This window comes from Ovis aries, chromosome 1, assembly GCF_016772045.2.
Source record: "Ovis aries strain OAR_USU_Benz2616 breed Rambouillet chromosome 1, ARS-UI_Ramb_v3.0, whole genome shotgun sequence".
In the NCBI taxonomy this organism is placed as follows: Eukaryota; Metazoa; Chordata; class Mammalia; order Artiodactyla; family Bovidae; genus Ovis; species Ovis aries.
Window position 1 is genome coordinate 242,884,450 of NC_056054.1, and position 288,358 is coordinate 243,172,807.

The 288,358-nt window shown below is 38.0% G+C and overlaps 1 protein-coding gene and 1 long non-coding RNA gene across 5 annotated transcripts; one reads left to right on the plus strand and one right to left on the minus strand.

Moving 5' to 3' along the window:
* Nucleotides 1-5,648: 5,648 nt before the first annotated feature.
* LOC132658516 (uncharacterized) lies at nucleotides 5,649-53,347 on the minus strand. Its single transcript, XR_009598276.1, has 2 exons — nucleotides 52,323-53,347; nucleotides 5,649-11,884 (listed from the first exon to the last, which is right to left on the minus strand). It is a non-coding gene; the product is annotated as an uncharacterized LOC132658516 (long non-coding RNA).
* Nucleotides 53,231-172,860, plus strand: PLOD2 (procollagen-lysine,2-oxoglutarate 5-dioxygenase 2). 4 transcript variants are annotated; one of them, XM_060405538.1, is made up of 21 exons: nucleotides 53,231-53,551; nucleotides 64,418-64,585; nucleotides 107,169-107,260; nucleotides 111,838-111,974; nucleotides 123,822-123,985; nucleotides 127,820-127,932; nucleotides 130,880-130,943; nucleotides 132,175-132,272; nucleotides 145,833-145,934; nucleotides 149,288-149,413; nucleotides 151,537-151,658; nucleotides 155,434-155,538; nucleotides 160,647-160,772; nucleotides 163,387-163,528; nucleotides 164,658-164,720; nucleotides 165,720-165,833; nucleotides 168,475-168,540; nucleotides 169,555-169,659; nucleotides 170,848-170,994; nucleotides 171,103-171,228; nucleotides 171,441-172,860. In XM_060405538.1, exons 1-21 carry the CDS (start codon nucleotides 53,437-53,439, stop codon nucleotides 171,594-171,596), a joined length of 2,451 nt encoding a protein of 816 aa, XP_060261521.1. In that variant the 5' UTR covers nucleotides 53,231-53,436; the 3' UTR covers nucleotides 171,597-172,860. The 4 variants fall into 4 exon arrangements, with proteins under 4 accessions (XP_060261521.1, XP_060261524.1, XP_027815396.1 ...); XM_060405541.1 differs by lacking the exon at nucleotides 164,658-164,720; XM_027959595.3 differs by lacking the exon at nucleotides 64,418-64,585.
* The last annotated feature ends 115,498 nt before the right edge of the window (nucleotides 172,861-288,358 follow it).

Here is a 288,358-nt window from a genome sequence, read left to right on the forward strand (position 1 = left end):
GTGAAGCCCTTATGAATGGGATTCAGTTCAGTTCAGTCACTCAGTCGTGTCCGACTCTTTGCGGCCCCATGAATCGCAGCACGCCAGGCCTCCCTGTCCATCACCAACTCCCGGAGTTCACTCAAACTGGCATCCATCAAGTCGGTGATGCCATCCAGCCATCTCATCCTCTGTCGTCCCCTTCTCCTCCTGCCCCCAATCCCTCCCAGCATCAGAGTCTTTTCCAATGAGTCAGCTCTTCACATGAGGTGGCCAAAGTATTGGAGTTTTAGCTTTAGTATCAGTCCTTTCAATGAACACCCAGGACAGATCTCCTTTAGGATGGATTGGTTGGATCTCCTTGCAGTCCAAGGGACTCTCAAGAGTCTTCTGCAACACCACAGTTCAAAAGCATCAATTCTTTGATGCTCAGCCTTTTTCACAGTCCCAACTCTCACATCCATACATGACCACTGGAAAAACCATAGCCTTGACTAGACGGATCTTTGTTGGCAAAGTAATGTCTCTGCTTTTTAATATGCTCTCTAGGTTGGTCATAACTTTCCTTCCAAGGACTAAGCATCTTTTAATTTCATGGCTGTAGTCACCATGTGCAGTGATTTTGGAGCCCAAAATAAAGTCTGCCACTGTTTCCACTGTTTCCCCATCTATTTGCCATGAAGTGATGGGACCAGATGGCATGATCTTTGTTTTCTGAATGTTGAGCTTTAAGCCAACTTTTTCACTTTCCTCTTTCACTCTCATCAAGAGGCTTTTAGTTCCTCTTCACTTTCTGGCATAAGGGTGGTGTCATCTGCATATCTGAGGTTATTGATATTTCTTCCGACAATCTTGATTCCAGCTTGTGTTTCTTCCAGCCCAGCATTTCTCATGATGTACTCTGCATATAAATTAAATAAGCAGGGTGACAATATACAGCCTTGATGTACTTCTTTTCCTATTTGGAACCAGTCTGGTATTCCATGTCCAATTCTAACTGTTGCATCCTGACCTGCATATAACTTTCTCAAGAGGCAGGTCAGGTGGTCTGTATTCCCATCTCTTGAAGAATTTTCCACAGTTTATTGTGTTCCACACAGTCAAAGGCTTTGGCATAGTCAATAAAGCAGAAATAGATGTTTTTCTGGAACTCTTCCTTTTTCCATGATCCAGCGGATGTTGGCAGCTTGACCTCTGGTTCCTCTCCTTTTTCTAAAACCAGCTTGAACATCTGGAAGTTCACAGTTCACGTATTGCTGAAGCCTGGCTTGGAGAATTTTGAGCATTACCTTACTAGTGTGTGAGATGAGTGCAATTGTGCAGTAGTTTGAGCATTCTTTGGCATTGCCTTTCTTTGGAATTGGAATGAAAACTGACCTTTTCCGATCCTATGGCCACTGCTGAGTTTTCCAAATTTGTTGGCATATTGAGTGCAGCACTTTCACAGCATCATCTTTCAGGATTTGAAAGAGCTCCACTGGAATTCTATCACCTCCACTAGCTTTGTTCATAGGGATGCTTCCTAAGGCCCACTTGACTTCACATTCCAGGATGTCTGGCCCTAGGTGAATGATCACACCATTGTGTTTATCTAGGTTGTGAAGATGTTTTTTGTACAGTTCTGTGTATTCTTGCCACCTCCTGTTAATATCTTCTGCTTCTATTAGGTCCATACCATTTCTGTCCTTTATCGAGGCCAGTGCCCTTATAATCTGCCAACCTTGATCTTGAACTTCCCACCCTTCAGAGCCATCAGAAACAAATGCATTGTTTAAGCCACTCAGTCTACAGTATTTATGTAATAGCAGCCCAAACAGACTAAGAAAGAAATTGGTACTGAGAAGTGACAATGGTGCATAACAAATATGTAAAAATATGGTACTGGGTGAGGAATAGAGGCTAGAATTTTGAAGTGCATACTGAAAATAACATAGATTGACACGAACAGAATTTTAAAGATGATTCTGATGAGAGCTCAGAAAGAGGAACACTGTAGAAAACACCTTATCTTCTTAAAGAATACCTATCTAACCATAAGACATTGGTAAAAATAGGGACAATAAAAACCAGCATGGAAATGAGGAACTGATTATTAAAAACTGTAAGAGATACAATCCTTATTGTAAAGTAGCAAAACAAAACTGCTGAATTGTGTTTCTGTTTAGTCTTTGGTGAAAGGTGGAACTTAACAAGTGGTGAAAGAGAATACCTAGCTGAAACAATTTCTAAGCAAAATGTTGAACTGCAGCTTGGCTCTTCCTGACAGCTGACAGTAAAATTCAAACTGAGAGATTGGACTTAAAGATGGGATTGTTAAACAACAAGGAAGCAGAATTTAAGATTAGGAAAATGCTCAAACTATCTATCTTGCAAAAAATGAGACCACTGAGGGTGTGGCCAAGTGACTGAGAAGGAGGTTAGTATGGATCTGATCAGAAGCCAGGTACTACTCTCCAAGGCAATGAAGAATGATCCCCAAAGGGGATTCAGAGGGAACCAAGCTGCCACTCTCATCACAGGCCCTGAGTGCAAGCACCTGGTCCCACCAGCACCTGTGGGACCTTGGTGCCAGCTGTTTGGTGCCACCTCACAGGTAGGGCTCTGGTCTCTGTAGTCTGGTGCCACACCCCAGCACTGCAGACATGCTCTGGGATTGGGTTGGCCAGAAAGTTCGTTTGAGTTTTCTTATACCATGGGAAAAAAATGAACTTTTTGGCCAGCTCACTAGCCCACAGTGCAGCACAAGTCTCAGGGGTTGCCCTTCCAGAGAGCACAGACAGCAAACTTTGGTGATGACCATTAGACCTGTCTCCACCGGCACAAGCCTGGCAGAGGGGGAAGGGGAGGCATGGCTGCCTCCACCTAGATTTCAGAGGATGGGGCCATCTGAGAGGGTCATGGGCCAAGGACCCCAGACCCAGAGAGCCACGGAGCCCAGACAGGGAGTGGCTACAGGCCTTCCTGTGGGGCCCAGGGGTGATACTGCCATCCCAATGGGTCTAGAAGACAGAGCATTGAGTCAAGGAGATTATTCTTGAGCCTTAAGGTTTAATGTTGTTTGTGCTCTTCTATTTGGGTGTACTTGGGACCTGTCCTCTTTTATTCTTCTCTGTCCTATCCTTTGGGATTGGAAATGTCTATCCTATGCCTGCTCCACCATTGTATTTTGGAAGCATACATTGTTTGAGTTCATGGGTTAACAGCTGGAGAGCAATTTGCCTCAGGTTGAATCATACCTTGCATCTCATCCATATTTGAGTTGAATAATACTCAGATAAGACTTCGGACTTCATAGGAGTAAATAGCTTTCTGATATAATCAAGTTATTTATGAGTACTTATTTCAAATCCACTTATTTAAGACACATTTAAATTTTAAGTATGATTTCAATGCCAGTATATCATGTAGAAAATCTGCTAGAAATTGTAACTGTCATTTGAGACATTTGTTCCTTAATGACAGATTTCCCAGAAATGTTACAAAAAATATGGCTACTGGACTAATTTACTAGCTGAATTTTCCAACCAACTAGATGCTAAATTAAGCTCAAGTATAGAATAAGCAGTGATTCCAAGGAATGGCATCCTGCCTCTGATGGGACTGCTGGCTACTTTTCAGTCCTTTCTCCTCCCAGTATTCAAGGTTTAATGTAGTTTATATTGAAAGATGAAAGTTTGGGGAAACTATAGGCCTGGATTAAATAAATGAACACCAAATTCAGATTTTTGGCTAGAAATAGCTAATATTTAAAATGGATCTATTACCGTAAGTTGGTTGACCATCACAGTGCATTTTTTATTAGCCTCTATGTCTCCTAAATTGTAAACCAAACTCAGAAGAGAGAAAAACAAAATAACACATTCCAAATGTAGTCAGACTGAGGCAACATAGTGTGCTACATGATTACACATACATGGTTAACAATAGCATATGGTAGGAATTCATTCAGTAGATGTTCACCTCTGCCTATTGAATGACAATAAAGTCAGCGGATAAAAAGACACAGCTGTGTATAACGGACTTTTGGACTCAGAGGGAGAGGGAGAGGGTGGGATGATTTGGGAGAATGGCATTCTCACATGTATACTATCATGTAAGAATTGAATCGCCAGTCTATGTCTGACGCAGGATACAGCATGCTTGGGGCTGGTGCATGGGGATGACCCACGGAGATGTTATGGGGAGGGAGATGGGAGGGGGGTTCATGTTTGGGAACACATGTAAGAATTAAAGATTTTAAAATTAAAAAAATAAAAAACTAAAAATTAAAATAAAGTCAGTGGATATATTTTTGCAGTATTTGTTATGTTGTTGTTGTTTAGTCACTAAGTTGTGTCCAACTCTTTTCTCCATGGACTGTGGCCTGCCAGACACCTCTGTGCATGGGATTTCCCAAGCAAGAATACTAGAGAGGGGTGTCATTTCCTTCTCTAGGGTACCTTTCTGACCCAGGGATTGAACCAACATCTTCTGCATTGGCAGGCAGATTCTTTACCACTGAGCCACCAGGGAAGTTCAATATTTATCAGTTCAGTTCAGCTGCTCAGTCATGTCCGAAAGCAACCTCATGAACTACAGCATACCAGGCCTCCCTGTCCATCACTAACTCCCGGAGTCCACCCAAACCCATGTCCATTGAATCGGTGATGCCATCCAACCATCTCATCCTCTGTCGTCCCCTTCTCCTCCTGCCTTCAATCTTTCCCAGCATCAGGGTCTTTTCCAATGAGTCAACTCTTCACATCAGGGGGCCAAAGTATTGGAGTTTCAGCTTCAAAATCAGTCCTACCAATGAACACCCAGGACTGATCTCCTTAAGGATGGACTGGTTGGATCTCCTTGCAGTCCAAGGGACTCTCAAGAGTCTTCTCCAACACCACAGTTCAAAAGCATTAATTCTTCGGTGCTCAGCTTCCTTTATAGTTCAACTCTCACATCCATAAATGACCACTGGAAAAACCATAGCCTTGGCTAGATGGATCTTTGTTGACAAAGTAATGTCTCTGCTTTTGAATATTCTCTCTAGGTTGGTCACAACTTTCCTTCCAAGGACTAAGCATCTTTTAATTTCATGGCTGCAGTCACCATCTGCAGTGATTTTGGAGCCCAGAAAAATAAAGTCAGCCACTGTTTCCACTGTTTCCCCATCTATCTGCCATGAAGTGATGGGACTGCATGCCATGATCTTAATTTTCTGAATGTTGAACTTTAAGCCAACTTTTTCACTCTCCTCTTTCACCTTCATCAAGAGTAGCCAGTAAAAAGTTTTAACATGCTCTCTACTATTTCACTTTATCAATCATTACTTTATTAAACATATACTCCATTCAGATGCTAGGATACTTGTGAGTCAGAAGGAGGCAGAATTGTGGAAATGATGTAATTATTAGCGCACAAGCTAGTGTGTGAGACATATTTTTAAGCAGGACCAGTGTGGACATGTGTTCAATGGGATGTTGGCACATTCAATAGAGACCAAGTCTCTAGCATGATCTCAAGTGTTGGGTGATATATTTCTGTCCCATTTACTTAGATACTTCAAGCTGGCTGGTTGTATCATGTGCTCAGGTAAACTTCTTGTCACTGCTGGAGATGAATAAGATGAATTTTATAGCGTGTTGGGAAACTGAATATATGGTAAATATAACTGAAAAGATAAATTTGACAAATTTTTATCAAGGTAGGAATTGATCATTTATTACAGTAAACATAAAGCCCAGGACAGTGATGCATTTAAGATGCTCAACAAATGTTTTGTTACCTTAAAAGCATTTATCTATGTATAATGACACATAATGTTATATTGGTATCAGGTATGTAGCATAATTATTTGATAATTGTAAATACTGCAATATGATCACCACACTAAGTCTACAGGCATACCTGGCAGATACTGCAGGTTCAGTTCCAAACCAACACAATAAAGCAAATATTACAATTAAGTGAGTCACGCAAACTTTTTTTGTTTCTCAGTGCACATAAAAGTTATGTGAATGCTATACTGTAGTCTATTAAGAATGAAATAACATTTACGTCTAAAAAATAAATAATTTAAAAATTGTTTACTGCTAAAAAATGCTGTCATTTGAGTCTTTAGCAAGTTGTAGTAACATTAGACATCACTGATCACAGATTACTGTACAAAATATAACAGTGATGAAAAAGTTTGATGTATTGCAAAATCACCATAAAATATGACACAGTGACATGAAGTGTGCAAATGCTATTGGAAAAATGGCACCGATGGACTTGCTCTACACAGTTCAGTTCAGTTGAGTTGCTCAGTCGTGTCCGACTCTTTGTGACCCTTTGGACCACAGCACGCCAGGCCTCCCTGTCCATCACCAACTCCCGGAGTTTACCCAAACTCGTGTCCACTGAGTCGGTGATACCATCCAACCATCTCATCTTCTGTTGTCCCCTTCTCCTCTTGCCTTCAATCTTTCCCAGCATCAGGGTCTTTTCCAATGAGTCAGCTCTTCGCATCAGATGGCCAAAGTATTGGAGTTTTGGCTTCAACATCAGTACTTCCAATGAACACCCAGGACTGATCTCCTTTAAGATGGACTGGTTGGATCTCCTTGCAGTCCAAGGGACTCGCAAGAGTCTTCTCCAACACCACAGTTCAAAAGCATCCATTCTTCAGTGCTCAGCTTTCTTTATAGTCCAACTCTCACATCCATATATGACTACTGAAGAAAACACAGCCTTGACTAGGCAGAACTTTGTTGGCAAAGTAATGTCTTTGCTCTTTAATATGCTGTCTGGGTTGGTCATAACTTTCCTTCCAAGGAGCAAGTGTCTTTTAATTTCATGGCTGCAATCACCATCTACAGTGATTTTGGAGCCCAAAAAATTAAAGTCTGACACCATTTCCACTGTTTCCCCATCTATACAAGGTTGCCATAAACCTGCAATTTGTAAAAAATGTAGTATCTGCAAAGCATAATAAAGTGAAGTAAAATGAGGTATGCTTGTAGTTTCTGTCATCATAAAAATTAACTTTTAAGACTTATTCTCTTGGCAACTTTCAAGGATGCCCTGCAGTACAGTGTTACAGACTACAGTTACCATGCTGCACATTATGTGCCCATGACTTATTTATTTCATAAGTGGAAGTTTGTGTATCTTGACACCCCTCACCTATTTTGCCCACTACTTTCCTCTCCCCTCTATTCTATTCTCTGTACCTATGATTTTTGTTTTGTTTTTTGTTGTTCAGTTGTAAGTTGTGTCCGACTCTTTGCAACTCCATGGACTACAGCACACCAGTCTCCCCTGTTATTCACTATCTCCCAGAGTTTGCTCAAACTCATGTCCATTGAGTTGGTGATGCTATCTAACCAGCGCATCCTCTGCCACTCCTCCTTTTGCCTTAAGTCTTTTCCAGCATCAGGGTCTTTTCCAGTTAGTCAGTTCTTTTCATCAAGTGGCTAAAGTACTGGAGCTTCAGCTTCAGCATCAGTCCTTCCAATGAATCTCCAGGATTGATTTCCTTTAGGATTGACTGGTTTGATCTTGCAGTCCAAGGGACTCTCAAGAGTCTTCTCCAGTACCACAATTCAGAAACATCAGTTCTTTAGCACTCAGCCTTCTTCATGGTCCAACTCTCACATCCATACATGACTACTGGAAAAACCATAGCTTTGACTAGACAGATCTTTGTCAGCAATATGATTTGTTTTTTAGATTCTGCATATAAAGGAAATCATTCAGTAGTTATCTTTCTCTGTCTGACTAATTTCTGTAGCATAATTACCTAAGGTCCATCCATATTTTCATAAATGGCAAGATTTCATTCTGTTCATGGCTGAGTAGTATTCCATTGTGTACATGTGGATAGGTAGATAGAGATATATACCTATATGAAGATATAGATATACTACAATTTCTTTAGCCCTTCATCTTTCAGTAGATGCTTAGGTTATTTCCATAGGTCTTAACTATTTATTGAAAACAATGCTTCAGTGAACATGGGGGTGCATGTGCCTTTTTTGAATTAGTGTTTTTGTTGGATAAATACCAAGAAGTAGAATTGCTAGGTTGTATGTTAGTTCTGTTTTTACTTTTCTGAGGAACTTCCACAATATTTTCCATAGGGACTGCACCAATTTACATTCCCACCAACTGTACACGAAGGATCGCTTTATTCCACGTCCTCTCTTACATTGTTATTTTTCGTCTTTTTATTGATCCCCATTCTGACAAGTGTGAAGTGATGTCTCATTGTGGTTTTGATTCACATTTCCTGATGATTAGTGATGCTGAAAATTTTTTCATGTGCCTGTTGACCATCTGCATATCTTCTCTGGAAAAATATCTATTCATATTCTCTGCCCATAGTTTGGCTTTTTGCTATTGAGTTTTATGAATTCTTTTTGTATCTTAGATATATGCTCTGCAAAGATTTTCTGACATTCAGTAGGCTGTCCCTTCATTTTGTTGATGGTTTCCTTTGCTATGCAGAAGCTCTGATGTAGTACCATTTAATTATTTTTGTTCAGTTGCTTTACTTTCAGAGTCACATCACACTGCCAGCAAGGCAGTGGGAAAAACTCCTTGACTGTGCCTGCCTGCCAGCTTCGGTCATGCAGCAAGAGAGAGGCTTTTGTGTGGGTGACTGCAGGCTTTAGCAAAAGAGTGGGAGAATGATGTGACGACTCACGCTCATGGGTCCACTGGTCCAACCCAGGGAGCAGGGGCCGCTGCAGCTTCTCAACCCTGCCAGCTTTAGTGAGGCAGTGAGAGTGTGTCATATCCACATATGCCCTGCTGTGCTATCAGGGCAGAGAGGGAGTGTGAAATCCACTAACGCCTATTTTCCTGGAGAGAGTCCCAACACCCCGCTGCCTCTCCAGCAGCACTAAAATTTGTTTAGTGTTCCTGATACTTTGGTTAGATAATAAGTGATTCATTTAAAATGGTGCCGGCTCTAACAGAAAAAAAAAACTAAAAAGTATTTATATGGATAGATTATATATACACATATATTTATGTAAATATACGTAACTGAATCACTTTGCTGTACACCTGAAACTAACACAGAATTGTGAGTCAACTATTTCAATGAAAATGTTTTAAAACCCAAGTACAATAAAACTATGATATTTAAAAGCAAAAATAATAAAATGTTGCCAGTTCTTCTGTAATTCAGGATCAGATAAATTTATTTGGGGAAATTTCAAGAACATTTGGAGAAGGCAATGGCAACCCACTCCAGTACTCTTGCCTGGAAAATCCCATGGACAGAGGAGCCTGGTAGGCTGCAGTCCATGGGGTCGCCGAGAGTCAGACATGACTGAGAGACTTCACTTTCACTTTTCGCTTTCATGCATTGGAGAAGAAAATGGCAACCCACTCCAGTGTTCTTTCCTACGAATCCTGGGGATGGGGGCGCCTGGTGGGCTGCCATCTATGGGGTTGCACAGAGTCGGACACAACTGAAGCTGCTTAGCAGCAGCAGCAGCAAGAACATTCTTTTTTCCTTGAACAGTTTTAAGAAAACATGTTGCTCAAATTGTCTTAGCTAACAAGCATTAAATATGATTTAATTTTTAATTTTTCTTATAACATAAAAACAGAGTTAGAAGTTTACAAAAAAAAAAAACTTGGTTTTGCAACAATCAACACATAGAGGGTGCCAGAGAAATGCAGTTAGAATGATAAAACGTATTTATCTAGTTTTACAGCACACCCTTTTCAGCCCACTAGAGGGGGCAGCACCAGCTCATGGATTTCTTTAGTAAATTGTGCTCATTTTTTTCATCCGATAATATATTGGTACTAATCTGTAACTTTTAGAATCTGAGGACTTTAGAGTTAGAAGAGCATTGAGGAATAACTGCCCTGTATTCTAATATATGAGCAAAGAAATTGAGAAAACCCTTGGTCATGTAGTCAAAGTTACACTAGCAATTGGCATTAATACTAAAACCAGAAGAAAAACTATCTCCAATCTTTCTCTCTCTCTCACACACACTTTTTTGCTATACCACGAGGCTTGTGAGATCTTAGTTTCCCAACTAGGGATTGATCCCAGGGCCACAGCAATGAAAGGGCTGAATCCTAATCACTGGACTCCTAAGGAGTTCCCAGATCTCCATTCTTTATTCCTATTTCCTTCTACCACAGCAGAAATTTAGCACCGATTGAAAACATTTTAACGCAACATTTTTCATAGCACTGTACTTTTAAGCAATAAAAAATTAAAATCCAGTTTAAAGATTTTCTAATGTTCTAAATCACTTTTAAGCACAGGCTTACTGAGTCTACAGTACTTCATTACACCATACTAATTTCATACAGGTCATCTAACTACAAAGGAGAAACTAAATTACAATGTTATAAAGCCAACAACTTTTAAAAACATTTAAAATATTTATGTCATGAGTAACATAGAGGTTTACTTATTTATCCATTTATCCACTGATACTATGATATCTTCTATAGTCACCACTCAGATCTGAGTTCAATTTCCTTATTAAAATATGTCTTTTTTTTTGGTAAAAGTCTATTCATTATTTGAAAAGTTTTCTTACTTTGATGAAATATAATTTTGGGTTCAAAATGGAACATCAGTTATGCAAGGACAATCTCACCCTTATACTGGGTAAGGAAAAGGAAACGCAGACATATAGGCAATTGAATACAACTCTTGCCCAGATGTGTCTTGATCTGCCTGCTGGCCCAACAGATGACATGGAACAGATGACGTGGCTGGGGATGTCAGCATATTTTATTCAGGGATCTGGTGGATGGAGTGACAGGAAAGAGGATTATTCCTGGCAATGCTCAGCATCTATTTTACCCCCTTAAGTTGTCATCATTATTTTTTCTACTATTTAGACCATTTTTTATTTTTCTCTGTGTTTTCTGTGTTTGTATGTCTCTCTCCATATGATTTTGTATATTCCTGTTTACAACATGTTCATGGTACTTGTTTGAGACACTGCCATAGGACTTGCCTGGATATGGAAATCAGGGAGAGTTTATGTCATTGTCTTCACTGATAGCTCTATAACTTTCAAAGAGAAACTATATTTATATTGTTGATGTTTTGAAAGATTTATTTTGTGAATGAAATTCACTGTGAAGTAGACAAGGGAGGGAAGCAGAAATTCTTTTTATCTTGATAAGGCTGTTTCAAGGACATGTGGAGCTCTCTGGCAACAATAGGTTTAGAATCAGTTGGGGCTTCCCAGGTGGTTCAGTAGTAAAGAATCCGCCTGCCAATGCAGGAGACGCAGGTTCGATCTCTGGGTCAGGAAGATGCCCTGGAGAAGGAAATGGCAACCCATTCCAACATTCTTGCCTGAGAAATCCTGTGGACAGAGGAGCCTGCCAGGCTACAGACCATGCGATCACGAACAGTCGGACATGACAGCATGCACGCACTATAGTCAGTTCGGCTCCCTGCCTCAGGCAGAGCTGGTAAACAGGAGGGGTCCCTGGTGGAAACTTGACCTACAAAACTTACCTCGTAGAAGAGGTGAAAATGTGTGCTCCCTACAGACAGGCTGCCTCCCCAAAGAGAGGCAAAAACAAGCAACTGCTTCTGTCCAGTTCCTTCTTTCAAACTCACTAGCTGGTAGATCATTCCGCTCCATGAGGCGAGTGAATGAGGGGACAGAGAACGGCCAGGAGCATTCTTCAGTGTCAGCACCATCACATGGGACGCCAGGAGTGGAGGGTGATTGGAGTAGAGGGTGTTCTGTCCTTCAAATCTCTTCTCACCTTCTTCTCTTCTGATTTCACTGATTCACAGGGAAGCCTTGAATAACCTTAATATTTTCTTAGCATGGTGATGTGGCAAAGTTCTGGTCCATTACATGTGAAGCCTGGCCACTTCTTTAGAAGATAAAAGACACCTATAACTTGCTTCTAGTTGCTTCCTCCTTCCTTGGGGCTGGAAAAACAGATCAAGGTTTTAATAGTTGATACCTCTGGGAATTAGAATTGGGAAAGTTCATTTTTATTTTTACTATTATTATTGCTTCTGCCACTGCTACGTCGCTTCAGTCGTGTCCGACTCTGTGCGACCCCATAGACGGCAGCCCACCAGGCTCCCCGGTCCCTGGGATTCTCCAGGCAAGAACACTGGAGTGGGTTGCCATTTCCTTCTCCAGTGCATGAGAGTGAAGAGTGAAAGTGAAGTCGCTCAGTCGTGTCCGACTCTTAGCGACCCCATGGACTGCAGCCCACCAAGCTCCTCCGTCCATGGGACTCTCCAGGCAAGAGTACTGGAGTGGGATGCCATTGCCTTCTCCGACTATTATTACTTTTACTTTATTTAACTGTGTTGCATGTGGGATCTAGTTCCCCGATCAGGGATTGAACCTGGGGTTCCTGCATTGGGACCACCAGAGAAGTCCTTCATATTTATTTTAGATGCTCTTTTATTGCTTGGATTTATTATAATAAATCGTTATTATAATTTTACATAATTTAAAAAATGAAGATAAACTTAAAAAGTTTCCTATAGCTGGACTGAGTGACTGAACTGAACTGAACTGAAATCTGAAGGAGCATTGAAATTTACTGAGAGCTTTTCCTTAACTGCAATGGCCTAAGGGGCTGTCCCCTTAGACAGTGGTTTAATTGCTCTGGGGTAGGATCTGGGCATGAATGTTTTCAACAAATCCCTTAGATTTCTGTGTTGTACAGTACAGGATGAAACTCACTGGACATCAGTCATTAGCTCCTTGTTGTTCCAGTGTCACCTGAAATGTTTTGAAAAAAATCCCATGCCTGCTGAATCTCAGAGCAACTGCACCAGAATCTGGAGTTCCTTGGGTGATTCTAATGTGTGCAGCCAAGCTTGGCAACAGCTGTTACTGCCTCCAAGCCTCCAGGAAACTCCCCTCCAATTTGCATACAAGCCGATAAAACAAACTGTCTTACTTGTTTCCATGTCTTAGCTAAACAAATAAGGTTGCTAGATAAAATATAAGATATTCCTTAGTTAAATTATAATTGCAAATATCCGTTTTTAGTAAAAGATTATCCCATGCAATATTTGAGACTCACACACACAATATTATTCAGTGTTTATAGGACACTTGCATTTAACTGGGATTTTTTGTATTTTCACTTGTGAAATCTGGCAATCCTGCAAACAAAGCAAATGCCATTCCAAAGCTCACAGAACGGTAATGTAAACCTTTGTATGGGAAGGAGCTTTAAGAAAGTAGAATCCCTGAGGAGGAAGCAAAGAGAGAGCACATTACTTATGTCCAGTAAAACAACCGGAGTCTTCTTCATTCATCCCTCTAACCCAATAGTTGTAGGTTTTATAACACTTGGCTCAGTTTCTTTGCTGGATTCTCCACCCAACTCAATAAATAAGCCTGTTACTCCCCAAACTCTGCTCCTGTCACTCCCACCCCGCCCTCAATCTATCCTCCTTCCAGCCAACTAAATCAACCTACTTTCAGATGTTGCTCATTTTTTTCTGAACCACACAGGATAGAAAAATCAAGAAAAATCACTGATGGGTTAGCCTGTGTGTGCATGTGTGTATGTGTGTGTGCGCGCAGAACCATTAGAAATCTTTCTGTAGGTATTATCCTGCTTTTAGAATTCATGTGGAAATGTCAGCTTCAGGAGACATAGCCTGTCAGTGTTCAACTAGGAATTTGGGTAAATTTATCTCCTAACTGCTTCTTCCAGCATCAGTTTCAAATGAAGGTCACAGATTCACCTTCAGTCTATGGTCTATTGAAGAGAAAGACGCACTATTGTCTCTGCCAGCTTGTCAATTGTCTAGAATTTTTCATTAACCACACAAATCACCTCTATAGGTAACAAATACACAATAAGAAAACAGGAATACTTAAATTGCATACAGCATCTAATATTCAGTTCAGAGTGGGGAAGCTTGTATAAGGTACGTATTGGGTGTTTTCTGTAGAGACGTGAGCTGTATCAGAAGAATGTACTAGACTTTGTGAGATCCATATTTCACTCTGAGTACCTTGTTAACCTATTAATAAGTGACCCTCAGCTAGAAATAGAAGTCCTGTACTCCTCCATTTCCACATCTGTAAAATTAAAACCATAATTCCTGACTTGTTTTGATAGCATTGTTAATATAAGAATTTCAATGAGATGATTTATGTGCAGAAGACTGGACTATTTTAAGCATCAGCATTTTTACTAAGTACAAGATGAAGGGGAACAGGAATACAGCTTGCTTTGCTGTATGTATACAAAGAAACTTAGCCACTCTCTTTTGTAGTCTGTTATGAGATAGCAAAGCAAACTGGTCCAGAAATACCCTCAAGGGATGAAAGAAATGCTAGTTAGTCGGCCAACTGTAAGCATTGATTTTTTTTTTTAAAGAAAAAAGAAAAGATGGCAAGTGCCAAGCCACAAGATTCATTTCTTTAGAGGCTCCTGGCATCCTAACTGGGGATTGCGGATTTGTTAAATGATCATGTTCCCTTCCCTTGGTTAGATGGAAGCATTAAGTCATCTGAACCAAGGATGAGTCACAAACTTATGGGAAGATCCCCAAAGTCTGAGTGGTAAAGTCTATGAAATGGAAAAAAATGCATATGGATGCCATGTCTCTCTATGTTTATAGATCGGCTAGTTTAAGTCTCGCTAACAAACCAGAATCACTTCTGCTTTTGGAGTTCAAGGAAACTGCATTACATTTGGCTCCTTTAAACTGGAATATGTGATCATTTGGATAAGCTCTGGAGGCAAGTATACTATAACAGTTGTTATGAAGACTAAAAAAATAAAATTGAAGGGCATATTTATTGTTGTTGTTGTTGTTTAGTCTCTAAGTTGTGTCTGACTTTGCGACCCAATGGACCATAGCCAGCTAGGCTCCTCTGTCCTTGGGGATTTCCAGGCAAGAATACTGCAATGAGTTGCCATTTCCTTCTCCAGGGTATATTCCCCACCTAGGGACTGAACCTGTGTCTCCTGCCTTGGTAAGTTGGCAAGTGGATTCTTTACCACTGAGCCACCAGGGAAGCCTAGGGCATTTTCAAACCCTTCCCAAAAGAAAAGAAAAGCAATGAAATAACCATATTATCTGCTACTGGTGCTAAGTCTCTTCAGTGGTGTCTGACTCTGTGCGACCCCATAGATGGCAGCCCACCAGGCTCCCCCATCCCTGGGATTCTCCAGGCAAGAATACTGGAGTGGGTTGCCATTTCCTTCTCCAATGCATGAAAGTGAAAAGTAAAAGTGAAGTTGCTCAGTTGTGCCCGACTCCTAGCGACCCCATGGACTACAGCCCACCAGGCTCCTCCATCCCTGCGATTTTCCAGGCAAGAGTACTGGAGTGGGGTGCCATTGCCTTCACTCAACCATATTATCTAGCTACATACAATTTATATGTTCAATCCCTTACACTAAATGCTTTACAAGCATGTCTGCCCTCATTAAATGTTATATATTTATATACATCTTCAACAGTGGGGTACATCTACTTCCACCGTATTTATACGATGTATCTCACAGAGGGTGAGGCCGGTGTGGAGAAACTTCTGTGGTCTTGGTCGCTAACACAGTTTTGAAAATCATCTTTTAAAAATTACTTCCCAAACCACAAAACTCAGTTTGTACCATAAACTCTATGATTCCACTGAATCACTCATGACATTTACTCAAATCTGCTCTTAAAGATTATCCAAATTAAGAAACTGCTTTCTGAAAACCCTGCAGTAGCTTTCCATTTATCCATAAGTCAAAGTAAACTGTGCTTCCTCTCTGGGCCATTCTTCCAAGATCTTAAGTTTATTTTCCCCTTCTCTTCACAGTTTACTTCCTCAGAAAGGCACACCCTAACCCCCCTATCTAAAATATTCCCAAATCATCCTCTCATTGTCAGTACCTAGTACCATCAAAAATATTTGTTTGTTTATAATAATTACTGAGCAGGCAGGGATTTTGTATATCATATTTATCACTACAACCTTATTGCCTACAGCAGTGACCAACAAGAAGCAGAGACTAATGAATGTTGAATAAATGCCAATGAAAATAGACAAAATAATACATTAGCCTCTGTGAAGATCATTTCAAAAGAGGAATTTAAAAGGATATGAATTAGCATAGCATCATTAGAAAAATTGTAGAGCCATGCTGGCTACCTTGAATGAGACACACTACTCATTTGGAAATATTCATTAGCCATGTAAAATAATTTTTTGTTAAAAAATACATTATACAGTTGATCATTGATCAATGCAGAAGATTGAGACACCAACCCTGCACAGAGTGGAAAATCCAGCTACAACTTTACAGTTGACCCTCCTTAGCCTGAGTTCCACATCTTTTAGATTCAACCAACCAGACAGTGTAGTACTGTAGCACATTATTTAGTAGGAAAAAAAACCTCATGTAGAGTGGCTTCCCTGGTGGCTCAGACAGTACAGAATCTGCCTAAAATCCAGGAGACCTGGGTTCAATCCCTGGGTTGGGAAGATCCCCTGGAGAAAGGCACGGCAACCCTCTCCAGGGTTCTTGCCTGGAGAATCCCTATAGACAAAGGAGCCTGGTGGGCTACAGTCCTTGGGGTTGCAAAGAGTCAGAAATGACTGAGCAACTAAGCACAGCACAGTACATACAGCACAGAGTGGATTCATGCAGTTCACATCTGTGTTGCTCAAGAGCCAGCTATACATATTCAGCTAGACTCTCTGCTCTTATGTTCTTTTAAACCTTTTGGCAAGAGATACATTAAGTCCTCTACATATGAATCTTCAAGTTGTGAACTCTCAAGGATGTAAGCATGTATCTCTTTCCAACAAGGAACCAGAACCTGTGTCATCAACATCAGGCATGAGTGAAATTGGAGCTTGCCCTCCACTCCTATTGCTGACGATGCTTCAGCTCTGCCATTTCCCATCTCCTCCAATCAATAACTCTTCTTTCCTGTTCACTTGATGTCAGCCCCTGTATGCCAGCTGTTACAAGGTATTACTGTACTTTTCATGGCACTATACTATGGGATTAAAAAAATTTTTTTAATGTTTGTTTTTTGTTTATTATAAAACTATTACAGTATACTACTACTATATAGCCAATTGTATTAGTTGGGTACCTGGGCTAACTTCATTGAACTTAAAAACAAATTGGACTTATGAACATACTCTGGGAACAAAACTCATTGATACAGAGGGCTCTTACTGTATTTAACTTCTGGCTATAGCTTTTCTCCTGTGATACAAGTCTCACGATAATTTTCTCCTTACCAATTTGCTCTGCAGAAATCCTTTCTGCCTAGGCTCTTGCTGATGACTGGGATTAGGAATTGAACAGATGTCTCAGAAGTAGGCACAGGAGCTTAGGAGATGTTAGTTGGACTCTTTTTTCATCTCAGAACAATGGGTTGCTGGTAGATGAAGCTACAGGTTGAGGAGATAGGAGTTTACTATATTGTTTTGGACATTGTTACAAGGGGAAAATAAGGAGAATTTTTAGGGAGTGAAATAGTGAACCTGGGGCAATGTCAATAGTTTCTGGAAGGGAGGAGTGATGTTTGTAACTTTTCCTTGTCTTCTTTGTTGTTGTTTCAGGAATGCCACATCAATTACAGATGGCAGGGTCTGGCAAAGTGTATTTGAGCCTGAAGTTCATGCACAGGAATAATTAGTGACTTTTATTCAAATTGGTAAATACTTAACAACTAATGGGCTTCCCTTGTAGCTCAGTTGGTAAAGAATCTGCCTATAATGTAGGAGACCTGGGTTCAATTCCTGGGTTGGGAAGATCCCCTGGAGAAGGAAATGGCAACCCACTCCAATATTATTGCCTGGAGAATCTCATGGACTGTAGCCTGCCAGGCTCCTTTGTCCATGGGGTAGCAAGAGTAGGTCACAACTTAGCAACTAAACCACCTAACAACAATAATAACTTATACTGTTGCCTGGAAAATCCCATGGGTGGAGGAGCCTGGTAGGCTGCAGTCCATGGGGTCATGAAGACTTGGACATGACTGAGCGACTTGACTTTCACTTTTCACCTTCATGCACTGGAGAAGGAAATGGCAACCCACTCCAGTGTTCTTGCCTGGAGAATCCCAGGGATGGTGGAGCCTGGTGGGCTGCTGTCTATGGGGTCACACAGAGTCGGACATGATTGAAGCGACTTAGCAGCAGCAGCAGCAGCAGCAGCAGCAGCAGGCTATTGACTCTGGGCACCGAAACAGAAACTTAGGCACAAGAGAACTCTATCAAGATTAACTTAGCTAATTTAGCAGAAACAAACAAAGCTAAAATATAAATCTGTTCAGAGCGAGATGCCAGTGAGAAATAAATCAACTCTTGGGTTAAAGACAAGATACAAAACTGATTATATGGTATGATCACAAGGTTGGTTGACATGCATGCTCCCATACACATAGGTATGAGCACACACACAAACTCGCATAGCTCATAAACATTCTTACTCACATACATGCAGACACAATGCTGAAACAAACACATCAGAATGCAAACTCTGGTCACTTTTTCTGAGTGATTGGATTATGAGGGATTTTATTTTGTTTCTACTTTATTTTTCCATTTTCCTTGCCAAACTTTCTCATTCGATCTCGTCAAACACAGCTCAGCTACCAGAGAACCCTAATCCTTGTGCAGCCCGGTCCAGCCAGGTCCTCAGCTGTCCAACTCTCCATCTTATCCCCTGGGCCCTGAAGCCTTTTGTTGCGTCTCTTGTTTATTCTTCATTCCCAGGTCCAAGTTCACAGGGTTAGACTGTTCTTTACCTTACACTCCAGAGAATAATTTCCATCGTCTGGAACTCAGGCAGTTTTAAAACATTGTCACAAAGCTCTTTGACAGTAATCCTGTTGAGTGGTGGGGTCTATGTCCTTTCCTCTTGAATCCAGGCAGTCTTGTGATGGACTGTTTCAACCAATCCAATGTGGTGGGAGTGATACTGCGTGATTTGTGAAACTGTGCCATGAAAGATATTGCAGCTTCTAAGTTGTTTAATGGAATCCTTGCCCTGAGTCCCTGTGCCAAGCCTGACCACCTGCCATGTTGTGAGAGCCTCAGACCCATGGAAACACCATGCATAGGTGCTAAGCCCAGCAATGAGAGTAAATGAGCCCTTAGCTGATTCCAGCTCTGTAGGGTTCCTCCCAGTCTTCAGATCTTTCCAGCTGGGGTCCAGACATGGAGAAGCAGAGTCAAGCTGTTTATACTGTGCTCTGTCTGAATTCTTGACAGGAGAATCTTTGAGCTTAATGAAATGGCTGTTTTAAAGTGCCCTGCCAAATTTGAGGGTGATCTGTTACACAGCAATAGCAGCTAAAACAGGAAACTTGGACCCAGTTTGAGTCAGATTTCTGACAAAGAGCTGAAATCAGGTTTTTTTGTTTGTGTTTTATGGCTCAGGAGCCAAACACAAGCATTTTCCTCAGGTTGATATAATGCTTTTCCCAAGTGATTCATCAAACCAAGGCGCCTGAATGAGAAACTCTGCTTCCTATTATACAGATGCCCAAGGACACCCTAGGAAAAGCTAGAGATGCCTCAGAATATGTTACATACTTTCCTTAATAAGGAAATACCCTTAATAAGTCACTCCTTTCTCGGGGAAACTTTTACATCCTTGGAAATTGAAGACTCGTTTTCTTTGCTTTCCAAGTTCTATAAATCTCATTTCCTAAAAAGCATGCATTCTCTTGCCTCTTGGCCTTCCATTTTGGATTTAGCTGAAGATTTTCATCTTTGAAGATTTTCTCCAGGTTTGGCCTAAGGTCACATATATCTCTAATGTCAGAGATCAGAAGTGGAGATGAGTTCAAAATAAAGACCAAGAATAGAAATTGAAAATGCAGAAGGCTTTCCCTGATGACACAGTGGATAAGAATCCACCTGCCAATGCAGGGAACGCAGGTTTGATCCCTGGTCCAGGAGGATTCCACACACTGCAGAGCAACTAAACTGCATGCCCCAACTACTGAAGTCTGCACACCTAGAGCCCATGCTTGGCAACAAGAGAAGCTACCACTATGAGAAGCCTGTGCATTTCAACGAAGAGTAACCCCTGCTCATCTCACCTAGAGGGAAGCCTGTGCAGCAATGAAGACCCATCACAGCCAAAAATAAAATAAATAAATACATAAAGTGTAAAGAAAACACAGAAGAAATTTAGAAACTAAAAGAATGTGAAAAGAATGATCATTCTTGGTTATTTACAGTGTGTCAGTGTGCTCCATGTATTATTTTATTTCAACGTAACAGCAGTCTTAGTGATGAAGTTATTTTTATTATTCCCATAGTAAATGTACGTACAGATTTTTCCCAGGGTGGCAGGGGTGATAGTCATATCCAAGAATCTGATATGAGATCCTGCCATTTTAACCACAAGACCATACAGACGACAAAAAGCCAAAACTATTTTCATAATAATACTAAATTTTCCACTCACCAGGGGCAGGGGGTTCCACTATATATTGGAAACAGCTGCATAACTCAAATGACCAATTTATTTCAAATTTCCAATGCACAATGTTATAATATGGATCAAAGATGCACTCAAAGAGAAAATAGACAAGTGGATTTTAATATAATGGGTGCCAAAAGTCCACTGACATGTTTTCAGATTTCACTTTGCAGCTAATTTTTCAGAAACTACTACTTTTCAAATTTTGATGTGGCATCAAAGAGGAGTATGAAAAGTCAATTACAATAATCTTCTCTTTTCAGACTATGCATTTGTGTGAGACTAGATATCCTCCATATAATTCAACCTAAAAGCAAAAACATTACTACAAGTTGAATGTAGAAAAAGTTATGAGAACCTAGCTGTTTTCTATTAAGTCACATATTAAAAATACTTATCATTCTTTGTACTAAACTTTTTGCTATGGAAAATATAGTTTTTTTCATAAAATATGATATTGATGTTACATATAACGAGTTTTTCATTGGTACTTTAAAATGAACAAATAAATATTATTTAAAAAGTCTGTTTTAATTTTGCATGTGGTAAACATCAGTGAATAAATAACAAAAAGGTCTTTGGGAGCTGCCTTAGGCAATTTGAGCTGCTACAACAAACTATCTTGGACTGAGGGGCTTACATAGTAAATATTTATTCTCTTAGTTTTGAAGGCTTAATCCAAGATCAAGGTGTCAACAAAATCCATGTTTGGTAAGCACCTCTGCCTGATTTGCAAATGGCTACATTTTCCTCTATCCTCACATGGCAGAGGATAAGAGAGTTCTTTTTAAATGGGCACTAATCAAACTTCCCTGGGCTTCCAGGTGGAAGAATCACCAGCCAATGCAGGACACACAGGAGATGGGTTCAGTCCCTGGATTGTGGAAGATCCTCTGGAGGAAGGCATGGCAACCCACTCCAGTGTTCTTTTTTTTTTTTTTTGTAAATGAAATATTTAAATATTATTTAAATATTTTAAAATCTTTCTTTCACTCCAGTATTCTTGCCTGGAGGAGGGCTACAGTCCATGGGGTCACAAATAGTCAGGCATGACTGACCATGCAAACATGCAATCAAACTTTCCTGGTGGCCCAGTGGTTGAGAGTCCACCTGTTAATGCAGGGCACATGGGTTTGATCCCTAGTCCAGGAATATCCCACATGCCTCCAGGCAACTAACCTGCATGCCACAACTAATGAATCCCAAGCTCTAGAGCCTGTGCTCCATGTCAAGGGAAACTACTGCAATGAGAAGCCCATGCACTACAACTAGAGAAAGCCTGGGTACAGCCAGTGCAGCCAAGAAATAAATTAAAATAAATAAAAAATTAAAGGACACTAATATTATCATGGAGGTTCAATCCTCATGACTTCATCTAAACCTAATTATCTACCAAAGACACCACCTCCAAATGCTATGACATTGGTGGTTAAGGCTTTGGCATATATAGATAAATTAATTTGAGGGAGACAAACATTCAGTCCTTCCAGATAGTTAATAATTTTTAAGGGTGCAAGGTGTTCCTAAAATTTAAAAAAAAAATCGATAATCTCTGGTCCAGACATTGGGTGGATGTTTATATGGTGTCAAAGAAGTGAGCCTTTTGATTTTATTATAATGGAAACTGCAGTGTATAAAAGTGCTTTAGGAAAGTGCAAAGAGAGGTTGCAGGTATGGGAGAGAAGGCCTTTGATGGGGTGCACTACGTGAGTTGAAGTGACTCATCCCAGAACACAGGTGGAGGTTCCTGCTTGGGAGGATCAATTATGCCAATGAATGAAGGTACATCTTTGGGGCAATGGGAATAGGGAGAGAAGGTAGTTCAAAAACCTTTAAATTGGTGACTTCCACTTTTCTGTTAAGCAGAAGACAAAGGATTATTTTGAGATTCCTATTGCGAGTTGAATCTTGAGGAAAAAATTAAAGAACACTACAAACCATTATGGGAATGAAAGAGAAAATTCCCTGGGAGCATGTAGTCTTATGTTGGCAAATGATTAAAGATAAAGTTTTGAATTCCTGAAACTTCCTATGGAAAACCTTCATCAAAGTTTCTTTTTCCTTTTAGGAAAGTCACTACTCATAGTCTTCTTGAATGCCCTACTATAGATTAAAAGCAATGTGGTTATTTCAAATTTAGTTGGTAGTTTAGAAGGGTAGAGCAAGAGTTTTACTATTCATAAGGTTGAAAATTTACCCTTGATCAAAAATCTCTTCCTGGCACTAGCATCTAAAGTTCCTTAAAACAGAATTCCATTGATATGATTTTAAAACCATGTGGTGGGTTCTACCCTGTTTCTGTCACAACCCAAGATGACATGTCTGTTTCTCAAGCAATTCTTTGAAAGTATTTTAAAAAGCTATATCAGCTGATTCATATTTCAGAATGATGAAAAATGTTTTCACGGGAGAAGTTGGTTTGGAGTTAGAATTTGCAAGGCAGATGGAAGGCTTTGCATCATCAGTGGGCTGGGCAGTGAGAGAAGGTAATTTCTGGGGACAAGTTAGTGGAGAAGCAGAAGATCTCAAGACACAAAAAGTGACCTTGTACATTATTATGGAATCATCTTGCATTTTACAATCAGCTACTTTCCTTTAAGAGGGGTTACATGTTTTATTGCTAAACTGCACAAGAGATTAGTGACACTATGAGTGATGTCAAATTGTTTCTGCTGAGCCTTGTGATGATCCAGGGAAATGTAAAATCTGTGTCTCGTGTTCAACCTCAATGCCTTCACTCTGTCATGGGACAAAAAACTTTCTTCAAGTAATGCATCAAAAAGCCACACAGATTGCTCTTTTTTTTTTTTTTTTAAATCTCATATAGCGCTTTCAGTTATTTATTTATTTGTTTACCTCACCATGCAGCATGCAGGATCTTAGTTCCCAGAACAGGGATAGAACCTGTATCTCCTGCAGTGGAAGAGCAGCTGAATCACCAGGGAAGTCCCTAGATTTCTCTTATAAACAGACATATGATGTTCTCAGTAACAATTGATGAGAAAAGCACAGTATCAACTTGGATTGTCTTGCTGGTGATCAAGGGTCAAAGTCTAAATCTTCACATTACCCTTTGAAGCTTTGTGTTGTGTCCTCTGACAGTAAGATTTTCTCTCCCCAACTCCATTCTCCTTCTCTAGTCCATTTCCTCTTACATACTCTTTATTCATTATTGGTCAGCAATTTGTGTTGGGTCTCCTGCTTGTGATCCTCAAATCCTCAGAGTAGACTTTCCTCAGTTCCTTTTTCATCTAGTGAAATTCCACTCACTATTTATGTCTTTGTTTAAACATTTTCTCATTGAAGTCTTGCCTGGCTACATTACCTTCCCATGGTCACTCATTTCCAAGTACTTTGTGCTTCCCTTTTTCATGACCCTCAGCATGGCCTTCCCTGGTGGCTCAGATGGTAAAGAATCTGCCTGCAGTTCGGGAGACCTGGGTTTGATCCCTGAGTTGGAAGGATACCCTGGAGAAGGAAATGGCTACCCACTCCAACATTCTTGCCTGAGGATTCCATGGACAGAGGAGCCTAGCAAACTACACTCCATGTTGTTGGACACTACTGAGCAACTAACACTTTCCCTTTCATCATGCCTGTAATTTCTTTTTCCACCTCTGTCCTCTCTGATAGATTGGAAGTTCCAGGAGGAGTCTGGGAATACTTCTGTTGAGTTCAACACACTCTAGCCCCATCACTCAGGATGTCCACCAAGTTCAAAACTTCACAAATGAATTAAAACATTTACCAACTAATAAAGCATCAAAATAATTTTCATTAAAGATGTTCTTATCTAGACCCTTTGAACCTCATCTATTGATTTAAAATACCATTAGTACACTTTATTTCTTCAAGGGGAAGTATTAATAAAACCAGGGTAATTGAATTGGAACAGATATGTTTCTATTGACAGAGAAAACAAGCACACATTATCTTTGAAAACTTCTTTAAAACATCTCCCAAGATCACCTCATTCCTTTAGATCAAGTTTAAGTTGTATTGAAATATTAATATAATTGCATGCATGCTCAGTCATTTCAGTCATGCAGCCCTAGGGACTGTAGCCAGCCAGGCTCCTCTTTCCATGGGCTCTTCCAGGCAAGAATACTGGAGTGGGCTGCCATGCCCTCCATCAAGGAATCGTTCTAATCCAGGAGTCAAACCCATGTCTCTTATGTCTCCTGCACTGATAGGCAGGTCTTTACCACTAGCACCAACTGAGAAGCCCATTAATATAATTACATATTGTCAAATGCACAAATATTACATGGAATCAAATAAATAATCTATGTAAACAGTTTAAAAAATAGAACATTTCCATCATATGGCAAATTCTTTCATCTTGTTTTTCAGTTGATTCTCTTCCTACCCCTCACTTAGCCAACAAAGTTCCATAAAGTCAAAGCTACGGTTTTTCCAGTAGTCATGTATGGATGTGAGAGTTGAGTGCCAAAGGATTGATGCTTTCAAACTGTGGTGCTGGAGAAAACTCTTGAGAGTCCCTTGGACAGGAAGGATATCAAACCAGTGAATCCTAAAGGAAATCAACCCTGACTATTCATTGGAGAAACTGATGCTGAAACTGAAGCTCCAATATTTGGGCCACCTGATGTGAGAGGCAGACACATTAAGGAAAAACCTTGATGCTGGGAAAGATAGTAGGCAGGAGGAGAAGGGGATAACAGAGGATGGGATGGTTCAATGGCATCATTGACTCAATGGACCTGAGTTTGAGCAAACTCTAGGAGATAGTGAAGGACGGGGAAGCCTGGTGTCCAAGGGGTTGCAGAGAGTCGGACATGACTGAGAAACTGAACAGAGACAACCCTCCTACCCTAGCAACAGCTTCTGTTCTGATTTCTACAGCCAGAAACACAAAACAATAGCAACTAATAAAGGTGACCATATGAATGAATCTCAAAAATATTATGTGAAAGAAGTGAAAGAAGCCAGACACAAAGAATACACACTATGATTCCTTTTCTGTGGATAACCAGATTTTAAAATGCTTTCTCCAGCATAACTCTGACTGCCATCATGTACTCTGCATGATCAGCTCTGCACTAAGACACACAGCAGGTCCTGACCCTCAGGCTTTGAAGGCAGACACACGGGAAACATTTTACAATACGAGAAAGAAAGTTAATTCAAAAATTCACCCTTCAAATACTTTCTATTCTTTCAAATTTCACCCAACACATTGCACTTATTTCTTGGTTTCTAGCCTCATGAATATGGCAAATTATATTGTATGCATAATGATCGTTAGAGGCACACCAAGACCTACTTATCTATAAAATTAAAAAGCAAGCACATGATTAAATAAATTCCCATGTTTGTTATTCAGTCATCCCTTTGCGATCCCATGGACGAGAGCTTGCCAGGCTCCTCTATCCATGGAATTCTCCAGGCAAGTATGTTAGAGTGGGTTGCCATTCCCCTCTCCAGGGGATCTTCTTGACCCGGGGATTGAACCTGTGTCTCCTGCATTGCAGGTGGATTCTTTACCATCTGAGCCAACAGGGAAGCCAAAATTTCCATGGCCCCAAATTAAACTTTACATACCTTTTTAAAAACTGGGATATAATTGCTTTACAACATTTTGTTACTTTCTGCTGTACAACAAGTTGAGTCAGTTATATGTATACATATACTCCCTCTCTCTTGAAACCTTCCCCTGCCAGTCCCATCACTCTAGATTGTCACAAAGCAGCAGGTTTACCTCCTTGTGCTATAAAGCAGCTTCCCACTAGCTATCTATTTTACACATGAAGTGAAGTGAAGTAAAATCGCTCAGTTGTGTTCGACTCTTTGCGACCCCATGGACTGTCCAAGTTCCTCTGTCCATGGGATTTTCCAGGCAATAGTACTGGAGTGGATTGCCATTTCCTTTTCCAGAGGATCTTCCCGACCCAGGGATCAAACCCAGGTCTCTCACATTGTAGACAGACACTTTACTGTCTGAGCCACCAGGGTTGCCATTTCCTTCTCCAGGGGATCTTCCCAACCCAGGGATCTAACCTGAGTCTCCCACATTGTGGGCAGATGCTTTAACCTCTGAGCCACCAGGGAAGCCCTTTTACACATGGTCATGTATATATGTCAATGCTATGCACCCAATTCATCCCACTCACTCTTTCCCCCTCTGTGTCCACAAGTCCTAAACTCTACATATTTAGTCCCTCAAAACATATACAACTTTTGTTTTAAAAAAATTCCATTATTCTATACCATGGAGAAACAGCAGTATTATATGGTAAACAGCTGATATGAAAATGAAGGTCTTCTAAGGAAATCATCATGACATCAGGAAAGTTATTAATAAAATACAGCCAAGATGAACAGATTTTACAAAGTACTAGCATACGTTTTACTGAAATCAGAAAGAAGTTTTATGAACCAGGTATAGTTTCATAAAGTTGCCCTTAAGTTGTATCTTGTTTTTCCATTGACTTTGGATTACCAAATGGGAGACACACTTCTATAGAAAATATTTTTGGAATTTCCCTGTTGGTTTGTTAGTTAAGAATTCACCTCCCAATGCAAGAAACATGGGTTCAACTCCTGGTTGGGGAACTAATATCCCTCATGCCACAAGCAACTAAGCCTGTTTCTCCACAGCCAGAGAGAAGCCACATACCAGGGCCACAACTAAGACCTGACATAGCCAAAAACAAATAAAACATTTTCCAATCTCATTAACATATTTTGTCAATCCTGATAAAATATCACATTTGTTTTGTGTTTTTAATTTTTAAGTGCCAGTTTTGTGATAAATTCTAAGTTTCACAATAAGTCACAGTAAGTCAAAATATAATACTGTAAACTAGCATTATTTTTTGTATATAATAAAAGTTTAGAAGGTCAGTTTTCATTCCAATCCCAAAGAAGGGCAATGCCAAAGAATGTTCAAATTACTGCACAATTACACTCATTTCACATGCTAGCAAAGTAATGCTCAAAATTCTCCAAGCTGGATGTCAACAGTACGTGAACCAAGAACTTCTAGATGTTAAACCTGGATTTAGAACAGACAGAGGAACCAGAGAACAAATTGACAACATCAGTTGGATCATAGAAAAAGCAAGGGAATTCCAGAAAAAGCATCTATTTTGCTTCATTGATTACACTAAAGCATTCGTCTCTGTGGATCACAACTGTGTAAAATTCTTAGAGAGATGAGAATACCAGACCACCTTACCTGCCTCCTGATAAACCTGTATGCAGGTCAAGAAGCAACTGGAAATGGAACAGCAGACTGGTTCCAAACTGGGAAAGCAGTACTTCAAGGCTGTATATCACCTTGCTTATTTAACTTATATGCTGAGTACATCATGTGAAATGCCAAGCTGGATAAAGCACAAGCTAGAATCAAGATTGCCTAGAGAAATATCAATAGCCTCAGATATGCAGATGACACCACCTTAATGGCAGAAAGTGAAGAGGAATTAAAGAGCCTCTTGATGAAAGTGAAAGAGAGAATAAAAAAGCTGGCTTAAAACTCAACATTCAAAAAGCTAAGATCACGGCATTTAGTTCCATCACTTCATGGAAAATAGATGGGGAAACAATGGAATTAGTGACAGACTTTACTTTCTTGTGCTCCAAAAATCACTGCAGATGGTAACTGCAGCCCTGAAATTAAAAGACGCTTGCTCCTTGGACAAAAAGCCATGACCCACCTAGACAGCATGTTAAAATGCAGAGATGTTACTTTCCCAACAGAAGTCCATCTAATCAGAGCTATGGTTTCTCCAGTAGTCATGTATGGATGTGGGAGTTGGACCATAAAGAAGGCTGAGTGCTTAAGAAACGACAATTTTGAACTCCGGTGTTGAAGACTCTTGAGAGTCCATTGGACAGCAAGGAGATCAAATCAGCAAATCCTAAAGGAAATCAATCTTTGAATATTCACTGGAAGGACTGATGCTGAAGCTGAAGCTCCAATGCTTTGGCCACCTGATGTGAAGAGCCAACTCATTAGAAAAGACCCTGATGTTGGGGCAGATTGAAGGCAGGAGAAGGGGACAACAGAGGACGAGCTGGTTGGATGGCATCACCAACTCACTGGACTTGAATTTGAGAAAACTCTGGGAGATGGAGAAGGACAGAGAAACCTGGCAAGCTGCAGTCCATGAGGTCACACAGAGTTGGACACCACTGAGCTACTGAACAACAATGAAAGTTTAGGAAGACGGCAGAGGAATAGGACGAGGAGACCACTTTCTCCCTCACAAATTCATCAAAAGAACATTTCAGCGCTGAGTAAATTCCACAAAACAACTTCTGAATGCTGGCAGAGGACATCAGGCACCCAGAAAAGCAGATCATTGTCTTCAAAAACAGGTAGGAAAAAATATAAAAGACGATAAAAGAGACAAAGGAGGTAGGGAGGGAGCTCTGTCCTGGGAAGGGAGTCTTAAAAAGAGAGAAGTTTCCAAACACCAGGAAACACTCTCGCTGCTGAGTCTGTGGCGAGCCTTGGAAGCACAGAGGGCAACATAACAAAGAGGAAAAATAAATAAATAATTAAAACCAACAGATTACAAGCCCAATGGTAACTCCCCCAGCGGAGAAGCAGCGCAGACGCCTGCATCCGCCACTAGCAAGCGGGGGCGGGCCGGAATGCGCTGAGTGTAACCAAAGCAAACTAACTTGGGCTAGCAAACCAGACTGTGGGATAACTACCACGTGAAAAGCTCTAACATAAGACACCTCCAGGACCACGCACAGAACAAAGGATGAAACAGAATTAGCCGGCTGCAGACCATCCCCCTCTGGTGACAGGCAGCCAGAGCCTGAAGGGCCGGAAGGGGGCAATTGCAGCCCCAGAGAGACATTAACTACCAAACTGCAAGCAAACTTCTTTGCTAACTAAGACTTCTTGGGGTTCTGGGCAGTCACCATCCACTGGAGAAGGGGCACCAGTTATACTCCCAGAAAATTGAGCAGCAGGGACGGGAAAGGCAATAAGTCACAACAACCACCTTCACCAAACACCTGAGCTACTCGGACCTGGGAAGGGCACAAAACGCAGGCCCAACTGAGTCTGTGCCTCTGAGGATTACTTGAGTGCCTGAGCCAGAGCGGCTTAGACTGGGGAGGTGCATGCAGTTCTGGGCTGGCCTCAGATGGTTCCAGGCAGAGCAAACTAGAGCCTGAGTGGTGTGCGCCATGAGCTGGGGCAGGCCCAGCGTGGCTGAGACACTGCAAGCACATGGCAGTGTTTTTTGTTTGCAGCATCCCTCCCTCCTCACAGTGCAACAGAACAAGTGAGCCTTAAAAAAAAAAAAAGGGTCCACCACCACCCTCCTTGTGTCAAGGCGGAAATCAGACACTGAAGAGACCAGCAAACAGAAGCTAAAACAGAGGGAACCGCCTTGGAAGTGACAGGTGCAATAGATTAAAACCCTGTCGTTAGTACTGACTACATAGGAAGGGGCCTATAGATCTTGAGAAATATAAGCTGGACCAAGGAATTATCTGAAAATGAACTGACCCCACACTGCCCACAACAACACCAAAGAAAGTGCCAGATATATCTTTACTATTTTTATGATCTTTTTGTTTTGTTTTGTTTTTTCTTCTTTCCTTGTTCTAACATTTTTTAATTTTTAAGTCCTCTATTTCTCCTTTAATTTTTATTTTTATAACCTCCTATTACTTTTCAAAGAAAAAAATCCTATTTTTGAAGCAAACGCCATATATATTTCTTTGTGGTTGTTGTTGTTTTTTTAATAATTCTTGTGTCTTTTTTTCTTTTCTTCTTCTTTTCTTTAATATTGTATTTTTGAAAATCCAACCTCTTCTCTAGATTTTTAATCTTTGCTTTTTGGTATTTGTTATCAATTTTGTACCTTTAAAAACCCATTCTTCAGCATCCATTTTTACTTGAGAGTGAGATTACTGGCTTGACCACTGTTTCCTCCTTTGGACTCTCCTTTTTCTCCACCAGGTTGTCTCTGTCTCTTCCCTCCCCCTTCTCTTCTCTACCCAACTCTGTGAATCTCTGTGTGTTCCAGACGATGGAGAACACTTTGGGAACTGGATACTGGCTGGATCTGTCTCTCTCCTTTTCATTTCCCTCTTTTATCCTCCTGGCCACCTCTGTCTCCTTCCCCCCTCTCCTCTTCTCTGTATAACTCTGTGAACATCTCTGAGCAGTCCAGACTGTGGAGCACACATAAGGAAGTGATTACTGGCTAGCTTGCTCTCTCCTCTTTTGATCCCACCTCATCTCATTCCAGTAACCTCCAACTCCTCCCTCCCTCTTCTCTTCTCCATGTAACTCTGTGAACCTCTCTGGGTATCCCTCAATGTGGAGAAACTTTTCATCTTTAACCTAGATGTTTTATCATCAGTGCTGCAATAATGGAGAAGTCTTGAGGCTACTGTAAAAATAAAAGAGAAAACCAGGAGCAGGAGGCTTAAGTCCAAATCTTGAGAACATCAGAGAACTCCTGACTCCAGGGAATATTAATCTATAGGAGCTCATCAAATGCTTCCATATCTACACTGAAACCAAGCACCACCCAAGGGCCAACAAGGTCCAGAGCAAGACATACCAGGCAAATTCTCCAGCAACACAGGAACACACCCCTGAGCTTCAACATACAGGCAGCTCAAGTTACTCCAAAACAATTGACATCTCATAACTCATTACTGGACATTTCATTGCACTGCAGAGAGAAGAAATCCAGCTCCACCCACCAGAACTCCAATACAAGCTTCCCTAACCAAGAAACCTTGACAAGCCACTGATACAACCCCACCCACAGCGAGGAAACTCCATAATAAAGAGAACTCCACAAACTGCCAGAATACAGAAAGGCCACCCCAAATGCACCAATACAACCAAGATGAAGAGACAGATGAATACCCAGCAGGTAAAGGAACAGGATAAATGCCCACCAAACCAAACGAAAGAGGAAGAGATAGGGAATCTACCTGATAAAGAATTCCAAATAATGATAGTGAAAATGATCCAAAATCTTGAAATCAGAATGGAATCATAGATAAATAGCCTGGAGACAAGGATTGAGAAGATGCAAGAAAGGTTTAACAAGGACCTAGAAGAAACAAAACACAGTCAATATATAATGAATAATGCAATAAGTGAGATCAGAAACACTCCGCAGGCAACAAATAGTAGAATAGCAGAGGCAGAAGATAGGATTAGTAGAAATAAATGAATCAGAGAGGAAAAAGGAAAAACAAATTAAAAGAAATGAGGACAATCTCAGAGACCTCCAGGACGATATGAAACGCTCCAAATTTCAAATTATAGGAGTCCCAGAAGAAGAAGACAAAAAGAAAGATCATGAGAAAATCCTTGAGGAGATAATAGTTGAAAACTTCCCTAAAATGGGGAAGGAAATAATCACCCAAGTCCAAGAAACACAGAGAGTCCCAAACAGGATAAACCCAAGGTGAAACACCCCAAGGCGAAACACCCCAAGGCGAAACACCCCAAGACACATATTAATCAAATTAACAAAGATCAAACACAAAGGACAAATATTAAAAGCAGCAAGGGAAAAACAACCAATAACACACAAGGGGATTCCCATAAGGATAACAGCTGATCTTTCAATAGAAACTCTTCAGGCCAGGAGGGAATGGCAAGACATACTTAAACTGATGAAAGACAATAACCTACAGCCCAGATTACTGTACCCAGCAAGGATCTCATTCAAATATGAAGAAGAAATCAAAAGCTTTAGAGACAAGCAAGAGCTGAGAGAATTCAGCACCACCAAACCAGCTCTCCAACAAATGCTAAAGGATATTCTCTAGACAGGAAACACAAAAAGAGTGTATAAACCTGAACCCAAAGCAATAAAATAAATGGCAACAGAATCATACTTATCAATAATTACCTTAAACGTAAATGGGTTGAATGCCCCAACCAAAAGACAAAGACTGGCTGAATGGATACAAAAACAAGACCCCTATATATGTTGTCTATAAGAGACCCACCTCAAAACAAGGGACACATACAGACTGAAATTGAAGGGCTGGAAAAGATATTCCACACAAATAGAGACCAAAAGAAAGCAGGAGAAGCAATACTCATATCAGATAAAATAGACTTTAAAACAAAGGCTGTGAAAAGTGACAAAGAAGGACACTACATAATGATCAAAGGATCAATCCAAGAAGAAGATATAACAATTATAAATATATATGCACCCAACATAGAAGCACCACAATATGTAAGACAAATGATAACAAGTATGAAAGGGGGAATTAATAATAACCCAATAATAGTGGGAGACTTTAATAACCCACACTCACACCTATGGACAGATCAACTAAACAGAAAATTAACAAATAAACACAGACTTTAAATGCTACAATAGACCAGTTAGACCTAATTGATATCTATAGGACACTTCACCCCAAAACAATGAATTTCACCTTTTTCTCAAGTGCTCACGGAACCTTCTCCAGGATAGATCATATCCTGGGACATAAATCTAAACTTGATATATTCAAAAAAAAAATTGAAATCATTCTAAGCATCTTTTCTGACCATAATGAATTGATTAGATCTCAATTACAGGAGAAAAACTATTAAAAATTCCAACATATGGAGGCTGAACAACACGCTGCTGAATAATCAACAAATCACAGAAGAAATCAAAAAAGAAATCAAAATATGCATAGAAACAAATAAATATGAAAACACAACAACCCAAAACCTGTGGGACACTATAAAAGCAGTGCTAAGGGGAAAGTTCATAGCAATACAGGCATACCTCAAGAAACAAGAAAAAAGTCAAATAAATAACCTAACTCTACACCTAAAGCAACTAGAAAAGGAAGAATTGGAGAACCCCAGAGTTAGTAGAAGGAAAGAAATCTTAAAAATTAGGGCAGAAATAAATGCAAAATAAACAAAAGAGACCATAGCAAAAATCAACAAAGCCAAAAGCTGGTTCTCTGAAAGGATAAATAAAATCAGCAAACCATTAGCAGACTCATCAAGAAACAAAGGGAGAAAAATCAAATCAATAAAATTAGAAATGAAAATGGAGAGATCACAACAGACAACACAGAAATACAAAGGATCATAAGAGACTACTATCAGTAATTATATGCCAATAAAATGGACAACGTGGAAGAAATAGACAAATTCTTAGAAAAGTACAACTTTCCAAAACTGAAACAGGAAGAAATAGAAAATCTTAACAGACTCATCACAAGCATGGAAATTGAAACTGTAATCAGAAATCTTCCAGCAAACAAAAGCCCAAGTCCAGATGGCTTCACAGCTGAATTCTACCAAAAATGTAGAGAAGAGCTAACACCTATCCTACTCAAACTCTTCCAGAAAATTGCAGAGGAAGGTAAACTTCCAAACTCATTCTATGAGGCCACCATCACCTTAATACCAAAACCTGACAAAGATGCCACACACAAAAAGAAAACTACAGGCCAATATCACTGATGAACATAGATGCAAAAATCCTTAACAAAACTCTAGCAGTCAGAATCCAAAAACACATTAAAAAGATCATACACTATGACCAAGCGGGCTTTATCCCAGGGATGCAAGGATTCTTCAATATCCACAAATCAATCAATGTAATTCACCCCATTAACAAATTGAAAAGTAAAAGCCATATGATTATCTCAATAAATGCAGAGAAAGCCTTTGATAAAATCCAACATCCATTTATGATAAAAACTCTCCAGAAAGCAGGAATAGAAGGAACATACCTCCATATAATAAAAGCTATATATGACAAACCCACAGCAAACATTATCCTCAATGGAGAAAAACTGAAAGCATTTCCCCTAAAGTCAGGAACAACACAAGGGTGCTCACTTTTACTGCTACTATTCAACATAGTTCTGGAAGTTTTGGCCACAGCAATCAGAGCAGAAAAAGAAATAAAAGGAATCCAAATTGGAAAAGAAGAAGTAAAACTCTCACTGTTTGCAGATGACATGATTCTCTACATAGAAAACCCTAAAGACTCCACCAGAAAATTACTAGAGCTAATCAATGACTATAGTAAAGTTGCAGGATATAAAATCAACACACAGAAATCCCTTGCATTCCTATACACTAATAATGAGAAAGTAGAAAAAGAAATTAAGGAAACAATTCCATTAACCATTGCAATGAAAAGAATAAAATGCTTAGGAATATATCTACCTAAAGAAACTAAAGACCTATATATAGAAAACTATAAAACACTGATGAAAGAAATCAAAGAGGACACTAATAGATGGAGAAATATACCATGTTCATGGGTCAGAAGAATCAACATAGTGAAAATGAGTATACTACCCAAAGCAATCTACAGATTCAATGCAATCCCTATAAAGCTACCGGTGGCAATTTTCATAGAGCTAGAACAAACAATTTCACAATTTGTATGGAAATACAAAAAACCTCAAATATCCAAAGCAATTTTGAGAAAGAAAAATGGAACTGGAGGAATAAACCTCCTTGACTTCAGGCTCTACTACAAAGCCACAGTCATCAAGACAGTATGGCACTGGCACAAAGACAGAAATATAGTTCAATGGAACAAAATAGAAAGCCCAGAGATAAATCCACACACCTATGGACACCTTATCTTCGACAAAGGAGGCCAGAATATACAATGGAGAAAAGATAATCTCTTTAACAAGTGGTGCTGGGAAAACTGGTCAACCACTTGTAAAAGAATGAAACTAGAACACTTTCTAACACATACACGCAAATAAACTCAAAATGGATTAAAGATCTAAATGTAAGACCAGAAACTATAAAACTCCTAGAGGAGAACATAGGCAAAACACTCTCCGACATAAATCACAGCAGGATCCTCTATGACTCACCTCCCAGAATATTCGAAATAAAAGCAAAGATAAACAAATGGGATCTAATTAAAATTAAAAGTTTCTGCACAACAAAGGAAACTATAAGCAAGGTGAAGACAGCCTTCGGAATAGGAGAAAATAATAGCAAATGACACGACCGACAAAAAATTAATCTCAAAAATATACAAGCAACTCCTGCAGCTCAATTCCAGAAAAATAAATGACCCAATCAAAAAATGGGCCAAAGAACTAAACAGACATTTCTCCAAAGAAGACATACACATGGCTAACAAACACATAAAAAGATGCTCAACATCACTCATTATCAGAGAAATGCAAATCAAAACCACAATGAGGTACCATTTCATGCCTGTCAGAATGGCTGTGATCCAAAAGTATACAACAATAAATGCTGGAGAGGGTGTGGAGAAAAGGGAACCCTCTTACACTGTTGGTGGGAATGCAAACTAGTACAGCCACTATGGAGAACAGTGTGGAGATTCCTTGAAAAACTGGAAATTGAACTGCCTTATGACCCAGCAATCCCACTGCTGGGTATTCACACCGAGGAAACCAGAATTGAAAGAGACACATGTACTCCAATGTTCATCACAGCACTGTTTATAATAGCCAGGACATGGAAGCAACCTAGATGTCCATCAGCAGATGAATGGATAGAAAGCTGTGGTACATATACACAGTGGAGTATTACTCAGCCATTAAAAAGAATACATTGGAATCCATTCTAATGAGGTGGATGAAACTGGAGCCGATTATACAGAGTGAAGTAAGCCAGAAAGAAAAACACCAATACAGTATACTAACACATATATATGGAATGTAGAAAGACGGTAATGATAACCCTGTATGCGAGACAGCAAAAGAGACACAGATGTATAGAACAGTCTTTTGGACTCTGTGGGAGAGGGAGAGGGTGGGATGTTTTGGGAGAATGACATTGAAACATGTATACTATCATGTAAGAAATGAATTGCCAGACTAGGTTCAATACAGGATATAGGATGCTTGGGTCTGGTGCACTGGGATGACCCAGAGAGGTGATATGAGGAGGGAGGTGGGAGGGGGGTTCAGGGGATTGGGAACTCATGTACACCCATGGTGGATTCATGTCAATATATGGCAAAACCAATACAGTATTATAAAGTAAAATTTAAAGAATTATTAAAAAATAAAATAAAATACATCTTCCCTTCCAGAAATAAATAAACAAATAAAAAAAAAAAAGAGAGAGAGAGAAAGTTTAGAAGTTGACTGGAAAAAAACCCTCACAGGACTGAAAAAGTACAAAGATCAACAGTCACTCTTCCCAAAATGATAGATGGTGACAGGCTTGACACCAGTTTCTTAAGGTCTGCACCAAAAATAACTGGAGAAATGGTGTTTCATATATGAAGATCTGAAAGAGGAGAGTAATTAAAAACACAGAAGTTCAATTGAACTATTCATTACATCTGGGGTGGGAAAGGGGTGGGCTTCACAGGTGGCTCAGATGGTAAAGCCTGCAATGCAGGAGACCTGGGTTCCATCTCTGGATCAGGAACATCCCCTGGAGAAGGGAATGGCAACCCACTCCAGGATGGGGTGGTTAAAATCATGTATGAAAAGTCAAAATCCTGTTTTACTAAAGTAAAAATGTATCAATTAGTGAAACCTTGGTTTAAAAATCAATTGGGTTTTTACATGTGACAGAAAGTGGGGGAGAAGTAAAAGTGCTCATTCATTCATCAGATATTTATGGCACGTCAGCAGTTTTCAGGGTTTTATGCCAGGATTGTGGGAAATACAAACATGAATCAGGCCTGGCTCTGCGTCAAAGGAGAATATAACCCATGTGTGAGGAAGTATGTGAACTCTGAGATAGCAAAGGCGATGAAGAGATGCAGATGAAATACCACTCAAGGCAGAAAGGGAGGGAGCAGCTGCAGCTGCCAGGATCAGGGAAACCCTTTAGTGATAAGATGATGAACTGCTTCCCTTTTTCAGTGGAATGTCCAGACACCACTAAATTCATCCCTTAGTGACTACATTTATCTTGATCATACACTTTAATAAGAACATACCTTTAATAATATGTTGATCACTTGGACTTTATACATCCTTTAGAGATGATTTTTTTTCTATCAGGCAAGACTAGGGTAGTCCCTCAGTTTTTGATAAACCAAAGACTCAGAATCAGAATTATTAGATACACTTATAAATTCATTTTCAAGTCTGCTCTCTGCCCCTTCTCACAAATTATTTTATTAAAATCAATAGTTTTTCCTTAGGAAATGATAATAGAAATATAGTTATTTATAAACAACACAGATAATTATTTGCTGGGTAAGGCTGAGGGAAATATATTTTCCTATGTGTGATTTATTTTATGCAAGTGTTGTATGCATATTTCTTATATAACCTTAATAAATATTAAGTTGCTGCTTTCTATGTGTTAAGGAATGTACTGAAACTTTTTATGCTTTTCCCTTTAATCCATCAACCACACCATGAGCTAGGTACTACAGTACTAATATTCCCATTTTATTGATGGGGAAGTTGAGTCTCACTGTAGTTAAGAAACAGAAATCTGGTTAAACATAGCAGATTAAACAGGTGTGTTTATGTCTGCTTTCTCCAGCAATCCCACTAAAATGCAAGTGAAGGAATAATATCCAAATGGGTAAACCCAAAAGGTGATATAGATAGATAATAAGGATAATACCTATTAACTGTATTAGCAGGAAGAAGCTGAAACCTGATTGCCTGCAGAACAGGGATTTCAACAAGAAACAAAACAGTTCTTACTAGCCAAAGGCCCATAATTTGGAATGATCAAACACCTTGGACTATGAGTTTGAGTTGTAGGGCTATACGAGAAAAGATTGGTTTAAAGTCTGTAGAGGAAGGTCTATTTAGATCCCCTATCCTACCTGGCATGGCCTGAAACCTATCCCTCCCTTGAATTCCCCCTTCCCTACCCTCCCGGAGGATGGAGATTTATTCTCTGCAGAATATGAAACGGAGAGGTACAGACTCAGGGACCGAGATCTAATGAAAATGATAGAAAATACAGCACTGAAAACAAGATAGTTAAATTTTTTTTTAAATGTAAATCATTATTGACTCCAGGAAAAGCAGAAAGCATATAAAAAAGAAAATGAAACCAAAGTAAATTATCTAGCTTAACAGTAAATAATATTTACGTGGCCATAATCTTGCAGATCTTAGATATTATTCAAACTAAAACTGACATACTTTGGACGGTTTGAAGAAGTGTGTGCATGTGTGTGTGTGTGTGTGTGAGAGAGAGAGAGAGAGAGAGAGAGAGAGAGAGAGAGAGAGAGAGAGAGAGATGAGTACTAAATCCTCAACTTCCTTGGTAGCCAGTCAACAAATAGATAATGAGAGATGTCAGCTGTCAACATTTACACAGAAGCTCAACTTTGTTTAAGTTTCCAAAGCAAACTCTCTTCAAGTGACTCAGGAAACCGATCTTTCTTCAGAAAGATCCCCACTTGCTAAACAATCTCTTTCCACCAACATGATTGGTTTAAGGGTGACCTTGTGACCTGCTTCTCACCAAAGACACCAGGGGAAGTCTTTTGATATATTTTTTGTTGTCAGGTGAGGGGAGCAGCTTTTGGACAAAGACATGAAAAAAAAGCTGCTTCCTTTCTTTGTCTGGATATCTTCCTGTCAATGTAGTCCCCAGAACTCCTGCATATGTGTTATTACGAGCCCAAGAATCTAACTGGGTGTGTCAAGAACATCAGGAAAAAAAAAAAAAAAAAAAAAAAGAAGGGCCAGAGGCTGTGCCCAGGGATCTCCTTACTTCTGGATACCTTTTTGATATTTGATAGTAAATTCTCTTTAATTTAGCCAAACTGAGATTAAAAAACCCAGTCAAGTTTTCACAGGTGCTGGCTTCCCTGGTGGCTCAGATGGTAAAGCGTCTGCCTACAATGCGGGAGACCAGGGTTCGATTCCTGGGTCGGGAAGATCCCCTGGAGAAGGAAATGGCAATCCACTCCAGCAGTCTTGCCTGGAAAATCCCATGGACAGAGGACCCTGATAGGCTACAGTCCATGGGGGTTGCAAAGAGTCAGACACGACTGAGCGACTTCACTTTCAAGTGGTAGAAGTAGGATTGGAAACCAGGTTGGCTTGAGTCAAAGAGTTAAACATAATGCCATATTATCAGTATCTTCAAGGCATACTTTAAAAATTAAAATTTTGTGACAGAGAAAGCAATTAGGGTATACAAAAGTTAGGTGACATGCCCTCCTAGTCAAGAATGAAGACTACCTTAAAACCCTAACAATTTTCATTGCTTTATTTTTGCAATAAAAAATGGCATTTTTGGTAACTTTTTCTCTTTTAGTAACTGAATTATCAAAAACAAATGATTTCCTTGGTCTACAGTATACTTTCCAAGAAGACTGATATTGTGGATTGATGTGGTCAAAAGAAACATGAAAACACATAATACTTCATACTTCTGTTATTTGGCTATCTACCAAAATTAACACACTTTATTCTTAAAAATGACAAAAATATATTATCTCTAGAGAATTTAAAATATTGCTTGATTTGGGAAATTAAGATATACAAAATAATGTAAACCCCCAAAATCAGAATGTTAATTTTTCCTTTATTAAATTTTAATTTAGATATATTTTAGACTACAGAAACATATAATATGATTTACTTTACTATTTAGCACAGTGATTTACACAGGCATGGAGGTATTCAAAGTGAGAGAATTGTCTGATTCATCTTGGAACGCTGAAGACATTGTGTCTGCACAGTAACTATTTGTTGAATGAATAGCTGAACCACTGTAAACCGACTTTAAGGAAATCATGGGTGAAATAAAGAGAAAATGAGATGATTTTTTCCTTTCTGATGAATTTGGGGCAATTTTTCTGTGTGGATACTGGTAACATTTACTTCTTTTGATTTAGGCAATTACTGAATAACTGAAGAATTAAAATGGAAACAGAGTAATTGATATAATATTTCTAAATTTCAGAGATTTTTAAATTTTTAAGGAAGAAATTCAATTCTTGTTTAAAAATGTGTTCTTTAAATGATTATTTGCCTTTTATAGTCTATACCTACAACATAGAAATTACCCACAATCCTTTGCACCTAAATAGTGTTTTCACTTTGGGCTACAATTGGTGTTAGTTATTTCTAAATTGTGATTTTTAAGAGTCATATTAACCACTGAGGAAAAAAAGTAACACTAGAGCAGCAATTAAGAAAAACACTGTGATTGAAGTAAAAGATAAATTAGAGGGCAGTCACCAAATGGCTACCTGCAGGGAGTTCACTGAACATTTCACATAAGATTCAAAGAGACTCAGAAGAAGTCAGCAAATGGGCTACATGATCATTATGGCTAACTTCAAAAAGTATGAAGAGGCTCTGTGAATTGTGATCGGTGTCTATAGTACAGAAAATTATATCTGATGAAAACCATCCCTTTTGGAAACCTGTAATGGAAAATGCTCAAAGACAATACTTATAATTCTTGGTGCTGCGTTCAGACTGGACATGGTGTGCTCTTCTCTACTGCTACACCCTTTACAGTAAATTTTCCTTCTTCTTAGTTTTGTTGCAAAAATATTTCCTTAGTGTATGTCAAAAAAATTCATTTTTCAGATTTCAGGAATGATAGATTAAAAATAGTACTAGCACTTTCATGACCTGTTTCTAAATAATATCCATTTTTCTAAGACAAAAGCTTTATAATTTTCTATTTGCTCTCTGTTCTTTTTATGACATCTAATGTTAGAGGTACCTCTGTTTTATTGTGTGATGGATCTGTTTATTAGTTAGGCTCTGCTTCATTTCAAATTAGCATTCTTGGAGACTGCACCAAATGACATTATTGTTCAGTTATTTAACTTAGTATTCTGTTGAATTAAAATCTTGTAATCAATGTATGCTAGTTCCATTCTATCAAAAACAGCTCTGCCAGAACAGAGATGATTACAGCAGACTAGCTGTAGTAGGTCAGGGCGCATAAAGACGCAAACAATAGTGGGTGCTAAGATAATGCCAGCTAGAGGCCTTGAGAAGGTTCAGAGGTTGGGGAAGAAGCTACAGAACTCTTTTCTCTGGCGATATATGAGACTACAAGGAAAAATCTCTTTCTGAGATGAAGTAGGCTATCAGATAGGGAACCAAGATAAAGACTAAGATGTCTGAGCTAAGGTGTAACATTAACAATGGACTGTAGAATGCCAGGCTCCTCTGTCTATGGAATTTTTCAGGCAGGAACATTGGAGGAGGTTGCCATTTCCTTCTCCAGGGGATCTTCCTGACCCAGGAATCAAAACTACAGCTCTTGTGTCTCCTGAATTGGCAGATGGATTCTTTACTACTGTGCCACCTATTGTTGTTCAGTCACTAAGTTGTGGCTGACTCTTTGCCAACCCATGAACGGAAGCATGCCAGGCTTCCCTGTTCTTCAGCACTGAGCCTTCTTTATGATCCAACTCTCATATCTGTATCTGACTACTGGAGAAAAACCATAGCTTTGACTATATGGACCTTTGTCAGCAAACTGATGTCTCTGTTTTTTAACATGCTGCCTAGGTTTGTCACAGATTTTCTTCCAAGGAGCAAGCATTTTTAAATTTCTTTGTTGCCCATAGTGATTTTGGAGTACAAGAAAATAAAGTCTGTCACTGTTTCCATTGTTTCCCCATCTATTTGCCATGAAATGATGGGACCAGATGCCATAATCTTAGTTTTTGAATGTTGAGTTTCACTCTCCTCTGTTACTCTCATGAAGAAGCTCTTTAGTTCTTTACTTTCTGCCTTCAGGGTGGTGTCATCTGCATATCCAAGGTTATTTATATTTCTCCTGGAAATCTTGATTCTAGCTTTTGCTTCATTCAGCCTGGCATTTCACATGATGTACTCTGAATGTAAGTTAAATAAGCAAGGGGACAATATATAGCCTTGATGTACTCCTTTTCCAATTTGGAACCAGTCTGTTGTTCCATGTCTGGTTCTAACTATTGTTTCTTGACCAGCGTACAGGTTTCTCTGGAGACAGGTAGGGTGGTCTGATATTCCCATTTCTTTAAGAATTTTCCACAGTTTGTGATCCACATAGGCAAAGGCTTTCACGTAGTTAATGAAGCAGAAGTAGAATTCCCTTGCTTTCTCTATGATCCAATGAATGTTGGCAATTTGATCTCTGGTTTCTCTGCCTTTTCTAAATCCAGCTTGTACATCTGGAAGTTCTCAGTTCACACATTGTTGAAGTCTAGCTTGAAGGATTTTTTAGCATTATGTTGCTAGCATGTGAAATGAGCACAGTTGTCTGGTAGTTTAAACTTTCTTTGCATTGCCTTTCTTTGGGATTGGAATGAAAACTGAACTTTTCCAGTCCTGTGGCCACAGTTGAGTTTTCCAAATTTGCTGGCATATTGAGTACAGCACTTTAACAGCATTATCTTTTGGATCTGAAATAGCTCAGCTGGAATTCCATCACCTCAACTAGCTTTGTGCTGCCTGGGAAGCCTTTAAAGTAACAATACCATTATAAGAAACTGAGCAGAGTGTACATTCAGCGTTGACTAAGGAAGATCCATTTTGGTGCTGAGCCCAGGAATTGTTGATTTTTGACTAGACTCCTTATAGTGTCAATACTTATGGAAAGGATTGGGGCTACATTCAAAGGATAGGAAAAGGAAGTGAGTTAAGGTTTAATGATGCCTAAGGCTTATATCATTTTAGGAATCATTTAAAAAAGACATTAGAGTTACAAGTATAAAATAAGATAAACAAGTAAACACTTATTTAGAATAAGAAAAGAAAACCTAACAACCTAACAATTTACTGGATTCTTAGGGCTTGAGCCTCCTAAGAACTCCTTGGACAGTTTCTGAGAAATGCTTTCTTAGTAATTATTCCTGATAAACTGGCTTTCTTCACAGCCTCAGATACTGTACAATCCCCAGCCACTCCTAACACTCACAGAGGCCTTTGCAACTGAGGAACACTGACACTTGAACTTTATTGGCTTTAGGGCAAATCTGCTTCTGGACAGAGATGATTCCAGAGAAAAGGGTGAAAATGTCCTGAGAAGAAGGAGAATGAAGGACCATGAGAAATCATGAGAAATTGTTGAAGGAGAAATTTTTGACACTATGCTGTGGTTAATCATAATTAATGTCATTCTGGAGTTCCCTATGTCATAGCTTAAAACTGGTAAAATATGTTTGGAAGGCTGAATGCAGAAGCCACAGACTTTTGCTGCTGATCTTGGAGGGTGACTCACGGCCTAGATAGCTCTGTCCCAATCAGTGTGACTAGTCACAAAACATCTGGTAGGATCATCTTTGGAATACTTGCATGCTTTCTGGCTCACTTTACTATCCTGGCCAGCGCTCCCAGCTTTGAATCTGGCTGCATTTAGTTTTACATCTGACATCATTCTGCTAGGTACGAGGATTTCACAAGTCATATCTGCCAAGAGAAGATTCTATAAAATCATGCTCAGATGTCTAAAACATATAATGAAGTTTTTTTTTAATGGTACTTTGTCTAGAAGTGCTGAATGAGAACCAGGATTCAAAATACAGGGTTTTTGAAGCCAGAGGAGTAAAAACCTTCAGAAGATAACCCAGGCACATTTCCCCTGTGATACATAATTGTTTTTGTTGGATGAAGAAATCTACTTTGCTTACCATGTGTTAAGCAACTCACTTTTTTTTCTCATATGGGTTTTGTTTGGATTTCCAGCTCTTGAAAAAGTCACTTTGGAAATTGTTCCCCACAAGTTGCAGCTTGAAGATTTTAAAAAGAAAATGGCTTGAGTCACAAACTGGACCCACCACATATAGACAGTACCTTCAGACTGGTGGCAACTTACTCCCTCTACAATTAGAAAGGCAGACCCCTGACATGGGCAGGAAAGCTCTGATTTAGCTGAAGAGTTACAGAATGAAAGCTCCATTTCACAAGGTCCTCCAAACCCTCGTTTCCAGTTTGTATCTTACAGTCTTTCCTGCCCCCATCTAAAGTGTGATATTAAACTCAGATCCCCAGTGCTAAAAATCAATGACCTTTTCCAAGTCTCTTTTATGTAGATGTTTTCCTGTTTGTCTAACTTTATTAGTTTCCTTTTGCAGACTCCTCCTCCACCCCGTAAGGAGTCTGTCTTCTCAGAGTTTCTTGGCTGTCTGGTTGTTTTTCGTCCTCCTCTATTTCATTTAACCCCTCCCTGCCTTTCAACTCCCAAGGCTATTATATGTGTTTCCAAGACTTTTCATTCATTCAACAAGTATTCATTGAATAAATATCTTCGACTTACTTTTTTCCCCTCTTATACCCACGTTCAAACCACTAAATTTTGTTGGCTCTACAATCAAAACTTGATTTTGAAACTAACTTTCTTTTACTGTTACCAACCCAGTTGAAACCAGCATCATCTGCTGGACTGTTGCATTAGACTCCAAACTGGTCTTCACACTTGGTGATTTATTTTCCCACCCACTTCCCTTAGTTTAGTCTCACTCAGTATCTGCAATCCATTTCAGAACCTATATCCAGTCTTGTCACTGCTCTGCTTGCAGCCATCCAAGTGGCGCATGCTCTCTCTCTCTCTTCCAATTGTGGTAAGAACATGAAACATGAAATCTACCCTCTTAACAGATTTTTGCGTATACAACAGTGTAGTATCATCTACAGAAACAATGCTGTACAGCAGACCTTTAGAACTTGCTCATCTTGCAAAACAGAAATTTCTCCCCTGATGTCAGTAGTTCTGCCTTCCTGTCTTGACCCAGCCCCTGGAAACCACCATTCTCTTCTTTGCTTCTGTGATTTTGACTATTTTAGATATAAGTGGAATCACACAGTATTTGTCCTTCTGTGACTGGCTCATTTCACTTATCATAACATTCTCAAGGCCAAAGTTGATACTAGGCTCTACAGTGTCACACTGTCTGATTCTGTTTGTCTGTCTTATTCATTCCTTGTTACTCCTTGTAGGCTTCATCCCTTATTACCCTTACTCACAGTTACTGAACTCCTGCAAAATTCTTCTTGCCCCCCGTTCCAACACTTTTGATATGTTTTAGCCCCAGGGTCTTTGCAGTTCTTGTTTTTCTTCCCAGACATAGCTCCCTCACACAGCATGACTACCTCTCACTCACCATTTTCAAATCTTTGCTCAAGCATCATCTCAGCGAGGCCTCCCCAAGACATCTCCTCAAAGTTTCAGTCTACCTTCTTTTTCTTGGTTCCTCTTAGTTACCTTTCCTTATTTATTTTCTTTTTACACTGTTCACTATTATGCACTTATTATCTCTTTCTTTACATGAGGGTAAAAGCTACATCATGGAGGGACATTTATTTGTTCTTTCACTGATATATCTCTTACCAGCATGTCAAACAGTGCCTAAACATAGTAAGCACACAGTAGGTGTGTTTTGAATGAACAGATGAATGAATGAATACATGCTACTATGTGCCAGTACTAAGCAGAGTAATGAAGAAAAATTAGATCCTATTCTCAATAAACAAATTGTCTTATAAAAGACTGTCAAAAATGAGGGGGACTTGGTTAAAGAGTTAGAAAGCATACACCATCAAAAAGTCTACAAACAGTCATCAAGATACTATAAAGCTACAGTCATCAAGAGAGTATGTTACTGGCACAAAGACAGAAATATAGATCAATGGAACAAAATAGAAAGCCCAGAGATAAATCCATGCACCTATGGACAACTTATCTTTGACAAAGAAGGCACGAATATACAATGGAGAAAAGATAATCTCTTTAACAAGTGGTGCTGGGAAAACTGGCCAACCACTTGTAAAAGAATGAAACTAGAACATTTTCTAACACCATACACAAAAATAAACTCAAAATGGATTAAAGATCTAAATGTAAGACCAGAAACTATAAAACTCCTAGAGTAAAACACAGGCAAAACACTCTCTGACATAAATCACAGCAGGATCCTCTATGACCCACCTCCTGGAATAATGAAAATACAAGCAAAAACAAACAAATGGGACACAATTAAACTTAAAAGCTTTTGTACAGTGAAGGAAACTAAGCAAGGTGAAAAGACAGTTTTCATAATGGGAGAAAATAATAGCAAATGACACAACTGACAAATAATCTCAAAAATATACAAGCAACTCCTGCAGCTCAATTCCAGAAAAATAAATGACCCAATCAAAAAATGGGCCAAAGAACTAAACAGACATTTCTCCAAAGAAGACATACAGATGGCTAACAAACACATGAAAAGATGCTCAACATCACTCATTATCAGAGAAATGCAAATCAAAACCACGATGAGGTACTATTTCACGCTGGTCAGAATGGCTATGATCCAAAAGTGTACAAGCAATAAATGCTGGAGAGGGTGTGGAGAAAAGGGAACCCTCTTACACTGTTGGTGGGAATGCAAACTAGTACAGCCACTATGGAGAACAGCGTGGAGATTCCTTAAAAAACTGGAAATAGAAGTTCCATATGACCCAGCAATCTCACTGCTGGGCATACACACTGAGGAAATTAAGAATTGAAAGAGACATGTGTACCCCAGTATTCATTGCAGCACTGTTTACAATAGCTAGGACATGGAAATAACCTAGATGTCCCATTGGAAGATGAATGGATAAGAAAGCTGTGGTACATATACACAATGGAATATTACACAGTTATTAAAAAGAATGAATTTGAATCAGTTCTAATGAGATGGATGAAACTGGAGCCTATTATACAGAGTGAAGTAAGTCAGAAACACACCAATATAGTATATTAACACATATATATGGAATTTAGAAAGATCATAATGATGACCCTATATGTGAGACAGCAAAAGAGGCACAGATATAAAGAACAGACTTTTGAACTCTGTAGGAGACAGTGAGGGAGGAATGATTTGAGAGAATAGCATTGAAACATGTATATTACCATATGTGAAACAGATCACCAGTCCAAGCTTGATGCATGAAACAGGGCATTGAAAGCCGGTGCACTGGGACAACCCTAAGGGATGGGATGGGGAGGGAGGTGGGAGAGGGGTTCAGGATGGAGGAGACATGCATACCCATGGCTGATTCATGTCAATGTTTGGCAAAAACCACTACAATACAGTAAACTGATTAGCCTCCAATTAAAATAAATTAATTTTTAAAAAGTCTACAAACAATAAATGCTGGAGAGGGTGTGGAGAAAAGGGAACCCTCTTGCACTGTTGGTGGGAATGTAAATTGATACAGCCATTATGGAAAACAATATGGAGATTTTTTTAAAAAACTAGGAATAAAACCTCCATATCAGACCACCTGACCTGCCTCTTGAGAAATCTGTATGCAGGTCAAGAAGCAACAGTTAGAACTGGACATGAAACAACAAACTGATTCCAAATAGGAAAAGAAGTACATCAAGGCTGTATATTGTCACCCTGCTCATTTAACTTATGTGCAGGGTACATCATGAGAAATGCTGGGCTGGATGAAGCACAAGCTGGAATCAAGATTGCCGGGAGAAATATCAGTAACCTCGGATACACAGATGACACCACCGTTATGGCAGAAAGTGAAGAGGAACTAAAAAGCCTCTTGATGAGAGAGAAAGAGGAGAGTGAAAAAGCTGGCTTAAAGCTCAACATTCTGAAAACTAAGATCATGGCATTTGGTAGATGGGGAAACAGTGGAAACAGTGGCTGACTTTATTTTTTGGGCTCCAAAATCACTGCAGATGGTGACTGCAGCCATGAAATTAAAAGACACTTACTCCTTGGAAGAAAACTTATGACCAACCTAGAGAGCATATTCAAAAGCAGAGACATTACTTTGCCAACAAAAATTCATCTAGTCAAGGCTATGGTTTTTCCAGTGGTCATGTATGGGTGTGAGAGTTGGACTGTGAAGAAAGCTGATTCCCAAAGAATTGATGCTTCTGAACTGTGGTGTTGGAGAAGACTCCTGAGAGTCCCTTGGACTGCAAGGAGATCCAACCAGTCCATTCTGAAGGAAATCAGCCCTGGGTGTTCTTTGGAGGGAATGATGCTAAAGCTGAAACTCCAGTACTTTGGCCACCTCATGTGAAGAGTTGACTCATTGGAAAAGACTCTGATGCTAGGAGGGATTGGGGGCAGGAGGAGAAGGGGATGACAGAGGATGAGATGGCTGGATGGCATCACGGACTCAATGGACGTGAGTCTGATTGAACTCCGGGAGTTGGTGATGGACAGGGAGGCCTGGCGTACTGTGATTCATGGGGTCACAAAGAGTCAGACACGACTGAGTGACTGAACTGACTGACTGATAAGCGAGCCATCCCACTACTAGGCATATACCCTGAATAAATCAAAATTTTAAAAGTCACACATACCCTAATATTCACTGAAGCACTATTTACAATATCTTTGAACATTGAAGCAACCTAGATGCCCATTGGTAGATGAATGGTAAAGAAGCTGTGGTCAATATATATGATGGTATATTACTCAGCCATAAAAAATAATGCATTTGAATCAATTCTAATGAGGTGGATGAACCTAGGGTCTATTATAAAGAGTGAAGTAAGTCAGAAAGAGAAAGATAAATATCATACACTAACACATATATATGGAATCTAGAAAGATGGTAGTGATGGAATTATTTGCAGGGCAGCAATGGAGACACAGACATAGATAGCAGACTTATGGACACAGGGCGAGGGGGAGGAAAGTGAGAGTGAGATGTATGGAGAAAGTAACATGGAAACTTAAAATACCATATGTTAAATAGACAGCCAATGAGAATTTGCTGTATGACTCAGGGAACTCAAACAGGGGCTCTGTAACAACCTGGAGGAGTGGAATGTGGGAGATGGGAGGGAGTTTCAAGGGGACATATGCATACCTGTGGCTGATTCATGCTGATGTTTAGCAGAAACCAACAAAATTCTGTAAAGCAATTACCCTTCAATTAAACAAATAAATAAATATTTTTAAAAAGAGTGGAGCAGGGATACCTAACCCAGCCTGAGATAGGACAAGGCATTCAAATTGGGCTTTCCATAGGCGATGTCACCTGAGCCTGACAGAAGTTAGCCCAATGAAAGAAGATAAGAGTGGTGTGGAGAAGAACCTTTTTTTCCTCCTGAGAGCATTCTCTCTTTAAAAAAAAAAAAAAATTAAATTAAATTAAAAAAATTAATTTTTATTGGAGTATGGGCTTCCCTGCTGGCCCAGACTGTAAAGAATCTGCCTGCAATGCAGGAGATCTGGGTTTGATCCCTGAGTCAGGAAGATCTCCTGGAGAAGAGAATGGCTACCCACACCAGTATTCTTGCCTGGAGAATTCTATGGACAGAGGAGCCTGGTGGGCTGCAGTCCATAGGGTCATAAAGAGTTGGATACGGCTGAGTGACACTTTTTCGCTTTCATAGTTGATTTACAATGTTGTGTCAGTTTCTGTGCACTGAATCGTGTAACCACTCTTCTTTTAGATTTTTTTCCCATATAGGTCATTATAGTTCCTTATGCTATACAGTAGGCTTTCCTTGTGGCTCAGATGGTAAAGTGTCCACCCGCAATGCAGGAGATCTGAGTTCGATCCCTGGCTTGGGAAGATCCCCTGGAAGAGGGCATAGCAATCCACTCCAGTATTCTTGCCTGGAGAATCCCATATACCTGTACCAAGGAGCCTGGTGGGCTACAGTCCATGGGGTTGCAAAGAGACACAACCGAAGTGACTAATATATACACATGTTATACGAAGATCCTCATTAGCCATCTATTTTAGAAGAGTTTTTTAACAGAGGGATAATATGAACAAAGGCATGGTGGCTGAGCAGATGCTGTTGCTATTACCGCTTCTCCATTTCTCCTCAATTCTCCTTACGATTTCTAAGCATGCCAACCTCAGTTCTCACGGCCAAGACCTGAACATTCTTGGGGAGTGGTTGTGCCTGTGAGCATAGCAGGCTGGGGATGTCTGAGAATGGAGTGCTTCCAGCCCTTAATCAATTACTGGTGAGTATTAGCATATGCTAATATATATATATAGTATATTTCCATTATATATAATTTCCATATATTTCCAATATATATGCTTCCATTCTCTGCCCCTTGACTAGGATATTTCTGTGGGGTGTACTTTATACCAGTTCTGTGGGATTGTGGTGACCTACTGCAGTAGATTTAAAAATGTACCTATTATTGGCTAATTCTCTTTCCTGTGTCACTTCACTTTCAACTATCCGTTTTCCTTGAAACTTCCAACAAATTGCTGGTTCTTGACACTTGGCTCAGGGTTTGCCTCTGGAAGAACCAAGTGACTATTTCCCAAACTCTAGAGAATAGAAATGATAGTCTTTGATCTGACTTAGGAGATAATAAAGCAAACCAGATTGGTTATAGGGAGAGGTGATCAGGTTTGATAGTGAAAGAATTTGAATTCTAGGTTGAGACGTGGCTTGCGTCCAAATTTCTTCTGAAATCTTTGAATTTTGGGATAAAATAAGTAAAAGGATGTCAGAATATGATGAACCTAACTATGATATCTGGAGGAGGAAGGATCTAGAGGGAGGCGATCAGTTAGGAAACAGTTTAGCAAAGTTAGGAGTGCCTTAGTGAAGTGGCAGTGGCAATGGAAAGGAACAGAGGAGAGAAAATATGAGGGGAAAAAATGACAGGATTAGGAGTCTAGCTCTGTGTGTTGTGGGGAGGAAGATGGGGGGAGGAGAGAAATAGAAAATGTCTGAGGCTTTGTGAGTTAAAGAGCAGCAGTATCATTAACAGAGATGAGGAAGCTATTGAGTAGGATTTGGAGTTCATGAGTTAAAGACATTTGGAGTCTGTGCCAGTGGAATGTCCAAGTAGAAATGTTCAGCAGACAGCTGGAAATATAAGAAGGCAGGAAGGATTTGGTTTCAGAATTGAGGCTCTCTCAAGACAGCGATAAATGTGTCTGGCTATTTTGAAAAGCCCAAAGAAACATTTCCTTTATACAAGTCCTATAGTCCTGACCTTGTGATTCTCAGTAGAGGAGGAATGTCATAGTAACCTGCAATTATTGGTGGACTTCACAGTTGAAACAGAGAACCCCTTGTGATGTGGAGAGGCTGAAGGTATGCATGGGGGCAAGAAGGGGATTGAGAGGACAGAAAGCTAGGTTCTAACCATTGCATGTTCTTGAAGCTAGTAGACAACCAGGAAAGTGAGGAATCAAGTTCACGGAGTTTGGCAGAATTCAGGCGCAGTAGACAGGTTTGCAATTCTGGAGACTGAGATCTGGCCAAAAGAACAGTCGTTTCCAGCAGAGTACTCAGATTCAGAGGATTGATGCTGTTTGTTTTCTGCCTAGTTTTATGGAGTGGCGTTAGCCAGACACAGAAAGATGTTATTAAGGAATCCCTTTTTTAGACTTTTCTTCTTCAGGCTAAACAAACCTTACTTTATTCTTTCAGGTCATACTTTCCATTTCTTTAATTGTTACTCTTCTCTGAACTTTCTCCAATTTCCCTCTTAAAATACTGAGACCAAATGTTACAAACACAGTAACAGCTCTTAGATCTGGACACAGGAAATACTTCTTTTTCTAAGGTGTCATACCCCGGCATCATTTCTTTGCTGGTTTTCCACCTGTTTTTAATGTGAAAATCAAGTACTCATCTAGTGAAAGTGAAGTGAAGTCGCTCAGTAGTGTCCGACTCTGCGACCCATGGACTGTAGCCCACCAAGCTCCTCCGTCCATGGGATTCTCCAGGTAAGAATACTGGAGTAGGTTGCCATTTCCTTCTCCAGGGGATCTTCCTGACCCAGGGATCGAACCCAGGTCTCCCGCATTGCGGGCAGACGCTTTAACCTCCGCGCCACCTATCATGCTAATTTCAGACACAACGTGATCATAGTGAAAAATCCGCCCCCCTCCCCCGCCCAGTAATTTTCTTTTAACTTCAAAAGCTCAGAGTTGGAAAGGGTATTGGCTCAAGTCAGTCCCCCGAGCCCTCTCCCATCCCTCGACCTTATTTTAGGAAGATGGAATATTGCCATACTGCCGGTCTGATTCTTTTCTCCATAAAGTAGGTCATGTCATGACATATATGAGGCAAATTGTCAGGCTTTTACCTTATTTGTGCTTTTGCCCCTGCTCATCCTAACAGATGAAACACTGGGCTAGCTGAAAAGTGATGAGAAGTAATAAACGGAATTCGCTCAGACATGAGTCAAAACTGGAAGCAAGGGAGGACGCGCCAGGGAGCCGCGAGATGGCTCTGACAACATCTCTGGGAGTAATTTTCCATGTGGACCGCAGGAGGATCTTGTAAGGCACAGCCCCAGGTTACACATGCTGGACTCTGATTCCGCAGGATTTACAAGCCATTACTGGAGAGAGTCTACGGCTCTCCCGGCGCGGGCAGAGGAAGAAGAAATGTTCAATGGACAATAAAAACTTTCTGTTTACAGAGTAAAGTAAAAACAGGGCCTTTCTCTCACAGGGTTTAGAAACTCGCCTGAGTTAACGGGGGTGTGGGGTGAAGAGTGTAGGTGTGTACATCTTCAGCGCTCAAGGCCTGGTGAGGTCCCACTCAGCCAAGATTACCGAGATTTGTGGTCGCTTCTGACCCGAGGGTAGGATCTCAATCCAGCGGAGAACAGATTTGCACTCTCTGAGGCTACCGGGAAGCTCGGGTCACGGGGAACGCAGAGCAGGGAGCGGGGAGCGCCGCCCGCCGGCCAGACTGCAGGCGTCTCCTCCCCGCCTCCTCAGGCCCACTCCCAAACCGAACTACAAGCTTCCTGGTACCATCCAGAAGCTCTGCGTGAGCCTCCACACGTAGCCGCAGACGTCTCCTTAAATAGGTCGGAGTGGAGCAAACAATCCCAGACGTGGGGCTGGGGCAGGCGAGCCAAGGCGACCGCACGGTGCACGCAGCGGCGCGGCGGGTCAGCCGGCGGCCAATAGCCGGGGCGCAACCCGCCCCGTCGCCTCCCCCTCGGGGAAGCTATAAGTCGCCCGCGGCGCCCGCCGTCCTGTGCTTCACAGACCGCCGAGTTTCCCCCGTTGCTCTCCGCCCCGCTCGCGTTGCTGCCCGTCGGTCCCCCGCGCACACTCCGCCGCCCGCTCCCGCCTGCTGTCCTCGACCCGGGGCGGACCAGGGGTCCCCGGCTCTCGCGAGAAGTGCGCCGCTGCCGGGCGGCTGGGGTGCCGGAGCCCGCGCGGGCCCTCGAGGGGCCGAAGATGGGGTGGTGCACTGTGAAGACGCAGCAGCTGCTGCTGGTGGTGGCGCTGGTTCTCCAGCCCTGGAATCCCTGCCTAGGTGCAGACTCCGAGAAACCCTCCAGTATCCCCACAGGTGAGCGCTCCCGCGGGCCGCCCTGTCCCGCGAGGCTGGGCCGGATTTGCGGTTCATTCATCCGCTGGCCCTTCGCGTTGGGGCCCGCCAGATGAGTAGGTGGAGGGGGACCCGTCCCTCCCAGGTCCGCGGAGGTTGATTTGGAGCGAGTCTGTCTTTCCGACAGGACCACCGAGGTGGGTGGGGCGGACTGTCCTTTCTTCCCAGCACCGCCCAGGTCTTCCCCAGAGCTGAGCTCGGGCGGTGCTGGTCCCGGGAGGAATGTACGAGCATCCGCCCTCATGGGCTCTTGGAATTCTCCAGAACCCGAGAGCGCACGGTTTTCTGCAACACAAGTTGGGGGTTTCCGTTTGGGTTTGAAGGTCCCTGGGCGCCAACACCTTTCCTGCAACTTTTCTTTCTCCTTTTTTGCTGGAGTTGGCAGGATTTATCCTTACTGGACGAGGCGGTACTCCCTCTGTGACCTAAACACGGGGCTCAGTGTACTTTCTGATTGATGGTGACACATTCCTTCCAGCGCCCCAGGAAGCTGCCGGTAACACCTACCTCCTGCCAAAAACAGCGCTCAAAAACCTTGGTTGTTTTCAGTAAGATGGCTTGGCTACCCAATACCTCCCTCCGGGCGGCAGCTTTCCTCCTTGGGGATTTGGAGGGGACGCTTCTCTTGCCTTTAGGCACATTCTCCCTAAGCCTGATGCCGTTCCTTGTTTTCAGAAGCTGGAACTGCAGTCTATAGTCCAGTCAAGGTCATCTAAAACACAACTTTTTACATTCAGCAAGATTAAAGCGAACCTCACCACATGTTAGTGGAAGCATACTTTGCATCCATTTACTGCACATCAATATCCTTGGGCTTTTCCACTTTTGTACTCTTAACTCAATGCTCTCTGAAATTAAATCTTGCATTTAAATGTCCTTCTGCCGTACTGCCTTTTTTTTTTTTTTTAATTAAGATCGTTTTGTCTTTTTATGGTAGGTGAGTAAATAGGGCTCTTTCTGTTTGAATTTTACTTAAGCACAAGGACAGAAATTTCTGTTTTAGATCTACATTCCGAACATTTGGTGTAAAACCCAATCAGTCCATGTAAGCAATATGTTTGTCTTCATCTGTGTTTCAGAAAACTGCAGTGGAGTAAGTTGCCCATCTTTCTACATTCCTGCCAAACAACAAACAGTACCTGCTTTGTTAGCTTGAGAAACTTTAGCATTCAGATAGATTTTTTTTTTGTCAGTTACAGGATACTTTTCTTTTTCTCAGGTATATGCGATGGCTTCAAAATGAGTTTCTCAACCCTTTGTGGTTCCTTTAAATTTTAACTAAAATTTTTCCATTACTTTAAAATTATCTTTTAGTGTAACATCTAGACAAGAAAATGCCTTCAGCAAACTTGGAAAAGGAGACAAAAAATAATTCCCAGGAAAATGACTTTCTTTGTTGAAACACCCAACGAAACTTACTGGAAAATAACCTCTAAGGGTTTTGCTTCTTTTAGAGGGAACTTTTCAGCCTTTGCATATTTTATTTCACTTCATTCTCAGCACTCCTTACTTTTTATAGAAGGCATCTCTTTGTGGTTGCATTTAGGTTTACATTCAAAGTCATCTTCCTTTCCTAATTTGACTTTTAAGTTTCCTGGAGGTGGACTGTAAAGTTTTAATGGATTGTAACATCAGAGAAGGAAATTTCAGATATGAATGCTTTTTTTTCAGAAAGTGACCACGTAAAACCCACTACTGAAATCTGAAGACTGGTTTTGGAGAGTGGGCATGGGAAATTCAGAGTCATATAAATTCAGAAATATATTGACTTAAAAGGTGGAGCTGAAAAGGCGACGGCACCGCACTCCAGTACTCTTGCCTGAAAAGCCCCATGGACGGCGGAGCCTGGTGGGCTGCAGTCCATGGGGTCGCGAAGAGTTGGACACAACTGAGCGACTTCACTTTCTCTTTTCACTTTCCTGCATTGGAGAAGGAAATGGCAACCCACTCCAGTATTCTTGCCTGGAGAATCCCAGGGATGGGGGAGCCTGGCGGGCTGCCGTCTATGGGGTCTCACAGAGTCGGACGTGACTGAAGTGACTTAGCAGCAGCAGACAGTTTGATTATGAACTGCTGTATAAGTAGATGTGGTAAGCTAATATATATAGATGGTACAGTGCTTGATGACATAGGGAGAATCATGGATTGTGTTCCATTTTCTTTCTAAAATATTACAACTGAAAATTGCTTAATTGAAAACTTTATGTCAGTATCAAGCAAACTTCAGAACTCTGTGTTGTCTAGCTTACTCAATAGGAGGTGTTTAAGGAATACTTATCTCTAACCCCTTATTTTTGCCAATATATCCCAGCTAGCCATGAAGAAATAGATTAGACCAGGCCTTATTTACGTTTTGAATCAGATAACTGTTTATTGTGCTCGACTACTCAGTGCATTTTACAATGTTTAGCTGCATCCTTTGTCTCCACCTATTGGATACGGAGCACCCATCTTCAGGTGTGCATGTCTCAAAATGAAAAATAATCATATGTCTTCCAAGGGACACAATTGCCCAGGATTGGGAACCACTGGGTTAGACAAATCCATTTATATTCGAGACCATGTAGTATTATGGTATTACTGGGATGATGTTAGCCACTCTAAACTTCCCTGGTGGCTCAGACAGTAAAGAATCTGCCTGCATTTCAGGAGGTCCAGGTTCAATCCCTGGGTCAGAAGATCACCTGGTAAAGGGCATGGCAATCCACTCCATTATTCTTGCCTGGAGAATCCCAAGGACAGAGGAGCCTGGTGGGCTACAGTCCATGGGGTCGCAAAGAGTTGGACATGACTGAGCAACTAATGCTTTTTTTTGGAAACAAATACTTGTAGTGATTTTCAGTTTTTTCACTGTAGTAGAGAATGTACTGTTCGAATCACAGTAATCAGTTTTTGGACTATAGTTTTTCCTAGCTTTGATGCTGTGTGTTAACTGAAGTTGAAAATACTGCTTTTTGTTCTCTTGACTGAGAGTTCTGCTATGTACTGCATTCATTCCTGTTTGATTGCCACTTTATTCTCACGTGGAAAGACTCTGTACAAGGATTTGGTTAAAAATAGTCATTTTCTCCTAGAATCATTTATAGGAATTTTGCCTTAAAATTTTATTTCCATGGGAGCTTTCAAGGCAAAACCCTCCTAATGAGTGTCAGCAAATCAAGTTCATTCCCTAATTTATGTTTCCTGCACTTTTTTGCCTTCTCAGTGAGATGAGAAAGCAGTGGATGTATTCCTGCCAAGGATTTGTAATCAGGCCTCCAGAGCTGGATCAACATTTTGTGTGTTTTCTAAGGTACCTTGACCATCCATGGTCTAAACTGGGCAGAAACCAAGTTTTAGGGAAAAATGGAGGAAGTGGTTTCAGATGTTTCTGTCAAGACCAGTATTTTTCAAGCATGTTCATTTATAAACTCTTTAATTTACCCTGGCACATTCATGAGGGAAAAGGAAGGTTGTCCCTATCTGCTGATGTAAACTGGCAATTTACGGGGTGGAGAGGAAAAGACCAAGGTCCCGGAGAAACCTCCAGAAGAGAGGGAGGCTTGTCCTCTGTGTACTTTCTGTGTCCTGAGTTCCAGCCACATAGAATGACCAGCCTCTGCCTTGTGTTCATATAAAAATAGACATATGAAGCAATTCAAGAGAAGGAGAGGACCAGAGATGAAAATGAAATTAAGATATCCTTTTCTACCCATCACATTGACTAAAGCATTTAAAAAATAAACTGTGATCACACCAACTGTTGTGAGGATGAAGTTTCAAACTGTTAATGGAAGTACAGCATTTTGGAGAAAATTTAGTAACATCTGGTGGACTTGAGAATCCACATATCCTATAACTCTAGATGTACGTGTATATGGCTCTCAAATTTGTGTCTGTTCTCCTTGAAATTCTGTTCTTTATTTAAATCTAGCTCCTAAGAAATTCTTCCCCCTACTATTTTTTTTTTTTTGGCTCTCTTTCATAACTTCTTAATGCTATTGATTTATACAAATCATATCTGCTTTATAACATGATAGATGTTTATGTTTAATAAATGATACATTCTTTGGCCTAAGGGTTGAGTCTTATTCCTTTTTATGCTCCTCATACTACCTTTCCTGTTCTTTTAACAAAGAAGATTCTCAGTTAATGTTTGTTATGTTTCAGGCCACCTTGGAAATTATGAAAAGTGGCATGCAGTCAATGGGATTGTTAGCTGTTTCTTTCCCTGGAGTTTTAACTAAATTCACTCTCTCTCCCTGGGACCCATACACCATCATGATCAAGGAACTTACCCATGAAACATCAAGCTAGGCCTTGTTTCTGAACAAGTTTTTGGCAACTCTCCTCCACATGTGGCGTTTTCTGCTCTACCTACATTTCTCAATGTAAAATCACACCTTCAAATATACTTTCAAGTGGTTGGATATCATGAGCCTCTTTTTTTTTTTTTTATCATGATCCTCTTATAGACAGTGAAATGAACATTTGGATGGTGTGTCATTTATGGGAGATCAGATGACTGAAAGCAAAAGAAGAGGGCTTCTACCCTTTCTTCAGGCCACACTCCATGTCTATCCTGACCATTGTTCTGTTGGGCTTTTGAGACCTATGGGAAAAACATAGAAACTGGGCATCAGAGATCTGAAAGAAGCAAAAGGGCCACTTTGCTAAAGAGCACTAATTTAATTTGTAGGTTTGTGTAAATGGAGGGGAAAGGGACAGACAGAGCCTAAAGGAAACCCTTTGCTGATACTTGTAGCAAACTACAGCCCATGGGCCAAATCCAGTGAACTATAAACAGCTACTTGCTTTTGTATGGCTAGTGAGTTAATGGTGGCTTTCATATTTTTAAAAAGCTAAAAAGTATCAAAAGGAAAATAACATATCATGACGTGTAAAAGTTGTATGAAATCCAATATTCAGGGTCCATAAAGATTTACTGGCTCATAGCCACATTCATTCATTAATGTATCATCAGTGCCTGCCCTGTTGCCACAAGGCAGAGTGGAGTGGTGATTGTCACAGAGGCTGTATGGCCTGCAAATTCGAAATTATTTCCTTAGGCCCTCTACAGAAACCCTTTGCCCACTTTTAGGAACCGATGTTCTCACTTAAGCCATGTCTTCTGCAGATCTGCTATTCCTCTTGGAAAGAGTCGGATTGTGGACAGTAGCAGCTGGCTCTGGCATTTGAGAGAGCTGTTTTTCATTTTAGACTTCACCAGTGATTTCTGTGGCATTTTGAATTCAAACAGAGCTTCTCTGTTACATCTTTTTAAACCTGGTGCTCGATGCTAACTAGACATGTACTTTGGTGTAAATAGTGTGCTTATGATACAAAATGAATAAAATACTGATGTCCGGTTGGAAAGGAGATGCATATTTCTTCTTCAGAGCTTGTGTGTGTTCTAGAAATTTGGTCTAGAAACTTGGTTATGAATTTGTGGCTTCATTCCTGGGAGGAAATATTTAGCACATTTATCAATGAGTATTCTTCTTCAACCATTGCTATAAAACTTAGGCAAAACTGAGAAATTGCTGCTTTTTCAATGACGGATACTTCCTTTTACATTTTACTTCTTTGCATTTGCTGCAGTGTTTGCCTCACTAAACTAAACTTAAATAACAGAACTGATTTTCACAATTGAGACTTTAATTAGCCAAGAAATAGTTATGCAGAGGAGTAGAATTATAAATAGTGTATTATGATTTGTTGTCATTATGCTACTTACTGTCTTTTTAAAAACTGAAACAGTTGACTTGCTACTTACTATCTTACAGTCTATTATGTTGCAACCTGTGTTTGGTTATGGTGCTGCTGAGTTTATTACTACACTCAACTGTGTCACAAGAGTGCTCCTTTGAAAAATACTGATTATGCTAAAATAAAATCACACAAACCTTAAATAAGTTAAAACTTATTTAAACATTAAAATGTTTCCCATTCAGGATAACTTTATTTAAAACAAAATTCCAAGACTGGAGGTATGTTATTTTATACTTGGGGGAAAAATTTCCATTTCATGTTTGCTTCTGTGTATTAAAAGAGGCAAATCAACATCTGTCAATGATTTTGATTTAGTTTTTAAATATAAATCTCTTAAAAAAACTAATTCAGGTGAGTGCATTTACATATTTGGTTACTAGATGGATTGATAAGTATTTTTCAGGCCTTGGTTATGTTAGTGGTATATTGTAGCAGTTTTGGGAAAATAACAATCATTTATTATTCTGATTGAAATATGAATATATCTCCTGCCTTAAATTTATTTCTTAAAAAAATATGTGATTATTTGCCAAGATGCTTAATTTGTTAGTGTGGACATATACTTTGTTTACTGTTTATATTCTGCTACAAAACAATTTGGTTTAAAATTTAGTTTGTATAAGGTTGAAATTACATTTTATTTAATTAGGGAGAAAATTTTGAATGAATGGTGAATAGACAATCCTTACTTTATAATCAAAATCTTCACTAGAAATAGAAGAAAACACATTGTAATTTCATGCTTATTATTGTTAATACATTCTGTAAAACTTTTAATACAAAAAAGAATTTTCAGGGGCATACAGCTAAAATGAGGGGGCTAAATTGTCAGGAAAAATGCTTCTTCTAGCAAACATGATCGAATTTATAAAATGGGATAGAGTTATAATTAAAACTCATTTGTTATGTGGATTTTAATATTATTTTTATTATTTTGAATGCATAAGACGTCCTGAATGCATTAAATGATCATCTGCTCATTTACTTTAGGGTTACATACTCAAATTTTTAAAAGGAATTCCATTTATTTTTCTAGTTACTGCTAATCTATTTCAACATTTCTTCTATACAGAGAGAGAGCGACAGGATTTTCCTCTGGTTAAAGTGCTGTGGTTCTACTTTTCTAATGATGTGAACATTATACGGTAAAGATTCTTATGGCAGGAAGGAACTTGCAAGCATACACAATTTTCATTGCTCTCATCACCAGCCCCAGTCAGACCCAGACATTCAGGGGCACTAAGGGGACACTGAACATGTATCATACCATGCAGCGTCACTGTGCAGGCACAGCAGCAAGTGGAAGAAATACGTGGAATCCTGGCAGCCTTGTATTCCTGATTCTGGGACATTGTTCAGAAAAAGCCCCAGAAACTGCATCTTAGTTCCAGTGACCACAGAGCCCCAACATGGAGCCAGTGTCTCATCAGTGAGGCTTTGTCATAGACTAGTCTGTTTTACTGGTTTGAAGCTACAGCTTTTATAGAGCCTAGGTTGCTAATTACTTATAGGTGCTACATACGTGGCTAGCATATTATGAACCAGAGACTTATTAATGCATCTTTTGTTACCCAAATGTTATTGACTGGAAACATTTCAATATTCACTTACATAACAAATTGCTGGCCGCAGGCATTGGTTCCTGCTTCAATCCCCTGGTCAATAATGTGCCAAGAAGGAAGCTATTTACTTTTTGATTTTTAAAATGTATTCTCAAACATTCTTTAAACATTTAATCTTTTCTTCCTGGGTCTAGAAGTATACTAAACACCAGCGGCTATTTAAGCATGCCAAAGAAAAAAAGCAAATATATTAATAGAATTAATTAATTTTTTTTTTTTTTAGTTACCTGGCTAACGGTTTGCGGGCAGAAAGATTCAAATGACCTCCCTAATTCAATTCTCTGGGGAAGTCCTACAGTGCTGCTCTGCAGATTGCAAACCAGCCCTCTGATGGGATTTTCCAGTCCTGCCTAAGCCAGCTCTGAGGCCCCTTGTCTTCCAAGGCTCCCCGCTCCCCTGCTCTCCTGCGCTAACCTCGCTGTGTCTTTTTGGGCCTCCAGTTGGCACCACAACTGTGACCAGAGTGCCTTGCTCATCCAGAGCCTCTGAAATTCCTGTCAGCCACGTCTAGAGAGGGACAATTCTCCTTTTCTTCTTAGTTTAAACAGGGTTGGAATTTTTTACACAGTGACTTTACTAGGTAACCCAGAGCAAAACAAAACAAAACCCCAAACTGGAAAACCACCAAAAGCAAAGCAGTGAACACACAAAGTAGAGACTCAAAGTTCTTGCCTATTCTGACTTTAGTTAAAGACCTGCATACCTGGCACATCCTTAGGGATTTATAGATTATGTGTCTTTGCTCAGCTTTTCTTTCTGCACTATTCCATCCCAATTCTCAGTTCTTTTCACCATTTTATTTTATCCAGACAGATCTTTCTTCCAAGGTTGGAATCCTCAAAGTCCATACTTAGATAAATGTTATTGTTGTTCAGTTGTTAAGTTGTATTCAACTCTTTGCTACCCCATGGCTTGCAGTGCCCCAGGCTTCCCTGTCTTTCATTATCTCCTGGAGTTTGCTCAGACTCATGTTCATTGAGTCAGTGATGCCATCCAACCATGTCATCCTCTGTTGCCCTCTTCTCCGCCCGCCCCCAATTTTTCCCAGCATCAGGGTCTTTTCCAATGAGATGGTTCTTTGCATCAGGTGGCCAAAATATTAGTAAGTTGTGAGATAATAAAAAATATACATTTAGTTTGGTCTCTGCTCTCCTGTTCCTGCTAATATTTGGTCTTTGAGCCTGGTTTCTGACACAAAGCTCCTAAAAACCCTTGTGATTTCCTGAGTGATAAGAGTGTCTGACAGAGAGTTCCTGTATCTCTTGGAATTTCCTGGGTGATAGGGGCATCTTTTGTTCTAATGAGATAACTCCTGGTGGGCTCATGAATGGGGCTGGTCGCTAGAAAGACCAAACCATGATAAGAAGCTTGGAACTTTCAGCCCTACCCCTCCATATTTTGGAGAGAGAGAGGGTTTCAAAAACCAGTTAATAATTGACCTTGCCTATATGCAGATGACACCACCCTCATGGCAGAAAGTGAAGAGGAACTAAAAGCCTCTTGATGAAAGTGAAAGAGGAGAGTGAAAAAGTTGGCTTAAAGCTCAACATTCTGAAAACGAAGATCATGGCATCTGGACCCATCACTTCATGGGAAATAGATGGGGAAACAGTGGAAACTGTCAGATTTTATTTTTTGGGCTCCAAAATCACTGCAGATGGTGATTGCAGCCATGAAATTAAAAGATGCTTAGTCCTTGGAAGGAAAGTTATGACCAACCTAGATAGCATATTAAAAAGAAGAGAGATTACTTTGCCAACAAAGGTCCGTCTAGCCAAGGCTATGGTTTTTCCAGTTGTCATGTATGGATGTGAGAGTTGGACTGTGAAGAAAGCTGAACGCCGAAAAATTGGTGCTTTTGAACTGTGGTGTTGGAGAAGACTCTTGCAACTCCCTTGGACTGCAAGGAGATCCAACCAGTCCATTCTAAAGGAGATCAGTCCTGGGTGTTCATTGGAAGGACTGATGCTAAAGCTGAAACTCCAGTACTTTAGCCACCTAATGCGAAGAGTTGACTCATTGGAAAAGACTCTGATGCTGGGAGGGATTGGGGGCAGGAGGAGAAGGGGACAACAGAGGATGAGATAGCTGGATTGCATCACCGACTTGATGGACATGAGTTTGAGTGAACTCTGGGAGTTGGTGATGGACAGGGAGGCCTGGCATGCTGCAGTTCATGGGTTGCAAAGAGTCAGACAAAACTGAATGACTGAACTGAACTGAACTGAACTGATGGGATGAAGCCTCTATAGAGATCCCCAAAGTATAGCATTTGGAGAGCTTCTGAATCTTGGAATGTATCTACAAGCCAGGAAGGTGATGTATACCTGACTCAGTGGAGACAGAAGCTCCCACCCTTGGGACCCTGTAGACCTCTCCCTGAGTATCTCTTCATCTTGCTATTCTTTTGTACCCTTTAACACATATCTTTTGTAATTAATTGGTAGTAGTAAGTAAACTATTTTCCTTGGTTCTGTGAGCCATGCTAGCAAATTACTGAGCCCAAGGAGAGGAGTCTTGGGAACCTCTGATTTGTAGCAAAGTCAAGCAGAAGTTGTGGGTAGCCTGGGATCCTTCTGCTTGTGATGAGTATCTGAAATGGGAACATTTATGGGATTGAGTCCTTAACCTGTTGGGTCCATGCTAATTCTGGTTAAGTCGAATTGAATTCCAGGACACCCGGGTGACCTGGGAGGAAGGGTCTGTGTGGGTGACAATTAATATTTGAAAATTTAATTCAATGAGTATTAATTGAATGTCTAGTCTGTGTTCTGAGTTGCCTTATGTGGAGGAAAAGTAGAAAACCATGAAAAACAAAAAGCACGTCAGGCCCATTCCGGTTCCACATTGAAATTCTAAGCTGCTTACATGAAAAATAATGCATATTAAAACTGAACAAATCAAAGGGGCACTTATGATGAAGTCTGGCCTGTTGGGAAAACCGTAGACATCTGGGCATCAGGAAACCTACATCTAAGTTCCAACCCTTTCACTCACTAACAGCCAGTTACCTTTCCTCTCCAGACTTTTTTGTAATGTATGCTCTCTCTAGCTCTCTTCTTTGATGTTTCTGAAATTTTAAATGTCAGGATGTGTAGTGGAGAAAAAGTGCCTCAGGAATCAGAAAGAGGCCTCAAGGAAACTATCAATATTTTTGTTAGGCCAAAGTAAGCATAGATCCAAAGTTGGATTTTAATTATTTTTTTAAGATTTTAATTATTCTGTCAGAAGCTGGATTTAGGCTTTGATATTGTTTTTTTCCTAATTAACTTTTGAGTTAGAGGTAAGTAAGTTAGGCCAAGAATAACTAGAATTAAATTTACATTTAAACATATTCCAAGTATTTCAGTGTGAGAGGAGAAAACAATCTGGTGTTTAAATGAAGCTGTTTTCCATCTTCTGAGGAGAATCATATATTTCACAGTACATTTAAATACTGAAAACTGTTTTTAAGGGCTTCACAGGTGGCTCAGTGATAAAGAATCTACCTGCCAATGCAGGAGACGCAGGAGATACAAGTTTCATCCCTGGGTTGGGAAGATCCCCTGCAGGAGGAAATGGCAATCCGGCCCACTATTCTTGCCTGGGAAATTCCGTGGTCCATGGAGTGGCAGAGTTGGACGTGAGTGAGCACACACAACTTTTAAAACATAACTATATTTCTCTGTTTCAGTCCTAAGTCCTGTTGATTTACAAAAGTGATGCTGGTAACTCCTTTGAAGTTGAAATTTTTTTTTTAATGAAATGTGCTGTTTAAGAATTGGAAGTGCTTCTCCAAATTCTTCTGAAACACTTATCAAATCACCTAGATCTACTTTTTTGAGGCATTAAATATCTTTAAAATATGATTGCATGTAGAAAACTATAAGCAAGGTAAATAAAAAGAAAATCAGCTCATGGGAGAAAAGCTTTTGTATGCATTGTGTGTGTGTGTGTGTGTGTGTGTGCATTGTGTTTGCTACTCACAGAAATAACTTATTTTTTAATATCTATATGTTTATTTATTGGCTGTGCTGGGTCTTTGTTGCTGTGCGGGGTTTTTCTCTAGTTGCAGTGAGTGAGTCCTACTCTCTAGTTGCAGTATGTGGACTTCTCAAGGTGGTGGCTTCTCTTGTTGCAGAGCATGGGTTCTGGGCCATGAGTTTTAGTAGTTGAGGCATGTGGGCTCAGTATTTGTGGCTCCTAGGCTCCAGAGCATAGGCTCAGTAGTTGTGGCACACGGGCTTAGTTGTTCTGTGGCATGTGGGATCTTCCTGGATCAGGGATTGAACCCTTGCCCCCTGCATTGGTTGGTGGATTCTTCACCACTGAGGCACCAGGGAAATCCTGACGTAATTATTAAGACTTGAGAATGGAGTAGAAGTTTGGAATGCCATTTGATCTGGACTTTTCTTTGATGATATTGTTCAATCAATGTCACAGTAATGTGTTTGCACCCCTGGAATGAAACATGTCTAGTAAGTGATGCAGTCTTAGACCCAGAACTTGTAGGAGGTGGTGGTGCCCTTTGCTTTTTCTCTTTTTCTGGCTTATTTTCCTACAGCTGTAGATGGATTTTATGTAAATTGAAGGAAGCAGTTCAAAGAAAACAATTGAATGGGAAAGAGGGTGGCTTAGTTTTGAAATCATACAGTTGTTACCTTTTCAAATGTAAGATTGTAAAAAATATTACAGAAACATTTAATCTGGATGTTGTTTTTGGAGACTAACTGATTTATCAAATAAACAGGTATGTTTACCTGTTTAGCAGATGTTTCTCCTGTAGAGTAGGTACAGTTGAAGAAAAGTCTGTTTCATTAAAATAATTAAGCTTCATATTATTATAAAATAGTTGATGTATTCATGTCTCTCAAGTATAAGCATGAGATTTTTCTGCAGGGTATATAATCCTAGATAGCCCAGTCTTTCTTCTCCATAGCGAGTCCCTGAATGACTCTCTTACACCAGTGACAACAGCACTATGGCGGGTTACAGTTTATGGCTGAGTGGGTAGGTAAGGTTTTTTAGGTTGAGATAAAAGATAAACTAAGAAGCTTATTTTTGCCATGCCCTCCTCCAAGGGGTCCTCCCAACCCAGAGATCGACCCCTCATCTCTTACATCTGCTACATTGGCAGGCAGGTTCTTTACCACTGGGAAGCCTCCAAAAGATAAACTAAGAAGCAACCTAAGAAATGTTCACAATGGACAGTTATATCTCCTTTTCTAAAATTGAATTTAAGTTCTTCATTGATGTAAGGTATGACTTTTTCTTAAGCATCAGAATGGTGCATGTTTGGATGAGTTTAGAGCATATCTGAATTGTAGAAAATCCTTGTGAAAAATGAGTCTTACTATGTGAAGGGGAGTCTTACTGTGTGATAGGAGATAGAGGTGAAGTGGAAAAGAGAACGTGAAATTGCTTGTGGGTCTGTTAGAAAATTATACGATATGTGATTTTAATGGGTTCAGGCACTTCATTCAGAAATACCCGAAAGTGCCACTGCTTCAAATGCTGTCAGAGGGGAAATTTGCTTATTTAAACTGGACATGCCCTAAATGGAAATATAGGTTTGAATAGTTTCATATGAGGAATTTGTTTACCTGGATTATGCTAAGTGATGGCATAGAATGTCCTGTTATTAACCTTAATAAACTGTACATCCCAGCCATTGTTGCTCTGTGTGACTCCGAGGCTGCAGTCCTGTGTGCATGGATCCTGGTGGGTTGTGCACACTGACAGTGTTCAGTACTAGATTTGCTTTACATTTGATCACAAGGAATTAGCTGGTTGCTATGGTGATTGGCAGAGGTTCAGAAACCTAGACACTGTGACTGTGTTGCCATCCGTGTGTGTTCCATGGTAGAAGAAATTGCTTCACATTTCTTGGAGTTTCTGATAAATTGAGGTGCAAGTCCGTTGTGCTTTGAATTATCTGGAAAGCTGTATGGTCGCACTTTCAATCTGAATATATTATTAAGAATTTAAGGAAGAACTAGTTTTCTCTTCAAACATTGTGGGTCAATTGCAAAGGCATTATAGAAGGGAGGTTTGCTTTCTGAATACAGCCAGAGAGGATTCACCATTCAGGAAGGGGCTAGACACCTCCAAGTGGGAGTTAAAGGTATAAGCTTGCCTGACTTACTGGGACAAATGATTTATTTTAAGGCCAGATATTCATAACTGATTGCATGCTAATTATGAAAGATGACCTCTGGAAGACAGTATAGGATAATGCTAAGGAGATGGGTTTTGGTATCAATCTGTATTTAAAGTCCGTGTCTGCCACTTATTTGCTGATTGTCCCGGGAAGAAGTTATTTAACCTCTCTAAATCATAGTTTAAAATGGTAATTGCCTTCTGTATTTGACTTGAGGATTAAATATGCTAATACCAGTGAAAGGCTTAGCACAGAGTCTGCAAACAGAAATTGCTCAACAAGTACTACTAGCTAAATGTATTATTTTAAAGAGTGCAATTCCCATTAACATTATTTAAAGTGGAACATATGATGCATGAAATGAATTCTTGTGTTCTGATTGATAATGGAGAGGAAAGTGTAGGCTGTCAGTGAATACTAGAAAATAAGTTTTAACAAGTTAAGCTATAAAGACAACTTTTTCCAGGGGAACCCAAGGGAAATAAATAAGTTTAGCGGTATAGTTTCTTGGGTGATATTCTTTGATTATTTACTCGAATTCAGAATTTTTAAGTCACTTTTCCTCATTCCTCTTTTTTCTCTTGATATTCAGATATGTTGAATTTTAACCACTATTTTTTCTCTCTCTGTCTTTTTGTTGTTGTTGTTGTTTGTTTGTTTCATCTGTAGTGGAAAGCATATCTGTATATATTTAAATATCTCAAACAGATAAGGCTTTTCTTTTTTTAGACATAGTCTTAAGGCTATTATCACACTCAACAGTCATTCCATCATATTGTCTAATACTTATTGAAGTTCACTTTTGCTCCCTATTCTCCAAACTGGCTTTTAACAGTTGATTTATTTGGTCAGAATCCATCAATTTCTCCTAAACACCCCTTCAAGCTATTGTCATCTTAGTCTGTAGTCCAGACTACAGATTTGGACTCTGGCAGCTTGAAGGCCAAATTCAGCCTGCCTACTGTTTTTCAGAAAACTTGAACTAAGTCCAGTGGTTTTAAAATCAGGAAAGTTTACTTGAAAGTCTGAAACTTATTTCTCTTGGGATGGGTGGGACAGGGAGGAGACTTGGAGATCTTGGATTTGCCCTCCCACAGGGCAGATGATGATAGGTGGCTGGTGCTGGGGGCTCCCCCTGAAGATGGTACTTGTGTACTCCTGTTCACCATAGCTCCCCCACTGCCCCCTGTCCCTGCCCCCTAACCCTGGCCTCTTCACTATTTATTGTGTGTCACAACAACAGGTCTGGATAACACCACAGAATGACATAGTTATACTTGCTTCTGAAATTGTTAAATTGTTGTTTAGTTGCTAAGTCATGTCTGACTCTTTGCAACCCCATGGACTGTAGCCAGGCTTCTCTGTGCGTGGGATTCTCCAGGCAAGAATTATTAGTTCAGTTCAGTCGCTCAGTTGGGTCCGACTATTTGCGAACCCATGAATTGCAGCACGCTGGGCCTCCCTGTCCATCACCAACTCCTGGAGTCCACTCAAACTCATGTCCATCGAGTCAGTGATGCCATCCAGCCATCTCATCCTCTGTCGTCCCCTTCTCCTTCTGCCCCCAATCCCTCCTAGCATCAGAGTCTTTTCCAATGAGCCAACTCTTCGCATGAGGTGGCCAAAGTATTGGAGTTTCAGCTTTAGCATCAGTCCTTCCAGTGAACACCCAGGGCTGATCTCCTTTAGAATGGACTGGTTGGACCTCCTTGCAGTCCAAGGGAGTTGCAAGAGTCTTCTCCAACATCACAGTTCAAAAGCATCAGTTCTTCGGTACTCAGCCTTCTTCACAGTCCAACTCTCACATCCATACATGACCATTGGAAAAACCATAGCCTTGGCTAGACGGACCTTTGTTGGCAAAGTAATGTCTCTGCTTTTTAATATGCTATCTAGGTTGGTCATAACTTTCCTTCCAGGCAGTAAGCGTCTTTTAATTTCATGGCTGCAATCACCATCTGCAGTGATTCTGGAGCCAAAAAAAATACAGTCTGACACTGTTTCCACTGTTTCCCCATCTGTTTCCCATGAAGTGATGGGACCAGATGCCATGATCTTCATTTTCTGAATGTTGAGCTTTAAGCCAACTTTTTCACTCTCCTCTTTCACTTTCATCAAGAGGCTTTTTAATTCTTCTTCACTTTCTGCCATAAGGATGGTGTCATCTTCATATCAGAGGTTATTGATATTTCTCCTGGCAGTCTTGATTCTAGCTTGTGCTTCTTCCAGCCCAGCATTTCTCATGGTGTGCTCTGCATATAAGTTAAATAAGCAGGGTGACAATATACAGCCTTGATGGACTCCTTTTCCTATTTGGAACCCGTCTCTTGTTTCATGTCAAATTCTATATGCTTCCTGACCTGCATATAGGTTTCTCAAGAGGCAGGTCAGGTGGTCTGATATTCCCATCTCTTTCAGAATTTTCCATAGTTTATTGTGATCCACACAGTCAAAGGATTTGGCATAGTCAATAAAGCAGAAATAAGCGTTTTTTTTTTTTTTTTAACTCTCTTGCATTTTTGATGATCCAGAGGATGTTGGAAATTTGATCTCTGGTTCCTCTGCCTTTTCTAAAACCAGCTTGAACATCTGGAAGTTCATGGTTCACATATTGCTGAAGCGTGGCTTGGAGAATCTTGAGCATTATTTTACTAGCGTGTGAGATGAGTGTAATTGTGCAGTAGTTTGATCATTCTTTGGTATTGCCTTTCTTTGGGATTGCAGTGAAAACCGACCTTTTCCAGTGCTGTGGCCACTGCTGAGTTTTCCATATTTGCTGGCATATTATTAGAGAAGGCTAAACTGACTGCATACTGTGAATAAGTTATAGTACTGGGCACATGTCATCAAAATAAGCTCAGTTTCACCAAAGGTTTATTTTTATCTCTATCAAAATTCAAGTGAAAAGTTTTGAAGTGTTTGATTTAAATATACACACAACCAAAAAGCTAAAATTCCCATGGTAGCATATTAAACCTACATACGTAATTATTAAGCAAACCCATCCATTTCCAATCTAGTTCTGTTTGTTTGTTCATTTTAACCCTTAAGAGTATGTATGTATGACTGTCACAGTGATACAAAACAAATGTAATTTAAAAATAGATGCCATTTATTGCCACAAATGACAAGGAAATTGTCATAAGTGATAAGCAAAACAAATATAATTTAAAAATAAATAAATGCCATAGGCAGTTGGAAGGAACCTAGAAAAGTCAAGTAAAATGAAACACATTTGCATGTCCCAACTCTAAGAAATTTTGAGGAAAACCAACTTATAATTTTAATGTAAGATAATCTTCTGTAGATTTGTTCAGCAGAACTTTCAGCCACAAGCCTATTTATAGCTTCTGCTCTGAGCAGAGAAACTACAAATGTAAAAAAGTATTAAATGAAAACAAAGCTTTCAATAAAAATAACTAAAAATAAATGTATAATTATGAAGTATAGTTATGGTGATTCACAAAGGTTTGCAGGCTTTTTTTTTTTTTTTGTACTTTTGCTTTGATGAATACTTAACAAGTAGTGTCAAATAAAATCCTTTCTTCTTAAATGAGCTGGAATTTTTCCATTATCTCTTAACCTTTGCAAATTCCAGAAGCCTTGAGTAAGTCCCAGTTGTTTCATCTCAGAAAAGACACTTTAGCCAGCTAAATACTTACTGAAATTAACAGGGTGTTGTATAAGATGAAAGGACTAGAAAATTAAAAAGAATAGCTGAAAGTGAAACAAACACTATAAAATGATAATTAGAGATAGCTACACTACATTGTTCCCCCATAAGTTAGGAACCACTGGGCTGGCCTAAAAATGGAGGGCAAGGGGAGGTAAATTCCTATTACTTACTTACCTTTATTTTATGGCTTTATTTCATTTTTCCATGACTGTCTTCAGTAATTGTTGAAATTTAGGAAAGCAATAGTCTTCAAACTTTATAAGAGAGCCCTTCTTAAGAAGTTGAGCCTGTGTTTCACGCAATGCTGAGCCCACACTTGCATTCCTACTATCAGAAAGACATATATTCCTAAAATTTCTGAATGATTTCTCAAGCTTCAAGGAGAACAATTACTGAGGTAAGTTATGGAAAAAATAACTATTAAAGCTACATTTCCCCAACTCCTTTGGAGCTAAGCTTCTAGATGAAAATCATGCCCCTCTTTTCAGACACGTTACTATGAAATTTGGAAGAGAGATGGGCTTCCCATCATTTCTGGCCATTTCTATTGATAAACACAGTCAGGAAGACATGGGGTCACCCTACCTCAGTGTTCCAGTCTTCCACTTTGTGGAGCAAGAGCGGGCAGGAGAGACACAGATAGGTACGCAGCAGAGGCAATGGTTGAATTCTGCTTTCTAGAGTCTAGTCACCAGCTTCCAGTGCACAAGTCAGCGGAGGCAGCCTCCTGATCCTGGGATGCCATTGATAGCCACATATTCATGCCTGAATAGTTCTAATGGAGGCCTTCTGGTTCCCTCCAGTTGGAAATGAGATAGTAATCTCTTAGCTTGGCCAGCTCTCTGCTGTTCCAGAAGTCAAGGCTGGAGGCTCAGCATTTTCAACAGTTGTGTAACCCCATAATTACTTTTGTCAAATCACCTCCTGCTCAATACATCTAAACTGGCCTCTCTCCTGAATAGAGCACTGACAGACACAGGTGCCCACTTGCCTCGTCAGTTGTGACTGATGTGACCTGTGTTGTCTGACAACCCTTCTGTAAGGCCTAAAGGCAAAGAAACTTCCAGAGGCTTCAAGGTCTGAGACACAACAATTCACATATGTGGTACCAACAATAAGAGATACTGTCTCTGTACTCCTGCAGTTTAAAATCCAGCTGAGTATATGAAGTCAGTTCACATGAATAGGCTGAGAATAACACACTAAATCTCTAAATAAGTAACAGATTGTAAGCTAGCAAGTAATATTGCAGGAGCCCAGCACAGAGAGGGAACAAGAAACTAGGATACACCTTGTATATAGCATCTAATTTCCCCAGATGCAGTTTCTTGGATTGGAGAAACAGAAACAGTAGTGAGAGAAAGTGTTCAAATAGATCATTTTTAAGAAAGTCTCCAGTTCTGGACTTCCCTGGTAGCCCAGTGGGTAAGAGTTCACTTGCCAATGCAGTGGACATGGATTTGATTCCTGGTCCAGGAAGATTCCACATGCCCTGGGGCAACAAAGCCCGTGCACCACAACTACTGAGCCCGTGCACTCAGAGCCTGTGCTCTGCAACAACAGAAGCTACCGCAATGAGAAGACGTCACACCACAGCTAGAGAAAGCCCGGATGCAGCAACGGAGACTCAGTGCCACCATAAATAAATACATAAAATATTTTTTTTAAGTTCCCAGTTCTAAATGCAAACTGGTTCAGCCACTATGAAGAACAGTGTAGAGATTCCTTAAAGAACTGGAAATAGAACTGCCATACAACCGAGCAATCCCATGGCTGGGCATACACACTGAGGAAATCAGAATTGAAGACACAAGTACCCCAGTGTTCACTGTAGCCCTGTTTACAATAGCTAGGAAACGGAAGCAACCTAGATGTCCATCAGCAGACAAATGGATAAGGAAGTTGTGGTACATACGCACAGTGGAATATTGCATGCTAAGTCACTTCATTTGTGTCCGACTCTTTGAGACCCTATGGACTGCAGGCTCCTCTGTCCATGGGATTCTCCAGGCAAGAATACTGGAGTGGGTTGCCATTTTATTACTCAGTTATTAAAAAAAGACTGCATTTGAGTCAGTTCTAATGAGGTGGATGAAACTGGAGCCTATTATACAGAGTGAAGTAAATCTGAAAGAGAAACACCGATACTAACATGCCACCAATATTAATGTATATATATGGAATTCAGAAAGAGGCTAACAATGACCCTATATGCAAGGCAGCAAAAGAGACACAGATATAAGAAACAGACTTTTGAACTATATGGGAGAAAGTGAGGGTGGGATGATTTGAGAGAATAGCATTTTATACCATATATAAAATAGATGACCAGTGCAATTTGATGCATGAAGCAGGGCACTCGAAACCAATGCTCTGGGACAACTCAGAGGGATGGAGTAAGGAGGGATGTGGGAGGGGGCATTCAGGATGGTGGGACACTTGTGTAACTATGGATGATTCATGTCGATGTATGGCAAAAACCACTACAATATTGCATAGCAATTATCCTCCAATTAAATTAAAAGTTCCCAGTTCTAATAAGATAATTTTTGGAGTATAATATGGAAAACTGTCATCAAAAACATGAACAGACAAAAACAAAGCCTTGAAAATGTTAAGTAGAGGGGACTTCACTTATGGTCTAGTGGCTAAGAGTCCAGGCGTCCATTGCAGAGACACAGGTTTGATCCCCAGTTGGGGAACTAAGATCCCACATGTGTGTGGTAGGGCCAAAAAATACAACATTTAAAATTGAAAAAAAAAAAAATGTTAAGTTGGATTTTGAGAGTGGGAAGAAACTGGAAAAACAAAAATGACTTTAAAAAAAGATAAAATCAGTGTATCTTGGCTAGATTAAGGAGTCTAAGTATGCATTGTCAAGTGAAAATTGGGAAACAATGATAAGCACATTTGGAAATAGGGACAGCACAGGAAGTTTCTAAAAAAGGCAATAAAATTGGAATCTCGGCCTTGGCCCTACTGATGTTTGGGGCCAAATAATTCTCTTGAATTCCCTGAAAAAGGGAATGGCTACCTACTCTGGTATTCCTGCCTGGAGAGTCCCACAAACAGGGGCCTGGCAGGCTACAGTCCCTGGGGTTGCAAAGAGTCGGACACGAATGAGCGCCTAAGCACACACAATTATCTTGTGCTGTGCACTGTCAGATGTTTTAGCAGCATCCCTGGTATCTACCCACAGGATGTCAGTAGCACCCATCACTCAAGACCATCAAAAATGTCTCCAGACATTACCAAACATCCCATGGAGGGGAAAAAAAAATCCCCAGTTGAAGCTACAAGCCTTGAGAAAGATTAGTATGGAAAGATGAGGTGAGATAAGAGCTTCACTGGTGACTCAAACAATAAAGAATCTGCCAATACAGGAGACCCAGGATCAACCCCTGAGTCAGGAAGACCCCCTGGAGAAGGAAATGGCAATCCACTCCAGTATTTTTGCCTGGAAGCCTTTGACTGTGTGGATCACAATGAATTGTGGAAAATACTGGAAGAGATGGGAATACCAGAACACCTGACCTGCCTCTTGAGAAATTTGTATGCAGGTCAGGAAGCAACAGTTAGAACTGGACATGGAATAACAGACTGGTTCCAAATAGGAAAAGGAGTCCATCAAGGCTGTACATTGTCACCCTGCTTAGTTAACTTATATGCAGAGCATACTATGAGAAATGCTGGGCTGGAAGAAGCGCAGGGTAGAATCAAGATTGCCAGTAGAAGTATCAGTAACCTCCGATATGAAGATGACACCACCCTTATGGCAGAAAGTGAAGAGGAATTAAAAAGCCTCTTGATGAAAGTGAAAGAGGAGAGTGAAAAAGTTGGCTTAAAGCTCAACATTCAGAAAACGAAGATCGTGGCATCTGGACCCATCACTTTATGGGAAATAGATGGGGAAACAGTGGAAACAGTGTCAGACTTAATTTTTTTTTGGCTCTAAAATCACTGCAGATGGTGATTGTAGCCATGAAATTAAAAGACGCTTACTGCTTGGAAGGAAAGTTATGACCAACCTAGATAGCATATTAAAAAACAGAGATATTACTTTGTCAACAAAGGTCTGTCTAGTCAAGGCTATGGTTTTTCCAGTAGTCATCTATGGTAGTGAGAATTGGACTGTGAAGAAGGCTGAGCACTGAAGAATTGATTCTTTTGAACTGTGGTGTTGGAGAAGACTCTTGAGAGTCCCTTGGACTGCAAGATCCAACCAGTCCGTTCTGAAGGAGATCAGCCCTGGGATTTCTTTGGAAGGACTGATGCTAAAGCTGAAACTCCAATACTTTGGCCACCTCATGTGAAGAGTTGATTCATTGGAAAAGACTCTGATGCTGGGAGGGGTTGGGGGCAGGAGGAGAAGGGGACGACAGAGGATGAGATGACTGGATGGCATCACTGGCTCAATGGACATGAATTTGAGTGAACTGTGGGAGTTGGTGATGGACAGGGAGGCCTGGCGTGCTGCAATTCATGGGATCGCAAAGAGTAGGACACAACTGAGTGACTGAACTGAACTGAAATGAATAATGTTTTTATCTATAAGTCTTGTAAGAAATAGTGAAGCACCAGGAGGAATCAGTAAGAACTTGGAAATAACAAACTTCAGGAAAATGGTATAACTTCATTTAAAAATAGCATTTTTTGTTCCAATGAAAATGAAGACATTTAAAAATATTCAATTTGTTCATAATCCCTCTATCATTAATAAAGGATGTAAAATATTGCAATAGTACTTTTTCCTGTACATATATCCTCATATGTTTTCTTTATAAAATGCTTTCAAATAGTGGTGATGGAAAAGACTCTTCAAGAGTCTCTTGGACTGCAAACCAGTCAATCCTACAGGAAATCAACCCTAAATATTCATTGGAAGGACTGATGCTGAAACTCCAATACTTTGACCACCTGATGGGAAGAGCAACTCATTGGAAAAGACCCTGATGCTGGGAAAGATTGAAGGCAGGAGGAGAAGGAATACAACAGAAAACAAGAGGGTTGGTTGGCCTCAGTGACTCAATGGACATGAGTTTGAGCAAACTCAGGAGATGGTGAAGAACAGGGAAACCTGGCATGCCCCAGTCCATGGGATGGCAGGGTCAGACACGCCTAAGTGACTGAACAACAACAACAATATCTGATATGTAACAATACTGGATATATAGTTTGCTGTTTTGTACTAACAGAAATAATATCATAGGGATGTTCTAAAAAAATGAGTTTTGGTGTCTATTTTTACAGGATAGGCCCAAGAAACAAAGTATTGAAATCAAAGGATATGGGTTCTTATATCTCTTGTTCTGTATCCTTGAGTCACTTTTCAGAAGGTTGTATGGATTTGCATCTTCCCTAACAGGGTCTCAGATGATCTACAGTATGAATTCTGCAGCTTTACTTTTTAAAAAATCTCTTCTAGTTTATAGGGGAAAATAAAATGTGCTTCTCTTTGTCTTCCTTTTTAAATTTCTTAAATTTATGGTCAGTTATTTTTTTCCTTGCCAAAATAAAATCTTTCATTTTTTTAGGCACTGCTATTTCTTCTGTGAGCAGCATATTCATATCAATAGAGTGTACCTCTTAGTGGAGTGAGAAAGGACAATAAATAGATTAATTCAGTGGATGTAGGTACTAATAAGAAAGTAAAATGAGATTAGGGGCAAGTGAAAGTGAAAGCGAAGTCACTCAGTCGTGTCTGACTCTTTGCGACCCTGTGGACTGTAGCCTATAAGACTCCTCCGTCCATGGGATTCTCCAGGCAAGAATTCTGGAGTGGGTTGCCACTTCCTTCTCCAGGGGATCTTCCCGACCCAGGGATTGAATCCGGGTCTCCCACATTGGAGGCAGATGCTTTAACCTCTGAGCCACCAAGTGGCAGATTAGGGGCAAGAGTGCTGAGATTGGAAATGCCATTAGGTGCTACTTCCAAGATTTTTCCTAGTGGTTACATTTGATACTAGACCTGAAGGAAGGGGTTTTGTTGGGAGAACAGTGAGCATTATCAGTTTCCCAGATGGCTCAGTGATGAAGAAACTCTCTGCCAATGCAGGAGACACAGGAGATGCTGGTTCAATCCCTGGGTTGGGAAGATCCCCTGGAGAAGTAAATGGCAACTCACTCCAGTGTTCTTGCGTGGAGAATCCCATGGACAGAGGAGCCTGGTGGGCTACAGTCTGTAGGGTTGCAAATTGTCGGACATGACTTATTGAGTAAATAGCAGTGGCGGTAGTGAGCATTACAGGCAGCAGGAATGACAAGAGCAAGTGTCTTGAGTATAGAAATTGCTTGTTGTGTCCCTGGAACAGCACATCTCCCTGTACCTGCATTGGGGCAGGGAGGGCCGGGTCCTCCAAGAGGTACAGCAAGACAGGACCAGACCACTTGGGAACTATGGTATGGAGCTTGGGTTTGATGGAGAACAAGAAGGAAACTACTGAACTGTTTTGAGACGAAAAAGACGAACTCTGTATGGATTAGAATTCACTACCACCTTTGAATGGAGAGGGCTGGGTTTCAGCCCCATTCTCCCACTGGCTTCTCTGCTGGTGGCTGGGTGTGGTCCCACTGCTCAGGGGCTGAGGGGACATGTAGACATGTCACCCTGGCAGACCCGTAGAGAAGAACGAAGTGGGCACAGGTAAATGTGTGGCGATCCCTTATGAGGCCGAGTGTCCAGGGAGGAGATGATGGTGTCCAGGCAGAGAAGGTGGATTTGTGAGGCTGGATTCTGTCTTGCTGGCAGAACTTGCAGATTGATTGGGGGCGGAATGTGAGAGGGACAGAGGGGTTAACACTTTGCATGTTAAACATTTAAATTTGGGAATTCTATGGTGGTCCAGGGGTTAGGACTCTGTGATTCCATTGTAGGGGGCACTGGTTCCATCCCTGGTCTGAGAGCTAAGATCCCAGCAAGCTGTGCCCAAGACCAAAAAGAAAAAAATAAAAAAGGTTTAAAGTTGTCAAGTTCAGTTCAGTCGCTCAGTCATGTCTGACTCTTTGTGAACCCATGGACTGCAGCACACCAGGCCTCCCTGTGCATCACCAACTCCCAGAGTTTACTCAAATTCATGTCCATTGAGTCGGTGATGCCATCCAATCATCTCATTCTCTGTTGTCCCCTTCTCCTCCCGCCTTCAATCTTTCCCAGCATCAGGGTCTTTTCCAATGAGTCAACTTGCCAAAGCCTACATTAATTAGGAATAACTGCTTGCCATTCTGTGTAATCTCCCTTTTGTTTATATGGATTGAAACTTCCTTGTGAAGGATTTTGGTGACTATTTTACAGTTATTTGAATAATCACCATTATTAAAATTTATAGTCTTTTTTTGTGTGTGTGCCTCTAATGTTGGTACTGAGGTGTTTATTCAGTAGTGTGAGTGCTGAAAAACAGGTCCCCACAACAGAAGTTTTGCAAGGGAAGTCGGAGTGTGAAACTGTAGGAAGAAGGCCAGAACAGCTGCTGTGATTCATTAAGCTGTGAGTTTGGAAGCCAGCAATCTGCAAAATGGTAGTTAAAGTGCTGAAAAACTACAGAGCAGCTTGAAGCAGATTTTTAAGTTTACAGGACTTGTCATGTAACCAGAGCAAGTAAGATAGGAGTAGATAGGATGGGGAAATATAGGTTCATGACTGTGGGATCAGTGCTGGTGTACTACCCCTAGTTGACTGGGGTTTGCGCTAGGCATCAGTGCGCTTGACTTGACAGGAGATCAGAATGTGCTGATCATGCCAGTCTCTCATAATTTGATGCAGTCTCTTCATCAGAAAGCTTTATTGTGAATTTTGCATTCTTTGTTATTTTTTTATGCTTAAATTCTGTTTAAAGACAAGCACTGGGAGATGTATGTGACCAGAAACTTCTCCCCTTTCCCCTTGCTTTTCATTTAGTTCAGTGGGAAAGTTAATCTTGTGAAATGAGAGGTTTGGGTTTTGTAGGATTTTCACTGATAATCCTTTACATAAAAATGTAGCTACCATGCAGCTGGAGAAAGGTCCCTCCTGATTCTGATATGTGCCACTCTTGGCTTTCACAAGCAGATGGAGGAAGAAACACTGGAAAAAGAGACTCAAAATGAATATGCAAAGGGAGGAAAAAAACTAGAAGAGGGAAGCATGAGAAGGATGGTTTGGTACAGCTGGACAGGGACAGTGAGTTTGGCACCAAACCTTTTTGCTGGTTGACTCAAACTCGGAAAATTGTTGGATTACCTAATTGTCTGTTTACTTGGGGGTTGGGGGGAACCAACACTGTACACATACTGGTGTAAGTAACAAAAATCTGTTTTAAAAAAGTTGCTTTTAATGAAATGAAGAACAGTAAATAACTATAGATGGTAACTTAATTTGTGGTTTATTTAGAGTTGGTTTCAAAGGACTAAATATTTCCTTCCTCTTTTGAAAAGTAAGGAAGGAATGGTGTTAAACTGTAACTCAGTAATTGCTTTTCTGACAGGAACTGAGTCAATGACTCAGTAAGGGACATTGTTACCAACCCTCTAACTCTCTAGGGGCAGAAGTGAGAATACCCAGAGCAAATGACAGAGAGATGGCATCTGAGATTTTAGTACTGCTGGATTACATTGAATTCCACCCCTTTATACAAACAGCACATTTCTTCACCTGAAATTGTCTTTCCCTTCAGGTCTCGGTTTTAATGTAGTTCCTCAGAATTCTTCCCTAACCCTCCAGATTAAAACAACTCCCATTAAAATCTCTGACCTCCTGTTTGAATTCATTCTTAACATTTACCACAATTTCCACTTATACTTATTTATGCAATTAGTTGCTTGCTATCTGCCATCCCACCCCACCCGCCATTATATTGTAAGGTCCCCAAAGACAGTGATTTTTTAAATTAATTTTTATTGGAGTATAGTTGCTGTACAGTGTTGTGTTAGTTTCCACTTGTACAGCAAAGTGACTCAGCTATATGTATGTGTATACATATATCCTCTCTTTTGAATTTCCTTCCTGTTTAGGTCATCACAGAGCACTGAGTTCAGTTCCCTGTGCTATACAGTAGGTTCTCATTAATTATCTATTTTATACATATAAATAGGTCATACATATACATATGTCAATCCCAGTCCATCCTCCCCCTGTCTCCTCCCTGGTTTCTTTCTATACATTTGTTTTCTACATCTGTGTCTATATTTCTGCTTTCCAAATAAGGTCATCTATACCATTTTTCTCAAGACAGTGATTGATATTTCCAAAACTATTTGTTGAAGAGCCTCTTGATAAAAGTGAAAGAAGAGAGTGAAAAAGTTGGCTTAAAATTCAACATTCAGAAAACTAAGATCATGGCAACTGGTCCCATCAGTTCATGGCAAATAGATGAGGAAACAATGAAAACAGTGACAGACTTTATTTTTTGGGACTCCAAAATCACGGCAGATGGTGACTGCAGCCATGAAGTTAAAAGATGCTTGCTCCTTGGGAGAAAAGTTATGACCAAATTAGACAGCATATTAGAAAGCAGAGACATTACTTTGCCAACAAAGGTTTATCTAGTCAAAGCTATGGTTTTTCCAGTAGTCATGTATGGATGTGAGAGTTGGACTATAAAGCAAGTTGAGTGCCAAAGAATTGATGCTTTTGAACAGTGGTGTTGGAGAAGACTCTTGAAAGTCCCTCGGAGTGCAAGGAGATCCAACCAGTCTATCCTAAAGGAAATCAGTCCTGAATAGTCATTGGTAGGACTGATGCTGAAACTGAAATTCCAGTACTTTGACCACCTGATGCTAAGAACTGACTCATTTAAAAAACCCTGATGTTGGGAAAGATTGAAGGCAGGAGGAGACGGGGATGACAGAGGATGAGATGGTTGGATGGCATCACCGACTCAATGGACATGAATTTGAGTAAACTCCGGGAGTTGAAGATGGACAGGGAAGCCTGGCATGCTGCAGTCCATGGGGTCACAAATAGTCGGACATGACTGAGGAACTGAACTGAACTGAACTGCTTTGTGACAACTAGGAGCTGGGTCTACATATGCTCCTGCAATTTACATTATTCTCGTCTTTTTTTTTTTTTTAGCTATCGTATCTCTAACATTTAGCACAGTGCCTATTTCACAGAGAATAGTCAGTGACTAGTTGGTGAGAGAATGATGATAAAAGTCAGGGAGGATTATTTGCAGAGCTCAAAGGTGGAGTGAAGTCAAGCCTTAAATCTGAAGTTGAGGAATATAAACTCCTGAGACTAGGGGCTCCTTTTTCCTATCTCAGGCTGAAATTTCCTGATCCCCTTGCCTCTGTGGTGCTCCTTTGATGCACAAGAGTTTCTCTCTGACCACAGTGATCTCCCTCTCTGAAAGGAGAAAAACAAAGAGCCCAGAAATTCTGCCTGATGAATTGGTTTGAAAAGAGTTCAGGGCCCTTTAAGTGGCTGTATTATACAGGTAGGGTCCAAGATTACATCTTACAAAGGATGAAGAGTATGGAGGTTTTGTCTATAGGGTTTGCTTCTTGTCAATAGTACTCTTTTTATTTTGGCAGAAGAGTTTGTAGGTAGGTTGTATGAGTGCATGTGTGTGTATTTTCTTGTCCAGAGGAGTTTTGAATTTTTTCCCACACCACTTGAATAATTATCAAAGCAATGTGAGTTTTCTGCAAATAACCAAGAAAGTCAGATATATTTCACTGCTTCAGCCTGAGAATGTTTTAGGTTAACCTAACTTTCAATATGAAGTAGGACCTCCTTAGTATTGGGTTTTATTTTGTAACCTGCATCTGGGTAGCGTTTATAGTTCAAGTAGGCTACAGATACATCTCTAAAGACTTCATGTGGTAGTGATCATTTTATTGTTGGTGAACACTTAAAAGTGTAGCAATTTTACTTTTAACACAGGTAATTAACTTCATACTTTTATTTTTTGGCCATGATTAATCTAAACCTCCAGCTGTTTCTTTATGTTACTTATGACTAAAGATAGGAAAACTATTTACTGACTTTATTTAATAAACATTAGGAACAAATGAGTTTTCTACCTCAGCATACATAATACAGTATAAAAATCGCAAGGAGGCAGTAGCTAGAGAAATGTGCCATGTTACTGACGGAAGCAGGCATTCTGATACTCAGACATCAAAATAGAGACTGTGAAATTAAAGGTCAGCAGCAAGGTGTGAAAAATACTGTCTGGGCCCACTAGGAATGGGGATAAATGGCTGTGTAGAATGAGATGTGTTTTGGGGATTACTGTATCATTGAAATGTACAGTAAGAAATGATCACAAAACATCAGGAAGAGGTTATATTTGTTTAGTATTTTCTGCTTAATTATAGTATTTTATACAATGATTTCTATTAAAAGGTATTTAGAGAAAGATCAAAGACTCCACAACTTAAATAATTGGAATTCTCAATAACCAAAAATACGGATGGAGAGTAATTTGTGAATTTAATAAATCTTCTCTATTCTCATTTTAAACCATAGTGTTTATTTCTGAAAAAATACACATAGTGTTATTTGATGTATATGTGTATATCTAGCAATATACTGTTTAGGACATTATTGTGAGTTTTCTTCTACGTTGAGAATTTGAAATTAACAGGAAGTGAGGAGTGTTGGAGAGGCCTCCTGATGCTAAGAAATACTGAATGCTATATCCGTGCTTCCAGGTGCCAGTGAAATAAGACTTTGCTGGGGACTGGCTCTCTGATGAGTCATGCCAGGACCACTCCAGCAGTGGGAATGTCTTCTTTGATTCTGGTGTGTCGAGGCTTCTTGAGAGCTTGGATTTTTGAGTCCTTGCAGCAGCTGGCCCCATTTGACACTGGCCAGGTTTTCCAACTAGGGCATCTGCACAGGGTTGCTGAATGAGTTGCTGACTCAGTAAGATACACTCTGACCCAGTATGTAGGAGCAAACCCTCCCTCACTCCCTGGGGATTTATACTGGTGAGATTAGGTTACATTCGAAAGGGAACTATTTTATAAACATCTGCTTTACATATGTATGTTTTTTAATGACTACTTCATGCCTTCCTGTGTTTTGTTCTTTTTGAGGAACCAGTGGGTGAAGTATTAATTGAATGTGATTGTTCAGGAGATGCGGAAAGAGAGGGGAGGGAGGGTCAGCATTTTCACAGTGACCTTCCTCTAACAGGGCTCTTTGCCAGCAGCTGATATTTCTTCTCCCCAGTTGCTTTTCTGCGTACATGTTCTAATCCTTGTAACACATTTCTTACTAATGACTTAAAGTGATGGCATTTATACAGGAATGTGCAAGTATGGCTTGCATATTCTACAAAAATTGATTTAAAAAGGAGAGAAAACCTCTGCATGTTGATTTCTAAAACCAGTGAATATCTAAGTAACTATAATGGATACAGAAAAGTTTTACATTTTAGAATGAGCTCAGCCATTCTCGTGTTTTATGTGTTAAAATAAAACACTTCATCTACATTTAGGTTGTCTGTTGGTTGGAGTCCATAGCTCCTTCAGGGACAAACAAGTATCACCAAAAGAGAAGTTATAGGGACTTGTCTAAAGAGAAGTTACGGGGACTTGTCTCCCCTTCAAGACAGGAGTTGTGGCATTTAGATTTTTTACCATCTTGAAGGTCACAGTAATTGCTTTTGATTTAAACACTTAACATTTTACCCAAGCAGCAGACTAATCCTTTTAAGGTTAATCTTCTTAAATAATCTGGAGTCCTTCACTACTGTCTTTCAAACCCCACATTTAATGTCAGTCAATCTTGTTTAATCTGCTCTCAAAACATATCCAGATAGATCACTTTTTATCTTCTTTAAAGCTACTCCTTGGTGCATGTCACCATGGCCTAGATATTGAAAATTCTGTCCCAGTCAGGCTTCCTAACTTTACTCTTGACTTCTTTCAGTCATAGCAACCAGAATGAGCCTGTTAAACTTTAGTCTGATTATGGGGCACGGTATGGTAGGTATGGTATAGGAGTTATGGGCACAGACTCTGGAGCCAGGCTGTCTGGGTTCATTAGAGGTCCTGCCATATATCCTGTGTTTAATTTGGGGCAATATATTTAAATATAAAATTGAAATAACTTAGTATATAGATTAAAAAAGTGTTAGTAGTATCTACATGATAGACATTGCCAAAGAAAGGCAATGCCAAAGAATGCACAAACTACCACACAGTTGCACTCATCTCACACGCTAGAAAGTGATGCTCAAAATTCTCCAAGCCAGGCTTCAGTAGTATGTGAACCATGAATTTCCAGATGTTCAAGCTGGTTTTAGAAAAGGCAGAGGAACCAGAGATCAAATTGCCAACATTTGCTGGATCATGGAAAAAGCAAGAGAGTTCCAGAAAAAACATCTATTTCTGCTTTATTGACTGTGCCAAAGCCTTTGACTGTATGGATCACAGTAAACTGTGGAAAATTCTGAAAGAGATGGGAATACCAGACCACCTAACCTGCCTCTTGAGAAATCTGTATGCAGGTCAGGAAGCAACAGTTAGAACTGGACATGGAAAAACAGACTGGTTCCAAATAGGAAAAGGAGTACGTCAAGGCTGTATATTGTCACCCTGCTTATTTAACTTATATGCAGAGTACATCATGAGAAACGCTGGACTGGAAGAAGCACAAGCTGGAATCAAGATTGCCAGTAGAAGTATCAATAACTTCAGATATGCAGATGACACCACCCTATGGCAGAAAGTGAAGAAGAACTAAAGAGCCTCTTGATGAAAGTGAAAGAGGAGAGTGAAAAGTTGGCTTAAAGCTCAACATTCAGAAAAACTAGATCATGGCATCTGGTCCCATCATTTCAAGGCAAATAGATGGAGAAACAGTGGAAACAGTGGCAGTCTTTATTTTGGGGGGCTCCAAAATCACTGCAGCTGGTGACTGCAGCCATGAAATTAAAAGACGCTTACTCCTTGGAAGGAAGGTTATGACCAACCTAGATAGCATATTCAAAAGCAGAGACATTACTTTGACAACAAAGGTCCATCTAGTCAAGGCTATGGTTTTTCCAGTGGTCATGTATGGATGTGAGAGTTGGACTATAAAGAAAGCTGAGTGCCAAAGAATTGATGCATTTGAACTGTGGTGTTGGAGAAGACTTGAGAGTCCCTTGGAGTGCAGGGAGATCCAATCAGTCCATCCTAAAGGAGATCAGTCCTGGGTGTTCATTGGAAGGACTGATGTTGAAGCTGAAACTCCAATACTGTGGCCATCAGATGGGAAGAGCTGACTCATTGGAAAAGACCCTGATGCTGGGAAAGATTGAAGGCAGGAGGAGAAGGGGAGACAGAGGATGAGATGGTTGGATGGCATCACTGACTCAATGGACATGAGTTTGAATAAATTGCCTGTGATGGACAGAGAGGCCTGGCATGCTGCAGTCTGTGGGTTTGCAGAAAGTCAGACACGACTGAGTGACTGAACTGAACAGAACTGAACTGAACATGATAGACACTATTTTTAGTAGCAACAGTAGCAGCAGTCGTAGCCATAATAGTAATAGTATTGATATAGCAACTTTTAGCAATGTCGTCCTTTTACTCAAAATCCTCTAGTAGCTTCCCGTTGCATTTGGAGTAGAAGTCAAAATCTTTGAAATGCCCTTCTGGGCCCTGCACAACCTAGCCACTCTGATTTCTATACGCATCTTATTTTCTCCCTTGTTTAGTCTCCTCTGTGTTCTGTAGTGTACTCCCCGCTCCCTTCCCTTCAAGGGCATATGAGACCTGAAACTGGCTCATTCAGATTCTTCCTATTTGTTGTTTCTGCTTATTGGAAAGCATCCACCCAGATATCTGCAGGGCTAACTACTCCTTCCACTTCACACCACTTTCTCGATGACACTTGACTATGCTATTCCAGATGCCAGCAATTGAAGCCTGTTTGTCTTTAGCCCTGTAAGTTAGAAGAACTTATTTTTTGTTTTGGTTTTTGCTCCTCTGCATTAGAATATAAACTCCACAATGGCAAAGATTTTACTTTTTGTCTCTTGTATCCACTCTGGAATCTTCAAACTCAGAAGAGTGTCTGGCATATAGCAGGCATACAATAATATTTATTGAAGGAGTGATGAAATTATGGCACTTTAACAATGTTAATTCTCTGTTCAGACCCTTCAGGGACATTCCTGTCTCTTACAGGTCAGTGTCCCTGGCCGTGGCCTCTGTGAGCTGCCACATCTTGGCTGACAGTTGGTCTCTCTCACTGCTAAGTTGTGATTTGCAGTTTAACCATTTCCTGTCATTCTGGATACTGAAAACACTATTTCCTCCTCATTTCTGACTATCTCGTCTTATCCTATCTTTGAGGCCCACCTGAAATTTTTTTCTTCGGTGGCACTACCCACAGCTACTCTTGACTTCTTTCTTCATTGTTTTATATTATTGGGCTGTTATGTAGAGTTAGAGATACATAGATATGTATGTTTACTGGCATACCTAGAATATAGTTCTTATAATGTGATCCATGTTCAGCATTATCAGCATCTCCTGGTTCTGATGCTTGGTGCACAGAATTTCTTTCTAAATCTCTCCTAAGATATGACAAACCAAAACTTCTGGGGATATGATCCAGAAGTTTATATTTTAATAAGGCTTTGTGTATTTCTGATACAAGCTGATGCTTGAGAACCACTGGACAAGAGCATTAGCATGATGGACTGGACTGGGAGTGTCTGGATTAAGAATCCAGTTAAATCTTCAGAGTTTAGCAATCCCGAGATGGAAGGAAAATAAAGTAGGTAGAGGAAGGCCAAAGGTAGAATGTTCTAAGAATGAGTAAACAAAACCTTTTCTCTGAAACATAGAAACTGGGAAATATGTCTACAGGATAAAGGACAGCTAGGGGAATGGAAATCTGTTAGGGAATGCAAAGTCCATGATTCAGATTTTCTTCTTGTGGAGTTAAGTTTGAACTATAGAAAGTTAGCAGAGAACTTGGAAGTTGTAGCATTAGCTTTGGGCAAATCTTGAGACTGGTAAGCCACGCTAAGGCCAAGGTAGCACATGGTCTTTCCTGGATAGTAAACACTTGGGGTACCAGCTCTGAGCCTGGAATATTTTGACAGGAGCTAAAATTGAGGAAGACGATATAAAACCAGACTCAAGTCATCTTTTGAAATAGTATGTTATGATAGGTATCTGACCACTGGTGGGAAAAGTGAACAGAAAACTCAGTTACTAAGGAAAGGAACATGTCTCTGCAGAAGAGCTTAGAATGCAGGAATCTGAGGACTGAGACTAGGTGGGTGTGAACTCTTGGAGCAAGGTTAAATGGCCGCAGGGGCAATGTTTAGAGGCCTGTGGAGGGGGCCTGATTGTCATGGAAACCATGAAAGTCAATAGATTGTGTCAACATAGAAAATTAAATATTTTGCTTGAAGACAGGTGATATACATTATACTCTTTGTGTCTCTTTATTGCCCGAATGATAATAGATTGAAATCAAACACTTAAAAGTAATTACTCTTTGTGTATTCTGTGTGTTAGGTTGCTTTAAGCCCACCAGGCTACTCTGTCCATGGGGATTCTCCAGGCAAGAATATTGGAGTGGGTTGCCATGCCCTCCACCAGGGCATGATCCTGACCCAGAGATTGAACCCAAGCCTCTTACGTCTCCTGCATTGACAGGTGGTTTCTTACCACTATTGCTACCTGGGAATCCCAATTTACTCTTTATGAGGACTTATTTTAATCTCATATGTGTGTTCACTATATGATACCAATCTTTTGAAATTTTTTTCCTTAATTTCCAACTGAAATTAAACTGTACTTCAATCACCAGGAGAATATAAACACATGTTTAACCTTTGGCTTCCTGTTAAAATGGACCTACATACACATTATAATGAGCACTAAACTCAGAATAGTTAACATGGTCAAGGCTTTTTTTAATATATTGTTTTCAATGATGTAAAATGGTAAAAGGTCAATTAGGTAGATTTCCTCTGTTGTTGTCCTTCAAACATTTTAAATCCCAAATTGAGGTCCACACTTATCCACAAAACACCATCCCTACTCCATGGAATTAACCTAGATCTGAATGTGATACAGGGGTTTGGATTTGACTTAAGGTTGTTCTGGGAGTTTGGCCATCTCAAGGTCCTGAGGTTAATCATCCACAGACTTGTTCAACAATTACATGTCAGTGAGAATCATCCATGTATGTCTTTTACATATGACCTAGTTTAGAATTCAAGGAAGTTACTCTTCAAAACTGAAAGAAAAAATAAGAAGGAGGGAATCTCAGACACATAGACAACAGGGAGCAGACTGGGTCAGAGAGTTCCATCCTAGGTGAGTTTTTGTCAGTGTGGCAAATGAGAACACACAGAGAACCTTTTATGGGGGGCTTTATAGCCAATTGTTTTAAAGCCAATTTTACTTAGAAAAAAAAAATTAGGGGACAGAATTATGTTCCTGTTACTTTTGGTGTTTCCAGTATTTGTATACTTTGAGACATTCTTTTCTTTTTTTACTGTCTTTAAAAGTCACAAATCACCTTGCAATCATAGTTGACATAAAAAATATTTCTCTTTAAAACATTCAGTTCAGTTCAGTTCAGTGCCTCAGTCGTGTCCAACTCTTTGCGACCCCATGAATCGCAGCACGCCAGGCCTCCCTGTCTATCACCATCTCCTGGAGTTCAATCAGACTCACGTCCATTGAGTCCGTGATGCCATCCAGCCATCTCATCCTGGGTCGTCCCCTACTCCTCCTGCCCCCAATCCCTCCCAGCACTGGGGTCTTTTCCAATGAGTCATCTCTTCGCATGAGGTAGCCAAAGTACTGGAGCTTCAGCTTGAGCATCATTCCTTCCAAAGAAATCCCAGGGTTAATCTCCTTCAGAATGGACTGGTTGGATCTCCTTGCAGTCCAAGGGACTCTCAAGAGTCTTCTGCAACACCACAGTTCAAAAGCATCAATTCTTCGGCACTCAACCTTCTTCACAGTCCAACTCTCACATCCATACATGACCACAGGAAAAAGCAAAGCCTTGACTAGATGGACCTTAGTCGGCAAAGTAATGTTTCTGCTTTTGAATATGCTATCTAGGTTGGTCATAACTTTGCTTCCAAGGAGTAAGTGTCTTTTAATTTCATGGCTGCAGTCACCATCTGCAGTGATTTTGGAGCCCCCCAAAATAAAGTCTGACACTGTTTCCACTGTTTCCCTATCTATTTCCCATGAAGTGATGGGACCAGATGCCATGATCTTCGTTTTCTGAATGTTGAGCTTTAAGCCAACTTTTTCACTCTCCTCTTTCACTTTCATCAAGAGGCTTTTTAGCTCCTCTTCACTTTCTGCCATAAGGGTGGTGTCATCTGCATATCTGAGGTTATTGATATTTCTCCCGGCAATCTTGATTCCATCTTGTGCTTCTTCCAGTCCAGCGTTTCTCATGATGTACTCTGCATATAAGTTAAATAAGCAGGGTGACAATATACAGCCTTGATGGACTCCTTTTCCTATTTGGAACCAGTCTGTTGCTCCATGTCCAGTTCTCACTGTTGCTTCCTGACCTGCATACAGATTTCTCAAGAGGCAGGTCAGGTGGTCTGGTATTCGCATCTCTTTCAGAATTTTCCACAGTTTATTTTGATCCACACAGTCAAAGGCTTTGGCATAGTCAATTAAGCAGACATAGATGTTTTTCTGGAACTCTCTTGCTTTTTCCATGATCCAGCGGATGTTGGCAATTTAATCTCTGGTTCCTCTGCCTTTTTTAAAACCAGCTTGAAAATCAGGGAGTTCACGGTTCACATATTGCTGAAGTCTGGCTTGGAGAATCTTGAGTATTACTTTACTAGCGTGTGAGATGAGTGCAATTGTGCAGTAGTTTGAGCATTCTTTTTCATTGCCTTTCTTTGGGATTGGAATGAAACTGACCTTTCCAGTCCTGTGGCCACTGCTGAGTTTTCCAGATTTGCTGGCATATTGAGTAGCAGTACTTTCACAGCATCATCTTTCAGGATTTGAAATAGCTCAACTGGAATTCCATCACCTCCACTAGCTTTGTTTGTAGTGATGCTTCCTAAGGCCCACTTGACTTCACATTCCAGGATGTCTGGCTCTAGATGAGTGATCACATCATCATCATTATCTGGGTTGTGAAGATCTTTTTTGTACAGTTCTTCTGTGTATTCTTGCCACCTCTTCTTAATATCTTCTGCCTCTGTTAGGTCCATACCATTTCTGTCCTTTATCGAGCCCATCTTTGCATGAAATGTTCCTTTGGTATCTCTAGTTTTCTTGAAGAGATCTCTAGTCTTTCCCATTCTGTTCTTTTCCTCTATTTCTTTGCATTGATCGCTGAAGAAGGCTTTCTTATCTCTTCTTGCTATTCTTTGGAACTCTGCATTCAGATGCTTATATCTTTCCTTTTCTCCTTGGCTTTTTGCTTCTATTCTTTTCACAGCTATTTGTAAGGCCTCCCCGGACAGCCATTTTGCTTTTTTGCCTTTCTTTTCCATGGGGATGGTCTTAATCCCTGTGTCCTGTACAATGTCATGAACCTCATTCCATAGTTCATCAGGCACTCTATCTATCAGATCTAGGCCCTTAAATCTATTTCTCACTTCCACTGTATAATCATAAGGGATTTGATTTAGGTCATACCTGAATGGTCTAGTGATTTTCCCTACTTTCTTCAATTTGAGTCTGAATTTGGTGATATGGAGTTCATGATCTGAGCCACAGTCAGCTCCTGGTCTTGTTTTTGTTGACTGTATAGAGCTTCTCCATCTTTGGCTGCAAAGAATATAATCAATCTGATTTTGGTGTTGACCATCTGGTGATGTCCATGTGTAGAGTCTTCTCTTGTGTTGTTGGAAGAGGGTGTTTGCTATGACCAGTGCATTTTCTTGGCAAAACTCTATTAGTCTTTGCCCTGCTTCATTCCGCATTCCAAGACCAAATTTGCCTGTTACTCCAGGTGTTTCTTGACTTCCTACTTTTGTATTCCAGTCCCCTGTAATGAAAAGGACATCTTTTTTGGGTGTTAGTTGTAAAAGGTCTTGTAGGTCTTCATAAAACCGTTCACCTTCAGTTTCTTCTGTGTTACTGGTTGGGGCATAGACTTGGATAACTGTGATATTGAATGGTTTGCCTTGGAGACGAACAGAGATCATTCTGTTGTTTTTGAGACTGCATCCAAGTACTGCATTTCGGACTCTGTTGTTGACCATGATGGCTACTCCATTTCTTCTGAGGGATTCCTGCCCACAGTAGTAGATATAATGGTCATCTGAGTTAAATTAACCCATTCCAGTCCATTTTAGTTCGCTGATTCTTAAATGTCAGTGATCACCCTTGCCATCTCTTGTTTGACCACTTCCATTTTGCCTTGATTCATGGACCTGACATTCCAGGTTCCTATGCAATATTGCTCTTTACAGCATCAGACCTTGCTTCTATCACCAGTCACATCCACAACTGGGTATTGTTTTTGCTTTGGCTTCATCCCTTCATTCTTTCTGGAGTTATTTCTCCACTGATCTCCAGTAGCATATTGGGCACCTAATGCCCTGGGGAGTTCCTCTTTTGGTATCCTATAATTTTGCCTTTTTATACTGTTCATGGGGTTCTCAAGGCAAGAATAGAAGTGGCTTGCCATTCCCTTCTCCAGTGGACCACATTCTGTCAATGTATTGATTTGATGTAAGTTTTAATAATTCAGAATGGAACCCACAGAATTCCTTGTTTGGAATAATACTAGAGAAGATCTCAACAGATTCATCACGTGGTCAGGTTTAATTTCAACCATATGATGAAAGAAATAAATATGAAAAAGTGATACTATAAAAAATGGAAGAAAATATGGAAAATTATTTTGTAATTATAATGTGTGGAAAGACTTTCTAAAATATAGTACAAACCTAGAAATGTAAGAGTTAATGGCTGATAGAAACAGTATTGTAGGAAGAGAGAATTTGCCTGGCAGAAATCAGAGTCAAAACAAAGGTCAAATGATAAATAGTAAATGCGAGGAATCCTGGGTGTTCATTGGAAGGACCGATGTTGAAGCTGAAACTCTAATACTTTGACCACCTGATGTGAAGGGCTGACTCATTTGAAAAGACTCTGATGCTGGAGAAGATTGAGGGCAGGAGGAGAAGGGGATGACAGAGGATGAGATGGTTGGATAGCATCATCAACTCAATGAACATGGGTTTGGGTGGACTCCAGGAGTCAGTGATGGACAGGGAGGCCTGGTGTGCCGTGGTTCATGGGGTTGCAAAGAGTTGTACATGACTGAGCGACTGAACTGAACTAAAATGGGAGGAAATTTTTGACCCAGAAATTCTTTTTTAAATTCACTCTACAGATACAATCTTACATATATGAAATTACTTATGTACGTCATCATCAATTGCTGTTTTTTTAGTACAGTATTAGATTGGAAATAATTTAATATCTCCATTTTATCAGTCAGTTCAGTTCAGTTCAGTTGCTCAGTCTTGTCTGACTGTTTGTGACCAAATTATGGTTCATTCATATGGTGGAATATTCTGCTGCTGGATTCCATTTGAAAATATCTCAAAGATATGTAAAAGGTTTTAAAATGATGAAAAAAATTAATTGCAAAAATAGCAAGAAAACAAAATGGCAGTAAGCACATGTCTATCAATAATTATTTGAGTGTAAGTGGATTAAATTCTCCAATCTAAATATGTAAAGTGGCTGAATAATTTAACAAAAAAAGACTAAGAATTATCTACATGTTGCCTGCAAGAGACTCATGTAAATAGAAGGAAACACACAAACCAAAAATAAAGGGATAGAAAAATATATCCCATGTAAATGGAAACCAAAAAAAAACCTGTAGTAGCTGTACTTATATTAGACAATGTAGACTTTAACACAAAGACTGTAATAAGAGACAGAAAAGATTCTACATAATGATAAATGGGGGAGTCAACAAGAAGATACATCATTTGTAATTATTTATGCACTCAATATAGGAGCACCTAAATATGTGAAGCAAATTTTAATGGACATAAAGGGAGAAATAAACAGTAATACAATAAGAGTAGGAGACTTTAATACCCTGTTTAATTAATCATTAGATCATCTAGACTGAAAAATCAATAAGGAAACATCAACCTTAAATTACATGTTAGATCAGATATTTACAGAAAATTCCATCTAAAAGCAACAGAATTCCTATGAAGTGCATATGGGACATTTTCCAAGACAGGTCATGTGTTAGGTCACAAGACAAATCTTAATTCATCTGTTGTTGTTCAGTTGCCTAGTTGTGCCTGACTGTTTGTGAACCCATGGACTGCAGCACGCCAGGCTGTCCTTCCCTCCCACCTCCCAGAGTTGGCCCAAGTTCATGTTTATTGTATCATTGCAGATGGAGAAGAGAGTGTAGAGGATGAGATGGCTGAATGGCATCACTGATGCAATAATACATTGAAGAGTATTCAAATCATATCAAACATCTTTTTCAGCCACAATGGTATTAAGGCAGAAATTAATTACATGAAGAAAAATGGAAAATTCACAAGTATGTAGAGATTAAACAACATGTTATTGAACAAGCAATGTGTCTAAGAAGAAATCAAAAGAGAGAGAAAATATACCTTGAGACAAAAATGGAAATGTACCATTCAAAATTCTATCTACTAACTTGGAGCTTCATTTGTTCTCTACTTCTGGTTCTTTGAGCTGTAAAGTTAGGTTGTTGTTTGAGACTTTGCTTGATTCTTGAGGTTGGCATTTATCACTGTGAGCTTCCTTCTTAGAACTGCTTCTTCTGTCTAATGGGCTAATTCAGTTTCCTAGTAATCTGTCTTTTAAAGTTAGTTTATTTTTTAAACTATGATTTTATTATTTATTTACTTTTGGTTGCACTGGGTCTTCATTGCTTTGTGTAGCATTTCTCTAGTTGCAGTGAGCAGGAGTTACTCTTGCAGTGTGGGAGCACCTCACTGTGGTGGCTTTTCTTGTGGAGCCTGGGCTCTAGGCCTGCAGGCTTCAGAGTTACAGTTGGTGGACTCAGTAATTGTGGCACAGGGCTTAGTTGCTCCGTGGCAAATGGAATATTCCTGGACCAGGAATTGAGCCTGGGTCCCCTGCTTTGGCTGGCGGATTCTTAAACACTGTGCCCCAGGGACCTCCTCCTAGTAATCTCTTATATGGCAGCTTCAACTTGTTAGCCAGTGTGAGGAACTAGCAAGTTGTGGGGTAGTATTCTGAACTGCCAAAATACAGAAGATGCCATAAAACTCTCAAGGCAGGTGAGGAGGAGCTGCTGTACAGATTAATTGTGTTCATTTTACGCTATGTGGGTACAACGGGAAATGCCCTTCTTTAAAATTATGTAATTATAATGTGTTCATGGCAACATGGAATGAGAGAAGCAAATGTTTCTGTGTACTTGAGAATGATGAATGAAAATTGGGTCTTCTGTTTCGTTTTCAGCCCTGCCACACTTTATCAGATCTGCTTTTAATTTTGCATCCCAGATTGATTTATTCTCATTCCTTTAGGTTAGGTAAGATTCTTTAAAAAGATATTTTTTTGTTTTCTATTATAGGGAAGTAGGGTTCATCTTGGCTTAGGCACGTCACCCTTACAACTTTGTTTCAGATGGACCACAAGTGCATCTCAGGGTGGCCTCTGACCTTGGACAACTGTTTTGTTTGCTTTCAATTGTAGGTGAATTAGCAGGAATGTATTATCTCAGTCCCTGCTGTTTCATTTTGGTAATCAACTTTATTATTGACACCCTTTGATTATGAGTTAAGGAGATATTTTTAGTGCCTACACAAAACATGGAATAAAGAACAATAGATCAGATTGTATCAAATGCAATAATCTATTTGAACCAACTACACAACCTTGAGACCAGATTTCTGGCAGGCAGTTCATAGTCTCTGCTGAAGCATTTGGCCAGCAGATGGGTTACACCATCACACTCAAAGGAGGTTCTCATTACCAGTGTCTTTCTATTTTGGAGGTTGCTGTAACATTTAAACCATTGGAATTCAACAGATTGGAGCTGCTCTGTCTGTGAAGAGAGCTGATCCTTTTTCCTTTAACATTAAAATTACATTCAAGGTATGCATTTCCTAACTTTTGAAGAGATCAGTTGTGTTCTCCAAGTCATAAATTCTGGACTATGATTCTGTATTAGTTCTATAAATACTTGGAAAGATAGGAAACATTGCTTTTTCAAGACAGTCCATTCATTCTGGGTGCTTTTTTTAAAACAAACATTTAAATTTCTATTGGAGTATAGCCTATTAATATTGTGTTGTGATAGTTTCAGGTGAAACAGCGAAGGAACTCAGCCATACATATACAGGTAACCATTCTCCCACAAACTCCCCTCCCATCTAGGCTGCTACAAACATTCTGGGTACTTTTAATTGTACTTCATATTTAATATGACCTGAATGTTTGTGTCCACCCAAAATTTGTATGTTGAAATCCTAATCCACAAAGGTGGGACCTTTGGAGGATGCTTAAGTCTTGAGGGTAGAGTTACGATGACTTTGATTAGGGTTTTTATAAAATAGCTTCTGAAGATACCCCAGCCCCTTTCACCATGTTAAAATTATGAAGACACTTAGAGTATGAGATATTTGATCCTATTTGTGAGAAAGATATTCATTAAGTCTACTTAAGCTTATCAATATTTATTCTTATTTGCCTTATATAACACAGTTCTCATAGATGAAAGCATTTCATCAAATAGGCATGTTTACTAGTCAACAGGTATGTAACTACAATGGTCTGAACATTTGTGTCCCCATCAAATTCATGTGTTGAAATTCTCACCTCCACTATCCAAGGACGATAGTATTAGCAGGTGAGGACTTTGGGAAAGAGTTAGGTCATGAGGGTAGAGCCGTCATGAATGGGATTAGTTTTCTTATAAAAGAGACTCCCTAGGGACTTCCCTGGTGGTCCAGTGGCTGAGACGCCATGTTCCCAATGCAGAAGGCTCAGGTTCAATCTTTGGTCAGGGAACTAGATCCCGCATGCTACAACTAAGAGTTTGCATGCCATAACTAAGACCTGGGTGAAGCCAAATAAATAAATATTTAAAAAGAGAGAGAGAGAGACCCCAGAGGGTCCCTAGGCCCCTCATGTGAGGACATGAGAAAAGGCACTGGCTATGAACTGAGAAGAGAGGTACTTCTGAGGAGTGGAAGTTGTCTCAGTGCACTTTGACCTTCTGGTGCCCAGGACCTCTGGAAGTCTTAATCTGATCCTGTTTCACTCGATATATGGTGTTGATCTTCTGGTTCCAGAAGAGTTTATCCTAACTTAATGTTCTCCTGGACCATTTGTCATCCAGGCTGTTACACATAACTAGCAATACTCAACCTCTGTAGTCCCACTACCCATACTGCTAGGGTGACCAACTCATCCTGGACTTTTCAAGTGTTAAAACTGAAGGCCCTGTGTTCTGGGAACCTTTTTAGTCCTGAACAGACTGGGATGGTTGGTTACCCTACATGCTACCCTTCCCCCACTATGCCCCAGCTCATCTCATTTGCTTTATGTCTGTGTGTTGTTCAGAGTAGGGCTTCGTATGTGACTCAATGGTAAAGAATCTGCCTGCCAATGCATGAGATGCAGGTTCAATCCCTGGGTCGGGGAGATCCCCTAAGTAGGAGATGGCAACCTGCTCCAGTATTCTTGCCTGGAATATTCCATGGAAGGAGGAGCCTGGCAGTCTGCAGTCCATGGGGTTGAAAAGAGTTGGGCATGACGTAGTGACTGAGAACATTGTCCAGAGTGGGCTGTAGAACCACATCTATCTAAATACTAATGTGTGAAGATGTTCCCTTTGTAGCATTAATGCTTGGAAGTTATTTTTTTCTTTAAGCCTTTCCTCTCTCCCTTTTTTCCTACAGAAATACTAAGGAATCCTCTGATGTCTCTTTGACATATCCTTTTTAGGTTTTTTTCCTCATTGAAATTGTGGCATGAATTGCTCTTGAGGAATTTTGGTCTCTTGAATTTCTTTCAACAATTCCACAAAATAAAATGTGTTTTCTTGCCACCTAGACTCCATGACTTCAGTTTGTCACAGGGTTTAAGTGACTCAGTGCTTAAAAAAAAGCAACAAAATTGTGTAATGAAACCTAGAAAAGCAACTTTTTTTTTTTTTTAGTAATTAAGAATCATCAATTCCAGTCCTAGGCTGATTACCACCAGTTGCAGGTTCTTGGACAAGTCTGATTTTCTCTTCAGGTCTTCCTTCCCTATAAAAAAAAAAAAGTGGATTTTGCTAGACTAAACTCTGGGATCACAGTTTATGTTAAAATGAAATGATTCTCATATGTATACCTATGTTGATGTTTGACAGAAAACAGCAAAATTCTGTAGAGCAATTATCCTTCAATTAAAAAAAAATGAAATGATTCTCAACCAATAGAGAAGCAGGGTGTGCTTGTCTTATCTATTAAATATTTCCTTTATGGAGCCTATTTGGAGTCTTTTCTGTATCTCTCTAGCCTGGCCTCTGAACCCAGAATCTAATAGGTATCAGATATATAATCAGTTAGGCCCATAGTGCCTCTTTCAGATGAAGACTTGCTGCCTGTAGCTAGAAGTATAATGGGTAAGCTCTCCCCAAGACAATTCCCAGGCTCCCCAAATCAGTAGGAGGATTCAAATGATTCAGCATATCGTCATATTGATAGCTATGACTGTTTACATTGAAAGAATACCAAGCAAAGTGAGCAAAGGGAAAAGGCACATAGGCAAAGTCCAGGGAAACCAGACACAGGTTCCAAGAGTCTTTTCTCAGGGGAGTCAACAGCAACTAGTTGTGACCACACATGTAAAAATTATTTATCGGAACCGCTTGTTAGAGACTTACTTAGAGACTTGTTAGAGACGTAGGTTTTTATTCAGGGCTGGTCACAGAGGCAACTTCTGTACCAGATATCCCAACTCCTAAAAGGAAAGCTGGTGTTCAGCACAGATACCTTGTTTGTACAATTCAGATACAATGAGTTGTTCTTATTTGGGAATGATGGAAATCGTCTCCAAAGTCAGCTTTCCAGATGCCAGTTGGGGATCAACACTGTAAAGTAAGATCGAAGTCTTAGGCTTGCTGTGTTATCTCTTCTGTACATGTAATAAAACATTTTGCTTCCAGTCTCTTGACCTCTCACCACCAAGTGAGGCACAGGAAACACTGGAAAGAAATGGATGGTGAGAAATAACTGAAATTCCACATTCTCCTATGCTGGTAACTTGGGTGACTTTGGCTAAGTTAAACTACTTAACCTTAGTTTTTTCATCTGTGAATTGGATATAATAATGCAGACTACACAGGGATTTTGCCAGGAACAAATTATTTTGTACATCCAAACAATCTGCCTGCAGTGTAGTAGACCCAGGTTCAATCCCTGGGTTGGGAAGATCCCCCTGGAGAAGGAAATGGCAAACCACTCCAGTATTCTTGCCTGGAGAGTTCCATGGACAGAAGAACCTGGCAGGCTACACTCCATAGGGTTGAAAACAGTCAGACATGACTGAAGGGACTTAACATGCACGAATGCACAGATAAAACATAACATCCATTGTTCCTGAATCTGCTCATTCAACAAAATATTTATTAAGAATCGACTGCATGCTAAACACTATGATAGGCCCTGGAGATACCGGGCTGAGCAAAAAACATCCTGCCTTTTTGGAATTTACAGTCTAGTTGGGGAAAGAGACTCTAATCTCAAATAATACCTGTACAAATTAATATAAAATTATAGTTTGTCATAAAGTGCTCCAAAAGAGAGGTAGAGAATGCAGTGGGACTGTATAATGGGCATTGACCTGCTTGAGTAGGTCAGAGAACATTCCCCTGAGAAAATGGCATATATATAAGAATCCCAATGAGTTGAATAGGCAGTGGCTACTTCAAGAGATCAGAGGAGACATTAGGTAAAGACTTTGCATCCACAATTATCTTCAGGGTGGGAGGGAGCAGGGCATTGTTGGAAACAGAAAAAAGGCCTGCAGTTGGAGGAGAGAGAGCAAAATGGAGAATAAGATCAGAGAAGATAGAGGTAGTCAAGAACTTTGAGGTAATGGAGCTTGGTCACCATTCTAAGAGTAATGGAAAGTGATTTAAGGATGTTTAGCAATGGGGTGACATGGTTAGATATTTAAGGGTTTTGAAAAGATAAGTCTGCCTTGTACAGATATGATTGGAGTGGGTGTAGTGGGGGTTAGGAGGGTGTTGTGGAAATGGACTAGTCATAACTTGAGTAAACTTGCTTGGAGATGGAGAGAAATGAAAAGACTTGAGAAGGTGTATGCACAGTTTCTATATTACTTTAATAAACAGCTTCCACTTGAACTGTTTTTACATAGATTTTTTTTTCCCCATTACAGTTGCTATCCACCCCCAGCCTTTATCAGTAAGGGTTACATTCCAAGAACCCTAGTGGATGCCTGAAACTGTGGATAGTCCCAAACCCTATATGTACTGTTTTTTCCTATACATATTACATATCTATGATGAAGTTTAATTTGTAGGTTAGGCACAGTAAGAGATTAACAACAATAATTAATAATAGAATAGTTATAACAATATAATACAGGTTATGTGAATGTGATCTTTCAGAATATCTTATTTATAAACTTAGTACTTTTTCTATATTAATAAGGATTTACCGTGCACTGTGGCTGTGTCTTTTACAGTTTGAAGTGAGAAAGTTAATCTAGCATGCATTTCTTTTTCTTTCTTCACAATTTTGCAGATAGAGGATTTGTTCTTAGTGTAGATCTTAGAAACCTCAGCTTTGTTTTTTCCTTATGAAGTCAGAACTTTCACCTTTTCATTTAAAGGAAGCACTTTATGGCTCTCTTTGGTGTATTTGAATTGCCAGCATTACTAGTCTTGCACTTTGAGGCCATAAGGATGACTTATGGCCAAGTCACCCTTATAGCCCCAAAGTAGAAGTCAAATAAGGGTGACTTGAAGACAAGCACTGTGATGCTGTGACAGTGGATCTGATAGCTGAGACAATTACTAACTGACTAACTGATGAGATACACTGGACAGGGGGATGATTCAGGTCACGGGTTCGGGGAGAGCAGGATGGCAAGAGATTTTACCACGGTACTGTGAAGTGAAATATTTTCTGCCATATTGATGAGCAAGAAATGTCACAGCTATCAGCGATTCCAGCTCTCCAAATGTGAATGAGAGCTCCCAAAAGGGAACACAATGCCTGTGATCCTGCAGATGCTGTCACCCCCCATGGTGATTGATGAGAAGCTGGAGGGAGGTGATGCAAGAAGCTGCCATCCATCATATCTGCCACCCCTTAAGGTGAACAAGGAATCAAGGACATAAACAATCAGGAAACAAGATTTGGCCCTAGATCACAGAGGTGCACAGGGAGGAAATGAATTCAGTGAGCTCAGAGGATTGCCTCTTTCCATACACAGAGAAACGCTAGATACCTTAGCTTGATATCTGGTTTCCCTTATTTAACAATAATCTTTGATGGTCTTTGCTGAAAACTTGTATATAGCTTGCTTCCCCACCCTGCCTCCTTGGAGCATACTCTCAGGGCTACAGTCTCCCAGGCCTGGCGTCCTTAACATTCCAACCAAATTCTCTGCTTTCAGGTTGTAACTGATTTTTTAGGCAATTCTACTCAGTATGTGTACAGTTTAGCAACTTACGAATTATTTATTTTGAGAATTTTCCATTTAATATTTTCAAACTGTGATTGACCCATGGGTGACAGAAACCATGGATAAAGGGACAGTGCTATACCAGTACGATGAAATCTTGAAAGTTGAAAGACATTTGTAGGGGTGTGGATGGACCTAGAGACTGTCATACATAGTGAAATAAGTCATAAAGAGGAAAACAAATATTATATATGTGGAATCTAGAAAAATGGTATAGATGAAATTATTTGCTAAATAGAAGTAGAGACACAGATATGGAAAACAAACCTATGGACAAGAAGAGGGAAAGAGAGTGGTGGGATGAACTGAGAGGTTGGGATTGACATATATACACGATTATGTATAAAAATAGGTAACTGATGATAATCTAGTGGAGGTGAAGGAATTCTAGCTGAGCTGTTTCAAATCCTAAAAGATGATGCTGTGAAAGTACTACACTCAATATGCCAACAAATTTGAAAAACTCAGCAGTGGCCACAGGACTGGAAAAGGTCAGTTCATTCCAGTCCCAGTAAAGGGCAATGCCAAAGAATGTTCAAACTGCTGCACAATTGCACTCGTTTCGTGTGCTAGCAAGGTAATGCTCAAAATCCTTCAAGCTAGGCTTCAACAGTACATGAACTGAGAACTTCCAGATGTATAATCTGGATTTAGAAAAGGCAGAGGAACCAGAGTCTAAATTGCCAGCATCTGTTGAATCATAGAAAAAGCAAAAGAATTCCAGAAAACATCTTCTTCTGCTTCACTGACTATGCTAAAGCCTTTGAATATGTGGATCACAACAAACTGTGGAAAATTCTTACAGAGATGAGAATACCAGACCACCTTACCTGAGGTCAAGAAAAATAGTTAGAACCAGACATGGAACAATGGACTGGTTCAAAATTGGAAAAGAAGTATGTCAAGGCTGTATGTATATTGTCAAGCTGTTTGTTTAACTTATATGCAGAGTACATCATGCACGATGGTAGGCTGGATAAAGCACAACCTGGAATCAAGATTGCAGGGAGAAATATCAATAACCTCAGACATACAGATGATATCACCCTTATGACAGCAGCGAAGAGGAACTAAAGACTTCTTGATGAAGGTGCAAAAGTAGAGTGAAAAAGCTGACTTAAAACGCAACATTCCAAAAGCTAAGATCATGGTATCCAGTCCATTCACTTCATGGCAAATATATGGGGAAACAATGGAAGTAGTGACAGACTATTCTTGGGCTCCAAAATTACTGCAGATGGTAACTGCAGCCTTGAAAATAAAGGACAGTCACTGCTTGGAAGAAAAGTTATGACCAACCTAGACAGCATATTAAAAAGCAGAAACATTACTTTGCTGACCTATGTCCGTAAAGTCAAAGCAATGGTTTTTCCACTAGTCATATATGGATGTGAGAGTTGGACCATAAAGAAGGCTGGGTGCTGAAGAATTGAAGCTTTTGAACTGTGGTATTGGAGAAGACTTTTGAGAATTCCTTGGACAGCAAGGAGCTGAAACCAGTTAATCCTAAAGGAAATGAACCCTGAATATTCATTTGAAGGACTGCTGCTGAAGCTGAAGCTCCAATGCTTTAGCCACCTGTTACGAAGAGCCGACTCATTAGAAAAGACCCTAGTGCAGGAAAAGATTGAAGGCAGGAGAGAAGGGGACAACTGAGGACGAGATGGTTGAATGGCATCACTGACTGAATGATGACGGACAAGAGTTTGAGCAAGCTCCAGGAGATGATGAAGAAAAGGGAAGCCTGGCATGCTACAGTCCATGGGGCTCAAAGAATCTGACAGGCCTGAGCCACTGAACAGCAACAACAACAAATGAGAATCTACTCTACAGTTCAGGGAGCTCTATTCAGTGCTCTGTGGTGACTTAAAAAAGAGAGGATATATCTATGCATATATCTGATTCACTTTGTTGTACTTTAGAAAGTAACACAGCATTGTAAGCAACTGTACTTCAATAAAATTTAATTAATAAAAAAGATATTCAGTTCTTGAATAAATAACTGGTAGAGATGGAGATTAAGTTATATAACTTGCTGAGATTTGCATTTCAACAACAACCTCCCTTACACATTTATCTTTTGAGGAGAAAAAGTAAGGTACTGTCTAACACATATGTAGTATCATCCACTTTATATATATTAACTCATTAACCATCACAGCAAGCCTATCAGGTGCTATTATTACATATATAAGTGAGAAACATGAGGCACAGAGTTTAAGTAACTGACCAATTTCAAACAAGTAATAAGTGGTAGGTCTGAGACTGGAACCCATATAGTTTGTTGTCACATCCATATGGCCAACCACAGTGGCAAACTATAACGTTTAGGCCAAATCTGGCTCATAACTGTTTTTATGCAGCCAGCCAGGAAACCTAGAAAAAAATTTTTTTTTAATTTTAAAAATGTTTTAAAGAAGAAAGAAAAAAAGATAATCGTGACAGATTGAATATAGACTACAAAGCCTAAAATATTTACTATTTGAACTTTTACAGTGAAAGTTTGCTAGCTCTTATGGTAACCATTCCTAGAAAATGTGTTCCTTGAATAGAAAGTTGAGCACCACTGAGTTTTATAGATGAAAGATACTTCTTTCATAAAATGAGTTATAGCAGAGTTAGGGCAATGTACTCAGGGGTAGAATTTTTTTTTTTTTTTAATTTAAAGTTAAGACTGAGTATAGAGAAAGTTTCTTGGGAAGATGGGAAATTTATCCCTCTGAGTAAGATCAAAGGTAGCTGGGCTGGTGCTGAGTTACTGAATGTGTTGCCTGTCATTAAGACAATGAATTTCAGCTGGATTTATGGGCTGATCGAAGAATCATTTGGAGACAGGACATATCAGCCAAAAACTTCTTATTTTAAAGCTATGATTTGTTTTTGGAAAGAAAATTTAGATCAGCACTAAAAATTGATAAATTCTGTTATTAAATCAACATCTAGAGAAAAAAAACATGACTCTAACAATGCATTTTTCTTCCAAAGTTGTAAATTCATTGAGAGAGAACATAGTGTGGCTTTTGTTTGTTTGTTTGTTTTTGCTTTTCTAAATAAATTGTCTTGATTTTTGGAGAGATTGTGTTATTCATCTGAATTTTTCTAGAGAGCTAAATATTAAGCCACTAAAATATTTATTAAACCTACTATAGTGCTAGGTATTTTGGTGGACTTTATATATATGATTATAGAAAGATTTTTTTTTTTTTCGGCTCTGATGTGATTTTCATTTGATAAATGGTTCTTATTGACCACACTCTGTTGATGCATTACATGTTTCTTGCTCATGGTAACTGCATTAATCCACTTTCTGATAGAGTCAGACCATGGCTCTAGAGGTTATATTTGGCCAGAGTTGAGCTTATCTTTTCTTTATCACATTCTTAGACTGGTTTTGTTAGTGGTTGATGGGTGCCCATTTTTCAGGCCCATTTTCTCAATATCTCACTTGATCCTTTTGGTTGTTGTGGGTGGGTTGGGTAAGGTACTAATTATAGTTGTTTAAATTATAATATTCTTTGTTTAGAAAATTTCTTCTCTCTATTCCATTTTTCCTTTTCAGACTGTTAAAATAAGTTTTATATTGAATATTTTTCAGATTGTAATATTATCGATTATGCTTTTTAATTGTAGGAATTTCCAAACATATGTAAATGGAGTTCAGTTTTAACCATCATCATATGTGGGCAATCTTATTTAATTTTTATCTTCCTCCTCCATTGCCTCCTATCTACCCCTAAAAATTTTAAAACAGGTCACAAACACTATATTTTTTCACTGGGTAAATACTTGAGTATTTGTCTCTAAATTATAAGGACTCTTTAAAAAATATCAGCACCATTATTAGCATGTTAAAAATGAGCAGTAGTTTCTTAACATTAACACATATAAGTTAATGTTCAAAATTGCCTAATTTTCTCACAGATACGTTATTGGCAGTCGACTTTTCACATCAGGACCCTAATAAAGGCAGTGATGCATGTTTGGCTGCATTGTCTCTTAATTCTGGTGGGATACAGTATGCTAGTTTCCCTTTCCTCTTTTTCTCTTTTGACATTGATTCTGGAGATCAGTTGATCTTCTGTCCTAATACTTCTGGTAAACTTATGGTATGAATTATACTGGAATCTGAATTATGTGTTAAATGTAGGTTAAAGTTTTTAACAAGAATATGTCATAAGACGGTGGTCAAGTTGAACTGTTGAACTACTGGCTGGCAAGAACTTGCGAGTGGTACATGTCAGCCCTTTCTTCTTTTACTTCCCCTAGTTGAGTAAGATTTATTTTCCTCATAGTTATGATACTAATAGCAGGTAAGAAGAAACAAACATTTGTATGTAATGTTATTGAGGAGACCTTTCTTTGATGAAATCACTTATTACTTGGTTTTACTTTTTTGTAATTAGCAGTAATACTGGAACAACAGGAGTCCTTATTTGGCATAGGATTGCCAGACACAGTCAGACTACATATTTTTAGTTTTGCCTTCTGAGTCATTAGATTAGGTAATATTTCTGTCTGTCTGAGGGTCTGGCCAACATTACTCTCCTATTAAGGATGGTGAAATCCTTGCTGTTAATTTTGTACTGAAAATTATAAGTATAAAAATCCATCTAGGCAAAATCTGTAAACTAATAGCTAATACTCTGATTTATGTAGAAAAAGCTAATAAAGAAAGCTGTCTTTAAACATAGTCATTTTATGACAGTGAAAGGACTTAAAAAAGTATTTCCTTTACTCTTATGAAATAGAATCTAGTATTCTTTTATTCAGAATTTATTGTGAATGATAATATGTCATTTTCTTAATTGATTAAGCCCTGTTTGAAACTTTACAAATGAAATTTTGTTTTTTAAAAAAGAATAATTTATTGGAAAAGTACTTTTAATTTATTGGAAAAGTGCTGACAGCTTTATTGAAAATAACTTTTATTTTTGCTTGAATATCTTTCTCATAATGGTAGAATTTATGTGAGAAATATGAATTTCTAGAAAAATATATAAGAATGTTAATATTTATCTTCATGGTAATGTTTTCCTTTTTGTTGATTGACTTGCTTGAATTGATTTCTTTGTTACACTTGTTTATATTTTGTTTATTTTCAAAATTTGATGATTACCTTGGATCTTATGAAATAGTTTTTAATTGATTGTTATAATACATTAATGCTATATATTTCATTTTCAATGGTTGTTTATTGTTTGCTGCTACTGCTACTACTGCTAAGTTGCTTCAGTTGTGCCCAACTCTGTGCGACCCCATAGACGGCAACCCACCAGGCTCCCCCGTCCCTGGGATTCTCCAGGCAAGAACACTGGAGTGGGTTGCCATTTCCTTCTCCAATGCATGAAAGTGAAAAGTGAAAGTGAAGTCGCTTTATTGTTTAGGAGATACTTAACACTGTAAATTTTTTCTTATTGATAACAGTAATTGAGAGTCAAATGACGTAACTCAGTGAGTGCTTGCTGCTGCTGCTGCTGCTGCTGCTGCTGCTGCTGCTGCTGCTGCTGCTGCTGCTGCTGCTGCTGCTGTTAAGTTGCTTCAGTCGTGTCCGACTCTGTGCAACCCCATAGACAGCAGCCCACCAGGCTCCCCCGTCCCTGGGATTCTCCAGGCAAGAACACTGGAGTGGGTTGCCATTTCCTTCTCCAATGCATGAAAGTGAAAAGTGAAAGTGAAGTCGCTCAGTCGTTTCAGACTCTTAGTGACCCCATGGTCTGCAGCCTACCAGGCTTCTCTGTCCATGGGATTTTCCAGGCAAGAGTACTGGAGTGGGGTGCCATTGCCCTCTCCGAACTCAGTGCTTAGAACATCAAAAAGACATTTTGCTTTCTTAGTCCACTGGTCCTCTGATACCCTAAGGTTAAGAAAGAAAATGCTCTAGTTCCTTTGGCATTTTCTGATGCGTTTGTTTCTTTTTAGCATTTGTCCAACATGTCTTTTCCTGATAAGTACTTTCCCTTAATAGCTTCTGTAGGTAATTTGAGATGACTCCTTAAATCTGTTTTCTTCTATTAAGAAGAGGTGTTGTATTAGATTGAAAATAATAATCCATTATAAAATGATGACTCAAAGCTGTGTATTTACTAGGGCAGTGTTGATTTCGGTTCCTTTTATTCTTTAATGAAAAGCCAAAACACTGAAGGTGATATAAATGTGGATTTTATAGACTTCACATTTACAAACATTCTTTGATAAGAAAAATATTAAGATTCTGTTTCTAAGTATTTTTTTCCCAATTTTTCATAATTTATTTGAAAAAGTTAAGATTAATCTCATGATTGGATCTTTTTGTTTTGTATGTGTGCTTTGAGGAATGTAATTTCCTTCTGAACCTAACTGATGTTTGTATTCATCAGCAGTGATTTATAGGTGACAATGAAGCTGGTTGATTAGATAATATGTAGGAGAGTTGGTCTTTATAGATAAAACCTTCTGCAATTTTATGGAAATGTTTCTCTTAGTGCTGAAATCCTCTGTTGAGGGCATGCTTTATCTTAAATATTAATATACTTTCTTACCATTAAAATAATTCATTATTTGACAGTCTGTCATTTGATAGTAATATAACCAATTTTAATTGCCTAGTTTTTCAACAGCTCTTTGTTTAGCCTCATGTAGACTGACAAACCAAAACATTCCCATGGGTTTAATGAGGTTTCTAGTCACTATAGTGATATCTGTAAAGTGTGAGTAGTTAGCCTCTTGGTAAACTGTCTTATGTTATTCCCTCTGTTTTTGCAGATAAATTATTAGTCATAACTGTAGCAACAAAAGAAAGTGATGGATTCCATCGATTTATGCAATCAGCCAAATACTTCAATTATACTGTGAAGGTATGGTATATTTTTTAATTCATGGAGATTTTAGACTGTGTACCTGAAGTACATTTTTCATAGTGAGAACAATAGCAATAGCAACACGATCTATAATCCACAGGAGGGAGATGAAATTTGATTACATAATTGCCGTTAGTTTACACTTACTTGATTGTTTTAAAGATAGATTTCAGCCTTGTTAATACTGCCACTCAGATGATAATTTCCTAATATTTGCTAATGCTTTGTATAAACATGTTGTATAAAACAACAGAAGGATATTTAGAAGGATACACACATACACACACACACACACACGCATATTTGTTTTGAGGAGTCTTGTATGGATATAACATAATTAAGATTTGATAGTAATTTTTTTAACTTTGAAGTTTTTTCTTTTTGTAGTGGGTTTATCTACCTTGGTATGTTTCTTCATTTAGGAAAATTGGAAACATTACTGTGAAGCAGATACTTTTTCTATTCCATTATTGGAAGGTGCTTGTTTTTTGTTTGTTTTAGAGGAATTTAGTAACATTAAAAGGGCTTTATAACCTATCTCTAGGAGAATATCTTATTGATAAATGGTAAGAAGAAATGGGAAATTTGGTAGGACTAGTAAACTGAGCTATGAAAGACCTGCTTTGTTTTTTTAAGTTATTTATTTTTAACAGAAATGAGGCTCTGTCAGCTAAATCTTTTCCACATATAGAGGAGAAGAGAGAGATATCCCAAGGTAGGAAAACAAACAAATGAATTTAATACATTTACACAACAAAACAATAAAACTTAAAAAAAGCAAGGAGAGAGAGACTGCTTTTTGCTTAGGGAAAAAGTGAGCTGTTCTAGTATATAATGCACAAAAAAGATAATATTTGCTACATAACTGCTAGAAGAATAGGTACATATGTTAATGTAGAACAACTGTTAAAAGAAGCTAACTTTGCTAAAGAAGGAGATCTAGGTGTTTAATATAGGATAAAGGAGAAATACATTAGAGAAGCTTGTTAGGATATAGAGGAAATACTGTAGTATTTCCTACATGGAAATGGAGAAAAATTATGGTAAAATAATTCTGAAATCCAATGAAGGACATTGTAAGGGTTCAGAATGGGGAGAGTGTGGAATATTTCTTATGTGTGAGACACTGTTAGGACCTTTATACATGGCATGCTGTTGATTCATTATATAAACCATGTAAGGTAGATACTACTTTGCTTATGAATGAGGAAGCTTGCCCCAGGGCATATGACTTTAAGGGGTCAAATCTTGGACCCCAGCACCCTTTGTCTGACTCTGGAGGTTTTGATCCTCCTGCTGTCTTTCCATTATATGATTCTGAAGTATGGACCCTAGACCACCAACATCAGCATCAGCTGGGAAATAGGAATGAGGTTTCTTAGGCGTTTCCCCACCTTCTGAATCATAGACTGGGAGCTGGACCCAGCAATCTGTTTTAAGAAATCCTCTGAGTGATTCTGATGCATACTAAAGTCTGTCACACTGATGGAGTGGAAAGAAAATAAGACTAGAGCTTAATCAACACAGCACTACACAGAGTAGATGCTCAGATATTTAGGCCCAGTAGTACTGTAGTATTGGAGAAGTCCAAAGGGGTTGTGGAACACAAGTATAACAAATGTTAGGGCCAGAGGAAGCCACTTTTTAGGTCAAGGTGATGGCATTCCAGTTGAGCTATTTCAAATCCTGAAAGATGATGCTGTCAAAGTGCTGCACTCAATGTGCCAGCGAATTTGGAAAACTCAGCAGTGGCCACGGGGCTAGAAAAGGTCAGTTTTCATTCCAATTCCAAAGAAAGGCAATGCCAAAGAATGCTCAAACTACTGCACAATTGCACTCATCTCACATGCTACTAAAGTAATGTTCAAAATTCTCCAAGCCAGGCTTCAGCAATATGTGAAGCGTGAACTTCCAGATGTTCATGCTGGTTTTAGAAAAGGCAGAGGAACCAGAGATCAAATTGCCAACATCCGCTGGATTATGGAAAAAGCAAGAGAGTTCTAGAAAATCATCTATTTCTGCTTTATTGACTGTGCCAAATCCTTTGACTGTGTGGATCACAATAAACTGTGGAAAATTGCGAAAGAGATGTGAATACCAGACCACCTGACCTGCCTCTTGAGAAATCTGTATGCAGGTTAGGAAGCAGCAGTTAAAACTGGACATGGAACAACAGACTGGTTCCAAATAGGAAAAGGAGTACGTCAAGGCTGTATATTGTCACCCTGCTTATTTAACTTATATGCAGAGTACATCATGAGAAACGCTGGACTGGAAGAAACAGAAGCTGGAATCAAGATTGCCAGGAGAAATATCAATAACCTCCAATATGAAGATGACACCACCTTTATGGCAGAAAGTGAAGAGGAACTAAAAGCGTCTTGATGAAAGTGAAAGAGGAGAGTGAAAAAGTTGGCTTAAAGCTCAACATTCAGAAAATGAAGATCATGGCACCTGGTCCCATTACTTCATGGGAAATAGATGGGGAAACAGTGGAAACAGTGTCAGACTTTACTTTTGGGGGCTCCAAAATCACTGCAGATGGTGATTGCAGCCATGAAATTAAAAGACGCTTACTCCTTGGAAGGAAAGTTACGACCAACCTAGATAGCATATTCAAAAGCAGAGACATTACTTTGCTGACTAAGGTCCGTCTAGTCAAGGCTATGATTTTTCCAGTAGTCATGTATGGATGTGAGAGTTGGACTGTGAAGAAGGCTGAGTACCGAAGAATTGATGCTTTTGAACTGTGGTGTTGGAGAAGACTCTTGAGAGTCCCTTGGACTGCAAGGAGATCCAACCAGTCCATTCTGAAGGAGATCAGCCCTGGGATTTCTTTGGAAGGAATGATGCTAAAGCTGCAACTCCAATACTTTGGCCACCTCATGTGAAGTGTTGACTCATTGGAGAAGACTCTGATGCTGGGAGGTATTGGGGGCAGAAGGAGAAGGGGACGACAGGATGAGATGGCTGGATGGCATCACTGACTTGATGTACATGAGTGTGAGTGAACTCCAGGAGTTGGTTTTGAACAGGGAAGCCTGGCGTGCTGCGATTCATGGGGTTGCAAAGAGTCGGACACGACTGAGCAACTGAACTGAACTGAACTGAATGTTCTAATAGACTAGCCCCAATATGAATCTAAATTTCCACACCAGTGTTTCTTTCTCCCTTCAATATAAGTGAGTGGTGAGGAAGTGCTAACTAGGGATCTGAGGCTGGGAGTCCCAGAAGCTCTACCAGCCAGGCTTGTATTTGGCTCGATGGTAAGTAAATTTAGAATTAATAATATTTATTTTCTAAACTAATTTTATGCTTTTCTTTTGTATTCTTAATTTCATTCCCTCTGAATTCACAAATCTTTTAGTACAGCAGCCCCCAACCCCCAGGTCACAGACCAGTACCAGTCTATGGCCTGTTAGGAGCCTGGCTGCATAGCAGGAGGTGAGCGTGGGTTAGCCAGTGAAGCTTCATCTATATTTTCAGCCACTCATCGCTCACGTTACTACCTGAGCACCACCTCCTGTCAGCAGCAGCAGCAGCATTAGATTCTTGTAGGAGAGCATGAACTGTGAACTGTGAACATGTGAGATATCTCGGTTGCATGCTTTTATGAGTATCTAAAACCTGATGATGTGAGGTGGAGCTATAACAGTGATGCTAGTGAGGGGAGTGGCTGTAAATACAGATTATATATTGTATTATATATCACAATATAAAAACCATCCCCAACCATGGTCCATGGGAAAATCATTTTTGATGAAACTGGTCTTAGGTGCCAAAATGTTTGGGGACCACTGTGTTAGCAGATCCTTATTTCAGGAGCTTCAGACTTGGTTTTGATGAAACTAAGGTCCAAGTTGTATCTGTGGCAGGGGGGCTCATAGACTTGTTTCCTGCTTCTTCACAGCCTGGTGCATCAGCAGGCACACAATCAAGAGGCAACTGCTGAGGCTGGGCAAACAGAACCCAGGATGACTGCAGGCTTAGCTCTGAGTAATTGTGCTTAGGTGATTTCTTGCACTGATAAATAATTAAACTTTTGAGGGAAACGTAAGTTTAAGATTCTTAAGGTAAGGAAGATGGCATTTGACCTGATGCCCTCTGTGTTTCCTGGGATGACTGATTTGGTTTCAGCAGGGAAACAGATCAAGGGCCCCATCCAGGATTCACTGAGCTTCCAGGGCTCCCCCTTGTTCATCAGACAGATATCCTGACAGATTTAAAAGTGATCTGGAAAGTTTCTTCATTTTCTTTCCTTTTCATTTCAGTCAGAATAAAGAGAAATAAGATGTGAGAAATACTTTCTGTGGCTTCCCTCACCAATTCCTAACTTCCTTGGATTAGTGTCTACTTTTCATGTTAAAATTGAGAATGGCATTGTATGGGGTGGATAACATTAAAGAATTATGACCTGATCTAGGCATCAAGTTTTTTTTCTGTCTAGCATCAGGAGTGTAACATTTAAAGAGTGGTGCTATGTTATATTGTACAAGCTGTTGGTAACTTCCAGTGTTTATAACACTTCATAACCTGAGTTTTGCCCAGGGATAAAATGTTGTTTTGATTTATAGGTCCTTGGTCAAGGAGAAGAATGGAGAGGTGGTGATGGAATTAATACAATCGGAGGGGGCCAAAAAGTGAGATTGATGAAAGAAGTCATGGAACATTATGCCAATCAAGAGGATCTGGTTGTCTTGTTTACTGAATGGTAAGAGAAACAACCTGTGGCTTTTTTTTTTTTTTTTGTCAGTTGGTGCCATCCTTTTGGAAGACACTTTTTTTTCTTAAATTTAAAATTAAAAAAATATTTTTTTGGCTGTGCTAGGTCTTAGTTGCAGCACGCAGATTCTTCATTGCAATGCATGGGCTTCTCTTTATTTGCAGTGCATGGGCTTACTTGCCCCGGGGCATGTGGGATCTTAGTCCTCTGATGAAGGATCTAATCCATGTCCCCTGTATTGGACGGTGGATTTTTAACCATTGGACTGCCAGTGAAGTCCCGAACATGTGGCTTTCTAAGTCTGTATTAAATTATTTTAAAAGAGTTGAAATTCACGCTTGCAGAATATATATTGAATTATTTTATTCACAATGAATCATTGTTTTAAAAAGTAGATATTATTCATAATTATAAAACCATGGTCTAACATTTAATTAATATGATCAAATTTGTTGAGTTATCATAAATACCAATGTGAAGATAGGGCATAGGCTAAAATTTTTGTGAAATTCATGTCTTAACCCTGATTTGAGACAGAATAAAGATCATATTGAACCTTTATACTGGGAAAGTAACTCAGTGGATTCTGGTTGTCCAGGAGGAAATATATCATGTAAGGTATAAGTGAAAAATTAAAAAAAAACATGTTTAATAAGAAAGAAAAATCTTTCTAATATGTAAATATCTTTCCTTGTACTAAATGTGGAGTGTCTGCTGTGTTTCCTCATCTTCTTCTCAGGTTTTCAATAATGTCAGGTTGTCATGAAGCAGTATTGGTAGACACCTTTTTATCTACCATTTTCCCTACATTCTTTTTTATTTTTTGGTCATTGGTTATCATTTTAAATCTCCTTGCATTTTCCTCTTTAAGTTAGGGAAGTTTTTATATCTCTACCTCAGTTTGAAAGTCCAAAACCACAAATCATTACAGATGAAAGTAAGAATGGTGCTTTTTGTATAAATTTTAAATAAAGGCAGAAATTTTGAATTGAAAATAGACATACTGGAGTTCTGGTGCCGTCAACACTTACAAATTTTGAAAGGTTCATATATTTGCGTCTTTAGAATTTCCATATTGTCTCCCAGGAAAAAATAATGTTCTGCTTATAGTTACTTATTCTTGCAACATTAGATTGATGGTTAGCTTGTGTATCAAGAAGTTTTCTACAAAAGCTATTATATATATTATCTATCTATCTATCTAACTCTTAGGAAAATGGAGCAGGATGTTCATACTAACTGATTGTATTAAACATTGAGTATGTTTGGTTTGAAATTACCAGCCATTTTGGTCAGCTTAATTTGCCACATGTATGTTTTGATTTTGACTTGGAGGCAATTCTGCTTGTAAAAGTTACCACATATGAGCCAGTAGTGGTTTTGGGTTCCCAAACCTCTTTCTGCATTTTAGGAAGAACTCCTTTTCCTCACCCTTTGTCCCTTTATCAGACTATCCCTCCCATTTAAAGGAGACCCTCATTTAAGATTTAAACTTGGAAGAAACTGGTTTAGTTAGGGGCCAATTGGATAAGAAAAGGGACACTATGAGATATCTGAAGACTGCTTGGGGTTGTGTTTATTTATTTAGTTGATACTTTAAGACCCAGTATGACCAAAAGATAACAATAGACTTTTAATGGAAGGTCCAGTGTGTGCCAGACACCGTGTTTGGGATATATCAGTGAACTGAGAATAAAATTTCTTGACAACTGCCTCTGTGAAAAGAGCCAGCTAACTGAAATCACGCATGCCCATCTCCCCAAACTCTAGTCTAAGAAGCAGCAGTAACATTTTCTCCTTCATGACTCACCATATCTGTCTTCCTGGAGAAACCTAGGGATGATTAAACAGTAACAAAGATAAGAACGATGGACATTGGTACCACTTTAGAGCTCTTTTCTTTTATTTTTTCCTTAAAGACAATACCCTTTAAAAAATATTGTGGACAAGTGATCAGTACAGTTGAAATTGTGGGTAATCCAAGATCAGGGAGAAATGAATTTGACTCTAAATTATTTGAAATAGGAAAACTATTTTGCAATAGAATTGTTAATCTACTAAGTAAACTTACCTCCAATTAAGGCTATAGTTCATAATATATTCATTTTAGTAAATCAAACCAATTACTACTTGTTATGTGAGTTTTTAAGGACAATTCAACTGTACTAATTAGTTTTATGGAAGTATAGGTTACTACTATATAAAAAAATACCAAGGCTTATGTAGTTAATAGTTTAAATAGTCTTTAAGAAAATAGCTTTGTTGAAATATGATTTATATACCTTGACATATGCTCATTTTAAGTGAAAATTTCAATAATTTTTATTAAATTTACAGAGTTGTGGAATTATTGTCACTGCTTGATTCTGGAACATTTCCCATATCTCAAAATGGTCCCTAGTGTTCATTGTGACAGGCTTTTGTGAATTAATTTGAAAGCAATCTTATAACATCACTTCCATGGGAATATGTATTCTAAACTGACTTTTGGATGAACATTTAAAATTAGAGACAGTGTTCATAAATATACTGTTAAGATTTACCATATTTAATTTAGATGTAAATAAATATTTAACAAGGGTTTGGGTTATTCTTAAAACCAAATGAACACTGAAGCTCTTCATATGAGAAACTACCACAAACTTTTTTTTTAAAGTTACTTCACCCTGCAGTGTGTGTGTGTGTGTGTGTGTTTTATTGCAATTAAGATGCTTTGTGAAATTGACAATCTCCCCTTAATTTGAACAACTATCAGTATATATAATGGATTTGATGACTTTAACAGACTGGACAAAGTATGATGAGCTCTTTTGAAGTAGGCTCATAGAGATTTTGGGGACAAATATTATAACATGCGACTACCATTCTAGTTTTTTAAAAATTCAGTCTACCTTACTCCTACCATTATTTAGCGAGAGCTTATAAATTGCAAAGTCAATTCCTTTATCTTACCTCAAAGTCATAAAGTTAACTATCTTTAAGCAAATACTTCAATGAACCAAGGAGTTGCTATATACCAAAATCGTGGGGTAGATATTTTCAGAGAGGAAATAATCATTTTGGTGAGTCCAGTAACCACCACCAAATATGCCTTTCAAATATTTCATATATTGGGATTCTTTCTGTAAAAAGCAACATCTGATTAATGACATTTACATTCAGTGCCACCACACAATATAAATTTCACCCCACATCACAATCTGATCAGGAAATGGTTTGTTGATGTTGTGTGGAATAAGAGGAAGCAACACTTCAAAACATAGATTTTTTTTTTTTAATTTTTAGCCAGCTTATGAGGCACCCACTGAATTGCTTATTGAGCTTTCACCATTCCAGTTTGCTTCAAATGCTGAACGACTATAGAATTGTCTATGTTGAGTTCTTCAGCAACTTCCTGTGTGGTTTAAGAGGATCAGCTTCAGTGATTCTCTCAATTGGTCGTTGTCATCTTCCAATGGCCTGACACTGAGCTCTCATCTCCTTTGCAAAACTTCTTGATCCACCACTGCACTGTACATTCATTAGTGGTTCCTGGGCCAAATGCATTGTTTATGTTGTGAGTTGTCTCCATGCTTTATGACCCATTTTAAACTCAAATAACAAAATTACTTGAATTTGCTTTTCATCTCACATCATTTCCCTAGTCTGAAGTAAATATAAAATAAACAGCAAGTAATAAGTCTTTTGCAAAAAACTAAAGCTAGAAATGTGCATTCAAATGATGTATAACATAACCACATTTATTTAGAAAGACCAACCTAGATAGCATATTCAAAAGCAGAGACATTACTTTGCCAACAAATGTCCGTCTAGTCAAGGCTATGGTTTTTCCAGTGGTCATGTATGGATGTGAGAGTTGGACTGTGAAGAAGGCTGAGCGCCGAAGAATTGATGCTTTTGAACTGTGGTGTTGGAGAAGACTCTTGAGAATCCCTTGGACTGCAAGGAAATCAGTCCATTCTAAAGGAGATCAGTCCATTCTAAAGGAGATCAGTCCTGGGTGTTCTTTGGAAGGACTAATGCTAAAGCTGAAACTCCAATACTTTGGCCACCTCATGCGAAGAGTTGACTCATTGGAGAAGACTCTGATGCTGGGAGCGATTGGGGGCAGGAGGAGAAGGGGACAACAGAGGATGAGATGGCTGGATGGCATCACCGACTTGATGGACATGAGTTTGAGTGAACTCTGGGAGTTGGTGATGGACAGGGAGGCCTGGTGTGCTGCAATTCATGGGATCTCAAAAGTTGGACACGACTGAGTGACTGAACTGAACTGAACTTGCAGCTGACTAATACACATAGTTTATACAGAAGACAGAGTAAAATTTTTCTGAAAGCAAAGCTTTTTAAGATTGATGGCTGTAATTTTAACTAATTATGGCAGATTTATTTAATAGACTTCTTCTTGGCAATGAGGGCAGTTTAGGTTTGCAGACACAAAGAACCTAGTCATTAGCAATGGACAATATTTCATTAAATTAGTGAAGGAAAGCCAAACACAGAGGAGAAGGGGACGACCGAGGATGAGATGGCTAGATGGCATCACGAACTCGATGGATGTGAGTCTGAGTGAACTCCGGGAGATGGTGATGGACAGGGAGGCCTGGCGTGCTGCGATTCATGGGGTTGCAAAGAGTGAGACACGACTGAGCGACTGAACTGAACTGAACTGAGCTGAACTGACATGGTTTTTAATTTTTTCCCTTGTTTTTGAAGGAAAGGTTAAAATCTTTAGCTGTCACTTAAACATATTGCATTGCCTTCAGCCTCATCCATGATGTGAAATATGATTAGGAATTACATGGGAAATGAATGATTTAAAAAAATTGTTCAGATATTCTTATTAGTGTTTACTGAGTGTATTAGTGGGTATGTTGGAATAAGGAAGAACCAGACTGTATTTAAAAGAAGGATTGGTTGTTTATATATAGCTAGATAAATGGTACTAATTTGTCTACTTTTGGTGTGTAGACATAAATCAGATTTTCCCCAAACCGGATTATCTACAAACCAGATTACCTACTCCTTGAATCTTTTTATTTTGAGTAAATATGTATTATTAAGCATCTGTTATTATATAAAATATGGTGCTAGCTGCCATGGCTGGATTGGTGGTGGCACAGGGGTTAACTGGGACAGAAATCTTGCCCTCTGGATAGGCTTTTCTATCCATAGCTTTGTATCTGTTTTCTGGAATAGCTACATAGTAATACTAATATTATATAATAATAATATAATATTACATAATAATATGTATATATTATTGTATATAGTATATTGTATATACTATGTAGTATTATTATATAATAATACTACATAATAATAATATTATAGCTACATAATAATAAATGCTGGGGATTGAAAAAAAGCTGCTTGCTTTCTTCACTGATTCAATGAATACTTAGTTGTGTGTGCACGTGTGTGTGTGCTGTCACTTCAGTCATGTCTGATTCTGTGTGACCCTATGGACTGTAGCCTGCCAGGCTGCTCTGTTCATGGGATTCGCCAGGCAAGAATGCTGGAGTAGGTTGCCATGTCTTCCTCCAGAGGATCTTCCTGACCCAGGGATCAAGCCCGAGTCTCAGGTCTCCTGTGTCAGTAGGCAGGTTCTTTACCATACTTACTGTGCACTAAATATGTATCAGATTTGAAAGTTCTAATGTTGCAGAGATAAATTTAACTATCATTTAAAAATTAGAGGGAGATTTTCATTTAATCATTTATTTTACAAGTAAAGAGACTGATGCAGAGGCACCAAGTGATGATAACTCGTGGTCCCACAGTTAGCTAGCAGCTTGAGCACCTTGAGGTCTTGCCACAATGTCTCCTTGGCTGCCCTGCACCTCAGGACTTGGCTACTCTCAGGAAGCTGTCTGGACAAAATGACTCTCCACCTGGGCAGTGTCCTAATTTGACTCCTACCTCATCCCAGCCTCAGTAGGAGTATTATATTCAGAAAATGAAATTATATTACCATTACAAAAATCCTCCCAGTAATTGTTTCTAAAATAGTCCCTACTTTGTCCAAGTTTATTCCTTCCCCTTCCTTCAAAATTCCTATGAAAAATTTAATCATTTCTCTTGTGATTATTTTGTAATTTATTCCACAAGTTCAACTGAGTAGACATTTTCAACTGCTTTATGAAAATGAGGAGGGAGTGGTTCTATGGTATTGTTTTTAGCATCAATCATCTGTGAAAAATATAGATATGTGTTTAAGATGAAGACATGATTAAAGAGAGAATTATCAGGTGTATTGCTTCTTGCATGCTTCATTAGACTTTAGTGAAAGTGAAAGTGAAGTCACTCAGTCGTGTCCGACTCTGCAACCCGTGGACTGTAGCCTCCGTCCATGGGATTCTCCAGGCAAGAATATTGGAGTGCGTTGCCATTTCCTTAACTTTTGGCTTAAATTTATATCAGTGATGATGAATAAAGTGTGGGTTGGGGAGGAACAAATAAACAAGATTAGGGAACACTTCTGTTGTTTTCCTCTGTGCCTCAGGGGAATAATACACAGATGAATAAAGTGGTGTATTTGGCATGTGAAGGAAGACAGTGCAGTTTAGTATAAATAGTCACTGCCAGCATGAAGGTCAGTTCAATTCAGTCGCTCAGTCGTCTCCAACTCTTTGCGACCCCCATGGACTGCAGCACGCCACTCTTCCCTGTCCATGACAAGTAGAAAATGAAACATTCTGTGGAAAAAGAGAGGAAAAGAGTTGTGGGGATTAAGAGGATGGAAATGATCTTTTCCATTTGTGCTGCTCACGTAGAGGTTTGTAGAGGAAGTGAGATTTAGATGAGGGTGAGTTGTTTGGATCTGACTGGAAAAAGATGTGCTAAGCTGATGAAACATCAGATTAAAGACATGAAAGAGATCGAATAATTCAGTGTGACTTCAGAACATATTATTTAATAGAAAATTAATGTGAATCTGATTCATTTAGAATTTATTTTACAGGCCACAGTTTGGTAAGCTGTAGTCTGGCCCAGGCTCTTTTCTGTAAATACTTTTGTTGTAGCACAAGTGTGCTCAATTATTTACAAATTGCCTATGGCCGCCTTGTACCACAAAGGCAGAGTTGAGTCATCCAGCAGAGACCGTATTGCCCTCAAAGCCTAAGGAATTTTCTCTAAAAGGCTAGATAGTAAATATTTGCTGAGTCCCACTTTAGACCATAGTTCTGATCCAGTCAAGGGACTGATCCAGTCAAGGGACTGGCACAGAAAGGTTTTCAGGAGAGTTTGTCAGATGGTCCTTATTGGAGGGGATGGGTGATGGGGAGGCTTATAAGATTTTTGAATTAATCTAGTCCAGTGTGTTTTAGTGGGAGTGGAGAGGCTTTAAATTTTAAATAGATTAAGTAGATGGAATCAATGGGTTCTGGAGAAAGATTTGATGAGAGAAGCCATGGAAAGGGAAGAGGCAGGGCTGAATGAAGTATTTTCAGCTTGAGTGACTGTATGGTTGATGGTGCCACAGAAACAGGGAACGCAGAAGGACAAATGCTTGTAAAAGTTTCAATGACCTGTCTGAGATAGAACACTGACGTGTCTGGTAGAGGACTCAGCATGACCACATAAGGTGAAAACCTTATGGTTTTTGCAGGACCCAGGAATATTTACCACAGTGAACTGTGGAAAGTTTTATCTTATTCTTCACATTTAAATGTATCAAATTCCTATGAGCATTATTTTTATGACTGTTGTGGGCATTTTTTTAAAAAGTTTGACCTTTTGGGTTAATGTGACTAAAGTCATTTTAAGTAGAAAAACTTTCTTGCCCTTTAAAATGTTTTAAATTGGTTCAAAAAAACTTTTCTAAAGTACTTCAACACAGAAATAGCCATGCTACTAGAATGGAATGAGAAAGTTCCAGCAACCTTAAATTTTTATTCAAAGTCAAATCCTTGCTTGAATTATGTGAAGAGAACTTTTGACTTTTACATTTTGATCTACAGTAATTGCTTTTTGTTATAAAGGTAATGCCTACTTATAAAATTTTTAAATCATCAGAGTACAAGTAGCCCACAACTCCTCAGTTTCAAGCTGTTGACTTTTGTTAATAATTTGAGATATACTGTGGAGATATTAAGTCCTTCACTGGTGTTACAAAGACACAATAATCATTTGCCAACTGTACCTTTATAACTTCGAATACATGATATTTGCTGTTGTTTAGTTTCTAACTTGTGTCTAACTCTTTTGCAACTCCATGGCCTGTAGCCCGCCAGGCTCCTCCATCCATGGAATTTCCCAGGCAAGAATATTGAAGTGGGTTGCCATGGCCTCCTCCAGGGGATCTTGCCAACCCAGGGATAAAATCTGTGTTTCCTGCATTGGCAGGCAGATTCTGTACCTTTGAGCCACCAGGAAAGTTCGAATGCATGATGCTACGTGCGAAATATCTGAATCGGTTTGGTCCAAGTCTTCAATCATATGATTCTCTGACATAATGAGCTCTTTTTATCCATCTCTCCAGACAATTTATTGGGTCCTGTGCCTCAGAGGGTTTGGTTTATTTGCTTTACCTCTCAGGGCTTAGTTACCCTGGTAACTGGTCTTATAAAGCTAGTTTTATTTCCTAATCTTCAGTATTTAAAAAAGAAAATTATATCAGCAACTAGTAGTCTTGAAGAAAATACTCCTGAGAGAAAAAATAGGGTTATCTCGCAAGGTAGAAATCTGAAGTGGTCATACTTATGAAATCAGCTGTACTCCTGCCTGGAGAATCCCATGGGCGGAGGAGCCTGGTGGGCTGCAGTCCATGGGGTCACTGAGGGTCGGACATGACTGAGTGAATTCACTTTCACTTTTCACTTTCATGCATTGGAGAAGGAAATGGCAACCCACTCCAGTGTTCTTGCCTGGAGAATCCCAGGGACAGGGTGCCTGGTGGGCTGCCGTCTATGGGGTCGCACAGTCAGACATGACTAAAGCGACTTAGCAGCAGCAGTACTTATTTATAAGAAAAAGAGAAACTTGAGATATTTATATAAATACTTTGTGAAGTCAGATTAATTCAGTTTTTTAAATAAACATGGAGGGGAGTTGGCTTGAGGTTTTAGTCAGAACAAATTTATTCTGATTTAAAATTTATCTTAAAATGTGTATTTGGCTAAAAATAAAATTATTTAAAACTATAGACATGCGTAAATTTAAAAGTAAGTTTTTGTCCTACCTCTCATTTTTTCAGGTCCCTTTCTTATAGTAACAAAAATGTTAATTTTTAAAACTTTTTTGAAAGATTATTATGGGGTTAATTTTTAATTTTTGTAGCAATATCTTGATGAGAAATAAGCACTACTTTCCCCATCATTTTATGCTTAAAGGAACAGAAGCATAAAGAGTTTGTTACTAACTTTCCTATGGTTACTCAGATGGCAAGTGATAGAGCTGGAATTGGAATTAGAAACCCATCTGTTAGACTTCAGATTGTGCAAACTGAATCACTTTATATTATTAACAGTATTAAAATTTTTCTACCCACTGATCTTAAAAGGAAGAAAAACGTAAATGCCAAATATGCATATATACAGTTTCGATATATACAGTTTATGTGTTCCCTCTACTTCCCTTAGAGCAGTTTGTTTTGTAAATTTCTGGAAGGAAGGGCATACTTGTTTCTCCCTTTAAATATTTGTTTCCATCACAGTTATCAGTAAACTGGCCTTTCAGAATGACTCTCACTAAAGAATCCTTTTACTTATAAGACCAATTGGTATACAGCAAGACTATTAGGTGGAGAAGGCAATGGCACCCCACTCCAGTACTCTTGCCTGGAAAAATCCCAGGGACGGCAGAGCCTGGTAGGCTGCCGTCTATGGGGTCTCACAGAGTCGGACATGACTGAAGCGACTTGGCAGCATGCACACACACACACACACACACACACACATATGTAGCTAGATAGATATGTTTTAATTTTGAAGTTTTTTTTGGTAACAAAAAGCAATGAAAAAATTTTAGAATGAAAAAAAATGGTATAGTTCTCTGAATTCAACTTTACTTTTACTAATTTTTAAAAATTGCCTAGGCATAATTACTAAGTTCAGTTTCACATTCAGTTCAGTTCAGTTCAGTCGCTCAGTCGTGTCCGACTATTTGCGACCCCATGAATCGCAGCACACCAGGCCTCCCTGTCCATCACCAACTCCCGGAGTTCACTCAGATTCACATCCATCGAGTCAGGTGATGCCATCCAGCCATGTCATCCTCTGTCGTCCCCTTCTCCTCCTGCCCCCAATCCCTCCTAGCATCAGAGTCTTTTCCGATGAGTTAACTCTTCACATGAGGTGGCCAAAGTACTGGAGTTTCACATTAGCAACATTTTAATCTTTTTTTTTTTTTTTAAAGATTCAGAAGTGGACTATCTGGTGGGGGCGAGTATGTCAAGGAATTTTTGCTTGTAAAGTCTGGTTCACCATGAAAGGGAAAGAGGAATCAGAGGGTAGGCAGCTTCCTTTTTAAAGCCCAGGACTTGGAGGTTGCATGAACATACCGGTTCTACTCAAATTTCACTGGAGTAGATTGCCATTTCCTTCTCCAGGGAATCTTCCTGACCCAGAGATTGAACCCATGTCTCCTGCATCGCCTGCATTGGCAGACAGATTCTTTATCAGCTGAGCCACAGGGGAAGCCCAAATTCATGTACAGAAAGTTATTGAATGTTGCCTGATACATACTACTATGTTAGCATATTAACAAACTCAAGAGCAAGTTTGGCAAAGTGTGTGTAACAGCCTCCTTGCTTCCCAATTCAGATATCATAGCAGGGGCTTCCTTGGTGGTCCAGTGGTTAAGACTCTGCACTTCCACTGCAGTGGGCATGGGTTTGGTTCCTGGTGGGGGAACTAAGATCCTACATGTAGCATGGTGTGGCCAAAAATAAAACCAACAATGTCCCCAGTCCTTCCTTGCTGGTACCCCCTTCCTGCCTCTGCACCACTCCAGGTATCACAGAAGTGCATTTGGACTATTGGCTATTAGGAAGACCTGGTGCTGAATTAGAGAGCATTTGTGTACTGTTTTTGTTAGCCACCTGGGATGGCAAGTCATGAAATTATCATCTTTGGAAATCGTTGGTTTTGTTAAAAAAAGATGAAGAAGAATTTGTGGTTGTAGCAAGAACAGAGAACTTATTGCAGAGAGGAAACAGATAGTGTGTGTCACGTTTCATATTATAAGTCATTGTGATTCTCTGGATGAACTGTGGGCAATACAATCTTCAGAAAATCCATGAAACTATAAATTTAATTTTTTACATTTTTAAATATATTGAACTTTAAAAAGATACACATGTCTGTATGCATTTAGTTTAGGATTTCAGGCTAAATAGTGGTTCAAATTTACATTTATATTGATAACATTTAGTAGGTGGAAACATTTTGTCAAAGGTAAGGAAATCTGCAGAAATTATTATAGATGAGTACAAATTAGAAAGAAACATTAGGCAGTTACAATGGCAGCCTCTGTCAGTAGTAGCGCTTCTACTATGTTATACAACAAGTTACTGATTTTTAACTTCTCAACACTTTTGGAATTTTGATTTTGGAGAGTAAATGATTATTTAAAAAATTAAGACTAATACTAAAAAAGCTGTCTTTTATTTGGACTTCATTACCAGTGTAACATAAACAGTAATAGCTTAATACAATCCATATAATTTAAGTTGAGGGAGAGTTGTTTGGTTTACTCTGCAAATAGCTGAAATTAATCTGATGTTGGATTCTAAATTCTGATTTTTATTAGAGAAAAATAATCTCTTGGTTTATATCTCTAAATTTCAACAACTGTATTGTAAACTTCTTTTTTTCCCCTCTCATCAAACAGCTTTGATGTTATATTTGCTGGTGGTCCAGAAGAAGTTCTAAAAAAGTTTCAAAAGTCAAACCACAAAGTAGTGTTTGCAGCTGATGGAATTCTGTGGCCAGATAAAAGACTAGCAGACAAGTATCCCATTGTGCACATTGGGAAACGCTACCTGAATTCAGGAGGTGAGTAAGATACTGGAAGAAAAGTATAATGCGAGTCATGGATTAAAATGTTGATGAAACCACCTTTTTAAAAAATATGTGACTATAGACATGTTTTAAATAACCATTATCTTCTTATTACTATGGAAAAATTATATCTGTTTAAATTCACAGTGTGTTTTATAGTTGACAAAACATTTTCTCATCTGTTATATCATATGATGCTCCTAAAAACACTAGTAATGTGTTATTACTAGTGTAAATATTATTTATATGTAAATGTTATTGTTTCTACATTATAAGTGAGAAAACCATGTTTCCCTAATTTAAGTGACTTCTCCAGTAGGCATTCAGTTATTAAAGGAAAAACTACAGGGATTCTGGTCGTCTGACTATAATGTCATTAAGAATTTGCTGGCTCTAGGTTAATGGGCTTAGTAAATTCCCTTACTTAGGAAAAACTGCAAGCTACACTTGAGTAGCTTTAACAAATAGGCATTAACTTTATCTATATTTTAAACAAATGGCCTGGTGGCTCAGATGGCAGAGAATCTGCATGCCAATGCAGGAGATCCGGGTTTGATCCCTGGGTCAGGAAGATCCCCTGGGAGAAGGGCATGGCAACCCATTCCAGGATTCTTGCCTGGAGAATTCCATGGACAGAGGAGCCTAGTGGGCTACAGTCCATGGGGTTGCAAAGAGTCGGACACGACTGAGTGACTAACACTTTGGCTTTCTTTCACTTTTATTTTAAATATATCGGAGTAAATGATTTGTCTTGAAATCCCTAGTCATAAAGATTCAACATTGAGTGCTTAGGTGAACTTAAAGTACTGCCTTAGCTATACCACTATGAATTAAGAAATAAATGATCAAGTTTCCCCCTTCCATCAAAAAATAAAAGGAAGTTTGACTTTAGATATTTTATTTCTTTAGACTGAGATTAAGTAAAAATATGGCCAGAAAACGTGTATATAGGACAGGTAACTTGTCAGAGAAACAATGTTGAGTGGAAATTGTAAGTAAGCCACACTGGAAAGACAGATTTTATTGTGAATTACATAAAATAACTGATTGTATTCAGGCCAGTTCAAATAAGTGCTGTTTGAGATAGCAGATCTGGGTTTTAGACTTTACTCAATTACTTTTGTATATGAAACTTTTGACAAGTAACTTAGTTACAGCTCTACTCACCTGCATTTTCTTTTAGAAACCCATTTCCATGGTGATTCTTTGGAACTCCATCAGCCCATATAAATTTGCTCTTCTGAAACCTTAAGTCTTAGTGTGTACTGCCAAGTTTCAGCTTCCTTTTTTTCTCTTCAATACATTTTTCGTTCATGGTTTTGGGGATCTCCTGACCATTTTCTTTTTCTCCTAATTTATCTACCGTCTTTGGGTTTTACTTCAACGTTCAAATCTGAACCTAGGGTTTCTCATATAGGTCACATTATCCTCTTAGATTTACAGTAAAGATGGCTGCCTGCTCTTGACTTCTCTGCCTAGGCAATTTTAAATGAGAATGAGAGCTCTATCTGCTCCCAACTGTCAGACCCTCAGTGATACATGGCTTATCTTTACCCTAAGTCCTAGATAGATTAAAAGCCGCTTAGCTATGGAATTCTGGGATGAGTTTTACTTTGTATTTATTAGTTTTTCTGAACAGGACATGCTTAGTGAAACATAACATATGTAAAATCTAGATAGTGAAATATTTACTCAAAAATCTAAATTTCAAACAGAGGCATAGAACTTTGGAAGCAGTAAAACTAGCGAGTGCCTTTGTGAACAAGTTTAATTAAGGAGAATGTATTTATAAGTGAGAAAGTGATCATGAGAAATGAAAGTGTTAGTCTCTCAGTCATATTCTGCGGTTGCCGCTGCTGAGTCACTTCAGTCGTGCCAGACTCTGTACGACCTCATAGATGGCAGCCCACTGGCACCTCTGTCCATGGGTTTCTCTAGGCAAGAATACTGGAGTGGGTTTCCGTTATCGGCTCCAGGGGATCTTCCTGACTCAGGGATCAAACCCAGGTATCCTGCACTGAAGGCAAATTCTTTATGATCTGAGCCATCAGGGAAGCCCAAAAGTGATCAGACAGGGTATCAGAACATCATCCTTATTCTTTCTGTAGTCAGAGTAATTAAAGAAATGCTAGAAAATCTAAGTATGTTCAATAAAAGTTTATGTAAATTTATGAATGATATAGAGAGTTATTTAAGAGACATGAGTTTTGTTTGTGTGTACCTCAATTAGTTAAAAAATCATGGAGAGTAAACATGTTTCCTTATGAGGAAAATGGTGGAATATTAGAAACTTTAGTCTTCTGAAATAGTATGGCAGTTTAATAGCAAACTGTACACCATAAACTACATATAACATGCTTTGAAAATAAATGTAATTTCTTCTCATTTTAAAGGATATTTGTAATTTATAAAAAGGATAAGGAAACATAATTTTTGAAAAACAGTAATATAAACCATTGGAAAATGTCATATGTTGCTGCTTAAACATGTTTTTTTTTTCAATCACAGAAGATTAGTTTTAAGAGTTAAAAAATATATATTTTTCAGTGTTTTAAGATTTTTCTGATTTGGCAAAAATGAGGAAAAAATGAGCCACCAGTAACTGATTTAGTCAGGTTTTCATTTTGTCTTGTTTGCTCTAGTTAACAATAATTTTCCTGCCTATTTCTTTTAATTCTTTTATTACTATGAGGACATTATAATTTTGAGGATAATAAGTTAGGTTTCTTTTCAATTTTCAGGAGTAAAATTGCTCCTTGTTAAAAGTATTGCATATCAATGAAACATAGCAGTTTGGCTGCATTTCTGAAATTCAGAGGAAGACTCAAACACAGGGAAAAATGATCCTGTTGTCTTTGTCTTTTATAGACAACTGTTGTTGGCATATTGAATGCTTGTGCTCTAAGGCCAAGGTAAAAAATCCAATTTTAGACTTCCTTTTTCCAGACCATGACAAAACCTAGCCAGAAAATGGTTTAGCAGACATAGTAATGACTAGCTCAGTGAAGGAAAAATTCCCAAAATGTCCTAGATATAAAATTTCTTTGGGATGTTTGCAGTCAGTGACAAATCCAACATTCTTTTGATTGTGTTAGCATCTCTGGCACTGACATTAAAACCACTGTAGTATTTTTTTTTTCCCCAGAAACAGTGAATCTTTTACATTGGATCTAAGAACAGCATTTCAGAAGAAAGGAAATTCTTCTGATTCTGATTTTTTTCCTAGTAACTCTTTTTTTCCCCTGACATGTGTTCAAAAACATTAGTTGCCTCTCGTGTATCAGTTAATTTGGGGAGATGGGTTGAATGGATGGGTTGTAGTAGCATGAAAACATATACACTACCATATGTAAAATAGATAGCTGGTGAAAATTTGCTGTATGACTCAGGGGACTCAAACCATGGCTCTGTGACAACCTAGAGGGGTTGGATGGAGTGGGAGGTGGGAGGGAATTTCAAGAGGAAGGGGACATATGTATACCTATGGCTGACTCATGTTGATGTATGGCAGAAACCAATACAATATTGTAAAGCAGTTATCCTTTAATTAAAAATAAATGAATTAAAAAATTAATTTGGGAAATGTGTTTATTCAAAGAGAGTCTTTTATTTGCACTTGATAATAAAAACTTTTTCTCTTTGAATTTATATATGAAACAAAGGACACTCAATAACTCATACTTCTCTCATGGTGAGCTGTGAAATTCTAAACTATGGATTAGGACTAATAGCTTTACAAATCTATGCAACTGGTCTATGAAATTAACACAGACATGAGTTTTGGTCTTTGAGTTCTAGATCCTCTATTCATTCTCTTTTCTATTGCAGGATTTATTGGTTATGCTCCTTATATCAACCGTATAGTTCAACAGTGGAATCTCCAGGATAATGATGACGATCAGTTATTTTACACTAAAATTTACATTGATCCACTGAAGAGGGTAGGTAATAGCTCTCACTTTCAATGTAATGTCTGGATTCAAGTGGCTACTGGCACTCCAGTCATTGCATCCATATTTGGGCAATTTTGCAGGCAGAGTAATAAATATGGGGCCATCTCAGTTGTGTCAGCTCTAAGGAGCCTATCTGGAAGTCTCACAAAATGCTTTCTTATACTTTTCTTTGATCAGAACATATGTATTTGGCTACACATAATATGGAAAGGGTTCCCTGGTGGCTCAGTCCGTAAAGAATCTGCCTGCAATGCAGGAAACTGAGGTTCGTTCCCTGAGTTCTGAAGATCCCTGGAGAAGGAAATGGCAACCCACTCCAATATTCTTGCCTGGGAAATCCCATGGACAGAGGAGCCTAGTGGGCCACAGTCCATGGGGTCGCCAGTGTCGAACATGACTTAGCGATTAAACCACACACACACCATATCACAAAATGCAGAGGAGTTTTGTTCTTTATTTCAAGCACATGTGTTCTACTAAAATCTGAATTCTCTTATTAAGGAGAAGAATGTTGGGAACAAGAGCACCTTGCCTTAAACTCTAAGGACAATATTCCTGAGATTGATTTAAATGGAACTTTGGAGAAAAGTAAAAACAAAGTTCTTTAATTTGTTAGATACTATTTTCAGTATAATTACCTAATATAAGTTAATGTTCTATAAGTTTATTTTGTATAATCAATACAGTTCTAAAATTTATTCAGTTGTGTGTTTCAGGGTACTGTCATTAGGAAACAAGTGTTTGGTTTTTTTTTAAAGTATATTTTAGAGTGAGTTTGCACTGTGTCTGCTTTTGTATTTTTGATAAATACTATCTAAATATTTTAATTAGATACTTCTTAAGAAACTTTATTCTTAATTTTTTTTTTTTAACTCTCTCTTATGTGACTGACACAAACAGCCTGAAGATTTGATCTCTCATTCGAGAGGAGAAGCCTACTCTTGGCATGAGTACTAGCCCTTGCAGCTTGATGCCTGTCTTTCTGAGTGTAATTCCACAGTGAAAGTGCTCTGAGTGTTATTTAATTGTTTTTGCTTTAGGATGTTTCCTCTGAAATCTCACTGCTGGGTCTGTAGTATTTTTAGTTGTGTAAATACTATTTATGTTTTCTCTAGGCATAAAATTTAATGTGGTTAGCATATGTCTTAGTCTGCTTGGTTTGCCATAACAAAATATCATAGACTGGGTGGCTTAAATAACAGAAATTGTTTTCTCAGAGATCTGGAGGCTAGAAGTCTGATATCAGGGTGCCAGAATAGTTAGATTCTGGGGAGAACTCTCTTCCTGCCTTGTAGATGTCAGCCACCTTCTTGCTGTATTCCACACGGTGGAGAGAGAGATAAGAGATAGAGAGTGAAGTTTGGGGCTTGAACATATGAATTTTCAGGGAACACAAACATTCCATCTGTAATAGCATGCAAAGACAATTCTAGGAATATTATTTCAGAGCAATGTAGCTGAAAAATTGGTCCATTGAGAGTAAGGTTGTAAAGTAGATTAATGTTTATGATTAGATTGTCTTCCAGGGAACAAGTGTCTTAATTTCATTGCTGCAGTCACCATCTGTAGTGATTTTGGAGCCAAAGAAAATAAAACCTGCCACTGTTTCCAATTTTTCCCCATCTATTTGCCATGAATTGATGGGACTGGATGCCAAGATCTTAGTTTTTTAAATGTTAAGATTTAAGCTAGCCTTTTCTCTTTCTTCTTTTACCTTCATCAAGAAGCTCTTTAGTTCCTCTTCACTTTCTGCCATTAGATTGGTATCATCTGCATAGCTGAGGTTGTTGATATTTCTCCCAGCAGTCTTGATTCCAGCTTTTGATTCATCCAACCAGGCATTTTACATGATGTGCTCTGCATATAAGTTAAATAAATAGGGTGATAATATACAGCCTTGATATATATTATCCAGTTTGGAACCAGTCTGTTGTTCCATGTCTGGTTCTAACTGTTGCTTTTTAACCTGCATACAGGTTTCTTGGGAGACAGGTAAGGTGGTCTTATATTCCATCTCTTTAAGAATATTCTACAGTTTGTTGTGATCCAAACAAAGACTTTAGTGTAGTCAATGAAGCAGAAGTAAATGTTTTTCTGGAATCTCTTTGCTTTTTCTTTGATCCAACAGATGTTGGCAATTTGATTTCTGGTTCGTCTGTCTTTTCTAAATCCAGCTTGTACATCTGGAAGTTCTCGGTTCACATAACGAAACTGACCTTTTCTAGTCCTGTTGTCACTGCTGAGTTTTCCAGACTTGCAGACATATTGAGTGCAGCACATTAACAGAATCATCCTTTAGGATTTTATATGGCTAAACTAGGATTCTACCACCTCCACTAGCTTTGTTCATAGTAAGGCTTACTTGACTTCACTTTCCAGGATGTCTGGCTCTAAGTGAGTGACCACACTATCATTTTTATCTGCATCATTAAGACCTTTTTTGTGTAGTTCTTCTGTGTATTCTTGCTACTTCTTAATATCTTCTGCTTCGGTTAGATCCTCACCATTTCTATCCTTTATTGTGCCCATGTTTGCATAAACTGTTGCCTTAGTATCTCGTTTTCTTGAAGATATCTTTAGTCTTTCCTATTCTATTGTTTTTTTATTTCTTTGCATTGTTTACTTAAGGTTTTCTTATCTCTCCTTACTATTCTCTGGAACTCTGCATTCAGTTGGGTATATCTTTCCCTTTCTCCTTTGCCTTTTGTTTCTCTTATAAACCTGTTTTAGCAGTCAGGCAGATGAAACTGCATAATAATAATACCCAACCTCAATAGCTTAATATAACACATAACATGGGTCTTTCTGAAGAAGGTATTGGAATAATTTGTGTTTTGGATCTTCATATTCCCCCAAAGAGCAAACTATATCAACATGATAGTGTTGTTTGCTGTTTCTTTTGTCATTTTAATTTTTTTTCCATTCTTATTTTTAGGAAGCTATTAACATCACATTGGATCACAAATGTAAAATTTTCCAGACCTTAAATGGAGCTGTAGGTATGCTTCCTAAATAGTGGGTTGCTCATGTGTACAAATGAACACCAGTGTTGTCAACTGTTTATCCTTTTTTATATTCATGCTGGAGCTATGACTAAGGTTGACATGTAGGTATTGCAACTATTAAGCAAAATATTAGAGTTAAGCTGAGCTTGATATAAATACATCCAGTTAAAATCATTTCCTACGAATAGTACAGAAAGATAAACTTCTGCTTTTAGGTAACTTAAACTTTAGTGATTTACCACTGGGGACTCTAGATATAGTTTTAAATTAATTACATTTTGTTATTACAGTTTTCAGTATCAGCTTTTAATATTGTGAATTACTCAGCAGTATTAAATTATTTCAATATAGGTTAAAGGTAACTGGTAATGAGACATGTACTGTGGAGTGTGGTGTATGTGTGTGTGCATGCCTGTATATGTTTTCCTTGTAGAGGTGTATTTTGATAAAAATACATGAATACATTAAATGTAATTAATTGATACATTAAAAAATACATTGATACCTCACATTAATACCTCACAAATTAAAAATATATTGCAATTCAAGATACTTCTTTAAGGCAGTTCATAAATTAAAAGATTCTTAGAGTAGAAGGCATTTAGTTCAGAGTGCTCTGGAAATATGAGGAAAGGAGCTTGAAAACAAAAAAAAAATGTTTCTGCTCCTTGTTTCAGCTCCTTGTGCTGACTTGTTTATTCCTGGAATTAGCATTAGGCCTGATTTTCAAGAACTTGAAGTACTTTCAGTGATGCCAATTGTAGAAACCTAGCTTATGCCTGGCAGTTTTCTACTTGCTAGACATATATTGTTACCTTCATAATAGCCTAGAAAATCAGGCAAGAATCCCATTTTACAGATGAATAAATTGAGACAATAATTTAATCCATTTGGGATTACATCACTTTCAAAAGACAGGGACAGTATTGTGAAGATGCTTCCTTTCAACCAAGACCTCTCAGTGTGTTAGCAGGTCAGTTTGCCAGCACCAGGTTGCAGAAGGTCAGGTGCTTAGAATCTGCATCTGTGTCAGTGTTGTCCTTCATTTCGGATATCTGCTGACTTGAAGCAGGCAAAGTTTCTAAAAGTGTGGCACATGGAATAGCATGCATGAGAAATTTTACAACAAACTAAAATATGTAGATAGATATGTACATGAATATGTGTATATGAACACATACACACACATTTTAAATGACTAAAATCTGTCTTTTTTAAAATGCAGATGAAGTTGTTTTGAAATTTGAAAATGGCAAAGCCAGAGCCAAAAATGTATTTTATGAAACATTACCAGTGATGATTAATGGAAATGGACCTACCAAGGTGAGTCACAGTGGAGAGCTTTCTCTGTTTCTTTATTTCTTGAGGATGGATTACTGAGAAGTATATATTGATAGAATGACTTCTTCCCCTCCTTCCCCTTTTTCCCCTTCTTCCCCTCTCCCTCCTTCCCTTCCTTCTTCCCCTCCCCATTTCCTTCTCTCCCACCTTTTCCTCCCCCTCTTCCTCCTTTAATATCTTTAAGAGGCTTGATGAATAACAAGGTTCTACTCTATAGACAGGAAAATTCAATACCCTGTGATAAATCATAATGGAAAGAATATTAAAAAAAAATAATGTCTATTCTTGTTTAACTGAGTCACTTTGCTGTACAGCAGAGGTTGCCACAACGTATTTTGGTGCCAACAATTAACTAGTTTCGTTCCTTTACACACTGTGTTATCTGATTTCATTCAGATTAATCAAACTGATGGTTTTTTCCTCAGGAGATTGATAGCTTTCTGTTCTATTTGTAACACATTTCACTTTAGTGTTTTGTGTAACAGCTTACTTGAGAGTGAACCACATTCCCTCAAAACAGAGTATCCTTTCTGAATATGTGTTGAAGTTTATAAGGGTTCATTTGTTTCACTTGAGTCACTATTGTCAAAGTTAACAGGTCTGTTAACATTGGGGTGTAACTGTGTATCCCAAAAGCTTCCGCTTGAATTTATGATGGATTATACTTGAAAGACATAATTTTTCTAATGAAATTTTATATGCTTTTCAAATATATATAATTGATTTTGCTGAAAGTGTTACTGACTGAAAAATCTGTAATGAGTTAGTATTTCTGGTATCCAATTAAAATGGAAATATTAATTGTTTTGTCTATACTTATATGTAATACACATATATACATATACATATATATATACACACAAACATACACATATATGGTTAGTGATATCATGCTTAAAACAATGTTCTGGCATACCAAGATGATGCCTGGATTACCCATAAGTACATAGAACAGAGATTATTAGATGAATTTGCATTGTGGAAAGAGAGATGGGAGATGAGGTCTGCTATTTCATAGCAGTGAGAAGCCTGAATTCCAATAAAAGCTATATGCTTGGGAAGACAGTCAAGGAAAAGCCCACACTGGCAGCTTTTCCACCATAAAAGTGGAGAAAATAGATTACCCTTCTCTACTTATTTTCCACCTTGCTTTTCATCACATTCCAGCCCTCCTACAGAACCTTGGCTGTGGCCTCCTTTTTCTGTCTGATAACAGTTTTCCCAGCTCTAGTCTCTCCTTCTCATCAACATTTTAAAGAAGTGAAGTCTTTCTCATCCTATGAACCCAGCCAACACAAACTGTAACATCCTTCTCAGTCTACATTGCTTTCCAGCAGTGTAGGACATTTTCCTTCCCCTCACAGCCACGCTCTTTAGAGACTATTGCTCTTCCCACCACCCAGGAATGGCTCCTGCCAAAGTGTTATGTTGTGATATCCTTGTTGAGGAGTAGACACAAAGATGCTCTCATTTATCTTTCATCCAAAGATAACATTTGATGATGTTCATCCCATTTGGTTCAATTTGAAATACTTCCTTTTGCTTCCATCATGCTCTGCTGGTTTGTCTAATAACTTTCTGGCCAATCCTCCTTCTTCTTTAGTTTCTCTGTTTATCTTTCTTATATATACTACTAAGTCACTTCAGTCGTGTCTGACTCTGTGGGACCCCATGGACGGAAGCCCACCAGGCTCCCCTGTCCCTGGGATTCTCCAGGCAAGAACACTGGAGTGGGTTGCCATTTCCTTCTCCAGTGCATGAAAGTGAAAAGTGAAAGTGATTGGCTGTGCTGGGTTTTCATTGCTGTGCATGCACTTTCTCTAGTTGTGATGAGTGAGGGCTACTCTCTAGTTGTGGTGCTAGAGCGTCTCATTGCACTGGCTTTTCTTGCTGCAGAGCACAGACTCTAGGCACGTGGGCTTCAGTAATTGCAGTGCAGAGGCTCAGTAGTTGTGGCTCTCAGGCTCTAGAGCCCAGGCTCAGTATTTGTGGCACACAGGTTTAGTTGCTCAGTGGCATGTGAGATCTTTCTGGACCAGGGATTGAACCTGTGTCCCCTGCACTGGCAGGCAGATTCTTAACCCCTGGACCACCAGGGAAAGTCCCTTAATATAAATTTTTAAAATTTAACACTTTGTGTAGTGAAATTCAGGTCCTCTTCCTGTATTGTTTAGTTAAGTATTCTGTAGGTATCTGTCGGAGCCATTCTTTTCTCTGTATTCTTAGGTAATCTGCTTCCTTCCCAAGTCAGAAAATCTCTCAGTGGTAATTATTTTCAAATCCTTGCTGTAGCTTCTATCTTTCCTGAGCTCTGGGTTTGAATGCCCAATTGTTAGATTTATCTGTGTGTCAAGGCCTGGAGCTCAAGACCTTCAGTTCTTTCCCTCTACCACCCAATTGATTAGCCACAACCTGGTCTTTGTTTTGGCTGTAGTTGCCTCTCTCTTCCAGTCCCCCTGGAGAAGTAAATGGCAACCCACTCCAGTATTCTTGCCTGGGAAATCCCATGGACAGAGGAGCCTGGCAGGCTACAAGTCCATGGGGTCGCAAGAGTTGGACACGACTGGGCAACTAAACCAACCATCCAATCCAAGAGCTATACCTTCTAACTCTGTGCATGGTGGTTTGACTAATTTTCTTAGAGTCAAGAGCAACTTTTTAGTGCAGGCCACCTGCAACCTCCCAGTAACAGTCATCTGCCGGCAGCTTGGACCTAGAGTATTCTGCAGAAGCAAAAACCCAGTCACATTACTCAACCTGTGTGCTGCCCTCTGTAGTCTTAACTATGAAGTTCCACATTCTCAACTTGTTTTGTAAAAGTTCTTTTTTTTTTTTTTTCCTTTGAAGTTTGCTTCTAGTTTAAGGGTCCCCAGTCTACCATCTCATCTTCTCCCCCACTCCTGATACTATAATATCTATACACTGTTTCTCCTTCTCACCCTCTCCCTCAACTCCTGCCACACTGAGTTAATTTAAACTTTGCAAACGTTTCATGTTTCCTCTGTCTGCAAGTCTTCTGTACATGCACATCACTCACTGTGGAATCCTCTGACCCTAATTCCTATCTGCTGTACCCAGCTATTAAGTGCTATTCATCTTTTGTGTGTGCTTAATCACTCAGCTGTGTCTAACTCTTTTGTGATCCTTTGGAAAGAAGCCTGCCAGGCTTCTCTGTCCCTGGGACTCTCCAGGCAAGAATACTGGAGTGGGTTGCCTTGCCTTCTTCCAGGGGATCATCCTGACCCAGGGGTCAAACCCATGTCTCCTGTGTCTCCTGCATTGCAGGTGGATTCTTTACCTGCTGAGCCATTCATCTTTTAGGTGTCAGCTTAGTCTTTACTCCTCAAGTTTCCTGCATGCCTTTATAATATCTGGAACTTTGTCTATCACAGAACATAATACCATACACTGTACAGGGACAGCATTGACCTGTTTTAAATTTTTGTCTCTTACTGGGTCTGTTGCCTAGGAATTATAGAAATTGTATCTATCCTGTTCACTTTTTGTTTTGCCAGGCTTCAGCATATGTGCAGCATATATTTATCTTTCAATAAATTGTGATTGAATGTCAAGGTCTATAAATAGTCCAGTGACTTAGCATTATTCTTGGGAATAGTGAAGTGGATTTTTTTCTGGCAGGGCAAAATATTCATGCAATATGTGTGGGTCCCTGTAACTGTCCCTAGACAGATAAATGGATTTCTACAGCCACTTCTATAACTAAATAGTGTGCTATTTCTCCTTAGTAATGTAATACTTGAATCAAACTTAAATGTCTTTAAGAGGGCGGTTGGTCCCCCAAATTTGGCCATTTTGAGTGAGGCCTGATAGTCAGTGATTTCATTGTATTCACCAGTTTTTTTGCAGATTTCCAGGGTAATGCTGATAGTTTCACAAAGTGATTAAAAGACTTCTCATAAGAAAACTAGCTCTTAGTCCTTAGTCATTTAGAAAGTTCTGTATGTACTAAGAAATTTTAAGTCTTCCGAGCAACATTTTTAGTTTGGGCTCTCTGTTTCTGGCATTTCAAGCAGTATGATGATCCCATTATATTTTCTGTGACATGACCTTATAATTCTATTTGGCAGCAAAAATGAAGTAATTTTTTATTGTAGAATTATATTTGGTATAATATAAAATTTGAGAAAGGGCTATATAAATGAGCATTCAAACCAGTGCCTTCAAACTAATGCCAATTGGCTTTCAAACTAATGCCAATACGTTATTCAGTAATATGTTAAAAAATCATATATTACCCAGGATAATGAAGAAAATAAAAGCAGATTACTCTTTTTAGATATATCATTTTTATTTAACCATCATAAAAGATGAAAGGATTTTTATATATTTTGTCAGTTAGCTTTATTTTTTTATTTAGTAAGGAATGATTATAATGTCAGTGGTTTTGAGCCATAACCTCATGAATGTTAATATTTAACACATTTTTATTTAAAAATGTGCATTATGTATAAATGGTAAATTGTTGATAATGTGTTTATAGACCAAAGTATGTAAAGATGAGTTTATTTCTTACTTTCTTGAAATCTCATGCTGTTTAACTTTTAAATTATAAATAAATTTAAAAATCACTTATAATCCCACTACATCTCATTTTGTTTTCATTCATAGTTACTTTCAGTCTTTATGTCCTTGCAATATGTACCTTTAAGCATTCATATTTTTCATTTGTTTTCATAATGATGTATAAACAACTTTGTTGCTTTTAAATTAACATTCTTTTTGAAATGCTTTTTATTTATTCTACATAATTGTCTTCATACTTATCTAGGTATATTGTAATATAAATCAGTTTTTAGATAGAAACCATGACTTCTGGTTTGAAGTTTTGCTTTTTATTCTTGAAACTTATTTACTGTTAGTAACACATCATAAGATGCTTATTTTAATTCCTTTTTTCTTTTAAATATCAGATAATGTACATCTTAAGGTAAATCATTATGAAATTGATAGTATTTTTATACAAACAGAAGTTAAACATAAGAAAAGCAGATCATCTAATTTGCACATGAAAACAAGTCATTTCAGAAATGAATTTGATCTGCAATAAAAATAGGAACTCTAATGTTGTGCACATAACCTCAATGCTTGGGTCACTATGACCTTGAATACTTGGGTGACTTGAAAAAAATGAAAGAAAAAAGAAAAGATTCAGTTGGAAAAGTTTCTCTGCCAGTGACATGACATCACCCTTGGAAATGTTTCGATATTGTGAAAACAGGATTAAGAAAGCACTACCACCTAGTAGCTGGGGACTTCCTGGAACAGCCTAACTACATAAACAGTTCTCTGCACTTTACAAAGCTGCCAGCACAAATGTCTGCTATTTTTGATGAAGAAAACAGATGGAAACAGAGGGTAAGGGTGATGGGTAACCTCTGCCTGTGTGATGAGAGATCCAAAAAGAGAGAGATTTCCAGTCTTAGTGATCTCTGAAAATCAAATAGATGTAAAAAGTAAAAAAGTTTTAAAGTTTAATTCTGAAAACTAAATGTAATGTCTTTTATGCTCTAACCTTTTAAAAAAGATATTGATCATTTTCATATTCACCTAGGGGTCCTAACAGACTCATCAGTAATTCATGAAATAAATATTTAATTTCTTACGAGATTTCTGAGGTAAGGAAGGTGCCAGTCTTTATATATAGGTGGGAATTTTAGATATGTCCAACCATGGGGGAGATTTTTTTCTTCTAAACAAATTATTTCCCAGGATATTTAAAACAAAACTATGTATTTCTCAACAGCTTTTAAAAAAATTCCTTTTAGAAGTAATGCTTAATAGAGAACCCATTTAAACATGAATCTCTATTCTATTTTTAATTCAAAAACATAATGTTATATAGGATATGAATAATTAACATTTGCACTTATAGTGTGACAATAGTAAAATTTTTGTTTTTGTTATAGAAACATATTCAAATCATTGTATTGATTCTTGAAATGTCATTAATGAATATCATAACTGCATATTTTCTGCCTTGTAATTTGTTTCCTGACTTTTCATGTAGTACAAGAGGGATGTGAATGAGTTACTTTTCCATGTCTTATGATTGTGCTATAGAGAATAATGTGACTATCTATAATATCTATAAAACACAAAGGTTTTCTCTTTGTAATTATACTGTGCTTGTTTCAATAGCCTTTGCTTCAGTTTTAGTACAATAAAAATATTTGAATATAATACCAAATATTTGAGAAGAATCAGATAAAATAGTACTGAACTAATTTCTTTATCTATTCTATACCATAAGATCTCTTTTAAGGTCTTCAGTTCAGTTCAGTCATTTAATCGTGTTCTACTCTTTACGACCCCATGAACCACAGCACGCCAGGCCTCCCTTTCTATCGCCAACTCCCAGAGTCCACCCAAACCCATGCCCATCGAGTGGGTGATGCCATCCAGCCATCTCATCCTCTGTCGTCCCCTTCTCCTCCTGCCCTCAATCTTTCCCAGCATCAGGATCTTTTCAAATGAGTCAGCTCTTTGCAACAGGTGGCCAGAGTATTGGAGTTTCAGCTTCAACATCAGTCCTTCCAATGAATACCCAGGACTGATCTCCTTTAGGATGAACTGGTTGGATCTCCTTGCATTCCAAGGACTCTCAAGAGTCTTCTCCAAAACCACAGTTCAAAAGCATCAATTTTTCAGTGCTCAGCTTTCTTCACAGTCCAACTCTCACATCCGTACATGACTACTGGAAAAACCAAAGCCTTGACTAGACAGACCTTTGCTGGCAAAGTAATGTCTCTGCTTTTTAATATGCTGTCTAGGTTGGTCATAACTTTCCTTCCAAGGAGTAAGCATCTTTTAATTTCATGGCTGCAATCACCATCTGCAGTGATTTTGGAGCCCAAAAAACTAAAGTCTGATACTGTTTCTACTGTTTCCCCATCTGTTTCCCATGAGGTGATGGGACCGGATGCCATGATCTTCGTTTTCTGAATGTTGAGCTTTAAGCCAACTTTTTCACTCTCCTCTTTCACTTTCATCAAGAGGCTTTTAGTTCCTCTTCACTTTCTGCCATAAGGGTGGTGTTATCTGCATATCTGAGGTTATTGATATTTCTCCCGGCAAATAAGTTTAGTAAATATCTATCATCTCATATAAGTACAAAATAAAAGAAAAAGAAAAAATGTTTTCTTGCGATGAGAACTCAGGATTTGTTTCCTAACAACTTTTATGCATAACTTAGAGCAGTGTTAATTGTATTTATCATGCTTATTACATCTGTAGTACTTACAGTTGAAATTTGTACCTTTTGATCATCATCCAAGTTTAGCTCATCCACCTCTTGCCTCTGGTAACCATATATCTGATTTCTTTTTCTATGAGATTGTTTGCTTGCTTGTTTCTTTCTGAAGTATTATAATTGCCTAAAATACCATGTTAGTTCCTAGTATACAACATAGTGACTTGATATTTCTGTACTTTACAAAATGATCACTATAATAAATCTAACCATCATTATATCACCATAAAAGGTACTACATTATTATTTACTATATTCTTCACACTGTTCATTTCATGCACATCTCATTTATTTTGTAACTGGAAATTTGTACTTATTTATCTCCCTCATCTAATTTTCTCATCCCACCACTCTCATCCCCTCTGGCAACCACCTGTTTGTTCTTGTATCTATGATTGTTTCTAATTAGTTATGTTTATTCGTTTGTTTTTAGATTCCATATATATATATGAAATCATATGGCATTTGCCTTTCATTGTCTGAGTTTTTCACTTGGAATAAAATCCTCTTGGTTTATCCATGTTGTTGCAAATGGCAAGATTTCATTCATTTTATGGCTGAGTAATATTATATATATATATATCACAATTTCTGTATACATTCATGTAATGATGGACACTTGGGTTGCTTCCATACCCTAGCTATTGTAAATAATGCTTCATTGAACATAGGTGTGCATATATCTTTTTGAATTAGTGTTTTTGTTTTCTTGGAAAAAATATCCAGACATGGAATATGTGCATCATATGTTAGTTGTGTATTTCATTTTTTGAGATACCTCCATCCTGTTTTCCATAGTGGCTGCATCAATTTGCATTCTCATTAGCATTGTGTAAGTGTTCCTGCTTTTCTACATCCTTGCCAACACCTGTTATTTAATGGGTTTTTTTTTTTTTTTGATAGTAGCTATTTTAACAGGTATCTCATTGTGGTTTTGGTTGCATTTACCTGATGATTAATGTTGTTGAGCATTTTTTCATGTGTCTGATGGCCATTTGCATGTCTTCTTTGGTGAAATATCTATTTAGATCCCCTGCCTGTATTTTCATTGGGTTGTTGTTTCTTTTTTTCTCTTTTTTTGATATTGAATTGTATGAGTTCTTTGTATATTTTGGTTATTAACCCCTTTTTTGGACATATCATTTGCAAATATCTTCTCCCATTCAGTGGATAGTCTTTTTGTTTTGTTGATAGTAGTTTCATGTGCAGAAGTTGTTATATGTGCAAAAACTTTAAGTTTGATTTAGTCCCATTTGTTTATTTTGCTTTTGTTTTCCTTGCCTGAGGAGGCATAACCAAAAACCACTGCTAACATCAATGTTAAAAAGCATACTACTTATGTTTTCTTCTTCACGTTTTATGGTTTCAGGTCTTAGATTTAATTCCTTCATCTGTTTTGAGTTTCTTGTTGTATAATATATGGTATGAGAAAATAGTCCATTTTGGTTCTTCTGATGTAGCTGTCCAGTTTTCCCGGCACCATTTGTTAAAGAGGCTGTCTATTCTCATTGTATATTCTTGCCTTCTATGTCCCAGATCATTAACCATATAAGTGTAGGTTTATTTCTGGTCTCTCTATTTTATTCCTTTTATCTATGTGTCTGTTTTCATGTCAATACTATATTGTTCTGATTACTGTTCTTTCAGGTATAGTGTGAAACCAGGTAGTACAATACTTCCAGTTTTCTGCTTCTTTCTCAAGATTGCTTTGGCTATTTGACCTCTTTTGTTGTTTCATATAAATTTTAGGATTATTCTAGTTGTGTGAAAAATGCTATGGGTATTTTGATAGGAATTACATTGAATCTGGAGATTGCTCTGAGTAGTATGGACATTTTCACAGTATTAATTCTTCTACTCTGTGAGCACAGTTTATCTCTTCATTTAATTGTGTCTTCCTCAGTTTATTTCCCCAATGTTTTATAGTTTCTAGAGTACAAATCTTTTACTTCCTTGATTAAATTTATTCCTAGGAAATTTATTCTTCTCTATGCAATTGTAAATGAAATTGTTTTCTATAAATTTCTGGTCAATTATTATTCGTGTGTAGAAATGCAATAGATTTCTGTGTTTTGTTTGTATCTTGTGACTTTACTCAATTCATTTCATAGACCTAATAGTTTTTTGTGTGGAGTATTTAAAGTTTTCTATATATAGTACCATATATATATAGTACCATATATAGTTTTCTATATATAGTACATGTCATCTGCAAATAGTGGCAGTTTCAATTTGGATGAATTTTATCTCATTTTCTTGCCTAATTGTTCTGGCAAGGGCTTCAAACTATGTTGAATAAAATCGGGAAGAGTGGGATCCTTGTTTTCTTCCTAGTTTAGAGGAAATGCTTTCAGCTTTTCACCACTGAATATGACATGAACTGTGAGTTTGTCATATATGGCCTTTAGGTTGAGATATGTTTCCTTTGTAACCACTTTGTTGAGAATTTTTGATGTAAAATGGATATTGAATTTTGTCAAAAGTTTTTCTGCATCTGGTTATATGATTTTTATCCTTTATTTTGTTAATGTGGTATTTCACGTTGAGTGATTTGTATATATTGAACTATTCTTGTGTCCCTAGAGTAAATCCTACTGGATCATGATTTATAATCCTTTTAATGTGTTACTGAATTTAATTTGCTGATATTCTGTTGAAGAATTTTGTATCCATGTTTATCAGGGATAATTATCTATTATTTTCTCTGTTTTCATAGTGTCTTTGATTTTGATATCAGGGTAATGCCATGTAGAATGAGTTTAAAAACATTCTATCCTTCCCTTTCAGTTTTTTGAAATAGTTTGAGAAGAATAGGTATTAAGAAGAATATGTTTGAGAATACCCTTTTTTTATCCCCTCACTTTTTGTGTGATTTTAGATGTCAAGTGAGTCCTTTGATGGAAACATGTATATGGAGCTTGTTTTCCTTTTAACCCATTGAGCCATCCTATTTTCTGGATTTCAACATTTAGTCCATTTACATTTAAAGTAATTATTGACAGACATGTACTTATTACAATGTTGTTAGTTGTTTTCTGGTTATTTTTGGTATTCTTCTCTGTTCCTTTCTTCTCTGAGTCCCTTATGATTTGGTTACTGAGTTATGTTTGTGTTACTTCCTCTTTATCTTTTGTGTATCTATTACATGTTTTTGATTCATGGTTACCATGAAGTTCTTATATAGTAAATATCAGTATATTTTACGTTGACCATTGCTCAAGTTTGGCTGTATTCTAAAAACACTACATTTTTACTCCCCTCTGCCACATTTTATGTTTTTGGTGTCTTATTTTACTTTTTTTTAATTTTGTACATTGTTAAATAATTAATATTTGATTTTACTAGTTTTGTATTTTAGCCTTCATACTAGCTGCATAGTTGGTTGGTCCATTACCTTTACTAAATATTTGGCTTTACTGGTGGTATTTTTCTCTTTTATAATTTTCATAGTTCTGGTTATGTTCTTGTCTTTTCTGTTCAAGGAAGACCCTTTAACATTTCTTATAAGGTTGGCTTAGTGGTGATGAACTCCTTTACCTTTTGCTAGTCTGGTAAACTCTTTATCTCTTCTTCAATACTGCATGTTAACTTCACCAGATAGAGGTTCTTGGTTGTGATCTTCCTTTCAGTACTTTGAATATGTCATGCCATTCCTTGGCCTACAAGTTTTCTGCTGAAAAATCAGCTGATAATCTCACAGGGTTTATTTTGTATGTGACAAGTTTTTTTGTTTTGTTTTGTTTTTTTTTTGCTGCCCTTCAGTTCAGTTCAGTTCAGTCGCTCAGTTGTGTCCAACTCTTTGCGACCCCATGAATTGCAGCACGCCAGGCCTCCCTGTCCATCACCAACTCCCGGAGTTTATTCAAATTCATGTCTGTCGAGTTGGTGATGCCATCCAGCCATCTCATCCTCCGTCGTCCCCTTCTCCTCCTGCCCCCATCCCTCCCAGCATCAGAGTCTTTTCCAATGAGTCAACTCTTTGCATGAGGTGGCCAAAGTATTGGAGTTTCAGCTTCAGCATCATTCCTTCCAAAGAAATCCTAGGGTTGATCTCCTTCAGAATGGACTGGTTGGATCTCCTTGCAGTCCAAGGCATTCTCAAGAGTCTTCTCCAACACCACAGTTGGAAAGCATCAATTCTTTGGCGCTCAGCTTTCTTCACAGTCCAACTCTCACATCCGTATATGACTACAGGAAAAACAATAGCCTTGACTAGATGGACCTTAGTTGGCAAAGTAATGTCTCTGCTTTTGAACATGCTATCTGGGTTGGTCATAACTTTCCTTGCTGCCCTTAATACTCTCTTTATCTTTAACTTCTGACATTTTGATGGTAGTGCATTTGTGTAGGGTCCCTTTGGATTGACTTTATTTGGAATTCTCTGGGATTCCTAGACTTGAATGTGTTTCCTTCACCATTTTAGGGGAATTTATATCCATTATCTCTTGAAATATCTCTGTCCCTTTCTTTTCCTTCTGGGAACTGTATAATGCAAATGTTAGAATGCCTGTTGTGCCCCAGCGACTCCTTAAACTATCCTCATTTTTAAAAATTCTTTTTTTGTTTTGCTGTTTTGATTGGGTGATTTCCTATTAGCCTGTATTGCTTCCGTATTGTATTCTTCCGTATTGCTGATCCTTTCCTCTGCATCATCTAATCTGCCTGTGATTCCCTCTAGTTTCTAACTTAGCTCCGTTTCATTTAATTCTTTTTCTGAGGTTTTGTCTTCTTTGTAACATTATTTGTAACATTATTCCTTTGTCTCCTCATGTAAAGTAATTTTCTGTTTCTATGTATTAGGTAGATCAGCTATATTATCTCCTGGTCTTTAAAAAGTGACTTTGTATAGAAGGTTTCCTGTGGGGTTCAGTAGTGTGGCCCCTCCTGATCACCAGAGCCAGGTGCTCCAGAAATGTCCTCTGTGTGGGCTGTGTGCATACTCCTGTTATCACTGAGTTGCGATTGCTTTGGGTGCACTAGTGTATGGGGCTGGTTCCCAGTACAGCCAGCTGTAAGGCCTGGCCACAATCTGCCAGCTCATTTATACTCAGAGAAAGTTTCAACAGATCATACCCCTCAGGTACATGCCCTAAAATTAATAAATGAATTTCCTTCTTGTACGACCCAGGCACTTTTCTAACTGCTGCCTCTGCACTGGGATTTGAAAAGAGTGAATCTGTTCCTTCACCCTTTAAGAGCAGTCTCAGTTTCCTACAGGCTTCTAGCTCTCCCACATGTAAGCCCCTCTGGTTTTAAAGCCAGATATTATACTGGCTCATCTTCCTGGTGCAGGTCTTCTAAGATGGGGAGCCCAATGTTGGACTTGGGCCCTTGGCCCTTTGGAGAAAACCCCTAGGGCTGTGATACCCCTCCTGCTTGTGGATTGCTCCACTGTGGGCATGGGTTCTGCCTAAACTGCATGTCTGCTCCTACCTGTCTCACTGTTGCTTTTTGTTTTTATCTTCAGTTATAGAACATGTTTTCTGTTAGTGTTATGGTCATTCTCAGAGATGGTTCTCTCTATGTAGTTGTAATTTTGGTGTATGTGTGGGGAGAGGTGAGCCCAAGATCTCCCTACTCCGTCATCTTGTTCTACCTCCCCCCGCCAACTGTAGTTTATTATTGATAGGGTTTGTGGGGTGGCTCTAATTAGAACTTATTCTGTATCTATTTTAATCTACAGGCTTTCTTTTCCTCAAGTCAGTATTCCAGAATCACTGCCCAGAAGCCTGGGTTATAGTGAGTTCATAGTTTCCCAGAAGAGCTTAGTGCCTTTTGGTGATAAAGTATATACAATATTTGTTTTGTGTGGTGATGGTGGTAAGAGGTCACACTGGCACTTACCCGTTCACTGTACATGTCTAGACTGAACCTTTAAGCATATTTATATTATTACTAAATTACTATTCACATAACTGCTTTTATTTGTTTTATTTTTGTTAATAAGCTTCATTAGTTCAATTAAAACTGTGTTAAATTGTTTGACATATTTCTTTAATGGTGTCTCTTCTTATTTTTGATATATTGAAATGTTACCTTTATGTATAATGCATTTTTTGGCATTTCTAGACAAAGCTTGCTTTCATTTATGATTCACAGTCTGGAGAGAACTTTGTTCTTTGTATATCTCTAGGTGACAAATATCTGTAGAATTATTAAGGGGATGTACCTAAAGCAGAAAACATGCTTTGAAGTTAGAGGTTTATAGAATGAAAGTACATTGATGAGAAAGTCTTACTTTTGTTAATAGTGCAGTTTTCCTTCTTTTCCAGATCCTCCTGAATTATTTTGGAAACTATATACCTAATGCATGGACACAAGATAATGGCTGCACTCTTTGTGAAGTGGATACAATTGACTTGTCTGAAGTAGATGTGAGTGGAATTGACTCTGGGTGAAATGTAGTAATAAAAGTATATTTTCATGAAATGCAATGGTTTGTAAAATAAAAATGACACATTTTATAGTATTGATAATTTTGTAGATAATAGATTTATAAATCTAAAATGATGACAGAAAATTGCTGGATATATATATTTATAGAAAAACCAGATAATAATTGACCCCAATTGACCCCAGTAAAAAGGGCTTGGTTGTTAATATTTACTAGCTTGCTATGAGTGGGAATTCTTGTTTTTAGTCTTTAACTTGGTCAAAGGATTGAGGGAAATAATGGTTATAATGCTTCAGTATTTGTGTTGACTAATTTTATCTGTCAAAATTAGTTGATTAGCTTGATTTTCAAATTTTGTGATTTAAAAATAATAGTAAATAACTAAGGACTGTTTTAGTATTTTATATATAGTAACTCATATTATTTTACAAATCCCATAGGTTTGACTGAGGTTTACAGATGAGAAAACTGAGGTACCTCCACATTAAGCAACTTACTTAAGGCATGCATTTTTTTTTTTATATTGGAAGTGCAATTTGGATTTAGGCAATCTGGTACCAGACCCTATAATTTTGACCACTGTGCAATTTTGCCTAGCACATATATATTATATGCCAGGCATAGTGCTACTTATACATATATTTCATATAGAATTATAGTTATAGTTTACCATTTATACTTTGAAGATAAACATGCAATTGGAAGTAATTATTATTTATGTATAAAATGTTTTATGCATCCTTCTTCTGTCATCAACCAGAGCAGTTTTAGGATATCCTGTGGTAATATTTTTCTTTCAAAAATTGGCTCTTATAATTTGGAAGACTATTATGTGTATGAACAATGGGTTCTAAGGATAATTTTATCATTAAGACTGGTTATTTCCTTTACTTACCATAGTTTTGTTGAATATCTACAGCATGCCAGATAAGTGTAGACACAAATAAAATTCCCCTTAATATAGTTCTGGTGACTTCTGGACCCATGCAAATTCAAAATAATCTCACTGTAAAGTACTAAATGTCCTGAATTAAGTAGTTTCTGTTTTTATCACTGTCTGAAAGGGAGGATAAAGAGTAATTTGTTCATATTTAGGAGCTTCTGAACAGAGCCCTCTTTTACTTGAAACTAGGACTTTTTGGGCCAGTCTCTGAAATAACAAGCTAAATGTTTCCTCTCTGGAAAGAAAGCCAGAAAATTTCTGAATGAAGCTGCATCGTGAAGATGTTTAAAAATTCATTCTGATCCTTTTTTCAAAAGAGTGCTGTCTTCTGGAGGAGTTAAAATTTTTTATCTGTTTGGTTTCCTGTTAACATAAACTTTCTGGTGCCAAGACAGAAAAATATTTATATTATAATTTTTTATCTTTATTTTTTTGCACATAGGAGTAACTTGATTCTCAAGCCATTTTTGTCTTACAGACTGCTAGAAAGGAAAGCCATTTTATTATAAAAATAAATTTCTTATGTATTTTATTTATGTATTAATTATGCATACAAAATTAAAATTATATGGGTAGTTATGGTCTAGGGCTAGCATATTCTAAGATGTGGGCTGTTGGCAAGTTTCTTTATATGTAAAAATGATAATGGTTGTCTCAGAGGATTGGTAGGAGGCTTAAAGAAATTACGCATATATGTATATGTATATAGTGATATTTTATATGATAAATTATATATATGAAATGCTAAGCCTTGAACAGTACTTAACTGTTATCATCATTGGTGTACTGTTGTTATCATTAGTGTATAAAATGAACTTAGATTGATAGTGGAGATGTAGCATGGTGAAGCCTAACTCTTTACCTACTGATTAATGTGTTCTGAGTTGCTCTAAATCTCCTTTTTCTCATATTGTAAATTTGGAATAATAAATGACTTCTAAGGTTATTATGAAATTTAAATGACATGCATCACTTCATTTGATAAGGGAGAGTTGTCATCCCGTTTTTTTTTTTTTTTAGTTTTTTATTTTTTAAATTTTAAAATCTTTAATTCTTATATGCGTTCCCAAACATGAACACCCCTCCCACCTCCCGCCCCATCCCATTTTTACTCATTTTCCCTATTAAATTGAGAACTCCTAGAAGGTAGAATTTTTTTTCTTTAGTTGTTTGTCTTTGTTTATGGACTTAGTAATAAATATTCGAGTAACTGAATGAATATATACAATGAATTGATATATACAACCATGTTTGAGTTGTACTTCAATCCATACAAATATTAGGTTATCAGATGACAGAGGAATACATGAGGTATGATGTGTGAAAAGATGGGGGAGAGGTGCCTAATTTGGCACTTAACATATATAGCACTTAAAAAAATCCGTAATCTTTATTTTTAGAAGGTTTTTGTTATTTAAAAATTTTTCTTGTTTAATAGTGTGATGTACTTACTTGTCTTTTCTTTTTACCTTTTGATCTCCTTCACCCATCTGTATATAATTTGTAATTTAAAAATCTAAAATCATGCTTCAAGACATGGATTTAAAAAGGCATTATAAAGAAATCTTTCACATAGTTCCAATAAAAATACTATTGCATGGTTATTTACTTATGTTTCTGTATTCCTCAACCATTTTAAGTTTCCAAGCCAGGAACTTTCCCTCTATTTTCTAAATGTTTCTGATCATGAGGATTGACTAATACTAGATATTTCAGAATTGTTCCTGCAATGAGTGAAAGATAAGTCATCTTCTAACACTTACTCAAACAGAAATTAAGAAAATATATAAAAATCGATACAAGATAGATATACTAGTGATGCAAAATAGCTTTCCTTATATATAACATAATAATGAAGCAAAATAAAGAACTATCAGTAAAATGATATTAAAGATTCAAACAGAGAAATAAAGTCTCATGATTTTAGTAATGAGGCTAAATGAGGTTTCTCATAATAATCTCTGTGATTACTTTATTTGAGCCACAGATTAACCATTCAGTTTCCAAGCCACAGAAACAAACAAGGAAGCACAGTTAGCATTTTGGCTTCTGAGGTGAAGCTGTCAAAATAGATTCATATCTAAAGAAAGTTTCTTTTAGGACTACTTTAAAGGGAACATTCAATAGTAGAGCAGGCAATAACCTTAATTATAGTGTCCCTGTAATAAATATAGTGGTGAGTTTCCTCTTCAACCTGAATCATAATGTCAAGATGGTATTCAGTAAAAATCATTGATGGGGTCCTGAAAAATGAATTGCCACTGGGCAATCAAAGTTATGTTGTACTGATATTATAGTGTGTTATGTGCTGAATTGATTAATATTTGCATAGAATTTAAAGTAAAACCATGCTAATGATAATTTGTTTTTATGTTTCCCATAAAACAAAGGTCTATCCAAATGTAACAATAGGTGTTTTTATTGAGCAACCAACCCCTTTCCTACCTCGATTTCTGAACACATTGTTGACACTGGATTACCCAAAAAAAGCACTTAAATTCTTTATTCATAACAAAGTAAGTATTTGAAAAATGAAATATTTTAGGTGAAAACTTTGATCTTAGTTGAAACTATTTGTTATTATTTGTTCACGTCTAAAAATTTTTTCAGTTCAGTTCAGTTCAGTCACTCAGTCGTGTCCGACTCTTTGAGAAATTCGATGGGGGTTTTGAAATCATTACTGCTTTGCCTCTATAGAGGGCTTCCCTTGTAGCTCAGTCAGTAAAGAATCTGCCTGCATAGCAGGAGATCCAGGTTCAGTCCCTGAGTTGGGAAGATCCCCTGGAGAAGGAAATGGTGACGCACTCCAGTAACCTTGCCTGGAAAATCTCCTGGACAGAGAAGCCTGGTGGGCTGCAGTCCATGGGTTCGCAGAGTTCAGCACGACTGAGTGACTAACACTTACTTATTTGCCTCTTTAGCACCTAAGTATTTTCAAATCCAGTAATTAGTATCATAGTATTGGGATGAGCCACATGAAGCTGTCAGTTTTTTTGTAGATCAAAAATGGTTGACTATCAGCTATTTTAATAAATTTAATCTAGTATATAATGAAGAGATGTCAAAGAATCTATAGTCATTTGCCTTTGGGTTTGTACTGGTACTTACTTTTGTAGAACTGGTCATAAAATCATAGCTAATGATAATACCTGGGTTTCCCTGGTGGCTCAGATGGTAAAGAATCTGACTGTATTGCAAGAGATGCAGGTTTAGTCCTTGGGTCAGGAAGATCTCCTGGAGAAGGGCATGGCAACCCACTCCAGTATTTTTGTCTAGAGAATCCCATGGACAGAGGAGCCTGGCAGGCTACAGACCAGGGGATCACAGAGTTGGATGACTGAAGCAGCTCAGCATGCACTTGGTGATAATACCTAACATCAGAACTTGAAATGTCTTCCAGATACAGTATTGTTTTGACTAATCACACAATGACATACTCTTTCCCAAAGGCTTTCATTTCCTTCAAAAAATGTTTAGATCCTCCCAAATACCTCCCACATATGGTCTAAACTTAAAGACATTTTTCCTCAGTGTTTTTCCATTTACTTATCTCTTTCACGTTGAAACTGTTGACATTTATTATCATATGGAGAAACTCAATAGCCATGAAGTATAGTTTTTTTTCTCTTTTGTCTTAATACTTTTAGTTTAACATTGTTCTTTCTTCCTGATGTACATATCAGCTAGTCATTTGCCTTTTCCAGAGACTATTTTATTTAATATATTTGCAAAAAACTAGCTCAAGTAAGTTTTAAAGGGTGAATGCACTGAGCATTTGCTTTTTATAAAGTGCATTGTAATATATTACTTATATTAAAGTTTTTTTTTTATGGAATGTGTCTTACACTTTTCCTCCTTTCGTAGGACCTAAAACCCCTTGATAACAGGAGTTTTTATCTTATTTTATTTAAAATTTTACCTCTCTGCAGCTTTTGTATGATGTCATTTTAACAAGTTGTGAAAAGCTTTCAAAAATACTTAGTGAGATTTGATAAATAAAAAGCTCTGAAGTTCTCTAATGATGTAGATAATCTTATCTAAATTTTAGCACAGTCAAATCATACTAGTTTGATGACTTTTGATGTTGATTATTTTCTCATCATATTTATCAATAAAATCTTATTAATTTTCCCTTCTTTTTGTTAAAAAATGACTCTATATGACCATAAATTTTTCTCTCTGCTTAAAATAACATTGTAATATTTATTTTATAAAAATGATGATAACAGATTAATGGGTTAGGTTTAAAAGATATTTTTATGGATATTTTATAACACATATCTAAGATTCTCTACCACAAGCCTTTTTTCAAGTTAGAAATGTTTTGTAGCACTTAGGGTTTAAGTATTAATGCAAGGGTCTGTCTAGAAGTAGATGTTAAAAGAATTTTAAAGTATCTTAAAAAAATTGCTATGTATCTTTTTTTAGGTTCTTCCTGTGACATTTAGATGACATTTGTATATGTAATGCGTTTAACACAGTTATCATTTTGTCTGTAATTGACTGAAAACGTGAATTGTGGAGTTCACAATTTTGAATGTGAAGTTATCCTTCAATATGAAAACTTCAGTTGTCTTATTTTCTCTCACTACTTTTCTTTTTTTTAAAACTAATTTTCAATTTTTAAAATATGTTACAGGAAGTTTATCATGAAAAGGACATCAAAGTATTTTTTGATAAAGCTAAACATGAAATCACTACTATAAAAATAGTAGGACCAGAAGAAAATCTAAGTCAAGCTGAAGCCAGAAACATGGGAATGTATGTTTTAACAAATATAAATTCAACCAGTATCTACTAAAGAAAATTTTCTTCAAAATTAATATCCTAAACTTGGATGTCTCAACTGTATGTGCACATGTGTGTGTATGTGTGCATGTGTGTGTGTACATGTGTGTATCCACACATGAGCAAGCCTCTGCTTTAGAACTGTATCTATGTTTGAGTGTATTTATGTCTAAAGGGCCATGAAAATTATTTACAATTTTCTTTTAATGGCTGAGAGTCAATATATTTAATGAAACTATTAATTGAACTTCAGTTCAATATTTAAATCCTCAGACAGATGAGTCATGTGACTGATGTAACAGTGATTTAAATATGTATTAGCTGAAGGTTTTGTGGGACAGAAATGTATGTTTCAGATATTTTAGTTACCTCCTGGGCTTCCTCAGTGGCTCAGTGGTAAAGAATCTGCCTGCAGTGCAGGAGCCACTTGGAGATGAGGGTTTGATTCCCTGGGTTGGGAAGATCTTCTGATGGAAGAAATGGCAACCCACTCCAGTATTCTTGCCTGGAGAATCCCATGGACAGAGAAGCCTGGTGGGCTGTAGTCCATGGGGTCACAAAGAGTTGGACATGACTAAAGTGACTTAGCATGCATGCATGCATGATCTAAATAGTACTATAACCATAAAGGAAATACTTTAGGTCCTTTGTCTAGCCCCTTTAATAACTTCAGACAGAGTATTTATAAAATTTTGGTTGCAGTAAAGACAGTCATTTATTCAGTAATTGTTGAATATGCCCATCAGTGTTTAGAGAGCTACTGATTAAAAGGTAAGAGATGGTCACTTCTTAGCAGGATATATTTTTCTATTGTGCTATGGAAGCTCTGCCCAGAGTAATAGACAGTGCCTACTGTGGGCGTATAAGGACTGGCAGGAAAACAGACCTTGGAAAAATCAAACTGATGTTAATACTAAGGGTTCTGTAACTTAATCATTGGAGAGTATCTTGGGTCCACATTTAGAACCTGTTTTCTCTAATTTAAAAAATTCTGTGTGTGCTGTTGTGTCTGACTTTGCCTCAGCACAGTGTTCTCTAATTTACTTATGTCATTACAGTTATCAGCAGTTCATTCTTTTTCATTGCTGACTAGTATTTTTCCATATGAATATATTATAAGTGCTTTATATTCTGTACAGTTGATAGGCATTGGGTTATGTAGAGTTTCCGGCAATTATGAAAAAGACTGCTAATGAAGATTCTTTATTAGAAGTGTGAATAAAATGTATTTTGTGTGTGTGCATGTGTTTGTGTGTGTGCATGTGTGTACATATATCCTTTAGAATATATTTGGAAAATACCAAGGAATGGACTAACTAAGGCCCAGGTTTAGGATAGATTGTTTAACTTTTTAAGAAATGGATGAATAGTCCAAAATGAATGGACATTTTACACTTATAGCAACAAGGTGGTAGAGCTCCAGCTGCTCTACATGTTTCTCAACGTTTATTGCCCATCTTTTTGTTTTAGCCACCCTACTGGGTATGGAAAGATATCTTACTCTGGCTTTTTAAGAATTACCTTTTAATGAGAAGAAGTTTTAATCTTAATAAAATTCTGTTTCATTTTTTTATGCTTTGGTATTTATTTTCTATTTAAGAAATCTTATTCTGATGTCATGAATCCATTCTTTGAAATTTTTCTTTCATAAGCGTTATTATTTTATCATTTATGTCGAAGATGTTTCAATCTGCAACTCATCTTGAATACGTTTTTGTGTTTTGAGTGAAGTAGGGGTCAAATTGTATACTTTGCAAATGAAATCCCAGTGGTTTCAACACTCCTTTTATTTCTTTTTAAAAAATTAATTATTTTTTAATTGAAGGATAGTTGATTTGCAAAATTTTATTGTGTTCTACCAAATATCAACATGAATCAGCCATAGATACACATAAGTGCCCTCCCTCTGAACCTTCCTCCCATCTCTCTCCCTATCTCACCCCACTATGTTGTTACAGAACCCCATTCCTTTTTAATTTAAGGCTTTTCTTTTCCTACTTAATTGACTTGGCCTTGGTCCTAAATGAGGTGACTGAGTATTTATGTGTGGTTGGGAACTCTCCATTCTGTCTTGTTGCTCTAGGATGAATGCCACACTTTATTACTAATAATTTATATTCATCTTGAAATCATGTAGTATAAATGTTTTAATTTTTATCCAAGATAATCTGGGCTTTTTAAAAAAAATTTTTTAGTTTATTATTTTATGTTGAGTATCAGTTTAGTTCGGTTTAGTAACTCAGTCATGTCCGACTGTTTGTGACCCCATGAATCGCAGCACGCCAGGCCTTCCTGTCCATCACCAGCTCCCTGAGTTCACTCAGACTCACGTCCATCGAGTCGGTTGATGCCATCCAGCCATCTCATCCTCTGTTGTCCCCTTCTCATCCTGCCCCCAATCCCTCCCATCATCAGAGTCTTCTCCAATGAGTCAACTCTTTGCATGAGGGGGCCAAAGTACTGGAGCTTCAGCTTCAGCATCATTCCCTCCAAAGAAATCCCAGGACTCATCTCCTTCAGAATGGACTGGTTGGATCTCCTTGCAGTCCAAGGGACTCTCAAGAGTCTTCTCCAACACCACAGTTCAAAGGCATCAATTCTTCAGTGCTTAGCTTTCTTCACAGTCCAACTCTCACATCCATACATGACCACTGGAAAAACCATAGCCTTGACTAGATGGACCTTAGTTGGCAAAGTAATGTCTCTGCTTTTGAATATGCTATCTAGGTTGGTCATAACTTTTCTTCCAAGGAGTAAGTGTCTTTTAATTTCATGGCTGCAGTCACTCACATATAATATTTGTCTCAGGTGTGCAACATAATGCTTTAATATTTGTATATGTTGTGAAATAATCATCACAATGCCTAGTTACCATCTGTCACCATACATAGTTAGAGTATTTTAAAATAATTTCCTCTAATTTTTTTTGAACAATTTTAACAGTCTTCCTATCTGGTATTCTGTTTGATAGTTGCTTAGAAACAAATGTGTTATGAAGATAAATACTGTCAATAGCAGAAAATGATAACTTGAATAAGCAGTGACAGAGGAGAGTTCAGAAAGAACCCCAGATGCAGAAACCACAATACTTGGAAGCATGTCATATATCACAAGTAGTTCATTCCTTTGTGTTCCTGATGATAATGCTCCAGACTACCAGGAACAGCATACATCATAATCCATGTCCCCATATAAGGAGCAGGGCAATGACTATCTTAGAAAGAATTCCATGTAAATCAAGTTTAAAAAGTATTAATTCCTTAAGAGTTATACACCTGTACCTCCAAGATTTCACTTAAACTAAATTGTAGATATACAGAATTTTTGCTCTGTGAGTATGTGTGTGTGTGTAGAAAATATTTTGATTTGTGAAAAATTCTGTTGACAAAAACATTAATATAAAATATGTTTGCCTTTTAAAGAGGACTAAATGCTGAACTATAAATTGCCCATTTGACCTGCTGCTTTACAGTTTAAAGTATTTCATGGCTTGAAAATATATTTCAAAAATATTCACTTGCCCTAAAATTTTTAGTGTTGCTCTATCAATGAACATCTGTGTTGATCACCTGACCATTTTGAAATTTAAAGTAATATTTACCCTTTTGGATATTGTCTTACTATTTTGATTAGAAAAGTATTTTAGAAAAACCTTATTTTACATGAGACTTATGTTAACATTTTTCAACCAATATTTTCAAATATTTGGTTTATTTTAATGCTTATTTTATTACTTTTTCAACAACAGGGATTTTTGCCGTCAGGATGAAAACTGTGAATATTACTTTAGTGTCGATGCAGATGTTGTTTTGACAAATCCAAGGACTTTGAAAATTTTGATTGAACAAAACAGGTACTATATATGATTCAATGTCAATTTATTTTGAAAATTATAATTATTTTTTGCATCTATGTGGACATGCTGTAATTACTTATCTGTGTTTAGCAAACTGAGAAAACTCACAAGAGGTTATTTTCTACAAATTTCAATTCTAATAATTTGTATTTTTTAGAGAAGTCAAATAGAAAATAACCCAATGAAAATTTAGATGTATTAAGTATTTTACAATCACAAATGTAATGTTTATTACCTATATGTGGCCTATTTTTTAAAACTAGATGAAATTGTGATCTATCTGTAACATATGGAATTGCTTTATTTTCTAAAGATATTTTAAAAATAGAATTTCATAAAACTTCAGACCTAAAAAGTTATTACAAGCAGAGTTGGAAGTTCTTAGAATTTGAAAGAAATTTCAGAGGTGCACATTACTCCACAGACTGATCTGTGATTTTATTTAGTCCTGAACTAATTATCATTAGGCAGTACCTGTTTTTATTTAGCCAAATTGAAGTGAGAAAATGGCACCATCTATACCAGCAATGGCAACCCACTCTAGTGCTCTTGCCTGGAAAATCCCATGGATAGAGGACCCTGGTAGGCTGCAGTCCATGGGGTCGCGAAGAGTCGGACATGACTGAGTGACTTCACTTTTACTTATCAGTTTCATGCATTGGAGAAGGAAATGGCAACACACTCCAGTGTTCTTGCCTGGAGAATCCCAGGGATGGCGGAGCCTGGTGGGCTGCCATCTCTGGGGTTGCACAGAGTTGGACACTACTGAAGTGACTTAGCAGCAGCAGCATGCCAGCTTATAGTGATTTAATCTTTATTTATTACTGCTAACACTAGTATTCAAAGTGAAAAAAAAAAGTGAAGGTGTTAGTCTCTCAGTCATGTCTGATTCTTCACAGCCCCATGGACTATATATAGCCTGCCAGGCTCCTCTGTCTATCGGATTCTCCAACTAAGAATACTGGAGTGGGTAGCTATTCTCTTCTCCAAAGAATCTTCCTGACCAGAATTGAACTGGGTCTCCTGCACTGCAGGTGGATTCTTTACCATCTGAATCACCAGGGAAGCCCAGTAATAGTATTACTAGTATTAATATTTCCACTAATAACCCACCTTTAATGAGTGCTTAAGTGCCAGGTATTAATCTATGTATGTTCACAAATATTAACACAATTATTTTTCTTAACAAATAGAATGGTTAGCAGAGAAATGTTAAAATTGCTGTTTTGAATGTAAGATGTCTACTGTCCTCTATTAACCCATCCTATGTATAATTTGTCAATTTGAGAATTCAGTTATTCAAAATCTAAGGCTGCTCAGTATTAATCGTAGAATTCTATACTCAAAAACACTGAGGCACACAGCAGATGGATTTTCACTTTCATTGTCTCGTTGCCCAGCTCTTTCAGGCAGCTAAGATTGTAATTAAGATTTCTTTCTATTAAGTGTTTGATCTTATTAGTTATCTTGAACTGTCATTCCTTCAGTTCAGTTCAGTTCAGTTTAATCGCTCAGTCGTGTCCGACTCTCTGCGACCCCATGAATCACAGCACATCAGGCCTCCCTGGCCGTCACCAACTCCCGGAGTTCACTCAAACTCAAGTCCATCGAGTCGGCAATGCCATCCAGCCATCACATCCTCTGTTTCCCCTTTTCCTCCTGTCCCCAATCCCTCCCAGCATCAGAGTCTTTTCCAATGAGTCAACTCTTCGCATGAGGGGGGCCAAAGTACTGGAGTTTCAGCTTTAGCATCATTCTCTCCAAAGAACATCCAGAGCTGATCTCCTTCAGAATGGACTGGTTGGATCTCCTTGCAGTCCAAGGGACTCTCAAGACTTCTCCAACACCACAGTTCAAAAGCATCAATTCTTCGGTGCTTAGCTTTCTTCACAGTCCAACTCTCACATCCATACATGACCACTGGAAAAACCATAGCCTTGGCTAGATGGACCTTTGTTGGCAAAGTAATGTCTCTGCTTTTGAATATGCTATCTAGGTTGGTCATAACTTTTCTTCCAAGGAGTAAGCGTCTTTTAATTTTATGGCTGCGGTCACCATCTGCAGTGATTTTGGAGCCTCCCGAAATAAAGTCTGACACTGTTTCCACTATTTCCCCATCTATTTCCCATGAAGTGATGGGACCAGATGCCATGATCTTCATTTTCTGAATATTGAGCTTTATGCCAACTTTTTCACTCTCCTCTTTCACCCTCATCAAGAGGCTTTTTAGATCCTCTTCACTTTCTGCCATAAGGGTGGTGTCATCTGCATATCTGAGGTTATTGCTATTTCTCCTGGCAATCTTGATTCCAGCTTGTTCTTCTTCCAGCCCAGTATTTCTCATGACGTACTCTGCATATAAGTTAAAATAAGCAGGGTGACAATATACAGCCTTGACGTACTCCTTTTCCTATTTAGAACCAGTCTGTTGTTCCATGTCCAGTTCTAACTGTTGCTTCTGATCATTCCTTAAATTAACATAATATGTAGATTCTAATTTATGTTTTTATTTCCAATGTTTTGGGTATTCCAGCAAGGCAGATTATAGATGTATCTTGTTAACATTTTATTCTAATAGGAACCAGGAAAAATAAACTACAAACTTTTTAATAAAGTGTATTTGTAGACTCTGTGTTACTTTTACGTAGGTAAAGGAACGACACACCTGGTCTTCACAAGATTGGAGTGTTGTGAAATGGTTTTTTTGTGGAGATAGTTGGTCTATTACCTTCCTCTTGGAGGAGCTGTGTGAGATTTTCTTCAAAATTGTGTCACACTACTACAATTTAGTTCATTTTTAAGTTAATTCTAGTGGAATTTCAGAATTTGTTACTTCCTCTGAAAAATGCTGATGCATTATAAATTAGATTTCTTTAAGAAGAAGTCTGACATGTTTTGAATTTGTAACACATACTTGTCTCAAAGGGAATTCTTTCCTGGGAAATAGTGAGACAGTGCTATTCTATTTTGTTTTCTAAAGTAGTCAAAAACCAGAAAAATGTTCAGTGTTGCCAGGGCTAGCACAACCCGTTATAAAAGTTAAAAAAAAAAATTGCAGCATACTTTAAAGTAATTCAGGCAGGACTCAACTTTAGGAAAACTGGCCTGTTTACAAATATCTCAGCCCATCTTCATAAATTTTTTTATTCAACAAATATTTATGAGATACCTTAATGTACTAGGGACTGTTATGTCTGCCTAATAACAATGAAAGTATTTGATTTCATTGAATATAATTTTTGAAATATTTAAAATAAATGATTAATAAATGATTTAATAATTTAATAAATGATTAAAATTACTTTTATTTTTTATTTTTTTTAATTTTTTTTATTTTTTGGAAATGTCCTTTGGTTTTATTTTTTTTATTTTTTTTTAATTTTTTAATCTAAGTTTTAATTTTATATTGGATTATAGCTGATTTACAATGTTGTGTTAGTTTCAGGTGTAGAGCAAGGTGATTTACTTATAAATATATATCCCCATCCTTTTTCAGATTCTTTTCCCATCTAGGTTATTATTTTTTTTAATTTTAAAATCTTTAATTCTTACATGCATTCCCAAACATGACCCCCCCTCCCACCTCCCTCCCCACATCAACTCTCTGGGTCATCCCCATGCACCAGCCCCAAGCATGCTGCACCCTATGTCAGACATGGACTGGCGATTCAATTCTTACATGATAGTTTACATGTTAGAATTCCCATTCTCCCAAATCATCCCACCCTCTCCCTCTCCCTCTGAGTCCAAAAGTCCGTTATACACATCTGTGTCTTTTTTCCTGTCTTGCATACAGGGTCGTCATTGCCATCTTCCTAAATTCCATATATATGTGTTAGTATACTGTATTGGTGTTTTTCTTTCTGGCTTACTTCACTCTGTATAATTGGCTCCAGTTTCGTCCATCTCATCAGAACTGATTCAAATGAATTCTTTTTAACAGCTGAGTAATACTCCATTGTGTATATGTACCACAGCTTTCTTATCCATTCATCTGCTGATGGACATCTAGGTTGTTTCCATGTCCTGGCTATTATAAACAGGGCTGCGATGAACATTGGGGTACATGTGTCTCTTTCAATTCTGGTTTCCTCGGTGTGTATGCCCAGAAGTGGGATTGCTGGGTCATAAGGTAGTTCTATTTGCAATTTTTTAAGGAATCTCCACACTGTTCTCCATAGTGGCTGTACTAGTTTGCATTCCCACCAACAGTGTAGGAGGGTTCTCTTTTCTCCACACCCTCTCCAGCATTTATTGCTTGCAGATTTTTGGATCGCAGCCATTCTGACTGGTGTGAAGTGGTACCTCATTGTGGTTTTGATTTGCATTTCTCTAATAATGAGTGATGTTGAGCATCTTTTCATGTGTTTGTTAGCCATCTGTATGTCTTCTTTGGAGAAATGTCTATTTAGTTCTTTGGCCCATTTTTTGATTGGGTCATTTATTTTTCTGGAATTGAGCTGCAGAAGTTGCTTGTATATTTTTGAGATTAGTTGTTTGTCAGTTGCTTCATTTGCTATTATTTTCTCCCATTCAGAAGGCTGTCTTTTCACCTTGCTTATATTTTCCTTTGTTGTGCAGAAGCTTTTAATTTTAATTAGATCCCATTTGTTTATTTTTGCTTTTATTTCCAGAATTCTGGGAGGTGGATCATAGAGGATCCTGCTGTGATTTATGTCTGAGAGTGTTTTGCCTATATTCTCCTCTAGGAGTTTTATAGTTTCTGATCTTACATTTAGATCTTTAATCCATTTTGAGTTTATTTTTGTGTACGGTGTTAGAAAGTGATCTAGTTTCATTCTTATACTTTTATTGGATGTAAGTATGGTCCTTTTAAAAATTATTTTTATACTTTCATTCACATTTTCAATTACTTTTTCTTTTTTATTAGTCTTTTTACCAAGCATGATTGAAAATCAGCAATGTACTTGTTTAAGGAAAAGTGAAGGGAGGAAATTCCTCTCTATTTTATTTTAGGTTTTTGGACTAACTGCATATGTGTTAAATAAAGTTTATTGTTTTCTGTGTCATGTTAAGCCCCAAACACATAATTTTGTGGCAGTTAAAAAATGGATAATCACCTGAATTTGTTTCTCTCTCCTCAGGAAGATCATTGCTCCTCTTGTAACTCGTCATGGAAAACTGTGGTCCAACTTCTGGGGGGCCTTGAGTCCTGATGGATACTATGCTCGATCTGAAGATTATGTGGATATTGTTCAAGGGAATAGAGTGTAAGTTACTTGATTTGATCTTTTCATGTGAAATATCTTTATGTAAAGATATGATTTTATAATATTATATTGAGTTTTCAAACATTTTTTAATCTCTTTCCTTTATGTTAAATGGAAATGTGAAGACCCTGGAGACCACTTGTGATCCTGCAATACTAGTATAAAACTAATATTTTAAAAATTGTTCTTAATGTTGTAAATCTTCAAAAGCACACACTCTCAGTTGTGGTAAAGACTAAAAGATAGTGTATGATTACCATGGGTAGTCATCTTATAGTTGTTAGAAGAGTAATATTCTTTAAAGTTTGGAAAGGGAATTTCATTTAGCTAGTTTATTTAGTGGCCAGGATGAATGTTGTTTGATAGCTTATAAAATTTATAAATGAGTCAACAAAAACACCAACATCTAAACCTTCCATCATTTCCTTTCGAAGAATTTCTGTTTGATATAGCTGGTATTCTGCTTTAAAGAGAAGTTTCTTCTCCGTATGATTTCCATTTTCTAGAGTCTAAAAAGAATATACTTGCTAACAAGTATGTGCATTATTTATACTTATTTCAGATACAGAAGTTGATTTTTTTTAAACTAAAGGATGATCACATTTGAATTAGCTTTTTGCTGAGGTTAAAACAGAGAAGAATGCCATCCTTTTGTTCAAACAGCTGACTTGAACCAGAGTGACTGAGATATTAAGTGCTTTGCTTAATTTCTCAGATACATCAGCTCAATTAAAGAGGGTTAACATTTTAAAAAAAACCCATACAGTTTTTGTTGAAAAGTTGAGTTGTAAAGAGATGTTTTGCTTGTGAAAATTATAATAGGCATGAGAACAGTAATAGTTAATTTGAATGATACAAATGTGATAAAGTCTTTTGTTAGCTACAGTTAAGAAGCATGATAGCTGAGAAAATACTATTAAAATCATATTCTGTTGTTTCAAAGTACTTTAATAGTTTCTGGGATGATTTGTATAGACCATATGCCTAATGTTGTCTGTGGGTGTGGCAGAAATAAGGCTTCGCAGAAATAGAAAACACTTATTTCATTTAAGCTGTTTTACCTCAACTTCCTGTCATTGTCTAAAGGAAAAGAATAAAGTAGAGGCTTTGGATTTAGTTAATAGAAGAATGTACCTTATATATAAGAGATGCATGAAAGAATGACATCTTATAACGTGTGTATGTGTGTGTATGTGTATGAAACAGTCTACTCTTTACCATACCAATGATAAATTTCTGAATTCAGTGGGCATACTATTTATTTTTGATTGAACATTTCCTCTGAAGCTCCTCTAGTAAGACAAAATGATAGTATATATATTGCTTTCAATCTCTGACTACGTTTCCTTGGTCAGGATTTTCCCTTTCTGTTCTGTGAAAGCAAAATATATCCCTTCAAGTGAAACCTCTGTTTTGTTGTTTTTAGAAAATGAGTCATGTTCAGAGTAAGCAGACAAGTGTGGGAAAGAAAGAAGGATGAAATAAACAGTGTCTTCCATCACTTGTGTACTTCAAGCTATGTTTATATCTTCCTTTTTCTACAGATAATTGAGATAGCTTAATGACAGGTTAAAGCATCTGCCTGCAATGCGGGAGACCCGGGTTCAATCCCTAGGTTGGGAAGATCCCCTGGAGAAGGAAATGGCAACCCACTCCAGTATTCCTGCCTGGAGAATGCCATGGAGAGAAGAGCCTGGCAGGCTACATTCCATGGGGTTGCAAAGAGTTGGACACGGCTGAACGACTTCACTTTCTTCTTTCTTTTCTTTCTAATGACTTTCAAAAGACTGAATTTTTAAGAGAATTTTAGGCTGTGTTCAGTGGTGTGCTGGTAAATATCTAATAACTGATTCTTGGGGTTGAAGATGCCCTGGTTTGTAGTTTTGCCCATCTTTGTCTTCTGAATACATCTACTATGGCTGATTTCAAGTTTCCAATGTGGTCACTGAGTGTAGACTTGGGAAGGGAAGCTCAGTGCTCTGGGAAGCCAGTGTGAGCTGGATGTGATGTTTTTGCTATTGAAGTGCTTAATCATAAATGCCCATCAGGATATTGTACTCTAACTGATCAACAAAGTGAGGGATGACAGCTAAAATGCCAAACATATCAACTTTAAAATGAAGTTTATAGGGAGATAACTGATATAGCTCATAATCTGGGTTGGGAAAAATCCTCTGGAGAAGGGATAGGCTATCCACTCCAGTATTCTTGGACTTCCCTTGTGGCTCAGCTGGTAAAGAATCTGCCTGCAATGCAGGAGGCCTAGGCTTGATCCCTGGGTTGGGAAGATCCCCTGGAGAAGGGAAAGGCTGCCCTCTCTGAGAAGAGTGGAGAATTTCATGGACTGTACTGTCCATGGGGTCACAAAGAGCCAGACACGACTGAGCGACTTTCACTCATTCACTCATGTAGTGTTTACCAAATGCTCTCATGTATGTGTGTGTGTACATATGTCAGATATCATGAGATGTGTTTGTATCTGTGTGTAACTTGACTCCATAGTTTATATATGCAAAATTTTAAACATACAAGGCATTTATTTTAAAACCATAAAAATAAAACTTTAAATATTTTGTATTTGTGGTATTTTGGAATGTCTTATCTTTACTTTCAGAGGGATATGGAATGTCCCATACATGGCTAACGTGTACTTAATTAAAGGAAAGACCCTCCGATCAGAGATGAATGAAAGGAACTATTTTGTTCGTGATAAACTGGATCCTGATATGGCTCTTTGCCGAAATGCTAGAGAAATGGTAGGGAATATGATGATGGCTTGCTTGAATGTCTCTGTAAGATGGCTTGCTTGACCAGTTGATGTGTCATTTGTTTTGATGCCCTTTTCTTTCTAATTTGTAAGTACTAGCCAATTTTTTTGGTTCTGTATTGAAATATTGGGAGCGATTATGGAGAATAATTTGCCTGTGCAACACCTGCAGAAACAACTGGAAAAAAGTTTGGCTTAGGCTAACTCACAGGCAACAATAAGATATTCAATCGTAAGGATAGATTGGTTACAAATCAACTTTGCATTTTTAAGAATTTGTCTTTAATTTGAAATTCTATACTTAAAAATCTTACCTAATTAAACTTAATAGATGAAGCCTGGGTGAAATGATGATTTACATATTTAAGAAAAACACACTCTTGTCCTAAAGTCAATATCCAATATTTCTCTGTCATTATTAATCCCATACTTTGAGAAAATAGGTTCCTTACACTAAACTGGGAGAAGGATTAAAATATGTAGTCTGTTTATGTAAAAAATTGATACATCGCTAGTCTATAATATATTTTCATTATAAAAGTTGAAGTGATTGTAGAAAATTGTTTTTCAAAATGTATAAGTGTGTCTTAAAACATACTTATATGGTTTTATGTTTTAGAAATGATTGGGTTATTTTATTCAAATGTGTATAAGCAAATATGTTTATGGAAAACTCAGGAAAGTTGGCAAGTACTTTTTTCTAGTCTAGTAAGGCATGTATTACTTGAATATGTTTGTTTTTCCTACAAACTTTTGTCCATTGTTACACTGAATGTACTCAGTACTTGTGATTGTAATTTGTGCTCATGTTTGGCTAATTTGACTCAACAGCGCACCCTGGAATGGCCTCTCTTACACTTTTTTTTTTTTTCTTTGTCTAATGAAAACTCTGTTACTAAGGAATGAGCTTGGATTTATGTCTGACCAACAGAAAAACAAAAAAAGGGCTGGAGTTGTTTCTTTGTGTGCACTGTAAGCTTTGCTTGTTCTGCATGTTGTCTGTGAAGGACATTTCAGAATGTCAGCTTTTTCTCAAGGGCTGCTATTTTTATTTACCTAAGAATACCCGAGAGAGTGGATGTGCAGGTCAACTTACCCAATCCTTCTCTTCATTTTAGACTTTACAAAGGGAAAAAGACTCCCCTACTCCGGAAACATTCCAAATGCTCAGCCCCCCAAAGGTGTTATTTTTATTTACTTTTATTTTGTTTATTTACTTTAAATACTAGATACTGTATATTGCCTAAAGTAAAGTTTCTTTAAGAGTCTTCTTTTCATTTAGCTTGGTGTAAACTGTTGGTATTTACTGGTTCTGAATTTGTATATGTGAGCGTGTATTTTGTGTGTTGGGGGTAGGCATGTGTGATATTCAACTCTTAGTTCTTCGGGCTGATTTGCATTTTATGGGTGACAGACGGAAAAGTTAAATACAAATCACTTTCTCTAGTTTCTCCAGTTTTTTTTTTTTTTTTTTTTAAGGAGAGAAGAGGTAGGAGTATGTATAAAGTACATCCTGATTAAATGAGATTTGATTACTCTTCGCTAATTTTCTTTTTATTAATAACTAACTCTTTTACCATTAAAACAGGTACAAAAAGAAACAACCCTACCTTAATGGTGTTTGCCATATTTATTAGGTTTGGGGCAAGGACGAGAAACTGATTTTCTTTAGTTGCCTCTTAATGCAGGAGTAATTTTTGTGTTCAGTCTTTAAACATCAAAATGTAAAAGTATGAAATAGACTGATAAAATATTGACATTTGAATTTTTGTTTAAAAAATGTGATATCTTCTTTGAAAGGAAAAGAAGCCAAAAGAGGTACAATTAATTGCACTTTGGCATCTAAAAAATATTTCTGCTTTCAAACAGGAATTCTTTTTCCCTGATGTCTACATCTAGGACCAGTGAGAAAGGGACAAAAACAGTCCTTCTTCCTCTTCTTTTTTTCAGTTGAGTGTCAGTGCTATCAATTAGTTTTGTGTGGTGTCTGAATTCATAATTAATCAAATTCTACTTTTATTTTAAGTTATGCATGTTTTATATGAAAAATAAAAATGCATGTTCCTGAATAAGAGATAAAAGTTGAAATTTATATCTCTTGTAAAATTTTTCCTGTGGTTAAACTTATTTTCTTATATTTTCCTTCAATATTATTAATACTATTATTTTTTGGCATATAGGGTGTGTTTATGTACATTTCTAATAGACATGAATTTGGAAGACTATTATCAACTGCTAATTACAATATTTCCCATTTTAACAATGACCTCTGGCAGATTTTTGAAAATCCTGTGGTATGTATTTCATGCTCAACTTCATTTATTACTTATTTTTTATAACTCTAAATGGATATAAATCAATTAGGTTAATAATACAGAAATACAGCAAGAGACTTTAAAGAAGTATTTTCAATTATGTAATCACAGGCCTATTTATTGTATTTCTTGGCTAAGAACTTTCTTTTTAAAGGCATATTAAGTTTGAATAAGGGAATTATCAGTTTCTTTGATTTCTCCTAATATTTCTGTTATATGTATTTCAAGACACCAATAAATTTTCAATCTCAATTTCAGAAGAAAATGTTTATGAGTAGCTCATGTATGACAATATTACATTTTGAGTTTTGGAAAGAAAATATAAGAACTTAGTTTGAGAAAATGCATTTTAAAATAAAGTAAAAATTCTGTAAATATACTCTAAAGATAGCTAGAGAAAACTGCAAAGTAGAATCAGCATATAGAGAAAATCTTAAGTTGAGGAAACTATGTCCAAAATTATTTCCTTTCTATAATTTTTGAATCATGCAAGAATTAATTCCTTTTTGTCTTAATTGGTTTTCTTTAGGCAAGATGGCACATTTATTGAAGGGAAAATACTCTCTAAAATCTATGCTTTTTTTCCTTGCTAGTAGTCAAGTTTTAAATTACGAAGACTCAGTCCACCTGATGAGAAATGTCTTTTACTTTGTAGAAGTGTTGACTTTGGGGAATAGTAAATTTAATGGTCTCTAAAACTCTATTGTTGGAAAAAGAATATCTTTTGACTTTTTTATTTGTCTTAAAAGTACTTCTGTTTCACTTTAGCAGCGTATCTCCATCTTTCACAGGAGTAGAATTGAAAGGGGCTCTTTTTTAAAATGTTGAGGATGGAATTACCTATTTTACTTTCGTACTAGAACTCTTGGTATTTTGAGAGATATAATTATTTGATTTCTTGGCTAATACTAGCTTCCTGAAAAAAAATGTCCCAATTATATCCTGAAATATAGATATTTGTGTGAGATTTTAAATCTTTGGAGAGTATGCGAAGAATATATCAGAAACTGGAACTGGTTTTCTTTCCATGGCTTTGTTCTAGTTTTGGTAAATTAGCTTGACTGATATGTCTCATGAAGGATATCCCATAGCAAAGTATTTAATATTACCCCATTATCAGAACTACTAAGAAATTAATAAAGTCAGTTTATTCAGTGATATTTGAAAACAGTCTAAAATAAAAAGTTAATATTAATGCTTTAATGTAAAATCTTAGAGTCTTGTTTCTTTAACTTCAAAAATCTATAATGATGCCAAGAAAGAATACTTAAAAATCTTTAAAGATTCTGAAAAAAAAAGAAAAAAAATCTTTAAAGATTCTGAAATGTTATGTATGATTATTTACTTTTAATTTCCCCCCAGATTTTGGGATCAGAGAACCAATTAAAGTGGATAATGAGTAATTTGATCCTTATAGTGACATACTGTGTATAAATTAATTTTGTTAAAGAATTTGAAGATAATTTTGGTTCTTCCATATCTAAAAATATCTGAGTTACATATAAGCAGAGAAATGTAAAACTAAGAATGGCAAATAAATTATCAGGACCCTTTTTAAATGTGGCCTCAAAAGATATATTTCAGACAAATATTTTTTGAAATATATTTTGATTGAAATTATTTTGAGTTCTTACCTCAGTTTTTCCCTACTGGCTTACTATTTGTACTTTGCAAAGAAAACGCTAAGAATTTTGTTAAACAGTCTAAATATATTTAAGAAAAGATCATTATGGATATTGAATCTTATTTTAAGATATACCCTTTAAATATTGGGTTTTTAAGTAAAACACTTAACCTAGGAAAAAGATTCCTTAGTTGATATTGACAAAGATTGTGTCTTAGTGTGTGATTGGTGTGTCAGTGATTGGGTTAAGAGAAGATTCAGGTTCATGAGTTAATATGAAGAGGATCTATTTTTCAATACATGGTCTTAAACCTTAATTTCAGTTAACTGAAAGTTATGATAATGTTAGTAACCCCATTGAGCATTCTTTGATACTAATCTAAAGCTAAAGTGAAAATACATTGAATATATTTAAAAAAATAAAAATCATTTTAGAGTAATTCACTATAAAAGTATATAAGCAAGGCCAAGTTGATTAATTTGCTAATTTCTACTAATGTTTGTTGCTAGAATTATTTTCCCTATCTTTCACTTTTAAAAACACATATTTGCCTACGCCTATGTATAACTGTCCTGGAGGAGGACATGGCAGCCCAGTCCATTGTCCTTACCTGGAGAATCCCCACGGACAGAGGAGCCTGGGGGCTACAGTTGGACATGACTGAGGGACTAAGCATACACAACTCATGTATATCCATAGAATATAGCATACAAATATAGACACTATAAGATTACTCAGAATTTAAAATAGAGTTATAAATCTGCATAAATAAAAACTTTGCATTTCACAGAATGTTTTAAACATACAAAAAAATCAGGCAAAGTTTAGAAAACATAAACTCTAGTTTCTGAAAGTTTCTATTTTGTCTACTACACATAGTCATTTATAAATTGCTTGAGCAGTTTCTAAAGTGCATATACTTTATATTTTCCTTAAAAGTATTCGTGGAAAGGTTTTTGCTTTAATCTGAGCAATCATTTTTTTTTTCTCCATAGGACTGGAAGGAAAAGTATATAAACCGTGATTACGCAAAGATTTTCACTGAAAATATAGTTGAACAGGTTTGTATTGGAAATTACTATGATATATAGAGCATTTTTGTAATACTTTCTGGTAGGGAATATTATTAATGTAATACTCTCTAGCAGAGGATGTTGTGAAAGTAGAGAAACTGTCCTTTAGGTAAAGTTCATGTGACTTAATTACCAATTTTACAGCCTTGAAGATCATATAGTTTAACATGTAGAAAAATGAAAATTAGCAATAATATTAAGGTCTTGCTATTTTTTTTAGCATACTCAAATGTCATAACCATTTCAGAAATAAATTTTTGACAGATCTCTGGTGTAAGCCTCTTTCAGTGAAATTTAATCTTTGAAGAAATTGGACTCCAAACATCACTTCTCAAAGAGGTTCCTTTCAAAAATGAACTCTGTTTTAGATTAATGTTCCAAATTATTACTAATACCTTATTTCAGAGAATGTAAAGGGCCTTTAATTCTGAGATGCTGTTATTTTGTTCACTGTGAGAAAGGAAAAAAATTACTGCCAATTAAACTATGATGCACATTGAAAGAGCTATGTTAGATTTACTGAGGCAAAGGTGTTGTATGTCATAGGGCACTGTATACATAATAACATTTCATTTCAATGACAAATCATAATGTATCATTTAAAAAGATGTCTCAAAAGGCAGATTAACAAACGTAACACCAACTAAATGTGTATATGCGTTTGCACACATACAGATGCATACATGCACACATGTTGAGAACAGAATCAATATCTGACCAGATCCCTGTGTCATTAGCAGCTATATCACAGTGGCTGCCTAGCCAACTGTGAGTCTAAGAACACATCTTGATTTCATAGAGGTTAAAATGCAAAAAAATAGTCTTAGAAATTGTTTTTTAAAAATCTATTGTTTGTAACAGTAGTGTCAGTATTGTTGGGCAAACTTCTTAAAAAGACATCTAAATGAGATAAATACTGAATATTACTTTTGAAATGACATTTGTAAATAAAAAGACGCAAAATGTTACTCTCTTAATGGTGGTGTCATGTTTTATACGTAGCCTTGTCCAGATGTTTTTTGGTTTCCTATATTTTCTGAAAAAGCCTGTGATGAATTGGTGGAAGAAATGGAGCATTATGGCCAGTGGTCTGGTGGGAAACATCATGTAAGTTGTCATTTTACATTAAGAACTAAAATATATATGTGGGGCAAGGAGGAGTATCGGTATTTAGAGAAAGTGGAGGAGGTTTGTCCTTTTTGTCTTACATCTCTTAGTCCTAGACCTCAATGAAGGGGCTAGCCAAGGCTGTCAAGAGAACTATGTTTTTCATCTAATTCTGCTAATCGTTTTTTAACATTTAGTCTATCTGGGCCTCAATTTCATCTCCAGTTACACTGAGTGATCCTTCAGGGTCTGTGTCCTCTGACTGGGGATGGTAAGGTCATATAGGCCTATTGTGTGATATTGCTCTTCTCTAAGCCATTTTTTTTTTTTTTAAATTCTCTGTGTTTTCACAGTGAGCTGTAGTGAAAATACCAAAACAAAGTTTATCTGGTTCACTGCCAAAGCTATTTTTTTGTGTGTAAACATAGGAAGGAGGAATCTGTTTGAATGCCTTTGGTGTCATTCAGTATTGTATTTACATTCAAAGACTTGGCAGGAGGCATTACTGTTGGTGGTTCAATATATTTCTTTTCCTCTGAGAACCCACAAATGCCAGCTTCTTTATAGTACCAAGGAATTTTAGTGGAATACTCTGGAATATTAATGCCTCTGCTCAAATATATACCCACCTAGTCAGCTGATCAGGAAGGCAGAAGTTTGAAGTATGAGGAATAACTTGAAGTTGGCAGGTTGTAGGGAAATGAAAAGCAATCATGGAAGGAATTTGGGGGCCACAAGATAGAAGTGAGGAGATTGGCAGGTAATGTTTATTTGCAGTGACAGGTAGTAATCCAAGGTGCAGACAAACAAAATCTATGCCCATCAAACAGCCAAGACTTTCTGAAGGGTCACTGTAAAACAAAAAACAAAAAATTCATTTTTAAGGGGACATGGAAAGGCTTTGGTGATCAGTTGTATTTATTTTCTTGTTAGACCTCACATATCTGTTAAATAAATATGAAAGCACTCTACTTACTCTGTAATAGTTTGTTTCATCACTGATACATTTGCAAAGCTGTGTTATCTAAGTTATTTTGATAGTCTTGCAGTTAAAGCAGATGGTACACCATAATTGAACTGTTATTTTTATTGTCTATTATGATCTTATGGTTGAAAAAATTTCCAAGACAAAGTGAGTGTGAATTGCACATGGACGACACTTTATGATGTCATGAATGCTCTTTCCAGGATAGCCGTATATCTGGTGGCTATGAAAATGTCCCAACTGATGATATCCACATGAAGCAAATTGGTCTGGAGAATGTATGGCTTCATTTTATCCGGGAGTTTATTGCACCGGTCACACTGAAGGTCTTTGCAGGCTATTATACTAAGGTAGTTATCCTTCCACCATGCTACCTACTCCTACCAGTTTTTACACAAATGTGTTATTTTATGTTTTTATTGATGAGCAAATCCATTAGTTTACTTTGCATTTTTTAGGGATTTGCACTCTTGAATTTTGTAGTAAAATACTCCCCTGAAAGACAGCGCTCCCTTCGCCCTCATCATGATGCTTCTACATTTACCATCAACATTGCACTCAATAATGTGGGAGAAGATTTTCAGGTAATTATGGTTTTTCTATATTCAGTTCAGTTCAGTCACTCAGTCGTGTCTGACTGTTTGTGACCCCATGAATTGCAGCACGTATGAAATGGCCTTTGCCTTATCTTTTTTTTTTTTTGTTTAGATTCTGCTTAGATAGCATCATTTGAATTTTATCACTCATTAAAAATGAAATATAATAAGTTGATACATTTATTTCTCTATCCTTTTAGGGAGGTGGATGCAAATTTCTAAGGTACAATTGCTCTATTGAGTCACCAAGGAAAGGCTGGAGTTTCATGCATCCAGGGAGACTCACCCATCTGCATGAAGGACTTCCTGTTAAAAATGGAACAAGATACATCGCTGTGTCATTTATAGATCCCTAAGTTATTTTCTTTTCATTGAATTGAATTTTCTTTTGGAATGGATGGCTGGCATGAACATGCCTTTGAAGTTGTCCTTGAGAAGATGAGAGGAATATTTAAATAACTTCCACAGAACAACTTCATTTTAGGCTAAACATTTGAAAAACTTTTCCTAAAAAAATTGTTTGATATTTCTAAATGTCTGCTCTGAGCCTTAAAACACAGATTGAAGAAGAGAAAGGAAAAAAATGTAAAAGCAATTATTTATTTCTATGCCTTATTGTCTCTGAAAATAATGACAATTTTCCGAATTTGTGTTTTAGTTGATTCAGGTACAGATGTACAAGTGACAAATGAGACTAATAATATTTTCTTATTAAAAGAGTGGGAAGAATTTTATTTATCAACATGTAGACAAAACGGATATAAATGAAAATTTCAAGTTTTGAAATGCAGGAAAACTGGAGTTCTAACTGAATTTGTATGCAACTAATTGCATAAGTACTTTCTTTGACCACCTATATTGGGACCTTTTTTGGTGGTGGTTGAAGGAATATGAGGAACAATATATAATACAGTGTTTTTCCTCAAGAAACTTAGCACAAAGTACAACTGAAGTGCATATCCAGTGGAAAACGTAGATTGTTAGATTATTTTTTACATTTTCCTTAGAAATCAAGCCTTATGTTCCTTCAGATAAATTTTCCAAGGTGGATTAGATTAAGTAGATGTTAGATTTAGGAAAGCTTTCAAGTCTTTCTATTTCTTAAAAGTACATCAAGCATCAACTTAAGATCAGCAAGTGTCCTTAAGTCAAGACAGGGTCATTTTTAATTCTAGAAAATGAGGAAAAGGAAAATTTCATTGAGATTTAATAGTAACACATGACTTTTTTTTTTTAATAAAGCTCTAAGTACTTGAATTTTATATCAGGAAAATAAAGTTGGTGAGCCTTTGTTCTTCCCTTTTACCCTCTGTCTTCCTCCTAATTCTTTTTTTCAGGAGGGTGATTCACATTTTTCTCTTCACAGCATAGTCTCCATTTTATACTTCTTATTGTTTTTATTACTTTTCTTTTATCCCACTTTCAAAAAATTCCCCAACACAATTTTGTGACTTGATTTTTTTCACCATTATTCTGAGTGAGGTTTAAATATTCTCATTGTAGCTACTGTTTTTAATTTAAAGGTTAAACTTGAAAAAAAGTTTTAAGTCATGGTGCCAAATTTCATTTTTCTAACACTGTGTGTTAGAAAATTATGAAAAATAAAATAATTTAAAATGATTTTGTTCTCTTTATTATTTGTCATTTATGTTTAGAAGAGAATGATGGACTGAAAGAGAATGCAGTGGACTGAAAGAATATCTAGATAGAATAAGCCATGATTTTATTTTGCTAGATACATTTACTGATATCCGAACTAAATGAACACTATTTATTGAATTTCCAATTGAATTGTAGTATCTTCAATTTCAGACAGACTAGGGATTTCATCTGATTTATTTCACAAGTGAGAGAATAGGCAAAACATTTGTTTATTATATATTTATTCAGTGGTGTTTTCAAGCCCCTACTATGGTCCAGGCACTGGCCCAGTCACTAAAAATGTGGTGAACAAGATGTTATAATTACTGAAAGATGGGTTTAGGAGATAAAGAGTTGTAATCTACCTTGTTTCCGCAACCCACTCCAGTATTCTTGCCTGGAGAATCCCATGGACAGAGGAGCCTGGTGGGCTACAGTCCACAGGGTCGCAGAGAGTCGGACACGACTGAGCGACTTCACTTCACTTTCACTTTCTGCTCTTTAGTAGCACTTCATATGCAATGATTTCTATTATCCATCAGTTTGGTGGAAGACATACTTTATTATTTGTGAATTATACTATTGTACTTCAAGGATGCTTTTCTAAATATGTACTTCTATGTCATGGATACCAACCATTCAGAACAGACTTTGGTTATAAAAAAACAGTTCTACTAGTGCAAGCCAGCTTAATGTCCCTTGTGGTACACTTCACATGAAAGACATAAGTAGATCTGAACTCTTTATAGTTGTTGGTGGTGATTTATAGTAACTATTTTAATCTCACTCCATGTTTCCAGACTTTGGATGAAGGCAACCAATTGAGCATAGTTTCTACGTTCCCTCTCATCCCAGACTTCCTGAAATGATATGAAGTGTACTTTTTAAAAGAACAATTCATGATTAGTGGAAGTGTGGCAAATGTCCATAAGTAGATCAAAAATTTGGAAGATGGAAGACAGGCAGGATTAGATGGATAGAGGAAGTGTAACTTGACACATGTTCAACTTTGGCAACCAGTAATCTGCTCTGTTTCTGTGAGTTCAGTTTTTTTGTTTAATTCCATATATAAGTGAGAACACACTTATTTGTCTGGTTTACTTCACTTACTACAATGCTCTTGAGCCTCTTCCAGGTTGTCACAAATGGCAGTATTTCTTTTTCATGGTTGAATTATATTCCTCCCCTTGCAAATGTGTGCACGTGTGTGTGTATACACATCATATTTCCCATTTTCTTTAACCATCGATTAATAGACACTTTAGGTTGTTTCCATGTCTTTGCTGTTGTAGGTAATGCTGCAGTGAACATGGGAGTGCAGACAACTTTTGGGGGTAATGATTTTGTTTCCTTTTGATATAGTCTCAGAAGTGGAAGATCATATCAAGGCAATTCTTAATTTTTTGAGGAACTAAAATCTTTTACTGTAAAAATATATTTGTGTACTAATTTTTAATTTAAAGAAAGATAAAAACTGTATAAAGAAGGAAGCAATCCTATTTGTAATTTGAGTAAAGGAAGTGTATTAATGTCAATATAAGTATTGGTGACTGTGGGTACGTGTATATCAGTGTGTGTGTGTGTGTGTGTGTGTGTGTGTGTGTGTATACATGTATTACTGAAGGGCTTTAAATGCTAATGTTGGCATTTCTTCTAATTCTTAACATGCATAGGAATCAATGTGAATATTTTCCCTTAGTATGGATACTTTAGTAATAGTCCAATATGTTAGTTTTCTTCCCTCTGCTTTATTTTTGAAAAATACTAGCACTTTACATTTACTGGTAACTTACCTAACAGATCAAGCACCTTTCTAGAGAATAAACATGGAAAACAGTTAACACATAAATTGAGTGATCCATGCTAATGACAGAATCTCTTTGCATATTCCTTCATTCCTGTTTTCTTGTCTGTCGAATATTTTTCTTAATTTAATTGCTTGCTAAGCCCTAAAGGCTATCTTGTATGACGTTTTTGGGGTCTGTCATTCATTGGAATACAGAGTGGTTCATACAACAAATCCCTTCAAGTTGTGGGAAAGTCAAACAAAATTATCAGTAAAGAGTCAGTTTCAGTAAACACCTAGATACTGGGTGTTTTGGAAAATTGAAGTCTTCAAGACTTCATGAAAGCAGCCTTTGTTAAGCAACATTGTTTATCTGTGATGTTTCAGAATAGCAAGCTCCAGACTTCTTTTAGTATGAGTCTTTGTATAAAAAGCCATTGGAGAGAAACAGAGGGAAATACATAAAGCTCTTCAATGAAAGCAATGAATTTTGGACTACATTTAAAGAGAAATACACTAAGAAATAAGTAATGAAAGAGTAGAAAGCTATACACGCAGTTCAGTTCAGTTGCTCAGTCATGTCTGACTCTTTGCGACTCCATGAATTGCAGCACGCCAGGCCTCCCTGTCTATCACCAGTTCCCAGATGCAAAGTACTATATTGCTAAGTTATTCTAGTACAAAGAATCAGAAAATTGGAAAGATGGATAAATACATGAGGGATATGTAGAATTTATAAATTTTAAATCATCCTGCAGTTTTCTTTTTAATTTTAAAGATTGTTTTTAATATTTTTGTTTTATTCTTAATAGATTGAAATAAATTAGAAAATATTCATTTGGAAAAGTAAGTTATTTGCTGATTTTTGACATGGTATTTATTTGGTAAATCAAGTAACAATGATTATTTTTACCATGCTATTCTATCTTGACTGAAAATGATTTAAAAATCTGATTACTTAAACTATTTTCAAAAATTAGAAAAGAATTTTTACCTATTTAACAATACAAAACAAGTTAACAACTTAAAGAACAGTTTTAACAAAATAAATGGAAAGCATCATGCATGCTATCAGTAATTCAAGGAAAATGTTCTTCCTTTCAAATTATCTTCATTCTAAAGTAAATATTAGATTGCAAAAGAGAATTAAGGGATGTAGAAGGAGAAAAAGTCATGTAGATTTTAATAAGTAGTGAAATTCTCTGTGCTTAATTATAAAGTAATTTTATTTATTTATTGAAAGGAGCTCAGCTGGGTGCTCTGTGATGACCTATAGGTGGTGAGTAGGGTGGGAGGGAGGCTAAAGAAGGAGGGGATATATGTATGCATATAGATGATTCACATTGTTGTACAGCAGAAACTTTGTAAAATAATTTTTAAAATAGCTTTAAAAGACATTTTCTTAACACTGGTTTAAGTTCAGTAACTTTTCCATTAGGAATGTAGTCTGCAATGATAGAAAGAGTCCTTAAAGAAATCACATCATGATATAAACTCCTGCATCTACTCAGGAGAATTTTATATTTGACTGAGCTTCCCTGGTGGCTCAGACAGTAAAGAATCCACCTGCAATGTGGAAGATCTGGGTTTGATCCCTGGGTTGGGGAGATCCCCTGGAGGAAGGCATGGCAACCCACTCCAGTATTCTTGCCTGGAGAATCACCATGGACAGAGGACCCTGGCGAGCTACAGTCCATGGGGTTGCAAAGAGTCGGACATGACTGACTGGCTAAGCACACAGCACAACTTCCAGGTGAGAAATGGACAAATTAAAGCATAACTTTCTTCTATTGAGCATAAATGATTAGATAATTGAAAATTCATTTAAAAAATGAGATTATTAAATTTTGTTTTATTATTTTCACTTGTGTTTATATAAATATACATTTTACAAATCATGCTAAATTATGACTTCAGAGCCCCACCTTGTGGCCAATGTAGAAAACTAATAAGAGTCTGAGCTTTAAGCAAAAAGCAAAAGCCTTACATTTTTTTTCAAGTTCATGCTTTCATGATGTACTCTGCATATAAGTTAAATAAGCAGGATGACAATATACAGCCTTGACGTACTCCTTTTCCTATTTGGAACCAGTCTGTTGTTCCATGTCCAGTTCTAACTGTTGCTTCCTGACCTGCATACAGGTTTCTCAGGAGGCCGGTCAGGTGGTCTGGTATCCCCATCTCTTTCTGAATTATTAACTTATATGCAGAGTACATCATGAGAAATGCTGGGCTGGAGGAAGTACAAGCTGGAATCAAGATTGCCAGGAGAAATATCAATAACCTCAGATATGCAGATGACACCACCCTTGTGGCGGAAAGTGCTAAAGAGACTCTTGATAACAAAGTGAAAGAGGAGAGTGAAAAAGTTGGCTTAAAGCTTAACATTCAGAAAACTAAGATCATGGCATCCAATCCCATCACTTCATGACAAATAGGTGGAGAAACAGTGGAAACAGTGTCAGACTTTATTTTTCTGGGCTCCAAAATCACTGCAGATGGTGATTCCAGCCATGAAATTAAAAGACGCTTACTCCTTGGAAGGAAAGTTATGACCAACCTAGACAGCATATTAAAAAACAGAGACATTACTTTGTCAACAAAGGTCCATTTAGTCAAGGCTATGGTTTTTCCTGTGGTCATGTATGGATGTGAGAGCTGTACTATAAAAGAAAGCGCTGAAGAATTGATGCTTTTGAACTGTGGTGTTGGAGAAGACTCTTAAGAGCCCCTTGGACTGTAAGGAGATCCAACCAGTCCATCCTAAAAGAGATCAGTCCTAGGTGTTCATTGGAAAGACTGATGTTGAAGCTGAAGTTCCAATTTGACCACATGATGCGAAGAGCTGACTCATTGGAAAAGACCCTTATGCTGGGAAAGATTGAGGGCTGGAGGAGAAGGGGACAACAGAGGATGAGATGGTTGGATGGCATCACTGACTCGATGCACATGAGTTTTGGTGAACTCTGGAAGTTGTTGATGGACAGTGAGGCCTGACATGCTGCGATTCATGGGTTTGTAAAAAGTCGGATGCTACTGAACTGAACTGAACATGCTTTCATATTTTTTCATGAAGGCTAATATAAATAAAAATGATATAAATTGTATGATTTCTTTCAGGAATCCCTCTCTTAGTTTGAAGATACAACACTATTTTAAATGGAGGAATTGGTACACCATATTCTGAAATAAGGGATAGCTAGCAGATTCCCAGTTAGCACTGATGAAGTGCATTGTTTTCTATATTTTATCTACCTTAGAAACTGCTAATCTGTCTTCACTGGGTAATATGGACCATTGACCACATCGGTATAGAAATGATCAGACTCGATTACAACCAAAATAATAATTGGTTTTGAGTAGACAAAATAACTTCCATGACATTAGAAAATGAAGAGTTTGATTATGAAAACCAAATGTATTTTTAAAAGTTCCTTTGTGGCAGGGAAGGATAAGTCACATTTTTCTCCTCTCATAACCAGCACAGGGCTAGTAAAGTGCAGTGCTGAAGACAGGTTTCCTGTGGCACAATGATTGGGTGATTCAGACAAACTGTGAAAATCATTTCTGTTTTGGGTTTTGGGGGATTAAGGAAGTTTGTTCCTGCTGAAGTTGTTGAAGGGAAATGTACTAGAGTAGTTCTAATTTGCTTAAACTCTCACTTATTCAGATGTTGCCCCCACACCTTTCTTGATCATCCCTCCCTCCTTTGATATGCCTTGCACCCTGGATCGGAGAAGGCGATGGCACCCACTCCAGTACTCTTGCTTGGAAAATCCCATGGATGGAGGAGCCTGGTAGGCTGCAGTCCATGAGGTCACAAAGAGTTGGACACTGCTGACCGACTTCACTTTCATTTTTCACTTTCATTCATTGGAGAAGGAAATGGCAACCCACTCCAGTGTTCTTGCCTGGAAAATCTCAGGGACTGGGGAGCCTGGTGGGCTGCCGTCTTTGGGGTTGCACAGGGTCTGACATGACTGAAGTGACGCAGCAGCAGCAGCAGCAGCACCCTGGTTGCTTGACTAAAGTCAGGTGCTGCTGATATAACTCTAGAGTGACTTAATTGACTTTCATATTGTCCTAAGAACGCTTTCCTTTTGGTCTTCTGTGAGCCGAGAGGAGAGGAAATTTAAAAGTATGTGTATTTTTGAAACCTAAATGATTTGGGTTTCTATGATATCAAGTTCCAAAAATGGTCCTCAATGACCCACCCCAAGATTCATCCCTCTGCATGGTTCCTTCTCACCTTGAACCTGGGTGGGGCGTCTGTAACCAATGGAGTGCAGTGGAACATACTCTGCATAACTTCCAAGCTGAGTCATGCAGGACCCCATGGCTTTGATTTCTTGGAACATTCATTCCTAGGCTCTCCTTTTGGAATCCAGGTGCCATTCTGTGGAAAGTCCATGCCACGTACAAGCACTCCAATAGTGAAAACTCAATTCCATCATCATTTGGCACTGAGTGAATTATTTGGACATCCGGCTCAATTGAACCTTCAGATGACTGTTGTCCTCATAGTTGACTTTTGCCTGCAACCACATGTGAGTCCCCAAGCAAGAACCACCCAGCTGACCCCAGTTAACCTACAGAGCCTCAAGAGACAAAGATAACATTGTTTTGAGTCACTAGGTTCTGCATAGTTTACTACACAGCAATTGATACTGAACAGGGATAATTGCTTATACTTCCTCTCTAATTGGAACTGTTTTCCTGAGTACTTAACATACTGAATTACTTATTTCATTTTCCTCAATAAGGCCATAAGCTTCTTTTGTTTTTGTTTATAATTTTATTTATTTATTTTTGGCTATGCTAGGTCTCCTTTGCTGCATGGGCTTTTCTCTAGTTGCAGCAAGCAGGGGCTACTCTCTAGTTGCAGTGTGTGGGCTTCTGAATGTGGTGGCTTTTCCTGTTGTTGAGCGCTGACTGTAGGGCATGCGGGCTTCAGTAGTTTCAGCTCCTGGGCCCTAGAGCACAGGCTCAACAGTTGTGGTACATGGGCTTAGCTGCGCCATGGCATGTGGGATCTAACTGGACCAGGGATCAAACCTGTGTCTCCTACCTTGGCAGGCAGATTCTTTACTACTGAGCCACCAAGAAAGCCCAGTCATAAGCTTCTGACAGAAGGGACTGGTCCTTATCCAGTCTTTTCAGTTTTAGAACTTAGCTTGTAGCCTAGCATACAATAGGTACTTGTATGTGTGAATGAGTAATTGGGAGTTGGTTTTATGTCTGAAATTTTGTATTTGAATCAAAATGATCCCTGAAGGAAATAGGAGTTTTCAATTTAACAGGCCCAAAATAAAAAATAAATCTGTGTTCTTTGGCTATGATATATGAGGTAAAGACAAGAAAGACTGTACACTCTGTTCCTGAACAAAAGAATATGTAGGTAGCCCCAAGCTGGACAGAGTAATGTACAAAGTACTAAGATGTTATAAAAAGAAACCCATACCTCTGTTATCCTCAATATCCTGGCGAAAGGACGGAGATAGGGAGTGGTCAGTTTATGAGCAACCTGCTTGGCGGCCATATGTTGTATTAGCCTTTCAGTAAGTATTTTGAATTGAATGAATTTGGTTTTATACATCTTAAAACCGTTTTTAATAAAATGCAAAGGCGTTATATCTATATACTGACTCATGCTTGTGTTCAGTCGCTCAGTTGTTTCCAACTCTTTCGCAACCTCCTGGACTATAGCCCACCAGTCCCCTCTGTCCTTGGAATTTTCCAGGCAAAAATACTGGAGTGGGTTGCCATTTCCTACTCCAGGATATACTGACTAAAAACTCTCTATTTTATCATCACACTTTAAGAAATTGTTCTAAAGTAGAAATATGTGAAAACAGTGAATTTCCAAATGCCAAGGAGAGTGTGTCCTTAAGGTGTATTTTCACTGAAACTAATGTTGTTACCATAGTTACAGATTGCACTGCTCACTGGGTGTGGCTTGTTCAACACCATTTTAACATCTATTCAGTATTGTGCTAGAAATGTGATCAATAATGTAATTAATTAAAACTTTATAATTTCAAAAATAGGGACCTGTATGAATTTATTCAAAAACAGAATTGTTTTGAAGAGCTGTAATGTGGATAATGTCAGAAAGAAAAAACAGAATTTGGAAACTTCTTGACTGCATGTCAGTAATAGTTTGAATAAAACAGACTTGGGGAAAAGTATTTTTATACAAATAAGGAGTATATATTTTGAACTGTTTAAAATTGGTAAAGGATCTGGCAGATCTGAGATGTTTAAAGGGCAACAAACAGTGAAATTAAGTGTGTAAAATGATAAAGACGAGGGAGAAAACAGTGAGATCAAGGAGTTATAATGACTAATTGTAGTTCAAAAGGAGGATATGAAAAATGAACATTAAGCCCCATCTAACTTTGTTGATTACAAAGGTTATAACTTCTAATTTGGGACATTTGTTTTGATCTTAAAATTTCAGATTATATTTTGGGGGGAAGCATATTGTATGTACTGTTTTTCAAACAGTTTCAACCTTTAGCAGACTTGCTTGCAAATATTTATTCCAGTGTTTCTTTTTTTTTTTTTTTTTTTTGAGGTCTAAAATGAGGACAGAACCAGATGTACAGAATGAGAGCTTGTCTATGTGACAGGATTAATTGGAGAGCTCAGATGCTTGTAGCCCAGAATATAAATCCTCAGTGATGGTTTACATTTGTGATGGTTACTCTTACTTTTCCCTGAATATCCATGTGCTTCCCAGATTTTCCACCCACTCATGGTTAGGTGGGGTCTTATGACTGTTTTTGGATACTGGCCTATGAGCAGAAGTGATGTGGATCACTTCCAAGGCCCAAATCTTTAAAAGCCCATTGTAATGACCCTTGAAGCATATATACTAAGGTGTCTGGATCCTGAGTCACTATTTGGAAGGGAATCTCCATTAAGAAGTGTCAGGTCCACAACAGAAAGGTATGAGAAAGAAATAAGGTTTACATGTCAAACCACACTGTAAAGCAATTAAAAAAAATCCTGTGATAATAATAGAAAAGAATATTTTAAAAAGAATGTCTGTAAATACATTTATGTATAACCAAATCACTTTGCTGTATAACAGGAATTACCAACATTGTAAATCAACTATACTTCAATTAAAAAAAACCCACTTAGTTTTCAAGGCTTGCGAGATGGCTTATTTTTACCTAATATACCAATCATATGTTTAAGGAAAAGATACATATTTGAAGAGATAGATTTAGTTATGTATTGATTTTAAAATAATTAAAACCTAGGGTTATTTTAGGGTTTAGGGATTTAATTTGTATCATCTAACAATAGAATGTGATCATGGCCACTCTGAGAGATAGTGAGGGACAGCGAAGCCTGGTATGCTGCAGTCCCTGCGTTGTAGAGTAGGACATGACTTGGTGTCTATGATGGGCTCTTAACAACAAACAATAGAATCTCCAGATTGGACTGGTCTTAAATGCTAGGTAGTCCAGTCTCTTTCCTGTTATCACCCTAGGCAAATCCCTTTCAAGTTTCCCTGGTTGATGATCATCCAGAATGTACTTGAAAACTTCATTTAGTGATTGTTTACTAGGTGTCTCTTATATGCCTGTACCTGATACAATATAATATCATTGTATCTGATGTTATAGATTTGATTTAGATTTATAGATACAATTTACCACCCTTGCATTGGAATCCACTGTTGGCCAAGTTATTGAATCTTGACACAGACACAGCAAAGCATTTGTTAATGGTCTGAACTTTCTCTTGTGACTTCCCCTTAAAGCGTATATTTGTACATTTGAAAATGATGTGGAAAAAAATGAATGCCTTTTAATATGGGCTTCTGTTTCACATATTTAATAGCAGTAATCACAACTGTTTTCTCTTACCTTTCCACCCCCTATTATCTTTTCCACACTTAACATGTTGCATTTTTACCTAATCCTTTGTATTGGAAGACAAAAATAAACAGTTTCTCCTGAGGGCATGCTAGTTTCAGAGAATCGACCAATGCTAATATGGTCAAGTTAGATTTGGTGCAACAACATAAAGAAGGGACATCTCACGAGTATAGACAACTTTGATTCCAGACAGTAGTCTGAGTTCCCTCAGTCTTTTGTTTCTTCACTTCCAAAAGCACAGTCTCAGTTTGAGAAATTTCAAGAAGCTTCAAGACGTTATCTCAGGATACTTGTACAATGGGAAATAAAAGGTCACATAGTCTAGCCTCCTTCCCATGTTCAGGATAGATCACTAGACCTCTGCTTGAGGGTTTGCATATTGCTCATCCATGGTTGAAAAGATCTTGTTTAGTCACTAAGTTGTGTCCGACTCTTTGAGACCCCATGGACTGTACAGGCCCCTCTGTTCATGGGATTTCCCAGGTGGGAATACTGGAGTGGGTTGTTATCCCCTCCAGGGGATCTTTCTAACTGAGGGATAGAACCTGCATCTCCTGCATTGGCAGGCGGGTTCTTTACCGCTGAGCCATCTGGGAAACCTAAAGATCTTGTTGGCAAAATGCTTTTCCTTCTATTGTGCTGTCAACTGTCCTCATAACTTCTTCCTATTTGCTCTTGTTCTGCTTGCTAAAGGAACACAGACTAAGTTGAATGCTCTTTTTGTGTGTTCGCAGTGCAAATGGATTACAGTTTTCCTAAATGCTTTCCAAGATAAGCATTTCAGGTTTTTCACAATCATCTCAGCATCTGTCATCTGTAACTCCCTTCTCTCTCCTTCGTCAACATTACACTTGACAGTGTGTCCGTGGAAACCTGATTCTGATTTCCCCTTTGGTCTGGTCCCTGTATTTCTAGATAGAAAGCCTAAGATTTTATCATCTTTGATGGGGGTCATACCACAATGATTTAAAAGAAAACACCAGATTAGTGTTTTTCAACTTAGGCTGCACATTAAAATCACCTGGGGCAGCATGTAAAAAATGCTGACACTAATATCTTCACTCAGACCAAAACAACTAGAATCTCTAGGGGTAAGGTCCAAGTAGAGGGTTGTTGTTTTTGTTTTTTTTTTTTAAAGTGCTTCAGTGATTTTGAATGTATACTAATGAGTTTTGATCTTGAAGATTCTCTCAACCTATATGTAAATACAGTTTTTTATTTGAATGCAGAACTTTTGCTCTGTATCAGTCTAATCATCTTTAATAATAGGAGTCCTAGAATTTCCAAGTGCAGTTTTGTGAGGTCAATCTTCAACAATCTTTCACAAAGCTAGAACATTACAATTATTAAACTGTTCATAAAATGTTTAGAAAAGTCTAAAAAGGAATTTTAAAAAGTATAAAGATTAATTTCAGTTTAATATTTCTTATATTGATGGGTTTATGCATAACATCATCATGCATGTGTTGTATAATTATGGTATGTAGAAGCAACCTACCACCATATTATGAATAAACTTGTATGGTCCTTCTTGGCAATGACATAGGCCAATAATCAAGGGATACAAGAATGCTTTTTCCAAATTTAAGATCCTTCCAAATAAAACAAGCATTAATCCTATGCTAGTTAGCTCGATTTTAAGGCATGTCCAAATTAAACTTTTTATTCCTTTAACTTTTGATATCTTTCAGCTGTTAAAAGGAATATTTAGAAAGTTTGGTAGCGGAAACCTTTGAGTCTGACACATCTAAATTAATCAGTGTTGAGTAAGCATTAAGAGGAACAACTGCAGTTACTTAAATTTGCATCTCTGGGTCATTTGGCAAAGCTTTTTTTTTTTTTTTAATCAAATTTGTTAAGATTGCCCGAGTATTGCAGTGTAGTGAATTACAGTTTTGTAAAATCCATGTTATTGGCCCTTTATTTAAAAGGTCAGGAGCAACCCCCATTATTCTTGGAATATTGAGTATATTGTTGATAGTAATCATGATGTACAGTTTTGAAGGCTAAGGTATCATGCATTGATGTTCATAATCTCTTTCACACCCACTTAAAATGAACTGGGGATAGTCCAGAGGAATAATGTTAATACCAATAAAATGAAGGTATAAGAGGTGAGGAAACATTTAGAGGAAATGCTGAGAAGTTTATTGCAATTGCTCATAAAACTATGAGCAGTTTTTATAGCCAAGACAAAAGAAGAAAGAATACATTATTGATACAAAGTTCTCTTTATATTGCCACAAAGTAATTTTTTACTCTCCAGGAACTTAAATACTTTTCTGTTTCTGTATGTATTAGATCTTCACCTGGAGATTCAGTCTTTTTCTTTTAATTAATTTATTTATTATAATTGGAGCCTAATTACCTTACAATATTGTGGTGGGTTTTTGCCATACATTGAAATGAATCAGCCACCGGTTTGCTTTCCATGCCGTGCCTTCTCTTCAGTCATGTCTGACTCTTTGTGACCCCATGGGCTATAACCCTCCAGGCTCCTCTGTCCATGGGATTTTCCCAAGCAAAAATACTGGGATGGGTTGATATTTCCTTCTCAAGGGGATCTTCCCAACCTAGGGATCAAATCTTCCTCTCCTGCCTGGCGTACAGCTAAGGATTCAGGTTGGCTAGCTAGAAAGTCTTACTAGGTTTTTTGACCTCATGAGGTTGGTGCCCCTAATTCCTGCTTTGTTCAAGGGGTCAACTATACATTAATTTTTTAAATTGTGATAATAAGTTTTAGTGTTTTAAATAACACTTCATTCCTTTCAACTCTCCTTCCTGCTTCTACACACTCTGCCATATTTTTCTTCCTAAAGTTTCCAAGCATATTTCTTTATCCTTCAGTTTAGGTAAAGCAATATGACTTTCTTTAGCAAAAGAATAATATCGAAGTGGTGATGGGGCAGTTCCAAGAGTCCTTTTATGCTTCTGCTTGCCCTTCCATCTTTGCCATTGGGGAAACATGCTGGGGTGAGGCTACAAGGCCTCACTGTTTATCATCTATTCTACATCCACGGATTCAACCAACCACAGATTGAGTTTTATGCTAGTACTTATTGAAAAAATATTCATGAATAATTGAACCCATGGAGTTCACACCAGTGTTGTTCAAGGGTCAACCATATTACCAAATAACTATTATGACCTATGCAAGTAGTTGCTGTTTCATTTATCAATTCATTTCTTTCAATAAAAATTTGAAGGCCCAGGGCAAAAGTATCTAATCTGCCTTTTCTTCTGATTCATTACATAATTGACACATAATCTCCAACAAGTCACGTAAGGTTATTTTTAAACTTTCCTTTTTCTTGATGTACAGTTCTGTAAGATTTAACATTGGTATAAATTCTTGTAACAATCACCATAATCAGTATATGGACTAGAGCGATACATCAAACAAAGTTTTTCTTTTACTCCTTTATATTAGTTAAACTCTTTTGTAATAGTTAAAACCTTTGTAATTGTTCAGTTCAGATCAGTTCAGTCACTCAATCGTGTCTGACTCTTTGCGACCCCATGAACTGCAGAATGCCAGGCTTCCCTGTCCATCACCAACTTCCGGAGCTTGCTCAAACTCATGTCCATTGAGTTGGTGATGCCATCCAACCAGCTCATTCTCTTCATCCCCTACTCCTCCTGCCTTCAGTCTTTCCCAGCATCAGGGTCTTTTCCAGTGAGTCGGTTCTTCACATCAGGTGGCCAAAGTTTTGGAGCTTCAGCATTAGTCCTTCCAATGAATATTCAGGGCTGATTTCCTGTAGGGTTGACTGGTTGGATCTCCTTGCAATCCAAGGGCCTTTCAAGAGTTTTCTCCAATACCACAGTTCAAAAGCATCAATTCTTTCACACTCAGCTTTCTTTATGGTCCAATTCTCACATCCATATATGACTACTGGAAAAAACTATAGCTTTGGCTAGACAGACCTTTATCGGCAAAGTAATGTCTCTGCTTTTTAATATGCTGTCTAGGTTGGTCATAGCTTTTCTTCCAAGGAGCAAGCATCTTTTAATTTTATGGCTGAACTATCTGCAGTGATTTAGGAGCCCAAGAAAATAAAGTCTGTCACTGTTTCCATTGTTTCCCTATCTATTTGCCATGAAGTGATGGGACTGGGTGCCATGATCTTAGTTTTTTGAATGTTGAGTTTTAAGCCAGCTTTTTCATTCTCCTCTTTCACTTTCATCAAGTGGTGCCTTAATTTCCCTTCATTTTCTGTCAGAAGGGTGGTGTCATCTCCATCTCTGAGGTTATTGATATTTCTCCCGGCAATCTTGATTTCAGCTTGCACTTCACCCAGGATGGCATTTCTCATGCATATAAGCTAAATAAGCAGGGTGACAATATACAGCCTTGATGTATGCCTTTCCCAGTTTGGAACCAGCCCATTGTTCCATGTCCAGTTTTAACTGTTGCTTCTTGACCTGCATACAGGTTTCTCAGGAGGCAGGTAAGGTGGTCTGATATTTCTATCTCTCTAAGATCATTTTTTCACTGACCCTGTGAGGTGGGGGTTGAGCCCTGAGGATCTTGCTTCTGGAGCAACCCATTGTGGGGACAGTGCCAGGTGGGGAGTTTGACTGGGGTGGTATACCTGTCAAAGGTAACACAGGTGTCCTAAGGCAAGCTCAGGGAAGACAGAAACCTCCCATGAAGCAGAAGGATAAAAGCTCACTTGATCTTGATTTTCAGTATGTAATAGTTAAAACCTCGCCCTTTTCTGGACTGCTGGCATCAACTAATCTGTTCTTCTTCCAAATCCGTTGGTGTTTTTTAGGTTTTCATATTTCTGGACTCATATAGCACATAACTTTTGGCCATTGACTTCTTTCACTCAGCATAATGTCTTTGGGATTCATCAGTAGTGTTGCATGTTCCTTTTTATTGTAGACAGTAGTACACTAATAGCAGTTAGTAGTATTTGCAATAGTAACCCATTAATAGAAGAATGATTACTTTTAAATCCGTTGACTTATTGAAGGGCATTTAAGTTATTTTTAGTGTTAAGTGATTATGAATAAAATGTCTATAAGCATTCATGTACATATTTTGTATAACCATAAGTTTACATCTCTTTAGAATAAATGGCTGAGTGTGATTGCTGAATCATATGATAAATAGATGATAAATTTATGATCAGAGAAAATGACTGTATAATTACCATTCTTTTAAACTTGTTAATGTTTGTACTGTGATTCATGATATAGTCTATCAAGGTGAATGTTCTATGTGCACATGAAAAGAATGAGTATTCTGCTGTTGTTGAGTGACCTGTTCCATAAATGTCAATTTGTCCATTTCTCTGATGGGTTGTTCAGTTCTTCTGTATCCTTAGGATTCCTGATAAAGGAATGATGGGGAACACATGTACACCCATGGCAGATTCATGTCAATGTATGGCAAAACCAATACAATATTGAAAAGTAATTAGCCTCCAGTTAAAATATATAAATCAAAAAAATAAAAATAAACATGCAGAAACAGACACACACACACACAACAATGAAAAAATAAATATCCTCAAATTTTGAACTCAAAAAAAAAAAGGGGTGCTGAAATCCAATAAGGATTGGTATGTTTTTCTTGTCATGTCTATCCATTTTTGCTTTAAGTATTTTGAAACTCTGTTGTTAGTTATATATTTAGTATTGTTATGTCTTATTAACATATTGACTCTTTTAGCATTAGCAATATCCCACTATATTTTTGGTAAGTTTCTTGGCTCTGAGGTTTATTTTGTCTGATAATACTATATTCTAATCTTCCTCTGACTAGTGATTATATTACTGCCATCTTTATCCTTTCTAATCTACCAATATCATTATATTTAAAGTGGAATTCTTATAGACCGTATATATTTGTTACCCTCTTTCCAATCTAACAGCTCTATCTTTTAACTAGCATGTGTAAATTATTTGTCTTTAAATTAAATATTGATATGTTTAGAGAGGTCTACCATTTTATTTTTTGTTTTCTTTTGTCCCCTCTATTTTTTATTCCACTGCCTGTGCCTTCTTTGGAGTTATTTGAATATTGTAAGTATTACCTTTAATTTTATACATTGATTTTAATATGTCTTTTTGTATATTTTTCTAATGGTTACTCTAAGTAGTAAATATGCATACTGAAGTTTTCACAGTCTACTTAGAAAGAATATTTTACCATTTATAGTCAACTATAGAAACCTTACCACCATATCTTCCTTTATAATTTAGTTGTGATATTTATTAAGTCTATGTTTGCTGAATAACCCACCAGACAATGTTATAATTTTTACTTTCAACCATTTAAAAACTTAAAGAACCATTTTAAATAACTTCAAGGAAAAATACTCTATTCAGTGTTTGCAATTTGTGTTGCTCTTCTTTTATTCCCCAAAGTGCATGTTTCTCTCTAGTATCTTTTCCCTTTCACCTGAGAAGTTTGCAGTACTTGTAATACTCTTTTACAATACTTGTATAGCAGGTTTTCTGGTGATAATTGTCTTAGTTTTTATTCACTTGAGAATATCTATATTTCCTTTTAAATTTAAGTTATTTTTATTTAAATTTAAGTTTTATAAATTGTGAACTTAAGTTATTTTTCCTGAGAGAATTACAAGTTGAAAGATCTTTTGTTATAGTGCAATAGCACTATAAGCACTATAATTTTTGTTCCCCTGCCTTCTTTTTGGTGATAAATCTATAGTCATTTGAATAGTTATTCTCCTATATGTGAAGCTTTATTTTCCTGTAAATACTTTCAAGATTTTTATTTCTGATTTTCATCAGTTGGATCATGATATATACCAACATAGAATTCTTTTAGTTTATCCATTAGGGATTTGCTGAACTTCTTGAATCTGTAAGTTTATATCTTTAGCAAAGTTGAAAAGTTTTGGGGCACTATTTCTTAAAATATATATGTTTTCTGTGCAACAGTCTTGTCTTTTCTTTCTGCAACCACAAAACACAAATGTTAGACTTTCTGATATTTTCTTCAGATTCTTCATACTCTGTTCACTTTTTCTTTCAATTCCTTTCAATTTTCCAATTATCAAGTTAAACAATTTTTACTGATCTACATCCAAGTTCATTAACTCCATCTGTTGTCTTCATTCTACTATTGAGCTCATCTAGTAAATTTTCTTTTATTTGGTGATTGTATTTTTCAGTTTGAAAATTTCCATTTGGCTCTTTGTTATAGCTTCTATTTCTCTGATGAAATTTATCTTTGCATTTGCTTTAAGAATGTTTACTGAGAGTCCCTTGGACTGCAAGGAGACCCAACCAGTCCATTCCGAAGGAGATCAGCCCTGGGATTTCTGTGGAAGGAATGACGCTAAAGCTGAAACTCCAGTACTTTGGCCACCTCATGTGGGGAGACTTGACTCATTGGAAAAGACTCTGATGCTGGGAGGGATTGGGGGCAGGAGGAGAAGGGGACAACAGAGGATGAGATGGCTAGATGGCATCACTGAATTGATGGACGTGAGTCTGAGTGAACTCCGGAAGTTGGCGATGGACAGGGAGACCTGGCGTGCTGCGATTCATGGGGTCACAAATAGTCGGACACAACTGAGCGACTGAACTGAACTGAACTGAACTGATTGTTACCTCTTTGAACATTTCATAATAGCTTCTCTAAAGTCTTTGTCAGCTAATTCAACATCTTATTCATATTAGGTTAATGTCTATTGATTTCCTTTCCCTTGGTACTTTGTCAGACGTTTCTGATTTTTTTATGTATTAAAAAAATTTGAGACTGAATGCTGAATAGTTTGATATTAGGCTATGAAGATCTGGATCTTGATTAGATCCTATGGAGAATACTTTTATGTTGTTGTCACTGTTTTGTTTTAGCAAGCAATTTGCTTAGGTAGGTGCTGGCTGCAATTTCTAATATGCCATATGTGGGCTATGGTTCAAATGTCAGTATACTTCTCAAAATCTTTGCCATGTTATTCAGTTCCCTACTGCATGTGTGCCTCCTGGGGGCCACTCTGAAGTCTGAGTATAGTCTACCTCATATTTCCATTCTCAAAGCTGGTTTGCTGTTTAGGGTCATATATACTGCTCAGTTCAGGGATAAGTCAAAGGATTCAAATAAAATGTTTGAGGTCCTTTTCTTGAGTTCCATCTTCTCTATAGTGATTCCCCAGACAGTCTCCCTCCCAAAATCCCTCCTTCTTGGTCCTCTATTGGTCTTTTTGACCTGCATGTGGGTCCTGAGCTTGCTTCTGCTTCTAGATGCAAGTGGTGGGAGAACAGAGACAATAAATGGAGATTTTCCTTCATGATCTTTGGACCACATGGTTTCTCTGGTTGGAGAGAGGATTCTCCTCTCTTCAGGTACCCACCTAGCTGCCACTGCCACCACTGCCACAGGGTTGAAGCTTCAGGAGTGGGGCTCGCTGAAAGCAAAACTGAGATAAAAAGAGGGAAACTTTAGGGAATTTTCCCCCACTTTCTCTGTCTTCTAGAGGCTACAGTTCCCAACCCTAAGAACAAAAGAAGATGAATTTCTCTTGGAATGCTTGTTGTCCATACTTGGTACACTATTCTGGGACTCCTACTGATACAAATACAAGGAAATATGCATGAAAAAAGAACAAGGAAACTTCCCACTGATTGCTTGTACATTGTGTTCTGCTTTTCTTCCCAAGCCACCTGCTACCATTTACTTAGAGTTCTTGTGTGGTCACTCCACGCATTCTGCCAAGGGCTTTTGGTAGCATTCAGTTGGAGAGGCAGAGTGGAACTGCTTATTCATCTTCACAGGAAGTTGAACCCTCACTTAAGTTTTGTAAACTTTAGTTACTTCAAAGGGAGTGTTATTAATAATTGCCTTTTCTAGTTCCTAAGATATTTATAGGAATAAAATGAGATGATGCATATGAAATTGCTTTGTAAACTGGAAAGTACCTTATGATTGTGATCATGGTGATATATTGAGCTTTTTTTCTACATAGTTTGAAAACAATTTTTCCCACTTCAACTTTATTGTTCCTGGAAATTCCCCCAATATACAGTGGTGTTTGAAAATATGAGACTCCCATGTTGAAGCCAAACCAGTTTCCCCATGGCAGGACTTCTCAAAGCCTCTGAGAGGTTAATGTACATTTTGAACTCTCAAGAGATAAAGGAATAGATTTAGGAACTCCTCTGTGAGCTGTTTTCTTTGCTAAGTGAAGTGAAGTGAAGTGAAAGTCATTCAGTAGTGTCTGACTCTTTGTGACTCTATGGACTATACAGTCCATGGAATTCTCTAGGCCAGAATACAGAATACCAAGGCATCAAACCCAGGTCTCCCACATTGCAGGTGGATTCTTTACCAGCTGAGCCACCAGGGAATCCCTTTCTTTGCTAAAGGGTCTCTTAAATATAAATAAGCACAGAACAATATATTGTAAGCACATTCTAGAAAACTCTTCTCTGGCATTTTTAAAATGAGTAAGAGTGTTTTAAACTTTAGCAAAGCCTTTATTCACCATTTTAATCACCTGTTATGGGCGTCCCTGGTGGTTCAGACTGTAAAGAATTTTCCTGCAATGAGGGAGACCCAGGTTCAACCCCTGAGTCAGGAAGATACTTTGGAGAAGGGAATGGCAACCCACTCCAGTATTCTTGCCTGGGGAGTTCTTGCCTGGAGAATAAGAAGAGGTAGCAAGATTACACAGAAGAACTCTACAAAAAAGGTCTTAATGACTTGGATAACCGCGATGGAGTGATCACTCACCTAGAGCTAGAGATACTGGAGTGTGAAGTCACATGGCCTTAACGAAGCATTACAGCGAACAAAGCTAGTGGAGGTGATGAAACTCCAGCTGACTATCTGAAATCCTTAAAAAAGATGCTGTTGAAGTGCTGCACTCACTATGTCAGCAAATTTGAAAAACTAAGCAGTGACTGCAGGATTGGAAAAGATCACTTTTCATTTCAGTCCCAAAGAAGGGCAAGGCAAAGAATATTCAAACTACCATACGATTGCATTCATTTCACATGCTAGCAAGGTAATTCTCAAAATCCTTCAAGCTAGTATGCAACAGTATGTGAAGTGAGAACTTCCAGATGTACAAGCTGGATTTACCAAAAACAGGAACCATAGATCATATTGTGAACATCTGTTGGTTCATAGAGAAAGCAAGGGAACTTGAGAAAAACTTCTGCTTCATTGACTACATGAAAGCCTTTGATTGTGTGGATCACAACAAACTGTGGAAAATTCTTAAAGAGATGGGAATACCAGACCACCTTACCTGCCTCCTGAGAAACCTGTACGCAGGTCAAGAAGCAGCAGTAAGAACTGGACATGGAACAACAGGCTGATTTCAAATTGGGAAAGAAATACGTCAAGACTGTATATTGTCACTCTGCTTGTTTAACTTATATGTAGAGTACATCATGTGAAAAGCTAGCCTGAATGATTCACAAGCTGGAATCGAGATTACTTGGAGGAATATCAGCAACCTCAGCTATGCAGATGATACGAGTCTAATGGCCGAAAGCTAGGAGGAACTAAAGAACCTCTTGATGAAAGTGAAAAAGGAGAGTGAAAAAGCTGGCTTAAAACTCAACATTAAAAAAACTGAGATCATGGTATCTGATCCCATCACTTCATGGAAAATAGTTGGGTAAAAAGTGGAAGCAGTGACAGATTTTATTTTCTTTGGCTTCAAAATCACTGCAGATTGTGACTGCAGTCATGAAATTAAAAGACACTTGCACCTTGGAAGAAAAGCTGTGAGAAAACTAGATAGCATATTAAAAAGCAGAGACATCACTCTCTGGAAAAAGGTCTGTCTAGTCAAAGCTATGGTTTTTCCAGTAGTCATGTACTGATGTGAGAGTTGGATCACAAAGGAGGCTGAGATGCTTTTGAATTGTGGTGCTGGAGGAGACTCTTGCATGTCCGTTAGACAGCAAGGAGATCAAACCAGTCAATTCTAAAGGAAATGAACCCTGAATATTCATTGGAAGGACTGATGCTGAAACTGAAGCTCCAATACTTTGGCCACCTGATGCGAAGAGCCGACCTATTGGAAAAGACTCTGATGTTGGGGAAGATTGAGTGTGGCGGGAGAAGGGGGCAAAAGAGGATGAGATAATTTGATGGCATCACTAACTAAATGGATGTGAGTTTGAGCATACTCTGGGAGAAAGTGAAGGACAGGGCAGCCTGGCATTCTGCAGTCCATGGGGTTGCAAAAAAGTCTGATATGACTTAGTGACTGAAAAACAATAAATCACTTACCAACTGAACAACCATAAATCACCTGTTAAGCTGAGAGCCTTGCTCACAAATAGACATGTGGTTGAGAGAGATTTTGAGGGGAAAATATGAAGCTTTAAAGAAACACACAGATGTAACACAAAATGTTGTATATTTGGATATTTTTTCTGAACTTTCGTCCAAGTAATAGTGTTTTATGGCTTCATTTTTCAAACCGTAGCCTGTTAATGTGAGAGCAGGTCGAAGATACTCTTAGATCTGGTATTAGGATGAAAATCCAGGCTGCGTACTTGTACTATTTCTTATAATTGTATATTTTTGTACTTGTACTGAGATAAAACCTGGTTCTTTAGAAGAGTGTTACTGAATTGTAATGATGTTTTTACATCTCCTGCCTCTCTCAGTTAACAATAATTTTTAGAATTTAGGAATATAACACAATAACAAGTTCTATGTATGTAACCTCATTGTCTTTGTTGGACAACTACAAATTGTTTCCTATCTGTAATGGTCAAAATGGACATAATTCAAAATTTTACATTTTTCTATTTTACATTTTATTTTGCAAAATTTTCTATTTCTATTTTATATTTTTCTGTAAATAAGTTTATATTTAAAAGTTCAAGGAGAAGCTATATTCATTAAAAGGGAAAAGGGAGACAATATAACTTTAGACAATGAGGAATTTGACATCTTGAAGGTAACATATGGATGTTTACTTTTTTTTTTTTGATGTTGATTTATAAATCAGTTTAGGATCTCAAATTCACTGCTAAGAAAAATAACTCGAGTGGGTCGTTGAATTGTCAATCTACCTGCATATGGACTTTGAAAGTGAAAGTGTTAGTAGCCCAGTTGTGTCCACCTCTTTGCAACCCCATGGATTGTAGCCTGCCACGATCCTCTGTCCATATCCCCCAGACAAGAATACTGAAGTGGGTTGCCATTTCCTAAAAAATCGTCTAAGTAGAGGGATTTACGTTCACAATGTCCTGAACTTTGATCAAGAATCAATTTTTTGAAATAAATCATTATATGTTTTATCACATTATAATACAATTCCAATTAAGGCCCTAGTTCACCACTGTTTCTCCACTGGGAACTTATCAGCCCCATGTGCTTATAGTCTGTGCCACGCAGACAGTCCTGGGGACTCCCATTGAAGCAGTTTGAGAGCACAGATTACCATTACTTGCAAGCTTAAAGCCTAAGTTAAATAAAGCATATAAAGCAGTAATTCGAGTTTAGCCACAGAAACAACAGAGTTACATTTGGGGTCAAGTCTGGATATATCTGGCATCTGACCACCATCTGGCGTGTGTTGTTGAGAGATCAACTGTACTCTCTAAAGGAAAACATCTTATGGACACTAACTTAAAGCACTCTAAGTGTAAACGCTGGTTTACTTTAAGCAATTTACATAGTTCATCTGCCTTTTTTTTTTTTTAAGAGCGGTTAAAACTCGTGAAAAGCTGCAGTACAAAAAGCTGACATACTCCATATTTGTGCAGCAGAATTTCATTTTTAGATAATAAGTCTGGGTGCCTTATTTGTTTCATTATCAAGTCATTTAGAATGCCAATTTATGGGCAGAAGTGAACTTTGGCTTCCCAAAAGCCATGAAAATTTCTTGTCTCCATCCACTATCAAGGGTAGAGAATTTCTCAAACTTCCCTGGGTGGATCACCACATCATCCCTAGACTACTGGCCCCTGTATAAAAATAATCTTTGTTTTGGAAAAAAAAAGATTTTTTAAAGATTATGGAGATGTCTTAGATTCCAATAAAGATGTGTCTCCATGCATTATGGGACAAAATACATGGGGTTTTAGACTCTCAGGATTAAAGTACACAAGAAAAGGTAGTATTTTCTTTGGATAGTCAATATGGCGTTTTTTCCTACAAAACTTCTTTATATTTATTTTAACAACTCTCAGTTTTAATTTGGAGCTATTTTTCAGAAGCTAATCATCTGTGATCAGAGACACAAGCTGTTTCAGAAAGTGCTTGCATTAGAAGGCAAGCCAAATCTGTTGGTACTCTGATCTTGGGCTTTCCAGCCTCCAGAACTGTGAGAAATAAATTTTTTGCTGCTTATAAGCCACTCAGTCAATAGTGTTTTTTTATAACAGCCAAATGGACTAAGACACAGGGGGAGGTTACTTTGTGTATGTATGTGAGGTTTTTGTTTTTTCTTTTACATAGAAGGCAACTGAGTGGTCCTAATTATCTTCTGTCAACTTCTGAAGAAAGGAAGAGTATGAGATATGGTAGAGATTAGAAATACTAATGGGGCTTCCCTAGTGGCTCAGTGGATAAGAATCTGCCTGCCAATGCAGGAGACATGGATTTGATCCCTAATCCGGGAAGATCCCACATGCCGGTGTGCAGCTAAGTCCGTGCACCACAACTATTGAGCCTGTGCTCTAGAGCCTGGGAGCCAAAACTATTGAAGTCTGTGCAGCCTAGAATCTGTGCTCTGCATCAAGAGAAGCCACCACAATGAGAAGGAAGCTTGTGTACTGCATCTACAAAGTAGCCCCTGCTCGTCACAACTAGAGAAAAGCCTGTGCAGCAGCAAAAACCCAGCACAGACATAAATGAATAAATTTAAAAAGATGCTAATGGAAGTATCTATTGGAAAAATACTAATGGAAGCAGCATACTAATGAAAACAGTATATGAAAGTATACTTTAATACTAAGCTTCTCATGTTTAGTAATAGCATGTGCTATCACTTTCTCCTTTGGGGACCTCTGTTGCTGAAAGAGCAGTTGTGCTGTGGTCTTTGTGAAGCCATGTACAGTTGCAGTAATCCCTGGACCTGTCAGAGTACAGCTAAGATGTATACAGTAAAAGCTCATTAAAACAATTTAATAGTTTAATCAAAATTCACCAAGGTTTATTTGTTGAAATAAATTTGTAATTGAGGCAGTGATTATAAGTGAAAAAGCTACTTCATTGTTTTCTTTAAACATTTGTTGTTTTCTTTAAACAACATGGCCTTGTATCCTTGAGATAGATGGTAGGGGCAGTCACATTGGCCATGTAAGCCATGTAGGTTTTGGAGTTTACCTAAGAACATGGGAAACTACTGACATGTTTTAGCAAATGAGCATGGTCATATTGCATGATTTAAAGGTCAGTCTGCTTACAGAAATGAATTATTTGTAGGGGTTTTTTAAAAATGGAGTAGCAGATCCAAGTAAGAGGATATGACAATGATCCTAAAAACATATCATGGTGTCTTTCAACGTGAGAATGGAGAAAATTTGAGAAATGATATCACCTAGGGATGCTGAATAAAACATAAATGCAGAATCGATTAGATAGAAGTAGAAGAAGAGAGATTAGAGCCAATCCTTGTAACCAGATTTATGTCTTGAGCAATTCAGTGAACAGTTTTTCTCAGTAGTATTATCAGAAAACAAAAGCATGTTTGTATTCAGGGGGAGGTAATGAACTTATTTGGATATATTGAATTTGAGGTGCCTTTAAAGCAGTTAGATGTATAAGCCTAAGTTTCAGAGAAGAGCTTTCCCTAAAAAAGGTGAATGTGGGAATTCTCAGTATAAAGGTGATATTTACCACCCTGGTAGATGCTGAAGAACAGGGAATCCTGGTATGCTGCAGTCCATGCGGTCACAAAGCGTCAGATATGACTGAACGACTAAATAACAACCACCCTGGGGGTTAGATGAGACATGCCTCACCACCACCCAACTACTAAGGAAGATTATTAGAACATACAGTAAAGCAGTCTCCATGGGTTCAGAGCTAATGACAGAAGCTAAGAAATTGTGGGATGGTCTGGAGGCAAATTTTTTAATGATGGACTATTGAAGTTTCATCATTGGAAATTATCTTAGGAAGTTCCATCCTTTCCACACAGGTTGACCTTGGGCCACCTCAACAGGAAAGAAAGAAAAGAGAAAGACCTTGCTAGAGAAGTGTGATGAAATGTATCCTGAAGTCTGAAATAAATTCATTTATTTTCTCTTCTGTAATAATGACATTTCAAAAATGAATTTGGTTATTAGAAACTTGCGTCTGTACTTACACTGAAACATATAAGCACAGATTTTTTTTTATAATTACAGACTTAATTGAAAATAATTCAAACTCAAATTACTTTGACCTTTATCTTTCTCTCTTCCTCAATTTTAATATGTAAAAATTTCTCTCTTCCTCAATATGTAAATGCTACACATATGTCTTCCCAAACCCAAAACATTGATCTTATTGACTATAGCTGTCAATTACAACAGACAATGCTGAAGATTTGGTTTAAAAAAAAATACAAAGCATATGAACTGTGTTTAATTAAATTCTGTTGGTTGAAAGCACATGAAAGAATTTTTCATTTATGCATAGCTCTGAATTTGCTTTTATCAGAACCTCCAGTTTTTGAAGGAGATGGTTAATGACAAAAAACCACATCAGCTCCCAAGTGGAAAATAGTGCTCAGGGCTTCCAGGAGTCACCACGTCTCTTCCAGTATTATAAAACAGAGCCCTCCCCAACTCTCTCATGTATTAAAATAGTTAACAGCTTTATAAAATAAAAGCAGACACAATATAAGTATTTATAATTCATGGTACTCATGATTGTTAAAAATAATCATGATTGTTTGAAAATCTTTAGAAATTCACCGAGCCAAGTAGGAGCCAATTTTAGAGCAAAAACTAGACACATGGCACTGGGTAATTATGCCTTGAAGAGACCACAAATTGTAGACTTTTTTTCCCCACTTATTTCTGTGTAATTACTTTTCAAATACTGCCTTAAAACTTATTTTTTTCTGTGTATGATTAAAGCTGTATTGAGGAATCTCTTTCCTTAAAAATAAAAACAACCTTTTGAACTATTTATAATTTAGTACAATAGTATCTCTCTTTAATAGTGTTAAATTCCCATTTATACTGGGTATATGACTTTTTCCCCTCTCATTTATTTTATCACCCTCCTGCCCCTTTGAATTTTCATAATTTTCATTTGATACAGCATCTTTATGCCTCTGATTCCTTGAAATTTTGCTTCTTTCAGAGAATATTTGACTCTAAGTTTCCTGTACTTGTCAGAGTACTTAGAAAAACCTAGGATCTTCGTTAAATCTTATTCCTGGAGCAGTTTTTATAGTTAGCTCAGCACCAACACTTTGGAAATATTTAACAAAGAGAAAAGACATAGATTCCAAAACATTAGACCCAGCATGGAGTGAAGATTTCAGTTGAAGATTTCTCCAACTTTTGGAACCTCCATAAAGCATCAGTGTTTAACCTTCTTTCCCAACTTGCCTCTCAGATTGAGAGAAGATTTACTTGATGGGCCAGAGCAATGTTGGCTGTGGAGCTGGAGTTTATCTGGAGACTTTTCAACCAAGCTGCTAAGGAGAGCAAAGCACAAAAGCATGTGTGCTGCCAAAGTAAGAATTTCAATGTGATTTACTGAAAATATCTGACTGCACAAGCCAGGCAAGCACTGAGGTGGGAAAAAGGAAGCCTGCATCCTAAAATGATCACTGCTCTATCCATAACTTAACTACATGATCTTCACCAGGCTCTTCCCTTTTCCTGGCCGAGCTCCTTATCTCTGACATGTTGAGAAGAATTAGAATTCTGGTAGCCCAAAGATGTGGTTTATTTGATTCACATAGCTCTCACCCTCCTTCTTTCTTTTTCCTTTTCTCCTTCCTATCTTCTCTCCATCCTTACATCTATCCCTCCCTCCCCTCCCTCCTCTTCTCTTTCCCTCCTCCCTCCCTCCCTTCCCTCCTCCCCCTTTCCTTCATTCCTCTCTCCCTCCCTTCCTTCTTTCCTTCCCTCCTTCCTTTCTTTTTTCCCTTTTTGTCTTAATTAAATTATTCCAGAGGTTTAAGCAATATAAACATTTTTGATCTTTTAACCAAAGAGCCTTGGGCATTTTAAAACTCCTTATAACAACAAGATACCTCTGCACAGCCACTAGAATGGCCAAAATCTGAAATACTGACAACACCAATGCTCATGAGGAGCCAGAACAATAGGGACACTCATTCATTGCTGATGAGAATGCAAAATGGGACAGCCACTTTGGAAACAGTTTGGTGGTTTCTTACAAAACTAACACACTGTTACCATATAATCCATCAATCATATTCTTTGGTATTTACTCAAATAAGTTGAATGCTTATGTCTACACAAAAACCTGCACGTAGATGTTTATAGGAGCATTATTCATAATTGTCAAAACTTGGAGGCAGCCAAAATGTCCTTTAGTGGGTGAACTGATAAATAAACTGTGATCCATCCAGACAAAGGGATGTTATTCAATGGTAAAGAATAAATGAGCTGTCAAAGCATGAAAAGACACAGAGGAAACTTAAACGCATATTACTAGTGAAAGAGGTCAATCTGCAAAGGCTATGTACTGTATGCTTCTAACTATATTACATTCTGGAAAAGTAAAACTATGTATGGAGTTAGTAAAAATATTGGTGGTCGCCTGGGGTTGTGGGGAGGGTTGGCTGAATAGGTGAAGCACAGAGGACTTTTAGGGAAATGAAAATACTCTGTGTCAAAAGAAAAGAAAAGACTCTGTGCTTAAAATGGTATGTCATACATCTGTCCCAACACATAGTATGCACAAAACTAAGAGTGAATGTTAATGTAAACTCTGGAATAATGATGGGTTAATGTAGGTTTATCAGTGATAACAGGTGTACCACTCCAGTGGACGACGTTGATCATGAGGAGGCTGTGTATATGTGGAGAGAGAATGTAAACAGAGACTCTCTTTTCTGCTCAGCCTCTGCTCAGTTTTGCTGTGAATCTAAAATTACCCTAAAAAAAACCACCTAAAGTTTATGAATTTAAAAAAATTGTTGAGGGGTATTTGGAATAGAGAAGACATTTGACACACTGGTTATAAGATGACCTTAGGAATCAGACATTTGAGTCTATGTATGTGTAGCGGCAAGGTTTATGGGACATCTCAGTACCTTCTGTTCAGTTTTTCCATGAACCTGAAATTGCTTTAAAATTTATCTATTCAGTTCAGTTCAGTCACTCAGTTGTGTCCAGCTCTTTGCGACCCCGTAGAATGCAGCACGCCAGGCCTCCCTGTCCATCACCAACTCCTGGAGTTTGCCCAAACTCATGACCATTGAATCGGTGATGCCATCCAACCATCTCATCCTCTGTCATCCCCTTCTCTTCCTGTCCTCAATCTTTCCCAGCATCAGTGTCTTTTCAAATGAGTCAGCTGTTCGAATCAGGTGGCCAAAGTATTGGGATTTCAGCTTCAGCATCAGTCCTTCCAATGAACACCCAGGACTGATCTCCTTTAGGATGGACTAGTTGGATGTCCTTGCAGTCCAAGGGACTCTCAAGAGTCTTCTCCAACACCACAGTTCAAAAGCACCAATTCTTCAGTGCTCAACTTTCTTTATAGTCCAACTCTCACATCCATACATGACCACTGGAAAAACCATAGCCTTGACTAGACGGACCTTTGTTGGCAAAGTAATGTCTCTGCTTTTGAATATGCTGTCTAGGTTGCTCATAACTTTCCTTCCAAGGAGTAAGCATCTTTTAATTTCATGGCTGTAGTCACTATCTGCAGTGATTTTGAAGACCAAAAAAATAAAGTCAGCCACTGTTTCCACTGTTTCCCCATCTATTTGCCATGAAGTGATGGGACCGGATGCCATGATTTTAGTTTCCTGAATGTTGAGCTTTAAGCCAACTTTTTCACTCTCCTCTTTCACTTTTGTCAAGAGGCTCTTTAGTTCTTTGCTTTCTGCCATAAGGGTGGTGTCATCTGCATATCTGAGGTTATTGCTATTTCTCCCGACATTCTTGATTCCAGCTTGTGCTTCCTCCAGCCCAGTATTTCTTATGATGTACTCTGCATATAAGTTAAATGAGCAGGGTGACAATATACAGCCTTGATGTACTCCTTTTCCTATTTGGAACCAGTCTATTGTTCCATGTCCAGTTCTAACTGTTGCTTCCTGACCTGCATACAGATTTCTCAAGAGGCAGGTCAGGTGGTCTGGTATTCCCATCTCTTTCAGAATTTTCCACAGTTTATTGTGATCCACACAGTTGAAGGCTTTGGTATAGTCAATAAAACAGAAATAGATGTTTTTCTGGAACTCTCTTGCTTTTTCCATGATCCAGTAGATGTTGGCAATTTGATCTCTGGTTCCTCTGCCTTTTCTAAAACCAGCTTGAGCATCTGGAAATTCATGGTTCATGTATTGCTGAAGCCTGGATTGGAGAATTTTGAGCATTTCTTTACTAGCATGTGAGACGAGTGCAATAAATAAATAAATAAAATGATAAAAACAAACCAAACTAGGTTATTTTACATATGGCTCTGTCTTTCCTGTTTCTTAGAAATTAGAACTAGGTTTTTTTTTTTTTTACATGTAACTCTGTGTGTCCCATTTCTCAGAAATTAGAAGACCTGGCAATGCAGAGGCTAGGTCTGCATGTGGAAGAAGAAGCCAGAACTAAGTGGTGTCCTGCTGTTTCACAAGAGGTGCACATATGCCTGATGGCACAGTCCCCACTGGGCCCTGTTTATCCACTCATGTCCCTGACCTCATCAAGAACTTTGGTTTGTGACCTAAGGCATCTAGGCTTGTGATCTCTGTGATGCTTTCCTTTCATCTCAAGATGTCTATAATTCTCACTGGGCAAACCAATAATTATATCTTCGTATTGCCATCTCAGCAACCTGGCAAATAAGCTGGAAAACCTTAGTACAAGACCAGACTCAATTAACATAACCACACATGCTTTGTTCTCCAGGTTTTCCTTGTGGGTGGCATACTCTCTGTACCATGCATCTTTTCACATCTTCCTTGGAAGACACTGACTTTCCCTTTAAACATCATATCCTGATAACCAGATGATGTACTTAAAAGAAAATCAGCCTCTTTCCCTCCTTTAGAATGGGTTCTTATTTCTGAACTCTAAAGTATGCAACTTTATAACTCGCAGTGCCATTGCTTGAGTGGTTAACCAAGTGCAGCTCAACTCCAAAAACGATCTTATCCTTTAGGGAAATTATTTTTTTTTATAAAGTATTTTTTTTCCTTATTCTTATCTCCATTCCCATCAATTTTTGAAGGTGGGAAGTTTTTGTTAAAATTTTTCAAATACACCTTATAGAAGGAATCTTCATGGCCATGATGTGTTTGTCTATCTAATCTAATATTATCTATTATCTATTCTAAATATTAGAAATATTAAAATAGTATTAGATAAGTACTATTTATCTAATCTAAATGCAAGATTAGCATTTAGGGCCATGAATATAATGGGAATGTCTAGTTCAGTCAATGTGTCTGAGACTCAAATCCTCTTTGAGTTTTTAATTTTTTTCTTGCTTGCTTCTGAATCATAATTTAGTATTTTATTTATTTTTGGCTGTATTTATTTATTTATTTTTGGTCTTTGCTACACACAGGCGTTCTCTAGTTGCAGTGAGCGGGGACTGCTCTCTAGTTGCAGTGTGGTAACTTGTTGTGAAGCAGAGGCTCTAGAAAATGTGAACTCAGCAGTTATGTAGCACAGGCTTAGTTGCCCCACAACATGTGAAATCTTCCCAGAGCAGGAATTGAACCAGTGTCCCCTGCATTGGTAGGCTATTCTCAACAAATGGACTACCAAGGAAGTCCCGAATAGTAATACGTTGAAGCACTGTGAAAAAAAAAAAAAAAAAAAAAGTCCATTTCTCCTTCTGAGATAAGTGCCTCCTTTTCAGTGTTTCTGTTTATAATGTGCAGTTCTTACCTTGTTATATCCAGCTGGCAACAATTCTTCCCCCCATTTAGCATTCAGTCCTTTGCTGATCTTCGAAATAGATGTATCTTCTTCAGAGCTAACGGGACCTGAATTTTGCTCTTATTTCTAATTTACTGCTTTATTTCCACCCCTGCTAATGTGCATTCTTCCTGAATAAAATTCTTGATTACTGTTGATAAATCCTCATTATTGTTCTGACATCAATAATTGTCTTAAATAACAACTTTACATTAACATTTATTAATTTTCTGATAGAGTTTGGAGTTCTTTCATGAGAGGAACTACATATCTTCCAAGGCTTTGCTGTTTTCTAACGCTTACTGATTCTGGGGGTGACCAGCTTGATTCTCATTTTATTCTCTATTATATATGCTATAACTGACTTGCATTTTTTTCCTTGTGAAAATTCAGTTCTAAAATTAACTAGTGTTCTGCGTGTGTACTAAGTTGCTTCAGTTGTTTCTGACTCTTTGTGAGCCTATGGACTGTAGCTTGCCAGGCTCTTCTATCCATGGGATTTTCCAGGTAAGAATACTGGAGTGCATTGCCACTCCCTCCTCCAGAGGATCTTCCCGACCCAGGGATCTAACTGGTGTCTCTTATGTATCCTGCGTTTGTAGGCAGGTTATTTACCTCTAGCACCACTTGGGAAGCCCATAACTAGTCAGACTTCTGACACGTCTCATTCTGCTTAAGTTCTCTAGTATTTCGTTAGGGAGATTCTCTTTAAGGGGCGTTCCAGCACTCTTTCCAGACCAGTTTTCCAGCAGCTTATGTAAATTGATTCAAACAAATGGACCAATGAAATAAATTGCTTGTATATCAAGGACTTACTAAAGGAAAAGAGTTCCTTTACTTACCTGAACATTATAAACAAAGGAGGAAGTGTCACTAACTATGATTTTCTCATTTTCTTAAATTTATTGTAGCATAAGTTAATTTTAGAGTGCAAGCATTCTTTGCTTGGGACAAGCATTGATTTCTGTAGCTGCTGATAGGGGTTCCCCCTTTCTGACTATGACTCAGGGGCACAGGGTTACCTTTTCATGTCTCAAAGAGATAGCAGGGTAGATTTGGGTCTCTGAACAGTATCTAATCAGGGACTATGTAATGCCATCCATAGCAAAAAGCAACCCCAATGTGATCACTCATGATCAGTCCTTCCGTGTTGCTCTCACAAAAACTCTACTTATCAAAGAAAAGCAACTTTTCACCAGCTACTCTCGCCTTGCAGAAGAAGACATGCTTTTTCATTGCTTCATTTCTTAATAAGGTACAAATCTAATTATAATAACTCATGGCTTGATTCATGGGGTTGCAGAGTCGGACACGACTGAGCAACTGAACTGAACTGAACTGAACTACCTTGTAGAGGGAATGTGAAAATGAAAGTGGCTCAGTCGTGTCGAACTCTTTACGACCCCATGGACTATACTGTCCATGGAGTTCTCCGGGCCAGAGTACTGGAGTGGATAGCCATTCCCTTCTCCAGGGTAAGCCCACCTGTAGAGGGAGACATGTTTAATAAATCTAGTACATATACATCTTTGCTTTGTGGTGTATTTTAGAGAAAAAATATGCACAAATAATAATAATACCTTAGAAATCCAATATCATGTAGTGGTAAGAGCTTAAATTCTGGAACTAGACACTTTTGATTTGAATATTGGCTTCATCTTTGGTTTCCGTGTGAGTACACTTGCTTACTACATGTGTAATCTTGAATAAGAAAACTATCCTTTGTGAGTCTCAGGTTCCTAACTTGTAAAATATGAGTAAACAAGGCTTGCTACAATGATTAAATGTGTCAATTCATATGAAAGGACTTAGAACAGTGCCTTAGAATTAATTTAAAACAAAGTCATTATTTCAAATTTCTCCATGGTTTGGCTTAGGTCTCTTTCTGTTTTCCTGGGTAGTGTCCTTTTATATGGTTAATATTAATACTACCCACTAATATTCTTAATTTATCTGTGGTGTGGAGTTGTTATGAGTGAGGTGCACAGAATAGTGAAGGTACCCATAGGCTAATTGAGGGGTCCTTCCTGCAAGGCAATCCCAGTGGCTCATAGATGGAAGAATTTCTATTTTAAAATGCAAAAAGATTTTTTTGTAATTGAAGGATAATTGCTTTGCAATGTTGCGTATTTCTGCTGTATAACAATGTGAATCAGTTGGAAGCCTTTCTGAAGTAGTCTGGAAAGTAGTAGTATAGTAGGATCTGATTTGATATTCTTAGAGAGCCCTGACTGCTATTATCCTAGCCTGACCCCCCAGTTGTTAAGCACTCCCCGTATTCTGGGTGTGAGGAGAAAGAATTGGTACTCTTAGGCAGCCTCCTACACAACTAGGGGAGCTGGGCACACACTCTCACTTTGCCCCATGGGATACATCATGTTCTGAGGAAATGGCAACCCACTCCAGTATTCTTGCCTGGGAAATCTCATGGACAGGGGAACCTGGCTGGCTGCAGTCCATGGGGTCACAAGAGTCAGACAGGACTCAGAGACTATACCACACTGGGCATTAAGTTGTGCTACCTTGAGGGAGGAGACCGTTGTTATAGTGAAACAGTTCCTCATGCCTTCTTCAATGCATCTCATCTCTTGTTTGCCCCAGTAGTGTGCTCAGACTTCTCTGCTGTACTCCTGGGCTTCTACAAAGGGACTCTCGCCTATGACTATCAAAATTGGTGTCCTCTGAGGGGGAAAACAGTAGATGACATCAAAATGGCAAGATAAGAGTTATTTTCCACAACTCTATTCCTTTCATTTTGAAAAGACCCTCTCATTCTTTTTGAAAAAAAGATTATTTATTAATATTTATTTTTGACGGTGCTGGGCCTTTTTTGCTGTATACAGGCTTTCTCTACTTGTGGTGAGCAGGGATTATATTCTTTAGTTGTTGTTCACAGGCTTCTTACTGCTGCGGCTTCTCTTGTTGCAGAGCATGGGCTGTAGGGTGTGCTCGTTTCAGTAGCTGTGGCCCATGGGCTTAGCTGCCCCATTGCATGTGGGATCTTGCCAGACCAGAGACTGAATCCCTGTCTCTTGCACTGGCAGGCAGATTCTATTTTAAACTTATTTATTTTTTAATTGAAGGATAATTGCTTTACAGAATTTTGTTGTTTTATGTCAAACATCAACATGAATCAGTCATAGGTGTACGTATGTCCCCTCCCTCTTGAAACTCCCTCCCTTCTCTCTCCCCATCCTAATCCTCTAGATTGACACAGGGCCCCTGTTTGAGTTCTCTAAGACATACAGCAAATTCCCATTGGCTACTTTACATATGGTACTGTATATTGTCACCCTGCTTATTGAAATTATATGCAGAGAACATCATGAGAAACGCTGGGCTGGAAGAAGCACAAGCTGGAATCAAGATTGCCGGGAGAAATATCAATAACCTCAGATATGTACATGACACCACCCTTATGGCAGAAAGTGAAGAGGAACTAAAAGCCTTTTGATGAAAGAGAAAGACGAGAATGAAAAAGTTGGCTTAAAGCTCAACATTCAGAAAACGAAGATCGTGGCATCTAGTCCCATCACTTCATGGGAAATAGATGGGAAACAGTGGAAACAGTGTCAGACTTAATTTTGGGGGGCTGTAAAATCACTGCAGATGATGACTGCAACCATGAAATTAAAAGATGCTTACTCCTTGGAAGGAAAGTTATGACCAACCTAGACAGCATATTCAAAAGCAGAGATATCACCTTGCCAACAAAAGTCCATCTAGTCAAGGCTATGGTTTTTCCAGTGGATCATGTATAGATATGAGAGTTGGACTGTGAAGAAAGCTGAGCGTCGAAGAATTGATGCTTTTGAACTGTGGTGTTTGAGAAGACTCTTGAGAGTCTCTTGGACTGCAAAGAGATCCAACCAATCCATCCTAAAGGAGATCAGTCCTGGGTGTTCATTGGAAGGGCAGATGCTGAAGCTGAAACTCCAATACTTTGGCCACCTTAGATGAAGAGTTGACTCGTTTGAAAAGACTCTGATGCTGGGAGGGATTGGGGGCAGGAGGAGAAGGGGACGACAGAGGATGAGATGGCTGGATGGCATCACTGACTTGATGGACGTTGAGTTTGCATGAACTCCGGGAGTTGGTGATGGACCGGGAGGCCTGGCCTGAGATTCATGGAGTCGCAAAGAGTCGGACATGACTGAGCAACTGAACTGAACTGAATGTAAGTTTCCATGTTACTCTCTCCAAACAGCTCACCCTCCCCTCCCTTCTCCCTGTGTCCATAAGTCTGTTTGTTCATAAGTCCATATGTCTGTTTCTCTATTGCTGCCTTGCAAATAAATTTGTCAGTACCATCTTTCTAGATTCCATATATATGTGTTAGTGTATGATATTTATCTTTCTCTTTCTGACTTACTTCACTCTGTATAATAGGCTCTAGGTTCATTCACCTCATTAGCACTGACTCAAATATGTTCCTTTTTATGGCTGAGTAATATTCCATTGTGTATATGTACCACAACTTCTTAATCCATTCATCTGTTGATGGACAGATGGGCTTCCCTGGTGGCTCAAATGGTAAAGAATCTGTCTGCAATGCAGGAGACCTGGGTTTGATCCCTGGGTTGGGAAGATCCCCTGGAGAAGGGAAAGGCTACCCACTCCAGTATTCTGGACTGGAAAATTCCATGGATGGGTTTGCAAAGAGTCAGACATGACTGAGTGACTTTCACTCCATATTCAAGCTATTGTAAATAGTGCTGCAATGAACATTGGGGTACATGTATCTTTTTCAATTTTTGTTTCCTCAGAGTATATGCCTAGGAGTGGGATTGCTGGGTCATATGTGGTTTTATTCCTAGATTTTAAAGGAATCTCCGTACCGTCTTCCATAGTGGTTGTGCCAATTTATATTCTCAGGGTCTTTTGTATTTCCATATGAATTGTGAAATTTTTGTTCTAGTTCTGTGAAAAATGCCATTGGTAATTTTTTTTAACTTTTTATTTTTACTTTATTTTACTTTATAATACTGTATTGGTTTTGCCATACATTGACATGAATCCACCACAGGTGTACATAGGGATCACATTGAATATGTAGAATGCATTTGGTAGTATTGTCATTTTCACAATATTGATCATTCCTACCCAGGAACATGAAATATCTCTCCATCTATTTATGTCATCTTTGATTTCTTGCATCAGTGTATTACAATTTTCTGTGTACAGTTTTTTTGTCTCCTTAGGTAAGTTTATTCCTAGATATTTCATTCACCATTGTTGCAATGGTGAATGGGATTGATTCTATAATTTCTCTTTCTTATTTTTCTTTGTTAGTATATAGGAATGTAACTGATTCCTGTGTATTTTGTATCCTGTAACTTTGCTAAATTCACTCATTATCTCTAGTAATTTTCTGATAATGTTTTTAGGGTTTTCCATGTATAGTATCATGTCATCTGCAAACAGTGAGAACTTTACTTCTTTTCCAATCTGGGTTCCATTTATTTCTTTTTCTTCTCTGATTGCTGTAGCTAGGACTTACAGAACTGTGTTGAATAACAGCGGTGAAATTGGACACCCATGTCCTGTTCCTGATCTTAGGGGAAATGCTTTCAGTTTTACATCATTGAGAATAATTTTTGCTGTGGACTTATCATATATGGCCTTTACTGTGTTGAGGTAGGTTCCTTCTATGCCCATTTTTGAAGAATTTAAATCATAAATGGGTGCTAAATTTTGTCAAGGGCTTTTTTCTGCATCTATTGAGATTATCTTTCAATTTATTAATATGGTGTATCACATCGATTGATTTCATATATTTAAGAATCCTTGCATTTCTGGAATAAACCCAACTTGATCATGGTGTATGAGCTTTTTGATGTGTTGCTGAATTCTGTTTGCTAGAATTTTGTTGAGGATTTTTGCATCTATGTTCATCAGTGATATTGGCCTATAGTTTTCTGTTTATGTGTTGTCTGTGTCTGATTTTGGTATCAGGGTGATGGTAGCCTTGTCGAATGAGTTTGGAAGTGTTCCTTCCTCTGAATTTTTTTGAAAGAGTTTTAGAAGGATAGATATTAGTTCTTCTCTCAATGCTTGATAGAATTCACCTGTGGCGCCATCTGGTTCTGGGCTTTTTTTAGGGGTGGAGATTTTTTTTATCAATTTCGATCTCAGTGCTTGTAATTGGGTTGTTAATAATTTCTATTTCTTCCTAGTTCAGTCTTGGAAGATTGAACTTTTCTGAGAATCTGTACATTTCTTCCAGGTTATCCATTTTATTGCCATATAGTTGCTCATAATAGTTTCTTATAATCCTTTGTATTTCTGCATTGTCTGTTGTAACCTCTTCTTTTTCATTCTAATTTTGTTGATTTGATTCTTCTCTTTTTTTCTTGATGAGTCTGGCTAAAGGTTTGTCAATTTTTTTTTTCTTCTAAAAGGGCCAGCTTTGACTTTTATTAATCTTTACTTTTCTTTTTTTCATTTCCATTTCATTTATTTCTGCTCTGATCTTTGTGATTTCTTTTCTTCTGCTAATTTTGGGACTTTGTTGTTGTTGTTGTTCTTTTTCCAGTTGTTTTAGGTGTAACGTTAGGTTGTCTATTTAATTTTTTTCTTGTTTCTTAAGGTAGGATTGTATTACAATAAACTTCCCTCTTAGTACTGCTTTTGCTGCATCCCACAGGTTTTGAGTTGTTGTGTTTTCATTGTCATTTGTTTCTAGGAATTTTTAAATTTCCCTTTTGATTTCTTCACTAATATGTTCATTATTTAGAAATGTATTGTTTAATCCCCGTGTGTTTCTATTTTTATAGTTTTATCTTGTAATTGATATCTACTCTCATAGAATTGTGATCAGAAAAGATGCTTGATATAATTCAATTTTTAAAATTTACTATGTTTGATTTGTGACCCAAGGTGTGGTCTATCTTGGAGAATGTTCCATGTGCACTTGAGAAGAAGGTGTACTCTTCTGCATTTGGATGGAATGCCTTGAAGATATCAATGAGATCCATCTCATCTAATGTATCATTTAAGACTTGTGTTTCCTCATTAATTTTCTATTTTGATGATCTTTCCATTGGTGTAAATGGGGTGTTAAAGTCTCCTACTGTTAGTTTGTTACTGTCAAATTCTCCCTTCATGTTTGTTAGTGTTTGTCTTATGTATTGAGGTGCTCCCTATGTTGGATGCATATATATTTACACTTGTTATGTCTTTCTTTTGGATTGATCCCTTGATCATTGTGTAGTCTCCTTCCTTATCTCTTGTAACAGTCTTTATTTTAATGCCTATTTTGTCTGATATGAGGATTGCTACTCAGGCTTTCTTTTACTTTCCATATACATGGAAAATATTTTTCCATCCTCTCACTTTTAGTCTATATATGTCTTTAGGTCTGAACTGGGTTTCTTGTAGATAGCATATCAGTTCAGTTCAGTCATTCAGTTGTGTCCAACTCTTTTTTTTTTTTTTTAAATTTTTTAATTTTTTTAGTTTTTTATTTTTTAAATTTTAAAATCTTTAATTCTTACATGCATTCCCAAACATGAACCCCCCTCCCACCTCCCTCCCCATAACATCTTTCTGGGTCATCCCCATGCACCAGCCCCAAGCATGCTGCATCCTGCGTCAGACATAGACTGGCGATTCAATTCACATGATAGTATACATGTTAGAATGTCATTCTCCCAAATCATCCCACCCTCTCCCTCTCCCTCTGAGTCCAAAAGTTCGTTATACACATCTGTGTCTCTTTGAGACCCCATGAATCGTAGCACACCAGGCCTCCCTGTCCGTCACCAACTCCTGGAGTTCACTCAAACTCATGTCCATCGAGTTGATGATGCCATCCAGCCATCTCATCCTTTGTCGTCCCCTTCTCCTCCTGCCCCCAGTCCCTCCCAGCATCAGAGTCTTTTCCAATGAGTCAACTCTTTGCGTGAGGTGGCCAAAGTACTGGAGTTTCAGCTTCAGCATCTTACCTTCCAATGAACACCCAGGGCTGATCTCCTTTAGAATGGACTGCTTGGATCACCTTGCAGTCCAAGGGACTCTCAAGAGTCTTCTCCAACACCACAGTGCAAAAGCATCAATTCTTTGGTGCTCAGCTTTCTTCACAGTCCAACTCTCACATTTATACGTGACCACTGGAAAAACCATAGCGTTGACTAGATGGACCTTTGTTGGCAAAGTAATATCTCTGCTTTTGAATATACTATCTAGGTTGGTCATAACTTTCCTTCCAAGGAGTAAGTGTCTTTTAATTTTGTGGCTGCAATCACCATCTGCAGTGATTCTGGAGCCCCCCAAAATAAAGTCTGACACTGTTTCCCCTGTTTCCTCATCTATTTCCCATAAAGTGATGGGACCAGATGCCATGATCTTCGTTTTCTGAATGTTGAGCTTTAAGCCAATTTTTTCCACTCTCCTCTTTCACTTTCATCAAGAAGCTTTTTAGTTCCTCTTCACTTTCTGCCATAAGGGTGGTGTCATCTGCAAATCTGAGGTTATTGATATTTCTCCCGGCAATCTTGATTCTAGCTTCTACTTCTTCCAGCCCAGTGTTTCTCATGATGTACTCTGAATGGAAGTTAAATAAGCAGGGTGACAACATACAGCCTTGACGTACTCCATTTCCTATTCGGAACCAGTCTGTTGTTCCATGTCCAGTTCTAACTGTTGCTTCCTGATCTGCATATAAGTTTCCCAAGAGGCAGTTCAGGTGGTCTGGTATTCCTGTCTCTTTCAGAATTTTCCACAGTTTCTTGTGATCCACACAGTCAAAGGCTTTGGCATAGTCAATAAAGCAGAAGTAGATGTTTTTCTGGAACTCTCTTGCTTTTTCGATGATCCAGCAGATGTTGGCAATTTGATTTCTGGTTCCTCTGCCTTTTCTAAAACCAGCTTGAACATCTGAAGTTCATGGTTCATGTATTGCTGAAGCCTGGCTTGGAGAATTTTGAGCATTACTTTACTAGAGTGTGAGATGAGTGCAATTGTGTGGGAGTTTGAGTGTTCTTTGGCATTGCCTTTCTTTGGGATTGGAATAAAAACTGACCTTTTCCTCTCCTGTGGCCACTGCTGAGTTTTCCAAATTTACTGGCACATATATCGGTCTTATTTTTGTCAGTCCATGACAAAAACATCAGCCAGTCTGTGTGTTTTGGTTGGAGCATTTAATCCATTTGCATTTAAAGTAATTATTGATATATGTTTCCATTGCTATTTTCTTAATTGTTTGAGGTTTATTTTTGTAGATATTTTTCCTGTATATCTTGACTATATAAGTCCCTTTAACATTTGTTGTAAAGCTGGCTTTGTGGTACTGAATTCTTTTAACCTTTGCTTGTCTGAAAAGCTTTTTATTTCTCCATCATTTTTGAATGAGATCTTTGCTAGGTATAGTAATCTTGGTTGTAGATTTTTCCATTTCAGTTCTTTAAATATATCCTGCCATTCTCTTTTGGCCTGCAGAGTTTCTCCTGAAAGACTAGCTGTTAAACATATGGGGTTTCCCTTGTATGTTACTTGTTGCTTTTAATATTCTTTGTATTTATTCTTTATTAGTTTGATTAGTATGTGTCTTGGTATGTTTCTCCTTTGGTTTATCCTGTATGGGACTCTTTGCACCTCTTGGACTTGGTTGACTATTTCCTTTCCCGTGTTGGGGAAATTTTCAACTGTAATCTCTTAAAATTTTTTTCTCATATCCTTTCTTTTTCTCCTATTCTTCTGAGATCCCTATAATTCAAATATTGGTGCATTTAGTGTTGTCCCAGAGGTCTCAGAATCTATCCTCAGTTCTTCATTCTTTTTACTTTTTTCTGCTCTTCAGCATTTATGTCCACCATTTTATCTTCCAGCTCACTTATCCATTCTTCTGCTTCAGATATTCTGCTATTGATTCCTCCTAGAGTATTTTAATTTCAGTAATTGTGCTGTTTGTCTCTGTATGTTTATTCTTTAATTCTTCTAGATCTTTGTTAATTGATTCTTACATTTTCTCCATTTTATTTTCAAGGTTTTTGATCATCTTTAAACTCATTATTCCAAATTATTTTTCAGGTAATGTGCCTATTTCCTATTTCCTCTTCATTTATTTGGACTTGTGTGTTTCTAGTTTGTTCCTTCATTTGTGCAATATTTCCCTGCCATTTCATTTTTTTTTTAACTTACTGTGTTTAAGGTCTCCTTTTCCCAGGCTTCAAGGTTGAATTCTTTCTTTCTTTTATTTGTGCCTTTGTAAGTTTGGTCCAGTGGTTTGGATAAGCTTTGTGTAGTATGTAACTTTTACTTGCCTTCTGGTGGGAGGAAGTGAGGTGTTTTGTTTTGTTTTGTTTTTTTTCCCCCCTCTGATGGACAGGGCTGAGTGAGGCAGTAATCCTGTCTGCTGATGTTTGTGTTCGTATTTTTGTCTTGTTTATTGTTTGGATGTGACATCCTTCACAGGGTACTACTGGTAGTTGTATGATGCTAGGGTCTTGTATTCAAGTGGTTGCTTTTGTGGGAGTTCTCACTATTTGATACTGCTAGGGTTAGGAGTTCTCTAGTAGTCTAATGTCTTGGAGTCAGTGCTCCCTCTCCAAAGGCTCAGGCCAGGAACAGAGATTTCACAGGTGGTTTGTTATGGCATTAAATGGGATTAAAACAAATACCCAAAAACAAGAAACCAAAGACTAACCCCAGATAAATGGCAATTACAAAATCAGGCAAATAATAATTAAGATCTTGGAATATACACACATACATGTACACCCATAAGAAAAATAAAAATGGTCCAACAAAAATAAAGTCTAATAGATTGACCTGGCCAACAAAGGAAACCAAAAATGACATCCACCTGTTAAGAACAAAACTAACCAAAGCACAAACTAAAAAACAAAACTAAAGCAAAAATAAAGCAATGAAGACACAACTAACAATTATGGTGAGAAAATGAAAGAACAGAAAGAAAGAATAGAAATGCAAAGTTAAACAGAGGTAAATAAAGAAGATTTATATATATTAAAGATTAGTTACAAGGGGAGAAGAATAGTAGGAAAAAGAAAACAAAGGAAAAATGTAGAAAACAATAAGTTTAAAAATTTAAAAATTAAAATTAAAGAAAGAGAAAAAAAGGAAAACCCTACAGAACTGCAAAAGGCCAACATAGAGGCAGAAGTTTATAACATAAATAAAAAGTGTGATTGAAAAAAAAACTCAAAGGTTGAAATAGATTTTATTGTGTTAATAAAATTGACAACCACAATGGGGGTGCAAGGGAAGGAAAAAAATCCAAAAGAAATTACAAAGTCAAAATATAAGAATAATAAATGTTTTTCTAGAGTCTCTGCTGTCAGTATCCTTTCTCTTGAAGGGAGTCACAGTACACCTTGCCTCCCTAGGATGACTTCCAACCCTGTGCTGGTCTCTGGACCTGCTCTGAGGGCAGCTCAGACTCTAATCTGTTCCTCCTCTTGTGTTTTCTTGCCTCCAATGTTCACAACTGTCAGAACTAGTGTGTTTTCTTTTGTGAGGTCTTTCAATGTCCTTTTGTCTATTCCATAGACACTGCTGCTGCTGCTAAGTTGCTTCAGTCATGTCCAACTCTGTGCGACCCCATGGACTGAAGCCTACCAGGCTCCTCCATCCATGGGATTTACCAGGCAAGAGTACTGGAGTGGGTTGCCATTGCTTTCTCCATCCATAGACAGAGTCTGCCTAGCTGATAGTGTGGATTTAATCTGCAGCTTGTACAGCCAGTGGAAAGGTTTTAGGTACTCTTCCTTAGCCACACTGCCCCTGGGTTTCAATTGTGGTTTTATTTCCACCTCTGCATGTGAGTGGTCCACTGGGGTTTGCTCCTGAGACCGCTCTGGAGGACTTGGGTTTGCCCCTGTGAGGGAGACATGGAGGTGGTGCAGCTGCTTGAGTCACAGAGGCCCTAGCAGCACCAGGTACTCAGGGGAGTTGGAAATTAGGGCAGCAGGAAATATAGTGCTTCTGAAAGGGTATGGCAACCCACTCCAGCATTCATGCCTGGAGAACCTCCCTGACAGAGAAGCCTGGCAGGCCACAGTCCACAGGGCTGCAAAGAGTTGGACACAAGTGAAGTGACCCCCTGGCATAGACTCGAGATTTTTTATGCCTGTGGCAGCTCTGGCTCAGTGAGGGTTGAGCATGAAGGTGGTGCAGCTGCTTGAATTGCAGGGACCCTGGTGGCACCAAGTGTGCAGGGACATGGACTGTCTCAGCTACAGAAGTTATGGCCCTATCAGGGTCTTTTTTTCTTTTCCCAGCCTCTGGCAGCTGGTGATCAGAAGACCTCTTTGGCTAGTCTTTCTCCATTGCCCCACCTGTTCAGTCACTTAGACGGCTCCCTTCTGAGGTCCTTCCCTGTTGTTTGGTGCATCAGGAACATAAATTGGCCCCCTGGGCTGGGGTCCTACTCTGTTGTTCCACTTGTCAGGCACTAAAAAGGGCACCCTGGGTAGGGTACTACTCTGTTGTTCTACTCATCAGGTGCTTAATGGGCCAGGCTCTCTCAGCTGCTTATGCTGACATGTGGGAAGAGAGAGCTACAGTGATGGCTCCACCTCCTATGCTAAACTCAGTGGTATCACCTTGCTTCCATGGCTGCCTGGCTTTCCTCCACAGGCATTTCCCTCCACAGTCTCCTCCCTCACGTCCCCTTGGTCTGTCTCCCAGCATTCAACAGCAGTCCTCACCCTGGGATTTCTCCACAGTCCCTACACTCCAGCTCCCAGCTGCTGTGCCTTCTAGGGGACCTGTGCCCCTGTCCCTGGCTATGGCAAGGATTGTCTGATTATCATTCCGTTTAGGCTGTCATAGATCAGCTGCTTCACTCAGCCCTGAATGTTTCTCCTCTGACCCAGACAGTTGCCCCATTGTGTGGATCAGACCCTTGTTTCAGTTCCCATACCCACCAAGGGCAGGTCCAGACCTACTAATACTCCTGTGTTCCCCCCTAGTTCCTTTGCCCTACTGAATTTCACATGGTTCTAGATGTTCTTTTCTGGTGGTCAGGTCCTTCTGCCCACTCTCAGCTGATGTTATGCAAGCACTTCTGTGTCTGAGGTTGTATTCCTGATGTATCTGTAAAGAGAGATATGTTCCACATGTACCTACTCCTCTGCCTTCTTGTTCCCAGAGGCAGGCAGATTCTTAACTACTGGACCACCACGGAAATCCTATAGCTCCGTTTCTTAAGTGAGTTTCTAGGTAACATTCTCTGTTGCCTCAGAAGACTTGCTTGGCTCCTTTCTGTGACTGAAACATAATTAAAATATTGGAATCTTTACCTTCCTCATCTTTCCTTGCAGGTAATGTTTGATTTAACGAAACAAGCTGGATGTTGAAGAGAACACAGATGGCAACTTGGCTTTGAGGCCAAGTTGATTGTTGCTAGTTAAACCCAAAGAAGGTTATGCACAGGGCTTCCCAGGTGGTGATAGTGATAAAGAACCTGCCTGCCAGTGCAGGAAATGTAAGACAAACAAATTTGGTTTCTGGGTTGGAAGGATCCTCTGGAGGAAGGCACGGCAACCCACTCCAGTATTCTTGCCTGGAGAATCCCATGGACAGAGGAGCTGGCAGGCTATATAGTCCATAGGGACACGACTGAAGCGACTTGGCACACACACATGCACAAGGCTATGCAGAGTGAGTGGCTGAGGCACACCCAGACCCACAGAAAAAAGATAAAATTTCTAGAAAAGACTCTCAAGGACAAAGACTTTGACCTAGAGATGAAGGTCTTGGACTCATTTCTTTAGCTTTTTTTTACAAATGACTCCCACTACTTTTTTTGGAATGCAAGATTTTCTTTATGTTGATTAGAAGGGACTCAAGTCCAGGGCAATTGAAATGTTCAGTCATGGCTATGTGTTTTTACAATAAAGCCTCAGTGAAATTTTATGCTCCTGTGAGTATGTCTTGAGATGATGAATTTGTTGCTTGTTGAGTTTCTGAAAATTTCTCCAACTAGACTGGTCTTTTTGTTCTCTACCCTGAAAAGCTCTAGGGAAGCCATACCACTGAGTAGTGACTCTAATAATGGTGCTATATTTAATAAAATGAAATTTAACAATATGTATGAAGTGTATGGCAGATTCTAAAATCTATGGTGATAATTATAGTTACTATTTATTAATCAGCCACCTTTCATAAAGCTTCCACTCTGTACCAAAATATTTGTTAAGTAAGGGACTTTAACCAGTGTATTTCTTATCTATATTCTTGAACTCGCAAAATAGGAACAACAGTGCTATTTTACAAATGAGGAAATTGAGGCTTATAGAGGTTAAAACAATCTACCCCAACTTACTCATAATTATTTCACAATGATTAAAGAATATTATTTGCATGCATGTTGTATGAAAGTGACTGCTACTGAGCCACTTACTCTTTTTGACCATCATCTGTGTACACACACAGATAATTTTAATATTGTCATTTCAGAAAAGAATAGTGAAATTCTCCAATGGCTTTTATTAAAAAAAAAAAAATCTTCCCAAGCTCATCTCATTTTCTTTTTGCCTGATCCAGCTTGATCCCATCCTATGACTCAACAGCTATTTCTATCCTGCCCAATTGTTTGACTTTTACTTACACAAGCTCAGTCCAGAATCCAGCTGAATTCCTAGCAGAATCAGGCTTATTTCTATCTGGCAGTTTCAACTGTAAAATTCACAAGCACTTTTTATTTTTCTCTTACCTAATGGAAAGTTTCCTTTATTTTTAAGCTCTCTATACCTCCCAGAAACCCACAAAGGTTTGTAAATTCTTTCAAAAATTTCCAAAATTTTTTACAGTGCCCTTTTATAAGTATTAGCCAGGCTCAGTAAAATAAGGAACTGACTTGTCACCATGTTGTTCATTTGTCTGGATTTGTTGCCCACCTACAAAACTGCAGAGTGGTCTAAATCTAGGAACTCTCTTCAAGATAGCACTGATCCATGCCATGGGAGGAGAAGTTCCAATAGGATGAGGTCATGTTAGGGAGACTTGTGTGTGCTGCTATTCAGAATTCTGAGAGTTCACTGGTTATTTTAAAACTTGTCCCATAGGAATATAACTTTCTTATTTCTTTTATACACATTTGAAATACTATATTATGGCTTTTAGTCCATAGGAGGGCAATGTTGAGCTACAGGAAAATCCTTGCAGTTTTTTTTTTGCAAAAAAACATATAGAATGGATTAATTTAAAAATTAATGAATTGAAACAAATTAACTAATTTAAACATACTATAAGATGATATTTATTTAATAATATTCCCACATTGAATACTGACTGGCTTCATGTTTGTCATACTGATATTTAATTTGTAAATTGATGTAAATTATTCTTGTCACTCAAAGCCAAACCATGGCTGTCCCTTTGGAGAAGGTTGTGTTCTCCTTGTGTAGCTTTTCTTTATTTTAGATATTGGAAATGCTTAAATTATTTGCAAATAGAATGTTTTTTTTTTTTAAAAAACTATTTTTGTACATGGTCTCCTGATGATAGCTCTGCTTGAGGAGAAAAGAATTCTTATAGATCAAATTTCTAAACTGCTTTGACATCTTTCTTTGGGTCAGAATTTGAGGTTCCCTTTAAATGCCACCATAAAGTTCTCAGAACAAATAATTAACCAAATGTAATGTTATTACATTACAAGGAAATAAAATTTCAGCCAAATTTTAAGTTATAAAATTTGGTCATATATCAGAATTATTTTCCTAAAAAGAGCCATAAATCAATATAGCACACTATCATTTCAACTAGTATGAAAGCAAGTCTATTTTGAATTTTTAAAGCAAGTATTGTATGTAGAATTTAAGTGTAATTATGTGTTTGTGTGAAAAGTGAAAGTGAAAGTCACTCAGTCATGTCACACTGTTTATGACCCCATGGGCTATACAGCCCATGGAATTCTCCAGGACAGAATACTGGAGTGGGTAGCCTTTCCCTTCTCCAGGTGATCTTCCCAACCCAGGGATAGAACCCAGGTTTCCTGCTTTGCAGGAGGATTCTTTACCAGCTGAGCCACAAGGGAATCGTTTGTGTGAGAAAGTGACCAATTTTGTGTTTTTGAAGGCTTATCAGACTCTCCTAGATTGAAAAAGCAGCTTCTGTCTCTTCTAAGTGTCTCTATGTCCCATTTACCGGGGCATCGTGATAGGAGTCTGTTGATAACCTACCTCTCCATTTCCATGCAGAAGCATGGCGCATCTTGTCTGTGGGTTAGTTCCTGAGTCCAAGGAAGTAGCAAACTACTGGATCAGTAACAATAGAAGCCAACATTTTAGAAAAGCTTACTGTATGCCAAAGACTGTTATCCAAATACTGTTATTAATTTATTTACCACTCACAACAATGCTATAAGTTCTATTATTAGCATCATTTACTGGATAAGGAAACTGAGCTATAGACTGAGCACATTATAGGTGTTCAAGGTCACAGGGCTTCCCAAGAGACAGAGCCAGGTACACTTCTGGGGACTTACTACTCATCACTACTTCAAGGTAAAAAGCAGAATGGATGGGATCTTCTCTGATAGTCCTGAGGTAAAGAATCCGCCTTCCAATGCAGGGAATGTGGTTTGATCCCTGGAGGGGGAACTAAGATCCCCCATGCCAACCCCACATGCCACAATTAGAGTGAATGAGTGCTACAGTTGCAGAGGCCACATGCTCTGGAGACCACATGCCCAGAGGACCAAGACCCGATGCAGCCGAAAGTAAATTAACTAATTTAAAAAACCTCAGGGTGGATCAAAGATTAGAAATAGTGATGCATGTGGTGTTTCAGAGTAAAGGGAAAATTTATTAATGTTAGGCAATATTTAAAATATTCCCTCAGTATCTTTTTTTTTTTAATATGGTGCCTCTGGGTAGGTGTGCGTGGATGCAGGTGGGTAAGAGTGCCAAAGAGGAACATCATTGTAAGACTGACTTTTTCAATCTACCTGCATGTCTTAACATTCATGATGACAGGCTTTTGTTTTGTTATGTTTTGTTTTTTTTTGTTATATTTTAATAATATGATAAATGGATTATAAGTTCCCAGAGGGAAAAATTGCACCTTGATAATTTTCCTTGTCTTTTATTACATCTGATCCAATAGCACTGACATGTGAAAATGATGCATTTGGAAGAATAAATAATAGATGACCAAAAAAATAATCACTTAGGGCTAAAAGGCAGGTAGGTATGTATACAGTCAAGTGCAGAAACCACTGGCACACATCTTCGATCCATAGTTTAAATCTGAGTAATATCTTTGGGGGATTTATTCTGTTTCTTTACACTGAGGAAGAATAGTTTGGGTCTGAACTACTGTCTGGATAATTCACTTCAACCTTATCAGTAGGTGTATTTTTCTCTCTAGTTATTTACTTTAAGAAAGATATCTGACTTCTCCTTTAAGATAATATAAAAATTTGAACCCCATGCAAGTTTCTAAATGATTCTCATCAGCATATATGCAGAGAGATCTATTTGACTTTTTTAATTTAACAATTCTTATCTAGAAGTAAGGAGCACAATATACAATAATTCTTATGAAATTCTAGTCAAACACTGAATACTTACCCTAAATAGGGCAAACATTTATCCATTCTATGAAATTTAGAACTCTCTATAAAAGCTAGTATTGAATTTCAAGAAATTGCAAAGAGTAGTTTCTCATGGTAAAGAAACCCTTCAGGGAGGGGGCAACATTGGTGCACCACTATGGGTGTGTGTGTGTGTGTGTGTGTGTGCGCACATGCACGCATGATAATGAAAACAAAAAAATGCAGATTAAAACACAAAGTAAAGGATATAGATTTTACAGGAAGAAGATGAGAAAAGAAAGAAAAAATTCTGAGACTAATCAGTTAAGAAAAAGGGAAGGAGAATGGGATTGATTGTAGCAATTAGCTCAGTAATTTTCCCATTTCCTGTTCATCCTCACCCCATTAATAAAGAGTTTTAATTGAATATGTGCTGCAATAGAGCCCATAGGTCATTTCAATGACCCTGCAGCTGTATGAACACACAAGGGAGGCAGTGCTGTCACTGAGCTGATCCTGCATCTCACTGGGCTGAAAGGTTAGTTTTCGTCTCCCATCCCATCCCACCCAGTAGAGGGCACACAGACTTAGAAACCTCCCACCCTCAGGTTCGTTTCTAAGGCATGGAGAAATATGGGGGAAATGGGTCAAAATTCAGGAGAAGCAGAGAGAGAGAGAAGACAAAAGAAAAACGAAAAATGATGGGAACTTCATTTTAAGGTTATTAGGTCGAAATTTGAATTTGGTTACATGAGAACAACTAGAGATGAAGAGATATGTGTAAAATCTTCATTACATAACATAAAATAATTTCCACTTCTGGCCTCTACACTGCATAGATATTTATACAAATCAGTTAATAATGACTTTGAGTGGAATGAGTTCCATCATGTAATTTATTCCCAGAGGCATCGACTGAAGCTCATTCCTTTAGGAAGAAATCGGTACATTTCTTGTTCATATGTGATTGAATCCAGAACCACTCAAAGCTGAATGGATCAGCTCTATGGAAGGAGTGAGAGTAGTAAAACATAATTTTATCTGTTGTAATTTTACTAATTTTAGTCTAATTTCTAATAACACAGAAATTCAGTGACTTTTCAAAGCTAATTGGAACAGATACCGGTATCATTGTGAACACCAGAAAATTTCACCAGCGTGAAGCTCATATACCTTCTTCATGAGGGAATCTTTCTAGTTAACAAGTTGTCCTCTGAGATAGCTAGTCAGGAAAAGTTTCTAGGAGGAAATTTAGAAAATGAAAGATTGAATATTGGCTCAGACATGTCATAATTAAAAGAGATATTTTTAAATGGCTATAACCTACTTTTATATCTAAGCTAATGTTTATTTTTATAGATATTAATTTACTGGAAAGTTTCAAAGATAGTGTAAGAGTTCCCACATACACCATATCCAGTTTTCTCTATTGTTAATATATTACTATTGCAAATGAGCCAATAATGGTATATTATTAAAAACGAAATTCCATACTTTATTTGGATTTTATTAGTTTTCCTCTAATGTTCTTTGTCCATTCCCAGAAGAGCAAATTATGTTTGTCCTCATGTTTCTTTAGGTTCCTCTGGGTTGTGGCAGATTTCTCAGACTTTCCTTGCATTTTATGACTGTGACAGTTTTGAGGGGTACTGGTCAGGTGTTTTGTAGAATGTCTGATATTTGGGTTTGTCTGATGGCTTTTTCAGGTTAGGTGGGTTATGGTTTTGGGGGAGGAAGACTGCAGAGGTGAAATGTCACTCTCAACATTATATATTAAGAGTATATTCTATCCACATGAACTGTCATCAGTGATGTTGACCTTGATCATCTGAGAAAATAAGCAGGCTTCTCTACTATGAAATAATATGTTGCCCACACTTTAATTCCCAAACTGTGCTATTTAGTAACAAATCACTAAGCGCTGTGAACAATTAAAGGGTGAGGAATGGAGCTTTACCTCCTGGAGGGTTAAACATCTACATAATTAGAAATTTTTTTCTACAGGGGAGAGTTTATGTATTCAATCATTTATTTCATATGGACTCATGGATATTTATTAATATTTTATACTTTGAGCTATGATGCAATATTATGTTATTTGCTATTGTCGCTCCATTTGTTCCAACTTTGACCACTTGGTATCTGTGTCCTTTGGACATATTGCCACCATTGTTTCATTTTTGTATACTTTCTTATTTCTGGCACTTCAGGATGCTGTGGTCTCACTTTGCTGTGTCTCTAAGAAGAAGTTGAAAAATTGTATTAGAAATAAGATATGGGCACAGCGTGTACAATCAGCTTTTTTTCTTTAAGTTGCATTTTATTTGTATGGGGTGAATTATTTTCTGTTGGACATTGTTGGAGAAATGACTCTTGATTCTGTCCCCAAGTGAAGGAGCATGAGGCATCTGCCTATTGAATTTCTGTGTCTGTACTTCCTTTGTGTTTTTTTTTCCCTGATACTCAATTATAATCAGTGGATATTCTTGAGGATCTTTATTTCCATTTTCCATCTTGAAAAGAGCTAGGAAGTATGTCATTATCCCCTGTGGATATTAAGAATAGTTTCTATAGATTCCAGGTTAATTTTTAATTAAAATTTGTATCAGTACAAATTGGGCTTCCCTGGTGGCTCAGACAGTAAAGAATCTCCCTGCAATTCAGGAGACTGGGGTTTGATCCCTGGGTAGGGAAGATCCCCTGGAGAAGGGAATGGCAACCCACTCTAGTATTCTTGCCTAGGGAACTCCATGAACAGAGGAGCTAGCCCAAAGGAGTCCGTGGGGTCACAAACAATCTAACAGACTGAAGGACTAACACTTTTACCACAAGTTAATAGTGTTAATTTTTTTTTTTATTTTGGCTGTTAGTAAATGAATAAGTTTTAGTTTGTCAGAGACCAACTAATAGGACATCTTTTTAGAAGCCAAGTTCTAAATTTTGTGACTAGTATACAGTTTATCCCCTTGTATTTTCTAATGGGTAGGCAAAGGGAAGTTATAACTAGAAAATGTCAGGACTTCCCTAGTGGTTCAGTAGTTGAGAATATGACATCCAATGCAGGGAATGTAGGTTAGATCCCTGGTCAGGGAACTAAGATCCCACATGCCAAGCAGCAACTAAGCCTGTATGCCATACCTATGAGCCTGGGTACCTCAACTAGAGAGCCTGCATGCTTCAAACTACAGAGCCCCCACACTCTGGAGCCTGCAGCCATAACTAGAGAGAACCCTGTGTACCACAAAGAAATATCCCATGTGTGGTAACTAAGACGTGATGCAGACAAATAAATAAATATATATATATATATATATACACATACACACACACACATATATATATATAAACTCATTGTGTAGAAAGTACTTGAGTAGAATAGAGTATGTGAAAATACATTATAATTTTAAAAATTCATAATTTTAATTTGTCATAACATGGATGTGCTGTACTGACATTCATCTCATAGTAAATTTCACTTCAGTCTCTCAGTTATGTCTGACTGTTTTCAAACCCATGGATTGCAGCATGCCAGGCCTCCCTGTTCATCACCAACTCCTGGAGCTTACTCAAACTCATGTCCATTGAGTCCCTGATGCCATTCAACCATCTCATCCTCTGTCGTCCCCTTCACTTTCAATCTTTCCCAGCATTAGGGTCTTTTCAAATGAGTCAGCTCCTTGTATCAGGTGGCCAAAGTATTGGAGTTTCAGCTTCAACATCAGTCCTTCCAATGAATATTCAGGACTGATTTCCTTTAGAATGGACTTGTTGGATCTCCTTGCAGTCCAAGGGACTCTCGAGTCTTCTCCAGCACCACAGTTCAAAAGCATCAATTCTTTGGAGCTCAGCTTTTTTTTATAGTCCAACTCTCACATCCATACATGACTATTGGAAAAATCATAGCCTTAACTAGATGGACCTTTGTTGGCAAAATGATGTCTCTGCTTTTCAATATGCTCTCTAGGTTGGTCATAGCTTTTATTCCAAGGAAAAGCATCTTTTAATTTCATGGCTGCAGTCACCATCTGTAGTGATTTTGGAGCCTAAAAAAATAAAGTCTGCTATTGTTTCCACTGTTTCCCCATCTATTTGCCCTGAAGTGATGGGACTGGATGCCATGATCTTAGTTTCCTGAATGTTGAGCTTTAAACAAACTTTTTCACTTTCTTCTTTCACTTTCATCAAGAGGCTCTTTAGTTCTTCTTCACTTTCTGCCATAAGGGTGGTGTCATCTGTGTATCTAAGGTTATTGCTATTTCTCCTGGCAATCTTGATTCCAGCTTCTGCTTCTTCCAGCCCAGGGTTTCTCATGATGTACTCTGCATAGAAGTTATATAAGCAGGGTGACAATATACAGCCTTGACATACTCCTTTTCCTATTTGGAACCAGTCTGTTGTTCCATGTCCTGTTCTAACTATTGCTTCCTGACCTGCATATAGGTTTCTCAAGAGGCAGGTCAGGTGGTCTGGTATTCCCATCTCTTGAAGAATTTTCCACAGTTTATTGTGGTCCACATAGTCAAAGGCTTTGGCATAGTCCATAAAGCAGAAACAGATGTTTTTCTGGAACTCTCTTGCTTTTTCGATGATCCAGAGGATGTTAGAAATTTGATCTCTAGTTCCTCTGCCTTTTCTAAAACCAGCTTGAACATCAGGAAGTTCACGGTTCACGTATTGCTGAAGCCTGGCTTGGAGAATTTTGAGCGTTACTTTACTAGAGTGTGAGATGAGTGCAATTGTGTGGTAGTTTGAGCATTCTTCGGCATTGCCTTTCTTTGGGATTGGAATGAAAACTGACCTTTTCCAGTCCTGTGGCCACTGCTGAGTTTTTCCAATTTGCTGGCATATTGAGTGCAGTACTTTCACAGCATCATCTTTTAGAATTTTAAATAGCTCAACTGGAATTCCATCACCTCCACTAGCTTTGTTCATAGTGATTCTTCCTAAGGCCCACTTGACTTCACATTCCAGGATGTCTGGCTCTAGGTGAGTGATCACACCATCATGGTTATTTGGGTCGTGAAGATGTTTTTTGTCCTGTTCTTCTGTGTATTCTTGCCACCTATTCTTAATATCTTCTGCTTCTGTTAGGTCCAGACCATTTCTATCTTTTTAGCCTATCTTTTCCTGAAATGTTCCCTTGGTATCTCTAATTTTCTTGAAGAGATTTCTAGTGCAGCACTGGAGTTGCAAGTTTCCAAGAGGTGATAACCCACATCCAAGGTCAGAGAAACTCCAGTTAAACAACAGGCACTGGAGTGGCTGTGAAGAGATACCCCACATCCAAGGGCAAAGGAGAAGCCCCAGCAAGATGGTAGAAGTGGTGAATTTGTGTTTGGAATCAAACCCCATTCCCACCAGAGACACACAGATGGCTCAAACAAACTTTGTGCACACCAGGACCCAGGGATCCCACAGAGATTAAGCTAGAACTGTTTTTGAGTGTCTCCTGTGGAGGTACAGTTTTGTGGTGGTCGGCCACAGGGACAGGGCTTCTGGATGCAGCAGAGTTGGGTATGGCATAAGCCCTTTTGGGGGAGGTCACCATTAATCCCACCATAGAGCCACCAGAGCTTACATAGGACTGGCGAAACAGACTCTTGGAGGGCACAACAGAAACTTGTGCACCAGTACCCAGGAGAAAGGAGCAGTAATCCCACAAGAGATTGTCCCAGACTTGCCTGTAGGTGTTCAGGAGTCCCTGGTGGAGGCATGGGTTGGTGGTGGCCTGCTGCAAGGCTGGGGGCACTGAGTGTAGCAGTACATGCATGGGATCATTTGAGGGATGTCACCATTATCTTCATTACCTCCGCCATAGTTTGGCTATGTGCCAAGTAAATAGCAGGGAGGGAATACAGCTACAGCCATCAACAGAAAATTGGATTAAAGATTTACTTGAGCATGGCCCCACCCTTCAGAACAAGACCCAGTTCCCCCCTCAGTCAGTCTATCCCATCAGGAAGCTTCCATAGCCTCTTATCCTTCTCCAGCAGAGGAAAGACAGCCTGAAAACCACAATCACAGAAAACTGACCAGTCTAATCACATGGAACACCACCTTGTTTAACTCTGAAACTATGAGCTATGCCACGTAGGGCCACCCAAGACGGATGGGTCGTGATGGAGAGTTCTGACAAAATGTGGTCCACTGAAGAAGGGAATGGCAAACCACTTCAGTATTCTTTCCTTGAGAACCCCATGACCAGTATGAAAAAGCAAAATATGGGACACTGAAAGATGAATGCCCCAGGTTGGTAGGTGCCAATATGCTACTGGAGATCAGTGGAGAAATAACTCCAGAAAGAATGAAGGGATGGAGCCAAAGCAAAAACAACACCCACTTGTGGATGTGATTGGTGATGGAAGCAAGGTCCAATGCTGTAAAGAGCAGTATTGCATAGGAACCTGGAATGTTGGGTTCATGAATCAAGGCAAATTGGAAGTGGTCAAACAGAAGATGGCAAGAGTGAATGTCATCATTTTAGAAATCAGTGAATTGAAATGGACTGGAATGGGTGATTTCAACTGAGATGACCATTATATCTACTACTGTGGGCAAGAATCCCTTTGAAGAAATGGAGTAGCTATCATAGTCAACAAAAGAGTCAGAAATGCAGTACTTGGATGCAGTCTCAAAAATGACAGAATGATCTCTGTTTGTTTCCAAGGCAAACCATTCAATATCACAGTAATCCAAGCCTATGCCTCAACCAGTAACACTGAAGAAGCTGAAGCTGAATGGTTCTATGAAGACCTACAACACCTTCTAGAACTAACATCCAAAAAAGATGTCCTCTTCATTATAGGGAACTGGAATGCAAAAGTAGGAAGTCAAGAAACACCTGGAATAACATGTAAATTTGGCCTTGGAGTACAGAATGAAGCAGGGCAAAGGTTCATAGTGTTTTGCCAAGAGAACAAACTGGTCATAGCGAACACCCTCTTCCAACAACACAAGTGAAGACTCTACACATGGACAACACCAGATGGTCAACACCAAAATCTGATTGATTATATTCTTTGCAGCCAAAGATGGAGAAGGTCTATCCAGTCAGCAAAAACAAGACCAAGAGCTGACTGTGGTTTGGCTCATGAACTTCTTATTGACAAATTCAGACTTAAATGGAAGAAAGTAAGGAAATCCACTAGACCATTCAGGTATGACCTAAGTCAAATTCCTTATGATTATACAGTGGAGGTGAGAAATAGATTTAAGAGACTAGAGCTGATAGATGGAGTGCCTGATGAACTATGGACAGAAGGTCATGATTTGTATGGGAGACAGGGAACAAGACCATCCCCAAGCAAAAAAGAAAAGAAGCAAAAAAGCAAAATGTCTGTCTGAAGAGGCCTTACAAATAGCTGTCGAAAGAAGAGAAGCAAAAAGGAAAGGAGAAAAGAAAATACATACCCCTTTGAATGCAGAGTTCCAAAGAATAGTAAGGAGAGATAAGAGAGCCTTCCTCAGTGATCATTGCAAAGAAATAGAGAAAAACAATAGAATGGGAAAGACTAGAGATCTCTTCAAGAAAATTAGAGATACCAAAGGAACATTAGTATATTTGGATAAGCAATAATATTAGAATCATTATCAATAATTCTATAGGGGTTCTTTAAATTGTTAGTCACCCCCAAGTTTCACAGCACTGCTTTCTTTTTTTCTTTTTTTTCTTTTCTATGCATAGCACCTACCAGTCAGGGCCAGTGATTTTCAAATCTGTGGTCCCCAGACCAGCAGCATCAGTATCATCTGGGAACTTGTCAGACATGTGGTCTGCATCTTACCAAAATCTCTAGGTGATTCTGATGTATGCTGCAGACTAGGAAATACTGGACTCCAAGTGATGTTACAACCCCAAACTTAAATGGCTTAAAGCTTTAAACATTTGTATCTGACTCAAGCTACATGCCCGCAGTGGGGCAGCCAGGAAGACAGAAGACGCTTTACAGCATCTGTTTCTGTGGTAACGGCAGCTGGAAAGTACAATACACACTGGCTCCTAAAGCCTCTTCTGGGAAGTGACACTTTCTTCTCCTCATAATTCTTCAGACAAAGGAAGCCTCTCTTGGCCACTCAACTTCAAAGGATGTATGAGGTAGTGCCTTCCTACCAGGCATCACAAAGGATGGAAAGATAGATTTATTTAGCAAACAGGGTGAATATCTACTATAGTATTAGGTATCACATTTTTTCCAGTAGAAGTATAATGGGATTTACATATGTAATTAAAATTATCTAGTATTTAGAAAAGTAAGAAATAGTAAGTTAAATTAATATTAATATAATATTTTATTTAATTCAGCATATCCAAGGTAGTGTCATTTTCACTAGAATCATGTAAAATTATTAATGAGCTGTTTTGCTCCTTTTTTTTCATCCAAAGTCTTAGAAGTCTGGTGTGCATTTTGCACACATAACACAGCCTCAGTTTGAACTAGCCCAGTTTTAAGTGCTCAATAAATATATGTGACTGGAGAATTTCAATTTGACCAACATCTTGAGTATGTCAAGACAATATCTGCCACATAGTAAGCATTCCAGAAGCCTGTGTAAAATGTTGAATGATTGCAAACCATAAATATTTTTAAAAGTAGTTTTCCTTACCATACTACTATATTTAGGTCTTTGTTTTCTTGTCAGATCCTGTCCCCTTGTGAATTCTTGCTACTTTTTAAGGCACGTTCTAAATTTCAGGGATGTTTTTGAATATTAGATTTCAAAACTTTCATTATAAAAATTATTACAAGTATTTATTTTTTATATAGCATTATCTGTTTACTGTGGCTGTCTAGTTTTACATCTTAATCTATGATTTTTTGCTATCTTTCTTGTGTAACATTTTTGTGTGTTTGGGGACAACAGGGCTTTTCAGAATTATGTCAGATTTAAGCTGAGTTTAAAGGTTGAACATATGACCTCCACCCAAATTGATGTTAAAGCGTAAGGATTAAATGCAAGATAATTTTCAGTTAAGTAGGAAATGCTGAATTATAGGTCAAAGGCTCAGGTTTATGTTCAATAAATCTGTGTAATATAAAGCTGTTCTTTACTGCCATGACACCCTCCCTTTTAGTTTGCATATTCCAAGATGTAAACCGTTTGCTTAGTCTTTGTTTGAGAAACTTTGACACAACATTAAAAAAAAAAACCCACAACATTAAAGTTCTGAAATACTATTTTTTCCTTACTCCAGAGCATCCCTCCACTCAATCCCCATGGCCTCCCACTGCTCCTTATCCACCCCTCCAACCTATGGACTTCCCACATTCCTCATCACCTTTGCCAGCTTCCTAGACTACTATTAAAGAATATATTTGCCAAAAAAGTATTCATTTAGTATGTTCAGCATTGTCTTATAATACCAGCCATGAGGTCCCAGTGATTTGATAACTGAAGACTACTTAGGCAACACCAACTCTTCTTCAGAAAGTTCCTAAAGGACACATTTGCAAAAACATCTTTATATTAAAAAGAGTTTAACTTATGTGGTACTATCTTTGTTTCTGAGTTGTGTAGAAAAAATAAAGGCCCAGGGGTTTGATAAATCGTGTCTTCTCATGGATATACTCAATAGAGGAGAAGAGTTTGGTTTTTTGTGGATCTGACTTGTGTTTTAAAGGGGAAAATGATCTAAGTATTCTACATGAGAATGTAGATCATGCTTCTCTAACCATAGGGGTTGTGGTTGGTGAGTGCCCCCAGTTTCTGGCCTCAGAAACTCATGCTTGCCTTTGTGCTCATCCCACACTTCCCACACTGCTACCCTGGTGGCTCAGCAGTAAAGAATCCACCTGCCAATTCAGGAGACGCAGGAGAAACATAGGAGATGTATATGGGTTCGATCCCTGGGTTGGGAAGATCCCCTGGAGAAGGAAATGGCAACCCATTCTAGTATTCTTGCCTGGGAAATCCCATGGACAGAGGAGTCTGGAGGGTTACAGTCTATGGGGTTGCAAAGAGTCAGACATGACTGAACAGCTAAACAACAACACACTTCACATGGGCTCTTTGCACCCAGTGATGGAGCATGGCAGAGATGGATGCTGAAGCACAAAGATTTCTGGGAGTCACAAAACTGTTCTGACAGTCTGCTCTGGGTGGAGGACCCCATGATGGATTAGCCAGAATTTCCCTAGACACTTCCATCCAACTGTTTTCATCTTTTTTTTTTTTTTATTAGTCAGACTTGTTTGTATCTGAGGGCTCCTCCACACTTGTCTGGCTACCTCCCTATTTTCTTTCATACAGACATTTCCTTGGACAAAATCCTTTTACATTAATCCAGTCTTGGCATCTGCTTCTTGGAGAACCAGGACTAATATAAGTCTTTTGGATTCCCTTAGATTTGGCTTTTGAAAGAGAGTGTCACCTTATCAGAGCACGGTGGTGGAGCCTGAGCAGTGGGAGGATGGTGCACTGTGGGTGCTGGTGGCCTCGGTGGCAGCAGGATGTAGGAGTCAGGGCAGGGTGAGAAGAGAATTGGCAGAAGAGGGCAGTGGTTGTTGCAGGAGCTCAGAATGAGGCTTTGGAATCTGAGGGAAGGATAAGAGGCACTGGGGTTGAAAAGCAGTGGTAACACTGGGACATTTGTTGTGTATGAGGGGAATTGAGCCAAAAATAAAGGATAATGAGAACCATGTCAGAAATGGAAGTTATAGACATGGAAAATGAGAACATTGTATAAGACCTGTGGGTTGGGGAACAAATGGTAGATGTGATGGTTTTCAATGTGGAAGTGAATATTTTTATAAATGTATGCATATAAACAATACATGCTCCCCAGCTCTGTCTGGAGATAACTCCTTGATAATAATGGGCATAGCTATCACCTAGATGTTGGTTTCTATCAAACATTATTCATTAAAGAAACTGGAACTCCTTGAGGAAATAAATGGCTGTTTCTGGGACTAGAGAATGAAAAGCGCAAGATGAGCCTGGAACATTATTTTGTGCCAGAAAGTAAGGAATTCTCAAAGAATGATGGGATTACATCAGAAACACATAGGACTAAGCTACAAAACTTTCCTGCTGACCAAATTTAGGACAATTTGGGGACAAGATTGATAATAATGGATTATAACCAATGGAACAAAGTATGAATCCATGCCTTCATGCTATATATAAAAAATAAAGAAGGGAAAGTTTTTCCTTCATAGAATGTCAACTAATGGATATAGATAAAAATAGTAGAAGTAGGAAAACTCACAATTAAATAGCAATGTTAATCATAATTAATTCAGCCAAGAACTATCAATGGATACTAAAACTATGGGTGAAAGTTTGATGAGGAACAGAATATTTATATCTTAAAGTAGTTCCTCACAAAATGTTTGTTGGTGACAAAGGGTAAAAGAGCCATCATGTGGTAAGAACAGCAACAAAAAACCTGGCAAGATCCCTCTTAGTTAAGAAATCAGTTAGCAGCTCTAATAATAAAAACATTCAAAATCATGTACAAGATTAATAGAATCATAAAAAGAGAGTATCTATTCTGGCAAATTTCTCCCCAAAATATAATCTGGCTTCCATCATGAAGCAACACCAGAAAAACAAACAAAAATTCAACTCAAACTGAGGTATGTATTTATACATATAGAATTGATTAGGTCTCAGTTATAAGATTTTTCAGATCTAAGAATTTGAAAAAAAGAAACACTGAAAAAAGAAAAAAAATGTCATGGCAGGTACTTAAGGACTCAATTTCCCATTTTCTTTGGAGAAATGAAAACATGCATTTGTCAGATTAGATTTGTGGAGTTGATGTGGCCAAGATTTCCCAATAGCGATGTGTACAGCTTCCCAGAGATTCTTTACTTATTCTTCTCCTAGTCAAGTTAATATCTGGAATTCATGCATATTTACAGAAAAGGCTGAAACTCTATCTGACTAAAAATATAGACTTAAATTTATAAGTTTAAAAATTATTTTGACCTGATTTATGCAACAGAAAGTGTTTTTTTTTTAATTTTCACATTTGTTATTTTTTTAGTTCTAAAATTCGTTGAGTAACAGATCTGAAGACAATCAGAAAAGACAGATTTAAAATATCTCAAACATAAACATTTCTCTCATTGTCTCCCTGCTGGTCAGGAGCATATATTACAAAAGGGTCAGGAAAAGGGAGGAGGAAGAAGAAGCAAGAAAATGAGAAGGGAGAGAAAAAGGGGAAAAGGAAAAAGAAAAGGTTGAGCAAAAGAGAATAAGGAAAAGGAGGAGGAAGAGAATGAAAATATATTTGTGAAGGTACTTTAGATGCAAGAATAAAATTAACATTTATTAGGTTGATATCATGTGCCTGGTGTTAACTTAGATGGTTTTTACATTGTTTAGCAAGTAAGAAAAAAGCTGAGAGTAATTAGGTATCTTCTCAGTGGCTAGTTAGATGGTATGTCTGTCCTCCTCCAAAGCTCTAGTCTTATCCTAAGTGATGCTAGTGAATAGTTAACTGTCTAACTGGTGACATAAAGGATGGAAATGCTCCACTAGATGTTAGCATCAAGGTGATTTATTGCTTTTCTTTCAATACAGTTTCCTTATTAAAAAAAAAAATTGAACAGACATCCAAAGTAGTCAAAAATGTGTTGAATTTTACTGACTTGGAATATTATCGGAGAAGGCAATGGCACCCCACTCCAGTACTCTTGCCTAGCAAATCCCATGGGTGGAGGAGCCTGGTAGGCTGCAGTCCACGGGGTCGCTGGGGGTCGGATAGACTGAGCAACTTCACTTTCACTTTTCACTTTGATGCATTGGAGAAGGAGATGGCAACCCACTCCAGTGTTCTTGCCTGGAGAATCCCAGGGACGGTGGAGCCTGGTGGGCTGCCGTCTATGGGGTAGCACAGAGTCGGACACGACTGAAGCGACTTAGCAGTAGCAGCAATGTTTTTACTAATTTTCAGCTCATTAAAGTACCATTTCATCCTTATGTAGATTATACATACTGAAGTAAGTCAGAAAGAGAAAAACAAATATAGTCTATTAATGCCTATATATGGAATCTAGAAAAATGATTTTGATGAACCTATTTTCAGGGAAGGAAAGGAGAGGCAGATATAGAGAATGGACTTGTGGCCACAGTGAGGGAGGGGGAGAGTAGGATGAATGGAGAAATTAGCACCAACACTATCAGGTGTTAAATGGATAGCTGGTGAGAAGCAGCTGTGTAGCACAAGAAGCTGGGTCTGGCACTTTGCGGTGACCTGGAGGGATGGGATGGGGAGGAGAGAAGGAAGACTAGAGAGGGACAGTATGTATGTATGTATAATTACAGCTGCTTTGTGTTGCTGTATGGAAGAAACCAACACAGCACAGTAAAAATTTTAAAAAATTTAAACTAAAAAAAAATTTAAAAATCTGAGTTAAATTGAATGCCCTAAAATAGCTAACAGAAGCAGAAGATATTAAGTAGAGGTGGCAAGAATACACAGAAGAACTGTACAAAAAAACATCTTCATGACCAAGATAATCACGATGGTATGATCACTCATCTAGAGCCAGACATCCTGGAATGTGAAGTCAAGTGGGCCTTAGAAAGCATCACTATGAACAAAACTAGTGGAGATGATGGAATTCCACTTGAGCTCTTTCAAATCCTGAAAGATGATGCTGTGAAAGCGCTGCACTCAATATGCCAGCAAATTGGAAAAACTCAGCAGTGGCCACAGGACTGGAAAAGGTCAGTTTTCATTCCAATCTCAAAGAAAGGCAATGCCGAAGAATGCTCAAACTACTGCACGATTGCACTCATCTCACACGCTAGTAAAGTAATGCTCAAAATTCTCCAAGCCAGGCTTCAGCAATATGTGAACCGTGAAATTCCAGATGTTCGGGCTGGTTTTAGAAAAGGCAGAGGAACCAGAGATCAAATTTCCAACATCTTCTGGATCATGGAAAAAGCAAGACAGTTCCAGAAAAACATCTGTTTCTGCTTTATTGACTATGACAAAGACATTGACTGTGTGGATCACAATAAACTGTGGAAAATTCTGAGAGAGATGGGAATACCAGACTACCTGACCTGCCTCTTGAGAAACCTGTATGCAGGTCAGGAAGCAGCAGTTAGAACTGGACATGGAATAACAGACTGGTTCCAAATAGGAAAAGGAGTACGTCAGGGCTGTATATTGTCACCCTGCTTATTTAATTTATATGCAGAGTACATCATGAGAAATGCTGGGCTGGAAGAAGCAGAAGCTGGAATCAAGATTGCCAGGAGAAATATCAATAACCTCAGACATGTAGATGACACCACCCTTATGGCAGAAAGTGAAGAGGAACTTAAAAAGCCTCTTGATGAAAGTGAAAGAGGAGAGTGAAAAAGTTGGCTTAAAGCTCAACTTTCAGAAAACGAAGATCATGGCATCTGTCCCATCACTTCATGGCAGATAGATGGGGAAACTGTGGAAACAGTGTCAGATTTTATTTTGGGGGCTCCAAAATCACTGCAGATGGTGACTGCAGCCATAAAATTAAAAGACGCTTACTCCTTGGAAGGAAAGTTATGACCAACCTAGACAGCATGTTCAAAACCAGAGACATTACTTTGCCAAGGCTATGGTTTTTCCTGTGGGCATGTATGGATGTGAGACTTGGACTGTGAAGAAAGCTGAGCTCCAAAGAATTGATGCTTTTGGACTGTGGTGTTGGATAAGACTCTTGAGAGTCCCTTGAACTGCAAGGAGATCCATCCAGTCCTTTCTAAAGGAGATCAGCCCTGAGTGTTCCTTGGAAGGAATGATGCTAAAGCTGAAACTCCAATACTTTGGCCACCTCATGCAACGAGTTGATTCACTGGAAAAGACTCTGATGCTGGGAGGGATTGGGGGCAGGAGGAAAAGGGGACAACAGAGGATGAGATGGCTGGATGGCATCACCGACTCGATGGGCGTGAGTTTGAGTGAACTCTGGAAGATGGTGATGGACAGGGAGGCCTGGCGTGCTGCGATTCATGGGATTGCAAAGAGTCGGACACGACTGAGCGACTGAACTGAACTGAAACTAGCTAATGAATAGTATTAGACTTTTCAAATAAAGTTTCATTTAAAATTGTATGCCTGAACTGTCCTCTGAATACTTTTGAATTTTCTAAAAGTCAAGTACTTTTTATAAAGTACTCAGATATTAAGTGAATGGTTTAATTTGTTTTGACAAATATATACACATTTACACAAGACACAGAACATTTCCATCAACCAAAATAGATCCTTTGTACTTTTTCCTTGTCAGTTTCTCCCACCCTTGAAGCTGGAGTTCTGTACTGATTTGATTTGTATCAACACTGTTATGTTAGCTTTGCCAGTTCTAGGATTGTACACACATGGAACCCACAGACTATTTTTTGTTTCTGACTTCATCCACTCGGCACAATATTTTGACATCCATTCATGTTGCTGGATGTATTAGAGGTTTGCTCCTTTTTATTGTGAGTAGCATTCACTGTATGAATCTACCATAGTTTGTGTATCCATTCCCCTGTTGATGGATATCTGGTTGATTTTGGTTATTATGAATAAATTTGATTGGACATTTTTGTAAAAGTTTGTTTGTGGACATATGCTTTCAATTCTCTTGGATTGGAATTGCAGGGTCAAAGTTAGGTGTGTATTCAGCTTTTTAATCAATTGCCAAACAACTTTCAAACTGGTTGTGCCATTTATCTGCTCTCACCAGCACAAAGTATGAGAATCCTGGTTGTTTCAAACTCTCTCCAACATTTGGTGGTGTTGTTTGGTCTCTTCCATTTTGGGCATACTTGTGGCTATGTAATGGTATGCTTCTGAATACTTTTGCAAGGGTGGAAAGGTCGTTTCCTTTATCTTTCAGGGTCCATTGGCTAATCTAATAATTAAATTGACATCAAAAAAGATTAACATGAAAAAGCCAAATTTAATGTTGGATGTATGGGAGCCCTAGAGATCTGAGACTGAAGGGCAATTTGAACAGTTGAGGCTTCTAGGCCATTCTGAGGTACAGAATGGGTATGGTCATCAAAGAGGGGGTGGGGAAGTCTCAGGACAATAAAACAATGTTAATTAGATGTTTTCCTTGACATATAGATAGGTCATTCTGATAAAAGTTGTTTCTGATAATAGTTTTCTTTCTCTGAGCCACGTTCCCTCTCTTAATTCTCTTAGGTAATAAGTGTGTTTATTAGTTGCTCAGTCGTATCCAACTCTCTGAAACCCCATGGACTGTAGCCTGCCAGGCTCCTCTGTCCATGGATTCTCCAAGCAAGAATACTGGAGAGTTGCCATGCGATCCTCTACGGAATGTTCCAGACCCAGGAATCCAACCTGGGTCTCCTGCACTGCATGTGGATTCTTTACCATCTGAGTCACCAGGGAATTTCTGTGGACTGTAGCCCAGCAGGATCTTCTTTCCATGGGATTTTTCAGGAAAGAATACCGGAGTGGGTTGCCATTTCCTAATCCAGGGGATCTTCCCAACCCAGGGATGGAACCTGTGTCTCTTGTGCATTCTGCATTGCCAGGTGGATTCTTGATCACTTCCCACATGGGAAGCCCCTTCGGTAGTAAACGGGGAGATAAAAAGTTCTTCCTGTGTCTCTGGGCATTGATTGTCTTCAGCTTAAAATAATCTACATACTTAAACCATACACTTTGGGAGACTCATTCTGAGCTCCTTCACTTTCAACAAAGCTGAAGGTCATGAAGGATCCTGTTGTAGTCATTAGGGCTGCTGCAGATATTTAAGACCTCCCTTCCTTCTGAACACATGATAAGATTATACTTGTATCAATATTAGATGTTCACAGTAAACAAAAAGTCCTCTGCAGATCTGTGCTGAACATGCGATAAGATATAGAAATAATCATTATTTTTAACTTTGGGATTTTTGTGTCATTCATTACAATAGCATAACCTAACCTAACCTAACCTGAAATGTGAAATGTGATTCTAAATATTTCTTGCCCCATTGAGGTCTATTTTCGCTATCTATGAACTTGGAATAATGTGTAAGAGAGGTCAGAAGATATTGGAAGGAAGTAATTTATATTTTGTTAGTACTATTCATGTGAAAGACAGTGTGTTAAGTACCTTACACAAGTTATTTCTTTGAAGACTGTTCTCTCAGTTGTGTGTGACTGTTCTCTCAGACTGTTGGCTCAGTTGTGTCTAACTCTTTGCGACCCCATGGACTGTAGCCACCAGCCTCCTCTGTCCATGGAATTTTCCAGGTAGGAATACTGGAATGATTGCCATTCTCTTCTCCAGGGGATCTTCCTGACCCAGGGATCGAACCTGCATCTCCTACATCTCCTGCATTGGCAGGCAGATTCTTTACCACTGAGCCACCGTTACCTTGAAATAGGTTTCGGTATTTTCTAGTCATTTAAGTGAAGAAACTTTGGGTTAGAGTGTTGATTAACTTGTTCAAGCTTGTAAAAACTGGTGAGTATGGATGTCCTTTCTCTTTCACTTGTGCTATTTTCATTGTTCTGTGCTATTTGAAGTCAGGTTATATTGTCAGTGACAGAATTAGAAGTTATTGCTATGGCCTTTAATACTGTGTAGACATAAAAACAAAAATATAGAAATAATGTGTGACTTCTAATTCTAAAAGTAGAATAGCTGTTGACAGAATTGGGAAGACAGAACTTCAATGGCCTGAGGACATATTTTGTGAGCCAATGTATACCAGAAAATAAAGCTATAAATAAAGTGGTATTTTGAAATGCAAATGAGGAATCTGTGTCCTGAGGTGCTATCAGTGTTTGAGAAGCTCAGAGACAGTCTGCAGTACTGACAGATCATATAAGAAGACTTTTCAGTCACTTTCCAAAGGTCAGGTGTACTTGTTACGTTGCTGAATGGGAATAATCGGCAGTCATCTTTTCAGTAATTCACTGACCAAAAAATAAACACACAATGTGAGAGTTGTGAGTTAAGTTCTGTTTGGGGCAAAATGAGGACTATAGCCTGAAAGATAGCATCTCAGATCTATCTCTCTGAGGACCTGCTCCAAAGAGGTGGTGGGAAGGTCAGCATATATTTACATCATTTTGGTGGAGTACGTGCCGTCACGCACACATTTTTGGCAAAATATTGCTGCTAGTCTCATGAAGGTTACTGCTAGTCACAAGGAGCAGATGTTTCCATTAATGATTTTAGTGCTTTTCTAGATATGAGAAAATGTACCAGCTTTTCTCACAGAGGTCCTCATTCCTGATCTCCACCCTTTAGAGATCTGAACTCCTTTCAGGCTGGGCTGAAGTTTAGTGACTATGATGGCTGGTGACTTATCCTTATAGGTGCAGATGGCAAGATTTAGCTGGCAAATTCTGATTTGCCCAAGTGATAGGAGGAATATAACTTATAGAGCCTGTTACAGAATGGCTTTATATAGAAAACCACACACACACACACACACACACACACACACACACAGAGTGTGTGGACAGTTTTCATTATGGTTATAGTTCCAAGCAATGTTTTAAATTTTTATGATTTATGTCCATATGAAAGAGGTAAAGAAAAACATTAGATTTCTATTTAGATCTGACTATTGAAATAGCAGATTTTGACCATTAATTTCTAGGTGTTTTTGAGACTGCTTTATATTTTACATTTATTTTAAGGCTTAAATTTCCAAAGACTGAATAATACAGAATATATTGTCTGGTAAATGAAAATAAGCTTGAAATCAACAACAGAACAATAAAGAGACAACCCTAACCATTTGGATTAAACAACAAACTTCCAAATACCCAATGGGTCAAAAAAGAAATTGGAATAAAATTTAGAAAATATTTTGATTAAGTGATAATGAAAATCCAATGTTTGAATGTTGGAGGGAATGCAGCTAAAGTTTCTTTTCTTTGGAAGCAAATTAGAGCTTTAATGCATATGTTAGAATATCAGAAAGGTTGAAAATAAAATATTTACACTTCCAGTTTAAAAGATATTGAAAATAGAACCCAGAGAAATGAGTGAATGCAGGAAATAATGGAAGAGAATGCAACAGAGGAAACTGACAAAGTTAAATATATATTCTTTGAAAAGATTTTAAAAAACTAGTAACCCTAGGAAAATTGATAATGGACAAGTTAAAGGGAAAGCACAAAGTTCTCAACTGAAATGTGAAAAGGGCACCCTCACTATGTCATTAAAAATACAATGAGGAGATATTATGATGCTCAGAATTACTGGCCAGTGAACAAAGACCATAATGAAGTATCACTTTACAATCACTACAATGGTTTATTTAAAAACCATAAATAAAAATAAACAGGTGCTGGTGAGACTGTAAAGTAATTGGAACCCTCATACGTTGGTGGTGCAGCTGCTTTAAAAATAGTTTGACAGTCCTCCCAAATGTCAAACTTAGAATGTTACCAAGTGACCCATCAATTCTATTCCTTGGTATAAACCCAAGAAAATTGAAAAGATATATAGTAGTTCAGCTGGTAAAGAATCTGTTGCAATGCGGGAGACCTGGGTTTGATCCCTGGGTTGGGAAGATCCACTGGAGAAGGGAACGGCTACCTACTCCAGTATTCTGTCCTGGAGAAGTCCATGGACTATATAGTCCATGGGATCACAAAAAGTCAGACATAACTGAATGACTTTCACACAAAACTTCTACACAAGAGTTCATAACAGCAACATTCATAACCAAAAAGTGGAAACAATTTAAATGTCCGTCAACTGACAAGTAGATAAACAAAATGTTGTGTATCAGTACAATGGAATATTAATGAGCCATAATAAGGAATAAAATGCTGATACATGCTACAACATAAATCAGCCTTGAAAGCATTACACTAAGTGCAAAAGTCAGATGCAAAAGCTCATAAAGTGTCTAATTTCATTTCTATAAAATGTCCATAATGGCAAATCTACAGAGACATAAAGTAGATTAGCTGGTTGCCATGGATTGGAAGAAGGAATAGAAAGTGATGGCTAACAGGTATGGGTTTTCTTTTGAAGGTGGCAAAAATGTTCTGTAATGCACTGGTGATGATTCTGGACACTTATAAGCATATTAAACCCCACTGATTTTACATTTTAATGTGGTGAATTTATGGTATGTGAATTGCATTTCAATTACAAAATAATATATTGTGAATGCCTTAATGCTAACATGTTTGAACATTTAAAAGAAAGATAAATTCTTGAAAAATATAACTTGCATAAGGATAAATACAAAATTGAAATAGTTTGTATTAGATAAGCAACTGAATTCACAATGAAAGATTTCTCTCACACACACACAAACTTCAAGCCTAAGTAGTTTCACCATTAAATAAAAAAATATTTTAGAGTAAAATATTCTGCATAATATCTGTTTTATATGAGCTATTACAGAAAGTAGAGAGAGAAGGAAAAAAATTTCAAATTGTGTCCTGAGACCAGGATAATCCTGATTTCAAAATCATACAACAATTATGTAAGAAAAGAAGAGCAAGGCCAAATTCTTTCATGAACACAGCTGCAAAAATTCTAAACAAGATAATACAAATGAGGTTTATTCCAGGAATGCAAGATTGGTTGAACAAAGGGACATAAATCAATATACTTCAGCACCCTTATCAAATAAAGGAGAAAAAATTTATGATTAACTCCATAAGTACAGGAAACTCATTTGATAAAATCCAATATCCATTTATTACAAAAACATGCAGATAACCAGGAATAGGGGTTTCCCTGATGGCTCAGTTCAGTTCAGTTCAGTTCAATTCAGTCGCTCAGTCGTGTCCAACTCTTTACAATCCCATGAACTGCAGCACGCCAGGCCTCCCTGGCCATCACCAACTCCTGGAGTCCACCCAAACCCATGCCCATCGAGTCGGTGATGCCATCCAACCATCTCAACCGCTGTTGTCCCCCTTCTCCTCCTGCCCTCAATCTTTCCCAGCATCAAGGTCTTTTCAAATGAGTCAACTTTCACATTAGGTGGCCAAAGTATTGGAGTTTCAGCTTTAGCATCAGTCCTTCCAATGAACACCTAGGACTGATCTCCTTTAGTAAGGACTTGTGGGATCTCCTTGCAGTCCAAGGGACTCTCAAGAGTCTTCTCTAACACCACAGTTCAAAAGCATCAATTCTTCGGTTCTCAGCTTTCTTTATAATCCCAGCTCTAACATCCATACATGACCACTGGAAAAACCATAGCCTTGACTAGACGGACCTTTGTTGGCAAAGTAATGTCTCTGCTTTTTAATATACTGTCTAGGTTGTCATAACTTTCCTTCCAAGGAGTAAACTGTTTTTCAATTTCATGGCTGCAATCACCATCTGCAGTGATTTTGGAGCCCAGAAAAATAAAGTCAGCCACTGTTTCCACTGTTTCCCCATCTATTTGCCATGAAGTGATGTGACCAGATGCCATGATCTTAGTTTTCTGAATGTTGAGCTTTAAGCCAACTTTTTCCACTCTCCTCTTTCACTTTCATCAAGAGGCTCTTTAGTTTTTTACTTTCTGCCATAAGATGGCTCAGTAGTAAAGAATCAGCCTAACAATGGAGGGAACATGGGTTCAATCCCTGGTTGGGAAGATCACCTGGAAAAGGAAATGGCAACCCACTACAGTATTCTTGCCTGAGAAATCGCATAGACAGTAGAGTGTGGTGGGCTAGAGTCCATGGAGTTATAAGAGAGTCAGATATGACTTAGTGACTAAACAACAACTAGGAATAGAAGGGATCTTCGTTAATCATAGAACAATATCAACCTACCTCTATTACCCAACACAATGGTAAAATACTGAACAGTTTCCTCCTGTAACTGGAAACAACCTGAAGTTGTCCACTATTAGCTCTTCTGTTTAATGTTGTATTGAAGTTTTAGCTAGTGCAAAAAGTAAGAAAAATAAAATATAGTCTTTACAATAAGGAGAAAGCTCTCATCATTTGCAGGCATAATAAATAATTGTGCAAAATTCTATAAACTAGTAGAAACATAATGAAGTTTAGTAAGGTCACTGGTTTATACATAAAATACATAATATTTTTATAAACTAATAACATTTGGGGAATCAAAGCACCACCTTTGAATTTACAATAAAATATCATCTACATTTAATGGAAAATTCATTTTTGTTAAGACATCATTTCTGCCCACACTCCATGCAATCTTAGTCAAAGGTTTAACATTTTTTTTTTTGTGGAAGTCAGCAGAGGGACTTCAGAACTTATAAAGAAATATAAAAGACCTGAGATATCCAAAGAAATTTGATTAAAGTGACAGCCATCAATATTTTTAAGCTACAATAATTAAGACAATGCTCTAATTATGCCATTAAAGATAATCAGTGTTAAAAAATAGATCTGAGATACAGATTTACACATATACAGTAAGATGATTAAAGCAAAATTACAAAGGCAGTATAAAATGAAAGATTAGTCTTTTCATTATGTGGTGCTGAGTTTCCTGGATATCCACACAGAAAAACACATTTTGACTACTATATAAACAAAAATTGTTTTGAGATTGATATTAGACTTGAATGTGACAGTAACACAATACAGTTTCTAGAATAAAATGTAGGAGAATGTGTTTAGGGATAGGCAAAGATATACTAAGAAGTGTTCCAATAAGCACTGAGTAGAGAAGACTGATAAGCTGATAAAGTGAAAAGAAGGTAAAAGTGAAGTCGCTCAGCCATGTCTGACTTTTTGTGACCCCATGGACTGTAGCCTACCAGGCTCCTCTGTCCATGGGATTTTCCAGGCAAGAGCTGGAGTGGGTTGCCATTTCCTTCTCCAAAGGATCTTCCCAACCCAGGGATCAAACCTGGGTCTCCTGCATTTCAGGCAGATGCTTTATTGTCTGAGCCACCAGGGAAGCCCCAAGCTGATAAACTGGATTTAATTAAAAACAAGATGAGGATGAGGAGCAACTGAAATCTTCATACACTGCTGGTTGGAATGTAGAGGTACCACCATGTTAGAAAGCTGGCAATATCCACTAGAGCTAAACATACTTACCCCTATGATCCAGCATTGCTACTACTAAGTACATGCTAAGCAAATGAGTGCTTATTTCTATTAAAACATATTTATAGTGGTATTATTCAAAATAAAATAAAGTGGGAAACAGTACAAATGTCTATCCACAGTAAGATATTTACATAGATGGTGATACACTCATTCAGTGGAATTCTACACTGCAATGAAAAATTACTGTTTGCAACCACATAAATATTACATACATAACCATGAATTAAAAATATTGAGAGGATAATGAGTAGGATAGGATTCTATCTATATGAAGTTCAAAGACAAGCAAACTCACTCTAATGTTTAAGGACAGAATAATGGTAGCTCTTGGGTGATTATCACCAAAGTGCGAGCACTAGGGAAATCTACATTTCATATCATATTCATGCACAATTATTTACCCTTGTTACCTCAAATTTGCATCATTAAATGATGCAGAAACTGTATTTTATAGTTAATTTGGCTTGGTTTAATTAAACCTGAGAGCTGAGTTAAATAGCATGAATCTGTAAGAAGAAAGAATGCTGACATTCTAATAACTCATTCTGGAGAATATTCATGTTTTAAAAAGTGAAATCTCAGACATTTGGTACATCCTAACTGATGCTATTGACGTGTTTTGATGTCTGTGTCTGATACAATAAGAACTCAAAAATACAAGTTGGCTATCTCTGACCCCTGGCATCAATTTATTAAAATCATATCACTCAAAATTATCATAAGATAATATTTTTAATGTTTATACACTATTATAGAAACCGGGGCTTCCCTGATGGCTCAGCTGGTAAAGAATCTGCCTGCAATGCAGAAGACCTGGGTTCAACTCCTGGGTCAGGAAGATCCTCTGGAGAAGGAAATGGCTATCCACTTCAGTATTGTTGCCGGGAGAATCCCATGGACAGAGGAGCCTGACAAACTACAATCCATGGGGTTGCGAAGAGTCTGAGATAACTGAGCACTGTAGACTCTAAAATAATTACAGCTTTTTAAGATTGTGGGTACAAGTTTTAATAGGAGTGAATCTTAGAATATGTGCTAAGTTTTTCAACTTCCTTCAACAAGTGTAGTAAAAATATCTCAGAAATCAGGTAATAAACATAACTTATGAAAAAGCAATATTTGAATAGCTCACTCAGATCATACAAGTGATTGATTATGGTCTACTTTTAATCATAATGGAATCTACCAAATAAGCCAGTTATAGTCAGTCCTCAATTTTGCATCAGTTCAGTTCAGTTCAGTCGCTCAGTCGTGTCTGACTCTTTGCGACCCTATGAATCGCAGCATGCCAGGCCTCCCTGTCCATCACCAACTCCTGGAGTTCACTCAGACTCATGTCCATTGAGTCAGTGATGCCATCCAGCCATCTCATCCTCTGTCGTCCCCTTCTCCTCCTGCCCCCAATCCCTCCCAGCATCAGAGTCTTTTCCAGTGAGTCAACTCTTCGCATGAGGTGGCCAAAGTATGTTAATGGAAATGTGTGTTGTGTGAACTCTGTCTTCAATCCACTTGGTTCTGTGGTATCTGAGACTAGTTACAGGGCAAAGCAAGCATGGAGTTCCAATATGCACTAGTTTCACTTACTACAATACAATACCACGAGAAGCAAGCACTTCCTGTAATTAACATTTCTTTTAGTTTGTAAAATTAGAAATTAAAAGAGGTGGACAAAATTTTATTGTTTGTACTTCAGAAAAGCACATTAGACAATAGTTCCTTTATGTTGGCAATGAAAAAATTGTGTGAATAATTTGTATCAATGATTTAGAGACATTCTTAAAAGATGATAATAAGTCACCTTTAAAAAAAATCTTATTGCTCACTCTGAATAACTCTTTTCTCCAATACAGAGGAAGAGTTGAAAAATTTTATTTCTAAAAAGTGATAAATGAAGACCTTTTTGAGGCTATTAATGTCAAATTGATTCTGAAAATCAGAGATTCCCTATGCTTTAAGGACAGTATCTATTGAATTCATGCGAATGAGTCATATTTTTTATTTTCTTGCATGCCTGGAAAATGTTTATGAAAGGTGAATATTATCAATAAAATAATGTTTCAACTCTAGAAAAAAGATTCTCCCCTCCCCCCAGAGTCTGTGGCTGTTACTATTTTTTTAGTGACTCTTCCAAACTAATTCTATAAGGTCTATCATCATCATTTGTGATCTTTGAAGTTCACTGATTGGCCCGAGTGTGTTGTGTGCTAAGTTGCTTCAGTTGTGTCTGACTTTTTGTGACCCTATGGACTGCAGCCTGCCAGGTTCCTCTGTCCTTGTGGATTCTTCCAGGCAAGAATACTGGAGTGAGTTGCTATGTCCTTCTCCAGGGGATCTTCCTGACCCAGGGGATGGAACCCTCATCTCTCACATCTCCTGAATTTGCAGATAGGTTCTTTACCACTAGCACCACCTGGAATTGGCCAGACTGGTTGTCAGTTAATGATTGAACAAAGATTTCTTTTAAGCTTGGCAAGAATAAGTCTGCTAATTTTACCAAAGAGCTCTGTTTGGTTCTTGGGGAATACCTTCAGCACTTAGCCAGGGCATTGACAACTCTGCCTTTGATTTTGCTAAACTCACGTCCCATCTAGGTGAGCCCTTAGGGCCTTCTCAGGTTTTTCCTGAACATACATACAACCCACCACAAAGGCATGAGCTTCTAGATTCTTAAGAATATGTCACAACTTTTCAAAGTCCTCATAAATATCTTATTCTCCAAAATTTTATTTTAAGCTTTTTGGGTAGCAACTTTTATTTACTGCCTCAGACAGCCACAAAGGTAAACAATGGCCTCTAAGTTTTTTTTTTGGCAAACTACCTTGGGGAAAAGACTTTTGCACTGGGCGAGTTCAGAAGCAGGTCAACTAGACACAGCTCTGCAGATGGAGTCTTTCGTGGAGCCATAGTTCTCTGAGTCAGACTTTGAGAGTTCCAACCTATTCTTCCCTGACTATCGGCTGTATAGCTGGTGGTTTTCACTGAGACTGTGAACTGATTTTTCAGGCTACTATAGAACTGGAGAGTAGGGTGTGATGGTGATAAATTAAATGCCAAAAACGTGCTCATTTTACTGATATTCAACTATATTTCTTGAATAAATATTCCTCAGATTGTTGCAAGCCTTTGGTTAATTTCCAGAGTTCTGACAAATTTTTGCCAGCTGCTTATTGCTTTAATGGAGGAGGGAATTCTCTGAGTTCTTACATCATCATTTTCACTCATTTCATCTCTCTAAAAATTTTTTATGATAATAAACATTTTTACTCTTTCTAACATAGGAGTCAAGACGAAAAAACTGAAAGAGGATGCTGGGACTTTGTATGGTTAAAACTATCCAGATACTAGCCCTAGGAAGTACTATCTTAATAGTGGTTTAAAACAACAAGAACAACAAAACCCTGTAGATCTTCCATTCCCCAATATGAACCTAGAATATACGTTGCAGTCTCTACTTCATCCATGCCTATAGTAGGATCCTTGCAGTTTGTGTCACTTTTGGGCTTAGGATATGCACTTGTACCAGGCATGTGCTGCACCCATAATGGTCCAATAGGGTTTTGGCCTACAAATGAAAGCCACTGAATTTTAACAGCAACTTTATGTGGACTCCTTTCTAAATTTTGGCATCAACAAGCAGGAATTTCTAGTGTAGGAAGTGGGCATAGTATATATTGCGAGCTAAAACAGAGCTGTCATTTTATCTTCCCCTACTCCATTGTTATACAATCAGGTTCAAGTATAGTCGAGTGTTGTATATTCATGTTCAGGTCTGATAACATATTTGAAACAGTAAGGTTTTTCTCTAAAATAATGAAATCCCAAAACTTCAGATGCCTTTGTAAAGTTAAAAATTCACTTCATTTCTAGCACTTTGTCTAAGATAGTTGTTTATTTTGACAGTGGAAGGCAAAAACTGAATTTTATTATCCTATTATTTATCTAAATATGTCATATGCCTAATATGCAAAAATGTTAAGGATTGTTGTTTTCATACCATATGTTCAGGTGTGGTAGTAAAATAATATTCCAAATGATTTGACTTGAAAAATTACTGTGTCACAATATTTAATAAATAATGTTGCTAATTACATTTTAAGGCCAAATTTGAACTTTCAAAAGCAGTCTTTGATTTTAGCATTAATTTTAATGTTTTTCATACAGCCTTAATAAATTGAAATCATCCAATTTAATCTTAATTAATCACTTTAGATGGTGATTGCAGCCATGAAATTAAAAGATGCTTACTCCTTGGAAGGAAAGTTATGACCAACCTAGACAGCATATTAAAAAGCAGAGACATTACTTTACCAATAAGGGTCCATCTAGTCAAGGCTATGGTTTTTCTAGTGGTCATGTATGGATGTGAGAGTTGGACTATAAAGAAAGCTGAGAACTGAAGAATTGATGCTTTTGAACTGTGGTATTGGAGAAGACTCTTGAGAGTCCCTTGGACTGCAAGGAGTTCCAACCAGTCCATCCTAAAGGAGATCAGTCCTGGGTGTTCTTTGGAAGGAAGAAGTTCTTTGATGCTGAAGCTGAAACTCCAATACTTTGGCCACCTCATGTGAAAAGTTGACTTATTGGAAAAGACTTTGATACTGGGAGGGATTGGGGGCAGGAGGAGAAGGGAACAACAGAGGATGAGATGGCTGGATGGCATCATGGACTCGATGGACGTGAGTCTGAGTGAACTCCAGGAGTTGGTGATGGACAGGGAGGCCTGGTGTGCTGCGATTCATGGCGTTGTAAAGAATTGGACACGATTGAGCAACTGAACTGAACTGAAATGCAGCATTAAAAATGTGAAGAATCTGCAACTTCCCTGGAGTCCTTGAAAAGAAACTCTGATATTTCTTATTTGCAGTATACTTTAGTTTTTATTGCTGATTAGTTAAAGCACCTGTGAACTTCTCTAAGATTAAGGCTGAATTTTTCTAGCAGGTTTTTGTAATGTCTGGATTCATTCTCTGTATTATATCTGGTGCATTCCTGGAAAAATTGAACACAGGTTAACTCTTACAAATGCCACTAGAATATTTCCCCATTTGCAAACTTATGTATAACTTCCACTACCAAGACTTCTTTAGTCACCTTGAGGTCAACTCGGGATAGGAATCAAGAAAAATAGAAGTTGCAAGATTTTATTGGCCCAGAAAGTGAAAATCTGAGGATAAACATGAAGTTTCTATCATCACATGCAAGAAAAATACACAGTGCTCACTGAGGCTGCTTTTCCAGACTTTCTCATCTGAACCACAAAGTTTTTGGCCTTCTGGTTTATAGTTTAGCACTTCCAGCCAAAGAACAGTATATTTATTTTGAAAGGGGAAAATGTGCTTCATTATGTAGGAAAAAAAAGAGAGAACAACTAAAACGGACTGAGTTCTATTACCATTTTAGGTACTTTTGTGTTTCTCGTTCCAAATTATCCCTGTCTTAGTCCATTCAGACTGCTGTAACTAAATGCCACGGACCTGGTAGCTTATAAACAGTAGAATTTATTTCTTCCAGTTCTGGAGGCTGTAAATCCTAGATCACAGCACTAGAGTGGCCGCATTCTGCACCAGGTTCCCTTCTTGGTTTGTAGCCAGCGCTGTCTTACTGAGTCCTCACATGGTGGGGGGCTGGGAACTCTGGGGGGGTCTCTTTTATATGACCACTAATCCCATACACAAATGTTCCACCCTTATGGCTGAAGCCTCTCCCAAAATCCCCACCTCCTAATACTATCATCTTTGGAGGTTAGAATTTCAACAGATGAATTTTAGGGAGACACAAATATTCACACCTATGTTGTTACATACCTGTTAATTAGGAAACATGAATGCTTGATTAAACACTTTCATCCACAAATCTGTGTTATATTAGGCAAATAACAATAAACATTAATCTCTGGATATCAACTTAAATAGAACTAATGGATATCTTTCTTACAAAAGGGAGCAAATCTTTCACATATTAGTGCCTCTATAATTTTAACATAATTGCAGAGCACTCCCTATACATTTCTTATTGACATTCATGTCATTTTGACTGCAAGCTTCTATTCTTGAAGTGTACTGGTAAACTAGATCTCTGGGAGGAAAATCTAACAACAAATATGAGTTGTAGCATTTGTCAATTTGCATGTTCTAAATATTCCTATCATAGCTGATTTCAATGCAGAGTTGGGAAGAAGAACATGGTTGCTATCTGGCACCAGTGTGAGTGGGCTACAGAACACTATTCTATCCTTACTGTTTTTTCTCAGATCCCAATATTTTATAATCTCTCTCTCTCTTCTGCAAATTTCTGAGGAAACTTGGAATTGATCTGAATCTACTACCTTGAAATTAAGTTGGTCTTTTTACCTGTACTTCTGTAGAGATTTGAGAACATTTAGATGCACTCTGATTTCCTGGATGTAGTCAGCCAGCTACAAGTGACTGCTTCGCAAGAGGAAAGAGCACTCTGTGTGTCTGTATACACATATTTTGAGTAAATGTATTTACATTTTTTCTTACCTAAGAATTCCTCCTTAATGCAAACTAATCAAATTTTAATCAACAAAAATAGTGTATATATATGTATATATGTATATATGTGTATATATATATATATCTTCACTTGAAAAGTTGATCTTCTATGGATTAGGTGACCTAGAGTCATCAGATAATGGTGGTAAATCTCCAACTGTAGCCTACACACTTTGGGGTTTATTCATTAGTAGTTTCTTGAATGTTTTTAGTGTTCTTATCTACATTTTGAATACCTGTTTCTAAATTGCTCACAGATTGCAAAAGCACTAATTGGTAATTCTCCTTTTTTGGTTCATTGAGTCTTACATTGTCTAGCAATTGTTGGTATCAGATAAACGTGAATGTGAAAGGATTGTTTTAAACAAATGTAATTTAAGCATGTTTTCTTAGTCTGGGAGCCTATTTTGATCTGTTACAACATCAGTGACTCCTGGTATTGAACCAATCTAGATTCAATTTTACAGCAATTACTGAATTTACACTTTAGAATAGCAAACAAATGACTAGATGGGCAGGCGAAAATGGGCTTGTTGAAATTAGAACTAAGAAAATATGTTTCAGAATATACCACTTCCTCACTGTTTTACACATGCAAGATAGGTATAATTGGGTGTATACCTGGAATGTGAAATAGAGTAGTATCCAAGAGTCAGCAAGAGCACTAGATATAAAATTAGAAGTCATATTTCATTTTTGAATGTTTTCAAGGAGATTATATCTATATATATCTATATCTGTGATCTTTAATTAAGTGGGTGTAGCTGTGTGTACAACTCTGTGTTTATGTATTTCTGTGTTAGATTAATAGGAGTAGGGGTAGAAACAAAGTGAATTTAAAAGTCAGAGTGGCCTAATGACCTTTATTTTGTAATTCTTCTTTAGTACCTTTAGACGCTCCTACATTATGGGTTAGTGACTTGTGTGGGTATTGTCCTTTCTGAGTTTAACCTAGAACATTCCTGAAACTGAAAAATATCAATATACTAGGAAATAGTACTTATAAGACAGTTATATAAATTCTGAAAAGGAGCGAGATAAGGAAGATTTTAGTAATTTTCTAAAAGTATCTTTATGGAAAATTAAAAGATCTCTACTTTCAAAGAAAGAAGGAATACAAACATTGGAAATTCTCTGAAAGTTACAGTGTAGAACAGCTGTAAGAATGTTTTAAGTGATAATTTATTCTTTTGGGTAGCTGATTTTTTTCCTCAAATATTATAATACAATTCTGACTAGCTTTGAACATTTCTTTCAGTGTGGTTACAATGTCTAATTTTATGTAGTTGGCCATTTCTAGTTCTATTCCAAATATTTTGACTTGAAAAGGTCACATACACTTGCACATATTCCCTCCTCAGTTGCAACACGTGCCAGGCTGATTACTCCTTTTACATGTCTCTTTTCATCTCTCTTCTCCCTTTTTATTCACTGATTTTTCATGCCTAATCATGCTTTGGTTTGAAAAATGCGTAAGTTTATCTGTGAAGATATTACCCTTTCTTTTCCTTCTCTTTCATTTTCTTTGGTTTCTTTTTCTTTTTTTTTTTTTTAATTTTATTTATTTATTTTTTTCTTTTTTTTTTCTTTTTTAAATTTTAAAATCTTTAATTCTTACATGCATTCTCAAACATGAACCCCCCTCCCACATCCCTCCCCATAACATCTTTCTGGGTCATCCCCATGCACCAGCCCCAAGCATGCTGCACCCTATGTCAGACATGGACTGGCGATTCAATTCACATGATAGTATACATGTTAGAATGTCATTCTCCCAAATCATCCCACCCTCTCCCTCTCCCTCTGAGTCCAAAAGTCCGTTATACACATCTGTGTCTCTTTCCCTGTCTTGCATACAGGGTCGTCATTGCCATCTTCCTAAATTCCATATATATGTGTTAGTATACTGTATTGGTGTTTTTCTTTCTGGCTTACTTCACTCTGTATAATCGGCTCCAGTTTCATCCATCTCAACAGAACTGATTCAAATGAATTCTTTTTAATGGCTGAGTAATACTCCATTGTGTATATGTACCACAGCTTTCTTATCCATTCATCTGCTGATGGACATCTAGGTTGTTTCCATGTCCTGGCTATTATAAACAGTGCTGCGATGAACATTGGGGTACATGTGTCTCTTTCAATTCTGGTTTCCTCGGTGTGCATGCCCAGAAGTGGGATTGCTGGGTCATAAGGTAGTTCTATTTGCAATTTTTTAAGGAATCTCCACACTGTTCTCCATAGTGGCTGTACTAGTTTGCATTCCCACCAACAGTGTAGGAGGGTTCCCTTTTCTCCACACCCTCTCCAGCATTTATTGCTTGCAGATTTTTGGATCGCAGCCATTCTGACTGGTGTGAAGTGGTACCTCATTGTGGTTTTGATTTGCATTTCTCTAATAATGAGTGATGTTGAGCATCTTTTCATGTGTTTGTTAGCCATCCGTATGTCTTCTTTGGAGAAATGTCTATTTAGTTCTTTGGCCCATTTTTTGATTGGGTCGTTTATTTTTCTGGAGTTGAGCTGCATAAGTTGCTTGTATATTTTTGAGATTAGTTGTTTGTCAGTTGCTTCATTTGCTATTATTTTCTCCCATTCAGAAGGCTGTCTTTTCACCTTGCTTATAGTTTCCTTTGTTGTGCAGAAGCTTTTAATTTTAATTAGATCCCATTTGTTTATTTTTGCTTTTATTTCCAGAATTCTGGGAGGTGGATCATAGAGGATCCTGCTGTGATTTATGTCTGAGAGTGTTTTGCCTATGTTCTCTAGGAGTTTTATAGTTTCTGATCTTACATTTAGATCTTGAATCCATTTTGAGTTTATTTTTGTGTGCGGTGTTAGAAAGTGATCTAGTTTCATTCTTTTACAAGTGGTTGCCCAGTTTTCCCAGCACCACTTGTTAAAGAGATTGTCTTTACTCCATTGTATATTCTTGCCTCCTTTGTCAAAGATAAGGTGTCCATATGTGTGTGGATTTATCTCTGGGCTTTCTATTTTGTTCCATTGATCTATATGTCTGTCTTTGTGCCAGTACCATACTGTCTTGATGACTGTGGCTTTGTAGTAGAGCCTGAAGTCAGGCAAGTTGATTCCTCCAGTTCCATTCTTCTTTCTCAAGATTGCTTTGGCTATTCGAGGTTTTTTGTATTTCCATACAAATCTTGAAATTATTTGTTCTAGTTCTGTGAAAAATGTGGCTGGTAGCTTGATAGGGATTGCATTGAATTTGTAAATTGCTGTGGGTAGTATACTCATTTTCACTATATTGATTCTTCCAATCCATGAACATGGTATATTTCTCCATCTATTAGTGTCCTCTTTGATTTCTTTCATCAGTGTTTTATAGTTTTCCATATATAGGTCTTTAGTTTCTTTAGGAAGATATATTCCTAAGTATTTTATTCTTTTCGTTGCAATGGTGAATGGAATTGTTTCCTTAATTTCTTTTTCTACTTTCTCATTATTAGTGTATAGGAATGCAAGGGATTTCTGTGTGTTGATTTTATATCCTGCAACTTTACTATATTCATTGATGAGCTCTAGTAATTTTCTGGTGGAGTCTTTAGGGTTTTCCATGTAGAGGATCATGTCATCTGCAAACAGTGAGAGTTTTACTTCTTCTTTTCCAATTTGGATTCCTTTTATTTCTTTTTCTGCTCTGATTGCTGTGGCCAAAACTTCCAGAACTATGTTGAATAGTAGCGGTGAAAGTGGACACCCTTGTCTTGTTCCTGACTTTAGGGAAATGCTTTCAATTTTTCACCATTGAGGATAATGTTTGCTGTGGGTTTGTCATAGATAGCTTTTATTATGTTGAGGTATGTTCCTTCTATTCCTGCTTTCTGGAGAGTTTTGATCATAAATGGATGTTGAATTTTGTCAAAGGCCTTCTCTGCATCTATTGAGATAATCATATGGTTTTTATTTTTCAATTTGTTAATATGGTGAATTACATTGATTGATTTGCGGATATTGAAGAATCCTTGCATCCCTGGGATAAAGCCCACTTGGTCATGGTGTATGATCTTTTTAATGTGTTGTTGGATTCTGATTGCTAGAATTTTGTTGAGGATTTTTGCATCTATGTTCATCAGAGATATTGGCCTGTAGTTTTCTTTTTTGTGACATCTTTGTCAGGTTTTGGTATTAGGGTGATGGTGGCCTCATAGAATGAGTTTGGAAGTTTACCTTCCTCTGCAATTTTCTGGAAGAGTTTGAGTAGGATAGGTGTTAGCTCTTCTCGAAATTTTTGGTAGAATTCAGCTGTGAAGCCATCTGGACCTGGGCTTTTGTTTGCTGGAAGATTTCTGATTACAGTATCAATTTCCGTGCTTGTGATGGGTCTGTTAAGATTTTCTATTTCTTCCTGGTTCAGTTTTGGAAAATTGTACTTTTCTAAGAATTTGTCCATTTCTTCCACGTTGTCCATTTTATTGGCATACAACTGCTGATAGTAGTCTCTTATGATCCTTTGTATTTCTGTGTTGTCTGTTGTGATCTCTCCATTTTCATTTCTAATTTTATTGATTTGATTTTTCTCTCTTTGCTTCTTGATGAGTCTGGCTAATGGTTTGTCAATTTTATTTATCCTTTCAAAGAACCAGCTTTTGGCTTTGTTGATTTTTGCTATGGTCTCTTTTGTTTCTTTTGCATTTATTTCTGCCCTAATTTTTAAGATTTCTTTCCTTCTACTAACTCTGGGGTTCTCCAATTCTTCTTTTTCTAGTTGCTTTAGTTGTAGAGTTAGGTTATTTATTTGACTTTTTTCTTGTTTCTTGAGGTATGCCTGTATTGCTATGAACTTTCCTCTTAGCACTGCTTTTATAGTGTCCCACAGGTTTTGGGTTGTTGTGTTTTCATTTTCATTAGTTTCTATGCATATTTTGATTTCTTTTTGATTTCTTCTGTGATTTGTTGGTTATTCAGAAGTGTGTTGTTCAACCTCCATATGTTGGAATTTTTAATAGTTTTTCTCCTGTAATTGAGATCTAATCTTAATGCATTGTGGTCAGAAAAGATGCTTGGAATGATTTCAATTTTTTGAATTTATCAAGTTTAGATTTATGGCCCAGGATGTGATCTATCCTGGAGAAGGTTCCATGAGCACTTGAAAAAAAGGTGAAATTCATTGTTTTGGGGTGAAATGTCCTATAGATATCAATTAGGTCTAACTGATCTAATGTATCATTTAAAGTTTGCGTTTCTTTGTTAATTTTCTGTTTAGTTGATCTGTCCATAGGTGTGAGTGGGGTATTAAAGTCTCCCACTATTATTGTGTTATTGTTGATTTCCCCTTTCATACTTGTTAGCATTTGTCTTACATATTGTGGTGCTCCTATATTGGGTGCATATATATTTATAATTGTTATGTCTTCTTCTTGGATTGTTCCTTTGATCATTATGTAGTGGCCTTCTTTGTCTCTTTTCACAGCCTTTGTTTTAAAGTCTATTTTATCGGATATGAGTATTGCCACTCCTGCTTTCTTTTGGTCTCTATTCGCGTGGTATATCTTTTTCCAGCCCTTCACTTTCAGTCTGTATGTGTCCCTTGTTTTGAGGTGGGTCTCTTGTAAGCAGCATATAGACGGGTCTTGTTTTTGTATCCATTCTGCCAGTCTTTGTCTTTTGGTTGGGGCGTTCAACCCATTTACGTTTAAGGTAATTATTGATAAGTATGCTCCCGTTGCCATTTACTTTATTGTTTTGGGTTCGGGTTTATACCCCCTTTTCGTGTTTCCTGTCTAGAGGATATCCTTTAGAATTTGTTGGAGAGCTGGTTTGGTGGTGCTGAATTCTCTCAGCTTTTGCTTGTCTGTAAAGCTTTTGATTTCTCCTTCGTATTTGAATGAGATCCTTGCTGGGTACAGTAATCTGGGCTGTAGGTTATTGTCTTTCATCACTTTAAGTATGTCTTGCCATTCCCTCCTGGCCTGAAGAGTTTCTATTGACAGATCAGCTGTTATCCTTATGGGAATCCCCTTGTGTGTTATTTGTTGTTTTTCCCTTGCTGCTTTTAATATTTGTTCTTTGTGTTTGATCTTTGTTAATTTGATTAATATGTGTCTCAGAAGTTGTTTTGTGGAGTTTGCTCAGCGTTGAAATGTTCTTTTGAGGAATTTGTGAGGGAGAACGTGATCTTCCCGTCCTATTCCTCCGCCATCTTTCCTATCGTTCCTGGTTTCTTTTTCTTTCTTTTTTTAAAGCTAGAAATCTACCTATTTAGTTTGGCAACAATTCTAGGATGTTATAAAATCAAGCTAATAGCCTTATTTAGAGTACTGGATCATAAAATAGGGAAGCAGATTAACTTAGTGCCATTAATTAACCTGCTTTTTGCTTCAAAAGCATCTACTGTAACCATTGTGAGTAATACAGCATGATCAGCAAAGAGCAAGACAGAATGTTCTACCTGGAAGAATCTAGCTGGCATCAAAGATCATTTTTTTTTTTAGTTTTTTATTTTTTAAATTTTAAAATCTTTAATTCTTACATGCATTCCCAAACATGAACCCCCCAGATCATTTTTAAAAGGCAGTAGTCCTCAACCTTGGGATGCTTTTAAAATTTCAATTGCCAGACTTCTGGCTTCTGCTTTGGAAAGTGGGGAGCTGGGATGGGTTTCACTCATACCCTCACAACATAAAGAGATGAACAAACTAGAAGTACATGGTTTCTCTTGAACCCAAGTTACTGCTCAAAACATGTGTGTGGGGATAGACAGAACCTGAACATTTGCTTACTTTGGGGGCCAATGTAGAAAGAATGAAGAATAAGTAAGGAGAACTCCTCTAGAAGAGATGACAAGTTGGTGGAGGATGAGTGTGGGCTGGAAAGACATCATAGAGCCAGATATAAGGGACTATCTCACTGTCAGATATAAGTGATTATCTCACTGTGCATACTCTTCTCCACAAATCCCAATAGGTTCAAAAAGATTGGTGACAATTCTGATAAAGTATTTCTGATTGTACAAGTCTAGGGGATAAGGGGGCATGACAGCTTTTGTATTATGGTACACAATTGTAACTGGATTCTTCTCTCATATCTCTTATGGAAAAAGAGACTTTGTTTTAAGTTACCAGTGAAATCACATTGCAGAAAGGGGAGAAGAGGGAAAAAAAATGCTATCACTGAGAAAAGGGGCAAAAATAGCGGGGAGAAAAACAGGAGCATTTGGAAGTCCACACCCCAAAGATCCATGAACAGAGTGGCTTTCTGAAGCTGAGTCTAAAATAGAACAAAATTAGGACTTCCCTGGTGGTCCAGTGGTTAAGAATCCAAGCTTCCAACACAGCGGGCACAAGTTTGATTCCTGGCTGGAGAAATAAGATCCCACATGCCACTCAGTGTGGCCAAAAAAGGTTAAAAAGATAAAAATAAAATAAAATGAACTAGAATAAAAGAGAACACCCCTTTATGGTTTCCCCCATCAGAGTAACAAGGTCAACAGGTAAGACTGGAATTCTGCTGGGAGTGTTGCAAGAAAATGAAGAAAGAACCACTCTAAGATGTAATGTAAAAAGAAGACTTAAAGTTGATGGTGGTGAAGATTCTGAAAAACCCTCTGGCATACCAGAGGTAGAAACTTAAAGAAATATGGGTCACTAAGGGTAACCAAAGCTACAGCAAACATGAAACCCAGACTAACCTCTTACTTGATGAAAGGCAACCTAGTATAAGGGAAGGAGTGCTCATTTCCAAGCATGAAGCCTGTTTACCCCATATTATCTTTCACAGATGGCCATTTTTAACAAAATGTTATGCTGCATAAAAAGGGCCAGGAAAAAAAAAAAAAACAACAAAACACATTGCTAAGATACAAAACTATTAATGTTAAGTTAAAGACTTAAACTGTTAAGTTTAAGATATAGATAATGAAACTATCTGACAGAGAATCTAAAGTAATATTGTGTACTGTATTAAAAGCTGTAATGGGAGAGTTGAACAGGAAACAAGTTCTCACATAAACTTTCAGCAGAGAGATGATAAAGAAACAGCAGTGGTAGATATGAGACACTCAGAGATGGAGAACGCCTTTGACTGGCTCACTAGCAGACTTCACAGAGAAGAAGAAGGAATCAATTAATGTGAAGGTAGGCCAACACATACTGCCCTAACTGAAACATGCAAAAATCGGTCCTTGCAGGAGCTGGAGACTGGGTAAAGGTTGACTAGAAAAAGATAGTAGGAGGAAGTTTTGTGGATTGTGAAACTATTCTGCATCAATGACTCTCAAGATGGAAATGTGACCTGATGCATTTGTGAATACCCATAGAAGAGTATACCTCAAGTAGTGAGGTTTTCTCTTTGTAAATTAAAATTGAAAGGTTAAAAGAAAAAAAATAATTTCCACTTCCAGAAAACTGAATCAGCATCTCTTGGAATGGGATCTTATCATCGGCCAGATGATTTCAGTATGGATCTAAAATAGGAAACCTTTGCTGGAGTTGAAATTTATCTTGGTGAGTTTATTACAGTATAAGCATCTGGCTCTGAAACTTTACTATCCATCAGAATTACTCTGTGATCTTTATAAAGTACTGACATCTGTCTCTCATTCCCAGGCATTCTGGTTTAATTTGTAAGATATGATGTGGGTATCAGGAATTTGTAAAGTTCTCCTGGAAATTCTAATTGTGGCAGTTTGGGAACCACTAGTTGAAAAGCAGTGATTTACCAAGTTTTGCCTGCATCAGAATCATTTGAAAGGCTTGCCAAAACACAGATTGCTGGGTCCCAGTGTCAGAGATTTTGATTCAGTAGATCTGGCTGGAATGTGAGGATTTGCATTTTTCAAAAGTTCCCACTTGCATGCTAAGTCGCTTCAGTCATGTCCAACTCTGTGACCCTATGGACTGTAGCCCACTAGGCTCTTCTGCCCATGGGATTCTCCAGATAAGAATACTGGAAGGGGTTGCCAGGTCCTCCTGCAGGGAATCTTCCCGACCCAGGGATGGAACCTATATCTCTTATGTCTCTTGCTTTGGCAGCTGGGTTCTTTACCAGTAGCGCCACCTGGGAAGCTCAATAAGTTCCCACATGATGCCAATGCTGCTAGTCCTTTGACAACTACCAGCTTTCTTAATTGCTTCTCGATTATTACTGCACACAAGATCACTACAGTCAAAGTAAAGATTCTGGTCAGTCAATGTGAAGCAAAACCTAAGATTCTGCTTTTCTAGCAAGCTCCTACGTGATGCTACTGGACTGAAGACTACACTTTGAATGGCAAGGGTCTCTGGAGTATCGCATGACTTATGCAGGAGAAACAGCAGCAACATCTGGTGATTTCTGTGTATACTTTAATAAAGTACTGAACTAGAGGTCCATGGGTGTTAAGCATTTTGTTCTCTGCAACCTGACTTTCTTCTAGTTTTGATCAGTCTCTCAGAAGGTAGGCTAGCTTACCTACCTGCATGACCATTTATTAAATTGCAATAAGAAATACAAAAGAACACAGAGGCAGATTAGGACATCAGGGTAAGCAAATTTCTTTGTAGTTTGGGAAATATGGGTTTCCCAGGTGGTACTAGCAGTAAAGAACCCACCTGCAACTCAGGAAACACAGGAGATGTGGGTTTGATCCCTGGATTAGGAAATCAGGAAGATTCTCTGGAGGAGGGTATGGCAACTCACTCCAGTATTCTTGCTTAGAAAATCCCATGGACAGAGGCGCCTGTTTAGCTATAGTCCATGGGGCTGCAAGCCTTGCAAAAAGAAAGAAAGAAAAAAAAAGATTTCATGTGGAAAATAACAGGAGGCCAACCTGTTGGAAGATGGCTCAGTGAGTGAGAAATGCAGTGAAAGAGATCAAGTGAATTTACTAAGAACATCTCATTCTGATTGGATGCCTTTTTTCTATCTAGTATTAATACGTTGCATCTCTCTTGGACACACTTGTGTTCAGTCTTCCCTCCCTCATCCAATCAGTTGTTATCAAAAAGGTGAGTTTACCTATTCAAGAGCATATTAGTGGTCTCTTCCAAAGGCTGTTGTATGAATAGTCAACCACCAAAAACCTCTCTTTAGTATAAAAACCCCAGATGAAAATAAATAATAGTATCTTTAAATAGCTTGTGATAAGGTCACACTTCTAGCAGAATAAAGCCTAAAGTAAATGAAAGCACACTTACTGTTAGCATTTAATAAAATTAATTTTTAATTCATCATGACAGAGGTAAAGAAAAGAAAATATGACCTGCATATCTCTCTGTATTTGTATGTCCTAATGCATCTTTACTTTCTAAATGAAAGGACAGAGGGAGGGGGATTCTGTTTGATATGTAAAACCAACCTTCTTGGACCAGCTTAATGCTTCTATAATTAAGCATTTACAAAGTAGTAAGAACTTTTCCTTCTTTTGACAGAGAAATTGACATGAGCTTTTCCATATTTGAGGTCACAGTGACATGGTTTGAAGGAAACGTTGAAGCCACAAGGCCAAATTATTTAGAGGAATTATGGTAGGGCTGGGCTTCTCTGATGGCTCAGTGGTAAAGAATCCACCTGCCAATGCAGGAGATATGGGTTCAATCTCTGGGTCAAGAAGATTCCCGGGAGGAGAGCATGGCAACCCACTTCAGTGTTCTTGCCTGGAAAGTCCCATGGATAGGGGGGCCTGATGGGCTATAGTTCATGAGCTCACAAAAGAGTCAGAAGAAACTTAGTGACTAAACAGCAAATGGTAGGGCTAATTTAAGAACATTGACAGACATTAATATTAAGTTTAGGAAAATAAGCAGTAACCTTGATGATTGACCTGTAGAATTTACTTACACGTGTATATTTAACTTGTGCTAGAATCAATATACATTTTAATTTTACCCTATTTTTCTATCAATAGAAACACAACCATGAAACTGATGCTTAATTACTATATAATAAACATGTAAAATTCAAGGTATGGCTCTTTGAATACCCTAACAGGGATTGTGGGGGGAGGGGGACAAAAAAAGTGTACTAATCTCATTAAATCATACTGGGCAAAGAAACTAGTAGCCTTCTTAGGTTACAGATTGGCCACAAATGTCAGTAAACGTTTTCAGCCTAGCTGCACAGTGTTATTATCAATCCTTCCCTCTACCCTTCACCTCCATTCTCTAACTGATTTGGGTAAAGCCTGGGCATTGCTGTTTTTTATCCTGAAAATTTTCTTCAAATGAGAAGGAAAAAAGAACAAAGCTCAGTACATGTTTAAGACAGTTAACTATTTTATGTGTTTTAACATGTTAATGGCATCCTTGACTTCTTAGCCACTGTGATTCAGAAATAACTTAGAACTTAAGTGTGTCCTGATAGTTCCATATTGGTATGTTTATGTATTTGTGAAGACTCATTCCTAGCAATGCCTAGGGGTTCATGATGGAACACACATATAGTAGCAATGAGACTTCAATACTTGGACCTGGAAAAGACAATCTGAGACAACCACAGGAAGGATTAGATAAGATCAGTTATGGCTTTTTCTTTATTGAGATATAACTGGTTTACAAATATCATGGTAGTTTCAAGTATATGCAATATTATAAATCAACGATACTTCAATAAAAACAAACAAACAAACAAAAAGCCAAAAATAAAAATCTCCAAGCAACAACAAAAATAAGTTCTGCAAGGAGAAAACAAAGTATAATGCTTGAGGAGTTCCTAATAGGGGGCAGTTTAAGACAGATTATAAAAAATAATACAAAGTAATAGAATAATAGTAATCTAGAGTGTTCTTAATGAATGTAAGTTATCTTGGGGAAGGCAGAATATTAATCATCTCCTGGGCATTGTAACATATACTTATGTCAAATGTACAAAGCAAGCATATCATTTCCTCTTTACACATAAATAAACTGATGCTTAGGGAGGTTAGGAAAAGTCAGTTATATCAATCTGTCACATTAGTCTCATTGTAAGTTGAGAGGTTTCCTTTGTTATGAAGAATTAGTAAATTCTGATAATTATGGAAATATGAATATTAATATAAGAGAAAACTTAAAATGTTTCTTGACCAGTTCCTTGGGGTCTGCTTAATATAAGGAACTGGTCAAGAAACATTTTAAGTTTTCTCTTATATTAATACTCATATTTCCATAATTATCAGAATTTACTAATTCTTCATAACAAAGGAAACCTCTCAACTTACAATGAGACTAATGTGACAGATTGATATAACTGACTTTTCCTAACCTCCCTAAGCATCAGTTTGACATAAGTATATGTTACAATGCCCAGGAGATGATTAATATTCTGCCTTCCCCAAGATACTTACATTCATTAAGAACTTACAGACAATTCTTGGCACTTTGAAGATAATGCATCATCTGCTGCTGCTGCTGCTAAGTCACTTCAGTCGTGTCCGACTCTGTGTGACCCTATAGACAGCAGCCCACCAGGCTCTGCCGATCCTGGGATTCTCCAGGCAAGAACACTGGAGTGGGTTGCCATTTCCTTCTCCAATGCATGAAAGTGAAAAGTGAAAGGGAAGTCGGTCAGTCGTGTCCAACTCTTTGCGACCCCATGGACTGCAGCCCACCAGGCTCCTCTGTCCATGAGATTTTCCAGGCAAGAGTACTGGAGTGGGGTGCCAGAATCGTCTAGCTCGTGGCTATTTGGAGAAACCATAGAGAGCTCTCAGGTCTACAATCAAGAAATGCTCTATAAGGACAAAAGCTTCAGGGCTTGATTCTGTATCATATCATTGCCAATAGGCTAGCATTAAAGAGATGACAGGATAGGAATGGTCATTCAAGGAACTTACTTCTGTTTTCTATGTTATGACACAATGCTTTGTTTTTTATTCAGCAGTAAAAACTCTGTGTGAGGCCTGTGGAAGGAGTACATAACCAGCTGAACAGAAGCCAGGAGCTAACCACAAACAATCCTCCAGTACCTTTCACAGTAATGGGATTGCCAATGTTCCCCTAGAGCACATTTTGCAGATGCAAGATTGTTTCAACGGTGTGATCTACAGTATCTGAGTAATAATAACCTGAAGAGAATCATACTTCACAATGCAATGGCAGCCTCCATCTGCTTCTCAGTTCCCCAAAGCCTGGTGTAAGCAAGAGAAAAACAGGTGTAGCTCCAATTTAATACATAACAGCTTGTGGACTAAGAATTCCCTTATTTTCCATTGCAAATACAGAGACTGTTTTGTGGTGGGTGTCTTTAATTTTACAGCTCAGAGATTGTGGTGTCAGAAGCAGTGATAGAAATATCTTGGGTAGATGAATATTTTTCTACGGAGTACAAAGAATTCAAAGGAAGGTGATGGAAAACTCAGTGAATTCTCTGTATACGCCTGAGTAGGCTTGTGCATGCTGTGGATAATGTAATTTCTTGGTCTCAGTGTCAAAACTGCTTTGTGAAAATCCTATGAGGAACAGGAACACACTTGAGGGTTCCACAGTCACTCTGAAAAAAGAAGGTAATTAAACAGCATCTATTATAGGCTATCGGTGGCAGGGTAGATAGAAGAATTGCACTGCGTTTGACATAAAGCATATATCCAATTGATACACCAAATCAGTGGGTTTCAGGAAAAGAAAACACAAAGCTTGTGGCTATGTCAGGGGAGATAGGTCTTGATCTGAGGCCCTGAGACAAGAATTTCCAGCAAATAGTGCTGGGGCTTCAAATGAAAGCATGGAAAGCTTTCCAGGTGCTGAGTATAGAAGGACCCAATGCCACATGATAGTTTTTTTTTTTTTTCCCAACTTACGTATAGGTGTGCCAGTAATGTCAATACTAGCCAGGGATGAATCCAGACTTGGGGCACGTATGCACGCTCAGCTGCTCAGTTGTATCTAATTCTTTGTATTCCCATGGACTGTAGCCCACCAGGCTCCTCTGTCCACAGAATTTCCCTGGCAAGAATACTGGAGTGGGTTGTCATTTCCTCCTCCAGGGGATCTTCCTGATTCTGGGACTGAACCCATGCTTCTTGAGTCTCCTACACTGCACGTGAATTCTTTACCACTTAGTCATCTGGGAAGCCCTCCAGACTTGGGGCAATATGAAGGTTATATATTTGGGGGCTTCTTCTTTTAAAAAAATATATATAAATATATAGAACTTTTGAAAGTTAAAATATTGACTTGGTGAACACATTCTTAGACCCTCTCTCAGCCTTGGAGAATCCTGTGTCACTGAGGGGCTCTGAATTGGAATCGTCACTGACTTGGTGGTGATTCTACTTCTAATCCTACCACCAGGAAAAATGACTTATAGCCTTACAGAATAAGTGAACTTTTAAATACTTAGGTAAAAATAAGCTTTAAAAGAAATTTTGTATTGGGGTATAGTTGATTTACAGTCTCGTTCTAGTTTCAGGTGTACGGCAAAATCAATCTGTTACACATATGCATATATTCACTCTTTTATAAACTTTATTTTAATAAATCATGACTATAAGATTTATTTAAAATTTTAAAGAAAAAGATTTTAGTTCCCAGTAGCCTACAATACTTGGGAAAAAATAGGAAGTATGTTGAAGTTTAGGACAAAACACTCAGTGATGACTTTGAAGTAATAACAAACTTTAGCAATGTTCTTGTAACTGTTTGCAATGAGGACCCTGATGCTGGGAAAGATTGAGGGCAGGAGGAGAAGAGGGCCAGAGAGGATGAGGTGGTTGGAAGACATCACTGACTTAATGCATATGTGTTTGAACAAATTCCAGGAGATCGTGAAGGACAAGGAAGCCTGGTGTGCTACATTCCATGGGGTCACAAAGAGTTGGACATGACTGAATGACCGGACAACAACAAATGATGACCAGTAAAATTTATGTATTGCCAGCTCCAGTACTTTGGCCACCTCGTGCGAAGAGTTGACTTATTGGAAAAGACCCCAATGCTGGGAGGGATTGGGGGCAGGAGAAGGGACGACAGAGGATGAGATGGGTGGATGGCATCACTGACTCGATGGATGTGAATCTGAGTGAACTCCGGGAGTTGGTGATGGACAGGGAGGCTTGGCATGCTGTGACTCATGGGGTCGCAAAGAGTCGGACACGACTGAGCGACTGGACTGAACTGAACTACATGCAGAATGCTGTCCTAAGATTTGTGCATGTATATATTACTTGATCTTAACTTTGAGTAAACTATTGGTTTAGCACTTCTAACATCCTGTATTTGATATATGAAGAAATAGGGGCACCTAGTACTTAGTTGCTTTGCCCATGGTCAAATGGCTACTAAAAAGCAGAATATGGATGTGAGCCCAAGTAACCAACGTCAGGTTCTATGATTTTGACTACTACCTTCTATTGTTTTTCTCTCTGTGTGCTGTTTTGGTTTGATGCAGTGGAAGGGCAGCATTTACCTGTGTGTTATAATAGTTGGGATGTTTTCTCATTATAATGATGGGCTTTGCTTTCTCCATGTGCAGTAGTGTGTTCTGTTTCCAGCAGAAGACAGATACTGAATATCAGGGATTGGTGCAGAAGCTCACCAACCAGTCCAGTTGAAGAAGACAAACCACCCGATGTATATAGGTCTTTATTTCCTCATTTGTCAAACAAGGGTTTTGGAAGTACTACTTTTACGGTCCTTTTCAGGTCTTGAGTACTGACAAAAAATATATACTCTTTTTTTGCTTGTGGTGGTGAAGCCCAGCTTGATATAAATGACCATATTCTAAACATACTTTAGGCATTGATGTTTCCTAATAGAGTGGCCTGTGCCACTTGAATGGATATTTTCTTGCTGTCATTTATTAAGTATATGTTATTCTCATCTGGTATTCTAAGTAGCTAAAACTACTAATTCATTTAATTTTAAAATGATCTTATGAGGTTGGTACTATTCTCAACCCTGTTTGAATAATGAAACCAAGGCATGCGTGTGTGTGCCTGCTCAGTTACTTCAGTCATGTCTGACTCTTTGTGACGCTAGGACTGTAGCCTGCCAGCCTCCTCTGTCCATGGGACTCCCTAGGCAAGAATACTGGAGTGGATTGTCATGCCATGCCATCCTCCAAGGGATCTTCCCAACCCAGAGATGAAACCTGCATCTCCAGCATTGTAGGCAGATTCTTTCCTGCTGAGCAACCTGGGAAGCCCAAATAACTTTCCCTGCAGCAGCCCATTGTAAATGAGGGAGTACACAGAGTACTAGTTGCCCAGGAAGATGGCTTGTTGCCAGAGGACCAGGATTCAAACCCAAGACATCTGGCTGTAGAAGCTGTTTTCCAAACTCTATGCTATGGTGCCAGAGTGTTTATTCAAATGAGTGATGTGTTGACAGTGAAAAGGAAGTTGAAAATGGTAATGGATTCTGGAAAGGGAGATGTTCCAAACACTGCTGAAAGCAAATGGTGTTTAGTGTTGCTATAAAGTGAAAGATTCATATCGCCAGCACAATAATAAACAATCTGCCTTCAAGGAGGGAGACATGGGTTCAGTCTCTGGGTTGGGAAGATCTCCTGAAGAAGGGCATGACAACCTATTTCAGTATTCTTGCCTGGAGATCCCATAGATGGAGGCGCCTGGTGGGCTACAGTCCATAGTGTTGCAAAGAGCCTGACATGACTTAGCGACTAAACAACAACCATAAAGAGGAAAGCCACATAGGTAAATGTGTTGGAGGTGCTGCAGGAAAACTATGCTTGAAATATTCAGTGAACAATTCCAGAAAAGATGTCTGAAAAGGACTAGAAGAGGAAAGATAATGAGAACTAGAATGCTAATAAGAACTAGATGATAAGAATATCTAATAACTATTTAGAACTGTACTAAGTAGGGTTTCCCTTGTGGCTCAGCTGGTAAAGAATCCATGTGGGAGACCTGGGTCCCATCCCTGGGTTGGGAAGATACCCTGGAGAAGGGAAAGGCTACCCACTCCAATATTCTGGCCTGGAGAATTCCATGTACAGTCCATGGGATCACAAAGAATTGGACACGACTGAGTGATGTTCACTTCTTCACTTCAAGTACTAAGTATGGTTATAAATACTTTTATTTATTTATTTATTAATGCAACTTCATCCTTTCCTATGCACTATAAGGTAGACATTCTTATATATCCTTATTTTGTCAGTGAGTTAACTGAAGCCAAGTGTGATTAAATAATTTGCTCAATTTGTCTGCAGAAAGATGAAATAATTTACCCACTTGGGTAGACTTTTTAGTATTAAAAATATATGTTTACCATATACCAGCTTCTGTGATAACAGCTATAGATAAAGAAATAAATGCAAATACATAAATTTATAGTCAGAAAAGATAGATGTCTATTTGGATGACGCCTAATGCAAACCTTCGTTTTTGATGAGTGAGCCAGGTGAAGAGCGGCAGCAGGGGCAGAGGCAGAGAGGCAAGACAGACATTTTAGGAAAGCAGCAAGTGTGATGGCTTAGGTGGGGTGGGTTACCTAAAGTTGAAGCTAGAACTGAAAGTTATATTTAGTGTATAGAAATGTTTTTGAGCCAACTGCAAAAACACAATGGTTTTTTAAGGGTTCAAGGAGCTGTTTAAGGGTTTTGAGCAGGAAAAAGCAATATTCAAAGTGAAAAATTATAATGCTTAAATAAAGGAGGGGTCATATGGAAGAAGATGAGAAGATAGGGAATTAAAAGACATTAATAAGGTAGTATTGAATAGACAAATTAAATGTGGAAATAAAATAAGGGATATAGTCCAGGGGGTCACAAGGAGTCAGACATGACTAACTGAACACATACACACAAATAAAATAAGGGAAGTTATAAATTGAGTTGAATTGAGTTCCTGATTGAATAGTGATGCTGTTGGCAGATAGGAATGGGGTGTGCAAAGCAGGAGAAGCGATGTCTCACATGTATGGGTGGAGAGGTATCTGTGAGATACCTAAATGGAAACATTTGCTAGTTCTGTCCTGAGATGTGGCAATCAGAAAACTTAACTTAAAAGTCATCATTCTGAGGGGAACACAAGAATGATTATAGACTCTGCACAGAGTGAAGAGAGAACAGGGAGGGTCCCAGTGATTAAGAGCGAGCTGGGAGAAGAAGCTGAAAGAAAAAAGGAATGAGTAATAATCTCAGGAACCAGAGAGACAACTTTGAAACATAGCCACAGACTCAATAACTAATTTTATATGAAGGCTGAAATGTGATTTATATGAATTGTAATGCAGCTATATAAACTCTATGTAGGTATTTGGAGAAAATGAATCAAAATTCTTTATAAGTGAGGCACTAGATTACACCACATGATTTGAGGTGACAGTCCAATATAACAGTTGTTCATAATTCATAACCTATATCATCAAAGAAATGTGAAACAGTTTTGATACACTTAGATTACAAAGATAGGGAAATACATAGCAAACTACAAAATAGGTAAAATAAGTTATTTTGACTCTTAGGCTTATGACATTTAGTTATTAAACAAGCTAACCTTCCTCAAATATTGTGTACATATCTTTAATAAAAACAATATTTATGAACAGAAACTCTGAAACAGTTCATCTTTGGTGTAAAATAAAAATGGAATAATGTCTTTGGTTACTCTGCTTTAAGTGTGAATAGTTAAATATCTGTGGTTTTGTGGAGATGGTTAAAATCAGATAATCCATCTTTTTGGATATTTTCTGCTATTTCTGTTTTTAGTGAAGATTTGCCAATTTCTTTGAGAAGTATAAGGAGATACATTGGTCTGAATATTTTGTACTCTATAAAAGACATTTTGGTTATGTCTAACTTCAGTGTTTAATGGGAAATGGCAGATTATTCCTTTCAGTATTTTTCCAATCATTACAAAAACTGACCTATTTAAAAATTTTTCTGGTAAGGCCTCCTCCACCCCTTCCCTAAATTGGATTGGATTTGTCTGTGGAAGCAATGATATTGTTAGAATTCAACCCAATAGGCATAAATGAATTTTGTTGAGTTTGGATAGGAAATCTATTAGGTTTAAAACATGCTTGAAAATATTCCTGAATTGTTTGAATGAACCTGCACATTCCCTTTCACATCTTTAAATTATTCTCCTTCTCTCTGTAATGTTTAAACAATCAGGGAGTTAGTCCTGCTTTTAGGAGAAAGTTTATGGAAAAGTGTTTATTTCAAATTCAGATAAATGGCATAGCATCATAATTCACTGTGCATTTATTGTCTGAACAATATCATTAGGAAACAGCCTGGTTTACAGACTTAGCACAGGTGGGCAAAAGACATTAAAATAAATGTAATTATTTTACCCATAATGGAAGCTCCAGCGGGGTCAAGACAAAATGATTTGAAAAGTAGCACAAACAATGTTAGAATGGAAATTCTTCTTCATGCCTTTTTTTTGACAGCTATACAAGAAGAGATTCAACATCAAAACAAGGACAGAGGTAGACATTGCCTGTTTTTGGCTGCTTCAGATTTATTTGGTCTTTTTAACGGCATCCTCCCTTTCCCTCTGAGCTGATCACTTCATGATCATTGTTCATTGGAACAAACCTACGGCTTCTCTTTCCCTTACCACAGCATGCACAGGTGATATTGTTCAGGTCATTCTTTTGCTTCCTTTCTGAGAAACAGAGCCTGAAGTAGTTGAAGATCCATTTCTTCCAAGTGACCTGCTTTACTCTTTTTTCTTTTTTTCTTGCTGCACTGGGTCTTATTTGTGACATGTGGGATTGGGAACAGGGAATCTTAACCGTTGGACTACCAGGGAAGTCCCTGATTTATTTTACTTTGAGAAGATACTTCCTGCTTTCTCGTCCGCAAAACTTCATTGTCTTTCCCCTTGGTTCTTCCGATTCTCATTGATTATCTTAAAACTCAATAAACTCGATAAACACTTCTCTGTGCCTAATGAACCAGGCTTTTTTTCTGCTTCTTGTGTCCAAAGAGCCATGACTGATAAAGAGATGATTTTTAATATGGTTAAGAAACATGTTCCTTCTACTTTAGGTAACCTGTATATTAATACTAGAACAGTACAGATTTCCTAAATTACATTAATCATTTCCTGGTATACATATAAATAAGAAAACATTCCAATTTCTTTCAGGTATAAGTTATTGTCTTCCACTAAATGGAGTAAAATAACTTTAATACTGTAAAATTTTTTCAGTCCTGTTAGTTCAGCCATGTCCTTGAGCTTGTGGTGGGGTAGAGAAAACATCCATTATTCAAATTTATGGGGACACAGAACTCTCTTCTCTTGAGCCCTGGTATTGACTGGAATCAACAAGTGGCATACTGTGGGAAATATTCTTCTGATCTTGAAATGAAATATGGATTTTAAGGATTCTGTATAGCCAGCACATCCTGCCTGTAGGCAGGCCATCTTAAGAGAATAGTCCTGAAAAGTCTGCTGTTGACCTGAACATGGACTAAAGCCTTTGTCAAATATCTGTCTACTACTCTATGATGCTGAGAGACATAATAAACAATGTCCATTATTTAGTGTGTGCATGTGTGCACACTAAGTCACTTCAGTTGTATCTGACTTTTTGCAACCCTATAGACAGTTGCCCTCCTAGCTCTTCTGACCATAAGATTCTCTAGGCAAGAATACTAGAGTGGGTTGTCATGCCCTCCTCTTCCTAACCCAAGGATGGAACCCAGATCTCTTGCATCTCCTACATTGGCAGGCAGGTTCTTTACCACTAGCACCACCTGGGAAGCCTCATCTTTTAGTAACTTTATCTGAATTCTAAACACAATGCCATAAAACTAGAGAAAATTTAGAAACAACACAAGATAGTTGATGAATAAATGTCTAAAGGAATATTGATACTATTGTAGAGCAGATGAGGCCCCATTGTACATTTACATGTGAACATTTATTACCTGGTTAATGTTGGATATGTCACAAAACTTTAGAACCTTTAGTTTAAATTCAATGCAGTATTCTCATTTATGAATGACACAATTTATAGGAATAAAATCTCTTGAAGTCCTCTTCAGTTTTTTTTTTTTTTTTTTAGATTTCAGATTTATGGCATATTGACAATAAAGGAGAAAGCGGTCATGGTTCATAGTCAAGAGCAGCAGGCGTGCTGACAAGATGGGGATTATTAAAAAGTATCTTATTGAAAATAACAGCTCGGTGATAACCTAGAGGAATGGGATAAGGGGGTGGGAGGGAGACTCAAGAGGGAGGAGCTGTATGTATACAAATAGCTAATTCACTTCACTGTTCAGCAGAAACTAACACAATGTAAGGCAGTTCTCCAATAAATATTGATATAAAAAGATTTAAAAGAGAAAATAACAGCTAATAATTGTCAGGCATTGATACTTATAGTATTGCCCTTATGTAATGTCTGGAAGAATAATATACATTGAATAATTATAATCTCAAAAATTTTGTTTTCTATTGTTTAATCCTGAGAACAATCCTGGGAGATAGTTATAATTATACTCATTGCATAGATGGGGATGCTAAGGTCCATCAAATTTAAGTATTTAAAAGGTGATTCAGTTCATAACTTAATAAGCGGTATTATGATTCATATCTATGCTTTTCTGATTTCAGACTCTGTACACTTTATTACTGTGCTATGACTTACTTCAAGTATGTGGGATTCAAATAAATATTTGAAGGATGAGTGGAATTCAGGAAAATGAGAAGGTGTAACAGAGGTCTATATCTACATATGATTTTCTATATGTAGATATAGACCTCTAAAGGCTGGCACTTAGGAATTACTCTTAAAGTGTGTACTGAACTAAATTAGTGCACAGCTCTACATCCAAATATGGCATGTAGTGGGTTCAACTTAATAACATCAGATGGAAGAAAAGTCATAGATACTTCACGAATGTGATTTTAAGAGATTTTCTACCAAATGTCCTAGATAATGCTAGAGTTCATAAAGAAAGATCTGTCCTCCACTTCTTTGGGGCACATATTCCCTTGAAATTTGGTAAAGCCATGGGATTTGCTTTGACAAACTAAATGTTAGAACATTTCTAGGAAGAAGTGTTTAAGCTCTGGTATTCATTTCTTCATGCCATCTTTCCCTGTCACCATGATCTTAGAAGCATGAGCTTATACGAGTTATCATAGGCTTGAAACAGCTTCTAATAGTGAATATCTGTCCAGAGGAAAGAGACCCTGGACAGTCTTGGACCTAAGCAGACTTCATGTGAGTGAGAAATAAACCACTAGAGGGATGGCTGGGCAAGTCCATCTCTCCCAGAGGAGGGAGCAGCAGCTACAGGGTGGGTTGTTCCAATGACAATGTGGCCAGATCCTAGCTGTGAGGTGAGCAGGTATGGTTATGACAACAAGTGCAGACACCTCCCCACCCATAGGGTCAGATATATCAGGATGAGTGCCAACTGCATGGGCTCTACCACCTATCTACAGAGTCGAGTGTAACTCTACAGTAAGAAGAACCATCAGGTTCAAAAGCCAAAGCCATTAGGACAGTGGAGCAGGATAGAAAAGCCTGAGTTCTTGGGGAGAGCATGAAGTTGCTAAACTTTATAAAAAAAAAGTATAGCTTTAGAATTTCAATGTATATTATGATTTTATAATTTTGTTGCTTGAGCCAGTGAATTGAGTTTTATGTTATTTGCACCAAGTGTCTTATTTTGTAGAACTAGATAGACTCTGAGCTTCTAGTCTCAGAGGAAGACTGGTAAGACATGGAGCTGGTTAACCGTACACAACCAACCATTTTAGAAGAATGTCTTTAAATCTGTCAAAATTTGAAACTATGTATGTATCATTATTGCCATTTGAACAGGATTTAATTAACATGGAAAGTTTCTTCCTAACATCTGAGTGTGACAGAAGTCCTAGAAATCATTTGTTTGGGCAGTTAGTCACATTTCTCAATGACAATGCATAAGAAACTTTAATTAGGATATTTTGGAAGATTGTTCACTGGCACATAGTTGTTTTTTTTTTTTTTCTTCCCCTTTCATTTTGACTTTATGCACAATTCCTGGAAATTTTATAAAACCTTCCATTTCTTTTACCACCATGGTTTTCTGGAGTAAGGTGAGAAGGAGATATTTTTAAGTATAGTTTTATTATCTCTGTATGAATCAAGGAAAAGTTATATTGAGAGCTTTAAATGTTATGAAAAGATAAACTTTATGAAGCCTACCACATAAAAATGGATAAAATTTGTGATATCTAAAATGAAATGAACAGAAATCTTCGGCTTTCTCTTCTTTACGTTTTGTTGCATATAAACATATAAGAAGTTAAAGCTTAGAATTCATGAGCAACATTCTTCTCCCCAGAATTACATTTCCTCTAAATTTGTAAAAATTATAACTGTAATACCTCTGGATATTTTCAGGCCTTCCTGTTTTTTACCTTAAGTAATTGTACTTTTGGATGTGGCCATATCCTCTTTTTTAAATGACTTCTTTTTGTTGTGGACCATTTTTAAAGTCTTAATTGAATTTGTTACAATACTGCTTCTGTTATATGTTTTGCTTTCTTGGCCAGGAGGCATGTGAGATCCCAGTTCTCTGACCAGGGATTAGACTGGCACCCCCTACTTTGGAAGGTAAAGTCTTAACCACTGGATTACTAGGAAAGTCCCTGGCTATATTCTTAATATTTCATAATCAGTTATTGCATGCATTAAAACAAATCTCAACTGAGGAAAATCATGATTGTTCCTCTGATAACATTTTCTATTTTCCTTGGAATGTAAAATGAGAAGTTTACCCACTCCAAAGCATAACTTACTCAATTCCCATGACATTTTTCCTTCATCATGATATAACAAATGACCAAAAGGCTATTTGGTTGATTTTTGGATAAAGGTCTACTAGGTTATGTAATGGTAATGGGTTTCTGTATAATTCTTCTTGAAACATGGGGATGATAAATGGTAGGTCATAGGCTTTTAAGTTCAAGCTCATTTTAGAGTTGGATTTGTTTTCTTTAGCTTTAAATGTTAGGAAAACTGAAAGAAGCACTGCATAGATTTAGTTACCAAGGCTGTGTGATTGGCCAACAAGCACCAAACAAGATGCATCACATTTTCCATCTGGAAATCGCTCCTTCCTTTGTCTTTCCTGGTTTGGCTGCTTAGGCAGAGAAAAGAAGACTTTGGTAATAAGAGGAAAATGGAAAGAATGTGGGGGCATTTGTAGGAAATAAATGAGACATTTTCATTAAAATGAGAGGGACAAAACAAGAAAAATGCAGAACTATTGGCCTGGGGTATACTGATAGTTACAAGAAACTCATTGTAAGTGTCCCTGCCTTGATAAGAACACGAGTGAAAATGTGCACATATAATTAAAAAATGGATTATGTATTCAGTCTTTAAATTTAGTTCCAGTCAGGACCAGTCTCATTTGGGATGGAAACATTTCTCAAATGTCATTTATTTGCACAGAGAGCAGCTTTAGGTGCCAGATCTGCAAAAGCTGATTAATAAGAGAATTAGGAATAAGAGAAAAGGAGAGCATGTAATGGGTCCCAGGCAGGTGGCAGGGGGGAGTCAATACCTGAGATGAGGGGAGGAGGCTCAGAAAATGGAGGAGCTTCTGTGTTAATATGTACGTTCCCTACTAAGTACTGAGCTCTGCATTGGCAGGAACCATCTGCTTTACTCACGGAATAGTGCCTGAAGCATTTTAGGTATTCAATAAACATTTATTGAAAGAGTAAATGGTTATAAATTCCTGTTAGACTGTTAGATTCTAGGGTATTAAATGTTTTAACTAAGGTTCAATGATGGTGATGAGCTTCGGGTATTGGCCTGTTTCCTTATTAAAATGAAAACTGAAAAAAAAGGTTATTATTATTATTTTGGTTTTCATTGCATATGTGTTGCTCTCTGGGTGGTCCTATAGAAGTCTTTCCTCAGCCCAAGGCATGTGTCTTTCCCCACCTCTTCTGGTTTGAGAAACTAATTGGAAAGACAGATTTTTCTCTGCATAGTATTGAAGAAAGATACGTCTACATTCTAGCCTGGATCCATTGAGGAGGATTGGGGTGAGTACTGTTGGGGCTGGCTGCAGCTGCATGGAGTCATCATAATCAATTTTGGAAGAAAAGCTGGTGGAGCTGGAAGGAGGGCTTTGTCATTTGGGTCTGAGGTTCTTGGAGGCTGTTAGCACCTTTCTGGGAATTTCAATTTCACATTCCCTGACATCTCAATGGCTTGTATTTTTATCTTTGTGCTATGGTGATACCAAGGCACATTTTACTGTCCATAGGAAGCAGGAAGGATTTAAAATTTTGGATGCTACAGAGAAAGTTGTACTGCCAACTGTTTTTGTAAGCAAAGAAAGATATAAGTCCTTCATGAAAAACTAATGAAGACATTTCTTTTCCAAACTGTGAGAAAATGAGCTGCATGTATTTCTTCTCTAAGGAAAGAAAAAAAGATGACTTCATTTATATCCTACTTTGTCCCAGAAAGGATTAAGACAGCTTTATAATGACTTAAAAAGGATCTCTTCTACTATGCCTTTATTATTAACTGTTCGAAGTAATTTTTTGTCAGTGTAACCAATGTTCCTTTATTGCAGCCAGATGCCAGGTCTGCAGTGATGGGTAAATTAAAGGAGTTTCTAAAAATGGAAAACTAAATTCCAAGTAACTGAGGTGAGTGGAGCTAAAATTGAGTTGGGGTCTAAACTGTGGTTTCTAACTATGCAATTCACATTTCCTATTTTACATTATTTGGATAATACTATTCAGACTCTTATACAGTATCTGACAACTTATATCTGAATTAAAGGAACTGAAAGAAATGCCTAGCTGATTAAACAAATTCTTTGAATTATAGAGTTGAAGTGGGGACATATAAATGGAATAAAATATTCCAAAACATTACATGTGGCTATGATGATCAAAAGTATTTTGTCTGGCATATCTGCCAAAGACTATTTATTCTTATTCACTCTCTCTCTCTCTCTCTCTCTTCATTTTTTTTTTTTCTGTGCACAATTAAAGAAACTTTCTATGGGGTGTAAGGTAGTATAGGTTGTTCCATGAAGAAAACATCAGATATTTGTCTTAGTTAAAATGATAAATTCCACATGTGTACTCTTGAAATTATAGAAAGCAGAATATTCAAAATAACTAGGATTCAAATTGTGACATTTAGCTTGGAAATTTTATATTTCTTTTCCCCACCAATTAAATACATGGACTAAAAGATAGTCTATTTTTTATCTCTTTCAAAAATTTGATATATTTATAAAACACAAGTGATAGCACCATGGGAATTATAATGTTATTCAAAATCTTATCATATAATGAGAGATATTTGTGCAAATATTTGTCAAATATAAAAATGTCTGAAATGAGAAAGGTATGGCTAATAATAGCTGGAAAGCGAAATAAAGTGCCCTGCAGAAAATTAGTACTTTTATAAACTCTGAAGGATGGGTAAATGTGTAAAATGTGGACAGCAGATGAATGACAGGAGAGACTAAGGAAGAAGGAAACACTAGACAAGGACAAGGATCTTTTAGAGGTCACAAAAGAAAATGTTTCAAAGGAAGACTTCAACTAAGGAGGTAAGAGGAGAATTTTGAAAGCATTGTCAGGCTTTGTAAATTAGCTATATTTCATAGTTTTAAAAATATAGCATGTGGTGGCAAAAGTTGACTCAATTAATATGGTTTTTAGGGAAGATGACTCCAACTGATGCTGTCACTTCAAACTCTGTGCGACCCCATAGAGGGCAGCCCACCAGGCTCCGTCGTCCCTGGGATTCTCCAGGCAAGAACACTGGAGTAGGTTGCCATTTCCTTTTCCAATGCAGGACAGTGAAAAGTGAAAGTGAAGTCGCTCAGTCGGGTCCGACTCTTAGCGACCCCATGGAGTGCAGCCCACCAGGCTCCTCTGTCCATGGGATTTTCCAGGCAAGAGTACTGGAGTGGGGTGCCATTGCCTTCTCCAGACTCCAACTGCAAGATTCAGGATAACTGGATCAAGTCAAGAAGAGAGGTTGGGGGAGTAAAGAGGATGCAATGGCTGTGACAACAGTGAAAGGTAGCAATGCAACCACCTATAGGGGTGACAGAACAATCAGATGGGGAGTAAAAAAATGAAAGGGATGTTGTGAATAGTGTCCAAAAAGTGACAACACTTGGTGGCAAATGATGTATCTGAAGAAGCAGATCCCTCAGAGACTTGATTTTGTATGCTTTGCCAACTTGTCTATTGCCTTCAATGGTTTCTTATAAATAATGTAGAACACTGAGAATCACCCCTTTGATACCATAATTGATTATTTACAGCAATAGTCTCCAACTACTCATAACAAAAGCAACAAATAAAGATCAATCTTTATTTAAACACATTTCCTGTCATGAAAGTTTCATCATAGTGCTTATGCTTAACAGTTATGGAAAGAGTGATATAGTTTGTTTGTTTGTTTTCACATGAGGACAGATATTTCTGGAAGTTTGTTTTTAGAAAATATGGCCACATGTAAACACATATGTATAATATCTAGAGAATTATAAATTGCACTTTAGAAAATTAAAAGTGACAACATCAAAAAACCCAAGATTATTTCCCCAGAAATCAAGCATCTGACAAAGGATGACTTTTGAACCCCAAATGAATAACTTGACAGAGTGTTAATTTTGAATTTTAAAAAAGTTACACTTACTTAGAATAGCAAGGAGAAGAAACAATGCCTTAGCAAACAGATGATTTTTGCAAGGGCCTGTGTGAATTATAAAGTATCATCATTTAGTTGATAAGTTGTGTCTGATTCTGCGACCCCATGGACTATAGCCCTCCAGGCTCGTCTGTCCATGGGATATCCCAGACAAGAATACTGGAGTGTGTTGCCATTTCCTCCTCCAGGAGATCTTCCTGACCCAGCGATCACACCCCTGTCTCCTGCATTGGCAAGTGTGTTCTTCACCACTGAGCCAAAAGGGAAGCCTGAATTACAACTACATTCCTTTAGATTTCAGCTTTTTTAAAAAAGTGAAGGTTCTTCTTAATTTTAAACATAACTGGAAATATTTGTACTAATATGTCTGTCTATGCAGTTCAACTAATTCAGCCCTTTTTTTTTTTTTTTGGCATGATAAAGTAACTGGAAACAATGCCAAATATCTTTTGTGACTCCATGCCAACAGATGTTCAATATATAGATGTCATTTAGACAAAAATTGAGAGGAAAGAAATGAAGTTAAGTAATAATGAATTTTAATAAAAGAACCATAATTATTTTATTGAAATATGTATTGGCCTCAGAAATTAATACTAACCATTTTATGTATCTTTGTTCTATAATTCTGTTATCTTCCCATCCTTTCCATTGCCTGGAGCTTTATTTCCACCCCACAGAATTCTAATGCCAGAGGGTAATGTATTTTTTTCAAAGTGGCCACCATCTGCAAGCACATCAAACCTTGTCTATATACTAGAGAAATAATATGCTTAATACATGTTTGTAAGAGGGTGTCGCAAACATAGACAAGGTTCAGTTCAGTTCAGTCGCTCAGTCGTGTCCGACTCTTTGTGACCCCATGAACGCAGCACACCAGGTCTCCCTGTCCATCACCAACTCCTGAAGTCCACACACACCCATGTCCATTGAGTCAGTGATGCCATCCAACCATATCTCTGTCGTCCCCTTCTCCTCCTGCCTTCATTCTTTCCCATCATCAGTGTCTTTTCAGATGAGTCAGCTCTTTGCATCAGGTGGCCAAAGTATTGGAGTTTCAGCTTCAACATCAGTCCTTCCAATGAATATTCAGGACTGATTTCCTTTAGGATGGACTGGCAGTCCAAGGGTATCTCAAGATCTTCTCCAACACCATAGTTCAAAGGCATCAATTCTTCAGTGCTCAGCTTTCTTTCTTGGACTGATAGTCCAAGGGACTCTCAAGAGTCTTCTCTAACACCATAGTTCGAAAGCATCAATTCTTCAGCGCTCAGCTTTCTTTATAGTCCAACTCTCACATCCATACATGACCACTGGAAAAACCATAGCCTTGACTAGACAAGGTAGAGCTTTCTAAACAATGGCTGAATCTAGAGGCCTAAAACTTCACTTTAGGCCTTTCTCTTACCTTCTTTAGATCCTGCTTTTCTCCTCTTCACTGGTCTGGTTCTTTCTATTTTTGTGTTTAATATGTATTTATTTGGTTGTGTCTGGTCTCAGTTGCAGCATGTGGGATCTTTTGTTGCGGTGGACCGACTCTCTAGTTATGGCAGGCAGGCAGGTTCAGTAGTTGCTCCAAGGCATGTGGGATCTTAGTTCTCTGACCAGGGATGAAACCTGTGACCCCTGCATTTCAAGGCAGATTCTTAATCACAGGACCATGAGGGAAATCCCTGGCCTGGTTCTTTCTTTTGCAGAAAGCTCTGTTCATCTGGCTGAGAAGATGGCACAGGGAGCACCAACTTCAGTGTATCTATAGCCTCTAATTCCAGAGAAAGAAAGCACCTTTAGCAATTGCTCCAGCAAAAAATAAAATAAATAAATAAAGACTCAGAGAAACTTCCGATTGGCTTCCCTGCTTATTCATGGGATAATTACATAGATAACTGAGCAATCTAGTACATTAACTTCTTTAAGCCACTTCTTTTTTTTTTTTTGCATCTATATAAAAGAAATGTAAATAATAAGACCTTTTTAGTGAGTTATGATGCAGAATAATAATCATTAGATCTAATTGTTTCTCTATGTTATTCAGAGCTTCTATATTTTACTGATTTTTACATCTATTGACTTTGTGAAAGGTGAGAAAAGTGTGTTAAAATTGCTTGCAATTTCAGCTCTGTAAATCTTGTTTCATGAGGGCTTATATTAGTAGGTTCATACAAAGTTAATATTGTTATGCATTTTCTTTTTGTCTGGCTTTAAAATTTTTATTGTCATTAGCTTTCAGTGGTCTTACTCTAGAAACTGTCTGCATTGCATTTATCATGCTTGTGATTTGTAGTGGTTATTAAATCTTTGGCTTGGTAATGGTTTTGCTACCTCATACCTTAAATTATCATTATAATTTTTGTTTATAATATTTGAAATAAGAAAATTAAAAAAAAACAAAAACAAAACTCTATAAACAAATGAATAGGATGTCCAGATAATGGAGTTATAAAAGATATTAACATAATACTATAAACTCATATTAATATTATTTTAATTAGTAATTAATCTGAGTGTGACCTGGCTCTCTCTCACATGAGCCTGTCCACACATCCAGTTCTCATTTTCCTATCCCTGTGACCTGCTGAAAGCTCTTCTCACCTTCTCAACTGTAAGGTCTTCTCAGGTTCTCAGCCATCTCTGCTGGAATTGCCAGATGCCATTATGGAAGAACTAGCCCTAAATCTGGATTCACTGTGCTAGTTTTCATTGTTCTCTTGATCATAATTCTTTCTGTTGCTAACTCTTTGATACACTCAAATATGTTTCTATATACTTTCCCCCCTATTTTCTGCTTATTCTCAGGCATATTTTGCAAAATTTCTAGCCCTTTTGCTGAAAGCAGAACAATTTCAGACTGTTTTTCAATTTCGTTAGACTGATTTCTCCAAGAAAATTTTTAGAGGGAAGTATGCCTGCAATGTGGGAGACCTGGGTTCGATACCTGGGTCGGGAAGATCCCCTGGAGAAGGAAATGGCAACCCACTCCAGTATTTTTGCCTGGAGTATCCCATGGACGGAGGAGCTTGGTGGGCTACAGTCTACAGGCCGCAAAGAGTCGGACACGACTGAACGACTTCACTTTCACTATGGGTCCTATGGGCTTCCCTGGTTGTTCAGACAGTAAAAAATCCGCTTGCAATTCAAGGGACCTGGGTTGATCCCTGGGTTGGGAAGATCCCCTGGAGAGAGGAATGGCAGTCCACTAGAGTATTCTTGCCTGGGAAATTGCAAGGACAGAGAGGCCTGGTGGGCTACAGCCCATGTGGTCACAAAGGACTGAGCAACTAGGCACTCATGCACACATGGGTACTATATGTTTCTGGAATACAATCCATTAAAAGCTACAGCCTCTTCTTCACTCTGACCTGGTTTCCAAGGGGTACTTTTGTTCTTTCTCTACAACTTCTTTCTCTGTTCTTAGAACATGTTGGGGCTTCCCTGATGGCTCAGATGGTAAAGAATCCCCCTGCAGTGCAGGAAACGTCATTCCTGGATCAGGAAGAGCCTTTGGAGAAGGAAATGGCAACCCACTCCAGTATTCTTGGATGGGAAATCCCATGGATAGAGGAGCCTGGTGGACTACAGTCTGTGGGATCGCAGAGTTGGATCTGACTGAGTTAGCACACACACAGACCGTGTTGGTTACTGTTTATTCTGTGTAGTCTTGCTGAGTGAAGTCGTGAAGTCACTCAGTCATGTCTGACTCTTTGCGACCCCAGGGACAGTAGCCTACCAGGCTCCACCGTCCATGGGATTTTCCAGGCAAGAATACTGGAGTGGGCTGCCATTTCCTTCTCCAGCGAAACTTCCCAACCCTGGGATCGAACCCAGGTCTCCGGCATTGCAGACAGATGCTTTACAGTCTGAGCCACCAAATGTCAGCTCTTATTTATTGCTTAGTAGGAGATGTTTGAATGCTTTTAACCCCAAATGCCTCAGATTTTAATAAAAAGTCCATATCAATTATATATAAGATATCCTATATATTTGACATCTGGACTAAAATTAGGAAAGGGAATTTAGAGAGACATAAGGATATCTCACAGTCCTTTGCCCCAGTGACTTAATCCAGCTTGTCATATGCATTAGTTTTATAGTTCATGCAAAATAGTTCCGAAGCTTAAAGGACTTCTGGCTACTGACTCATGTCTTTATCTGCACTACCGGCCAGGCTTGACAACACGAGAAAAGTCTTGCACTGACTATTGCCTTTGGGAGAAGGAGAGAATCAAATATGTGGGCTTAAGTTTCCTTTTTAACGCTAGAATGTCATTTCCTGATTTAATACAAATTTCTCAAGAAATGATTCACATTTAGTGTCCATTGTTTCACAAGCCCAGTATTTTTGGAAACTTGACTTTAACCATGAAGGCTGAAAATGAAATTCACTTTGAGGATGAACATATTGAAAGACATGAGTAAGATGCTAAAAGCCTCAAGACATATCTGAGTTGGTATTTTATTTTTTGCCTGAATTTATATTTATGTCTGTGATGTAACTAACTTCAGAAGATGAGTTGTCTGATGTTTGAGAGAGTGTCAGCATTTTTCAACCAAATCACAGTTTTTGCTAAATGCAATACTATCAGGAAAGTAAAATTTCTGTCCATGAAAGATATGTTAAGCAAACACGGACTGTGATTTCCAGTTACTAACAATAGATAAGTAACCTGTTTATGCTTATCAATGTATGCTGCTTAGTCTCTCAGTTGTGTTCAATGCTTTGTGAACCCATGGACTGCAGCCCTCCAGGCTCCCTTGTCCATGGGGATTCTCCAGACAAGAATACTGGAGTGGGTTGCCATGCCCTCCTCCAGAGGATCTTCTGGATAGAACCCAGGTCTCCCACATTGCAGGTGGATTCTTTACCATCTGAGTCACCAGGGAAGCCCAAATTTACATATAGCTTATTACTAAAAGAAATTCTTGTCTTCCAGTACATTCTAATTGCTTCCCAGTTGTTCAATTCTTTCTGTGAAATGTCTGATTCTATTACTAATTTTCTCTTCCTATGGAAGCTGTGAATATACATCTGTTTGTAATTAGTTAACCAAAGGCTAATAAAAATTAATTTGAATTTGCTTGGGACTCATTAGCTTTGGACAGCCTCACTAATATCCACACTTTGCTGCTATGCTTTTCCTATCTACATTCTTGTAGGGTCTATACTTAAAGCCTGGGGCATTATTACTGGGAGTTTCTACTGTGAAATGTGATCAGATAGGATCTTCTTCATGCTTCCAGTCTGGCTTTTGTTTTTCCTGCTGTTTAGAAACTATTTTGAAGACTTCCCTGGTGGTCCAATGACTAGGACTTTGTGCTCCCAATGTAGGGTGCCCAGGTTCAATCCTTGGTTGAGGCACTATATCCCACCTGCCACAATTAAGATTCCATGTGCCACAAGACCTGGTCTAGCCAAATAAACAGAGAAATAAATATTTTCAGAAAAGAAAATAGAAACTATTTTGGGTGGTAGATGCGACCCATCCCTGTTCTTGGAACTTCTTTTCTCTCTGAGAATGGTCCTCTCTATGTAGGTTTCAGTTGTTTTGAAGCTTCTGCACCACAAAAACTTTAAGGCTGCATATAGAAGTGCGTCCTTTTTTATCGTCACTTTGTTAAAGCCGTGTTCCTTGCCGAAACTGAAAAGAACACTGTACCTAAGTCTGCAACTGACTTTGTTCAAAGTAGGTTTCACTTGCTCCTCAATCTGTCTCATTGTCTCAATTGGACCAAGCTTTGTCAATTTCTTTTAAAAGACTGGGATCTATCCCGGTTCAGTTCAGTTCAGTTCAGTCGCTCAGTTGTGTCCGACTCTTTGCGACCCCATGAATCACAGCACGCCAGGCCTCCCTGTCCATCACCAACTCCTGGAGTTCACTCAGACTCAAGTCCATCGAGTCAGTGATGCCATCCAGCCATCTCATCCTCTGTCGTCCCCTTCTCCTCCTGCCCCCAATCTTTCCCAGCATCAGAGTCTTTTCCAATGAGTCAACTCTTTGCATGAGGTGGCCAAAGTACTGGAGTTTCAGCTTTAGCATCATTCCTTCCAAAGAAATCCCAGGGCTGATCTCCTTCAGAATGGACTGGTTGGATCTCCTTGCAGTCCAAGGGGCTCTCAAGAGTCTTCTCCAACACCACAGTTCAAAACCATCAGTTCTTCGGTGCTCAGCCTTCTTCACAGTCCAACTCTCACATCCATACATGACTATTGGAAAAACCATAGCCTTGATTAGATGGACCTTTGTTGGCAAAGTAATGTCTCTGCTTTTGAATATACTATCTAGGTTGGTCATAACTTTTCTTCCAAGGAGTAAGCATCTTTTAATTTCATGGCTACAGTCACCATCTGCAGTGATTTTGGAGCCCAAAAAAATAAAGTCTGACACTGTTTCCACTGTTTCCCCGTCTATTTCCCATGAAGTGATGGGACCGGATGCCATGATCTTCATTTTCTGAATGTTGAGCTTTAAGCCAACTTTTTCACTCTCCTCTTTCACTTTCATCAAGAGGCTTTTAGTTCCTCTTCACTTTCTGCCATAAGGGTGGTGTCATCTGCATGTCTGAGGTTATTGATATTTCTCCTGGCAATCTTGATTCCAGCTTGTGTTTCTTCCAGCCCAGCGTTTCTCATGATCTATCCCGGTGCTAAATATTGAATCCATGGGACTGGTCTAGAGAAGGCTCTCTTGTAATTATCTTGTTCCTCTCATCCCTGGCTCATTGACTCATCTGGCTGGTGCAAAACAAAAATGAAGGCAAATGTTAAAAACAAATGAAAGAAAATACAAAAGCCAAAAAAGCTCCCCCTCCATGATAACCTTACTCTTGATAAGCCCCGTTATTCTATTCATATAAACTCACATAAAGAGACACTTAGAATCAGGAAAGTGAGGTTATAAACCACCAGTTTATCAGACAGATATGGTCAAACTGAAAATCTAGATTCAAATATTTACAGAATCTTGACGACTTCCCTGTGTATTTATTTTATCTTCATAGGAGTATAACATCTATGCTTTTATACTTTTATTGGTAATCACCATTCATTTGATAGAAACTAAATATTTGGCCTGATATTTGGAGTGTGAAATTTGTCTGTCTATGGAAAATGCATATAGTTGACAGTCACATGGGCAAGACCCAGGTCAATCACTATATGAGTTGGTCAAATGATGTATTCTCTTCAAACCTCAATTTCTTCCTATGAAAAATATGAGTTGGGGCTGCTGCTGCTGCTAAGTCACTTCAGTTGTGTCCGACTCTGTGCAACATAAGGAAGAATATTAAAAAATGAATGCGCTTTGTAAATAGGGATTTGGGAATGAATGAGATAATGTGCATCTAATCTGTGTCATCACTGAGGGATAAAGCTAGGATTTTGTTGAGCTCTAGAGGGAGTTACTCTTATTTAAAGAAGTTCCTAGGGACCATTTCTGTAAATGCTTTTATATACTTTTATGAAGTCAATGAAATCAGGTTCTGTGAAAGGTAATGAGCAACTTCACTTAGCAATTATCTTTCTGCCATGCTTAATGGAAGAGTAGTGTCCTGACAGAGGCAATGACCCTTCAACCTAGCTCACCCACTTCACTCAGATGTTTCAAGTGAACAGACATATTTGGTTTTTTAGTTTTTTAAACTAAAGATTGTAGTTTTCTCCCTTTCCTCTTCTCCTCCCTCCCTTTCTTCTTTCCTTCCTTCCTTCCTTATCTGCCTTCCTGTCTTTGTCCAGCTCCCTCTTTTTCTCTTTCTCTTTCTTCCCTTTTCCTCCCAGCTTCCTCCCTACTTCTCTCCGTCTTTCCTGTCTTAATTAAATTAAGACAGAGGTTTAAAATATATAAATACTTTTGGTCCGATTTTGACAATAGGCCAAATTATCTTGGGACTCAGTGGCATTCATATTCTTGTCTTTTCATTATTTTACCTTTCCTTTGTAATTTCTTTCCTTTTAACCCATTAAGATTTTTTTCTTTGCCAAACTAGGTTATTCTTAACTACTTTCTTAGTGTTGGAAAAAACAGCGAGTTTTCAGGAGCATAATGGAAAGTAATTTGTTAAACTGTTATATATTAAATTCTTAGATAAAATCTATTTAAGTGGATGGTAGTACTAGCACCCCCTCCCCAATTCCCTTGGAAATAATAGTACAAGTCAAATTATTAATTCATTTAAAGTTTCCTTTTAACAATTGAATTATAGTGACTCTTAGATACTCAGTTTATACTAGTTTTACAGCTTTAATCAGTTGCTATGAAGCTGTTTTAACACCTCTCATGTTCTGAACTATACGTTTCATGCTTCTTTCCACGTGTGCAAAAAACAACATTGCCTCCCAAGTACTTACATTTTTTCAAGGTATTTATTTGATATTTTAGGCTCTGCTCATATTTGCTACATTCAAAGGCTATATTCTTAACGGTAAACTATATGTTTCTATCATAAATTTAGGGCTGACCACTTTCCCTGAACCATGGCTCAGGACCCATCTTTAGCTGCAGTTTTATGAGGTCAGTTATTTTGCTTTCCAATTCTGTCTGTTAAACTAATTCCCTACTCTGTGGTTTTCTGACCCCACCCATCACTCTCTCTGAGAAGAGCACCTTAATGGGGATGTGTTTCCCGTTCTCAGTGGTAAATCACTGGAGAAATGCTTACTTTGTAACCCAGAATGTTCCCTTTCCATAGTTACAGACTTTTCTTTTTTTGACACAACCCTATATGTTCATTGTATTAGTGTGTTAATAAGACCACTTTTGGTTTCAAGAACCAGGGAACATTCTGAAAGCCAGCTTAAACCAAAAAGGGAATTTATTAGCTATTATAATTGAATGTCTTGGGGGCATTCAGGCAGATATATCAAGATGCTCAAAAAAAATCTGTTAAACTGCAGACGATTTCTTCCCATCTCTTGGTTCTGCTGTCCTCTGTGTCATCTTCATTCCCAAGTTTCCATTGGTGACTTTGAGCATCTCTTGGCTTGCATCCTCACAGCCTACAAAACCTAGCAGAGCGAGACTTTCTCTTTTCAACTGTTCCAGCAAACTTCCCTGAACTGTCATACCAGGTTTGCCTGTATTAAGACTTCAGCTCTGGCCAAGGGGTTGTAATACATCAGACCTGGAACAAATGCCTATGTCTGGAACCTGGAGGATGAGATGAACTCCACACTTACAGTGGAGCTGTGGAGTAGGAGTCTGGGAAAGGTACTGTTCCAAGGAAACTTGGTCTTTAAAATAGAGGCATACATGTGTGCTAAGTTTCTTCGGTCATGTCCACCTCTGTGCAACCCTGTGGACTGTAGCCCACCAGGCTTCTCTGTTCATGGGATTCTCCAGGTAAGAATACTGATGTGTAGATGGGATGGAAACAGAATCTTTAAGAAAGTGTTTCTTGTGGACATTTTCTTACTAAACTCTTTTCAATATATTCATTCTTCAGAATAAAATTTGTCTCCTAGAGTTGAGTATCTATTTTACTTCAAACTTTGGTCCACTCTAGTCTTATAAGCAGTCCCCTTATCAATTAGATGAATGTTTTCATTATGCCACTGCTTTCACATCTAATATAGTGTTCTCTTTTATAAAATTGTTATGAATCCTCCCATCTATACCTCAGTACCCTACTCAAGTCTTACGACTTCCAAAATATTTTCCTTAGGTATCCGAGGCCAAGATGTTATATCTTGCCTTTGAACTCCAAATATTTTCTTATCATTTACCATGTTTCCACATCTTTATTTATTTATTTTATTGTGCATATCTATAAAGCTCATAACTTGCCACTTGTTAGTTGCATTTTGGATATCATTTGAAAAAGATCACAAAGGTGAAAACTTGCAATGAATTCACTGAGTCCAAATGAGATTGAGTATTATGAACTTTAAGAGAATTTGCACATATGCTTGATAAACACTCTGTACATATATGTACAATACTTTATTTTGGTGGGGATTAAAATCTTTTATCTGGAAAAAAGATTAAAATCTATACATGTGGATTAAAATCTTTCCTTCTGTAGTGCTCCACAGTTAGCATTCCATAGATTAAGGTGAAGTACTCTTTGTTTATGCCAATTTTTTATTTCCTTTGATATAGCTGCTACCATAATAATTATATATTCAAATGTTCATAATCTGGAAACTTGGTTTAGTAATAAATGTGTGTTTTAGTTGTTTTCTTGTTATATTCTAACTCTGTGGTACTTTTATATAACCAAATAAAAGTATTGGTTGACTAATTTGAAATTTCTTT

Bases quoted from the DNA above. Each gene is read 5' to 3' on its own strand.
- PLOD2 (XM_060405538.1), top strand. From the start codon at position 53,437: ATGGGGTGGTGCACTGTGAAGACGCAGCAGCTGCTGCTGGTGGTGGCG. The intron at 107,261-111,837 runs GTATGGTATATT...TTTGATTTATAG, and splicing joins ACTTCAATTATACTGTGAAG to GTCCTTGGTCAAGGAGAAGA. The intron at 149,414-151,536 runs GTAAGTATTTGA...AATATGTTACAG, and splicing joins AATTCTTTATTCATAACAAA to GAAGTTTATCATGAAAAGGA.